Source organism: Ahaetulla prasina, chromosome 5, assembly GCF_028640845.1.
Source record: "Ahaetulla prasina isolate Xishuangbanna chromosome 5, ASM2864084v1, whole genome shotgun sequence".
Taxonomy (NCBI): domain Eukaryota; kingdom Metazoa; phylum Chordata; class Lepidosauria; order Squamata; family Colubridae; genus Ahaetulla; species Ahaetulla prasina.
In genome coordinates this window covers 91,383,661-91,672,018 of record NC_080543.1, presented here as the reverse complement: position 1 = coordinate 91,672,018, position 288,358 = coordinate 91,383,661, and the positions used below count along the sequence as shown (strand labels likewise).

General features: G+C 38.0%; 2 protein-coding genes across 4 annotated transcripts; one reads left to right on the top strand and one right to left on the bottom strand.

The window, feature by feature from the left end:
- Nucleotides 1-18,971: 18,971 nt before the first annotated feature.
- LOC131199956 (uncharacterized protein K02A2.6-like) lies at nucleotides 18,972-24,724 on the top strand (the record flags this gene model as incomplete). The annotated part of the gene is made up of 2 exons (XM_058186243.1): nucleotides 18,972-19,765; nucleotides 24,604-24,724. Coding segments are annotated over 2 exons (915 nt in total), but the record flags the coding sequence as incomplete, so codon positions are not given.
- Nucleotides 24,725-62,371: 37,647 nt separating this feature from the next.
- Nucleotides 62,372-226,259, bottom strand: ZBED1 (zinc finger BED-type containing 1). 3 transcript variants are annotated; one of them, XM_058185671.1, is made up of 7 exons: nucleotides 226,004-226,259; nucleotides 210,465-210,572; nucleotides 192,832-192,900; nucleotides 149,291-149,392; nucleotides 132,980-133,187; nucleotides 115,719-115,926; nucleotides 62,372-62,834 (listed from the first exon to the last, which is right to left on the bottom strand). In XM_058185671.1, exons 1-7 carry the CDS (start codon nucleotides 226,113-226,115, stop codon nucleotides 62,646-62,648), a joined length of 996 nt encoding a protein of 331 aa, XP_058041654.1. In that variant the 5' UTR covers nucleotides 226,116-226,259; the 3' UTR covers nucleotides 62,372-62,645. The 3 variants fall into 3 exon arrangements, with proteins under 3 accessions (XP_058041654.1, XP_058041653.1, XP_058041652.1); XM_058185670.1 differs by lacking the exon at nucleotides 226,004-226,259 and adding an exon at nucleotides 218,909-220,882; XM_058185669.1 differs by lacking the exons at nucleotides 62,372-62,834; nucleotides 115,719-115,926; nucleotides 132,980-133,187; ... (1 more) ...; nucleotides 192,832-192,900; nucleotides 210,465-210,572 and adding an exon at nucleotides 215,572-220,916 and having other exon boundaries at nucleotides 226,004-226,141.
- Between the last annotated feature and the right edge of the window lie 62,099 nt (nucleotides 226,260-288,358).

Sequence of the window (288,358 nt, the reverse complement as noted above, 5' to 3'; positions counted from 1 at the left end):
ACTAGCAAATGCCAGTCATTCAGCGTGGGAGACCCAGTATATGCCCACAACTATATAGGGGGTACTATGTAGGTACCGGGAAGGCTAACCCAGATCATGGGTCCCTGATCTTACCAAATAGAATTAGAGGACGGTAAGGTCTGCAGAAGGCACGTTGACCAGCTCCAAGGACGAAGGACACACAGTGCCCATAAACAAACAGAGTCAGACTAGGCCCTGGCAACTAGAAATACTAATTCACAATTAACTCACTTCCCCACACTATACTCAAGCTGGGAGGATGAACGCAATAACTTTGATGAGGAAACAGGAGTCCAGCAAAGGGTCTCTGAGGTCCTGGAGTCACGGAAATAATCCAAACCGTGGAACCAGTCAGGCCTCTGGAAAGGTTCAAGGCAGTTCTACACGTGGAGGTGGGAGAAACAGAAGGTTTGCCTGCTCAGACCTCCGCCACCGAGTCTAATGAGCACCCATAGAAGGCCCGCTTACTTATGTGACTACGTCTCGTAACACATTTAGATGGGATAACTCTCATCCAGAAGGGATGGGTGTTGAATATGCAAGTAGGAGTGAGTCTTACATCAGCCTTCACTCATTGGTTCATTTTCTCCAGGCAGGAAAATGAACAAGTGTCAGTGGCTAACAGGCTGGACGGCTTCCTGTTGCCTGAAATAAACAGTTGTTTTACTTCACTATGATTGTCCTGCCTCTCTGTTTGTGTCTGGACTTAACACTCAACACTTTGATGTAAAGGAAATTAAGTTAAATCAACACAAATGATTGTGCTATTTTTGACTCAACAGAAATACAACCCAGCATAAAGTGTGCTTCCCCCACTGATGTCAGTTACTCTGCAACAAAATAGAACATAGGTAAAGGCCTATATTTGTAATATACAAATGTACAAGGCTTACCTTGTAATAAAAACAATTAAATATATTTATTTCTCCACTCTTCATATACCTTCTGTCAGCCAAAAGTTCTGTTCAGGGCCAGTCAATCTTTCAGGCTCAGAAGGGACAAGGGAAAAATTGTGGACACAAAATTATAAAATGACAATGTCTACTGCATATAAAGAGAATTTGTATAAGATGTTTTACCTACCCCCAACAAGAATTGCTAGAATGTTTAAGGACAAATCTGAAAAATGCTGGAAGTGTCATCAGATACCTGGCTCATATTACCATATGTGGTGGATGTGTATGGAGGCTAAAAGATACTGGACTAAAATACACACGTGGTTGGAAAAAATGATAAAAAAACACATAGACTTTAAACCAGAAGATTTTCTACTGGGGATTATACTTGAAACATATAGCAGAGAATTGAAATATTTGATTGTGAATGTTATAACAGCAGCTAGGATTGTGTTTGCTAAAAATTGGAAAAATGATAAATTACCTATGCAAGATGAAATTATTCAAAAAATAATGGAATGTGCAGAAATTAGTAAATTGACATTTGAAATTAGAGAACAGGAAGATAAATAATATTATAAGATATGGGATTTATTTTGTCAATGGTTAGAAGGGAAGATACAGTAAAATAGATTTGAGAAAGGTTATTATAAGGGAAAATTTTGAATTAAATTGATTGAAGATAATGGGATGAATAATGTAACAAGATAAGATTGGCATAATGTAAGATTAGATAAATTTATGACATATATATGTTGAAATTGCACAAAGGATTTTTAATCAGTCCACTGACACATTGTTTTTGGATTGAAGATGTTGTGATGTTTGTTTGTGATAAAAAATAAAAAACTTTTTACAAAAAAAAAGAAGGGACAAGGGAAATATACGTAAGGTCACTGTACAGATTATTCATAACAACTAGTATATAAAATCACTTCAATTCAGGGCTGAAATTCAGCAGGTTCTGACAGGTTCTGGAGAACTGGTAGTGGAAATTTTGAATAGTTTGGAGAACCAGCAAAAACCATCTTTGGCTGGCCCCAGAGTGGGGTGGGAATGGAGATTTTGCAATATCCTTCCCCCAGGAGTGGGGAGGGAATGGGGATTTGCAGTATCCTTCCCCTAAAGTGGGAGAAAATGGGGATTTTGCAGTATCTTTCCCCAGGAGTGGGGAGGGAATGGAGATTTTGCAATATCCTTTTCCAGGAGTGGGGAGGGAATGGAGATTTTACAGTATCCCTCCCCTGCCATGCACACCAAGCCATGCACACCAAGCCACACCATGCCCACCAAGCTACGCACACAGAACCAGTAGTAAAGAAGTTTGAATTTCACCACTGCTTCAATTGGACTCCAGCTGGGCAAAATTCTATGGAGTTGACTGAGGCACAGTTTTGTGATGTAATCTGGGATAATTTTAATCCTGTTACACCAGATATTCAGCTCTGTAGGCTTGGTTATCTGTCCCTTAGATCCATCTACTGTCTGGCTAGTTTAGGCTTCTATGCTTACATACAATAGACAGACTCTTGCCAGACTGAACCCTGAACAACATGAGCATCTATTCCTAAATACAGTGATGCTACAATGGTGATTGTGCATCATAACAATGTAACACAAACTCCATATTAGTGCATTTGCATTACAATATTGCATGCAGATACATAAAGGATAGAGTTTGTATGACAACATAGCAACTCATATTTTATCACTTGTGCAATCCCGACTTCCTATGCCTATTCTTGCTGTTCTATAACATGTTGTATTAGCTTTTTAAAGCAAAATAACATGAAGAATGTACCTTAGGCAAAATATATGGCCTATGAACCCATGGTACAGTGGTTAAAGTTCAGGCAAACTTTGCTCAGAACCTGGTCTTGACAGAGCTCAAGATTGATTCAGTCTTCCATCTTTCTAAGGTTGGTTTTATGAGGACCCAGATTTATTTTATTTATTTTTATTTTATTTATTTGTCAATCATATAGAACAGGTAAAAGTATAAACATTATTTGGATACATGAAAAGAATGAGTAAAAAGGCAATATTAGGACAGGGACGGTAGGCACGTGGGTGCACTTATCCATGCCCCTTACAGACGTCTTAGGAATGGGATGAGGTCAACAGTAGACAGTCTTTGGTTAAAGTTTTGGGGATTTTGGTATGAGACCACGGAGTCAGGTAGTGCATTCCAGGCATTAACAACTCTGTTACTGAAGTCATATTTTCTACAATCAAGATTGGAGTGGTTCACTTTAAGTTTGAATCTATTGTGTGCTCGTGTATTGTTGTGGTTGAAGCTGAAGTAGTCTTTGACAGGAAGGACATTGTAGCAGATGATTTTATGAGTTATGCTCAGGTCATGCCGAAGGCGGTGTAGTTCTAAATTTTCTAAATCCAGAATTTCAAGTCTGGTGGTATAAGGTATTTTGTTGTGATCAGAGGAGTGGAGGACTCTTCTTGTAAAATATTTCTGGACACACTCAATTGTATTAATGTCCGAAATGAAGTGTGGGTTCCATTGGATTATTGAAGGCAAGATGCATATAATGCTTCTACATTGCAAACTCCCTAGAAAGTGCTGTAAAGTGCTATGGGGCGGTATATAAACCTAAATGCTCTTGCTCTTGAAGCTATCCTTGGAGATGGTGGCATTGGTTGATAGAGCATCTGAAACTCTAGCTATATAAAGCACATCCATTCTCATTTATGCATTCATTACTGTAGTTCCCATCACCAATCTCTTTCCACTTATGACTGTATGACTGTAACTTTGTTGCTGGCAATCCTTATGATTTATATTGATATATTGACCATCAATTGTGTTGTAAATGTTGTACCTTGATGAATGTATCTTTTCTTTCATGTACACTGAGAGCATATGCACCAAGACAAATTCCTTGTGTGTCCAGTCACACTTGGCGAATAAAAAATTCTATTCTATTCTATTCTATTCTATTCTATTCTATTCTATTATATATTATTGAAAGGATGATATCTTTGAATTTAAGATATACTTCAATAGGACAGAATAGACGGGGGAGAAATGATAGACAAGAGGGGGAAAAATCCTTTGCAATGTCTAGTTTTGGTACTTTATGAGCCTAAAATTACCAACTTCAATTTAAATTGTTCCTGATCATTCCTGGAAGCTCCCCATCACTACCAAAAATATTTTTGTATGTAGTTGCCAGAAGTTATACTTCAAAGAAAAGAATAAGGTCAACAAAATAAGGTCAAGAATAAGAACAAAAAGCATTGAGTTGAAATTAATTATGTTAAGTTAAAGTAGTCCAATATTGATTTCATCACATAGGTACATATATTTCTTTTCATCAGAAATATCAAATAACAAGAAAAAAATGGGTTGAAAATGAATCAGGAGAAGAAGATACTATGCAGGGGGGGGGGAGAAAACTGAGGGAATCCTGCTTAGATTGGAAAGGTTACATTCAGCCAGCATTGCTGCCCAAATAACTGCTAATTTCAAACTAATTATAAAAGCATGTGCATTTGGTACCAATCTGAGTCTGCAATATTTTGTGCCTGTTGCCCATTCCTCTATTTTGAAAAGCTGCTTCTAATCTAATAAGAAAATATAGATGAACTTCCAATCCATTCCACAAGTAATTATTTAAGAAAAAAATTCACCTTCCTATCAAAGTAAATAATGTAAACTCAGGCAATATTTTTCCAATGCACTTTACTTGGAGATTTCATTGAAAGTAACCCTGAACACCTGGATGCAGCACATGAAATATTTGTGTTCCTACCAAATGGAAAATTGAAATTGCATTTTTTTAAAAAAAAATCATAAGCACATGGTTCTCACCTCTGATAATCAAGGTGGCTCATCAGTAAGGCTATAAAATGGGAAGATGATAAGCATAGGGTCTTCTCAGGGCTGTTCCCTGTCAAAAATTGGAATTCCTTAAGAAATGCCTAGTTTCATTTGTTGATTTCAAAGTGTTTTAACTGGTTTTTCTTTTTTCTCTTTGATTTTTAACTGAAAAACATTAAATTACTTAAACTTTTCTTGATTAAAATTTTATATGGTTTTTCTTGCCTGCTTGGCTTAAAAGTTATGCATTTCTGATCTGTATTTCATTATAACCTTCCCCGCAAAAAATCCACTTTTGAAAGGCAGCTGAACATTTATTATATAAAATTTTAAGTGATAAGTGCTACTGATCTTTAGTACAAAACTGTTCATGTAAAGAAACTCTGTATTTTACAAGTATGCCTACACAAGGAAACATAAAGGAGCATTTAAAAGTATTTTGCATCACCAACCTCCTGTGTAGATCAAGTTGTAGTTGAACCATTATTCACTCTGATCCCCTCCTGTTCTTGTCTGATTCAGCACTGTGTCATGTAATGGTTTTCTGCTAAATTGTCCTTGGAGATGATTACAGATCACTGCCATTTGTTATTTCAGATAACAAACCAGATTGTCTTACCATCTTAATTCTACAGAATAATGTGTGTCATAAATCTGTAAAGAAACTGTTGTGCTTAGTTCTGTCCTTATAATTTATAATTTAATTTATAATATATGCTAAATACATATTCCCTTGAGTAAGTGTAGGTACATATGTTTCAAAAGCACTGGTTAGAGTATATGCAAAGTGGTGGAAACTCAAAACAAACATGCAAGGATTCATTCTTTATGTAGATGAGGGATTCATAACAGTTTTTTTACACTGATATGACAGAACCCTGACATAAACCAATGTTTCTTGCTCATACACACTAATATTATGCTAGCCACTTAATCTAAAGATCTTTCTAACTATTGTCCTGATCCAAATACCCATCAAACTCAATAAAATAGCTTGGCAAGACTAAATAGTGTTCTTCATAAGACATTATTTTTTATTCAAAGGTTATGAAAGCTTATTTTCTCAGTCTAAATGAAAAGTTCCCTTTTAGAAAAAAGCTGGAAGGGCAGGGATGAGGATGAGTATTGAAGGTTTTGGACCACGTTTTGTAGAATGGGCTTCCCTTTGAGATGAAATTTATAATAATTGTTTTTTTTATGGCAGTTCTCCAAAGGACTAGTCAGGAGTCAAAGCACACAGATCAGGTTATTCTTTTCTGTCTCTCTCTCACACTGATGAATTTTCAGTATGATAGAAGCTAGCCAACCCTTGGAGAATTCCAACTAAGCAGAAGATGTGCAGAGGGTAGATGCTATTTGTGGACAACCAAATAATTGGAGCAATTCCTAGCACCAGGCTAAATTTTGTGGCTTTATGTAAACTATGATTCACTGTTATTGAGAATGGATGTTCCGCATGGCTGAAGAACTGAACTTGCTTAGTGCCCAATAGGAATAAAGCAACAATATTCTACACTTAAGGTAAAATTAAGGAGCTGGTCAAAGGAACATGGGGCAGAAGATAAAGTAGCATTATATAGCTTAGAAAAATCTATTATAAGATACAAACAAAATTTACTTGATGCCCAGATGACCAAAAGAGATAATTATTTCTAAATCATTTATATATTTACATATGTTCTTTTGGAAAGATTTCAGAGATGCAGTTATGTTAGTTGTTTGCAGCAAAAGCAAAATTGAATCTTACAGCACCTTTAAGAACAGCAAATGTCTTGTTGCGTAAGATTTCACAGATCATAACCTACTTCAAGGTACACATTGGACAGTGAAAAATGCAGGTGTACAGAGAAATAAAGGTATCAGGGTTTGTAGTGCTATAAGACTGCTGTTTTTTCTTTTAGAATTAAATATACAAACAACCAATAATTAAGCAAGATTGGACCATGGAATCCAACATATTTTTAAATGGGAGTTATAAAAATAATGTCATGGAATGTGAAGGGTACAGGAATCAGATTAAAAGAAGAAGATTGGAGCTTAAGATTAAAAGGATTTACCAGACATTTTATTTTTACAAGAAACCCATCAGAAATCTGAAGATTCAAATAGAATGTATATAAAAGGTATGCAAATATATGAAAAGCATTTGGAACTTCAAAAGCTAGAGGAGTTGCAACACTGATATCAGATAGGGTGTACTTTGAAAACATAAGGTAATTTTGGATGAAGATGGAAGATATGTAATAATTGTTGGAAATCTTAATGAGGAAAAAGTGACACTTGTTAATTTATATTTACCGAATGAAAACAAAGAGAATTTCTTGAAAAATAACAAAAATTTTGGAGAATGAAAGTGTAGGAAAGTAATTGTGGCTGGGGATTTTAATTTAATCAGAGATAAAATAGACAGTACTAATCCCACCCGCTGTGGAGGAGCAAATAAAATGGGGATTTTAAATATGTGGATGCTTCAAATGCGTGGTTGATGTGTGGAGAGAGGTTAAAGGAATTGAGAGAGTATACACTTTTTTTCTAAGATATATAATACATATTCTAGAATTGATTATATTTTTCTTTCTAAAGATTTGTTGAATAATGTGGATAAGGTAGATGTGGAATTTTAAAGATTCTGATCATGCAGAAGTTATGGTGGACTTAGATTTTAATTTTGAGAAAAAGAAGCTATTGGAGATATGACGAGAAATTGTATAAAAATGAAAGGATAAAAATGGATACTTAAAAATTGGAGGAAAGTTGGAGATTAAATGATAACGGGAGGTTAAATTTGAAATTGTTTGGGATGCGATGAAAGCGGTGTTTAGAGGAGAGTATTAAATTATCAAGTAGGAAATATAAAAATTATAAAATTAAAATGGAAAGAGATAAAAATAAGATTAAAGAATTGGAAAATCAATTTTGCTTACTAAAGAAAAAAAATTCTTCAGGAGCTTAATATGTTAAGAAATAAAATGATAGAAGAAGATACAGAGTTAGTAAAAGAAATTTGAGATTTTTAAATAGGAATTTTTGAATTTAGTAATAGAAATTCTAAATTATTGGCAAAGATGGCGAAAGATAAAAGAGAGAAGAGAGAAATTGGAGTTTTGATAGATGATAGAGGTATAAGATGTTATAAAAAATTAGAGAAATGTGAAGTGGTTAGAAACTTTTTTCAGAATCTATATTCAAAGAAACCAATTAATCGGGGAAAATTGCAAAGCTATTTAGAAAAGTATGTGGTGAAAATTGATCAAACATATAAGGAATTGATGGAAGAAGATATAACACAAGATGAGATTAATGGAATAATACAAAAATTAAAATTAGGGAAAGCTCCAGGTGAGGATGGATTACCTGTTGAGTTTTATAAAGAATTTAAAGAATTAATAATACCAAGACTGCAAAAATTATTCAATGGAATATTACATGGTGGGGAAGTACCTTCGTCATGGAATAGAACGGTGATATCCCTAATTCCTAAACCAGATAAAGATTTAGAAAGGATTGAGTCCTATCGCCCATTTCTTTAATTAATCAGGATGCAAAGATATTTACTGCTATTATAAGTAATAGATTAAATAGATTTATAGATAGATATATAAGTTATAATCAAGTAGGCTTTGTGAAGGGTAGATACATGAGTGATATTGTTAGAAGAGTATTAAATATTATAGATGTAGCTGAATATAATGGTGATAAAATTGGTATAGTATCATTGGATATTTTTAAAGCTTTTGATTCTGTACAATGGGAAACAATTAAAGTAATTGTGGGGGCAATATGCTGACTCTGTAAACTGCTTAACTACTTAACAACTGGTTCTACCGAACTGGTACGAACCAATAGAATCCCACCACTGCCCCTGATCTAGACCATCTTTGCCCTGGAAATTCCAAACTTTCTTTTTAAGGAGGAAGGAGAGTAATGTCAATTATATGTTTTCCCAGTTTTGGGTTTTATTTCTCTGTGAGTTCTGTTTACCGTAAAATTGATCAAAGTTTTCAACATATCCCAAAGAAAAAGGGCGTAAATGTGTATCAGAATCTGTGTATATATGACAAAGAATATATTTTAAGGACCTGAGCCGATCCAGCAATCAAGGATGCTACATTCACAGCAAATGTACAATAGTTCCTTGACCAGGTAAATTATATCATCATTCTGGGATCAAATCCCTTTCTGAAACAAAGCACAGCCTTCTAATAGTTATAAATAAATCATTCAAAGTTCACTTAACAAAACGAGTAGTATGAAATTCAGAAAAGATTGAATGTATCTCTTCATAGAATGAATAGTTATGGAATTTATAACCCAAAATATATATGCATGGATGAGAGCTTCAATGATTACTCATCAGGATAGTTATTTATAATACCTAGCTATAGCAGCAATATGAATATAATTTTTGAGGAAATATGGGTGTTGTTATATTTACATCCTGTGTGAGAGTCATTCTAGACACGTAGTTTTTGATTAGATAAGGCTTTGGCTCATCCAGCACAGCTCTTACGTTTTTATGTGTTAAATGTTTATTTGGGATATCTCTTATTATTCTAAGATTAGAATTCATATAAGAAAGATGGCACAGTGGTTAGAGTGCAGTATTGCAGGCTACTTCAGCTGACTGCTAGCTGCAGTTCAGCAGTTCAAATCTCACCAGCTCAAGGTTGACACAGCCTTCCATTCTTCCAAGGTGGATAAAATGAGGAGCCGGATTGTTGGGGGCAATATGCTGACTCTGTAAACTGCTTAACTACTTAACAAGGTTCTCTGAACTGCCTAACTACTTAACAAGGTTCTCTAAACTGCTTAACTACTTAACAAGTTTCTTCGTACTGATTAACTACTTAACAACTGGTTCTACCGAACTGGTACGAACCAATAGAATCCCACCACTGCCCCTGATCTAGACCATCTTTGCCCTGGAAATTCCAAACTTTCTTTTTAAGGAGGAAGGAGAGTAATGTCAATTATATGTTTTCCCAGTTTTGGGTTTTATTTCTCTGTGAGTTCTGTTTACCGTAAAATTGATCAAAGTTTTCAACATATCCCAAAGAAAAAGGGCGTAAATGTGTATCAGAATCTGTGTATATATGACAAAGAATATATTTTAAGGACCTGAGCCGATCCAGCAATCAAGGATGCTACATTCACAGCAAATGTACAATAGTTCCTTGACCAGGTAAATTATATCATCATTCTGGGATCAAATCCCTTTCTGAAACAAAGCACAGCCTTCTAATAGTTATAAATAAATCATTCAAAGTTCACTTAACAAAACGAGTAGTATGAAATTCAGAAAAGATTGAATGTATCTCTTCATAGAATGAATAGTTATGGAATTTATAACCCAAAATATATATGCATGGATGAGAGCTTCAATGATTACTCATCAGGATAGTTATTTATAATACCTAGCTATAGCAGCAATATGAATATAATTTTTGAGGAAATATGGGTGTTGTTATATTTACATCCTGTGTGAGAGTCATTCTAGACACATAGTTTTTGATTAGATAAGGCTTTGGCTCATCCAGCACAGCTCTTACGTTTTATGTGTTAAATGTTTATTTGGGATATCTCTTATTATTCTAAGATTAGAATTCATATAAGAAAGATGGCACAGTGGTTAGAGTGCAGTATTGCAGGCTACTCCAGCTGACTGCTAGCTGCAGTTCAGCAGTTCAAATCTCACCAGCTCAAGGTTGACACAGCCTTCCATTCTTCCAAAGTGGGTAAAATGAGGAGCCGGATTGTTGGGGGCAATATGCTGACTCTGTAAACTGCTTAACTACTTAACAAGGTTCTCTAAACTGCTTAACTACTTAACAAGGTTCTCTAAACTGCTTAACTACTTAACAAGGTTCTCTGAACTGCCTAACTACTTAACAAGGTTCTCTAAACTGCTTAACTACTTAACAAGTTTCTTCGTACTGATTAACTACTTAACAACTGGTTCTACCGAACTGGTACGAACCAATAGAATCCCACCACTGCCCCTGATCTAGACCATCTTTGCCCTGGAAATTCCAAACTTTCTTTTTAAGGAGGAAGGAGAGTAATGTCAATTATATGTTTTCCCAGTTTTGGGTTTTATTTCTCTGTGAGTTCTGTTTACCGTAAAATTGATCAAAGTTTTCAACATATCCCAAAGAAAAAGGGCGTAAATGTGTATCAGAATCTGTGTATATATGACAAAGAATATATTTTAAGGACCTGAGCCGATCCAGCAATCAAGGATGCTACATTCACAGCAAATGTACAATAGTTCCTTGACCAGGTAAATTATATCATCATTCTGGGATCAAATCCCTTTCTGAAACAAAGCACAGCCTTCTAATAGTTATAAATAAATCATTCAAAGTTCACTTAACAAAACGAGTAGTATGAAATTCAGAAAAGATTGAATGTATCTCTTCATAGAATGAATAGTTATGGAATTTATAACCCAAAATATATATGCATGGATGAGAGCTTCAATGATTACTCATCAGGATAGTTATTTATAATACCTAGCTATAGCAGCAATATGAATATAATTTTTGAGGAAATATGGGTGTTGTTATATTTACATCCTGTGTGAGAGTCATTCTAGACACATAGTTTTTGATTAGATAAGGCTTTGGCTCATCCAGCACAGCTCTTACGTTTTTATGTGTTAAATGTTTATTTGGGATATCTCTTATTATTCTAAGATTAGAATTCATATAAGAAAGATGGCACAGTGGTTAGAGTGCAGTATTGCAGGCTACTTCAGCTGACTGCTAGCTGCAGTTCAGCAGTTCAAATCTCACCAGCTCAAGGTTGACACAGCCTTCCATTCTTCCAAAGTGGGTAAAATGAGGAGCCGGATTGTTGGGGGCAATATGCTGACTCTGTAAACTGCTTAGAGACGGCTGTAAAAGTACTATGAAGCTGTATATAAGTCCAAGCGCTATTGCTATTGCTACATAAACAAATTACATAGTACAATTCTCGTAACTGCAGTCCAGCGTAGTTGACCCAGAATACTAGCACTTCAAAAATATTGGTTTGCAGTATATAAACTCAAATCATCTAAATTTAATTGAACCAATCCTAAATCAAGTTTTTAGTACTCTATTAGTGGTCCCTTGAGGCTTATGAAGTTTTTCTTTTCTCTTGTTCATTGTATTTTTTTTATTTATTCTTTCTGTACCTAGATAAGATCTGTGCTGCAATAAACCTCTGCCATTCACCAGGGTCTAGCAGTCACAAATAATTAGTTTGTTTGTTTTTTATTTTACATTTATATCCCGCCCTTCTCCGAAGACTCAGGGTGGCTTACAGTGTATAAGGCACCAGTCTCATTCTATTTGTATATTTACAAAGTCAACTTATTGCCCCCCCAACAATCTGGGTCCTCATTTTACCTACCTTATAAAGGATGGAAGGCTGAGTCAACCTTGGGCCGGGCTTGAACCTGCAGTAATTGCAGGCTGCTGTGTTCTAATAACAGGCTTTTTACCAGCCTGAGCTATCACGGCCCTTCCTTCTATGAATTGTCCAAGGTTCATTTTAGCCTCCTAAACTGTCTACTGCCAAATCTGATAAGATTCTCCCTTCCACTCTGTCTGGTCCCTGATGGGATTTGGGAACAAGGATGGCATTATCAGTGCATTAACCATCACTAGATGTGGCACCTGTGAGGTTGATTAATATTGATCCCTGACCCCACTGAGTTATCAGCTGATGCTGAATAAAGTCGATGGCTGATTTGTTCCAAAGGAGCTTTTTAAAAAAAAAAAAGACTGAAAGCATTTTGCTTATGGAGAGCCAGAAATTATTAGGGAGTTAATATATTTACTTAGTCAGGAAGAACATATATAAGTTTTCAGTATCTGTCCGCCAGAATTCAAAACCTGATTAAATCAGCAAACTTGATGTTCCTCTGGGGCCTTCCTTGACATTAAAGATTAGGGTACAAAGTATGTGACAGAGGTTAAGGAATTGCCTAGGAACACTGACACCTGAATGTGAGGGAAATTTAAAGATGTGGAGATGTTGAAATGGGGTTTAAACATATATTCTTGATGTCCTTGCATGGAGGTCACGTAATATATCCAAGCATGTTAGGCATGAGTTCACATGACTGAAATGGTCCTTAAATAAGTCAAACATGACAATGCTGCAGAATAGCAAGTTGATATACTTTTGCCTGAAATATGAATAAGGTCTAGTGATCATTCCTCCCTGTTCAATCTTTCTGCTCAGTCAGCAATATCATTCTTAAAGGGTGGGTTTATGTCCTCATATGAGTGCATTTATGCACAGCATTTATGTCCATTTTATTATAGCATACTGAAAAACCTTAAAGGATAAAAACAGCTGGGAAAAACTTTCTTAGCCTCATCAACAACAGATCCCCTAGTACTGTAACTAAACTATGTAAAAACATCATCCTTTTCTGCAATGTCAGCATTTTAATTTTGTTTACATTTAATTTAATCTTTTTCACCTAAATCCAGCCACTATAGAACCTACAGTATGCAATATCTTAGAATGTTAATTCTTTCCTTGAAGTGATGTGACAAAGCTTTGTAGCATCAGTAGATTGGTGATCCATCATTCCAATTTTCCTGACAATTTGAAATTACATGCCTTAGATGATCAGACAAATATTTGTGGGTTATTCTAGGGCACAGCAATCTTGAAGCATCATTTGTGGATATAACCTGGCTTGAAGAACCAGAATTACTGCAATACATTGCCCTTGAAACCTAGTCCCAATGGGCAGAATAAAAGGACACAATACATAATGGCATCAAAAGTCTAATAGAATAGGACCATGTTCTTCACTTCCATTTCTTCATGTAAGTCATGTAATAACAACTACAACAATAACAACAAAACAACAACAACAACAAAATGGATGATCAGAAGCTATATGGAAGAATACCATCTAAAGCACTGCTCTACGCTGTCCATTTATGTAGCCAAGATATTACGATGGAATTTGGACTGGACAAATGTGCCATGCTTACCATCAAATGGAGAAAATAATGAAAATTACCATTTGCCTGCAGCAAGAACCAGTGGGACCATAAAAGTAATAGAAAATCAAGAATATAAAGTGCTCTGGGCTTTAGAATTTAGACAGAGCCCCCAGACTTAGCAATTGCTGATAAGAAAAGACAAAAAAGTCTGGATAGTGGATGTGGTAGTACCTTGAGACAGTAGAATAGAAGATAAAGAACTGGAGAAGATAACAAGATACAAAGACCTGCAAACAGAAATAGAATGACCATGGCAAAAGAAAGGAAATGTAGTACCAATAGTAATAGGTGCCTTGGGTGGAAAAACAACTGGAGCACCACTTGAACACTATCAGCATTGACAAACTTACTATCAGTCAATTGCAAAAAGCAGCTTTACTCAGAATGGCTTACATCCTATGATGATACCTCTAACACCATAAAACATCAACTTCTGCCTATCTCAGGTCCTTGGGAAGAACTTGATAGGTAGATAAAAATGCCAAATGCAGTCTGAACATCTGGCTGACTGTGTGATGAACCATAATAGCAATAATGGGAGAAAATACAAAGACCAGCAAATAGAAGAGACAAAAGAAAGAAATTATAATAATAGGTGTAATAAGTGTCTTTATGATGAACATCATCAGTCAATTGCAAAAAGCATCTTTATTAGAAAAGTTTTCATCCTGTAATGATATTTTTAACAACATCAAACAATGATATCTGCCTATCCCAAGTCCTTCAGAAGGACTTGATAGGTGGACAAAAATGCAAAATCCTGACTTCCGGTGGCTCCGTGCGTATTGGAAATGGTCCTCTCAGACCGCCGCCCCGTGATTCTGTTAAAGCCGCTCAGACAGCGCAAATCAGCTGTCTGGAGGCTTGAAAACCTTTCCCTCGGGAGAAGAGGGAAAGGTGAGCAGCTGGGTGGGGATAGAGCTCCCCAAGAGCTCCAGAAATAACTCCTGGGGCTCGAAGGGTGAGAGCTTCCTGTTTAAACCTGGCAAATGCTCCAGATCCAGGAAGCTTCTGTATTTTTGCAGAACAAAGCACTCATGACCATCTCTGATATCAAGATGAAGATATTCTAATTACTTTAAGCAGACGGAGCAGAGGCAAGAGGCAGGGTGGATGTATGCCTTAGAGCTCATCTCGATCTTTGAAAGGTATTTGAGAAGAAGGAAAATGGTGGATTTGGTTAATGAGGCATGAAAATGAAACTTAAGGAAGTCTTTGTTAACATCGTTAGCGCCTTGTTAACTTTACTTAAATTTGATGGATTTTATATTTAAGTGAAGAAATCTTAAAGAGAAAAGCCGAAGGTTTATAGAACTGATTTACCCATTTTAAAGAAGTTGCTTGAAAAAATTTGATTTTGTTGCAATTTATAAAGTTAAAGTAAGATGGCTTCTAAACAAATACAGCCTGCTGATTCTATAAGGGAGCTGCCTTGCTAGTTCAAATACACAAACTACAAGAAGACTTGGAAGAATTTCTGAAGGCTCAAATTTCTGCTCAAGACAAAAAACTTAAGAAAATTGAGGAGAAATTATTGGAAATTAAAAATTCTGCTACAGTTGAGAATGAAGATTTACAAGAAGAATTGAAGTCAGCCTTTATGACTATGACTGAATTTATACAAAAGCTGGATGGAAAAGTGCATGAGATTGATCAAATTAACTTGAATTTAAAAAGTCAAATAGAGGAGCTTCGGAACAAGGTGGATAAAGCAGATAAAGAACGAGTTTTATTACAATATAAAACAATGGAATCTGCATTGAGGGTGAGAGGTTTAGAAGAAAATAAGCAAGAGAATCTAAAAAAGACATTTGCAGAAGCTTTTTCACAGGTGATTGGACTGACATCAGTGGATCTTGAAAATCAAATTGAAAAAATTTACCGTGTTAATTCATGGGTGGCAAGGCAGAGATAGCTGCTAAGGGATATAGTGATTTATTTTACATCTAGGAAGATTAGGAGTGAAATCTCGCAAGCCTCCTATAAAAGTAAAATTCAAATATTGGGTCAAGAGGTTTTGGTGTTGAAAGAAATTTCTTCCAAAATATTGAGGGGCAGAAAAGAATATGCTTTTTTGGTAAAGGAGCTTAGAAACCACCAGGTATGATACAGATGGAATGTGCCAGCCGGACTAACAGTAAATTATATGGGAGGGAAGTATTGTCTTTAATGCAGTTACCAAAGCAAGAGCTTTCTGTAATGTATCTTTAAATATTTTGGCGGGAAACAAGCACGTTGCTGATTGGTTGAAGCCGCCGGTTAAACTGTATATAAGGAGAGGTTTTTCCCCAGCCCGGCTGCTGGGTTCACCATATAGTAAAGAGCTGTTGTCACTACCCTGGTCTCCTGCCTCGTTATTGCCCGAATCTAACACTGGCGACGAAGGTGGGATATCGAGGTTAAGAGCACCAGGAACGAGCTGAACGCACGAAAGAACCGAACCCAGCAAAGCTCAGGGCAGAATCGCAGCGATGGCCAGCTACACTCCGCCCGCGCCGTTTGACCCATCCAGGGAGAAATGGGGAACGTACATGACCCGTTTCGAGAGCTTCCTGGAGGCAAATGAGCTGCAAGGAGTTCCAGACAACCGCAAAAGGGCATATTTCCTGAGCCACTGCGGTCCCGAGGTCATCGACATCGCGGAAGCCCTGGCAGAGCCAACGCCGGTACAATCGGTATCGTGGCAAACTCTGCAAAATCTCTTAAAAAACCATTTCGCCAACACCGCCCAAATACGCACGCGCTTTTGAATTTGGAGAACGCAGACAGCAAGAGGGCGAATCCATCAGCGAGTACATGGCCGCCCTGAGGAAAGCCTCCAAAGACTGTGGGTACAGAGATTTGGACGAGGAGCTTCTAGAGCAACTCATCCGTGGGGTCAGAGACATGTGTTTGCGGAGGCGGCTGCTATCAAAAAGCAATCTAACGCTGGCAAACGCTCTGGACGAAGCCAGAGCTCATGAGATGTCCACCCAAGCGGCGGAAACCCTACAAAAGCCACTCACGCCAACGGCGAGTGCAAAAGAAACCCCGGTGCACAACGAAGAAATCCAGACCGAATCAGACGGCGAGGATGAGGAGGGAGTTTGCCTCACCGAGAGAAGGGGCAAAGAAGACCGGGATGAATGCGGAAGTTGCGGAGGGCAACACCAGCGTCAACGATGCAAGTTCAAGGACGCTACATGTCGGCGGTGCGAGAAGAAGGGGCACCTGGCTCAAGTCTGTCGAGCACCCCAACCTTCCCGCCGAAAATTCAAATCGACCAATCAGAGCGCAGGATCGGCAAGGCGACCCGCGATTGGTCAAAACAGAAAGGGCGCGAATTCAAATCGAACGACCGTTGTAATAGGCCGTGCAGCAACCCGCGTCGAGAAGAAAATCTTCACCAGACCGAAGATCGAAGGAGTGCCGTGCCGACTAGAAGTGGACACAGGGTCAGCGATCACAATCATGTCCTGGGACACTTTTGCAAAAGCTTTGCCGAAAACCGCCAAACGCAAACTGCAAACACAACGGCTACGAGTGCACGACTACCAAGGGAATCGCATCCCTGTTCGAGGGACCACCTCCGTCCGCGTCGAGTACGGACCACACAAGAAGACCCTGCCCATCACGATAGTCGAAGGGACCCTGCCAAGTCTGTTGGGACTAGACTGGTTCCGTGCCTTGGGCATGGGAGTGACTGGCATCTACAGAAGTAACTGTAACCTCAAAGACGCACTCATGAACGAGTTCGAAGATGTCTTCAAGGACTGCCTGGGCAAGTACAAGGGGACCCCTATTTCCTTCAACTTAGACCCCCAGGTAGCCCCCATTAGGTTAAAGGCAAGGAGAGTCCCTTTTGCCCTCAAACCTAAGATTGACAAGGAGATAGATAAGCTCATAAATCAGGGGATTCTGGTGCCAGTAGATCACACAAAGTGGGAGACGCCAATCGTCACCCCAGTGAAACCAGATGGGTCAGTTAGAATCTGCACTGACTACAAGGCAACGTTAAACAAAGCCTTACAGAAAAGCGCTTACCCGGTTCCCGTGGTGCAACACTTGCTGCACTCGTTGGGGCAAGGGCAAGTCTTTGCAAAGTTAGACTTGGCTCAAGCCTATCAACAACTGCCCGTAGACGCCAACACAGCCGAAGCCCAAACGATTGTAACTCACAGAGGTGCTTTCAAGTGTACCCGATTACAATTTGGGGTGAGTGTGGCACCGGGGCTATTCCAAAATTTAATGGAACGACTTCTGCAAGGGCTCCCAGGGGTAGTCCCCTATTTCGATGATGTATTGATATCAGCCGAAAATTTAGAGGAATTGGGGGAGCGCTTGAGAAAAGTTCTGGGCATTTTCGGTCAGCGGTCTAAAGGTTAAAGTGAACAAATGCCAGATAGGGTAGAATCGTAGAGTTCTTGGGCTACAGAATAGACAAGAAGGAATTCACCCCACTGAAAGCAAGGTCAAGGCAATAAGAAAGGCTCCAGCGCCCAAAAATAAAACAGAGCTACAGGCATTCCTGGGGCTAGTGAATTTTCTGTGGTCTTTTTAAAAACAAGGCAACCGTTGCTGAGCCGCTGCATAAGCTTCTGGGAAAGAATACTGTTTGGTCTTGGGGAAAGTCGGAAGCTAGGGCTTTGAGCAGTAAAACCTACTCTCGAGCGATAGCTTACTGATCCAGTATCATAGCTCATTGCCATTATTATTGGTTTGCGATGCCTCCCCTTACGGGGTGGGGGCTGTGCTCAGCCACAGACTTCCAAACGGCACAGAAGCCCCAATAGCCTTCTACTCCAGAACGATGTCCTCGACAGAGAGGAACTATAGCCAGTTGGATAAGGAAGCGCTAGCCATTGTGTCAGGGGTAAAAAAGTTTCACGAATACGTTTTTGGTAGAGACTTTGAAATTGTTACAGACCATAGACCTCTGTTAGGGATACTGGCTGGCGACCGCCCAACGCCTGTGGCACTTTCGCCACGATTGACCCGATGGACTATCTTCTTAGCCGCTTATTCCTACAAGCTGCAGCATCGACCTGGAAAAGAGTTGGGGCATGCGGACGCCTTAAGCAGATGCCCACTACCAGGGCGATCGAAGACCCCACTCCGGGGACGCCCATCCTGCTAATTGACTCTCTGGACTCTGGCCCAGTCACGTCTAAGGAAGTGGCTCGGGCATCATACCGGGACATTATTGTGAGGACTGTACTCGGTTGGGTACAAAGAGGGTGGCCCGCTGCGCCGGGCGAGCGTTTTAAAGAATTTGTAAAAAAACGTGGGGAACTTTCGGCTCAAGGGGGGTGCCTGCTATGGGGGGATAGAGTGGTGATCCCAGAGAAATTAAGAAAAAGGGTGTTGGATCTCCTGCACGAGGGTCACCCAGGGATCGTTAGGATGAAGGGTCTAGCGAGAAGCTATGTGTGGTGGCCCTTAATGGACTCCGAAATTGCTGAAAGGGTAGGGAAATGCCAGGCCTGCCAGGAGTCCAGACCTCTACCCCCAACGGCCCCGGTTCGGGAATGGGAAAGACCCCAAGGGCCCTGGTCGAGAATCCACATTGATTTTGCCGGCCCCTTCCACGGCCAAACCTTCCTGGTAGTAGTCGATGCCTACTCCAAATGGCTGGAAATCATTCTCATGAGATCCATGACAGCCGAAGCCGTGATCTCAGTCCTACGGCACCTATTTGCAACACATGGGTTGCCTGACACATTGGTTTCCGATAACGGCCCGCAATTCACGGCAACACAGTTTGAGGAATACTTGGCAGAAGAGGGCATCCGCCATGCCCTCTCGGCGCCTTTCCACCCTGCGACGAATGGCCTTGCAGAGCGTTTCGTCCGAAGCGCGAAAGAGGCATTGTCCAGACTCAAGCCAGGCGACTGGCAATCAAAAATAGATATTTTCCTAGCCGTCCAACACCGAACCCCCTGTGCCACCACCGGCAGAAGCCCTGCCGAATTACTAATGGGCCGAAAACTCAGGTGCCCACTAGACCGTTTAAATCCCAACTATACACCGGAGGGATACAAGGGGGGACTCGAAAAGACAAGGGGAATGGATATAGGCGACCGGGTATGGGCACACAACTATGGTGAGGGCCCGACCTGGGTAGCAGGAAAAATTCTAAACATAACAGGTCCCAAATCATACTTGGTAGAGTTAACGGATGGCCGAGTATGGAGGCGACATATAGATCAATTGAGGAAACGGTTAGCCGGACAACCCGAGTCTGACGAAACAGGCCCTGACTATTCCATGTTTGAACCAACAGCTGACTCAAACCCGGGAAAATCGCAGGACTTAACTGAATTCCCGGAGGTCCAGCGACGCCCACAGGTTCCTGTAGAAAACAGCAGGGACAACTCGGAAAATAATCCAGGGCCGGATGGCCTAGAGGAGGAGCCGAGAGGAGCAAACAGCCCCTCCGGCCAACTCAACCCACTCCCAGAGACTGTACTGCGCAGGTCCGAAAGAGTCAGAAGACGCCCAGTCTATTTACGTGATTACGTTGAAAAGTAATATGTAAATAAATGTAAATATATAGGTAAAGTGTTTTCTGGGAGGGAAGAAGTGTAATGTATCTTTAAATATTTTGGCGGGAAACAAGCACGTTGCTGATTGGTTGAAGCCGCCGGTTAAACTGTATATAAGGAGAGGTTTTTCCCCAGCCCGGCTGCTGGGTTCACCATATAGTAAAGAGCTGTTGTCACTACCCTGGTCTCCTGCCTCGTTATTGCCCAAATCTAACACTTTCTATGTTGAAGTATTGAAGGCTGGAAGTTTACCAGATTTAGAAGTTAAGGAGAAGTGGAAATGGTTAAAAAAAGGGAGAAGGAAGTAAAGCAAACACAATTTGAAATTGGGGCGGTAACTTTGGGAGAAGAAATACAGAAAATAGCAGGGGAGGAGCAAAGGATGGTAATCTTTAAAAAAGAACAAGGAGTAAAGAAGCAACATTGTCAGATGAAAAGTGTTTCCTTTTATGGGAAAGGGTAAATTGTAAGTAAAAATTTCTGAACATAAAAGAAATAGAAAGGATAATGTGCATTTGTTTGAGTCTGTAAGTCAAATATGGGTGTATTATATTTATGTTGTTATTATTATATATGTTGGATTTATCTATTTTAGATAAAAATTGAAAGTAAGGAAGGATAATTTAAATTCCTTTTTTATATAAAAAGTTTTATAGATGGTATTTGGAAATTAAGTTGGGGTGTATTCGTTTTAATTTGCAAGTAAAATGAGGGAGATATATATTTTTTGACATTATTTTATTAATGGTGGATTTAGTTACTTTGGATAAAAATTGATGTTGAGTCTAAAGTGTTGGGGGGGGAATTAAAATAAAAATTAAAACAGAAAGGGAGTTGCTTAAGGTTAAAATGTTAAAATGGTTATAAAATATTTGTAATTTATTGTGATGATGCTAGTGTAATATTGGAAGATGGATTATATGTTTGTTATCAAAGACTAGAGGTTAAAAATATTGAACTTGTTGGAAACTTCAATGTACCAGACTGAAAACCCACAAGAAAATATATCGGAATGAGGAAGATGGACTGACTATATTTAGAACAATTATTGGATGAAGAAACATCAAATATTTTATGAACAAACATTTCCTTCTTTTTTGTTTTTCTTTACGGAGAAGGAGAGTTGAGGTTTTAGGGGAGAGATGGGAATTTATGGATAATTAGGGTATTCTAGCTTATGATTGTCATTGTATACCTTGTATTCTGCTCTGGGAAGTTTGGGGTGGGGGTGGGGGTTGATCGTGGGTGGGTGGAGGGGTGTGGGATGTAAGGGGGAAAAATTTTATTGTAAAACTTTTTCAATAAAAAAAATGCAAAATCCTATCTAAACATCTGGCTGACTGTGCAATTAATATTTTAAATGTATATGCCACCTGACTCAGTGAGTAATCATTTGCAAGGGGATGCTTTTTTAAAATATTAAGACCTCACAGCTGACTTCTTGAAATATCTGTAACATGTAACTTGTTGAGTCATATTCCTTAAATAAAGGATGAAGAGCAGTCTGCAGTCTGGTTTTACTTCTACTAAATACTAAAAAATATCTTTCCTGGAGCATGACATAGCCTTAACAATTTTCTACAGCAGCAAAGCTCAAAGTCATTGGTTTTTATTCATTCAACCTATCTAATGGTCCAGCTTTCATGCCCTGATGTTACAAATGGGGAGGCCATGGGTTTTGAAAATATTTATCTTTTGTCAATGTGAATCTCTGTACTTTACTATGTTTTTCCGTAAGTCTGTCATGGTTCTTTTCCAAAGAATCAAAAATGTCTTTATTCGTGGCTATAGTCATCACCTCTGTGGATTTTGGGACCCATGAAACAGTGGTTTAGTATAATACACAAATTTTGTTAAACATTTATGTTAACTATTAAACATTGAGGCTAAAATATCATATTTTATCAGCAGCTGGGGGGGTTGGACTAGAAGACCTACAAGGTCCCTTCCAACTCTGTTAATCTGTATAGCTCTGGATTACATTCTTTTAACTGAGGCTGGAAATAATTTGTAAGGCGACCATACCAAATGATGAAAATGTAACAGAACTACCACTTCTGCCAGATCTAAAACTGTTAAGCTTTAAAATTGGGAGGGTTTTTTTTATGTTTCCACATAAATGTCTTATTTCTTATCCCAAGTAATACAATTTTGATTAATTTAAAAGAAAATTCCTTCCGCATTATATTGGAATTGTTGATAACAGTTGTGACATTTCTGTGAAGTTCTGATTAGACCAACATTAAATCTGAGCTATTCAAAACACTGGCTGTAGATGTTTTTGAAATCAAATCAGAAAGCCAGATGGAAATGAAAGGAAATTAAATGTCAAGATGATGGGAATTTTAGATAGTTTACACTTTCACCTAAAATGCTAAAACCATAGTTAACTGAATTGCTTAATTCCAGATTTTGCTACTTTCCTGATGTATAACGTTTTAATTTTGATTATTATAAAGTGCAGATGTTAAAATACCTTTGAATATATCTGAATATATATAATTTAACAAAGGTTACATCTGAAACTATTGTTGAGCAATAACTATTGCTGAAAGTTGGAGTAGCTACTTGTAGGAAGCATCCTTTTCTTTTCTTGGCCTTATATTTCGATAACAGCAGCTAATTTTTTACTTAACTGCCTTTACTGTCTTCACTTAACTCAAATATAGCCACCATTTTCTTTTGTGGGTCCTTCATGATTCTCTGAAACTTCTGGTGGGCTTTATACATTGAGCATAGACAAACTGGCTACATTTTTTTCCTGTAATTTCAGGCCAAAGATACCTTGTCCTGCCTCCCACTGAATTGGACAAATGGGAGAAATTATGGAACAAAAATTATAAACTAACAATGTCTGTATCCTATAAAGAAAACATGTACAAAATGTTCTACAGGTGGCACTTGCCACCAGCTAGACTGTTCCCTAACATTTCACCATTGTGCTGGAAATGCAAACAGCAAAAGGAACATATTACCAAATGTGGTGGTCCTATCATAAAGCGAAACTATTTTGGAGCAAAATTAAATCACAATTAGAGGAAATAACTAAACAACATATAGAGATGAGGCCAGAAACATTTTTATTAGGAATACTACTGGAGTCATATGAAAAAGAAATACAGTATTTATTTATTCATATAATCACAGCAGCAAGAATAGTTTACGCACAGAACTAGAAAAACAATATACCAACTGAAGGCAATTTGATTAGGAAAATTTTGGAATGTGCGGAAATAGATAAGTTTACAAAGGAGATACAAGAAACAGAATATTACCAAGTCTGGGAGAAATGGTATAAATGGTTGGAGGAAAGAGATAAAAGGCAAGGAAAGAGTAAATAATGGTTGAAATAGGAGTAGGAATACAAGAACAAAGAGGTGGAAACAAAAACTTCAGAAAAGAAATTGTGTACACGCTTATTTATATGTAAATAAATAAATTAATATTAGAAGTATATGCATAAAAATATGTATATGTAAAATTTTATATGTATAAAATATACATTAGAATAAGGGAGAAAAAATGTATAAGAAATTCGTTACCAGCGTGAATCTGTTGAAAAGAAAAAAATTGTCAAAATTTCTTTTTGTTTTTAAAAAATGTTCAATAAAAATATTTTTTTAAAAAAAGAAAAGAAAGGGTTGGACCAATTCATGGAACACCTGAGGATCAGTGGCTAGTAGCCTGGATGGCAGTATATTGCTTCTGAAGGCCATCTGCTGGGAAATTAGTAAACTTCCTTATACAGTTGGTTGACTAGTATGAAAACAAGCTGCTGGAATAGATGAGCCAGAGATCTATCCAACAAGGCACTGCTTATATTTGGATAGCCTGTGCTATTCCTCTGTCTTGTGGTTCAATGTGAAATAGCTAATGGTGGAAAATAGTGACTAGCTCCCCTGTTTAGTGCTCTCACATTGGCCAGGTGCACAAAATACTCATAGAAGGAAAGATAAAAGAAGAAATGAACAGCAGCACAGACACAAACCTGATGGTGATTGAGGAATCAGTGTTGGCATCTCTATGGAAAGACCCTCAGTGTGCTGTCCCACTCACTCTCACACACATACTAGTGGTTTTGTGCAGTGGTGAAATGCTACCGGTTCGCACCTGTTTGGGCGAAGTGACAAGCAAACACACAGCTAGCAAATGAACATGTTCCCAACATCGCCTCCATCTGTCTGCTGTGCTAAATAATCAGTTTCTGGTGCAGACCATCAAGAGGGACAGGCTGCCTCCTTGAGAATAATTGGGCTGACCTTCGCTGCTCCTGCCTTTTGTCTGCCTACATGTTCTTGGATCTGGTGCAGAAGGCAGTTCCTCTTTCTCATTGCTGACCAGGTGCAGTTGCATGCTTTCCCCTACCTGAAGCCTCAGGGCTGTCCTGGTGCAGCTGTGCTTCAGCCAAATCCCTCTCAAACAGTTGCTTAGAGCCATTGACTAATTTCCCTCCTGATGTGCCTGGGACTGGTTCATTCTCCTCTGAGCTGACATCTGGCGGGATACCTGGGGAAGCGTCTATGATGGATCTCTGGCTTGTACAACTATAGTTAGTTAAATACCTATGATGTGTAACCACAATTTTATCCTTGTTTGAATATCATCATTAATCTTTATGTTTGAAGATGGTTGAAGTTTAAGGGAAATTCCTACAAATGATATTTTGAAGTCATGCGTTAAAAAAATAAAGCAAACCATAAGTGTGACAGGTGTCTGCAGTTGCTTGTCAAATTTTATTGTCTCCTTCCCTAATCAGAAAGGTTTTGTTTTTCTGGTTCTTTTCCTTGATATACTGAATATACGTGCATCAATTACAGCCTGTGTCTGGCAGCTCCAAAGCTTGAGATTTCTGCGCTATGACAAGTTGATTTGTTTGTAACTCTTTGAAACTGACAAAGCAGCAAATGCTTTTCACAGCAGAACTGCAATGCTTAGCTTTCTGTTAGTGCACAATGAGACTGATATTTATATTGTTAAAAGTTTCTCTTCACTTCCCTCCCTGCTTAACTTTTCTGAAGGATTTGTCAATCTACTTCTAGAACTTCTGACTTTCGTAAAATACAGATCTGTTAATGAGCTCATGGATTAGTCATTAAGAATTCCAATCTGAACAGTAATTATTTGAGAGGACCTCTTTGCTCAAATTATCATGCAGAAGAATATTCCAAGAGCATAGAGAGAGAATAGAGAGAGAATATTCCAAGAGTTCCTAAAGGGAATGACAAAGTCTAAAGACTGTTGTACTCACAATCAGAGAAAGACAAACCGATTTCTCCATATGTGATTGCGTATTCTAATAAAGTTGAGACCCTACATTTTCAGAGGGCTATATAAACTACTTTGTGAGTAGAAATTCTTATATTCTGATCTTAACCGTGTGACTTTACAAGTTTGGGTGCTCCACAATTTTGAGAGTAGGAAAACTGAGAATGGGAACATTGGCTGTGCAACCAGTAAGTATATCTCTAGGTTGCCTTCATACTTGGGCTTAAGAGATGTGGTACTTGTGGGATAGATTCTGCCTATGTTAATTTTCACCATATCAGTCAGCTGCAGAAGCCATACTGTTCTGGATCCTTATTTAGCATGTCATAACAAATATTCCAGATGAGAGGTATTATTAGTAATATGATATTAATGAATGAAATAATAGTGTAAAATAGTATATTGATAGATAACTAGAAATGAAGTTGTGCGTGCATGTGTGTACAATAATATATTATTGTAATTTATTACAATATATTTTAATATACGGGAGATCTATAATAAAGAGAGTGGGGGGGGGAGAGAGAGAGAGAGAGAGAGAATAGATTAAAAAGTTAAGTCTGCTGATCTCTTCCGATCACTATTGCTCTGGTTGGTAGGTCAGTATAGGGTGATGTAACACAGCACACACAGTGCAAAATATAGCTGAATCTTGTGTCTTTTGTATACTCACATTCTTGAACTAGTTGAAGATGTTTTCACATGCTTGCTCCATAACATCCAATATGCTACATTCACATTCAAGTCATAAAGCATAACTAATCAATTATTTGAAAAAATGGTTATGATTTGCCTCCATGCTAGAGAAATATGTTAGATGCCATGAATCTTTAACTGAAAGCAATACAATAAATCAGAATATTTTCAATGAGTGTCCATAATAAGACTTGTTCTTGGCATATAATGGTCAGAGAAGAAAAAATATTCATAGGTGTTCTAAGAGAATGATATTCTGGTGAAGATCCAGTGCTATCAGAAAGAGCATCTCGTCTAACCACCCCATAGGGGTGGGGAGAAAATCAACAGCAACACAGTTTAACCCCTGCATGGTATGAGATTAAACATTGTATGGAATTTGTATGGGTTTAAACATTGATATATGTTAGAATGGTAGAAACTAGGCAAACATTTGGCTTTTTGAAACACATACACACACAGAGAGAGAGAGAGAGAGGAGGAGAGGGAGAGCAAGAGAGGGAGGAAGGGAGAGGGGGTAGATGGATGCTGATAAACCATAAAGTAATATCAAAAAGGCAACACTTGCTTTCAGTACATGCTATAAGGTGCTAACAGTATGGGCGACTATTACAGCTGTTGTGGACAAATAGGTTATTCTGAGAATTAATATAGTTTAAAATAAACTACCATTGATAATAAAAACAACAAGTACTATTTCTTCACCAAAATATCACAGCATTCATGAAGAATAATTCAAGCAATGATTGTTGACTGGAAACCTTATGGATTTTTTGTGTTCAGAATGTTACTATTTTTCTTTAAATTCTTCAAATTTCTCTTTGGTTCTTTCATTATGAAATCTAATATGTATCTCTAACCAAATTATACATCCCAGTTGTATATATATATATATATATACCCAAACAACCTAGATGACTATAATTCATATTTTCTTATCCATTCATAAATGAAATCTACACTTTCACTTCCTTGCATGTATTCATTAATTCCGCCACAGTATCAGCCAACTTTTATTAAAAATTAGGAATGTCCACAGGGGATGTTCCTAATTTTTGGGAAAGGGATACAAAAAGTGAAAATGGTGGTCATATCCAGGTCATTTAAGCCTTGCCTTTGTTAATGTGCACCATGTTACATATTAAAAAGAGACAGAATTATGATCACATGTTGTGCCTCCATCTTTTACTTTTTTTGGATATACCATTCAGCTCTCTTGCATCCTTTCTCTTTCTCTTAGTTTTATGGATATCCGGTTGTCCTTTCCTTTCATTCATTAATTCATGTTTTTTACCATTTTTACCATTGACTACTCATGCCTTCCATGTCTCAGTCTTCCATATTTCATGTTAATCACTACAACTCATTTCAATATGTGCCATGTATCTGACTGTGGATCAATTGAAGTTTTCAAAGAATATTTTTTAATAAAATAGAGATTAAGTTGCTTCTTCTTCTTGTACTATATCCATTATCGGACGTTGGCGATCATGTTGGCAATCCTATTTTTGTCAACAGCCGCATGAAAAAGTGCTGCTGAGTTTAGTCCAAACCACTCCCTTAGATTTTGAAGCCATGATGTTCCTCTGCCTGGACCATGTTATGGCAGATTTTCGTCACCTTATCACCCAATTTTAGCTCACATATTCTTAACCTGATTTATCCAAGTTAGCTTGTTTAATTTAGAGACTGTTTAGCAAGCTAATTAACTATAGCCTATAGCCTATTAACTAGGAGATATACTGATGCATGCATGCTTAATGTTGTTGCTCAAATGTGACTTAATTTCCATTGAATTCTAGCACTTTCCCCAAATAAAAAAATTAAAAATATTAATTTCATTAATTTCTACAAAATTCCAAACATTTGGATAGCTGAAAATAGTGTTGCTTACTGTTTAGTAATGATGGACAAGAATGCTTTGTTTTAGATGGAATCAAGTCCTCACACCCACACACCTTTTTAATGAATTTATTTCAGCAATTTAAAAAGGAATTTGGTTTAGAAATTCTATTGGGCATTATAAAATGAAAAAGAGAGCACAAAGAAAAAATTTAGGGTAATTAGGCTGTTACCAAAAATCTATTAGTTCTGTTGATATTTGTCTTATTCCCAAAGGTCTACTTTTATCAAAAGGAAAAATGAGCTTTTAAGCACTGAAGGCTATAAAACTAACAGATCTTTCATAGAGAACATATAATATGTGGAGGAGGCTTTCCACAAAAAATATTGCTCCATCTGGCTAAAGCAGCTTTTTCAATATAGCAAAATTAATCGTTGAAGATGTGGAACTCAAAATACATCCCTGATTGATTTGATGTAGACATGTGCAGCAATGAATCCCATATGAACAATTTTCACTTATTGTGTTCCTGGAAGACTTGCTAGTTTCTGTAGAAGTTCTCTTAAATCCTGTATCAGTGTTTGAAAATTTACAGAAGGACAAAATAAATGGTTATTACACAATTTAATGGTTGCCAAAAATGTTCCTCTGATACAGTAAAACTAGAAAGACAAATATGGAATGGTCTGAAGATCTTCAGTCTTTTTCTACGTTTAAACATTTGACTGATTAGTGAAGTATTGGCCCTTATTGGTGGAATAATTTAAAATGTGGATTTCCTATACCAATTTATAGTTTATTATTTTTATCTATTATTAAACAAATTGACTTAAATGGCTATGATTAGTGGTATAAGAGTACTAAATATACAGCATATGTAGCCAATATAATTAGTATGTCATAAATTATATTTCATAAATATATAGTTTTTCTTTCTACTTTCTTTTTTCTTGTTCATTTAATATCTATAAAAATAGGAAAATTATACCTACCCATTCATTCACACATACTCATTAATAATAAGTTTTCCATTGTTCAGCCATGATATTGAAGGTTGACTCAGCTTTCCATCCTTCCGAGGTCGGTAAAATGAGGATCCAGATGGTTGGGGGCAATATGCTGACTCTGTAAACCACTTAGAGAGGACTGTAAAAGCACTGTGAAACAGTATATAAGTGTAAGTGCTATTGCTATTGCTTTATAATCAGAAAAGCACCACTAATCTCAGAGAAAGAAAAGGAATTTTAGCATTTTAATAGGAATTTTAAAACCCGAAAAAAATTCAGAAGGAATCCTCAAAAGAAATATCTTTGAAGAACAATGTGCTTCCCCCAAAGTGATCCCAACAGGACTAAACACAATCAGTGGGTGCAGAAAGCTGAGCTACTTCGGGGCATCAGAAGATAGGAGGGAGGGGAACTGAGAGAGCGAAATCCCAAATAGTCTATAGTGCACTGCAGCATTCTGTTCCAGGTCTCCTTGGAGCTGATTAATAATACCCATTTGGGAGTCATCGTTTTTTAGAATCAACCCAATGCATATGAATGGGTTCACTTTAGTAGGTAATTCTTCAGCTCATTGAAACAAAAGAAAATTTGGAAAACTATTAACAGATCGGTTGTTAACAACTTTTCTCTCGTTACAGATACCATCCTACTTGGCATAAATTTTTCTTGAAAACAAAAGGCATATTTCACAGGTCAAGTGTGCCCCAATGTTTTCTATACCAACATTCTAAAAGGGAAAAAAACAAGTGATTCTTTTCACATGAGTGAAAGAAGATTTCATCTTTCAACCCCTGCAGTCTGTTTGCCTGCCTTATGTGTGCTACTCCAACCTTCCCTGCTTCCCTGCATGCATCATTCTCATCAGCAGACCTCCAAGAAGTTTCCTGCGTTGGTGAAGATGGGCAGCAGAGCTGTTGCAGCAGTAAGAAGAACGAGACTGAAATACAAACACCACGGCATTTGTGCAGCAGGCATTTGCTTGTTTTGTTAGCAAAGGAGCACCATGTGCTTTATGGACTCCCTGAACACCTTGGCAAAAATAACTGAGGTGAAATCCCCCACAGGCTTGAAGAACACACAGAGAAGTAAAAGGAGAAAGACAAAGAAAAGAAAGAAATTGCACAGTTTCTCAAAAGGCTCAGTTGCCATTATTCTATGCTTGGCCATTTCATGAGGACCTGTCCCTTTCACAAATCCATTGTTGCTAGGTGAGAATGGCTGCCTTGTGGGATGAATTTTATCTCACAGCAGTTTTCCTGTCTGCTCTGCTGTTGAATTCATTTAATGAGATACACTAGAGGTGCAAGCATCTTTAAAAGGACAATTGAAAGAGAGAAAAGGGTTGCATTATTACACTGAAGCTCTGACAGAATAAGAAATGCCAAGGGATCCTCTGATCACTGAGACCAGTGGGCAGCCTTCTCTTTCAAGAGCTGGCAGAATAAAAGGACAGCTGTAGCTATCTTCTAAATGACTGGCCGACTATCCACATCTTTAATCTAAAATTAGAAAGTGTATTAAAAACTATCTAGGTTTCTTTTTTTGATGACTGTATTATCCTAAGGAGTCAGAGTTTTCCTTCTATACAGCCTTTGCCATGAAAAATTCATTTGTCTCCTATTCAACAATAGTAATATGATTCACAGTAATGCTGTACAATATTGTACAGAACCCATTTGGAGATCATGCAAATGATATGAACGGTTTTGCTTTCCTAATAATTCAGAGCCATAGCTAACTTTTTCCAGTTTTTGATACAAGTGAATGGATTTCTTCATTGCATAGGCAGTGTTATAGGTCCAACACTTTTCATACTTTACATAAATGACCTTTGCGATCATATTAAAAGCAACTGTGTTCTCTTCACTGTTAACTATTCAACAGTACAGACAACGCAACTACCCTTCAAAAAGACCTCGACTATGTGTCAGATTGGTCTAACAAGTGGCAACTTCAAATCTCAACCAACAAATGCTCTGTCTTGCACATTGGCAAAAAATAAATAAATCAAAACCTAAAATACAAATTGGATGGACATGACCTTATAGATGACCCTCACTCTGTCAAGGACCTTGGAGTACTCATTTCTAAAGATATAAGTGCCAGAGCCCACTGTAACAACATTGCCAAAAAGGCACTAAGAGTTGTTAACCTAATTTTGTGTAGCTTCTTCTCTGGTAATATTGTACTACTAACTAAAGCATACATAACATTTGCTAGACCAATTCCTGAATACAGCTCATCTTTCTGGAACCCGCACTGCATATCGGACATAAATACAATCGAGAGAGTCCAGAGATATTTCACAAGAAGAGTCCCCTACTCCTCTACTTGCAATAAAATAGCTTATGCCACCAGACTCCAAATTTTGGGCTTAGACAACTTAGAACGACTCAGACTTCAGTCTGACCTAAGCATAGTAAATAAAATTATCTACCACAATGTCCTACCTGTCAATGACTAATTCAGCTTCAACCACAACAATACATCAGCAAATAATAGATACAAACTCAAGGTAAACTGCTCCAAACTTGATTGCAGAAAATATGACTTCAGTAACAGAGTGGTCAATGCCTGGAATACACTACCTGACTCTGTAGTTTCTTCCCCAAACCCCCAAAACTTTAAGCTTAAACTGTCTACTGTTGACCTCACCCCATTGCTAAGAGGTCTGTAAGGGGCATGTATAAGTGCACCTGTGTGCGTACCATCCCTCTCCTAATATTCCTTTTTACTTACTCTTTTCATGTATCCAAATTATGTTTATACTTTTACCTTTTATCTTATATATGATTGACAAATAAATAAATAAAATAAAATAAAAATAAATAGATGCTGTACATTGTAACTGAATTGTGACATAATAACGGATGGAGACATGCCAGTTTAGCCTCTCTTCCAGAAGAACATTGAGATATGTGAAATGAAATCATAAAGCCATATTACAATCAATTGCCCAATTGAGTTTTCATAATGGATTTCAATACTGCTGATAAGTGGGTGGATATATGAAATGAAACTGTATTGTTTATAGAAAACAAAACCTTTCTTTCTTCTTTTAAATTGGAGCATTTGTTCGAAGCCAGCTTTATGTATCTATATTTCAATTCTATAGACTAGGAAAAGTCCCAAAAGTTTCAACAGCAATAACATTCATGGGGCAGTAGATTAATTTCTGTCTGCTAGAAAACTTGGCAAAAATACCAAGAAGGGCAGTACTAAAGGGGTTAGATTCCTGGGCAGACTATGCAGACTATGGGGAATAAACAGGAAAATCCAGAAGTCCCTGTAGGGAATGGGGAGAAATATGACTTGGTATTACTGAAATCCAGTGGAATGGAATTCATGAAGATAAATTTGTAGATTACAAGAGAGCTGACTTCAATGAACCAAGGTGAAAAGTTGGAAGGATTTCACAGAATAAAATCCTGAAAGAATTTTGTTTTAGCTATATAAAAGTGTTCCAGCAGAAGAAAAATGTAGGTAAAATGCATAAGAAATTGGTAAGAGAATATCTAGCTGCTTTGAAAGATTTTTTTCTGGAGGTAGACATATTGGATACTGGCAGATATTTATTTACAAACTGGCAGATATTTGTTTACTTATTTATCTCTCAAATTTATATGGATACACAACTCACCAAAGACAATTCTGGATGACAACATGATCTCAAAACTACTGACATTAATCTTTGAGAGTTCTGAAATTACATGGAAAATACTAGAAGATTGGACAAAAGCTAACATTGGTACAGTCTTTAAAAAGTGGGAAGAGATAGACAGCAAAGTATAGACTAATCAGGTTGATATAAATTCTTGTGAAAATCCTTAAAACAATAATGAAATAGTGGCTTTGCAATCACTTAGAAAGGAACGAGATGATTACTAGAAGTCCGCATGGGGCCATGGTGGCACAGTGGTTAGAATGTACTGCAGGCTAACTCACAGATCACTCCAGGAGTTCGATTCTGAGCGGCTCAAGGTTGACTCAGATTTCCATCCTTCTGAAGTTGTTAAATGAGGACCCAGATTGTTGAGGGCAATATGCTGATTCTGTAAACCGCTTATAGAGGGCTGTGAAGCAGTATACAAGTCTTAAGAGCTATTGCTATTGTTAAAAGTAGATTGTGCCAAATATTCCTCTCTTTTTTTGACAAAGTGGCTAAGTTAGTGATCAACTGTGATGACCAACTAACAGTGCATATAGAGGCCCTAGATTTCATTAAGGTTTAAAATTAACCATAGCTCCCTTCTTGATAAAATTGGGGGGGGGGGACCTGAAACAAAAGATCTGAATAGATTTGCAGTGGCCAAACAACCATATGCAGTCCTTAATGGTTCTACTGTATGTCAATAGAGAGGGCTGTGTGTGCTTTGAGGTAACAGAATTCTGTCCCAAGCTCAGTGCTCTTCAACATCTCCATAAATGTCTCAAATGAGGAAATAAAAGGAATGCCTGATACAAAGCTTTGAAGGGATTGCTAACCCCCAGAAGACAGACACAAAATTCAAAAAATATCAGTAGACTTGAATAGCTTTCATCCAACAGAATGCAATTCATTGATGAGAAATGTAAATTGTGCCTTAAATAGGAAAACCTCTTTATATTGGTGGTATATGCCTCAGAAGTAGTACTTATCAAGGTATCTCAGTGTCCTAAGGAGACACCGATTAAACATGATCCAGTGGAGCTGCCAATGGAGCCAATGCAATATTGGGCTGCATCAACAGAAGTATAATATAGTGTCAGAATAATAGAAGATTAAACTTTTATCTGTTCTGTGCTGGTTGGGCTGCTCCTGGAATACTGTGTCTACCTCTGATTTCCATAATATAAAACAATCAAGAACTGAAAAGAGTGCAGAGAGGAAAAAAACAAGGTTGTGAGGAATTTGAAGTCTACATCTTATGAAGGTTAAAGGAAGTGGATATATTTAGTCTAAAGATGAGAAGTCTCAGAGGAGACATAGCAGGATTCTTTCAATACTTAAAATACTATTATAGAATAGAATAGAATAGAATAGAATAGAATAGAATAGAATAGAATAGAATAGAATAGAATAGAATAGAATTTTATTGGCCAAGTGTGATTGGACACACAAGGAATTTGTCTTGGTGCATATGCTCTCAGTGTACATAAAAGAAAAGATACGTTCATCAAGGTACAACATTTACAACACAATTGATGATCAATATATCAATATAAATCATGCCAGCAACAAGTTATAGTCATACAGTCATAAGTGGAAAGAGATTGGTGATGGGAACTATGAAACGATTAATAGTAGTGCAGATTCAGTAAATAGTCTGACAGTGTTGAGGGAATTATTTGTTTAGCAGAGTGATGGCCTTCGGGAAAAAACTGTTCTTGTGTCTAGTTGTTCTGGTGTGCAGTGCTCTATAGCTGCTTTGAGGGTAGGAGTTGAAACAGTTTATGTCCAGGATGCGAGGGATCTGCAAATATTTTCACGGCCCTCTTCTTGATTCTGCAGTATACAGGTCCTCAATGGAAGGCAAGTTGGTAGCAATTATTTTTCTGCAGTTCTAATTATCCTCTGAAGTCTGTGTTTTTCTTGTTGGGTTGCAGAACCGAACCAGACAGTTATAGAGGTGCAAATGACAGACTCAATAATTCCTCTGTAGAATTGGATCAGCAGCTCCTTGGGCAGTTTGAGCTACTGAGTTGGCGAGAAAGAACATTCTTTGTTGTCCTTTTTAATGATGTTTTGATGTTAGCTGTCCATTTGAGATCTTGCGATATGATAGAACCCAGAAATTTGAAGGTTTCTACTGTTGATACTGTGTTGTCAAGTATTGTGAGAGGTGGAAGTATGGAAGGGTTTTTCCTAAAGTCTACCACCATTTCTACGGTTTTGAGTGTGTTCAGTTCCAGATTGTTTTGGTTGCACCACAAGGCTAGTCGCTCGACCTCTCGCCTATATGCGGATTCGCCATTGTCTCGAATGAGACCAATCACTGTTGTGTCATCTGCGAACTTCAGTAGCTTAACAAATGGATCATTGGAGATGCAGTCATTGGTATACAGAGAGAAGAGAAGTGGGGAGAGCACACAGCCTTGGGGGGCCCCTGTGCTAATTGTACAGGTATTTGATGTGATCTTGCTTAGCTTCACCTGCTGCTTCCTGTTTGTTAGGAAGCTTGTGATCCTCTTACAAGTCTGTTCCGGTACCTGTAGCTGGTTTAGCTTAGTTAGAAGAATGTCTGGAATGATGGTATTGAATGCTGAACTAAAGTCTACAAAAAGGACCCTTGCATAGGTCTTTGGAGACTCAAGATGTTGTAGGATGTAGTGCAGAGCCATATTAACAGCATCATCTGTTGATCTATTTGCTCGGTATGCAAATTGCAAGGGGTCTAAAAGCGGATTCGTGATGGTTTTCAGGTAGGAAAGCACTAGCCTTTCAAAGGTTTTCATGACTACAGATGTTAGAGCAACTGGTCTGTAGTCATTCAGTTCCTTGATGGTGGGCTTCTTCGCACTGGGATGATGGTAGAGCGCTTGAAGCAAGAAGGAACATAGCACATCTCTAGTGATTTATTGAAAATATGGGTGAAGATGGGGCCAATTGGTCAGCACAGACTTTTAAGCAAGAAGGAGTTATCTTGTCTGGGCCTGGAGCTTTTCCTGGCTTTTGTCTGTGAAATAGGTCCTGCACTTCCTTTTCTGTGATCACTAGGGGTTGTGAACCCAATGAAATGGGGTCAGTTGTAGGAGGCTTGGCTGTTGTTGCTGTGTCTGAGATGGGGTTGTGGAGATAGGTGGCTGTAGTTTCCTTTCAAACCTGTAGTAAAACTCATTCAGGTCATCTGCCAGTTGTTGATTACCTTCAGCCTGGGAAGGAGGTTTGCCATAGCCGTGATATTTTTAAGAGTTTTCCACATGTTTGCTGGTTCATTTGCTGAAAATTGATTCTTTAGCTTTTCAGAGTAGCTTCTTTTGCTGCTCTTATCTCCTTGTTAGTGCATTTCTGGCCTGATTGTACAGCATTTTATCACCTTTTCTGTAGGCTTCTCTTTGGAATGTCGAGCTGCTTAAGTTTAGGTGTAAACCAAGGTTTGTTATTACTGTGTATTCGCAAGTTCCTTGTAGGTACACATAGGTCTTCACAGAAGCTGACATATGATGTTACAGTATCTGTGAGTTCATCCAGGTCTGCAGAGGTATCTTTAAAAATATTCCAATCAGTGCAGTCAAAACATGCCTGTAGCTTTAATTCTGATTCCTCCGTCCAGGTTTTCACTGATTTAATTATTGGTTTTATGGCTTTAAGTCTTTGCCTGTAAGCAGGTACAAGGTGAATCATGCAATGATCAGAGTGTCCTACAGCTGCACGTGGTAAAGACCGATAGGCATCTTTTAGTGTTGTGTAGCAGTGGTCTAGAGTATTCTTGCCTCTGGTGGGACAATTGACATGCTGAAAGTATTTTGGTAGTTCTTTCCTTAAGTTTGCCTTGTTTAGGTCTCCCAAAACAATGGCCAGTGGATCAGGGTGTTTGGCTTCAGCCCATGATTTGGTCAGCTAGAGTTCGTAATGCCTCGTTTACACAGGCTTGTGGTGGGACATAAACAGCAATTAGAAGAAATGAGGAAAATTCACGAGGCTTAATAGTAAGGTTTGCAATTGATAATTAGAGTCTCTAAATTGTTGTCACAGAATTTGTAAATTATGTTAAAATCTTGACACCAGGTTGAATTAATATATAGGCATAAGCCTCCTCCTTTCTTTTTACCAGATGTTTCTGGAACCCTGTCTGATCGCTCAATTTGAAATCCTGGAATGTTCAGGCTGCTATTTTCAATTGATTCATTTAACCAGGTTTCAGAGAAGCATAGGACTGCTGAATTGCGAAAATCAGAATAGTATTTGTTTAAGAGGAGTATTTCATCCATCTTATTTGCAAGTGAGCGATATTTGTTAGGAAAATTGAAGGCAGAGGAGTTTTAATGCGAGTTCTTAGCTTGATTAAGATCCCAGATCTTTACCTCGCTTCCTTCTGCTTCCGTCGTTTGGTTTTTAGTAATCCATGGCTCCGTGGAATTGCCTCCTCCTGTGTTAGAATCTCCTCCGTGTTTGTAAAGACAGGCGGGGGTGAGATTAAAGAAAGCTGCTCCTTAAAGAAATGTTCCTTGATTTTTAGCAGATGGTCTCGTGAGTAGGAAATCCGTAGTGAGTCACAGAGAACAATTAGAAATAAAGAATTTAACAACTGGTTGAATGATTGGAGTTTCTTCACTTCCTGGTTTCTTCGGAGGAGTAACAAAGCTGATTTGCAGGCAATCTGCTCTACTGCATGAATCAGCTGAGAAGATAAAGGTGGTGGACAGGGGCAAACTGGACCGGTTCGCCCAAACCAGTCTGAACCAGTAGAATCCCGCCCCTGAGGGTATCAAAATGTGAAATAAGGAGGAATTGTTAGCCTCACTAGATAGACAGTTACAGAACTTAAATATAGATTAACTACTTTTACCAAGATGGTATATAACAGAATCTTGCAAGTCCACATTGTACCTCATCATCTTTGTATTCTCCAATAAATCAGGGAGGCATCTGCCTAAGCCACTTCTGAATGGTATCTTGTTTCTCAAGACTTAGGCAAGGTAATGGTTCTTGCATGTCTCCACCCAGGTCATCTTCATTTTTCTCTACAGGAATACCTTGTTTATGGCAGCTATAAAACAATGGAACAATCTGTCTCAAGTGATTGTAGGACCTGCATGATTATAAGTTTTCAAAGGTTGAACAGCCATCTGTCTTGTATATTATGAGGATTCCTGCCCTGGGTAAGAAGTTAGACTAGAATACCTTCAAAAAGACTATATGATAACAAAGAGTCCAAATATATTTTTTTTACATTTTCCCACCTAAAAAAACATCACAATACCATAAAATGATTGAAAGATGACATACTTATCATTAACATACACATTCCAGGATTATGTGCATTCATGAGAAAGGTTGCATAGAAACAGTTCCACATGGGTATAGCATTCAGTAAGCTGCTTTGTAATTTTTTTTGTTAATATTCTAAGATGGTAAAGCAAAGAGTGTTTTTTTTAAAAAAAAATGTTTCCAGCAATCAAAAAGAATTAAAAGAGAGACATTCATTACTCATCCTGTGGAGCTCAAATATGTGCATAAAAAGAAACCAAGATGCTGGTGGAATCAGTGATGAAATCCTTCCTCCCTCTACCTGCATGAAGAACAATTATACTCTTCAAGGCTTTTAAGCTCTAAAAACAGTAAGCCAGGTGGTATGATAAAGTTTCATTATACAATGATGTATTTATATAAAGTAAAAGAACAGAGCAAAACTTTCTTCCATCTTTCCTAACATTAAAATTTGGGAATTCCGAACAAACTGATTGGTCAGAAAATCAGGACAAAGGTGTGAAACTATTTTGTATGGTCAGGTACTGTTCTACCAAAAAATTGTGATGGTTCACATTTTCAGAAGCCCTATGAACTGGGTGTACAAATTTGCAGAGGAAAAAAGCTTTCAGTGGCTTCTAGTGTGATTCCCCCCAAAATTTGGGAAAGGTTTTGAGGTTGTTACCCGACCTGAAGATCCACACGTGACAACTAAATATTTATCTTTTAATGACCTCTTTGTTGCCACCAAACAATTCAATCTATTCAATCTATTAAGTTTTCCAACAGATTTAGATGCAACCACACTACAATTGTAGGACATTACTTCCACCACTCACTCTTGATTTACATTAGAGAGCACAGCCCCCCCCAAACAGCATGGCTGGCTTATCATATTAAGAAATATGGATGTCAGCGCTTTGGATTCAAAGTCAAAAAGGTCCTTTAAAGAACAGGGGAGGGCAGGTACAAAAGTAACATGTGTTTACAATTCCTTAAACCAGAACCATATTTCATGGGATTGTTAATCAGCTACTGTTGTGGCTTTTGGGAGGAAATGCAGACAGGTACTGCAGAGTCTTATAATAAATTCAGATAATAAAAGTAAAGATTTCCCCTGTCCTGTTCTGTCTCTAGGGGGTGTTAAGCTATCTAACAGCATCGTTAATGTTATGTATTCATGTTTGTACCTTTAAATATTTGAGCGGGAAATCAGCACGTTGCTGATTGGTCGGAGCCTCCAGCAGAACTGTATAAAAGGAGAGGTTTTTCCCCCAGCCTGTTGCTGGGTTCACCCTATATTAAAGAGCTGTTGTCACTACCCTGGTCTCCAGCCTCGTTACTTCCAGAACCTAACATTGGCGACGAGGGTGGGATCTCGAGGCTGAGGAGAACCAGAACCGAGCTGAAGCACGATGGGCCGAACCCAGCAAACTCAGGGCAGAAAGCGGAGATGGCCAGTTACACTCCGCCCGCACCGTTTGACCCGGCTAAGAGAAATGGGGAGCGTATATGACCCGTTTGAAAGCTTTCTAAAGCCAACGAACTGCAGGAGTTCCAGATAACCGAAAAAGGGCTTATTTCTTAAGCCACTGCGGTCCGAGGTCATCGACATCGCGGAAGCCCTGGCAGAGCCAACGCCGTTGCAGTCGGTGTCGTGGCCAACTCTGACAGACTTTATTAAAACCATTTCGCGCGCCGTCCAAATCGTGCGGCGGTTTGAATTGGAGGCGAAGGCAGATGGAGGCGAAGTCCATCGGTGACTACATGGCCGCCCTAAGAAGAGCGTCAAGGACTGCGGATACCGTGACCTGACGAGGTGCTCCTCGAGCAACTCATCCGAGGTCAAAGACATCCGTTTGCGGCGGCTGCTAGCAAAACAACCTGACACTGGCGCAACGCTCTGGGCGAAGCCAGAGCACATGAAATGTCATCCCAAGCGGCAGAGACACTGCAGAAGCCTCCCACAAGGCGGCGAAGGCAACTCCGGTGCACCAGGAGGAGTTCAGACCGAATCCGGCGGTGAAGATGAGGAAGGGGTCTGCACGAGAAACGCGACAAAGGGACCGAGGGCGAATGCGGAAGCTGGAGGTCAACACCAGCGCCAACGCTGCAAGTTTAAAGGCGCAACATGTCGGCGGTGCGGAAGAAAGGGCACCTAGCTCAAGTTTGTCGCGGCCCAACCTTCCCGCCGAAAATTCAAATCGGCCAATCAGGCGCGGAATCGGCAAGGCGACCCGCGATTGGCTCAAACAAAAAGGCGATTCAACCAAACAACTGTGGTCATAGGCGCGCCTCGACCAAAGTGGAGAAGAAGATCTTCACCAAGCCAAAAATAGAGGAACGGTGCCGGCTTGAAGTAGACACGGGATCAGCGATCACCATCATGTCCTGGGACACTTTGGCGAAGTCGCTGCCGTCCGTCGCGAGCGCCACCTGCAAGCACAACGGCTACGAGTCCCGCGACTACCAGAATCGCATCCCTGTTCGAGGACCACCTCCGTCCGAGTCAGTCGGTCCACATAAAGAAGACCCTGCCCATCACGATCGTCGAAGGAACTCTGCCCAGTCTGTTGGGACTAGACTGGTTTCGTGCCCTGGGCATGGGAGTGACTGGCATCTACAGAAGTGACTGTAACCTGAAAGACATTCTCTTTAACGAGTTCGAAGATGTCTTCAAGGACTGCCTGGGCAAGTACAAGGGACCCCTATTTCCTTCAACTTAGACCCCAGGTAGCCCCATTAGGCTTAAGGCGAGGAGAGTCCTTTTGCCCTAAAACCAAAATTTAAGGAGCTGGATAAGCTCATTAATCAGGGATTTTGGTGCCAGTCGATCACATAAAGTGGGAGGCGCCAATCGTCACCCCATAAAACCCCAGGTCAATTAAATTTGCGCTGACTACAAGGCGGCGGCAACAAAGCCTTACAGAAAAGCGCCACCGGTTCCGTGGTGCAACACTTATTGCACTCTTTGGGGCAAGGGCAAGTCTTTGCAAAGTTAGACTTGGCCCAAGCCTACCAACAACTGCCAGTAGCGCCCGCACAGCGAAGCCCAAGCGATTGTGGCGCACAGGGGGCATTCAAGTGCACCGATTGCAATTTGGGGTCAGTGTGGCACCAGGGCTGTTCCAAAACCTGATGGAACGACTACTGCAGGGCTCCCAGGGTAGTTCCCTACTGATGATGTCCTAATTTCAGGGAAAACATGGAGGAATTGGGGAGTTAAGAAAGGTCTTGAGCATTTTCGGACAGCCGGATTAAAAGTCAAGACAAACAAATGCCAGATAGGGGTCGAATCACGATTTCTTGGCCACCGGATAGACAAGAAGAATTCACCCTACTGAGAGCAAGGTTAAGGCAATTAGGAAGGCTCCAGCGCCAAAAATAAAAGCAGAGCTGCAGGCATTCCTGGATTGGTAATTTTACGCCTTTTTAAAGAACAAAGCAACTGCTATGGAACCGCTGCATAGGCTCTTAGGAAAAATACTGTTTGGTCTTGGGGAAAGTCAGAAAATAGGGCTTTGAAGCAGTAAAGAACCTGCTCTCAAGTGATAGCCTGCTCATCCAATATCACGACTCATTACCCCTAGTGCTGGTTTCGATGCCTCCTTATGGGGTGGGGCTGTACTCAGCCATAGACTTCAAACGGCACAGAAGCCCCTATAGCGTTCTACTCTAGAACGATGTCCTCCCCAGAGAGAACTACAGCCAATTAGACAAAGAAGCACTAGCCATTGTGTCAGGGGTCAAAAATTCCATGAGTATGTCTTTGGGCGGAATTTTGAAATCGTGACTGACCACAGACCGCTACTAGATACTGGCTGGCGATCACCAACGCCTGTGGCACTTTCGCCACGCTTGACCCGATGGACTATATTCTTAGCCGCTACTCACAAGCTGCAGCATCGACCAGGAAAAGAAGTGGGGCATGCAGACGTTAAGCCGATGCCCACTACCAGGGCGATCAAGACCCCACCGGGACGCCCATCCTACTTATTGACTCGTTGGACTCTGGCCCAGTCACATCTAAGGAAGTGGCTCGGCATCATACCGACATTGTGTTAAGGACTGTACCGGTTGGGTACAGAGAGGGTGGCCAGCGCCGGGCGAACGGTTCAAAGAATTTGTTAAAAACGAGATGAGCTCTCGGCTCAAGGGGTGCCTGTTATGGGGTGATCGTGTAATAATTCCTGATAAGTTAAGGGAAAGGTATTGGACCTCCTCCACGAGGGTCACCCAGGGATCGTAAGGATGAAGGGTTAGCTAGAAGCTGTATGGTGGCCACTCATGGACGCAGAGATTGCTGAGAGGGTAGGGAAATGCCAAGCTTGCCAAGAGTCCAGACCTCTACCCCAACGGCCCCAGTCAGAGAATGGGAAAAGCCCCAAGGGCCCTGGTCAAGAATCCACATTGATTTTGCTGGCCCTTTCACGGCCAAACATTCCTAGTGGTGGTGGATGCATTTTCTAAATGGTTGGAGATCATAATCATGAAATCCACCACGGCCGAAGCAGTAATCGCAACTCGCCACCTATTCGCAACTCACGGGTTGCCGGACACTCTGGTGTCCAACAATGGGCCCCAATTCCACGGCAGCCCAGTTTGAAGAATACCTGGCAGAGGAAGGCATCCGACATGCCCTCTCTGCGCCTTTCCACCCTGCGTCGAATGGCCTTGCAGAGCTGCCCGTCCGAGCGCTAAGGAGGCATTGTCCAGGCTCAAGCCAGGTGACTGGCAAACAAAATAGACTTTTCCTAGGTCAGCACAGAACCCCAAGCACAGCCACCGGGAAAAGCCCAGCCGAATTGCTAATGGGACGGAAACTCCGGTGCCCACTTGACCGCTTGAACCCCATTACACACCCGAGGGTTACAAGGGGAACTAGAAAAACAAGGGAAATGAGCATAGGCGACCGGGTGTGGGCCCAAACTATGGGGACGGCCCTAGTTGGTCGCAGGACAAATAATAAAGATAACCGGCCCAAAATCGTACGTGGTAGAGCTACAGACAACCGAGTGGAGGCGCCACATAGATCAGTTAAGAAACGAATAACTGACCAAAACCAACAGAAACAGATCATGACCAATACCATTTGAATCCACAGCTGACAATGACCCGGGAGGCGCAAGACTTAGCTGAGGTCCCAGAGTTCCAGCGACGCCATCAGGTCCCGAGGGAAACAGCAGGAAAGTTCAAAAATTAATCAAGGCGGATGGCCAAGAAAAAGAGTCAGCCAATAATCCGGAGCCCGCTGGCCCAGAGAAAGAGCTGGAGGAGAAAACAGCCCCTCCGACCAGCTCAAAACACCACCCAGAACTGAACCGCGAGGTCAGAAAGAACTAGAGACGCCCAGGTTATTTGCGTGACTACGCCGAAAAATAACATGTAAATAAATATGTAAATAGAGGCAAAGTGTTTTCTGGGAGGGAGGAGTGTTATGTATTCATGTTTGTACCTTTAAATATTTGGCTTGACTCTCGCTGTAAGAGTGATGCAAGAGTCATGCATGGTGAATTATCTTGCAGTCTTCTGGCACTGAGTGGGTGGTAACAGAAAGCAGCAGTTAAAGACCAAGCATTACAGAGGGCGGATCTCTAAGGCTACATTTTGCCTCTGCATGCTTCTTTTAAAATAACCATTTACAGCAGGGTTTAAAGAAAATGAATTCTATTAAACATCAGGTTTTGCACAAAGTCATTTTCCGAAACACACTTCTCACTGCAGCTAAGCATCACTTGGAATAAATAACATTTGGATGGAGGGTGGGGGGGAGAGATCCGGAAGAACTATATTTGTTTCTCTGTTGCACAGCCATCCTCCTCTTCTCTACCATATGGTTTTTCCAAACAGCTTTCAAGAAAACTTTCCCATTAGCATAAAGTAATCATAAACTTTTTACATTTTCTTCATGTGTTGCCAGGCCTTTTTCATTTTCCTTGCACGATTTCTTAGAATGCAAATGACAAACACTTTCCTCGGCCTAAAGAGCCCATATTTCCCTCTGCCAAGCTTTCTAATCACAGTTGTGATCTCACACTCTCTGGTAACCTTTTGTGGCAGTCGTTGACTGTGTTAGCAGGCTGGTATTTTTTTCATTTACAAGCATTATCCACAGAGTAATGGCTGCTTGAAGGCAGTAAGAAAATAATGCTAGAGAAAGTGCTTGGAGAGGGGATGATATCAGAAACAGCTCCTCAAGTATGGCAATGAAAACCACTTTCAGTGGTTCAGTTAAAAACCACTTTCTTTCTCTGTTGATCTTGAGTATATTAAGGCAGACCAGGGGCATCTGTAGGAAAGGGTTCAACAGCATCAAAATGGCAGCACTTGGGCAACCAAAATCCATCATTTTTTTTAATATTTATTGCATGTATCTCATGTAGATGTTTAAAAAAGAGAGGCCTCAATTGTTCCTGTTGATGCTGTTGACCCCTGCAGATCCTCTGCTGTGATGTTCCTCCACTCCATTCATTCAAACACTGCAACAGCATTCAGCAGAAAGACAGAACCGTACAATCATGTTAGGCACCGATGTTTGCTTACACAGATTTCCATGACCTGCCACAACTGCAACCCATTGTGAATGGTGTATCTGATCATTCAACCATGGTATTGAAGGGGACATACATACTAAAATACTAGAATTAGGAGAAAACTTGCTAAATGATATTTGATGTCTTGGTCTCTTGTTTGTATAACTGCACATGGTAAATATCTGTTTCCCATAACACTGACATATATATATTGTGCCCTTTTGTGGTTAGAACATAAATATGCCATCATGGATGGTTATTGAGGTCACACTGACTAAATTCCTGAATTGTTACTGATACCTCATCCCACCAATGACAGTCTCTGGAAATTGTCAGAGTCCATCATTTGATCTCTCCCCACCCCACTCTGGCTGAGAACGTATATGTCATCCTCCAGGAAATCAAGTGGTAATTAAGAAGACAAATGGAAAAGATAACACCACAGAAAGAAGTCAGATTACATTCATTGACCCTTACTATTGTAAATCCAGAAGTTAGTTTACATTCACTGACTTATACTATGGGAACATGCAAACCAGATTCCAGAATACGCAGATGCCAGAGTTGAGGATTTATGACTTTTTGTGTATAAGAGAACATGGCTTCTTCCTTGCATGTATCTTGAGTATGTTCGGAACAGCTAACCATTTAAGCTTGATCAAGATTAAATGCTATTTTACTCAAGCCTCTGTTTAAGTCTCTTGATTGGCAGGTATGAGCTTAGACATATTAATAAATGGACTTTACAGTATCATCATCTGTACCTGACACTTTGTAGCTGGAAGAAGGGTAGGGAAGGGAAGGGAAGGGAAGGGAAGGGAAGGGAAGGGAAGGGAAGGGAAGGGAAGGGAAGGGAAGGGAAGGGAAGGGAAGGAAAGGAAAAGGAGAGATGAGGAAAGCCATCCTTCCTTCTCAATTTGCTGAACAAACCAGTTCATGCAAGCTAGGATAATGGGACCAGTAGTCTAAGTGCTAGAAGGAAGGGGAGAGGTGACTCAAAGAACTATGCCATCAAATACTGTTTCAAATAAGGAACACTGCAGATGGAGGAGAAGATTACAATAAGAAGGCAAAGACTTATGAAATATGGCAGATTTTGGAAAAGGGAAACAAGAAAAGTTGTTTTGTGAAAGAGAAAAAATAACAGCCTGGGTATATATTGACAACTGTCAATACAGTTTGATGGATAAATATTGGAAAGAGCAAAAATGATAGAAAAGAAAAGGGATAAAGGATAAGAGAAGTGGTAAGGTAGGGGATGAAGCCTTTGAATGTGGATGTTAACAAACTCTACTGGATGCAGAATTCATTATCCCATCATGCCAGGTTGCAGGAAAAACAGGCAGAAGATTGTTAAGTCACTTTCACATTATTCTAAAATAAAAGGCAGGGCAGAAAATAGCATGTAATCATCTTGGCATATTTACATTTTCTGACAGGGTATGAAAGAGTTAACAGCTGTAAGCTGTAAGTGGAGTCAGCTGGAAGCTGCCTATATAAAGGAAGTTATTAGGGCTTTTCTCCTCAAGCTTCCTTCTCCTCATGTATGATAGTTCTTGTTATCTCCGTTGTATCAATACCTGTAAAGGTATTTAACCATGTATATGTTTGTAAATAGTTTGCACTGTTAATCTAAGAAGATTCTGTGTGCTGTGTACTGTTATAGCTGCTGGGTTTATCGTATAATACTAGTTATGCTGCCTAAACGCTGACATTTTCTAATTATTTTCTATGTCTCTTAAACTCTCCTCCCCACCTTGAGATAATTATACTGTTAGATGTTTATTTATTTATTTAGCACATGGCATGCAAGGCCAGGGAGGCTACAATGTACTCAGTAGAAGTCCTGGCAGCTGACAGTTGCTAGTCCAGGAGTCTGGGAGCTCACCCTGTCCTGCAGAACTGGATTCAAACCACCACAGTGCTAGCAAATGTTCAGCACATCCAGCATCATTAAGCCTCTGCACCACCACTCACCCCTACTGTTAGATATATCTGATATTAGAGATTTAATTTGTTGAACATACTTTATGCATTTGTTCTCATGGTCACTCAACTGAGCATCATCTACAATGCATGGGTATAATATAAATTGCTATATGAGTGATCAGCAAGTAGATTGTGCTCCTAAACTGTACTTATACCCATGGATAAAGGTGGTGTGATAATGAGACAAAGTTTGTGAACCCTTTAAAACTTTCTATAATCCCACAGTATACAGTGATCTACAGTGTGATCTACCATTCTTCTATATTCTATTAATAGAGATTCAGGCTTAAAACACTAATGAACACAAACATAAACTGATATATTTTATGGAATACACTCAGCCAACATCCTGTCCATCTGTCTTTGTTGGGGGAAAAATAGGTGGAGCTTTAGATTTATTAACTGGTGGAACCTTTATCAGCGACAATTATTTCAACTTCAAATATGCCAGACAACTAGCAGACAAAACAGGTTGAATTTATTCAGAATTGGAATCCAGTTGGGCAGGTCAAGGTGGCTGGGTACAGTCTTACCTGGTTACCTAGGAAGATTTGGACTCCTGCCTCTCATGGCTTCTGAAAGCTGCTTGGGATATCAGCTTTCTTAAGAGAGGGGGTGGTTTGAGTGGGGTAGTAGTATACCAACCATACTGGACAATTTTCAACCACTCTCCAATCTTCCTTTCTCAGAGAAGATTGTTGGCAAGATACAGTAATTGGATACTTACAAAAAATACTGGGATCTTTTCGGTATTCTGGATAATCTGAAAAAAACCAACAGATTACTGGATCTGGATCTTTTCTGGTCAGGTTCCAGGTTTGGACATAGTTGAGATGGTTGGTCATGCTTGTTAAAAACTTATGGTGTGTTGGGATAAAGATGGTGCAAACCTCCATGCCATTCTTGATCTCTCAGTGGCTTTTGATATCATTAATAGTATGTTTTTGGACCCCTTATTCAGATCAGATTATGCAACATAGCAGTGGTTTTTTGTTATTGATTTCAGTCTGTACTGGTAGAGGAAGGGATGGTGAGCTGAAGGCTCAGGCTCAGCCTTTACCAAGACAGAATTCTATGAATGTTTGGTCTTTCTGGTCTCTGGAGATTTTCTAGCTTTTCTACCGTGAACTTCTGAATGGAGTTCAGGATTAATGCACTGGCCATCTCATGGATAAATTACCATGAAGGACTTTATGGGCCTATCTTAGAAGTTTGAAGCTGCAATCGATTCAAAATGAGCAGTGATAGTAAAGCCTTGCTAATGTTATGTAATATCTTATTATGTGTGCTCCATCTGTTTCAGGGGTAGGTTCTAAATTTTTTTGCTACTGGTTCGATAGCAAAGTGAGCTCCCATTACTGACTGAGATGATGTAGGGTTTCCTGCCTGGGCAGGGGGTTGGACTAGAAGGCCTCCAAGGTCCCTTCCAACTCTGTTGTTATGTTATATGTTATGTTACTTGTCCCAGTTTCTGCCAACCTAGCAGTTTCGTAAAAATGCAAGTAGAAAAAATAGGGACCACCTGTGGTGGGAAGGTAACAGCGTTCCATGCGCCTTTGGCGTTGAGTCATGCTGGCCACATGACTACGGAGACGTCTTCGGACAGTGCTGGCTCTTTGGCTTTGAAACGGAGATGAGCACCGCCCCCTAGAGTTGGCAACGACTAGCACGTTTGTGTGAGGGGAACCTTTACCTTTACCTTACTATAGATCAGGGGTCTCCAAACTTGGCCACTTCAACTCCCAGAATTCCTCAGCCAGCTTTGCTTTCTTAAAGTCTTAAAGTGGCCAAGGTTAGAGACCTCTGCTATAGATGCACTTTCATGGACCACTGAAAGGAGGAAATGGCTCACATGCTTTGCCCAAGAGTGTGATAGGCAATAGGCTTTTAAGGGACTGCTAGAAAGAAGTGGGGAGGAAGTATTTTCCAAAACACCAGAAGGCAAAACAAGAAGCAATGGATGGAAATTCAACAAAGAGAGAAGCAACCTAAAACTAAAGACAAACTTCCTGACAGTGTGAACCTATATAGGTTTCAGTCATAATTTCACATATAAAATAGCCATTCATGTAATACAACCTGCATATTGTTCAAAACAATCATTATGGCTGATGTTTGACAGCAAGCCTAAAATGCCCATTCCCTCCCCACTCCAGGGGAAGGTTACTTCAAAATCCCATTTCCTCCCCACTCCATTAATCTGTTCTGGGAAGGAATCAAACTCCCCCCTCTTCATTTCCCAAATAAAATATCCCAGATATTTAAGGAATAATCAAGCTACTAGCAAGGAACCTGCCTGGAATTCCACATTCCTGCCAGCTGCATAAAGGAAACTTTGTAAGCAGAAAACAGCTACCGGAAGTTCGGCTGTATTTACAAGCAGGCAGAAAACTCATTCAAGACGATACTTCACAATGGAAATTGCCCAAATCTTTTTAGAAACACAAAGCCCATGTTGCACAAACCCCAAAACTTCAAAAACATTGAACCATATAAGAATTCCTCCTCTTATCCAATTTGTTGTTCAGCTGACTCAGAACGGAGCTTCTAGCCGCTCTGTCAATTTAAAACGACAGCATTTCCCCCCTCCCCACTTTCTTCTTTGCCAAGCGATCTCCTGGCTGAGAAGCAGCCTGTCGTGTCCCACTCCTCCGCTGACGGCCGGGTCAGGGAAATCCGAATCAGGCTTGCCTCTGCAGCTCTGCCCAAAGTCCTAGCAAAGTCCTCAGAGCAGGCAGGAGACCAGTAAGTGACTTCAGCAAGATAAGTTCGACTTTGCCTGACTCAGAGACTGCCAGAAAGCAGATCCTTTATATAGGCCATGGGGTGTGGCTCCATGACTCAGCACTGCCCCTCCGTTCCTTCTGTTGCCTCCGCCTATCCAATCTTCTGATGCGAGGGTCACTCCAATCAGCTGTTGTTGGAAGTAAACTTTCCTCAGGCTCACATGCTGTGGAGGAGGGGGAGGGGTCTAGCTGCTCCCTTTGCCTGGGCATGGAGCCAGGGCTGGGGCCGGGGGGTGCTCCCTCCTCTGCAGCCTGCTTGGGCATGGAGCCAGGGCTGGGACCGGGAGGTGCCCCCTCCTCTGCAGCTTGTCTGGGCATGGAGCCAGAACTGGGGCCGGGAGGCATACATTCCTCCGTGTTCGGGAGCAGATAAGCAGACCCTGGTGGCGGTGAGAGCGGACAAGACACAACACAGCCAATCAATTTAAAGGGACAGTGTCTTGTTTTTTTTCTCTTCTTCGACAAGTGAGTCTTGATTTTTTCCTTCTAGCCGATCAGCTGGGAGTCTGGAGGCAGCAATAGATTGGGGGCGGGGCCAGGCAGAATTTTTACTACCGGTTCTCCGACTACTCAAAATGTTTACTACCGGTTCTTGCGAACTGGGGAGAACTGGTAGCAAGATCTGTTTCCAGTTGGTTTCTGCATGTAGTTCATGATGTTGGTTGTTAATTATAAAGCTCCACATGGCATAGTAGCTAGTTATTTGAGGGACCACCTATTTTCTGTAGTCTCAGCCTATCCTTTGCATTTCAACATGTCTAGCTTTGGATATCATTGATTAAACTACGCCATTTAACAGCCACAGGTATCAGACCTTTTCAGTTTCAGTACCTACCCATTACAGCAATATCTCTCCAGAGTTTGCATTTTTTCCCAACATTGAGACATTCTTAAAAACTTGATTTATCCCCAACACATGGTTGGGAGGCTTAACAGGTCAGTCAGTTGGAAGTGATGTGATTGGAGGTTATGTTGTTCTTTGGACAATGTTTTTTCCCGTTATGTTTCCTTTCACTTGTAAAACTGCCCAGAGTTGTTTTGACATTTGATGGCCTAAAAAAGTAATTAATAACCAACCAAGTATTTCTGTACTTGATCCATTCTGGACATCAGCTTGGAGATATCTTTGCCCTTTACAGAACTGCTTCAAATCATTAATATTTTAGGTTATTTTAATGAACTACTATAGAGAATTAGGAAGATAATTTGGGGGTAAATAGGCAAGAACAATTATGTAAGTAAATGTTCCTTAACTTCTGGGAAACATGATAACATAAATAAGAGTCTCAGGTAGGCCTGTCCCTAATTCACTAGGATATAAAAGAGAAGTGAGGTAAACCACATTACCTCAGGTTGTATCTCTTATTATTTATTTATTTATTTATTTATTTATTTATTTATTTAATCATATTTATATACCGCCCTATCTCCCAAGGGACTCAGGGCGGTTTACAGGCACTAAAAACAGATAAATAGAATATAAATACAATATAAAACATTTAAAAAACTTATTCTAAAGCCCGTCCAATTAAAAATAGAAATAAAACCCAATTTAAAACCCAAAATTTAAAATCTAGCTCAGTCCTGCACAATTAAATAAGTATGTTTTAAGCCCGCGGAAGGTCCAAGGTCCGAAAGCTGACGAAGTCCGGGGTAGATCGTTCCAGAGGGTGGGAGCCCCACAGAGAAGGCCCTTCCTGGGCGCCGCCAGACGACATTGCCTCGCTGACGGCACCCTGAGGAGACCCTCTGTGAGAGCGCACGGACGGTGGAGGTATTCGGTCGCAGTAGGCGGTCCCAGAATAACCCGCCCAATGCCATGGAGCGCTTTAAAGGTGGTCACCAAAACCTTGAAGCGCACCCGAAGGCCACAGGAAGCCAGTGCAGTCTGCGCAGGATAGGTGTCATATGGGAGCCACGAGGGCTCCATCTATCACCCGCGCAGCTGCATTCTGACTAACTGTAGCGTCCGGATGCCCCTCAAGGGGAGCCCCATGTAGAGAGCATTGCAGTAATCCAGGCGAGACGTCACGAGTGCGTGAGTAACCGTGATAGGCATCCCGTCCAGAAAGGCGCAACTGGCGCATCAGGCGAACCTGGTAGAACGCTTCCTGGAGACGGCCAAATGCTCTTCTAGAGACAGCCGCTCATCCAGGAGGACGCTTGTTATGGACCCTTCCATCGGGCCAATGACTCGCCACCGATGGTCAGCCGCGGATTTAGCTGACTGTACCGGGATGCCGCATCCACAGCCACTCTGTCTTGGCGGGATTGAGCTTGAGCCTGTTTCTCCCCATCCAGACCAGACGGCCTCCAGACACCGGGACAGCACTTCGATAGCTTCGCTGGGGTGGTTAGTAGTACAGCTGAGTATCATCCGCATACAGCTGATACTTCACACCGAAACCACTGATGATCTCACCCAGCGGTTTCATGTAGATGTTAACAGAAGGGCGAGAATCGACCCCGCGGCACCCCACAAGTGAGGCGCCTCGGGACCACCTCTGCCCCCTGTCAACACCGACTGCACCGTCGGAGAGATAGGAGGAGAACCACCGATAAACGGTGCCTCCCACTCCCAATCCCCCAACCGGGCGCAGCAGGATACCATGGTCGATGGTATCGAAAGCCGCTGAGAGGTCTAATAGGACCAGGGCAGAGGAACAACCCTATCCCTGGCCCTCCAGAGATCATCCACCAACGCGACCAAAGCCGCTCCGTGCTGTAACCGGTCGGAAACCGGACTGGAACGGGTCTAGATAGACAGTTTCATCCAGGTGCAAGGGAAGCTGATATGCCACCATATTTCTACAACCTTCGCCAGCGGGTTGGAGACCGGACGATAATTACCTAAAACAGCCGGGTCCAGGGAAGGCTTCTTAAGGAGGGGCCTCACCACCGCCTCTTTCAAGGCGGCCGGGAAGACACCCTCCACCAAAGAAGCTATCGTAATCGCCTGGAGCCAGCCTCGTGTCACCTCCTAATATATCCTAATAATGAATAATTTTCTGGTGGAGTCTTTTTCCTTATCTACCCTATCCCAAAGGCTTACTAGTCCTTACTTATGAGCTGTGGTGGCACAGTGGTTAGAACACAGTAGTGCAGTTTCCTTTCTGCTGGCTGTTGGCTGCAGTTTGGCAGTTCAGCAGTTCAATTCTCACCAGCTCAAAACTCAGCCTTCCATCCTTCTGAAGTCAGTAAAATGAGGACCCAGTTTGTTGAGGACAATATGCGGACCCTGTAAACTGCTTAGAGAGGGCTGTAAAAGCACTGAAGCTGTATATAAGTGCTATTGCTATTATGCCAGAACATTTCAGTTGGGTTAATGTCAGGGCCATGATTGGGTGATTCCAAAACACACCATTTCTGCTTTTAGCTATTATTTTGTAGAATAAGTCTACAAAAGGTGCTTAGGACCTTTTATTCGCCACAATGTTATCCTTAGATTCAAGAATGTTGCACCTCTTACCTGCAATGGTGTAACCCATAGTTTCCTTAACTGGCAATTAGACTCTCACATTCTATGTAGGAATTTTGACTCATTTCTCCTTGCTAAACTGCTTCACCAGAGTAACATTTGAGGATTTATAGCAAAAAATATTTTTTTCTGGTTCTGCCATATTATTTTTTTGGGACTGTGGTCTGGCTTCTGACTTGGCCATTACAAAACACTGAACTTCATCTCATTCATTCTCCTGAAAACTTAAATTTATGTTTAGGATCATTATCCTGCTTCATGACTCAATTTCATTTCAACTGATAATTTAACATTCTTCTGCAGAGCTTGTAGCAAAGGAGAATCCACATTTCCTTCAAAGATGACAAGTCAAAATTGGCAACGCTGTATCAAATCCTGTTCCTGTCAAAAGTGGCGTTCCCCAAGGTAGAGTTCTTGGACCAACGCTCTTCATACTATACATAAATGATCTCTGTGACCTTATCTCAAGTTATTGTGTTCTCTTTGCTGACGATGTCAAACTATTTAATACCACTAACAATACTTCTATCATTCAAAAAGACCTTGACTTTGTATCCGATTGGTCTAAAACTTGGCAACTCCAAATCTCAACCAGCAAATGCTCAGTCTTACATATTGGAAAAAAGAATCCTAACAACAAGTACAAGCTTCATGGACATTACCTTACTGACGACCCCCACCCTGTCAAAGACCTTGGAGTTTTCATATCAAATGACTTAAATGCCAAAGCCCACTGCAACTACATAGCAAAAAAGGCTCTAAGAGTTGTAAACTCTTATTTTACGCAGCTTCTTTTCCAAAAACTCTACACTACTAACCAGAGCATACAAAACATTTGCCAGACCTATTCTTGAATACAGCTCATCCCTCTGGAACCCATACCACATCTCTGACATTAATACAATCGAACGCGTCGAGAAATATTTTACTAGAAGAGTTCTTCACTCCTCCGTAAACAACAAAATACCTTATGCCGCCAGGCTTGAAATCCTGGGATTAGAAAATTTAGAACTCCGTCGACTCTGACAAGACCTGTGTTTAACACACAGACTCATCTATTGCAATATTCTTCCTGTAAAAGACTACTTCAGCTTCAGTCGCAATAATACAAGAGCAAACAATAGATTCAAACTAAATGTCAACTGCTTCAAACTTGATTGCAGAAAATATGACTTCTATTACAGAGTTGTTAACGCTTGGAACTCATTACCTGACTCTATAGTCTCTACTCAAAATCTCAAAATCTTCAACCAAAAACTGTCTACTATTGACCTCACCCCATTCCTAAGAGGACTATAAGGGCATAAGAGCACAAAAGTGCCTACCGTTCCTGTCCTATTGTTCCCTCCATTATATCAAACTAACATAGTTATTGCATACTTTTGCTTATATATATATATTTTTCTTTTATGATGTGTTGTTGTTTTATGTCGATGTTTGTGTATACTGTTGTGACAAAATGAAATAAAAAAAAAAGTCAGCCCCAGAAGCCCCAAAAGATAATGCTACTATGTCCTTGCTTGAAGTCAGCTTGAATTCCTTCTTGTAGAACACAATAAATGTTTGGTTTCCATCAAAGATCAATAGCCATGTAGCCAAAAAGTTCTACTTTTGTTTGCATACAGTATAATATACTCTAAAAATCTGGATGGCTATCCAGGTACTTTTTGGCAAACTTGAGATAAGAATCAAAGTTAACGTCTTTTGTCCTGCTATTCAATGAAGAATAGCATTTTATCCAGTGCTTTTTATGGAATCATATTTTAGCCACAGTGATAAAAGACCTCCAGTTTCCTGGATGTTGTTTTGGAATTTTAAACTTTATGAATAATTTTAAAACGAAAGGAGATAAAATTTGTGAGATGTATTTAGGGCATGGCTGACCTAAATCTGTCATCACTGCTTAATGTGGTACTACCGACCCTTTAATTGAATTTATTAACAAAGAGGATGGGGTGATTACATTTTTAACACTGGCTTATCAATTATTGGATAATTTGGCTTATGGAAAAAAAAGAATGATGTTATATGTTCAGACTCTCTTTACATACAGTAGGGCCAAATGAATTTGGACCAAATGAAGTAATAATAACATTAGTAATTAAGATATGAAAACATTCAAAACATTCAAAAGGGATTTTTAAAAATAGAACTGTGCACTATTTTGTAGAAAAAAATACAGGCAAGCCTTCTTCTCTCCCCCTGTATACTTATGGAGTCAAATACCATATCACTCAGCAAATTTAATATTTGAACTAAATTGTTACATAACTGCAGTATCAGTGTTATTTACAGATTACTTCACATCATATTTTTAATAAAAGTGTATATTTATATATAAGTAGACCAAAATAAAAGCTGGATAAAAATAAAAATAAGCAATGACTATTTGTGTGGTAAAGTCGGAAACTCTGTTGATGTGTTTGTGTGAATCAAGCCATGCTAAATATTAGCTATACTTGTTTTGCTTGCAAAGATTCTGGATAGGGAAAAATGTGTGCTGTAAAAATTGGAACATCCTAAGGAATAACTTCTCATCCTGTTTCTTTAAGGACTAAGCTTTCTTTGCATGTTTCAGGCCTGCAGGGACTGCAGTCAAGCACATGAATTTCATCCCTCTTGATTCCAACAGAGTCTTGCTGTGCTTTAGTTTTATTTAAAAGCAAAAAGAAAGCAAAAAAATTGATTTTCAGGCTGTACACAACAGCAACAATGACACCAATAATAATAATCCTTCCTGATATTCACAGCTTTGCAGTTGAAAATTCAACAGTAACATTGAAAATTTCTGGCTGAAGTCATTCCTCAAGACTGAACTGTATTAATTGACTTAAGAGAAGGACAGGATTCTTCAAAATCTTTGTCTTAAAAAAACTCCTATCAATAGGAATATGTATGTATGTATTCTGTGTTTACATAATGTGGGAAGATGGAACAAGTTACGACTATTTTCATATTTTTTTTCGTTCATTAATACAAGAAAAGAAATGCTTACATGCATGTAGCTTGCCTGGGTGAAATATTTAGCTTTTATCCTAAATTTCATTTTTTTGAGAGATGTCCTGTGTGGCAGAGATGGACATTGTGGCAAGAAAATACTGTATTTTGTTCCTCAATTACTGTATAAAGTATAATTGAGTTTGAAATATTTTGTAAAATATAGTTCATGTCTGATCTTTTTATAGAATAGATTGGTTTACTCAATCACTTTAATTGTCATTGAGTGAATAAAAATAAATTATAGCAAGTCCATTCAGAACAAGTCCCAATTCAAATTCTATATTAAATGCAAAAAACTCCCTATGATTTGCTCTAACTTAAGGTTGCCAACCTATCAGAAATTCAAACTACAGTTTAAACCTAAAGTTTAGGTGTTCTCCTAGATATTCTATTTAGTGAACAAAATTATAAGAGCACACAGTTTTACAGGCATGAACAAGAATTGGCTCATTGGTTCTCCCATGTTTTCGTCTTGTAGGTTGTCCAGACAAGAAACACATCCAGAAGTAGTAGCTCTTAACTTTATTGTGAAGTTACAATAACAGACCCTTGCAAGCCTTAAAGTATATACAGTATCTCCCCCTTTTATAGATCAAGAAACTAGACATCTTTTAGACATTTTTTAGACATTTGTCATATCCTCATTCTTTCTGGAAGCTCAGCTTCTACTTGTCTGATCATTGTCTAGCCTGCTGTTCCTCCTGTCTTCCAAGGTCATTCCATGTACCATTACAGGGTCCTTTAGCTCTTTTCACACCATCCATACTGTTGCTCTTTTCCACAGTCTTGAGAAGACTATGTTTAGTGCTACCATCTACTCTTTTACAAAGCAAATTCTTCTCTGCATTTTTATGCAGGGTGCAGAGAATGGAAAAACCTCCTGTGCTGGGCTTTCTTATTATTTCTGCAGCCAGCAGAACGGCCAGGATGCATGGTACATTAAATTCACTGTCTGACTGACTATGTCGGTAGACCTTCGAATGAGGTATATATCATTTATTCTGTAGATTAAAATTAAGGAGCTGAGAAAAAAATCAATGAGAGAAAGAGAAAAGGAAAATATAATAAATATCACAGACTTCACTTCACAGATGCTGTTATGGGCAGACATGCAGAGAGAATAGGTTGAACCAACTAGGACTAAGAATTCAAAAATCATTTTGTAATATAAACGAAAGAAAAAGGATATCAATCAAACTCTTACATGTTTCCCTACATGGTGATTTTCTTCTGATTCTCTCACCTTTCTTCAGATTGGGACATTTTCCTACCTTTGAGGAGCCAATCTGAAAAGAGATGGTCTTTTTTCCTGAGATGAAGAACCAAAGACCCAGACCAAAAAAAAAAAAAAAAAAGTTGTACCTTCTTCTTCTTTTTTTAAAAAAGCTCACCTGAACAACGGGTATCTTCTGGGCCTGATTGATCACTCACAGTTTGAATTTCCCAGACTCTGCTGGTTTCTGCCCACTATCTGACATGGAAGTTTTGATTGATAACTGTTTTTCCTCTGAATCTTTAAAATTTTTCTCTTTCCTTCCAAAGAAATGGTACAAAAGACTCAGAGAAAAACAAGCAAAGTCACTGCTAAGAATAGGGGTGGGAGTGGAATAAAGTGAACATTATATGAAATTAACAGCCTGCATCAGAAATAGAAAGGTTTGAGAACATTAGCTTGCTTGAATACTTGTCAGGATATTGATTACTGTGAAAAATGTTAGATAAGAAAAGGGCAAGCAAAAATAGGAAATTCATTTTGTTTTTCCTTTTTGTAGAATGCATTATGAGCTTCTTACTAATACAGTACAATACTGCTAGAATATAATTAGAGGTGATATTGAATGTGTATTGTACAAAGGATTGTCAAGCAACAATAACACATAAGTATATACCCTTTACATTGTAATGCCTGTTATTTTCATTCACAGAGCAACATTTAGTTTAAATTCAGTTTCTGCCACTTTGCAATTTTGCTGCCCAAAGCAACTGTCTTTAAAAATAATGGCTTGTTTATTCACTTGTGCCCTAAGCTGAAGAACTCACTACAAATTAGCAAAATACATGTGAGCATAGACAGAGCTCCAGCAATTTATGCCTGAACTGTCCTGTGAAACCTCACAAATTGAGAGGTAATTATAAATTAGTATCCAGTATCCAAGAAGGTGATATATAGCATAGTTAGAGAGCCATGGTGACGCAATGGTTAGAATGCAGAATTGCAGACTAATTCTGCCAACTACCAGCAGTTCGATTCTCGCCGGCTCAAAGTTGATTCAGCCTTCCATTCTTCCGAGATCAGTAAAATGAGGAGCCGGATTGTTGGAGGCAAAATGCTGACTCTGTAAACAGCTTAAAGAGGGCTATAAAGCACTATGAAGCAGCATATAAGTCTAAGTGCTATTGCTAGTACAATTGCACTGTCAAATAAGCAAATTAAAATCCAAGTGAAGGAAAGAATTAATTTGAAAACTTTCATCCACCCTGAAGCCACACACACATTTGTTCGCAATGAATCTTTATTTGATCAAGAAGCTTCTGAATCAGTTTTGCAGCTTAGGTTCTACTAAACTTCTGTTCTGATTCAGATGATCTCAGAGCCCCATAAAATTCCTAACAATTGCTCACGTCAGCTATTCTGAACAAATGCTAAGCAACCAGTTTTCAAATGCATTTATTAATATTTTTTTTTAATTCAACTCATGAAAAATATGGTAGGAATGCTTTCGAATGTGCAAAGAGAAACTGTTCAGTAGTTGAAGAATGAGTAGGAGCTGTCACTGATCCCAGAATAAGCTGTGTTGCAAAACACAGATCTGCCAAGAGCTCCTGCTTATGAATAGCTAAAAGCAGAATACATATTTTTTTTAAAAAAAATTTAATCCCAGCAGCTATTTTTTGCCAGAATGGAAAATAAACCTATTGTCAAATGTGCTCCTCGCAACATCTCTGAATATTATTATTTCATTTAAAAAAATAGCAATAGCCACATTTTTACAAAACCTTTTTCCCAAGGAATGATGGGAACAAAACAAAACAAAAAAGCTGAAATGTGCTTAAATTTTCTACATTTCAATCAAATATTGACTGTTCTTTGATAACTGTTCTACCATTTCATGAGATCATTTTTGTTTTGGGGAGTCTCAGATGCAACTATTAAACAAAAGCATTAAGTACTTAAATAAAGAGGGAACATAAGAATAGCATTCATTCATTACACATATTCAGCAATGCTTCCATCCCAGCAGCCACTTTACTTCATAAGTTGAACAGCTTCTAATGCAATCGTGAAGGTGAGAAATTTGTGCAAACACGTTTTTGTACATTGTTTCCTGAGATTTGAAGACTTCTCCTGCCACTTTCATATTTATTTGCCTGAAGATCATCCATGAATGGCTTTTGTTCAAATCTCTACTGCCTTTATGTCCCTATACTGAGTGGACAAATGAGAGTTGGAAAGACCCATTCTCCAAAGCAGGGGTCTCCAACCTTGGTAACTTTAAGCCTGGGGGACTACAACTCACAGAATTCCTCAGCCAGCTGGCTGAGGAATTCTGGGAGTTCTAGTCCTCCAGGCTTAAAGTTGCCAAGGTTGGAGACCCCTGCTCCAAAGCACCAGAGGGCAGGACAAAAAGCAAAGGGTAGAAGGTTGTCAGAGTTCCAACCAGGAACTAAGGAATTTCTGTATGTTTCTCTACAGGAGAAACCTCCCGACAGTAGAACAATTGATCAATTGAACAGCTTGCCTCCTGGACTTATGCTATTCCATTGCTGCTGGTTTTCTATAGAATAGACTGGACAAACGTTTGTCCAAAATGAATAATGACTCCTGGCCTGGGCAGGGGGATGGATGAGAAGACCTCCAAGGTCTCTCAAAGCCCTACAATTCTATGATTCTATGTAGAGTGTTGTTCAAAATATTAAACTTTGAAGAGTGTTCCAGATTTTATGGAAGTCTTGGTGTAGAAATGTGTCCAGCTATCCTCAGAACACTGATTTTGGGATTCATATTGCATATTTTGGACTCTGGAAGCTGCTTATAATTATTTTTTTCTTTCAGTTTCTGCAAATCGTAAGAACAAACAGGTGAGAAAAAGGATTACCATATCTAGGAACAGGTTGTCAGCACAAAAACATAGAGAAGCTATAATAAGGGCATCTTTAGTCTCTAAAGAACCAATGGAAATAGAGGTAATATTTTATAACAAGAGAATATTGCTTCAAGGGTAGATGTACTTTAAAAACTTTCTTAAATGTTGGTAGAATGTGGACATGAATGCTTTTAAAGTGACTATGCTCATATTATTTTACTGCTGTTGCCAATTTATGAACAGTGCTTTCTGTAGTTAAATTAAATGTATTGGAGAAACAGTAAAATAACCAAATTGCAACAAATTAAACTGTATACTTCTTTTCAGGATTTACACTCTGCTTACAGAACAACCAGGAGTCCATGAGGACCAAAATGGTATATAAATTGCTGAAATCAAATAAATCAACAACATAAAGTTCAGTTATCCTGCAAATAAAAAACCAGTAATACAAAAAGATTTCAAAGACTTGCCGATATTACAAACTTGTGATTATGATAATTTAATATAATAATATAACAACAGAGTTGGAAGGGACCTTGGAAGCCTTCTAGTCCAACCCCCTGCCCATGCAGGAAACCCTACACTATCTCAGTCAGATGGTTATCCAACATTTTCTTAAAAATTTCCAGTGTTGGAGCATTCACAACTTCTGCAGGCAAGTCGTTCCACTTATTAATTGTTCTAACTGTCAGGAAATTTCTCCTTAGTTCTAAGTTGCTTCTTTCCTTGATCAGTTTCCACCCATTGCTTCTTGTTCTACCCTCAGGTGCTTTGGAGAACAGCCCGACTCCCTCTTCTTTGTGGCAACCCCTGAGATATTGGAACACTGCTATCATGTCTCCCCTAGTCCTTCTTTTCATTAAACTAGACATACCCAGTTCCTGCAACCATTCTTCATATGTTTTAGCCTCCAGTCCCCTAATCATCTTTGTTGCTCTTCTCTGCACTCTTTCTAGAGTCTCAACATCTTTTTTACATCGTGGCGACCAAAACTGGATGCAATATTCTAAGTGTGGCCTTTACCAAGGCATTATAAAGTGGCACTAACACTTCACGTGATCTTGATTCTATCCTTCTGTTTATGCAACCCAGAACTGTGTTGGCTTTTTTAGCAGCTGTTGCACACTGCTGGCTCATATCTAAATGGTTATCCACTAGGACTCCAAGATCTCTCTCACAGGTACTACTATTGAGCAAGGTACCACATATACGGTACCTGTGCATTTTGTTTTTGTTTTTTTTGCCTAAATGTAGAACCTTACTTTTTTCACTGTTGAATTTCATTTTGTTAGATAGCGCCCAATGTTCAAGTCTGTCAAGATCTTTCTGTAACTTGAGCCTATCTTCTGGAGTATTGGCTATTCCTGTCAGCTTGGTGTCATCTGCAAATTTGATGAGTTCCCCATCTATCCCCTCGTCCAAGTCATTGATGAAGATGTTGAAGAGTACTGGGCCTAAAACAGAGCCTTGGGGTACTCCACTGCATACTTCCCTCCATGTGGATGTAGTTCCGTTGAGGACTACATGTTGAGTGCGGTTGGTCAGCCGTTACGAATCCATCTGGTGGTGGTGCTATCTAACCCACATTTTTCTACTTTATCTAGTAGTAGGTTATGGTCTACTTTATCAAATGCTTTACTGAAGTCCAAGTAAATTATATCGACAGCATTCCTCTGGTCTACTAATTTTGTCATTTTGTCAAAGAATGCAATAAGATTAGTCTGGCATGATCTGTTTTTGACAAACCCAAGTTGGCTTTTGGTTATTACTTTGTTTGCTTCTAGGTGTTCGGTGATTCAAACAAAGTAATAACCAAAAGCCAACATGGGTTTGTCAAAAACAGGTCATTTAAGTTATCATTTAAACTTAAATTTAAATTTGTAAAGTGGGTGCACGCTGAATTTAACATTATAACTAAAAGAGATAGTCTCAGCATTATCAAGCAGACTTCAGTTTACTAGGTTCTTTGAACTGTGAACAAAATCTGCTTAATCCCTCCCTAAAAATTTTGTTGACATCAGTCTGGAATGAATCACTGGAACTGTGATTTCTTAACCACCAATATGTAATATTAAAATATAGCTGTGGCAATGCACTGGACAGGTGCCAGCTCTAGCTTCTGTTTTATACATTATAATGATTCCTTTTGCCATCTCATAGTCATTCATAAACAATTATAAAATTTGGGATATGAATTGGGATATGCAAAGACAACAGTAGCAAAGGGTTATTGCTATTAATATGATCATCTTTATAAAAACATTTAGAAATCCCAAACTATCTAGAAAGTCAACTTCATGCTGATTTTAAGGTATGTGAAAAAATTAACATCAGATTACTTTTATATTTCTTTGAAAGGAGCAAAATGCCAACATTAAGAGTTAAAACACTCCAGGTTTTTTTAAGTTGCTGAAAATCAAATTATCAACTCCTTGGATTTGAAGAATGGAGACCACATCAATTTAACTTCTTTGTTTTATGAAAGAAAACTCTTAATTCTACATAAGGTTAAAGAATTTGTTTTTAATCACAGACAGAAACATTATGATTACAAAATGGATGGTTAAATTTAAAACCACCATAAATACAATTCTAGCTGGGAATTTTTTGCCCACCATCATCACTGCCGCCACTGCTGGCAGACTGGTAGCTCAAACAATGTCCATACTTGCTCATATGAACAGTGAATTCCTGAAGTATGAATGATGCTGCACAGCTTGGGTCAGTGAGACAGGTTGAATTCCCATAGCAAACCCATCATTTTCTCCCCATGACCTCTAGGACACTACATCAGGAATCCCAACAAGTCTGCAGCTTTCTGTCCAGAGTCTTTTCTGCAACTCATCATCATAAGAGACATCAGCAGATTTTGTCCTTTTCTCGTTGTAAAGGTAGCATCCGCCAACTCCTTCCAGTTCTGGTGAAACTGATGCATAAGTTGATGTAGATGCACCTTCTTCTGGTGTCTGTGGATTAGAGAAATTAAACACAATTAAAGACTGAAAACATACAGAATGTGAAAAATTAAGATGAAAACAGGAACTTTTTTTTACATTTTCTGCATATGTAAATAAGTATTCATATTTCTATGCCATTACCTAATAGATGAGAGAGAAAATAAATCGGAAGAATGATACTGACCACATCACTTATTTCTAAAGAAGTGAGTTAAAAAAGAAAAGAAGAAACCATAATAGACAATAAGAATCTCAAATGTATGATTAAAGTGGCATGACTGAAAAAGTTACAAGATTACAGGAGCCATTCAAAAACAAAGATGAACAATTCTGATATCATTAATAAATTCCCTTATTATAAATTAAATTATAAATAAATAAATAAATTTATTAGAAAAGCTTACAATAACATAGGACTTTAAAACTGATTTTCAGTCATTATAGAACAACATATTTTTCGGTATGATTTTACAGATGTTTTGAAAATCTAAACCCTTTGCAAATGTCAGCCTCTGCTTTTTGCTTGAATATGCAAGTGGAAATGATTGGAGGTCATTGTGTATCTGAAGATATACTGAAAAGATAGGCCTCTTTATTATAGTGGCTTTGGTCCAAGATTTTTCAATCTCTATGCAGCAACATTATACACTACTGCAAATCATCCCTTCTTCAGAAACAGAATTAATGCATTTCTGAAAGCAAGCAATGGTACTGCAGTCTCTAGTGCAATTAGTTCTTTTACCAAGATGACAAGTTCTGTAATCAGCCATAAAAAGATGAAAGTGTAAATTATATGTATAATGCATTTTGTTTAGTTACAACACACAAGCCGGAGATCATGAAAACAAGAGTGCCAGCAAATTGTGGCATTTAATCCAGAACAGCAAGGTAAAATCAGAGAATTTAATTTTAGTCAAAGAACTATCACCAGACTAGAATGTGTCAGAAGAAAAATCAAATCAGAAGCAATTTTTTTTTGTTTATTGGTGTGATATTATTTGTTTCACATGTAACAGTTTAATGGAAATATTATTAAAGTATTCCTAGAAAATATACCGGAAGATAGTATTGAACAATATTTAGACAAGAGGGGTCTAACCAAAATACCGGATACAAAGATAATGATGTTAAATGACAAAATAACTATGATGAAAATAACGGAGGCAATTAAGAAACAAAAAAAACAAAAATAAAACACTGGGACCTGACGACTTCCTGCAGAATTGTACAAAACTATACAAGGACCATTAGAGGAGTTGATGTTGGAGATATATAACAAAGCACTAGCAGAAGCTAAGCTCCCAAAATCATGGACAGAGGCATTCATTGCATTAATACAAAAAGAAAATAGACCACCAACAGATAAAAAAAACCTATAGGCCCATCTCATTATTAAATGTTGATTACAAAATATTTGCATCCATAATGGCAGAAAGATTAAAAAGAATATTAAATGAAATTATTCATTCAGATCAAAACAGGTTCCTACCAAAAAAGACAGCTGAGAAACACCAGAATGATTATGAATGACCTGGAATATTATGAAACATACCCTGGGAAACAATTAGCACTGATCTTTCTAGATGCACAAAAAGTGTTCAACAGTTTAAATCGCCAAGTCATTATTCGACAATTAAAAATTATGGACTTTGGAGAGAAATTTGTAAGGATAATATGCTCAATATACTCTATTCAGACAGCAAATGTGATGGAGAAACAACATAAACATTTAAAATAACTAAGGGTGTAAGATAAGGATGCCCCCTATCACCTTATTATTTATCCTATCATTAGAACTAGTATTGGGACATATCAGACAGGAACAAGAAATAAAAGGTCTACAAATAAAAAGGAAAAATATAAAGTGCAAGCATTTGCCGATGATTTAGTATTTATCCTAGAAGAACCATTGGAAATAGGATCTAAACTACTTCAGAAATTAGAAGAATTTGGTAAAGTGGCCAGACTTAAAATAAATACAGACAAAAGAAAGATAATAGCTAAAAATCTGACCAATAAACAGAAAAAAGAACTAGGGGAAAATTGATATTCAGATAGCCAAGACAGTTAAATACCTGGGAATCTGGCTAATGGCAAAATGTTCATCACTCAAAGAGGATAATTACAAAATGAAGCAGGGCACAGGCTGATAGAATTTGGTCAAGAGAATTCGATGGTCATAGCAAACTCTCTTTTCCAACAACCCAAGAGACTACTCTACACATGGACATCACCAGACGGTCAACACAGAAATCAGATTGACTATGTGCTCTGCAGCCAAAGATGGAGAAGCTCTATACAGTCAGTAAAAACAAGACCAGGAGATGACTGTGGCTTAGATCATGAGCTTCTCATTACAAAACTTAGGCTTAAATTAAAGAAAGTAGGGAAAAGCACTAGGCCACTCAGGTATGAACTAAATCAGTGGTAGTCAACCTGGTCCCTACTGCCACTAGTGGGCGTTCCAGCTTTCATGGTGGGTGGTAGGGGTTTTGTCTGATACTGAAGCACTTTCCTTTTTTTAAATTTAATTGACTTTAAAAAAAATCATAGCATTATTTAAAAACATTTTCATTAGGTTTTCATAAAATTCCCTGTGACAATTTAAATTTCTGAAAATATACTATTTGTATCGCCCGTGCATAAGTTTAGTTCACGTTACGTAAGTAAAACTAAATGCCGCTATAGTGCGACCGCAAACAAAAGAGCCTCATCCCAGAATAGCTTGCGCATCTCCCACACACCACCCAGCTGTAACAGACTGGTAGCCGGCACCACCCCCCAAAGCCAATCCACGATGCGCGAGAGGCATGCGCAGATGATGGCGCATTACTGAGGAACCGGTGGGCAGTAAGAAAATTTTACTACTAACAGAGATACAAAAGTGGGCGGTAGATATAAAAAGGTTGACTACCCCTGAACTAAATCATATCCCTGATGAATATACAATAGAGGTGACAAATAGATTTAAGGAATTAGATCTGATAGACAGAGTGCCTGAAGAACTATGGACAGAGGTTAGCAACATTGTACAGGAGGTGGCAACTGAAACCATCCCAAAGAAAAAGAAATGCAAGAAAATGGCTGTCTGAGGAAGCTTTGTAAATAGCTGAGGAAAGAAGGGAAGCGAAAGGCAAGGGAGAAAGAGACACCCAATTGAATGCAGAATTCCAGAGAATAGCTAGACGAGATAAAAATACCTTCTTAAATGAACAGTGCAAAGAAATAGAAGAAAACAATAGAATAGGGAGGACCAGAGATCTCTTCAAGAAAATTGGAGATATGAAGGGAACATTTCATGCAAAGATGGGCATGTTAAAGGACCAAAATGCCAGGGACCTAACAGAGGCAGAAGAGATTAAGAAGGAGTGGCAAAATTACACAGAAGAACTATACAAGAATGAGGTTAACGTCTCTGATAACCATGATGGGGTGGTCACTGTCCTTGAGCCAGACATCCTAGAATGTTAAGTCAAATGGGCCTTAGGAAATCGGAGCAACAACAAAGCTAGTGGAGGTGACAATATTCCAGATGAGCTATTCAAAATTTTAAAAGATGATTCAGTAAAAGTGCTACACTCAATTTGCCAGCAAATTTGGAAAATTCAACTGCGGCCACAGATTGGAAAAGGTAAGTTTACATTCCAATTCCAAAGAAAGGCAATGCCAAAGAATGTTCAAACTATCACACCATTGCACTCATTTCACATGCTAGTAAGGGTATGCTTAAAATCCTACAAGCTAGGCTCCAGCAGTATGTGGATCGAGAACGACCAGAAGTACAGGCAGGATTTCGAAGAGGCAGAGGAACTAGAGATCAAATTGCCAACATATGCTGGGTCATGGAGAAAGCTAGGGAGTTCCAGAAAAACATCTGCTTCTGCTTCATTTGCTAAAGCCTTTGATTTTGTAGATCACAACTAAGTGTGGTAAATTCTTAAAGAGATGGGAGTAGCAGATGGGGTGTACCAGACCATCTTATTTGTCTCTTGAGAAACCTATATGCAGGTCAAGAAGCAACAGTGAGAACTCGACATGGAACCACTGATTGGTTCAAAATTGAGAAAAGAGTCCGGGAAGGCTGTATACTGTCATCCTGCCCTATTTAACTTATATGCAGAGCACATCATTAGAAAGGCGGGGCTAGATGAATCAAAAATTGGAATTAAGATTGCCGGAAGAAATATCAACAACCTCAGATATGCAGATGATACCACTCTAATGGCAGAAAGCAAAGAGGAACTAAAGAGCTTCTTGATGCTGGTGAAGAAGGAGAGCAAAAGTTGGCTAGAAACTCAATATTAAGAAAAATAAGATCATGGCATCCGGCCCTTTCAATTCCTGACAAATAGATGGGGAAGAAATGGACGTAGTGACAGATTTTATTTTCCTGGGCTCCAAGATCACTGCAGCCAAGAAATTAAAAGATGCTTGCTCCTGGGGAGGAAAGCTATGGCAAATCTAGACAGCATTCTAAAAAGCAGAGACATCACTCTGTCAACAAAAGTGCGTATAGTCAAGACTATAGTGTTCCCAGTTGCAATATATGGCTGTTTTTGTTTTGTTTTTTTGTTTTGTTTTGTTTACATTTATATCCCGCCCTTCTCCGAAGACTCAGGGCGGCTTACAGTGTATAAGGCAATAGTCTCATTCTATTTGTATATTTTTACAAAGTCAACTTATTGCCCCCCCAACAATCTGGGTCCTCATGTGAAAATTGGATCATAAGAAAGGCTGAGCGCCAAAGAATTGAGGCCTTTGAACTATGGTGCTGGAGAAGACTCCTGCAAGTCCCTTGGACTGCAAGGCAATCAAACGGATCAGTCCTAGGGGAGATCAACCCCGACTGCTCTTTAGTAGACCATATCCTGAAGATGAAACTGAAATACTTTGGTCACCTAATGAGAAGAAAGGACACACTGGAGAAGAGTCTAATGCTGGGAAAGATTGAGGGCAAAAGAAGAAGGGGACGACAGAGAATGAGGTGGCTGGATGAAGTCACTGAAGCAGTAGGCGTGAGCTTAAAATGGACTCCAGAGCAGGGGTCTCCAACCTTGTCAATTTTAAGACGTGTGGACTTCAACTTCCAGAGTTCCTCAGCCAACTTGCTGGAGTTGAAGTCCACAAGTCTTAAAATTGACAAGGTTGGAGACCCCTGTTCCAGAGGATAGTAGAGGCTTGGAGGAACATTGTCCATGGGGTCGCAATGGGTCAGATATGACTTCGCAATTAACAACAACAACAAAGAATGTGCGGAGATGGATAGGCTGACAATGGAAATAAAGAACAGAGGGGAAACAGATTATTATTTGATTTCGACTTCATGGTACACCTGGTTAGAGAATAGAAGTAGAGATTAAGGATGTTAAGGTAAGATAAGATGTGATAAAAATGAATATATATTTATGTAACTATAACAAGCGTATAATGTACAGATCAAGGTATGTTGTTAATTTATAGTCATGAATTATAATGTATATAAGAAAAAGGGAAATAACCTGTATATATGAGGTATACTGATACCGAAATGCAGTAAAGATGAAAATTGTGGTAGAAAATGGAAAAACTGTTTAATAAAAATTATTTTTTTAAAAAGCAGTTGTAATAATGAATTTAACAACAAATGTCAGCACCAAAACTATTCAGATATACTTTCTCGAAGACTTTTGGGGGAATTTTACACAAAAATCTGCTTCTTCCTTTCTATCTTGATCTCCATATATGAGATTTTAAGCAGGCATTTGGCTACTGATGTTAACTGAAGTGATATGTTTTCTAAACTCAGCAAGTGCACAATTCAACACATTTTATATGTCAAACTGAACAATGGACCTGAAAGAACTCCATGAGCAATAGATGCTTCATGAACAACAGTCAATTCTTTTACCCCACCAATATTTTTTCTCTGAATATAGTTTATCCTGCTGTTTTCACCCAATCAAATCCACATCCTAACTAGTAGTCTCACATTTCACATTTATTTAATAAAACTGTAGAGAGCCCTGGAGATAACTTTGAAGAAAATAAGCAGAAGCTGTTATGCAAGCAAGCAAGGAAACAGCAAGAAGTAAACCCTGCGAAAGGACACAGCATTAGCAAGAGACTTAGGTTGATTCCTCTCTGACCATATAAAAAAGAGGGAAAACACAAAAAATTTGCAAGGTTCTATTCAATATTGCCCATCTCAACAGAATATAATTATAGTATTTCTGTGGAGTTGATTTCTTGATCTGATCTATCTTAGAGCTGGTAAAAACAGAGATCTAGAGCACTATGACAAATTTCGTTTCCACAATGGATAGGAACAACTTCAGATAACACTGAATATTGTACATTGAATAACAATTCCTAATAAAGATGTTTGCCTAAGGCTACATGATGCTTCTCAGCAGTGAGCTCACATAGCAAGCAAAAAAATGCAAACAGAACTTGGTAGAGAAATCATGAGAAGCCAAAAAAAGAATTCATAACTAGAGAGTAATATATCGTGAGGAATTATTGTGTCTTCAAATTGTTTAGATGAAAATATTTTATCTTGAACAATTGCAAGTTGTATGTTCTGAAAGAGGCTGATTGACAGTGGGGCTGCTTCTTGCTGAACAAGACAAGGCTCTAGAAATTTTTAGAGGAATATAAGGCGAACAGTTTTCAAAGTGAGAAAATAGGAGAAACTCTTGGATTCAACCCGTGAATCTTTGCCAATATGATAAATAGTTCAGGATGATGGAAGGTATAGCCCTAAGAACTGACAAATCATTTAGAGCAAAAATTCCTATTATCAAAATCTTGGCCCTATGCAAATTAGTTTCCTTCCCCACATATCTACCATAATCATCAACCAATATCAGTTCTGGTTGTAATTGGTGGTTACAATTCCATTTTTTAATGCTCATGGAAATAAATTCTTTACACAAATATTTGCAGATTAAATATTACATAGACTTTTTCCAAAAATGCTTTTCTTGGAATTAGACTACATCTTGATTCATTTCTTTAAAATAATGAAATCTTTATCTTCTTTTTTTTTTTTTTTCCCCAAAAAGTTTTATTTTGACATTCTTATCCAATAACATATCCAATAACATATTTAATGTACCATCATATACAATTAATCGGGTCTGCCCGGTCACCACCCCCTTCCTTTTCCTTTTACTCTCCTTCTCTACCTTCTTCTACTTTCCATAACCATCCTCCCCCTCTCTTATCTACATCCTCTCCTCTTTCCTCCCTACTCCTTTCTTCTCCCTCTTCCCCTCTTCCTTCCTTTCCTCCTCCTCCTCTTCTCTTTCCTCCTTCTCTCTTCTACTCCTTCTTTCCCTTCATTCTAAAGTAGTAGCTAGGCAGGTCCGATCTTACATTAATTATACATCTTCAATCATCTTTGTACATTAACTATCAATCCATTTTCTGCCCCCTCCCCCTCCCTTCCCCTTCCTCCCCCCACCCCCAGGACTTCCGAGAACCGAGTACAGGGTATAAAACTAACAACAAAATTAAAATCTAGCACAAATCATAATCCATAGTCATTCCTTAAAACCTCCACTCCTTCCAAAGACAAAGAAGATACTTTTCTTCCACTCCATTATATATCAGACCATTCCACTCCTAGAGTTCTCAGAAGTTTCCGATTGAGTTAGTATTTATTCTTGAATAAAGTACATAGTTTTAATATCCAACCTTCATCAATCAATATCAAAACAACGTTCCATCTTCCAATATTCACCAAGGGTTCTTCTAAAATGTCTTTCTTCCTTAGCAGTCTCTCAAAATAGTTCATATTTCCAGCTTAGTTTCTTTAATTTTTCTGTCCAACCTTCAGGGTAAGCAATAGTCCATCTTTTCACATCTTTAACATTTATATATACAACAAATAATATTACAAATATCCAAAGTGTCAATTGTAGTAATTAAAATCTTCACTTTACCTTACTTATATCAAATAACATTGTTAAAATTACACCTATAACTTATCCAAAATATATCTATTATAACAATTACATTCTAATTAACATTACATCCATCTCTTAAATATAATATTTAATCCAAATTCCTAAATTTTACTATCTATCCTCCAAAATTAAACAATATTCCATCTTCCTATTCCTTTATACCTTTAATATATCATATAGTACCCCTAAAATTACACATTTATATCCACAATAAATCATTTACAAAAATTAACCATAATCATATGTAATAAAGTTAAACATTCTCCCTCCCCTTCTTCTATCTTACACATTTTCGACCATCTATTCACCATTCAACTTAACATCTGTTAACAAAGAATTCCCAATCTTTAATACATTAGTATAAAAATCTCGTGCTTTACAAATTGTGTTGAGAAAATACTTTCTTCCTTTATAATTCAGTGTTAAACCTGCTGGAACCTCCCATCTAAAATATATCTGATGTTTCTTAAGCTCATCCACCAGAAAGGCAAATTCTTTTCTCTTTCTTAACATTTTAGGAGGTATTTCCTTCATCATTATTATATCTTGTCCTAGTATTTGAAATTTATTTTTATAAAATGCTCGCAAAATTCCATACCTAATCCTCTTATTTGTAAAATAAATAACCACATCTCTCGGTAAACACTTCTGCCTTGCCCACCAGGAATTAACACGATAAATTTTTTCAATATTAACTTCAAGGCAATCAAACGGATCAGTCCTAGGGGAGATCAACCCCGACTGCTCTTTAGTAGACCATATCCTGAAGATGAAACTGAAATACTTTGGTCACCTAATGAGAAGAAAGGACACACTGGAGAAGAATCTAATGCTGGGAAAGATTGAGGGCAAAAGAAGAAGGGGACAACAGAGAATGAGGTGGCTGGATGAAGTCACTGAAGCAGTAGGCGTGAGCTTAAAATGGACTCCAGAGCAGGGGTCTCGAACCTTGTCAATTTTAAGACGTGTGGACTTCAACTCCCAGAGTTCCTCAGCCAACTTGCTGGAGTTGAAGTCCACAAGTCTTAAAATTGACAAGGTTGGAGACCCCTGCTCCAGAGGATAGTAGAGGCTTGGAGGAACATTGTCCATGGGGTCGCAATGGGTCAGATATGACTTCGCAATTAACAACAACAACAAAGAATGTGCGGAGATGGATAGGCTGACAATGGAAATAAAGAACAGAGGGGAAACAGATTATTATTTGATTTCGACTTCATGGTATACCTGGTTAGAGAATAGAAGTAAAGATTAAGGATGTTAAGGTAAGATAAGATGTGATAAAAATGAATATATATTTATGTAACTATAACAAGCGTATAGTGTACAGATCAAGGTATGTTGTTAATTTATAGTCATGAATTATAATGTATATAAGAAAAAGGGAAATAACCTGTATATATGAGGTATACTGATACCGAAATGCAGTAAAGATGAAAATTGTGGTAGAAAATGGAAAAACTGTTTAATAAAAATTATTTTTTTAAAAAGCAGTTGTAATAATGAATTTAACAACAAATGTCAGCACCAAAACTATTCAGATATACTTTCTCGAAGACTTTTGGGGGAATTTTACACAAAAATCTGCTTCTTCCTTTCTATCTTGATCTCCATATATGAGATTTTAAGCAGGCATTTGGCTACTGATGTTAACTGAAGTGATATGTTTTCTAAACTCAGCAAGTGCACAATTCAACACATTTTATATGTCAAACTGAACAATGGACCTGAAAGAACTCCATGAGCAATAGATGCTTCATGAACAACAGTCAATTCTTTTACCCCACCAATATTTTTTCTCTGAATATAGTTTATCCTGCTGTTTTCACCCAATCAAATCCACATCCTAACTAGTAGTCTCACATTTCACATTTATTTAATAAAACTGTAGAGAGCCCTGGAGATAACTTTGAAGAAAATAAGCAGAAGCTGTTATGCAAGCAAGCAAGGAAACAACAAGAAGTAAACCCTGCGAAAGGACACAGCATTAGCAAGAGACTTAGGTTGATTCCTCTCTGACCATATAAAAAAGGGGAAAACACAAAAAATTTGCAAGGTTCTATTCAATATTGCCCATCTCAACAGAATATAATTATAGTATTTCTGTGGAGTTGATTTCTTGATCTGATCTATCTTAGAGCTGGTAAAAACAGAGATCTAGAGCACTATGACAAATTTCCTTTCCACAATGGATAGGAACAACTTCAGATAACACTGAATATTGTACATTGAATAACAATTCCTAATAAAGATGTTTGCCTAAGGCTACATGATGCTTCTCAGCAGTGAGCTCACATAGCAAGCAAAAAAATGCAAACAGAACTTGGTAGAGAAATCATGAGAAGCCAAAAAAAGAATTCATAACTAGAGAGTAATACATTGTGAGGGATTATTGTGTCTTCAAATTGTTTAGATGAAAATATTTTATCTTGAACAATTGCAAGTTGTATGTTCTGAAAGAGGCTGATTGACAGTGGGGCTGCTTCTTGCTGAACAAGACAAGGCTCTAGAAATTTTTAGAGGAATATAAGGCAAACAGTTTTCAAAGTGAGAAAATAGGAGAAACTCTTGGATTCAACCCGTGAATCTTTGCCAATATGATAAATAGTTCAGGATGATGGAAGGTATAGCCCTAAGAACTGACAAATCATTTAGAGCAAAAATTCCTATTATCAAAGTCTTGGCCCTATGCAAATTAGTTTCCTTCCCCACATATCTACCATAATCATCAACCAATATCAGTTCTGGTTTAATTGGTGGTTACAATTCCATTTTTTAATGCTCATGGAAATAAATTCTTTACACAAATATTTGCAGATTAAATATTACATAGACTTTTTCCAAAAATGCTTTTCTTGGAATTAGACTACATCTTGATTCATTTCTTTAAAATAATGAAATCTTTATCTTCTTTTTTGAGGAGCATTTGCTCCATTTATATTCCACGTTAGGCATTTAAAATCCATTTTATGTCAAAAATTTAGCCTGGTGTGATGGCCTCTTTGTCAGCTTCTTGTAGTTTTGTAGAGTCTAGATTGCCAGAGCCCTTTATCACTTCCATTTGCTGATCTTCCATTTTCTCTTTAAAATATTCTAGAAATTAGGTTGCTTTTTGGATTGAATTTGGTATGAACATCTGTTGTTTAAAAGAGAAAATCATTCCTCCCAATTAATCCCATTTCCTTCCACTTATGACTGTAAATTTGTTGCTTGTATCCTTATGATTTATATTGATATTGATTGTTTCCTGATTGCTTATTTGTAGATTATAACACGGGTGGGTTCCGAATTTTTTACTACCGGTTCTGTGGGCGTGGTTTATTTGGTGGGCATGGCTTGGTGGTCATGTGACCCGGTGGGCATGGCCAACTTGAAGTCACTCAGGGCAAGGTGGGGCTGCACCTTTCTGTGAGTGACATCAAATTGGCCACGCCCACTCAATCACATGACCAATGCTGCAGAGACAGGGTGATTTCTCCCGGGGGACAGCCAGAGCTTTGCCGCCTCCTCTTTTCTTCAGAGGAGCTGCCTCCAAGTCCTTGCGAAGGGACACACACACACACAACACAACACAACACAACAGACTCACATACAATGTAAAAGCAGCTGCACTTCACCAAAAATGGCCCCTGCAACAGCAGGAACCTCACACAAAAAGCTCAAAAACCAACTTTCGCACTTTACACACACACAACACAACATAACACAACAGACTCATACACAGCGTAAAAGCAGCTGCACTTCACCCAAAATGGCCCCTGCAACTGCAGGAACCTCACACAGCCACAAAAAGCTCAAAAACCAACTTTCACACTTTACACACACACAACACAACTGACTCACACACAAAAAATGCCACATACAACTTTGTGAGATTCTGTGTTTGTGTAGTTAGAATGAAACACTACAGAAACACACCAAATCTCAGAAAGCTGCACAAATATTTTATTTTATTTATATTTTTTAGATCAGGGGTCTCCAACCTTAGTAACTTTAAGGTTTGTGCACTTCAATTCCCAGAGTTCCTCAGCCAGCAAAGCAGTTGCTGACTGAGCAGTGGATTCTAGGCAGGCAGTTGCTAGCTGATGCACCTGATATAAAGCATGGCTTTGCCAGCCCGAAAAAAGTTTAATGAGGTAAGTGAGGAGGGGGGATTGGGTGGGCCAGAGGAAAAATTTTTTTAAAAGGCTCCTCTGATGATCTCAGCTGAAGTTGCCTAATAGCAGCCCAGAAGCTCTTAACTCAGCTGGGATTCCAGAGGAGCCTTTTAAAACCTTTTGTTTTAACAACCTCTTCAGCTGAAGAGGTTGTTAAAAAAAAAACTTTTAAAGGGTTCTGATGATCCCGGCTCAGCCGTGAGATCATCAGAGGAGGTTTTTTTTACTTTTAAAAGCCTTTTTTTGGCTGAAAAAAAGAGGCTTTTAAAAGTAAAAAAACCCAAACAAACCTCTGATGATCAGGGAACCGGTTCGGGGGCGTGGCCAGCCAGCCATTACTACCGGTTCTCCGAACGCCAGCAGATTTTTACTACCGGCTCTACAGAACCGGAGTGAACTGGGGGCAACCCACCACTGGCCTATGACTATCTTATTTTTATTTGTTTATTTATTATTTTAACTTCTCCCGAAGGACTCAGGGCGGTTTACAGCAAGGTAAAAAGCAAGAATACAAAAATTAAAACATTGTTAAAAAACTGATTCAATTTAGCTAGGAATAATTAAAACTCTAATAAAACTCTGATAAACCCCCCATTAAAATTATTAGGCCAGCCCTGCGCGGTGGAACAAAAATGTCTTGAGCTCGCGTCGAAAGGTCCGGAGGTCAGGGAGTCGACGAATCCCTGGAGGCAGCTCGTTCCAGAGGGCGGGAGCTCCCACAGAGAAGGCCCTCCCCCTGGGGTTCGCCAGTCAACATTGCCTGACCGACGGCACCCTGAGGAGACCCTCCCTATGGGAGTACACTGGTCGATGGGAGGCAATCGGTGGCAGCAGGCGGTCTTGTTAATAACCTGGTCCTAAGCCATGGAGCGCTTTAAAGGTAGTAACCAACATCTTGAATTGCACCCGGAAGACCACCGGCAACCAGTGCAGCTTGCGCAGGAGAGGTGTTACATGGGAGCCTCGAGTTGCTCCCTCTACTACCCGCGCAGCCGCATTCTGGACCAGTTAGAGCCTCTGGGTGCTCTTCAAGGGGAGCCCCATGTAGAGAGCATTGCAGTAGTCCAGGCGGGAAGTGACGAGGGCATGAGTGACCGTGCATAAGGAATCCTGGTCTAGAAAAGGATGCAACTGGCGTATCAGGCGAACCTGATAAAAAGCTCCCCTGGCAACGTCCGTCATATGCTCTTCTAAAGACAGCCGTGCATCCAGGAGGACGCCTAGATTGCGGACCCTTTCCATGGGGGCCAATGTCTCACCCCCTACAGTCAGCGATGGAGTCAGCTGACTGTACCAGGAAGCCGGCATCCACAGCCACTCAGTCTTGGAGGGGTTTTTCCCATCCAGACCCGCACAGCTTCCAGTTCTTCATGAGACCATTATCTGTGATCTTTCACTAAGTACCACAATCCGCTTCCTAGTATGTTACATAGCCTCTGATTATGACCTTGATCATGCAAGTAAACTAACTACTTTACTAACATGGGAAGCCTCATGCCCACATCTAATTATTTTTCTTGGTGACCTCAATTTATTTCTTATTAATTGGACCCTAAATGAGTGCTCTACTGAATCAATACATATGACTCTGTATAATCCCGTCATTTCTTTAGGACTTGATCAGTTGGTATCTAACAACACTAGATACAACAACTGCCTCGATTTAATCTTCTGCAACTGTTTAAACACAATTTATAACCTTCACATCAAAGAACCTTTCTCCAACAGTGACCACTGCATGATTGACTTTTGTCTAAATTTACATCCTTACAAGGAATCTCATAATAGGACTCCTAAATACAACTTTAAAAAAGCAAATTATGATCTCATAGCTGCCGACCTTTCATCTCTAGATTGGCAAATCCTATTCAATGACTGCAACACTGCTGAAGACTATTATAACACTTTTCTACTTGAAGCACAAAGAGTCATTAATCTATATGTACCATTAGTAACATCCAAAGCTAAAAAGAACAAATTACCCATATCAATAAGGAAATGCCAATCCAAAAAAAAATATCCCTTTGGCGGAAAAAGGGAAAAACTATATTTCAGAATTATTATGGCTATCATTCCAATCTGGTAGGAAAATGTAAATAATAAGATCTCAACAAAGATCGGCTTATCAAAATCATAGTGTAATTTGCACTATGTCTGCCTTTTTGCTTGTCTCACTTTTGTAATGTAGTAGGCCAAATGTATATCAACTCTGGTTCTGCTTTTGTGCAGGGCTGCTCAGAAAGTGCTGGGCATCCGGAATAGATGTATTCATGCTAATAAAATTATATTGCATCTTGAAAATGATTTGGTTGCTTCAGGTGAGCCACAACAATATGCTCCAAATATAACTATATCAGCTATTATCTTGCCATGGTATGCCATTTTGCCATACAGTACATATGATTAAAGCTAAACATTGAAGACCCAATGTTTGGTGCTTACAAATGTCACATTTAAAGACTATAAAGTCAACAGAAAATGAAAAAAAAAAAAAGACAGCCCCCTAGGAAATTTCACCTTTTCTTTTTGTGAATTTACATATTTGGAAAAATATCAATTTTATCATTGTATATGAATTTGGTGAAGGAGGAGAGTGCAAAAGTTGGCTTGAAACTCAACATTAAGAAAACTAAAATCATGGCATCCGTCCCTTTCAATTCCTGGCAGATAGATGGTGAAGAAATGGAGGTAGTAACAGATTTTATTCTCCTGGGCTCCAAGATCACCGCAGATGGGGACTGCAGCCAAGAAATTAAAAGACGCTTGCTCCTGGGGAGGAAAGCTATGGCAAATCTAGACAGCGTACTAAAAAGCAGAGACATCACCCTGCCAACAAAAGGCTATCATTTTCCCAGTTGCAATGTATGGCTGTGAAGGTTGGACCATAAGAAAGGCTGAACGCCAAAGAATTGAGGCCTTTGAACTCTGGTGCTGGAGAAGACTCCTGCGAGTCCCTTGGACTGCAAGGCGAACAAACAAGCCAGTTCTAGAGGAGATCAACCCTGACTGCTCTTTAGAAGGCCAGATCCTGAAGATGAAACTGAAATACTTTGGCCACCTAATGAGAAAGAAGGACTCACTGGAGAAGAGCCTAATGCTGGGAAAGATTGAGGGCAAAAGAAGAAAGGGACGGCAGAGAACGAGGTGGCTGGATGGAGTCACTGAAGCAGTAGGCATGAGTTTAAATGGACTCCAGAGGATGGTAGAGGACAGGAAGGCCTGGAGGAATGTTGTCCATGGGGTCGCGATGGGTCGGACACGACTTCGCAACTAACAACAACATGAATTTGTTATTCCTTTCTATCTTTCTGAGGTTCTATCACCTACTTTGTTTTCTTTTAAAATTCCCTTATTTTCTGCACAATTTCTAGAAGCCCGCCCCAAAATACTCAGTGAAATTAGATAAATTATATCTTCTATTAAAAAAAAAAAAAGGAAACAACGTTCATTTTGGCCTATGATTATTCAGTGTTTCTTGACTTCAGTTTTCATTAAAGAATAATCTTTAAAAAAGAAATTGTTAATAAAATAACAGAAAATAAAAACAGTTGAAATACTTCTCTGCAACTTATCTTCCATTGTGGGAAATTTTAATTATATCAAGTCATGATTGCTGACTTTAATAAATGTTTTAAATTAAAGTATTGTCATAGACAATGTAAATTTAGATAGAAAACAATTTTTGCAGAAATGCATTAATCTTGATTAATTTGATTAATTTGCATTAATCTTGACAGTTTCTCATTTTATAGAGATTTGTTCTTTATATATTCTTTAAACTAGGCAAAAAGTGATAAATTAGCAAAGTTCCTATATATACCAGGTTCATGTTTTGCCAGCAACATTTAGCATGTGACCTTGAATGATTTGAACAAGCACACATTTACCTCCTATTTATTTTCCAAGTTGGCACACATAACAATAGTACTTTTATAACAATACTAATAATCAATACTTCTAAAATTTTAAAAATCTTTGCTAGATTTTTGCTTAGCCATGCTTCCAATATAGAAAAATTTATAAATTGTATGGCTGAATATAATTGGCATAATATACAGACTATAAGTGTGTAACTTAAATGCTTATAAAGTCTGTATCTTAGCTACTTGTATTCATTGTCTATGTATTGCCCACATTGTTCAAATAGATTCAGGAGATCTTATATCTGTCTTTATTAAACTTCACTGGTTATTATATTAGCATTATATTAGTCATAAAGCTAAGAACAGTTTCCAAAACTGTCTAGCTGACCCTGGCATAGCAATGCTGATGGATGGGCAAAAAGCAAACAAAATAAAAATTCAATTGAAGGTGCCTGAGTGGTCAGGCACACAAATAACAACTTTAAAAATACGAACTTACAATGTAACATATTGATTAGTTTTTCTAGATTTCTATGTCAGTTGGGGACAGTTAATTTTTCCTATACTTACTATTTTCATTCCAGCCCATATGTAATATCTTAAAAGTATTTTAGTGACATGTTAACTAGCATTATGAATGGGAAGCAGAAGCGAGAAAAATTAATATCTCCATGTATTCTTACTACTTTTTCACTCTAGTTATTTTCCCACTCCTGAAAAAAATTGTTTTTCTCAAGAACAACAAAAAACTTTGGAATAATGCTCCATCAAATTTTATATATGTGCAACTTGGCCCCAAAATCAGTAAAAATGCTCTCTCGTTTATTGCTACTCTAGGCTTGTAAGGGGAGAAGTTGTATTCTCAAATTAAAACCAAATTAAATGCTTAACTAAAGACTTAGATCAATAAATTTACAAAAAGTCTAAAAGCATCTCGTGTTAACTATATAATATCTTTCCCAACAATCTATGCAACCACCAAACATTTTGGTTAAAACCTAGAAGACTTGTATTTGCTGCAGAACTAATAAATAATGCGGAACGTTTCCTCCTCCTTTCCATCTCTAGTGGAGAGTTAAAAATCATATTAATAAGGCAGCACAGCAGGCTATAAAGTACTGCATATTAAAAATGTATTTCAGTTATCTCTTAAAATAAAGACCTTTGAAGGAAGGGCCTGCAACATAATCTTCCGGGAAGGAGGATAAAATTAATTGGGTTTGCATTGCAGTGCAAACATATACTTCTCATAAACTGAAGAGCAGTCAAGTTTACCATTGACTTCCAAATGTTGTGATGCATCCTGAAACTCAAAATGCATATACAGATCAGGGTAAAATGAGAAAAGCATATTTAAAACTGCATATACCCAGTTTCCCCAAAATAAGACATCCCCTGATAATAAACCCAAATTGGGCTTTTGAGCGCATGGCAATAAGGCCAAGCACTTATTTCAGGGTTCTAAAAAATATAAGACAGGGTCATTTTCGGGGAAACACGGTAGTCATGTTAAGGAACGGTGCAGAGCTTGAGATTTCCAACCTCTTTTCTTTGGCCAGGAGGATTTCCTGATGTTCTGTCCAGCCCACACTTAGCACAATCTGTGACTGGTGGCTTCCCCTGCTAGTTTCCTTGTCGAGTCTGGGCTAAGAAATTAAGCATTTTCTTTCATGGATGGAGCAGGATATATGGTGTCCACTTATTGATGTGCTGGTAAATGTTTAAGAAACTGGCTCTACTGCCTCCATTGCTGCCAATGTGTTGCACCCCTAGTTCCAGAGCAGCTAATTGGTGCCATAAGAGTCATGGCTTAACTCTGCTCTCAATTGACTCTCAAAATTCCAGAAAATTTAACAATTAGCTCTCATGACAATACATACGCACAAATACACACACACACACACACACACACACACACACACACACACACTTACACGAGAGGAATATATAATTGGCATGGAGAATTTTGCAAAATTAAGTGTAGAATAAAACAGTCAGCTTTGCTTTTGTTAGCAAAAGTCAGAAAACATCGCTTTTGTCGTAGCAGAAAGAGATGGGTTGAGGTTGCTTTCCTGGTGGGCTGGCAGTGAATAGAGGATGTAGTTGTTCATCACCACCCTGAATTAATAGTGAGTTGTCTGTACTCACACTGGGGCAACCTGGTTGTGTAGATCAGCTGTATGGATTCATTGCACATTAGAATCACGTTAAGGATAGCAGATCTCTTTTATTCACTTCCTGAAGGAAAATATTTTCAGCAAGGCAAAGTCAGCAAGCTGAAAGGGGAATAGAGGAAAACATGGCTGACATCAAGCAAATAGTATTTGACTTGGACCTATGGAACAAGTCAGCCAAATAATCACATCGCTGTTACATTGCTTTCACTGCCATTCCCAACTCACTGCCTAGGAGTGCCTCAATATAGAAATATGAGTTTTGACACATTATCTTCATAGTAATGGATGGGAGATGTAAGAACATCTGTTTTCAAGAACACCATGGCATTGGTTTGGATATTTACACACATCCTCCTGAGCTATTCAGTCATACCTGGCATTTAATCTTCCCATCAGCAGGTGCTTGAAACTGTTTATTCTGAAATTCTACTATTACTGGGAAATCAGTCTAATGGAATCACCACAAAAACGAAGAAATTCCTCATTATTACAACCACAATTGCAATGATGAAAAGATACAAATGATTTTGATCCAGAGTTAGTTAATCTATGTTGATCAGATCCATGTTGCATTCATATACTATATGTATTTATTTTTATACATTGCCCCTTTGCACTTCTTTTTTAGACTTTTAATTCATTAATAGTAGTTTTTTTGTGATTCAGGTTAGCTTCCACCAGTTAAATGGAATCTCCCTGTCACTACTATTTGAAATAATTGAAAATATCTGAAATTTACTTTTAGAATAATTATCTACTTCTTGAGTCGATGGATGATATTAAACAACAATGGACCTGTTCTTAATTCATCTCTTCAATTATTTTAACCCAGATGCTCTTTACAGAATTGCTATAATCACTCATTTGGATATCTGAGCAAAAGTGGGTCTTTTCAACGTCTCCTCTGCATTTCTGGGGCTTCTATTCTTTTTGAAAGAGTTGTATTGTTCAATAGCTAGATGCAATGAGTCATCCCTCCAGGTATCCATAGCTCCTATTAAATCACATCTCCTTTCTACTACAAGGTATTCAAGCTGATTTTGTTTATTTCTCATACTCTGAGGATTACTGTAAAGACAATAAAAGACCCAAAGGGCACAATATAAGAAGATGAGACAAGATGAGACAAACAGTTGAAGAATACAATATAAGATTCAATAGGATTCACCATAAAGGCAGGCTGGGGATTGCTTCAGTATGGTGCGAGCCACTATGGTTACAGAGAAATCAGGGAAAGAAACAGTTGTAACTTCAGGCACAGGTCATAACTCTCTTGGTTCAACACTACCATAATTTTGAATGGTCATTAAATGAACAATTGTTAAGTGAGGACTACCTGTAACAATAATTTATCCAAAAGACAAGATCAATTTGTGCCCTTGAGTTAATTTTATATTTAACCCTTTGGCTTAATTTAGTAAGAGTTCAGTACAAAGCTTAAGAGCTATCTGTCCCTTTCCAAGCCAACTGCTTGGAAAGAATGACAGGAATAGAAAGAAAATCATGGAAAATGAGACTGACAGAAGAAGAGAGACTAAGTGTCACTCATATTTGTTACTGATGTCATCCTCTACTGGCTTCAGCATCATTTTGCAATGTTGCCACTGATAGAAAAAAAACGGCTGCGTGTTCTGATTTACAATATGGTGATAGGATACACTGGGAGATAAGAAACAGCATGACAGAAAGAGCATTCATGCATCTAAGAAGTGTTGGCAGTGTGAGCAGCAAATCTCCAGCAGTTCTGACAGAATCTTTCCCAATTCTACCTACAATCTCTTCTACGCACACCAAATATATCCTCAGTCTCTAATAAAAGTATGATTAGAATTGCATTAAAGTGGAGAAAAATACTTGAGAGCCAGCTATGAAGTAGCCTTGACTTTCTTCTGAATGAGAACAAAATGCATCTGAGAGTACTTGCAAGAAATGGCCAGAAGAAATGAAATAAAAGGAAAATGCAGAAGGCCTAGCAGTCTGGTATTCTATATTGTGAATCTGTGTGATGGGTAAGTCAAAAGAATACTAAAAACCAACTAAAGTATTCCCATGTATATGGACAGATGCTGAACCTCATCCTCATCAATATCTACTTCACTGTTATGAAAGAAGCCAATTATATATTTTTTTCATCCAACAGAAGACACAGAATATAACATCTACCTTTACTATCCTTGTTATGTTCCACTGCAAGGCACAATAAAGTTTTTGAGAAAGCTGAGATAGAATTAATAGACTAAACCACATGGCTGGAAATAAATTTTAAAAAAAACTAATAGCCTTAATGAATGAATTAATTTTTTAACCCTTAACATCTTAAACTATGTTCATTAAGAGGATTACAGTCATTAGTAAATTTTGCAAAAGCCTTAGTTCTGGAACACAGATGGAGAAGAAAGAAACGTTAATTTTTATTCAAACAAAACATCTCACGTCACTCTGCATGATAAATTACTTTAATTATTTTCATTTTACTAAATCTATGTTCCTGTAATTTTAAGTAGGTAATAATTTGTCTGTTGTTTAAAACAGTTTATACAGCTTTGAGAACAAAGAGTAGCAAGGAAATAAATATTTAAAATGGGATGTGAATGATATATTTCTGCAACACTTTTGAAACACACAGCACTGCAGGCTAATAATTAGGCTGGTTTTTAACTTTGATTTTGTAGTTAATTAAATAAGCTGTATATATTTCTTTCAATGTCAGGGTATTTTTACATTGTTCTAATGGATTATTTGAGCTTAATCAAAACAGAAATATCAGGCTGTTATAAAAATTGGAACAAACAGATTTTGCTTTGCAAGACATATTCAAGCAGAAGGTGGCTCATGGCAGTGTAATCTGGAAAGTAACTTTGTAGATTAATTATCACACACATTTTAACTGGACAGCAATATAAATATTTCATTTTTTAAATTTGCTATTTGAGGGGCATAATGGCTCAGCGGTTAAAGATGCTGAGCTTGGCAGCTAGTGAGCTAACAGCAGGATTCAAGACCTAGGTGCCACACAATGGGGTGAGCTCCCAGTACATGTCCCAGCATCAGCCAACCTAGCAGTTTGAAATCATGCAAATACAAATAAATAGGTACAGCTACAGCGAAGAGGTAACAGTATTACCTGTGTGCCTTGGCAAATAGTCATGCTGGCCACATGACCATGGAAGTGTCTTCAAACAATGCTGGCTCCCTTAGCTAAGAAACAGAGATGAGCACCGGCCGCTAGAGTCGGACACGACTGGACAGGAGAAACCTTTACCTTTTAGCTTATTTGGTTTTAGTTATATGTTAAGTTCGGGCAATGAAGAGGCAGGAGACGATACAAGTGACAATAGCTCTTTAGTTTATTGTGATCCCAGCAGCTAACAACAGGCAAAACCCCCTCTTTAAATAGTAATTTGGCTGAGGCATCAACCAATCAGCAACGTGCATTTTCCCGCCCAAATTTCCCTCCTAAAATTCAAATACATTACACTCCTCCCCTCCCAGAACACATTTTACCATATTTACATAATTTTTGCATAACATTTGCAGGTTATTTTTCCATGTAGTCACGCAGGTAGACAGGGCGTCTCCTAACTCTTTCTGATTCATTCAAATTCATTCCCTGGGAGTGAGTCGAGCTGGTCGGAGAGACTGTTTGTTCCTCCCAGCTCCTCCTATGGGCCCTCCGGCCCTGGATTATTGGCAGAGTCGTCCCTGCAGTCCTCTGGAGGAGCCGGTTGGCGTCGCTGGACTTCCTCAGACTCAGCTAAGTCCTCCGATCGCCTCGAGTTTGAGTTAGCTGTTGGTTCAAATATTTGGTAGTCAGAGTCTGGCTGTTTGGTTTCTGGATGGTTTTGTATTCTTTTTCGTAATTGATCTATGTGGCGTCTCCACACTCGGCCATCCCCCATGTCCACTAAGTACAACTTTGGGCCCGTCACTCCTACAATTGTTCCCCTTAGCCACGCTGGCCCCTCACTATAGTTATGTGCCCATACCGGGTCACCTGTTGTCAACGTTCTGGTTTTTCCCTTCGTGCTTTGGTACTCATCAGGGGAGTATGTTGGGTTTAACCTATCTAGGGGGCACCGGAGTCTTCTACCCATTAATAACTCCGATGGGCTGTGGCCGGTGGTCACACAGGGAGTTCTATGTTGGGCTGCCAGGAAGGTATAAATTTTGGATTGCCAATCTCCTGGGCTAATTCTAGATAGCGCTTCCTTGGCACTGCGTAAGAAACGTTCTGCAAGTCCATTCATCGCCGGGTGGAAAGGTGCCGAGAGGACATGTCGGATGCCCTCTCCTGCCAAGTACCCCTCAAACTGGGTGGCTGTGAATTGTGGGCCGTTATCGGACACTATGGTGTCGGGCAACCCATGTGTCACAAATAGATGCCTCAGAACTGTGATTACAGCTTCCGCTGTTGTGGTTTTCATGAGTAAGATTTCCACTTCGAGTAGGCATCTACCACAATTAAGAAGGTCTGCCCATGGAACAGCCCGGCAAAATCTATGTGGATCCTGGACCAAGGACCCTGGGGTTTCTCCCATTCCCTGATGGGGGCTGTTGGGGGTAGTGGCCTTGATTCCTGACAAGCTTGGCATTTCCCTACCCGGTCGCTAATGTCTTTATCCATTTGTGGCCACCACACATAACTTCTCGCTAGGCTTTTCATCCTCACAATCCCTGGGTGACCCACATGCAATAGCTCCAACACATGCCCTCATAATTTCTCCGGAATAACCACTCTATCCCCCCATAACAGACAACCCCCTTGTACCGACAGTTCCGAATGCATCTTTGTAAACTCTTTGAAACGATCCCCCGGTGCAGCGGGCCATCCCCTCTGCAACCCAACCGATCACAGTTCTTACAATAATGTCTTTGTAAGATGCCCTAGTCACTTCTCTGGGCCAGAGTCCAAAGAGTCAATTAACAAGACAGGCGTCCCTGGGGTCGGGTCTTCAATAGTCTCTGGCAACGGGCATCTACTTAAAGCGTCCACATGTCCCAAATCCTTGCCCGGTCGGTGAGACAGTTGGTACGAATATGCTGCCAGGAAAATAGTCCAACGGGTCAGCCTGGGTGATAACGCAACCGGTGTTGGACGGTCCCCCGCCAAGAGTCCCAATAAAGGTCTGTGACTATTTCAAATTGCCGCCCAAAAAGGTACTAGTGGAATTTTTTAACCCCAGAGACTATAGCAAGGGCTTCCCGGTCTAGTTGGCTATAGTTCCTTTCCACTGTGGACATCGTGCGGGAAAAATATGCGATAGGGGCTTCTGACCCATTCGGTAACCTGTAGCTGAGGACAGCCCCTACCCCGTAGGGTGACGCATCACAAACTAGTACTAGTGGCAACGTCCCATTGTACTGAATTAAAAGGCTGTCGCTGGACAGAAGATTCTTAACGCCTTCGAATGCCTTAGCTTAGCCTCAACCCTGCCCCAAGTCCAAACAGATTTTTTCGCTAGCAGTTTATGTAGCGGTTCGGCTACCGTTGCCTTATTTTTTAAAAATACCGCATAGAAGTTTACAAGCCCCAAAAATGCTTGTAATTCTGTTTTGTTTTTTGGGGGTGGGGCCTTTCTAATGGCTCGCACCTTGCTCTCCGTCGGGTGGATGCCTTCCTTATCGATCCGGTAACCCAAAAATTCTACAGATTCAACTCCTATCTGACATTTGCTGAGTTTAACCTTAAGCCCCGCAGACCTGAAAATGCCCAAAACCTTCCGCAATTTGACCCCTAATTCTTCCAAGTTCTCTGCTGACACCAGTACATTTATTTATTTATATTTATTTATTATTTAAATTTTTATACCGCCCTATCTCCCTAGGGACTCAGGACGGTTCACAGCCAAAATAAAATATACATATAAATACAAATAAAACATCAGTTAAAAAACTTATTAAAAATGGCCGAATTATTAAAATCACACAATACATAATAAAACCCATTTAAAACCATTTAAATTTTAAAATCTAATCCAGTCCTGCGCAGATAAATAGATGTGTTTTAAGCTCGCGGCGGAAGGTTCGGAGGTCAGGAAGCTGACGAAGTCCTGGGGGAAGTTCGTTCCAGAGGGTGGAAGCCCCCACAGAGAAGGCCCTTCCCCTGGGCGTCGCCAACCGGCATTGCCTAGCCGACGGCACCCTGAGGAGTCCCTCTCTGTGAGAGCGCACGGGTCGGTGAGAGGTATTTGGTAGCAGCAGGCGATCACGTAAATAACCCAGCCCTATGCCATGGAGCGCTTTGAAGATAGTTACCAAAACCTTGAAGCGCACCCGGAAGGTCACAGGTAGCCAGTACAGTCTGTGCAGGAGGGGTGTCACATGGGAGCCACGAGGGGCTCCCTCCATCACCCGCGCAGCCGCATTCTGAACTAACTGGAGCCTCCGGGTGCTCCTCAAGGGGAGCCCCATGTAGAGAGCATTGCAGTAGTCCAGACGGGACGTCACGAGAGCGTGAGTGACCGTGCATAGGGCATCCCGGTCTAGAAAGGGGAGCAACTGGCGGACCAGGCGAACCTGGTAGAAAGCTCTCCTGGAGACGGCCGTCAAATGATCTTCAAAAGACAGCCGTTCATCCAGGAGGACGCCCAAGTTGCGCACCCTCTCCATCGGGGCCAATGACTCGCCCCCAACAGTCAGCCGCGGTCGCAGCTGACTGTACCGGGATGCCGGCATCCACAGCCACTCTGTCTTGGAGGGATTGAGCTTGAGCCTGTTTCTCCCCATCCAGACCCGTACGGCTTCCAGACACTGGGAGAGCACTTCAATAGCTTCGTTGGGGTGGCCCGGTGTGGAAAAGTACAGTTGAGTATCATCAGCGTACAGCTGGTACCTCACACCGAAGCCACTGATGATCTCACCCAGCGGCTTCATATAGATGTTGAACAGGAGAGGCGAGAGAATCGACCCCTGAGGCACCCCACAAGTGAGGCGCCTCGGGGCCGACCTCTGCCCTCCTGTCAACACCGTCTGCGACCGATCGGAAAGATAGGAGGAGAACCACCGATAGACGGTGCCTCCCACCCCCAGTCCCTCCAACCGGTGCAGCAAGATACCATGGTCGATGGTATCGAAAGCCGCTGAGAGGTCTAATAGGACCAAGGCAGAGGAACAACCCCTATCCCTACCCTCCAGAAATCATCAACCAACGCGACCAAAGCCGTCTCAGTGCTGTATCCGGGCCGGAAGCCGGACTGGAACGGGTCCAGATAGACAGTTTCATCCAGGTGCCGGGGAAACTGACATGCCACCACACTCTCTACAACCTTCGCCGTGAAGCGAAGGTTGGAGACCGGACTATAATTACCTAAGACAGCTGGGTCCAGGGAAGGCTTCTTGAGGAGGGGCCTCACCACCGCCTCTTTCAAGGCGGCCGGAAAGACTCCTTCCAACAAAGAAGCGTTCGTAATCTCCTGGAGCCAGCCTCGTGTCACCTCCTGAGTGGCCAGTACCAACCAGGAGGGGCACGGGTCCAGTAAACACGTGGTGGCGTTCAACCTACCCAGCAACCTGTCCACGTCCTCGGGAGCCACAGGGTCAAACTCATCCCAAACAATCTCAACAAGACCGCTCTCCGACGCCCCACCCGGATCCACCCAATTTTGGTCCAGACCGTCCCGAAGCTGAACTATTTTATCGTATAGATAACCATTAAACTCCTCAGCGCGTCCCTGCAACGGGTCATCCCGCTCCTCCTAGTGAAGGAGGGAACGAGTCACCCGAAACAGGGTGGCCGGGCAGTTATCTGCCAATGCAATGAGGGAGGAGACGTAGCAACGCCTCGCTTCCCTCAGTGCCACTAGGTAGGTTCTACTATAGGACCTAACTAGTGTCCGATCAGCCTCTGAACGGCTAGACCTCCAGGAACTCTCTAGGCGTCTTCTCCGGCGTTTCATCCCCCTCAGCTCCTCGGAGAACCAAGGAGCCGGTTGGGATCTACGCCGGGTCAGAGGCCGCAGAGGCATGACACGGTCTAAAGCCCCAGCCGCAGCCCGTTCCCAGGCCGCAACTAGTTCCTCAGCCGTGCCGTGAGCCAGACCCTCAGGAAACGGCCCAAGCTCCGTCCAGAACCTCTCCGGGTCCATCAGGCGCCTGGGATGGAACCAACGTATTGGTTCCGTCTCCCTGCGGTGTTGAGTGGCGGTCAGAAAGTCCAGGCGAAGGAGAGAGTGATCTGACCATGACAAAGGTTCTGTGACTAAATCCCTCAAGTCCAGATCCTTCAACCACTGACCAGAGATAAAAATCAGGTCCAGTGTGCCTCCCCCGATGTGAGTGGGGCCATCCACTACTTGGGTCAGGTCCAAGGCTGTCATGGAAGCCATGAACTCCCGAGCTGCTGTCGATGACGAACCGGAAGATGGCAAGTTGAAGTCCCCCATGACTAAAAGTCTGGGGGCCTCCACTGCCACCCCAGCAAGCACCTCCAGGAGCTCGGGCAGGGCAGCTGTCATGCTGCAAGGAGCCAGGTACACGACAAACAAGCCCATCTGACCCCTATGACCCCATCTCACAAAGAGGGATTCACACCCGGCAATCTGAGGTACAGTGGTCTCCCTCGGCTCTAGACTCTCTCTAATAACAACCGCCACCCCTCCACCCCTACCCTGAGCCCTCGGCTGATGGAATGCACGGAAACCCGGTGGGCACATTTCAACAAGGGGCATGCCCCCTTCAGTACCCAACCAGGTTTCCATAATGCCTATAAGATCCGCGGCACCCCCCTGAATAAGATCATGTATTAGGGGGGCCTTATTGATCACGGACCGTGCGTTGCATAACGTAAGCCGAAGGCCCAGGCTCTGAGGGTCTTGACCATCCGGGAAACGGGAGAAGTCAGAGGGATCAGGGCGCGCGATCGCCTGCAAGCATCGAGCGCGCGCCCCCTAAACCGATACAATCCCCCCCTTCCGCCATATCTGCCCCTCCCACTTACCGTGCAAATAGAACCACCCTCACAAAAAGGAACGCATTCCCCCCCATAACCTCCGAACCCCTTAAATAACCGCCGCGAGCACACGCAGGAACTGGTTTCCCTCCCGACGGGCTACCCCCAACACCCGCCCTAACCCTCCCACCCCTTAAAAATGTCCTATCTAAAAAACCCCAAAGGCTCTTTCTCTTCGCATGCCACCTCTGTGGGTCCCAAGACCCGTCATTGAGGCCGGCCCTTGGTAACGAAGCGAGCCATTCCTGCAAGGCGAGGGCACCTCGCAGGCGCAAGAGTTCACAAGACGAATAGCGCATAACGACTGAAGATAAAAGCTGAAGAGATAAAAATCGGCGATAAAAAGACTCCATCTCCGAATGGCTAAGATGTTAAAATATGATGATAGTCCAGGATAAGGATGGGTATAGAATGGAAAACAAGAGGGCAGTCTAGATGGTAATCTGTCCAATCCTCATCCAAGCATCATGGAACAGGGGGTGGGGTGCTTCGGTCGTGAACTATGTCCTCCTCTGTCCCCAAACAGGACTCCTACGTACTCCCAAATTAGTCCAGACAGGACCAACAACGGCCATAGAGATCCCAAAAGGCCGGGAAGGGACGTAGATGGTACTACAACAGTCACAGGATGACTAGATGGGGACAAGTCGGGAATGCCTCCGTTGCCTCCCCGCAGTCCTCCAACATCTGCCTCTAAAAATGGCCAGCAAATACCGTCAAGGGGGTCACCTCCGTCTCTATCACCCCCCTAGTACATCCAACCGTTTCGAGAGCCAGATCTCTCTAAACCTCTCCCTCCAAGAGGCCAGGCCCATCCAAAGGGCTAAAACCTCTCCGAGAGGCCGGAGGATGTGAAGGACACCAAGTTCGAATGTGGCAGCAGGAAAAAAGCCAGAAAAGCCAAGACATCGTGGCAGGTGGAACAGGTGAAGACATCGTGGCAGATGGAACAGATGAAACATCCCCGCAATCCAGGTCGACCAAAACGAAGCAGAGAAGATAAAGGAGCAAACCGAAGACCAGGCCGGGAAAATCGGCCGAAAATCGGCCGAAACAGGGCGTGGCCATGACCGTGGTGGGGTGAGCACCTTTCCTTCACTTCACTTCACTTATTAATGAAGATTTATGAAGATTTACGTGTTTGGAATGCACCGTTATGGACTAAAATTAATAAATCGTGGAGTGAAAGTGTTAACAGCCCAGCAGACTGAATTTAAAACTGGTAGGTCATCTGAAACTGTTTGAATTATGGAGTTTTTACAGCGTGGGGGTGACGAGCCGGTCGGCAGACACGAATGAGTTTGGTATAAATTGCTGTCTTTTGCTTTTGCTTTTACAAACATCGTGTTCTGTGTTTTACTGCTGAGGCCAAGGTGTGGATATTAAAGACTGAATTTGCTAATGAGAAGAGTTTAATTGAAGATTAAATTGATCTTTTGTGTGGGAAAACTTGACCGGAGCAGCAGGATTTTATTGGGCGTTGCCTTCCAATGGACTATTTTTTTTAAGAAGAAATTAACAGCTTGTTTATGCATTTTTATGATCACAGATAACAAAAGGAAAGAATTTTTCTCCGAAGTTTAAGTTGGAATGAAGCAGTAATTATTTTTTTCCTTTGCTGACGAGGAGAAAAAATGGCGCTGATTATTGTTTGAAAGCTGTGAAGTTATCTGTGTTCTCTGTGGAGTGACTATGAATTACAAGCTGTTGAGAAATAAATTTTCGAGTGCAAAATAAGCCGCTTTGGCTTCAATTAAAAAATTGCTGTCCCTTGATCTTCATTAAGACCCTCTGCAAAAGTGGTTTGAAATAACTAGTTTGAAAACTTTTTAAAATGACTCAACAACCTTCAAAAATGCAGCAAGTTGCTGCGGCTTTAAATAAAATTGGGGAAAAAATAGCACGATTATCGGAGCGTATGGATAATTTGACATTGGAAATGAAAAAAATGAAACAAGAAATGAATGAAAATTTTGCAAAGCAAACAGTGGAAATGGCAATTATTAAAGATGAACTTGAACAGATTCATGTACATGATGCAAAAGTGGATCGGCAAATTGGTGAAATATTTTACAAAAATGAGCAGCAAGACAAGAGAATTTGTCTCCTGGAAGAAGAAATGAGGAAATACAATTTGGTTATTCGAGGAATTCAAGAAGAAAAGGTAGATAATTTGAAACAGTGGGTTTTAAAATGGATTAATGATCTTGACACGCAAATTACGCTTACAATAACAGATCTGGCAAGTGTTTTTAGAATTGGATATAGAAGGCAAAATGGTTCCAACAGGAATGTGCTTGTCAGGTTTGCAAATCTTAGTGATAAGCTGGAAGTTATGGCCAAGGTGAGAGAGATGGGAGATGCTTTGAAGTTTGAAGGGAAGACTATTCAAGTCTTCCCGGATATATCAAGAGAAGAAAGGGCATGGAGATTTTTTTTAAAACCAATTACAAAGGTTTTGAGAGATAATGGAATTAAATATAATTGGAGGCCACCACAACAATTGAAATTTTTTTATAAAGGAAGGATGCGTACAATTACCCCGGACATAGATGCAATACTATATTTACAGGAGCTTGGACTGATCAAGGAGGAGGATTTAATGGAGATAAAAGATCAAATGCTTAAGATGGGTGGAATACATGTGGAAACATCAACTCCAGAAGAAGAAAAAGGGGCTATTGGGGGGCAAGACACTAAAGGGTTAAAGAGGAAAGAAATCTCACCTGTGTTGGTCAAACAGAAGAAAAGTCATGAGGATACAGCAGGAGAAGAAGCAGATAAGAGTCTTGGAAAATATGAAGCTGAATGCGGGAGAGAGCTACCACTTTTTTTTTTCTTGAGTGATGAATTTAAATAGATAGCCCGAAAGGAGTGACCCGGACATTGGCACGTCCCCTCTCCCCCATTCTCTTTATAGAGGCGAAACCGATGAGGATGTGGGGGAAGAAGATTGTTTGTTTTTTATTGTTTGTTTTGTCTTTTGTCTTTTTTTGGTTTTTTTTATTGTTTTTTTATGTTAAACGTCTGTTATATGGGAGTTTAATGTTGGGTTTTGGGCACAGAAAGGAAGAGGCGGGGATAGGATTGAAAAATTTACAGTTTAAATGGGAGTCATAAAAATAATGTCATGGAATGTAAAGGGTACAGGGAATCAGATTAAAGAAGAAGATTGGAATTTAAGATTAAAAGAGCTTTACCAGATATTTTATTTTTACAAGAAACCCATCAGAAATCTGAAGATTCAAATAGAATGTATATAAAAGGTATGCAAATATATGAAAAAGCATTTGGAACTTCAAAAGCCAGAGGAGTTGCAACATTGATATCAGATAGGGTGTATTTTGAAAAACATCAGGTAATTTTGGATGAGGATGGAAGATATGTAATAATTGTGGGAAATCTTAATGAGGAAAAAGTGACACTTGTTAATTTATATTTACCAAATGAGAAACAAAGAGAATTTCTTGAAAAAATAACAAAAATTTTGGAGAATGAAAGTGTAGGGAAAGTAATTGTAGCTGGGGATTTTATCTTAATCAGAGATAAAATAGATAGTACTAACCCCACTCGTTGTGGAGGAGCAAATAAAATGGGGATTTTAAATAAGTGGATGCTCTGAAACGGTGTAGTGGATGTGTGGAGAGAGGTTAAAGGAACTGAAAGAGTATACACTTTTTTCTCTAAGATATATAATACATATTCCAGAATTGATTATATTTTTCTCTCTAAAGATTTTCTGAACAATGTGGATAAGGTAAAGGTGGGAATTTTTAAGATTCTGATCATGCAGAAGTTATGGTGGATTTAGATTTTAATTTTGAGAAAAAAAGAAGTTATTGGAGATATGAGGAAAAACTGTATAAAAATGAAAAGGATAAAAAATGGATACTTAAAAAATTGGAGGAAAGTTGGAGATTAAATGATAATGGGAGGTTAAATTTGAAATTGTTTGGGATGCGATGAAAGCGGTGTTTAGAGGGGAGTATTAAATTATCAAGTAGGAAATATAAAATTATAAAATTAAAATGGAAAGAGATAAAATCAGATTAAAGAAGAAGATTGGAATTTAAGATTAAAAGAGATTTACCAGATATTTTATTTTTACAAGAAACCCATCAGAAATCTGAAGACTCAAACAGAATGTATATAAAAGGTATGCAAATATATGAAAAAGCATTTGGAACTTCAAAAGCCAGAGGAGTTGCAACATTGATATCAGATAGGGTGTATTTTGAAAAACATCAGGTAATTTTGGATGAGGATGGAAGATATGTAATAATTGTGGGAAATCTTAATGAGGAAAAAGTAACACTTGTTAATTTATATTTACCAAATGAGAAGCAAAGAGAATTTCTTGAAAAAATAACAAAAATTTTGGAGAATGAAAGTGTAGGGAAAGTAATTGTGGCTGGGGATTTTAACTTAATCAGAGATAAAATAGATAGTACTAACCCTATTCGTTGTGGAGGAGCAAATAAAATGGGGATTTTAAATAAGTGGATGCTCCGAAACGGTGTAGTGGATATGTGGAGAGAGGTTAAAGGAACTGAAAGAGTATACACTTTTTTCTCTAAGATATATAATAAATATTCCAGAATTGATTATATTTTTCTCTCTAAAGATTTGCTGAACAATGTGGATAAGGTAGATGTGGGAATTTTTAAAGATTCTGATCATGCAGAAGTTATGGTGGATTTAGATTTTAATTTTGAGAAAAAAAGAAGTTATTGGAGATATGAGGAGAAACTGTATAAAATGAAAAGGATAAAAATGGATACTTAAAAATTGGAGGAAAGTTGGAGACTAAATGATAATGGGAGGTTAAATTTGAAATTGTTTGGGATGCGATGAAAGCGGTGTTTAGAGGAGAGTATTAAATTATCAAGTAGGAAATATAAAATTATAAAATTAAAATGGAAAGGGATAAAAACCAGATTAAAGAATTGGAAAATCAATTTTTGCTTACTAAAGAAAAAAAATCCTTGAGGAGCTTAATATGTTAAGAAATAAAATGATAGAAGAGGATACAGAGTTGGTAAAAAGGAATTTGAGATATTTAAATAGGAATTTTTTTGAATTTAGTAACAGAAACTGTAAGTTATTGGCAAAGATGGCGAAAAATAAAAGAGAGAAGAGAGAAATTGGAGCTTTGATAGATGATAAAGATATAAGATGTTACAAAAAATTAGAGAAATGTGAAGTGGTTAGAAACTTTTTTCAGAATCTATATTCAAAGAAACTAGTCAATCGGGGAAAATTGCAAAGTTATTCAGAAAAATATGTGGTGAAAATTGATCAAACATATAAAGAATTGATGGAAGAAGATATAACACAAGATGAGATTAATGGAGTTATACAAAAAATAAAATTAGGGAAAGCTCCAGGTGAGGAAGGATTACCTGCTGAGTTTTATAAGGAATTTAAAGAATTAATAATACCAAGATTGCAGAAATTATTTAATGGAATATTACATGGTGGAGAAGTTCCTTCGTCATGGAACAGAACGGTGATATCCCTAATTCCTAAACCAGTTAAAGATTTAGAAAGGATTGAGTCCTACCGGCCCATTTCTTTAATTAATCAGGATGCAAAGATATTTACTGCTATTATAAGTAATAGATTAAGTAGATTTATAGATAGATATATAAGTTACAACCAAGTAGGTTTTGTGAAGGGCAGATATATGAGTGATATTGTTAGAAGAGTATTAAATATTATAGATGTAGCTGAACATAATGGTGATAAAATTGGTATAGTATCATTGGATATTTTTAAAGCTTTTGATTCTGTACAATGGGAAGCTATTAAAGTAATTGTGGAGGCTTTAGGCTTTGGTAACAAGTTTATACATGTTATTTCAAAATTGTATCAAAAAAGTAGTGCAAGAGTGAAGGTGAATGGAATATTAACTGAAGAGATAAAATTAGAAGCGGGTACGAGACAAGGATGTCCCTTGTCCCCAACATTATTTTTATTGGCTATGGAAATCTTGACAAAAATGATAGAAAAAGATGAAGAATTAGAAGGATATAAGGGATATAAGATAAATTTGTATGCGGATGATACTTTAATTATTTTGAAAAATATAGAGAAAGATCTGAAAAAGATATATAAGCATTTGAAAGAATTTGAGGAAATGACAGGTCTGAAAGTAAATTGGTCAAAATCAGAATTATTGATGGATAGTAATGGTAATGAGTGCGAGAATATGCAAGAGCAATTTGGGATAAGGATTAAAAATACATTGAAATATTTGGGTATAATGCTTTCACTCAAGGTTAAAGAACTGAAAAAACTTAATTATGATGTGGTGATGAATGAAATTGAGAAGAAGATAGATAAATATAAAATGTTAAAGTTGTCTTGGTTTGGTAGAATTGCAATGTGTAAGATGATGTTGCTGCCCAAGTTTAATTTTTTATTCGAGATGCTACCGTTAAATTTGACAGAGAAAGATATTGAAGGATATCAGAAAAAATTGGACAAATTTTGCAATGGTGGGAAAAGACCTAGATTAGTGAAGAAAATGTGGTATCAAAATCAAAAGGAAGGTGGATTAGGAATCCCCAAATTATTTAATTATTACTGTGCATATGGTATCCGGATAGTGGTAAAAATACTTAAAGGTGAAGATAATCATTGGAGAGCTTTAGAGTTAAGGGATAGAGAGAAATTTGGATCAAGGTGGTTTTTAGATAAAGCAAATTTAAAATGTGTAAGTGGAAGTTATTGGTTAAAGGGATTAAGTAAAATGTGGAATAAATTTGTTAAAATTTTAATTCCGGATATAATCTTTTTGGGGGAGACAATTGGAAAATTGGCGATTAAAAATAATATAAGACGTAATGAAGTGATTAAAGATGAAAATATAGAAACTATTAGAGATTGGTTAAAAGTTTTAGAAAATGAAAGGAGGAATAAAGAAATTATTGAAAAATTAGGGTTAAGCTGGTTTGAAAAAATACAGATAGAAAATGGACAAAAAAATTAAGGGAAAACTATTCGATAAATAGATGTGAAACTGAATTTGAATATTTAGTATCTCGGATTATGAAAGATGAAATTGGGCTAAAGGGACTCGTTAGCAGGGTTTATAAGATTATAAACTCTGATGAAAAATTACAAAGAGTGATGAGGATAAAATTGGGAAAAAGATCTTAATATTGAAATACCAGAGTCAGATTGGAATGTGAATTGGAATAGTAGAATTATGAGAACTTTATCTATAAGGATTAAAGAGCATAATTATAAAGTTGTTTGAAATGGTATTTGACTCCAGTAAGATTGTCACAAATGGATAAAAAATTAGTAAAAATGTTGGAGATGTGAGATGGAATTGGGGACTTATGAACATATGTGGTATAAATGTGATAAGGTTAAAAAGTTTTGGCAACAATTGGAGAAAATGATATTTGAAATGATGGGGAAAGTAATAACATTGAGAGTGGAAACTATATTATTGTTGGTAATTAAGGAAAGAGAATTAACAAAATATGAAAAAGAATTGATTAGAATTATGATTATAATAGGTAGAATTATAATAGCTAGATATTGGAAACTAGATGTGATTTTTAGAATAGAAGAGTGGAATTCTGAAATGTGGAAATTAGCTTTAAATGATAAAATGACATGTGATATTAAAATTAGAAGTGGTGTGTATAAAGAAGATATTTTCTGGAAGATTTGGAAACCATTCATGGACTATGCGCTTGGAAAATTGGACGCCTCGGTACCTGTACCTCGAGAACGTGGATTTTGGCAATCATGAGGACATATCCGAAGACCCAAATCTTCCTTTTTTATGTATAGCACAAGGGTGGAATAATGTATTTTCTTTTTTGTTTGTTAGAAAAAAGCAATAAAAAAATTAATTAAAAAAAAAAAAGAAAATCGGCTGAAACAACCGGCTGGGAAAAGCTGACTCATCGCCCCACCTCCAGGCCCGAGAAACATGGCCGCCGCAATCCACCGCTCGCCTTCCCGGTCCCGTTCTCAGCAGCCGCGGGTGCTAAAAGGTCTGAAGACCTCTCCCACGGCTGCCCGAAAGATGATCCTCCAGACCGGGTAAGGCAGGCAGCTAGGCGGGCGGCCCAGGCATCACCATCCACGGGGAGCCGTTTAAACGCCGGAGCTCAATCTTCAGCGCAGCGCCATCTTGCGCATGCGCAGAGCCTTTTTCATTGTCAAAATATGGAACTACTCCCGGAAGACCTTGTCGGAGCCGTTCCATTAGGTTTTGGAATAACCCGGGGGCTACATTAACTCCGAACTGAAGTCGAGTGCATTTAAAAGCGCCCCGGTGTGTAACAATCGTCTGTGCTTCGGCCGTTTCGTTGTCAACTGGTAGTTGTTGGTAGGCTTGAGCCAGGTCTAGTTTGGCAAAAATCTGTCCTTGTCCTAACGAGTGCAACAAATGTTGGACTATGGGGACGGGGTAAGCGCTCTTCTGCAATGCCCTGTTAAGTGTTGCCTTTTAGTCAGCACAAATCCGGACCGATCCGTCCGGTTTGACTGGGGTCACTATTGGTGTTTCCCATTTTGCATGGTCGACGGGGACTAGTATTCCCTGGTTTACTAGTTTGTCTAATTCCCTGTCTATCTTGGATTTGAGAGCGAACGGAACTCTCCTAGCTTTTAATCTCATGGGAGCTACCTGGGGGTCTAAGTTGAATGAGATTGGGGTCCCCACGTACTTTCCCAGGCTGTCTTGGAAAACGTCCTTGAATTCCTTCAACAATTCGTCTTCAGTTTGACTCCATTGCTGTGGATCCCAGTTATGCCCATTCCTAGGGCTCGAAACCAGTCCAGTCCCAGTAAGCTGGGCAGGCTCCCGTCAACGATGGTGATCGGCAGTGTTTTCTTGAATTGTCCATATCTTACTCTGACAGTTGTGGCTCCTTTAACAGGGATCTGGTTTCCCTGGTAGTCTTGCACTCTCAGCTTTTGGGGTTGCAGCTGTCATCTCGCGACTTCTGGCAGGTCCCGTGCGATCGTGTCCCAGGACATAATCGTGATTGACAAGCTGGTATCCACCTCCATTTTACACTGTACTCCTTCGATGTAGGTCTTGGTGAATATTTTCTTTTCTAATCATGTCGATGCATGGCCCACTCGCACAGTGGTGTGGTTCGACTTCGCACCTTTTTTGAACTGGCGAATCCCTGGCCGCTTCGCGGAGCCGGCGCCCTGTTGATTGGCCGGTTTGAATTTTTGGCGGGAAGGTTGGGGGGCTCGGTAGGCCTGAGCTATATGTCCTTTCTTTTCACACCGCCGACAAATTGCGTCCTTGAACCTGCAATTCTGTCGTTGGTGCTGGCCTCCGCAACTTACGCACTCGTCACGGTCGCCTCTTTCTGGCCTCCCGGTGTGGAAAACCTCTTCCTCTTCTTCCTCTTCCCAATCTGCCTGGATCTCTTCGCTGTGGACTGGCGTTGCTTTCGCTGAGGGACTTTGTGCGTTCGGCTTCTGTAAGGTTTCTGCCGCTTTGGTAGACATCTTGTGTGCCCTGGCCTCATCCAGGGCTATCTCCAGGGTTAGGCTGCTTTTTGACAGCAGCCGCCTCTCTAGTCGGATGGCCCTGACCCCACAAATGAGTTGTTCTAATAAAGTGTCCTCCAAATCTCTATACTCACAGTGGGTTGCGGCTTTCCTTAATGCGGCCATGTACATGCTTATCGATTCGCCCTTTCGCTGAACTCTTTGCCTTAACTCGAACCGTTGCACAAACTTCGACGGCACCGGCGCGTAGTGTGCTCGTAGCATCGTCTGTAGCGCTGGCCATGACACCGACTGTACAGGCGTTGGTTCCGACAGCGATTCGGCAGTATCGAAGACTTCTGGCCCACAGTGGCTCAGGAAGTAGGCTCGCTTCCGATTATCCGATACTCCTTGCAGTTCGTTCGCTTCGAGGAAACACTCGAAGCGAGCCATGTACGACCCCCATTTCTCCTTGGCTGGGTCGAATGGCGCTGGCAGTGTATAGCTCGACATCGCTATGTATCCGCTCTGGATCGCTGGCTGGGTTTAAAACTAAGTTGCTCCTTCAGCTCTTTTCCTAGTCTCACTGCCTTCAATATCCCTCCTTCGTCGCCAATGTTAAGTTCGGGCAATGAAGAGGCAGGAGACGATACAAGTGACAACAGCTCTTTAGTTTATTGTGATCCCAGCAGCTAACAACAGGCAAAAACCCCTCTTTAAATAGTAATTTGGCTGAGGCATCAACCAATCAGTAACGTGCATTTTCCCGCCCAAATTTCCTTCCTAAAATTCAAATACATTACATTATATGTATATCTATTTTACTGGTCTGCAGCTGAAATAAAACTTTTTTCCTCTAAATTAGGAGTTAATAGTCTAAATCAGCAGTTCTCAATATGGATCATATGCTTACTTCCCCAGGAGGCCATGCCATATTTCTAGGGGGTTCTGAGTGGAGCACCCAATCTTAACTGCCAAAGGTATGGTCAATTTGTTATATTCCACACATCTGTGATAATATTAGCACTATTAAATTAATAAACAGTGGAAATCATGTTTTTATAGTACCTTTTCCCCAGCTAACTATGGAGGGAGGGTCACAGAGGTAAATATAGCTCAGAATGGGGCCCTGAGTAAATAAAGGTTGGGAACTACATGACCTCTTCCAACCTTAAGATTTTAATAGTTCATGTATATATTCTATACAAAGAATCAACACAGATTATAAAGAACATTTCTTATTTAGGGAATAATCCCCAGTTTGGAGGTTCCATTTCCATTTCAGTTTAGAAGTCTAACATTTCCTTATTGGGGGCAATATCAGGGCAATATGTTGACTTAGCCCACTTAGAAAGGGCTGTAAAGCACTGTGAAGCTGTATATAAGTCTTATTGCTATTGCTATATTCTGTGCTAAAGATTAGCAGCTTAGAACAGCTTACATCCTGTGACAATACTTTTAATACCATCAAATAATAGAAGCTGCTTATCTCAAGTCCTTGGAAAGTCTTAATAGGTGAATAACAATGCCAATCCAGTCTAAACATCTGACTGATTGCAACAAACCATAACAAGACCAACATTTCAAGCCCATCTCTAAAGTAATCATCCATGGTTATTACTTTTGCCTGTTTGGAGATATCCTACTGCTAAAGGCTACAACTATTTCAGTGCAAATAGCAAGTGTAATATATATGTGATGGCAAGTATACTGAAATTGAAAATGTGGAACATAAATATGTTCATATATATTTTAACATGTTAATAAAATCATACGTAAATGATTCCTAATTATGATGCATGCAAAAAACAGAATATTGAAGAGCACAACGAAGAACTGTGGTGAATCAGACCAAAATCCTATCTTGTTCAAGGAAATGCCAAGAAAAAATCACCAAGGACAACAGCAGCCTTTCATTTGTATTCTCCAGCAATTGTACCACTGTTCCACCATATGTGGCATTTGTGCCAATTCAAGACTGGAATTACACCTGTGTTCTCATAAAGTCACAGATTTTCAGCAATTCAGCTAATTCATTTCTGTCTTAGCTCCAACACAGAGGAAATGCTACAAACATTACTTTGCAGCATTAATGAAGGAGCCATAAGCCAAGTAATTTCCCACTGGAGAGACGTCTGGCCTGTTTTCCATGCCCTGGCTCCTCAGCTATTCCACATAATTTTTGGAGTTAAGGCAGTACAGCAATTCATAAATCTTGTCTTCTAAAGAACATCAAGATGAATTTGGTCTTCTGAAATAGGCTGTTCTCTGAACTCCTTTGATATATTAAATCTGTTGAAAGGCAGACAAAAAGGATTGGAAGCTCCATGTTGTTCTCTTCCAAAACTAAAGGCAGCATGGTTGGTTTGGACACAAAAATAGACATGCAGAAGTTGGGATTACCTTCTTTCTGCCACAAACCTCCTCCAAGCAAGCAAAACTTGGACTAGAGCTATTGTTTTGGAACTTAACAAGGACAAAGCCAGACAATATGTACTCAAATCAATACACTGAATATGAATAATGGAGATTGTACTTCTGATTGGATAAATTTGAGGAACAGAAATAAGAAATCCAAAGAGTTCCCTACTATCCCTTTATAGAACATTTCTCGAGAACTAGATGACCAAGACCTGGAGGTTTGCTTAGCCAGTGCCTCCATTTCACAAAAATAAAATTAAGTTAGTGATTTACGCTACCATACCCTCACAATCCATTCTTTGTCTCTTGTCAAATAAGCAAAAATGTATTAGCAACACTTTGTAGTAAATGATGGGTATAGAATAAAGACTTGGTTACTGGGGGTGTGTAGACCAGGCATATATTATCAATCCCTGCTTGGAGGAAGGTAGAGATGTTGCCATGCTTGAAATTTGCTCCACTGGGTTTCACATTCTGCATCCCACATTATTTTGTCACTGGATGGGGGAGGGGGGCATACAATAGTGATGATTGTGTAGGCAGTGGCCAGTGGGGGTCTTCTCATAAAGTGATGGAATTTGCTGCTTGGCATAATCCCTTCCTGATTTAAGCTTATATCAGATGTTATGGTATCTGAGGGAAGGCTCTGAAAATATTTGTAACTATAAGTTACTCAGCAGAGTCAAAATATCAATGATTTTCAATATTTTCCAAACTAATTCACTGCACAAGCTAAGGGTTGCAAAACAGCATCTTCACTCATTATAGCCAACATAACTTTACTGATAGAATCTGCTAAACAGATTCTATATATGATATATATATATATTTATAAATTTATTTATATATTTATTTATTTATATATATAAATATATTTATATATTTCATATATAAAATATATGAAATATTTTAGTTGTAAACTACCCAATGTTGCTTTGAAGAGTGAGGAAGGGGATGTAAATTCATTCATTCATTCAATCAATCAATAATGGTTAAATTCTTGTGGGATTATTAAATCATGGACCCAAAGTTTAAGATTTGTTATGCTAAATGTTCAAGCTATTGTGGAATGTTAAAGTTATTTAGACTAGTCAATCAAAGAGAAGAGGTTAAGACTTAAAATGGTAAAAGCTTGGGCTGAGCGATAAAAACAATTTAACTGTATTTGGAGGGGTGGGGGATTGAAGAGAAGCAAATGAAAAGAGGAGCAAAACAAACTAATAAATAAAATTAGAAGGTTAACCAGAGGCAGAAAATAGAATTATATTTACTTGCTTTTTTAAATAAGTAGGTTAAGTTTGAGATAACCTAATCAATATTTATATTTCAACCTCAAGTATTTAAATTCTTGCAATAAATTAACACAACATAAAGAGAGTAACATATATTTATACTCTAACAAGGGCCACATTAAAACATGGATCTACAACGAACAGTCTCTTTACAAGAGTGATTCTATCTTGTTTATCCAATACCTTGCTTCATCCAGAGATATTTCTAGTAAGAAAAGGAAAACTTAGGACAGACTGGCAACAAACCAATTTAAGAAACTTATGTTTCTGACTAGCAATATATTTATTTCCTGTCAGTTGAAATGTGCACTAGGATCCAATAAACTTGTCACCTTTACATATCAGCACAAATTTATACAAATGTGCAATTATAGCTGTGATACATATTTTGTCAGTAATTTTTATAGAATAGTATATTCTATACACTATTCTATATATATTATAGTGTAGTAGTTAAAGGTACCAGGCTGGAAACCAAAAGACTGTGAATTCTAGTCCCACATTAGATATGAAGCCAGCTGGGTGAACTTGGGTCAGTCACTCTCTCTCAGTTCTAGGAAGTAGGCAAGGGAAAACACCTCCAAAAATATTGCGAAGAACACTGCATGGATTTTTCAAGAGTGACTTAAAGGCAAAAACAATAATAATGCAGATCTAATCTATACAATCTATCTAATCTAATCTATTTCAGAGAGCATAAATAAGAAGAGAAGCTGCTGACTTAAGAAACATATACTATGTATTGAAAAATGAATTGTTTGCCAATCTCAAAGAAAAGTGTTAACTCTGGAAATATGCAAAAACACGGTTATGAGAATTTAGGTTTGATCACTGTAAAAGTGAGGCAAAAATTCTGTGGGAAAGCTAAATTCTGAAGAGATAGTAGAAGAACTGTATGATTGAATAGACAGTGTTTGAATATAGTAATAGAGATGCAACTGTGTGAATTTCAAAAGAAAAATATTAAATATACTTCAAAGATTATACTCATAATTTGTATAAGATATTTTTCTGTTAGATAATAAGTCCAGCAAAAATAAATAATTCTGTCTTCCAGAAATCTTGTAAATATATAAAAAAAGGTTGGATTTTTTTAAAAAAAAATACATGATAGTAGTGTTGCAAAAACCAACAATACCAGAAAATGATGCTATGTAGAATACAACAAATTCTGCAATCCCATTGCAATCCATAGTATTCATACTCAATTTTACTAACCCATGTATTCCTTCAAAATATATTAAATTAGCATTATATACGTTAATGATTCCAAGGATTCTGTATGGTTTTTATTGGAAATGATTTCTGATTTCCTCTTTGGAAGAATAGCAAACCAAATTTGGGAGAATATCTTGATGTCTACAGTAGAAATATGTATGAAAAAGTAAAACTGACATAGAATTTAATCTAGTTGATAACCTCAATTAGGTTATCAACTAGAACTAAATTCTTGGACTACAATCTTATGCATGGAATCATGCCATATCCAAAATTTGGGTTATGCAGTTTTATCCTCATTTGATATTGATTTAATATATTATTTACTTACTACAGTTTTTCAATGACTTCAGGTGTGTTAGCCAAGCAGGGTCATTGATCAGAAAATGTATATGAAATATCTTATAATATCAAAAACTTCTAATAATTATTAATTTTATGATATTTCATATTTGTGGCTCATTGTCCTGTATTTCACGTTTGGAAACCTATCATAACATTTTTAAGTGAACATTTTAAGTGAAATTGTTAATGATACAAAACTGGGAGAACAAATCTGGTGAATGTTCAGCGATGGCAAAACTGGCACTATATATATTCATAATTTAATTTAAGCAGGAATTGACACATTACATAGCAAGGCAGATTCTACATCTGGGACATGACTTCTAGGAAAAGGATCAAGAGATGAATTAAAAACAACAAATGGAATGACTTAAACAGATACAAGCAATAAACACCAATGTTTAATATTAAATATTAAAGATAGCATAAATATTTAAGTAGTGGTTAATGGCTGGGGGAAAAGAAGGAAATGAAGGCCGGAATGTATCACCAAAATTCCCTTCACAATGTTTTCAACTTACATTTTATTTTAAAGTTTCAAATTTGCATTTTGTATCTTTCTTCTTTGGTACTTCTTAACCTTATGCAGATGATCTGTCTATCACTTATCTATCCATGAATATAAAAGTATTTCATGATCTGCAATTTATTTGTTCCATCTGTATTTGACAATTGCTCAAAAACATATAACAACACGGACAGATGAGGAAAAGAAAGAAGAGAAGATTTTCAGACATGAAGAAAACCAACACAGAGTAAGTAGAACTGGTTAACTCAACAGGAGACTTATGAAGAACCTTAAGACAAAGTTGGACCTTAAGACTTATGAAGAACCTTAAGACAAAGTCTTATGTTACCTTAAGACAGGTAACTTTGTCACCTGTCATCAAAGTACTTCCATTCCAAGACAGCAGCATGTTGCGTATCCAATCCATATTTCCTGAAGTTTTTCTCCAAGAAAAAGGTGCCTTGATTTGTGGGTGTCAGCCTCCACTCCAATCTTCGTATACTTTTGTACAATTTATATCAGTAGATAGAATGTGAAATGTTTATTTCTGTATTATAAAACAGTTAAGGAAATGAGATGTATCATAGCACCATACAGGGTAAGGGAAAGGGGCCTATTAAGAGTGTCGGCTGACATAACAGTGTGGGAGGGGTGATTAACGGCTGAGTGTTAAGAGCGCGGGCTTTTCCAACAGAAACTGCATTCCTAAGATGATTGACAACTAGAGACCTGTGGAACAAGATTACCACGAGGGGCCGAGAAGGAGCTGGCATCGGACCAGACCAGTCTGACCTCCTGAAGGAGGAGGGACAATTGGGGGGATATGATATGTTAGCCATATTTTGTCTCAGATCCAACTTTACTAAGCTGCTATCAAGACTGTAACTAGTAAAAGTACTTTTCTTTATTGCAAATGAAGTCAAGGTGAATTCTTTCCTAGTTATAATCAGAGGCACTCTGATAATTCGAAGCCACTCCAAAGCCGAACCATCACTCCCAGATGAACTGACCAAGTCGTTTAAAGAAGCTTTAAACTCCGATGACTGGTACTTAGCGCATTCCCATGAATGCACGCTCCGTGATGGACTAGCTTGGATTGGAACGAAACTATATGTTCCTCTATCACTCAGAGAAACCATCCTACAACGATGCCATGATGCCAAGATGGCAGGACATTTTGGATTTGTAAAAACCTTGCATCTTCTTAAAAGACAATTTTGGTGGCCAAGTCTTAAAAAAGACATCCAAGCATATGTAGCAAGTTGCCCTATTTGCGCATCTTCCAAAAGGCCTCCAGGAAAACCTCCTGGGCTACTTCAAACGGTAGCCAGGCCAGGAACCCCATGGAAAGAAATATCCATGGATTTCATAGTGGAACTACCTGAAAGTTCAGGCAATACTGTTATATGGGTTGTGACTGACCTTTTCTCCAAACAAGTCCATTTTATTCCATGTTCAAAATATATTAAATTAGCATTATATACGTTAATGATTCCAAGGATTCTGTATGGTTTTTATTGGAAATGATTTCTGATTTCCTCTTTGGAAGAATAGCAAACCAAATTTGGGAGAATATCTTGATGTCTACAGTAGAAATATGTATGAAAAAGTAAAACTGACATAGAATTTAATCTAGTTGATAACCTCAATTAGGTTATCAACTAGAATTAAATTCTTGGACTACAATCTTATGCATGGAATCATGCCATATCCAAAATTTGGGTTATGCAGTTTTATCCTCATTTGATATTGATTTAATATATTATTTACTTACTACAGTTTTTCAATGACTTCAGGTGTGTTAGCCAAGCAGGGTCATTGATCAGAAAATGTATATGAAATATCTTATAATATCAAAACTTCTAATAATTATTAATTTTATGATATTTCATATTTGTGGCTCATTGTCCTGTATTTCACGTTTGGAAACCTATCATAACATTTTTAAGTGAACATTTTAAGTGAAATTGTTAATGATACAAAACTGGGAGAACAAATCTGGTGAATGTTCAGCGATGGCAAAACTGGCACTATATATATTCATAATTTAATTTAAGCAGGAATTGACACATTACATAGCAAGGCAGATTCTACATCTGGGACATGACTTCTAGGAAAAGGATCAAGAGATGAATTAAAAACAACAAATGGAATGACTTAAACAGATACAAGCAATAAACACCAATGTTTAATATTAAATATTAAAGATAGCATAAATATTTAAGTAGTGGTTAATGGCTGGGGGAAAAGAAGGAAATGAAGGCCGGAATGTATCACCAAAATTCCCTTCACAATGTTTTCAACTTACATTTTATTTTAAAGTTTCAAATTTGCATTTTGTATCTTTCTTCTTTGGTACTTCTTAACCTTATGCAGATGATCTGTCTATCACTTATCTATCCATGAATATAAAAGTATTTCATGATCTGCAATTTATTTGTTCCATCTGTATTTGACAATTGCTCAAAAACATATAACAACACGGACAGATGAGGAAAAGAAAGAAAAAGAGAAGATTTTCAGACATGAAGAAAACCAACACAGAGTAAGTAGAACTGGTTAACTCAACAGGAGACTTATGAAGAACCTTAAGACAAAGTTGGACCTTAAGACTTATGAAGAACCTTAAGACAAAGTCTTAAGTTACCTTAAGACAGGTAACTTTGTCACCTGTCATCAAAGTACTTCCATTCCAAGACAGCAGCATGTTGCGTATCCAATCCATATTTCCTGAAGTTTTTCTCCAAGAAAAAGGTGCCTTGATTTGTGGGTGTCAGCCTCCACTCCAATCTTCGTATACTTTTGTACAATTTATATCAGTAGATAGAATGTGAAATGTTTATTTCTGTATTATAAAACAGTTAAGGAAATGAGATGTATCATAGCACCATACAGGGTAAGGGAAAGGGGCCTATTAAGAGTGTCGGCTGACATAACAGTGTGGGAGGGGTGATTAACGGCTGAGTGTTAAGAGCGCGGGCTTTTCCAACAGAAACTGCATTCCTAAGATGATTGACAACTAGAGACCTGTGGAACAAGATTACCACGAGGGGCCGAGAAGGAGCTGGCATTGGACCAGACCAGTCTGACCTCCTGAAGGAGGAGGGACAATTGGGGGGATATGATATGTTAGCCATATTTTGTCTCAGATCCAACTTTACTAAGCTGCTATCAAGACTGTAACTAGTAAAAGTACTTTTCTTTATTGCAAATGAAGTCAAGGTGAATTTTTTCCTAGTTATAATCAGAGGCAGTCTGACAGTGGGACAGATTTCCTGCAGCTCACGTTTTCTCATCACAATACACATCACAATACTAACATTTATTTCTCAGCATAGATTCTTTTCAATTGATGTGCCTACATGATAAATTATGTCTCTAGTCCTATATTTTTCTGATGGAAGCTCTAGACAGTTCTCAGGGAGTTAAATCAAAGGTTATAAAATTTACTATTGTATTTATTTTTTGTCTTATAAAAGCAATTTTCATGGCAACATGAGCGTTTATCTTATACCTGGTTATTATATGGAGGGCGCAGTGCTTAAAATGAACCTGTATGGCACATTTAATTTAGTTGACTTGCACCCCTAAGTTTTATTCTGTCAATATAGCAAGTACTTCACTGGAAATATAAAGAAAGAAGTATAGAAAATAGCATTAACAGCAGCCAGCACAATTTTTAATAATCGTTTCTTCCCCTTTGATGAAATCAATTGCTTATTCTGGTACATAGGTAAAGCAGAAATGGCACAAAGAACACTTGAAGCACAATTGCAATCGCTTGATAGGACGTACCACATCTTTTATATTTCAAAAGAAAAGGAATGTCAGCAGGTGAGGCAAGCTATTTTTTTAACGCTTCCAAAAGCAAATACAAAAAGCAACAGGATTGGTTTTTTAAAGAAGATTTTTTTCCTCATAAAATCCATTTCTATTGTATTAGTAATAACTTTTTAAAACAGGCATACACACCCCTGAGAAATAGACAGAGTGATTGGACAATATTATTAAGCTCTCTGTGTGCTGTTATTTAAATACAGTTCTATCAAAAGGGAAAATATTTATTCTCAAATTTACAGCATTTCCAAGAAGATATATCCTTTATTTGTCAAAATATCCCTTATGAACTACTACAGAAGGTGCAACTGACTTATAATTACAACCTCAAAAGGGCCATATTGCAGCTACCCTTTCATTGAGCAAGACAGAAAAACCATGTTTCCTATTTAAACAGAAAAAAAGAAAAAAAAAGTTATTTGGTCAATTTTGCTGCTCATTTTTCATCATGATGAGAAATATGTTATTAAGCTAATGAAATATTATTAGTATTGCATTATATTTAAATAATAATAATAATAATAATAATAATAATAATAATAATAATAATAATAATAATAAGAATAAGAATAAGAATAAGAAGAAGAAGAAGAAGAAGAAGAAGAAGAAGAAGAAGAAGAAGAAGAAGAAATCCAGCATAGTTATCTCTTTTGCAGTGTATAATTTCATTTTGTGTAAATAATAATAATAATAATAATAATAATAATAATAATAATAATAATAATAATTATTATTATTATTATTATTATTATTATTATTATTATTATTATTATTATTATTATTCCCCCACTGGCTGCCGATTTGACGTGGCGGGAGGCTTAACTGCTCCAATGAAGCTGAGAGCTGTGCTGGCAGTAGTGTAAACAACCAGCAGGTCCAACCATGCCAGAGAGGTCTAGGCCAAGGAGCAGAACTGAGTACACCCAATAACCCATGCAATGATTCATGGTGAAACACAACCGAACAAAGCCTATACCGGCTCGGTCATCACCCGGGTTAACAAGGACTGCGTCGGGTGTTGGGGAACCTGGGCATCCGTCGACAAGTGGGCTACAGGCCATGGGTCCCATAGCTGAGCGATCAGGGCATGGGCCTGTAGAGCTACTGGAAGCAGAAAAACCTCAGAAGCGGCAGAGATACATCATGTCAGAGAACCGCAATGTAATGAAATGCTACTACAAAGCAGAACCAGAAAAACGAGGCTATCAAAAAAGGATGTACAAATTAAGGAAACAAAAATACCCAGATTCAAGGATAACTGAATTACAATTAGCCGATCAGCGAAGATTCATCACTCGGAACAAAGTGCTCAGTAAAGTCAAACTGGAAGAAATACGGAAAAATAGTGAAACGGGAATACAGACTGAACAGCAGACTGTTGGAGTAGCAGCAGAAAATACTCCAATAACATCGGGAGCTACTGAACAGCCTGAATTCGAAGAAAATGCAGATATTTTGCAAGAACAGGATCAGCAAGGGCCTGAAGCCATCACTGAAACACCAGTAGTACTCAATGCCAGGCAGCAAGAATTGAAAGTTAAAATCTTGGCACATGCTGCAACAAATGCAGAAAGAAGAAGGCTTCCAACATTGAAGACTGTGCCTAGAAAACATTGGGCGCCATTGGTGACAAATGTGAATTATGTACTTACAGCAGTCCAGATAACATCAATTGAACAAACAAATCAGCTTGCCTATAGTGCAGCAGCTATAGTAACGGAAGAACTGGGAATTCAACAGCTGCAGCCCCCTAGAAAATTGACTGGGAAACTGCAGTGGAAAATCAGGTTGCAGTTGAAAATCAAGAGCCTGCGAGCAGATGCAAGCAACTTGAAGAATTGGCAGGAGAAAAAGCTGAAAAATAGTAAGATCAAGAAACATCTGATAAAAAAATACGGGCTCAGCATAAGAAAAATTGACGACGCATTGAAAATTGTGGAGTAGCAGATAACAGCAACAGCAAGAAAAATCGAAAGATACGAAGCCAGAGTCATCCAATACAAACAAAATCAATTGTTCCAATCAGACCAAAGTCGGTTCTATCAGTCTGAACCAGATGGGGGATATGAAAATTGAAAAACCTGAGAAAATGGCAACTACTCAGTTGCCTGGGTGGGAGTCTGAGAAAGGTTATAACAAAAATGCTAGGTGGATCAGAGACTCTGAGACAAAATTCTCCAAGAACAAAATGGACCAATTGAAAATAACTACTGAAATGGTAAGCAACAGAGTGAAGAAAATCAAGAACTGGATTTTGCCTAGCAAAGATCAGTTGCATGTCTTTTGGCTCAAATACCTGACCAGCCTACATGGAAAAATGGCCGAACAATTCAATGAGATGCTGCAGACAGGAAACATCAGTGAATGGTTAACAGCCGGGAAAACTTATTTGATACAGAAAGATCCAGCAAAAGGGGCAACACCTGCAAATTACAGGCCAATAACGTGTCTGCCAACCATGTTCAAGCTGTTGACTGGCATCATAGCTGATAGGATCCAGGACTACCTAGAAGCAAATAACATCTTGCCAGTATTTATTTATTTATTTATTTATTTCGATTTTTATACCGCCCTTCTCCCGGAGGACTCAGGGCGGTGTACAGCCAAGTAAAAATTCAATATATAAACATTAAAAAGAGGTTAAAAAGAAATATTATAATGTGGCCGAAATTTTAAAACCATTTAAAATCTTAAAACATAAATACCCCAATAAAATTTCAATCCAGTCCCGCTTGAATAAATAGGTGCGCCAGCTCACGCGAAAGGTCCGAAGATCAGGCAATTGACGAAACCGGGGAAGTTCATTCCAGAGCGAGGAGTCCAACAGAGAAGGCCCTTCCTGGGGCCGCCAGCCGACATTGCTTGGCGGACGGCACCCTGAGAAGGCCCTCTGTGTGAGCGACGGTCGGTGGGAGGCACAAGGTAACAGCAGGCGGTCCCGTAAGTACCCAGGTCCTAAGCCATGGAGCGCTTTAAAGGTGGTAACCAAAATCTTGAAGCGCACCCGAAAGACCACAGGAAGCCAGTGCAAGCTGCGCAGGATTGGTGTTACATGCGAGCAACGAGTTGCCCCCACTATTACCCGCAGCTGCATTCTGGACTAGTTGCAGCCTCCGGGTGCACTTCAAGGGCAGCCCCATGTAGAGTGCATTGCAATAGTCCAAGCGGAAGTGACAAGGGCATGAGTGACCGTGCATAAGGCATCCCGGTCAAGAAAGGCGAACTATGGACCAAGCGCAGGTGGAAGGCCCTCTTGGAGACGGCCGCCAAATGATCGTCAAACGACAGTCGCCCATCCAAGAGGACACCCAAGTTGCGCACCCTCCGCTAGCCAATAAGCCCCCCACAGCCAGCTGCGGCTGCAGCTGACTGTACCGGGGTGCCGGCATCCACAGCCACTCCGTCTTGGAGGGATTGAGCTTGAGTCTGTTTCTCCCCATCCAGACCCGTACAGCTTCCAGACACCGGGACAGCACTTCGACAGCTTCGTTGGAGTGGTTCGGGGTGGAAAAGTACAGCTGAGTATCATCAGCGTACAGATGATAACTCACCCCGAAACCACTGATGACCTCACCCAGTGGCTTCATGTAGATGTTGAACAGGAGGGGCGAGAGAATCGACCCCTGAGGCACCCCACAAGTAAGGTGCCTCGCGGTCGACCTCGGCCCCCCTGTCAACACCGTCTGCGACCGGTCGGAGAGATAGGAGGAGAACCACCGATAAACGGTGCCTCCCATCACCGTTAGAGCAGAAAGGAAACAAACGAGGAAGCAGAGGAACAAGAGATCAGCTCCTGATTGACAAAATGATTCTAGAGAACTGCAAAAGCTGAAAAACAAATCTGCATACAACTTGGATTGACTACAAGAAAGCATTTGATTCACTACCGCACAGTTGGATCATCAAGTGCCTGGACGTCATCAGAATATGCAAATGCATCGGTAATTTCATTGCAAATCCAATGAAGCACTGGAAAATGGAACTGTTTATTGGAAGTGAAAACTACGGACTGGTCAACATCAAAAGAGGGATTTTCCAGGGTGATTCTTTGTCACCTCTGCTGTTCATCATTGCTATGATCCCCCTGTCAACAATTTTACAGAAAACTAACCTGAGTTATCAAACTGCTAAAAATTCACAGAAAATCTCTCGCCTGCTGTACATGGATGACCTGAAGCTATACGGAAAATCAGAAATTGAAATCCAGTCACTGACCAATACAGTTCAAGATTTCAGCACTGACATCAGCATGGAGTTCGGCCTGGACAAATGCACCACAGTGGCACTGAAGAAAGGGAAGATCGTAGAAAGTGATGGAATTGAAATGCCCAATGGACAAACCATCAAGTGCAACCAACCTGAAGCTACAAATACCTGGGCATACTGCAGCTGGACAATATCAAGCATGGGCAAGGGAAAAATGTGGTCAACAAAGAATACACGGAAAGGGTCAGGAAACTTCTAAAAAGTAAACTGAATGGCGGTAACACCATCAAGGCTATAAAAAGCTGGGCCATACCCGTTATCAGATATACTGCTGGAATTGTAAACTGGACACAAGCAGAGCTGGACAGCCTGGATAGGAAAACAAGAAAACTGATGACCATACACTATGCGCTGCACCCCATAGTGTCGTTGACAGTCTATATTTGCCCAGAAAGGTAGGCGGCAGAGGACTTTTGCAAGTGAAGCAGACAGTCGAAGAAGAGAAACATGCTCTGGCAGATTATGTGAAAGACAGTGTTGAACCAGCTTTGATGGAGGTCAACAAGAGAAAGCTGCTAAAAGTACAGCAAACCAAGTATCAATATAGGAAAACAGCGATGCAAGCTCGAGCTGACAGCTGGTGTAACAAAGCACTGCATGGACAGTTCCTTGAAAAGATCCAAGGAAAAGTAGATAAGGAAAAAATCTGGTTATGGCTGACCAATGGAAGACTGAAGAAAGAAACAGAGGGCCTGAGTCTTGCGGCCCAAGAACAAGCCATTAGAACAAATGTAATCAAAGCTAGAATAGAAAAATCTGCTGATGATCCCAAATGCAGACTCTGCAAAGAAGCAGATGAAACCATTGATCACATACTGAGCTGTTGTAAGACAATAGCTCAGACCGATTACAAACAACGTCACAACACAGTTGCTCAGATGGTCCACTGGAACTTTGTCACAACTACTATCTGCCTGTAGCAAAGAACTGGTGGGATCATAAGCCTGAAAAAGTGATTAAAAATGAGCATGCAAAACTACTGTGGGATTTCCGAATACAGACTGATAAAGTTTTGGAACACAATACCCCGGATATCACGATTGCGGAAAAGAAAAAAGTGTGGATAGCCGACATTGCTATACCTGGTGACAGCAGAATCGACGAGAAACAACTTGAAAAAGTCACCAGATATCAAGATTTGAGAATCGAATTGCAGAGACTCTGGCATAAACCAATGCAGGTGGTTCCAGTGGTACTCGGCATACTGGGAGCTGTGCCTAAAGACCTAGGCAAGCACTTAAAAATGATTGGCGCTGACAAGATCACCATTGGTCAGCTGCAGAAGGCCACCTTACTGGGATCTGCTTGCATAATTCACCGATACATCACACAATCCTAAACACTTGGGAAGTGTTTGACTAGTGATCTGTGATACGAAATCCAGCATAGTTATCTCGTTTGCTGTGTATACTGTCATTTTGTGTAAATAATAATAATAATAATAATAATAATAATAATAATAATAATAATAATAATAATAATAATAATAATACAATATAAGATATTATTGCAATCAAACGCTTCACATGAAGTATTTAAAGAAAATGGTGTACTAATGCAAATAGCAGTATTTTATTTATGAATCTACTGGTTTTAGACTTCTATTTTAGATTTTACAAAGGATATACTTTTATGCCTCCCTCTACCACAAGCAACTCTGTGTAGTAGATTAAACAGAGGATGAATGAACAGCCCAAATCATCCAGTGAGTTTTCCATGGTGAGAATGGATTCGAACCTAGGATCTCCTTGAGTTCACCAATAGCTAGCACAGACTCTAGGTCATCTCAGTCAACCCACTTGTCTGCCACTCACACTACTGAAGATGAATGTCTAATTAGAAAGGCTCCTGAAGTCTTTCCTATTTTGAAGAAACTGGTAAATTCAAAGGTGACACCCAAATGTTAATTGATAGCGACTAGTGTGCCGGATAGCGTTTCTAGCACTGAGCCAAGGAAATAGTCTTGCTCAGGTATAATGATGCTGACAATCTGCTGAGTTTTAGTCACACTTATTTAAAAATCTTGCATTGGGTCTAAATAGCCTTTTATAAAAATTTCCACCGTTAAAGAGAAGGATGATATGGGAATCTCAGAGTTGCAAAAGTGAAGACAAAACTGGCTAGCCATGTTAAAACTGTGCCTTGCCTAGTTTGAGCTACTACAGCAGTGTGTCAGAATAGCTCTGAGCTGCTGGAGGATGCATGCAATTTAATGGGGACTTGCTGTGATCTGTGGGTCCCCAATAGAGTCTCATTGTGTTGGATTCAACTTCTTAGGGACAAATGTTCTCACAATGACAGCACAAGAAAACCCCAAGAAAAATAGAGCAGGGGTATAAAAAGTACACTAAATTCTAGAGATCAGACAAAACATACTTAACAATGTACAAAAAGATCAGAGTGATGTGGAATCATTAAAGGATTTCCAAGTACCTTTAAGAGAAGCCAGCCTGTCATCCACTTGACCATTTTTGCTGCCCAACAGACATGCTGATAAAGATCCGTATTCACTACTCCAGGATCTACAACATTAACCGTCACATGGCTCTCTTCTAATGTCAGGAGATGTTGCAGTTGATAGCTGAATAATACAAGGGCAAGTTTGCTTTGAGCATAAGCTCTATGAGGTGAATACAAGCAACTGCACATAGAAGAAGAAAAAAGAATCATATAAATATAATTTTAGAATGAAGCATGGCAGAGTTTTCAGATACTTGCTGGTGATAACTTATGAAAGGGAATTATTAATTATGAAAAGGAAATTATGAAAAAGCCGTACACAGCAGGAACTCTCTATAATTACTTATTATCTTATTATACTGAGTGATTTATGGAAAATGTTTGTGATAATATAAACCAGAGATGGGCAACTTTTGACAACTAGGGACCTCACCACTGCCTTTTGGGGAGGAGAGGGAGTGTTAAAGTAGATTGAACTTTCCTTGGTTTCAAGACAAAGTCTTTGAAGCCTATTATAAGACAGTTTTAATTTTTCTTTTGCATGAAAATAGTAAAAATTATGCACAATTTTTCACAGTTATCAAAGGAGACTCCAGAAGACACAGAGAATGATCACATGAAACTATAATCAAATAGCGTCTCATAGCACTGTCTCAAACTAACATTTTTAAAAGGCATTAGCTTTTGTGAGTTTATGTTTTTTAATAAATGTGTTACTATTTAAAGGTACAGCTAGAATATTTCTGATTTGTAGCTAATATACTGTAGACTGTCAAATTTTTCGTCCTGTAATATAGATTATAACACATGTCAAAAAATTGTTCTTCCTTAGAATGCTACAATCAAAATTTCAGAATTCCATTTTCTCTGGTTTCCAAAATTCCTTTCTTGCTTCAAATAAAGACAATCTAATACCATAGGGTTGACAAGCCAGATCTGTGGTAATTATCTACTGTACATTAAATAGTTGTGTGCTTTGAACAAGAGCCAATTTGGTATAATGATTAAAGATACTAGACTAGAAACCAGAAGACTATGTGTTCTAGGTACAAAGCAAGCTGAGTGATGTTGGTCAAGTCACTCCCAAACCTAGGAACAAAGCTATGGCATACCACTTTGGAAAGAATTTGTCAAGAAAACAGCGGAAATTTATCTAGACAATTGCCAGGAATTAATGTTAACTTGAAGGCAAACACTTTAACATGCATTTAAAGCACAGAGCTTTAAATGCAAAAGTAAATTACCTTAAAGAATATTGACTGTGTAATGCAGAAATGATAAGGTCTTTTTTTTTACATATTCATTTCAAATCACTTTCCTAGAAATGTATATAACCTGTTCAAAACAAGCCACTATCAAAAACTGAGAGTTTCAATAGAACTCTGAAAATCTCCAGTCTTTAGCCACAACAAACAAATGTTAATGTGAAACTTAATTCAATGCAGTTTTTATTGTGCAGGCCCATGATTGCTAGTTACTGATCATCAATTAGTATATATTAGCTTTGGCTTTTTCTGTGCAGATTTAATACATGGTTTTTGTAAATGCTACACACACACTGTACACAAATGTCCACACTGAATGCCTCTGATTATGATGTCACCGAAGTGCTGTAACATTAAGAATTTCTTGAACATTAATATTGGATACAATTGGAAAATGTATTCAGCTTTGTGGTTACAAAGGCATTCAAGAGCTCACAATCAGAGATAAAAATAAAAAATAAAAATAAAAAAATCTGTCTGGTATTTAGATTTAATAAACTGTTGCTTTTACTACTATGCTTATTTAATATGAAAATGAGTATTTCATATAATTAACTGGAGATGCTGGTCCTTATCCTTTTGCTATTAATAACAGAAGATGGGGAAGCCTAACAGTCACGACAGACAGACAGATACGCACACATAAATGTTGTGGCATTATCGTTGTTGATGTTATTATTTTATGTAAGGCAAACCTGGGCATTTTACAGCACCCAGGCCATATCTGGCTCTTGGCTGTCCCTGTCTGGACTGTGTAAGTTCAATTGAAAGTTAGAAAATAAAATGTAAATAAATGCACTTCAGGGGGTGGAAGAGGAAGCTGGGTGCGCTAGTAAGTTCAATTGAAAGTTAGAAAATAAAATGTAAATAAATGCACTTCAGGGGGTGGAAGAGGAAGCTGGGTGCGCTCCTTTAATTGGCTGGTGACAGAAAGAGCTTTTTTCTGCCTATGGCAGAACAGCAGCAACATGGATCAGGTGAGGCGAAGTTCTGCGCTCCCTCCCTCCCTCTATGCTCCCTCCTCCCTCAATAGATGTGCACTGGCAGCAGAATTAAGTTCAGCCTATTGCTTCAGCCCTCCGCAACAGTTCCATTTTCTCATGTGGCTCCTTGGGAAAATTAATTGCCCACCCCTGATTTAAGGAATATAAATTAACCACACAAATATATTTTTCTCCTGTTTTATTTATTGAATTTGGTTTTTATTTTTGCTATTTTGGTTTCCTCTGATTTAAACATTTCTCCCATTAACTGCCCATCAATTACAATATTTGTCAGAAAGAAATAGATGTAATGGCATCATATATCTGATAGAGGATATGAATTAGACACACCTACTTAATTTCAATTTGGATATACTTATTACAAAAATTCAAGATGCTGCGAGATTAAGAATGACTATTTTAATCTTATGTTTAGCTAATTTATTTTTATACTATTTAATAGAAATTAATCAACAAGATGTATCATTATTAGTGTTTACAGCCCTTTCTAAGCAATTTACAGTCAGCATATTGCCCCCAACAAATATAATAGGATCTCTGGACTCAAACTTCTAGAAAATCCAAAAGGAGCCTTAATGGGGGTCTGCAATAAATGGTTAAAAGAAAGTCAACGATGCGACTGAAGGTCTTCCTTGTGTTTAGGTGTATCAAAAACACATGAAAACTGGAAAAAAACCCACATATTACAGATACCCCTTACAGTTCTTTTACATCAATTCAGAATCCCTAAAATGCATCCATTTAACAACACACAATATATCCATTAAATACATACTGATAAGGACACATCTAAATGATACTTCCTTCTCCCTTTAAGATACATAAAGATGCTGTGACAAAGTATGTGTTCAGATTGATAATGGATATAATTAACATGGTACATACACAAATAGTTTAGATCAATGTTTTTCAAACTTAGCAATTTTAAGATGTATGGACTTTAACTCCCAGAATTCTACCACCTGCTGGCTGGAGAATTCTGGGGGTTGAAGTCCACAAGTCTCAAAGCTGCCAAGTTTGAAGACCTCTGAGCTAGATGAACAAGCACAGTTGATTCAAAGAGAGTACTTGAATAGTTCACTTCTTAGAAGTTAGTGCCAGTCTATGGTAATAGATCTATTGAAGCCCTCAGAATAAGAGACAGCTGTTATCAGAGATCAGAGGTTCAATGACCTCATCTCCCATATGGAGGAGAGTGACTATTTTAGTATATCTTTGTGTGGTTTTACAATTACTTTACCAGCAGAAAGCACTGAATCACTTGTTTTCTACCTATTGGGACTTATGACAGGCAAAAGAAACACAAAAGTATTGACATACACAGAATATATGTATTTTAAAGTAAATTTAAAAGTAATCAGTTATAAACATGGACTATAGTTACAAAATTATCCTTTGTTGGACAAAGTATAGGTGAATTATGTTAAAGTCTGTATAGATCCATAAATATAAGCTTGTGGACCATGAAAAGCAAGTAGAAGGAATGATGTACTTCAACTGTACAGCCAACATATAATGAGAGTTTTACTGGAATATGTGGAGACCAATAACCTTAATGTTTAGGTCTGTGGATTGCCATCTATGACAGTAAAGCAAACAAACAGTTTTAAAACTATATTAAAATTATATCCACCTTAGAATGAGTTTACAATCTTACATAGAAAAAGAATGAAGAATGATAGCATTAAGGAAGATGAGTTTGTATCATAACATAACATAACATAACATCAGAGTTGGAAGGGACCTTGGAAGCCTTCTAGTCCAACCCCCTGCCCAGGCAGGAAACCCTACACCATCTCAGTCAGATGGTTATCCAACATTTTCTTAAAAATTTCCAGTGTTGGAGCATTCACAACTTCTGAAGGCAAGTTGTTCCACTTATTAATTGTTCTAACTGTCAGGAAATTTCTCCTTAGTTCTAAGTTGCTTCTTTCTTTGATCAGTTTCCACCCATTGCTTCTTGTTCTACCCTCAGGTGCTTTGGAGAACAGCCCGACTCCCTCTTCTTTGTGGCAGCCCCTGAGATATTGGAACACAGCTATCATGTCTCCCCTAGTCCTTCTTTTTGTTAAACTAGACATACCCAGTTCCTGCAACTGTTCTTCATATGTTTTATCCTCCAGTCCCCTAATCATCTTTGTTGCTCTTCTCTGCACTCTTTCTAGAGTCTCAACATCTTTTTTACATCGTGGCGACCAAAACTGGATGCAATATTCCAAGTGTGGCCTTACCAAGGCATTATAAAGTGGTACTAACACTTCACGTGATCTTGATTCTATCCCTCTGTTTATGCAGCCCAGAACTGTGTTGGATTTTTTAGCAGCTGCTGCACACTGCTGGCTCATATCTAAATGGTTATCCACTAGGACTCCAAGATCCCTCTCACAGGTACTACTATTGAGCAAGGTACCACATATACGGTACTGGTGCATTTTGTTTTTTTGGCCTAAATGTATCAGTGGGTGTCTTGCACCAATGCACTATATATTATCTTAGAATGGAACTTATTTTGTCTGGTTCAGTATCTTGTACTTTAGGTTTTTTTCTCATTGAACGCAAGATACAGCATACTATATGAAAAATAATGTAACATATAACACTAATCTAAATGAGGCTTCAATTACTGTTTCTTTTGTGCTATGTTTTTTCATTCATTTACCTACTTCTACTTAATATTGCTCATTATTAAGAAGAAACGAATGGATATTGATTGACACACATTGGAATAATACATCAAGGACTACTTTATGTCAATTCTAAGTTTCTGGAGGCTTTTCACCTATCAAGACTTTTGTTTGAGCTTTCTCTTTAGAGATGTAATTGGGTAGAGCTTACAATTAGAGAGCTATAATTAAATTACTGCTGCCAGGAGTTAGGATTTTCTGGCTCATAAAAAATTGGTATATATTTGTATATCAAGGCTCTAAACATCTGAGTTGCTATTTGAGACTAAGGAGGTCACAATTATTTCCAGGCCCATAATGAGTTTTGAGAGCACTCTGTTCTGCCTATGGAAGACTGATAATTTACTTAAATATAAACCTGGAACAATTGAAAATTTAATACAGGTTGTTCAGGTAAGGTGAAAAGCAAAGCATGAGTGACTGCCTATATTATTACCATTTTATCAATGCACAAAGTATGCAGCAATGGGAGAAGAAAATTTTGAGAGTGTTTCACTTCATCGGGTAGAAATAAACCTGTATTTAATTTTCTAGAGATATTTGTCAGGGAAATAACTTATGGCAAAAGTCACAATTCTTGCCACCTATGCAATTTATGTAATTCTATTTTTATTGGCAAGAAAACTTTCTATAAATGTACTTGCACACTAGATTACTCACACTGTACTTGGAGCCATTTTGGAATAGAGTAGCATAATACCAGGACTAAATGAATTGCTGACAATCGGTGTGTATTTATTTATCGTTTTCTGCACATTACTCATACCTTACTATTTAAACCTATAGCTTTGAAATGACACAACATTTTGAAAATTAGTAAATTTAAAAGGAGGAATGTTGATTTCTTATTTTTAGTTATTGGAGAATAACATGAAAGACTTATGGCAACTGCATAAAATTAACTGTTCTTTCAACTAAAATGTATGGAGAAAGATCTTCAGGAAATGGATTTCACAGATACACTGCTAGGATACTTGTCCCGAGTCTCCTCATGACTACACATGGATACTTACTGTAGTTATAGATGCAGAATACTATAATCAATAAATAAGCCAACAAACGTGCTTCTTCTTCTTTTAAAACTTCACTTATAGTTAAACATACTTATCCAAGTTTTTTTTCAGATATTTGCCTTATTTTCTTTAATTGTGTTCACATACATATATGTGAACATGTTTATTTATAAATAAATTCCAGACAGTATACAAAAGGAAGTATCCATGGGTGTATTTACTGTCTGAATATAATGAAAGTACTTCTGCAACAATGCCCAAGCAGCCAGGCCTGTTCTACTTATCAAGTTGTCTAGATACTTGCTTTTAACCAGTAAAGCAGAGATGGGGAACCATGGCCCCTTTTTATGAATTGTGACTTCAACTCCCAGAATTCCTGAGCCAGCCATGAGCCATAAAAGGGTCATAGTTCCCCACTCCTGTAGCAAAGGAAAAATAGCTAAAAAAGAGACTTGTTCTCTTCTCTGGAATGAATCCCTCCTAACTTCATACCATAATTAATTTGACAGAGACTCTTCTTGAAAAACAGCGTAATCAGGTAAGTATGTACAGTATGATATGACTGTGAGTGCTGGTGGTTCTTCTAAGATGGAGTGGGGAACCTTGACTTGTGGACTTCAACTCCCAGCATGCTGGCTCGGGAATTCTGGGAGCTGAAGTTCGCAAGTCATGAAAATCAAGGTTTTCCACCCCATTTATTTATTTATTTATTTATTTATTTAATTTTGTCATAACAATATACACAAGCATCACACAAAAAGATTATATAATATATAAACATATATATGGGGAGAAACAAGGAAGTATAAGCATATACATATATATATATATATATATATATATATATATATATATATATATATATATATATATATATATATGTAGGTCTTTGGTTGTTCGGGTTTTCTCCCGTGTAAAATTGGAAATGTCTTGGCAACGTTTCGACGAAGTCTCATTCGTCATCTTCAGGCTTCAGCTTCGTGCTTCTGGGAGCAATGTGTGATCGCAGCTGTTTCTTCCTTTTAACTGCTAGTGGGGGTTTGAACTGATTGGGTGGGAGCTTGGCTGTGCTCTGATTGGATGGGGTTTTTTGTGCTCTGATTGGATGGGGGTGTGTCCTGTTTGGGGGGGTGCTTGGTTGTGCTCAATTTAGTCTGTGTTGCAGGGGGATTTGAGCTGGTGAGCTGCATAGCTGTTGTTTGGCTTTGTGGTGGTGCTACATCTTCATAGTGGGTGTCAGTCTGCTGCATGTATGGATTGGAGGGGTTTGAAATGGCTAATGTTGCAGCTGCGGTCTGGCTTCTGGTCCTTGGTCGTGCTTCATGATCAGTGTGGGTTTGGGTCTGCTTTCTGGGTGGATGTGCGGTGGTGACATCCTGTGTGGACCTCGTGAGTGTGGGTCTGGTGTCATTCCTCGTGTTAGGGACTCGCTTGTCAATAAGGGCGGGTTTCCAAATGGCTGGTAGGCGGAGGTATCATCTCGCTTGTTCATGCTGTGTGGGCGTTTTCTATCTCAATGGCTTCTCTGATTATTCTGTTGTTAAAGTGTTCAGTTTTGGCGATAGTTCTGGTCTTTTAAAGTCAATATCATGTCCTGTGACTTTAAAGTGTTGGACCAGGGAAGAAGTTGGTTCCTCTTTTGAATGAGTTCTTGTGTTCTTCAATGCGCACTTATTCTTCTGTTGGTTTGTCCGATGTATGTGGTGGGGCAGGTGGTGCATGGGATTTCATATACTCCTTGATTTTCTAACTCAATTTTGTCTTTGGGGTTTCTTAGGATGGTGGATATTTTTCGGTTTGTGCAGAATGCTGTCTTGATGTTGTGTTTGTGGAGGATCTTGCTGATTCTGTCTGTGGTGCCTTTTATATATGGGAGGAGGGCTGTGCCGTTTTCTTGTTCTCTGTCTTGGATTTTAGTGGGGGGTTCTTTTTGGATTAGCTTGGTAATCTTATTTCTTTGGAATCCATTGGATGTTAGTACGTTAGTGAGAGTGTCTAGTTCGGTTTTTAGGTGTTGTTCGTCAGCTAAGCATTTTGTTCTGGAGATGAGTGTCTTGGCTACGGAGTTGATCTGTGCTGGGTGGTGGTGTGAGAGTGCGTGCAGATAGCGGTTTGTGTGTGTTTTCTTCTGGTAGATGGTGTGTCCTAGGGAGCCATTGGGTTTCCTGTAGACTAAGACATCCAGGAAGGGAAGTTGGTTGTTAACTTCTGTTTCCATGGTGAACTGTATTTTGGGGTGTAGGCTATTGAGGTGTGTGAGGAAGTTGTCAAGTTTTTCTTTCCCGTGTGGCCAGATTATGAAGGTGTCGTCTACATATCTGAGCCAGAGTTTGGGTTTGTGATCAGATTTTTCTAGAGCTTGGGTTTCAAAGTGTTCCATGTAGAGATTGGCAATGACAGGTGAGAGGGGTGATCCCATGGGTGCTCCTTCTACTTGTTTGTATTTTTGTCCATTATAGTTCACCATGGAAACAGAAGTTAACAACCAACTTCCCTTCCTGGATGTCTTAGTCTACAGGAAACCCAATGGCTCCCTAGGACACACCATCTACCAGAAGAAAACACACACAAACCGCTATCTGCACGCACTCTCACACCACCACCCAGCACAGATCAACTCCGTAGCCAAGACACTCATCTCCAGAACAAAATGCTTAGCTGATGAACAACACCTAAAAACCGAACTAGACACTCTCACTAACGTACTAACATCCAATGGATTCCAAAGAAATAAGATTACTAAGCTAATCCAAAAAGAACCCCCCACTAAAATCCAAGACAGAGAACAAGAAAACGGCACAGCCCTCCTCCCATATATAAAAGGCACCACAGACAGAATCAGCAAGATCCTCCACAAACACAACATCAAGACAGCATTCTGCACAAACCGAAAAATATCCACCATCCTAAGAAACCCCAAAAACAAAATTGAGTTAGAAAATCAAGGAGTATATGAAATCCCATGTACCACCTGCCCCACCACATACATCGGACAAACCAACAGAAGAATAAGTGCACGCATTGAAGAACACAAGAACTCAGTCAAAAAAGAGGAACCAACTTCTTCCCTGGTCCAACACTTTAAAGTCACAGGACATGATATTGACTTTAAAAAGACCAGAACTATCGCCAAAACTGAACACTTTAACAACAGAATAATCAGAGAAGCCATTGAGATAGAAAAACGCCCACACAGCATGAACAAACGAGATGATACCTCCCGCCTACCAGCCATTTGGAAACCCGCCCTTATTGACAAACGAGTCCCTAACACGAGGAATGACACCAGACCCACACTCACGAGGTCCACACAGGATGTCACCACCGCACATCCACCCAGAAAGCAGACCCAAACCCACACTGATCATGAAGCACGACCAAGGACCAGAAGCCAGACCGCAGCTGCAACATTAGCCATTTCAAACCCTCCAATCCATACATGCAGCAAACTGACACCCACTATGAAGATGTAGCACCACCACAAAGACAAACAACAGCTATGCAGCTCACCAGCTCAAATCCCCCTGCAACACAGACTAGACTGAGCACAACCAAGCCCCCACCCAAACAGGACACACCCCCAGCCAATCAGAGCACAAAAAAACCTCCATCCAATCAGAACACAGTCAAGCTCCCACCCAATCAGTTCAAACCCCCACTAGCAGTTAAAAGGAAGAAACAGCTGCGATCACACATTGCTCCCAGAAGCACGAAGCTGAAGCCTGAAGATGACGAATGAGACTTCGTCGAAACGTTGCCAAGACATTTCCAATTTTACACGGGAGAAAACCCGAACAACCAAAGACCTACCTACAAACACCCGTGAAAACCTCAGAAAACACACACACACACACACACACACACACACACACACACACACATATATATATGAATGAAAAGAACACCCCATTCTAAGATATTGCTTGTACTCATTTATCAACATTGCTACAGTTATTAAAGAATTGCTTCCTTAAATCACAAAACAGATTATACTGTATGTATCGTTGTTTTTAGTAAATGAATTGGTCACTTAATATAATAATTTGAAATGTTTTTGGGTCACTTTTATCTTTGTGTTCTTTAGTTTCATGGTGACCACATCACATATAAAATTATCATCTGTTTGCTTGTTCTATAACTAAGTTTTCTTAAATACAGGTATACATTTTTAAAAAAAATGTTTGCTCTTGTCATCTTTCTTGATATGCAGACACTTCTCCTTATTGACATGTTCAATCATTCTCCTCTACCACTAGAGTATATTGTGTATACTCTACCAGTAGAGCATATAGTATATCTAGATTTTTTTTCTCATCTTTTGCCTTTCCTCCCTCCCTATTTGTCTTTGATCTTGCCTCTAATACTATTTAAATCCTCATCTTCTATATAAGCTATTTTAAACCCTGCATATTATTTTTCACACTATCATTAATTTCTACAGCTTTGTAATCTTTTTTTATAAAAATTTTAATTTTTTAAAAAACAAACATACAAACAGTACATTTTTTCTGAATAGAGTATTGACCGAGTCAAAATTTACAGCTTATAACATAAGTATTTTCCAAATATAATTTATATATTTCAATTTCTAGCATATTTTTCCTACTTTTTTATTTTTCATCTCTACCTAATATTTAATATATAATTAATATTACCATCCACCCTAAGCTCCAATCTTAATCTTATTTCATTTCATTATCTTATTTCTCCATTTATCACATAGATTTCTCAAAATCACCACATTTGTAAATTATCATCAATTTATTTTATTTCCTTTATTCTATTGAAACCCTTTAATTTAAACATAGTCATTTCCATCCTTAATTTCTATTTTATTTGTTATAGCTTGATATTTCACAATTATCTCTTAATGTCAATTATTTTCTAAGGGTGGACCAATTTATCATTTCTTATTTCCCTATTAATAATTTTACCATTTTATCAAAAGCAATATATTTCTTCAGATTTTTCACACCACCTTTTTCAGATACAAACATTATCTTAATCTCTTAATCACCTTCTTTTTAAAAATTTCTATTAATATCTTATTGAATTTCAATTTCATTTGAAGTTCCGTATCTTAACCCCTTCTAAATACATAAGGTCATATTAACCCTTCTATCATTCATTTTGTATTTCACAATTTATAACATAATTCAATTTTTACAATACTGATATTAATACAATTCATTTAGTTCTATAAGTATATAGCATATTTCCTTTCCTCCTTTCCCTTGTTTTTCTCCATTCTACCATTCGTATTACACAATATATTTCGTATTACAATCGCCAATATTAATAATACAGTTCACTTATTACTATAGGTATATATCATATTACCCTTCTTTCTTTCCATTAATTACTCCTTTTAACCATTTTCTCTTGGTCCATCCAGCAATCTACCTCTTAAATTTTTCCTCCCTTTATCCTTTTCTCTCCTTTTCTTTTTTTTTCTTTTTATAATTATCATGTCTTTTCTTCTGTATCCTTCCTTTGACTTTTAAGTCCTTTACTCGTCTAGTTTGCCCTAAATTCCCATCTGATCTTTTCCCCTTTTCTCCTCTCACTTTTCTTATTTCCCCACTGTTGATCTCAGTATAATCATTTAACCTTTTTGTGCCTAATTCTTTCCCCCTTTTTTTCCTCTCTTGCGTCATCCTTTCCTCTCTATTTTTACCACTGTTAATCCCAGTGTAATCATTAAAAATATTTTCCTCTAGCCTTTTCTCCTTCCCTTTTTTTCCCTTAGTTGCTTTTTTGTAAGTTGTTTCCTCCTATCCCTTCTCTTTTTTTCATTGTGACTCCCAATGTAATTATCTTCAGTGCTGTTTTCTTGCTTCTCATTCTTAGCCTCTTTATCCAATTGAATATGCTCTGACACAATTTTTTGTTTTCTATCAAGATTAAATGATACCCGCATCATTTTGACCATCTCGATTAGTTCCTGCCACATTTTGACATTCTGGTTTGTTTTTAAGTCCAATTTACAGTTTTGTTATTTTCCACCTCCTTTGGTTGTCAAGATCAAACAGTTTTTTAAAAAAAAAAAAAACAAATTCTCCTTCAAACTTCTCACAGCTCTTGTAGATCAAGGTCACTGAAATTCTTTCCAGAGTTCAAATTGTTCATTGTAGTGCTTTTTTTCTGCCAGCAGATGTCTCTCTCCAATCCACAAGTTTCAAATAAAGTTGCAAAATATCCAAATTATATATTAAATCCGCTTATCAAATGCTTTTCAAATTTCTTCTTCCTCTTCTTAATTTTATATATCCCAAATTCCAGTTTAAAATCCAATTTCAAATCCAACTGAAAAATTTCCTTTACAGGGCTTTTCTATTTTGAATTTTTCTTTGTTCTTTCTTCAAAGTTCAAAACTTTTAAAATTATGTCCAATCTTGTTCAGAAATTATTTTCTTTCGGGTTTCTTTTTCTTATAATAATTTTAATATCTCCAAATCCAATTTCCAATCCAAATATCAAGCTCCATTCTGAGCTTTACTGCTTTAGTGTTCTGTTCTTTTCCCTCCATTAACATTCCCCAACACCAATTAGCTGCTATTTCCTCACCGAGACTTCTTTTGAAAATTTTAAAATACTTCTTTTTTACCTGTGAGTTAGCCAATCACTCACCCAGTACCAATAGTCCGTCCAAAACACCGCTCCTGCACAAATCTTATTCCGGTTGCCACAGCTTCATGACAGTCGTAATGGCCACTGCCCCTGCCGCTGGATTGAAGAGTTTTCTCCAACCTCCGAGGAACTTGCTTGGTCCTCATGGTCATCCGAGGTGCCTCTCTTTCCTCACCGTCCCTACAAGATGGATCTGGTCCGAAGAACCCCCTGACAGCGGTTTTCCTGGCTGAATTTTCACAAGGCTCATTGGAGCCTGCTATTTTCCAGCCAGTCTCGCCGCGATGCTTCTGGTTCTCCTAACAGCTTTGTAATCTTAAAGCTCTAGGCATCATTTTCTCTGTTCTGCTTCTGCTGCCAAGTGCAAACAAATGAAGTTGGCTAGTTGTTCTTCCAGTTTATTTTCTTTCTTTCCTACTACAACTGCACGTATTTGCCAGTATAAAAAATGAATTTCTTCAAATCCTGGGTACAGTCTTTTTCAGATTCATTATTTAATCTTACCTGAATCATGTTATTTTTAAAGGTACAGGATTATGATAAGCCTATTTACTTTGATGAGTTTTGGAAAATGAATAGATTAACATCTATCAAATTGTAAAAATGAAAAATTGGTAATCTGACTCCATATAGCTTCATCAAGGTCATTATGGACAAAGAGAGATACGGCAAGAAGCTGGGGCCGGCTACTCGCAGGAATGGCAAGGCTGATGATTAATACCTCCATCCTTAGTATTCATCTCTAAACCAGGTCACTAGAACTTCACTAGTCTTGGGCTCTGACTAGTGCTATTGAATGCCAGGGTCATATAGAGTAAGACTGTCCTCATCCATGATTTGATTGTGGATAAAGAAGCAGTTTGGCATATATAACTGAGACCTAGATGAAACCCTAGATAGGATACAGGAAATGGGCTTGGCAGTGGAATAGCATCTCTTTAGAAATCTATACATCCCACACAGTGATCTTATTTAAATGTAATTATTTGAATTCAATTGACTTGGGTTTTTTGCCCAATTCTGCCCTTAATTTTCAGAGTTTGGCTTCAGAATTGTATATCAGTACACACTTCTAAAATGTGTGATTTACATATATTTATTGTGTGGCAGGGACTGGTCTGAATCCAGAGGCATTTAGCAATATTAACTGAAAAAGAAGCAAGATGGGCAGCATGAAAGTTTGCATTTTGCTTTTTCTGAATACCAAGCACAGAGTTCTTTCCCTTCAGATAAATACAGGAATATTTGGTACTTGAGTTTTCAAAGATTCAAAATATTAACATTTCAAAGACATAAAAAAAGCTTTGAAGGCTGAAGAATTTCTGCAGGGACATACTCAGGACATAAATCTTTTTGATGCAAAATCTCCCATGCTTCAGAATTTATCATGTTCTTATAATGAGAGTGCAATAACAAATATTAAGGCACAAGGTAGGTTCAGGATATAATTACTAATTAGACCTCAAATCCCTTATGTATATGGGCAGGAATCATTGTACTATTTGGCAAAATGTAATTTAGTCTACAAACAGTCAGTTTGGTGTAGTGGTTAAGACATCAGTCTAGAAACTGGGAGAATGTGAGTTCTAGTGCTGCCCTAGGCACAAAGCTAAATGGGTGACCTTGGAATAGTCGCTTTCTCTCAGCGGTAGGAAAAAGACAATGGTAAACCATTTCTGAAATCTTGCTGAGAAATCTACAGAGACTTGTCCAACCAGTCTTGAAAAATCAGACACAACTGGAGCAGGAGGAAAAAAAATTTCTATCACAATAAAATGAAAAAATGGAAACAGATGAGACTAATAGGAACAACTATTCATAGAATAAATTACTGAAATTAAGGATGGCTCTTAGTAAGTGCAGATGCAATGTTTCATTATATAATCATAGTGTAAACTATGAGCAGAAAATTGAACAGATTTTGCTTTTACAAAAGGAGCCACCTAATTGCTTGCCCATCCTAAAGAATCTGGAGTCAGATTCTCTTGAGGCAGTGCTGCTTCTTGTTTTCCCCTTGAAAGGAAGCACGTAATTTCAAAAATATAAAGGATCTGAATGCAAATTACAGTACTTCTTTTGAAGTAAATGATGGACTTTTGTAACAGGGCAAAGAGAGCTATCCATTAGAAGAATTTTTACTGTAGAATGAATGAATATAGAGGTACATTATTCCTTTGTATGTGCACATGCAGATTCAAAGATATGCAGTAAAGAAAAAGCTGCACAACTAAATTACACATTCATTTAACTATCATTAAGTCTTGGGCTAAGCCAAAGCTCTGCAAAATGAAATGAGGACACTATTGCAGTCTTTGAAAGCAAGGAAATAAGTATTTGCATGAGTTGAAGATTTACAACACAGTTCAAAAACTACTCCCACATTCAGGAACAAAATACCTAAAATTGTGTGTACTAAACACATTTGTTCCATTAATTTTTTGTAAGTCGAGAAAACTAAAGTCATAGATACAGAGGAAAAAGAGAAGAATCCAATTCCTCCATTCTGAACAACATCCCTAAATGAAAGCAATGTATTTTGCAATTAAAGGACACTATGTCTAATCTCAGTGTTTTCTGGATGTGCTGCTTTTAACTTCCAGAATGCTGAGCCATTGCTGAAAATTACAGGAACTGAAGTGCATACAGTACATTAGGAAGACACCAACTGTGGGATCCTCAGTGAAGCATACTTGTACACAGCTATTGAAGTTCCAAATGAACTGTGAAGTTCCTACTATCAAAACTGGGCTTAGATTAATACTTCCTAGAAAGCCATATTTATTCCCACCTGGGTCTACAGAATAAACATCTTCTGGATCTACAGAAATATTTTAAAGCAAAGTGTGATTTTATTGTGATTCAAAGAAAAAAGCAAAAGACTGCTCAAGATTAAGGTGCCCCTGGATGTGGTCTAAAAACAATCTCTACTTGATGACCTGGCAGAGCACTTTGTGTCCTACAGAAAACAAAACCTTTCCCTGCCATACCGTTTGAATTGTTTCATTCCATTAAGGTTTAATGCTACTTTCCACAATACGCTTGTGCCCCAGTGTTTTAGGACTATTATTCATCATATGCGACTCCAAATAATAACTAGAATAAGTGATAAATTTTCTGCAATAGCTTTAACCAGCATGAACTGAACTGTAACATTATGTGACCTAAACCGTTGAACTATGAAAATACTAATCAGTACAGTAATTCAAAGAGGAAAGATAATATGTAACTTATGTGCAATATGTTTTCACAACGGGGTGCTATAAATCATGAACAAATTTACACATCCCAAATGTACATTTATATATTATTATACCAATTTATAAAGTATTCTCATTTTACACTGACACTATCCTTATCATTTTTATTATCAGTCTTCTGACATATATGTGAAGAATGATGGAAATATTCTTGCACTACTAAGGAATAAAGAACTAAGAGTATACATATGATTTTTCTAGTCATGCAAAGCAGATTTAATACACAAATAACACTACTAATAATGAAGGGATAGCACTTTTTATGCAGAAAATACTATTTGTTTTTCATTTGTTTTTTTAAAAAAATATAAATTACAAAAATTGGTCAGTTTATGTTTCAAGAGATGGGACATGGTATTATTACCAAATTTAAAGAGAAATCTCTTTCCCCACACACATAAAAATTAAAATACATTTTTCATGTATACAAATGCAACTAGTTTAAATGAGAAGGATGCCAATGTGGATTATTAATCTAATAATTCAAACTCAAAAAAGAAACATAGAGGTATGGAAATGGAAAAATGTCTGTGGACACCGAAGCTTGAAAAAAAAACCTTGAATTTTACATTAAATACAATTAGTATATTTTTATGTAATATAGAAAAAGATTATTTTTTATTTATAAATAGTGAAGCTTGCATTCAATTGGCTGTATTTCACTAATTTGCTTATAATGAGAAAGTACCTTTAGATCATCTATCCTTAATGACTAATATGTCAGGATGTAGAAAGATGACAGTTGAGAGAAGAGAGAGAAGAGGGAGGGAGGGAGGGAGGGAGGGAGGGGAGAGAGAGAGAGAGAGAGAGAGAGAGAGAGAGAGAGAGAGAGAGAGAACAAATTAATTCCATAATCAAAATGTAGCAAAATGTTGAGCTCTGGGCAGACAGATGAATAGAGGGGTTTAAGTGGAACAAATTAAAACTAATACTTGCCAGAATTACTGTCAAATGGCAAGTATGTTCAAGAAATCTGGTCTAATGCAGAACATAACTGGTAAGAGAAAATGTCGACCAGAGAAGTGCAAAATGACATTTCGAAGCTTCTCCCATCCAAATTTGTTTAAAAGTCCTATAGGCAAACACCACATGCAAACATAAAATAAATAAAACTGGACTATTTACTTTATATATAATGTTATAAATGTTTTTGAATATTTTATTTTTTCTGAAGCCTGCTTATGTAACATTTTTCTTTCTTTGGTACTCTCTGCAGCCTCCCTCCTGCAACTGTTCTTTATGCAAACTCCCATTTCTTTTTAGTATATTTTAATCTGAAGATAGTTATAGAATGAAAAGACCACTGGCCTTCTCTATTCTGCTAATAAATATTCTTTAGTGGGTGGAGGGATTAATAATATTAGGATGAAAAATTGCATACCTGCTTTGTAAATCATGAAGATGTAATTCACCTACATAATGGGTGGCTGATGAGAGGGTGACAATCCGAGCATTGTGGCTATGTGTTCCTGATTGCTTCAGTGTATCCAAGAGGAGATTTGTCAACAAGAAATGTCCCAAGTAGTTAACACCAAGATGCTCTTCAAACCCATCTTCTGTCTTCTTTTCGGGTACCAGCATCACTGCAGCTGAAGAGTTGAACAATAAAGTGAACTTTGGTGTGTACATGCCTGATTTTGTTTCATATAGCCAAGTAAAATGTAAGAAAATCCCTGTAATCTTTCCCTATGGCATCCAATATCTCACAAAAATTCCATAAACAGGACATCCATAAATCAGCAGCATCTCTTTTTCAACTATCTCAGTATCACAATTAAAATAAAGCATACTATGTGACATAAAATTTAAAATATAAAATAGAAGGTAAAAGTATGTACAAATTAAACAGATCTTGCCTAGAAACTAGCAACAATTGTTCTGTCATGCTGCCATTAATTCAAGTGTACACTGTTGGGGCAACGAAGAGCAGGTATACATGCAGTGTTGTTGTCTGCATGTCACCACAATCACAAAGAGCAGAAGCAACTGGATAGCCCCATTTGTTCAGAGTATCTCTGGATCTTGTTGTATTCTGTGCAGTCTATTCAATGATTTCCATAGTTCCCAGCTTTTTTCTCAGTACAGATTCATCAGGGATATAAAAAGTCAATTTCTACACACAGAAAATAACTGACCAAGGCTATCTCCACAGAAAAACAAACAAAAGCTAAAGCTAACAAACCAACAGAGAAATGGTAGATTTGTTTTATGCAGTAAGAAGGCAATTAAGAAAAATATTTGTCTAAAAATTCATGACTGAATTTGCAGCAGTTTTATTCTTATATGTGTATATTTGTTTGTGGTGAGAGAAGTCTCAAGATTAGAATGCCAAGGTGACCTGATTATTCTGTTGTGGAAGTAACTCAAATGCTAACACCTAGCACATTTATAAATTAAGCAATTAAAGATTCAAGTGCCAAATATGGAAATGAATTTAAAGATGTAGCAGAAATATTATTTTATTCTTTGAAACTGCAGAATATTTAGAGAGAGAAACTTAGTGGCTGTAATGGAATGTGTGGGTGACCTTAGGGAATTATAAGAAGACATGCTGTCTAGGAAACAATCATACAAGGAAGACAGAAACCCCCAGTAGCTTAAGAGCTGGGGGAGGGGGACTAAGGAAGGACTCACCCTAATGAATCAGGCAATAAATAAAAGTGATGTGGGAATTTGTACTTTCAGACTTGCAAGTTCCTATTAATGTAACCTTACAGTTACATTAGTTTATCTAATTGTGTGTCTTGTCTGGTTTACCTGGGAGAGCTGACAGTAGCTCAGTTGTTTAAATCAGGCTTCTCAGTATTGTTCATGGGAAAAAAACCCCAAAACATCCTCAGATTGTTGGAGTATTTGGAAACTGCTTTTAATTTATTGCAGTTGTATAACAAGTCTGTACGGTAGTTTAATACCATTGAGTAATCTGTTTTCAATCACAATATGAAAGGATACACCCAGTGAAGCTGGAATTTGAGAGCAATGTATAAATGTCACGGATGAGCTTTTCATAACACACAGGCTGACAATGCCCAGAACAAGAGAGTTATGCAAGATACATTCTAATATGCACGATGCAGGCACTGGAGCAACACAACATTTAACTTCTTAAAGGTAACATTATTCTATACACATAATCAGCAGCTAAAACTATCTAGGGTATAATTCCTGGCCACGACTGGCCATACATTCAGTTGGGTCATTTATTTTCTTTCCCAAACTTTCAGTTTGCAAGGCAGATTATAGTTTTGGAACTAGTGGATATCCCTCAGATATCAATTTCTCAGATATATTTTATTTACTTTTTATATACTTTCCTTGGTTGCCCTGATTCACAATCGGATATTTCAATGTTACACTGCTGAAACCCAGGTCTATCAGACTTTAGACCTGAGATCTGGCAGTCATTATGTAGTCTATAATGATGGTGTAAGTTCACTATTAATATGTTTAAGCTCATAAATGCCAAACAAGAGACTTAAACAGAGGCTTGAGTAAAATAGCATTTAATCTTGATCAAGCTTAAATGGTTAGTTGTTCCAAACACATAGAGGATACATACATGCACAATGTTCTCTTTCATACCAAAAAAGGTCTTTGTACTCTAGTCATATAATCTAACTGCATTGTAAAAGTCAGTAATGTAATCTAACTTCAGATTTACATCCTTCTGCAGTGTTATCTTTTCCCCCTTCTGTCTTCTTAATTACCACTTGATTTCCTGGAGTGGAGGAATCTCAAAAGATCAAAGATGAGATAGTTCTTAGGCAGGGGAAAGATGGTTTGACAAATGCCAGATATTTTCACAAGAGATCAAATGGTGGGAACTTGCAAGAAACAAACCATTAGCAAGTTTCTACTAATTCTAGTATTTCAGTATATCTCTTCCCTTACAGTGGTGTGTGATTAATTATGACAGAATATTTTATCAATATTCCACCTTGGAGATTCACTTATGAAAATAAATAAGTATAATGTTGTATTCTGGCCTGATCTTTATCACTGAACCTGACAAGCAGAAGCACCAAGCTTCGGCTGCCCGCAGTCTTGACTGATGTTCAATTGACCTTATACCCATGAAGTAATCTTACAGTGAGGGCTGCAAATGTCCTTCTTACACTTGAAGCTTTATTGGTCATAAATTAGCTTATGCATAGATTATTGCATTAGGATTCCCGATTCCTTTTTCAATTCTATTTGAACTGTTTTGGATATTATATAATCATGTTATTCCTATGATTCATAATATCATGAAGTCTTTTTTTTTTTTTTATTCAAAAAGTTTTACAAAATTTTTTCCCCCCTTTCCCCCCCTCCTCTCCCCTCCCTTCACAACCCCCCCCCCGACTTCCCGGAACGAGCACAAGGTATAGTTAAAATAAAACAAACATATGCTAAAAATTTTTATCCCAACTTAATTATACCCTACAATCATCAATTCCTAACTTCCCCAAAACAATCAAAATAATACATCATAATCATTCAAAACAGTCTGATAACTCTTAGTCTGATATCTACGTTGAATATAGTCAATCCATTTTTTCCATTCCTTTAAGTATCTTTCTTGCGTATTGTCTTTCAAAAAGGCTGATATCTTCGCCATCTCAGCCAAATTGGCAACTTTCAATATCCATTCTTCTATTGTTGGTACTTCTTTTTTCTTCCAATATTGTCCTATTAGTAATCTTGCTGCAGTTATTAGATTTAAAATCAATTTAGTCTCAATTACTGTACAATCCGTAATAATTCCCAACAAGAAAAATTGCGGCAGGAACTTTATCTTCTTTTTCAAAACATTTTGTAAAATCCACCAAATTTTTATCCAAAAGGCCTTTATGTCCTTACAAGTCCACCAAATGTGAAAATATGTAGCGTCATCACAATTACATCTCCAACATTTTGCTTGCATATCTGGATACATACACGATAATTTTTTAGGATCTAGATGCCATCTATAAAACATTTTATAAAAGTTTTCCTCAGATTCTGTGCCTCGTGAATTTAACATTTCTAACCCAAATTTTTCCCAAGTTTCCAATAATATTGGCTCCTGAAAATTTTGTGCCCACTTTATCATACAGTCCTTTACCAAGTCCCTTTCAGAATCTATTTCAAGTAACACATTATACAATCTCTTTATATGCTCCTGAGACTGATTTCTAATTTGCTTTACCAAATTTCCCTCGTTCTGCTCTATACCAATTTTCTGATCTTCCTTCCATCTAGCATGTAGTTGCTCATATTGAAACCAAGTATAATTTTTCCCTTCCTCTCTTAATACTTGCAGAGATTTTAACTGCAAATTACCTCTTTCAGTATACAAAAGATCTTTATATGTAATCATTTCCTGATTCTGTTCTATGTTTATATTTTCTACTGTATGTCTAGGACTTGCCCATATAGGAACCTTATAATTTAGTTTATAAGAGTATTTTTCCAAACACAGAAGGGCATTTCTTAGCACATGATTTTTAAAGGCCTTATCCACTTTTTTGTCATAAATTAAATATGCATGCCATCCATATAGCAAATCATAACCTTCTATATTCAAAATTCTGTCCTCTGTTAAATTAAACCAATCACTTATTGCAGAGAGCAGCTGCTTCATAATATAATTTAAAATTAGGCATTTTAAACCTCCCTTTCCGAGAATCTTGAATTATTTTCATTTTAACCCTAGCTTTTTACCTTCCCATATAAATTTGTTAATTCCTTCTGCCATTCCTCAAGATTCTTATCTTTCTTAATTATTGGTATCATCTGAAAGAGGAATAAAAATCTAGGTAAAACATTCATTTTAATAGCAGCAATTCTCCCAGCAAAGATAATTGCAATTTTTTCCAAACAATCAACTCCTTCTGAACTTTTTGCCATAAAACCTCATAGTTATTCTTATACAATTTCACATTTGACAATGTAATATAAACCCCTAAGTACTTAACCTTCTTTACAATTTCAAATCCTGTTATTTCCTCTAGTTTTTCTTTCTGTTGTCTGGCCATATTTTTATTATCACTTTTGTCTTTTCTGATTTACCTTAAACCCTGAGACATTCCCATATTGATCAATTATTTCCAACAAAGATTTACTAGAATTTATAGGGTTTGTTAAAGTAATCACCAAATCATCTGCAAAAGCTCTTAACTTATATTCATATTGTCTAACTCTAATTCCCTCTATCTCCTTTACTTCTCGTATTTTATCCAATAATGGTTCTAGAGTTAAAATAAACAATAATGGTGATAAAGGACATCCCTGTCTTGTTCCTTTCGCAATCTTAAAAGGTTCTGTTAAGCTACCATTGATTATAATCTGTGCTGTTTGCTCTCCATAAATTGCCCTAATTATTCTTAAAAAACCATCTCCAAATTGCATCTTTTCTATTAATTTAAATAAAAAATCCCAATGCAATCGATCAAAAGCTTTCTCTGCATCGAGAAAAATAAATGCTGCTGGAATAAAATTTTTCTTTTCTAAGTACTCCAATAAATTAACAATCTGCCTAACATTATTCCTCATCTGTCTCCCTTTTATAAATCCAATATAATCCATATAATGTTGTATTCTGGCCTGATCTTTATCACTGAACCTGACAAGCAGAAGCACCAAGCTTCGGCTGCCCGCAGTCTTGACTGATGTTCAATTGACCTTATACCCATGAAGTAATCTTACAGTGAGGGCTGCAAATGTCCTTCTTACACTTGAAGCTTTATTGGTCATAAATTAGCTTATGCATAGATTATTGCATTAGGATTCCCGATTCCTTTTTCAATTCTATTTGAACTGTTTTGGATATTATATAATCATGTTATTCCTATGATTCATAATATCATGAAGTCTTTACTGGCTTCCTCTCTGTCAAGCCCCACACAGATGGGTCAGATCAAGGATGCAAGTGCCCCTTCGGTAATAAATACAGAATCTTGGAAGCTACAATTTAATTTATAGTGAAGGTGGAGTCTCTGAATGACTTAAAAAGCTTCTTCTCAGCTTTCTTGATATGAATTGTCATTTCTAAGATAAAGTACCAATGGATTTTCCTTTTATTGCTTCTAGTCTTCTTCCCACCATTTTCCACAACCCCTCACAATATCTGAACTAGCTATGTTCAAACTTTTCGTTGGAATCTTCCATTTGCCAAAGTTCAGATATGGGGCTGCTCTTTTTCTTTTTACACTCGTGCTTATCCATTATGTTCTTCTGGTTGATCATCTTTCTGTTTTTTCTTCCAGGGTGTTGGTTTCCAGATCTACATTAAGGAATCAGGACCTTGATTCATGATTCTGGAATAAGATCCATCCTTCTCTTTACTTCTGTGAAATTATAATGTCCATTATTTCTCCAAGTTATATGGAGCTAGTCTAATTTTCAAGTTAATATTTGTTTTATATTAATTATGAATATACATGCATTCTGCAGGATTACAGAGCATTAGTTTAAAACTGCATGATCATTATTTAAATGTAAATATTAGTTTTACTGATTGGATAAATTAATTTTATGGAATAGAATTTTATACCAGTAGTTTTTTTCCCCCTGAACTGCATTGTGCCTTAGTAAAAGTGCATAATAAAGAAATATTATGAGTTTTTTTGTTTTGATTTTTTTTCTGCCATATTTTTTTTCCATAACAGCTTGGAAAGAGATGCCAAGTACTAAATTTCAGTAATAGCACAAGAAAGCTTTTTGCTAGTAAGTGCCAGAACTATGAAACTTGATCAGCTAAAAAACTGTAATGCAGATAATGAAACAAGTAAGGGTAGTAAGTAAGTTTGAGGATTCAAAAATAAATAAATAAATAAATTCAACAAGTGGTCAAAATTGGCAATGCTCTATCAAATCCTGTCCCTGTCAAAAGTGGCGTTCCTCAAGGTAGCGTTCTTGGACCAACGCTCTTCATACTATACATAAATGATCTCTGTGACCATATCTCAAGTTTTTGTGTTCTCTTTGCTGATGATGTCAAACTATTTAACACCACCAACAATAGTACTACCCTTCAAAAAGACCTTGATTTTGTATCCGATTGGTCTAAAACTTGGCAACTCCAAATCTCAATCAGCAAATGCTCAGTCTTACATATTGGAAAAAAGAACCCAAACACTAAGTACAAGCTTAATGGACATTATCTTACAGATGACCCCCGCCCTGTTAAGGACCTTGGAGTTTTCATATCAAATGATTTAAGTGCCAAAGCCCACTGCAACTACATAGCAAAAAAGGCTCTAAGAGTTGTAAACCTAATTCTGCGTAGCTTCTTTTCCAAAAACTCTACACTACTAACCAGAGCATTCAAAACATTTGCCAGACCCATTCTTGAATACAGCTCATCTGTCTGGAACCCATACCACATCTCTGACATTAATACAATTGAACGAGTCCAGAAATATTTTACAAGAAGAGTTCTCCGCTCCTCTGTAAACAACAAAATACCTTATCCCTCCAGACTTGAAATCCTGGGATTAGAAAACTTAGAACTCCGCCGACTCCGACAAGACCTATGTTTATTTACTGCAGCAAAGTTATATAGCTGAAGAAATCTGATCGTGTCCTTTAGATCATCAACAGCCTGGAGCCAGCTGTGTAGCATTTCCTCAGGCCTTTAAGGTCTCAGTTCAAAGTATTTGGGTTCTTCAGCTATCTTTTTATATGTTTTTACAAGAGAGGGAGTATAAACATTATCTGGAGGTGACATTCTTTATCTCTGGCCTGGTCACAATACAGATAGTTGACCTATTGCCAGAGGTATTTTTAAGACATTATCTTGTGCTCCAACATACAACCTCCAAAAATTATCTTATGACTTTATCTTGTAAATAACATGGAAACCCAGGCACTTGACCCTCTGTCAAACATAAGCTTACATGGCACATTATTTCCATCATATCCCTGTTTTCCTTCCCTTCTACAAGTGTCAAATTAAGAAGCTGATGTTTTTCTCATTATCTTAATTATTACAAACAGAATATACATAAAAGGCTCAAATTGAAAGTGATTACATACGAATTACAGCAGCTTGTTAATTAACTCTTCTAACTATCTGCATGGGATGTGGAGGAATTTACAATATAATGCTACTATTTGCACAGTTTTCTACGTAAAGTCCAAGTACAGAAGAATTTTAGTCTAAATTTTTCAAATGAGAAAAGGTGCACTATATCACTATATCGCTTCATCAATTCTTATGCAGTGATATTATTGCATGAAAAAACTCAGTGATTTTTAGTACCACTATTTGATATGATCTGTACAATGTAATTAGAGTGTTGTTTTGTTTCTTGTGACTGCCTCTAATTTTTTCCTGCCTGCTAGTTTAACCTAGGTGAGATAACCTTTTTGAGAAAAAAAGCAGATAAAGTATATAATGATTCCATAGAGCACTGAGAGCCATTCCACATCTTACAGCTGCAAAATAATTATAAACGTATTTTTACTTATTGAAGGGCATCCATCGTTTCTAGAGCTGGTGACTATATCTGGTTGTCTTGGATGCAACAAAACATGCCCAACTGATTTTTAAAACAGTATTAATGGAGTTAGAGGGAAGACAGAAAAAGTAAGTTTCAAACCTTTCATCTTTTCAAATCACCCTTCTTTTGCATTTAAATGAAAATTTCTCTGACCAAAGAACTTTCCTCTCCCAAGGCCTGTGTATTTGTTTTGTGAGATTATTCTAATTAAATTTTATAAGAAAAAAATGAGTGTAGTGGTATTGACTGATTATAATAAAACTGATATGCTAACTGGCACACAAAGCAGAGGAGATGAAAATAACCATGAATCACATGATTGGAGATTAGCTGATGTTGACATTTATGGTTTCATACAAACAATGAGTAGGACGAAGGTCTATAGTTTGTTTGTATGACCAGCACTAGCCTATATTACAACTAAACATTTACTATTCCCTTTGCCTAAATGGAGGACCAAGATCAGCCCAGCTATTGCCGAAGTTGCTACCAGTACTACTGTAAATTAATTGACACAAAGTAAAAAGAAAAAAGAAAATGTGTAAGAAAATGGAAAAATGCCAGGTCAAATTCCATGCAGTCTAACACCTGATACCTTAAGACAGGGCTGTCAAACTCAAGGCCTGGAGGCCGGATTTGGCCTGCAGTGTGCTTAGATCTGGCCTGCAGATACCTGGAAACAGCAAAGGTTTGACCTGCAGTGCCTCTGCCAGTGAAAACAGAGTTTGCAAGGCCCTCCAGAGCTCCATTTTCGCTGGCAGAGGGTTGCAGCAGGCCACTGCAGCCGAAAACAGAGCCCGGGAGCCTGTTTTCGCTGGCAGAGCACTCGGGCTACCACAGGCACCCCCAACACGAGTGGCGTAGAGCTGGCCATGCCCACTGCGGGCCCCGAAGGTCAAACACATGCCTTTAAAAATGTTTCCCAGATTAAACACCAAGGAAATGTTCTTTCAATTACTTCACCTCATTAAGACACAGCAATTTGCCACACTTTTGTCTTCTGCTTACTCGCAGGTCCTAAAAGAATGAACTTCTACAACAAAAGCTGTTTTTAAAGTAACAATAATTGTGAAATATTTGTTACCAAATCCAACGTCATTATTTTTTCTTGCATACCTCTAGGTTAGGACTCCAAGGCGAACAAATAAGTCAGTCCTAGAGGAGATCAATCCTGACTGCTCTTTAGAAGGCCAGATCCTGAAGATGAAACTGAAATACTTTGGCCACCTAATGAGACGGAAGGACTCACTGGAGAAGAGCCTAATGCTGGGAAAGATTGAGGGCAAAAGAAGAAGGGACAACAGAGAATGAGGTGGCTGGATGGAGTCACTGAAGCAGTAGGTGTGAGCTTAAATGGACTCCAGAGAATGGTAGAGGATAGGAAGGGCTGGAGGAACGTTGTCCAGGGGGTCGCTGGAGGAATGTTGTCCATGGACACAACTTCGCAACTAACAACAACAACAAGGTTAGGAAAACCACTGCAGTAACACTATTCCTATTTTAAAAAAAGATCATTAGAGGTTGAGTTAGAATTTTAAATTTTCTAAAGAATAGGACAGTATTCAGAGACCATGTTCTTCAAACAAGTACAAACAAGTAAAATTCCAATAGTTTTTGATCCCACCTAGCATATAGTCATGTGGAGGGAAAGTTTTAGTCCAAAACATTTTGAAGGTGCCATGTTTAAAAATTCTGTTAACAGATTGATTTAGATTTTAGAAGCAGGAATGGCATCATACAGTATGTGGGTTTTACTTTTAAAATTCTTGTTTTGATAGAACTGCCATTTATGTGCAATTTGCTAATTTAGCTTAGTGAGTTTGATTTCAAAAGACTTTGATTAATCTGACATTAACAGAGAAAGTAAGGCAGCAGCAAAAGTGTTTATAAATAATATGCATAGTGTACGTCAAGACAGACTTTATTTAGACATTATTCTTCTGCCATTAGAGTATATGCAAGCAGAAATCAAGATTCTGAGGCAATTCATATAATTATACGTTTAATTCTGGCAGCCTATAGACTATTGATTAAATTATGTATTTTAAATGATTTATTTATTTATTACATATGTTCTGCAGCATTCAATCATAATTACCCTAAGTACTGTAGCACACTATGGAGAAAAATACAATAAATTATAATACTATGTTTATTGAAATACAGTTAATTTAATTTAAATATCTTTAAATTAATTATAATAACACATAAACTATAACCTATATATATATAACTATATATAGACAGATTTAGGACTTCCCACACTTTTATTTCTATGCTCAATGAACATTTTTTAAGCCATATTGTTGAAAACTTTGTAAGTACTTGGAGGAAGGTGCAGTTCTTCTCCTTGATGATAAGGCATTCAAAGGGTGGGAGCAGCTCCCTAGAGTGCCCATTTCTGAGTCTTCTCTCATTGTACTTCACACAGGGTAGGACCTCAATAGACATTCTTCTCAAGTACTTTTCGGTAGGTAGATTCTATTTGACTAGGCAGTCTTGAAGATAACTAAGCCCCAAGCTATGTAGGACTTTATATATAATCATCAGTACTTTGAACTGCACCAGAAACAAACCTTCAAATAATTCAATTCTACAATATTGATGTCATCTGACAATACGAGGTTGTCTGTGTTAACACGTGGACTGGGTATTCTGCATTGCTTTCAGCCTCTGGCTGGTTCTCAAGGGCAGTCCCTTATAAAGCACATTATGATAGTCTGCTCCTGAGATGACAAGGAGATGAATGATCGTAGTCAGTGCCTTGTTTTTCAGGAATGGTTACAATTGTGCAAAGGCCCTTCCAGAAAGTTTCCACCTATTGTTCCAGCAGAAGCTGAGAGTCCAAGAGTTCTATTAGGTTCTATACCAGTTCTTTTGGGGCAAAACAATTCCATCTAAAACTAAAAAGTGGCATTATCCAGAACCAATTAGCTTCTGAAATTACAGCCATTCCATTTTGCTAGGGTTGAGCCTCAGTTTGATTCTCTCCATCCAGATCCTTACAACCTCCAGGTGTTGGCTCACGAATTTCACATTTCTTGAACAGTCAAATGCAGAGATGTATAACATCAACATATTATGACACTGAAGGCCAAAATGTTGGAGGACCTCCCCCAGTGACTTCATGGAGATATTTAATAAAACGAGGAGATGCTGAGTCCTTCCTTCATACACACTATCTAGAACCATCTACTTAGGAAAGAATAGAATCATCTAAAAATGGTACAATCCTAATCTTCATACATGGTCTAGAAGGATACATGGTTGATGGGATCATGGACTGCTGAAAGATCTAGCAGGCCTAGTTATTCCTCCCCCACTGAAGCCCAAAGTAGATAAGGCATTATGAATTTAAGATTTATCTTTAGAAAAAGCAGAGCAAAAAGAAACCCATAGTAAATATATAAATATCAATGGCAATAAATATTCTATTGCCAATGTGCCAAACATTCAGCAATATGTTGTTAATTCATATAAAAATATGGTTGTGTCTTTTTAGAGAAAAAAAATCATTCTCCAAAGGAAAGAGACATCATATGCACTAAAAATGCCTAGCTTAAGAATATTTTGTAGTCTATCCTTATAAAATAATTATCCTGTAGATATTCTATGAAACAAACTAGCATACTTGGTGACATCTGGGCACACCCTATATCTTTAAATCTCAAAAACAAGGGGTAGAAATTACAATCAATGCATAAGCTAATAGGAAACTAAAAATAGCACTCTACTTAAGTGCTTCTCTATCTAATATAATTACTGAAGCCAATATAAACCAGGAAGAATAAGCTTTTTAATTTGGATATTGTGGGTGCATTACTTTAAATCAATTCTATATTCATTTAACTGTATTCAGTTTTGCAAATAATACAGTCTAATTTCTAAAGGAACAAAGCAGAGAAACAAAGCTTATTTTTAATAATATAATAATGATTATATAAGAACAAAGACAAGACAAGACTAATACAAACTAAGGAAAATATAAAGAGTAAAAAAAAAGAGAAATGCACAAAGGTAGAAAAAAGAAAGAAAAGAAAGAAAAGGGATCTATAAAAGATGACTTCTCCTTCCAAGTATAAACAATTTCAGTAACTTAACTAGTACTTCAATTTTTTTAAAAGCTCTTATTTCCAGATCTCATTCCTTATTAATAATGGAAATTGTAAAAACTCATCATTCAGATTCAATCAGCAAAAGGCTACTAAGAGTTACCAGAAATAGCAACATGTATATTTTAACCTATCATTTTCACTAAGAAATAAAGCAAAACAAAAAACCCCTTCTCCCCACTTATAAACAGATCTTTAATGCCTTGTCATTCAGTCCTGGTCAAAAAGGTATCCCACTAATAGCTACTAGAATTCAAACTTAGTCATGGTCAAATACATTGACTTCTATTTACTTTTAAAATCTTTATATTTAATCCTCTCAAGTAATGTTCCACAAGTTGATTCCTTATAAATTTTCCTTTATCTCCTTTCAGGATCAACTTCACTAGTTTTACACATCCCTTTTGTAAATCCAAAATAGGGAAGCTTTGCAGATCATTATTTTGATTTATTAGTTGTATGTCCCCTTTATTTTTATGATATTAGCTGGTCTCCAATGCAAATTCATTGTTACATCCTTTTCCATACTACTCTTGTAATCTGGGATTTTTTAAAAATCCATTTTCAAATCCATACTTAAATCAGCCTGAGTCTCTGTTCTTTTCTATATTCTATGTTAGATCCATTTTTTTTTGTATCAAACAAAATTCCCAAACAGCCTTAATTTGTTCTATTGTCAAATAGGATAGCTCCATTGTATTAATGGGTCTTGTTTCCTTTAATTGTAATCTTTAATTCTCTCTGTTTCTCTCTAGTCAACCTTCAAGTGCCTTTATTGTCATATATTTATTTTCCAATCAGCAAAACGTTCCCATGGACGTTTTTGTACAGTTAATTTCAGAATGTTTATATATTCTTCTGTAAAGTTTTCAATGCCCCTATAGGAAATATTCTTTCAAATCTATCCAACCCCTTAATATTCTAGAATCAACATTATTAATCCCCCTTTTGCTATTTTCCATTTTTTTTCCTTTTTTAATCTTTGAATTTACATAAAGCTTCTTTCCTCCAGGGTAGAAGGACATTTTTATGGCAGGATGGAACTTGACTTAATATCCAGAAAATCATTAATAAGCAACTTCAAAATATAATTAAGAGAGAAAGTGGAAGAATCCTGTATCCGGGGAGTTCCAGGAGCCAATCTGTTAATCTGCTCCTTTTTTGTTGCAATCATTAATCTTCAATCCGCCATTACTTTCCAAAGTCTGTTGAAACCAAGCTTATTTTTTTAAAGTAATGTGTCATAAAAAATACCCAGTATCGTAAATTATAGTATTATTTGTGAGATTAACTGTGGAGAATTGAATGAGTAGAGTTAAAGTTAAAATTAATTTTATTCTCGATCATGGTTTTCTAAAATTCAGAAATAATTGATAAAAAGCATAAATCTAAAGTGCAACTTATTATCAGAACTAAAACCAAGAAATACATTTGAACAAACTAAAAGCTTAAGTATTAGTGTATATAGATGCAACAAAAGAAGGAAAAATCAAATCAAGTTTTACTAGCAGAAAAGTTACTTCCAATCAGAAGAAATTATATTTCATTCTAGACTAATTATTTAGTTATTAGAAAACAAATATAAAGCAATTATTCTGTGGACATCAATCAAAGAGACAAAGGGTATTTTATGACTGTTTATAAGGAAGGATTCAATCTGGGTCGGTCACTGGGACTAGACGTTGAGTCTTCCAAGCTTTGGGATTCATGTTGGAGTTTATCCTCAGCCCATCCTTATTGATTATATGATATAAATAAATATTTGTGTCAATAATTTAATAAACAGCACAATAATAATCACCAGCAGCATTAAGAACAGATATGGAAGCATATAGAAACTTAAATTATGCAGACACAGCAGAGCCCTCTTTACATACAGATATGTTTAAGGATTCACAGAAACAACTTCTTAATTTAATAATTGGTTGGCTGATTTATCCTATTAATGACAAGCCTCATGACATAATCCCCACTACCTCTAATTTAATCTTGCAAAACACTTGCACAAATTAAAGATCAAGTTTTGCAAGTTGTCTAAATCTGACACACATTCATTAAAACTTCTTTTCTGTAGTTTCTTCTCTATAGAAAAGAGAGGAATAATTGGTGGGGATGACAAAAGTAAAGGAGTCAAGCATTCCCTTTCTTTCATGTGCTATATAAATGGTACATAAAGACACTATCACTTTTCAAAATCCCCCAAAAGTGGGTATGAACTGCTAGTGAGGGCAGTTGTAAAACTGGAATTTGAGAAAAAAAGGAAGTTGTTTAAAATGGTAAAAGGACAATATATAAATGTTTAAATTAAATCACATAAAGCCCAGGTAAAAAATCTAGAAAGTATTAATTCAAAGTCCTGGAAACGCATTAATAAGTGAAAGTCAAAGTTTAGTTTTGTCCTTTTGTTAATCTTAATGGCAGTAGTAACAGCTTTAGACAGCAAAAAGCAAGATTACGTGAGGAGTAATAATGTCCATTTGTTTATTATTGCAGGAAGAAAGAAAATCAATAAAAGTGAAGGGCTTTTCATTTTAAAAAGTAGATCGTACAATATTATTTTGTTTACTTATTACTATTTAAAAAGCAGCATAAAGTTGGTTCTTGAAGCAAAGTGCAAGCCTGAAAATGCATAGAGGTAGTCAGTTAACAGCAATTCAAAATTATGACAGACCTCTCCAGAACTAATTATAACCTGGTTTTGAAATTCCAGTGGCCACTCGCCTACGCTCATGTGATCATATTTTGGGTGCCTAGAAACAGGCCCTCATTTATAACTGTTTGCAGGGTCCTACTTTCATGTGATCCTGATTTATGACCTACTTTCATGTGATCCTGGTTTCTTCCAGTAGCCAGTTTCCAGTTTAGATCCAGTTTCCAGCAATCAGGTACAATGGATTTGCTTAATATCTGCTATGGTCACTTAACAATATGCGCAAAAAACTGTGTAAAACCAGGCAAGGCCATTTGTGACCTATTTAATGACCACCATAATTTACAACCATAATTTGGCCTCAAATTAAAGTTGTTGAGGGGTACTGTATTGAGGCCAGTCATATTTTGTTAGCATGAATTTTGTTAGCATGCTGTTTCATGCTACAGTACTAAATATTCATAAATTGACTAAATCAGAAACAAAAAGATATGGCAATGTAGTCCTGAAATATAACATATATGATATATATTTCTCACTTTAAATTACCTGCACTATACTTCAAAAACATCTGAGAATTTTAATATTTTATTGCTCTGAAATTTATTTACATGGCCAAACTTGATTTGCTACAATTAAATCAATGAATCATGAACTTATGACTGGGAGATTCAATAATGCATAATTTAGAATATATGTCTGAACAAACTATATACAATATCTGTTGATCACACTGCATGATTGGAGTTACTATAATACTAATCATTCACAGATGGCTGTATTCCAATAAATATGCTTTTATGGTTTGGACTAATAGTTTCTCCCAAGGTAATTTCAGGAGGAATCTGATAGCATCTTTTTGACTAACACATTTCAGTAAAAAGCAGAAGCTTTCATGACCCGCAGTTCACTTTATCAGATACTTTCTAACTAAAGGAAGAAAAGGTGGATTTTTGCAATCATCGACTAAAAAACCCCTCTTTTCCCATAATGCTAAGATAATTTCATGTTCCATTTTGAAATAAATTTAAATTTTCACATTAGCATACATTATAGTTACCAGTATTTAGATACCTCAAAAACTAAACAAGCAAAAATGAAGATTTGCAAAAGCAGTATAATTTTTTAAAAATACTATACAATTGTGAATTTTAAGAAAAATATGCTGGACATTAATTATCTAAAAAAAGCTAATTATTCCTATGTGTTTATTTTTTTCTACCTAAAATTTATAACACATTTTAGGAAGGAATCTAAGAAATGTCAAAAAATAGTGTGGGGAAAGTACCTAATTGCATAAGAGGTTTAGCATAAAAAGGTTCAAGAAAGTCAGTTATATTGCTACTAGTGAGATAATTATGCTGCTAGGGCTATAAATGATTTTCATTCAAGGAACATCATGGATTTGAATAGATGAACATTGATACATACATACATATATAACGATAATAATAAAAACTCACCATTATTGATCAAGACATGAAGTGGTAAATTCTTTGCCTTAAACTCTTTAACAAATTGATATATGGACTTCATGGAAGCCAAATCACAGTATAAAAATTCCACTGAAGGAGAGAGGAAAACAATTACAGATCACTGACAAGCAAAACAAATTTACATTTACATACATACATACATACATACATACATACATACATACATATATATAATTATAAATTATACAAATATACAATTTTCAAATTTATTTTAAATGTTATTTGTAGCCTTCCAATATTTCTGCAGCATGAAGTAGCCATGATGGCACTGTGGTTAGAATGCAGTACTGCAGGTTACTTCTGCTAACTGCTGGCTGCCAGCAGTTTGATTTTCACCAGCTCAAGGTTGACTCAGACTTCCATCCTTCCGAGGTCTGTAAAATGAGGACCCAGATTGTTAGGAAAGTATGCCGACTCTGTAAATTGCTTAGAGAGGGCTGTAAAGCACTGTGAAGCGGTATATAAGTCAAAGTGCTACTGCTATTACTTCAGGATGTGTTTCTGTTTTTTCTTTAAATTTCATATTTTACATTTTATAATTAGTTTTACATTGTAAACTGTGCAGAATCATCATGTGATTAGTCATTCTGAAATCTAATGAAATAAATAAATAGTTCCCAAGGTCCCATTTTAAAGATTCAGGGATATGTCTTCCCTCATAGGTAGCTTTAATAAGAAACATTTGTCAGTTTGATTACTCCAGTAATCAAAGTTATATATATTTTTCCAATCTTGATCCTACTGATAGATAAATTTGTGTTTTGGGGAAATCAACAGTACAGAAATTGTTTGCCTCTGTCTTCTCCCATGGTGAGTTTTTGACTTTCTAGTCTATCCAAGTTTATAACCCTGCTAAGCTTTTTAAAATCAGCAAAGGTCACCTTCGCAAAAACTGTATTTGGCCATTTGTAATGCTACAACTTTTATTTATTTGAAAATCACATATCAAGATTTGCTTCCATTGTTTCCCCCAGAAAACCAATATTTAATCATTATATTTATTTGCAGGCTCTTCTACTCAGTTGATGGCATACCATTACTCAAATCCATAATTTTAGTTAAAAAACAAAATAAATCATTTAAGAAATTAATCAAATCCCAAAGCCATAAATCACAATAAAACAATTGTAAATAAAATGATTTAACCAAAATTAAAAACCCTTTTCCCTCCTCCTTATTATGCAGACAAAGATTCATAACAATTCTTCCCCAACGTTGGAGAGAACAATTGATTTAGAGGGTTTTTTTGCAGATCAGAAGGCAGAGGGACATTTGAATATAGTTTTGTAGAAGACAGCAAATAAAAAGGCATGTTTCTCTGTTCCCTATAGATAGCAATCTTTAGTTAAGAGACTTTGAGAAAGATTACAGTTTTGGATCTTACCAAGGGGAGAAAATGTTACTGGGAGAAGATGATAACCAGACTCTGAACCATGAGGAACTCTAATGGTGATAATCAGGACTTTGAATTCTCCTTGGAAGCTACTGATAGTGTTATTATGATTGTCTTGATGTTTACCCAGAGTTACTCAACTGACTACATTCTGGAGCGGTTGTAGCTTCTGAATGTTCTTCAAGGGAGTCCAGTTTAGTGTGTGTTATAATGATCTAATTAGTCTAAGGTATGATTAACAGTGAATTTTTCCTATTTACAAGAACGGTTTATTATTTGTACATAACATGAAGTTGTGAAATGCCCTCTTGGACACTGCTGCTAGTGTCCCTCCAGCAAAAGTTGTGAGTTGAAATTGTGAACCAGTTTCATTTGGGAAAGAAGATGGAGAACTTGATGGAATATCTATAGAAATATGGAGGCAATAGAAGAATAAACAAAGATTTTAACCAAGTTATTTCACCAAATCGAGATAACCACACTGTAGCCATTAGATTGAAAGATCTAAATTTCAGTATCAAAGTGTAAGGTCCAATAATAATATGTTTAAGCTCATAAATGCCAAACAAGAAACTTAAACAGAGGCTCGAATAACATGGAATTTAATCTTGACCAAGCTTAAATGGTTAGCTGTTCCAAACATAATACAAGATACATGCGGAGAAGAACTACAGGAAAGAGGGAATGGGAATCCCTTTTATATTGTTTAGGAATGTCATAAACCTCCAATTCTGGCATCTTTGATTTGTGTATCCCCTGGAATTTGATTTGTGTATCCCCTGAAGCCTCTTAATGAGCATCATTACCTCTTTCCTTTGTTCTCCCAATTGACCACTTGACCCCTTGGTGTGAAGGGAATGGAACTCAACACAGATTGAGTGTTAGCATCTCCAATCTGATATGTTCTTGTGAGGGGGAGCGAGATAAGGCTCTGATCAAAAGGTGGAACATATAGATTAACAAATGCCAGATACTTCACAACAGACCCCAATAACAGTCCAGGAAGTTAGTCAATGTGGCATGTTTGTGTTATAGCTACAAAGGACGTAATATATATGTCTGTGTCACAGGAAATAAATATTTACAGCACGCAGGTATACAAAGACATTATATAGCATACATATATATGTTGCAGGAAACAAATAACAAGTTTCTACTAATTCTAGTATTTCAATATATCTATTTCCTTATAAAAGAAAGAAGACTTAACAGAGCATGTTAGCTAACATAAAGGTAACGGTAAAGGTTCCCCTCCCACGTATGTGCTAGTCGTTTCCAACTCTAGGGGGCGGTGCTCATCTCCGTTTCAAAGCTGAAGAGCCAGCGCTGTCTCCGTGGTCATGACTAAATGCCAAAGGCACAGAACACTGTTACCTTCCCACCAAAGGTGGTCCCTATTTTCTACTAGCATTTTTACGTGCTTTCAAACTGCTAGGCTGGCAGAAGCTGGGACAAGTAAAAGGAGCTCACCCTGTTATGCGGCACTAGGAATTCGAACTGCTGAACTACCGACCTTTCGATCGACAAGCTCAACATCTTAGCCACTGAACCACCATGTCCCTTGTTAGCTAATATACAGTAGCTTTATTTTACATGCCAATAAATTGATGGCACCATCCAATGCAATCTAGAGATGCCAGATGGTCATGCCAGCTTTAAAAAGACTGAGGAATAAAAGACATTACTGCTGGTGTACAATGGGAAACACAAAGCATACAAAAATAAGTTAAGGTGCATTTCTTTGATTTCTTTGATTATAGGAAAAATTTCAATTGTCTTAATAATGGGTATATCATTGTCTTCATTTGAAACCTATGTACAAGTTGGGATGTCAATTTGGATAGAACATAACAAAACAGACTGGCAAAGGCAAGCCTGCTGATTTTTTTTTATTTGCATTTATATCCGCCCTTCTCTGAAGACTCAGGGCGGCTTACACTATGTTAAGCAATAGTCTTCATCCATTTGTATATTATATACAAAGTCAACTTATTGCCCCCAACAATCTGGGTCCTCATTTTACCTACCTTATAAAGGATGGAAGGCTGAGTCAACCTTGGGCCTGGTGGGACTTGAACCTGTAGTAATTGCAAGCAGCTGCTGTTAATAACAGACTGTCTTAGCAGCCTGAGCCACCAGAGGCCCAATAAATCCTTTGACCTATAAATCCTTGTACAATTTGTCCACTGGATTCCTTAAGAACAAATTATTGTTTCAGTGTAAGCAAACATGCTCATCATTCATATTCTTTAAAAAAACCAAAGGGACATAAGCAATAAGCCAGTCCTTTGGGGGTAGTCCGCTTGCTCTGTAATACTTTTCTCCAATACTTATCCCCTGACTTTTTTCGCAGAGTTCAAATAATGGTTTTGTTATAGTCATTGCTCAGCAATTGATACTGTTGCTGATTGTAAGCCATTTTGGGTCCTGTTTTTTGTGGATTAATATCTAATTTATATCTATTGTACTTTCAATTTTATTGCAAAATCAGAGAATCTTGGGAGCAGAACAGTATATAAATTCATGTATGTAAAATAAATAAATATCACAACTTCATAATTTCAAAAGACAATCCATCTACCTCAGCCTAATATACTTCACATTTACTGCTATGATCAAAATGTGCAAATCAGTCAAAAGTCCTTTGAAGTAAGACAGCACGCAATGCAAATAATTAATAAACCTCTTACTTCTTTGCTCTAGGTACCCTCTGTGGACGAAATTGAAAGTAAGTGGGCTTCAAAATCTAGTGATATGTCATCATAAATTCCACATTAAACGGTAAAGGTTTCCCTCGCACATACGTGCTAGTCATTGCTGACTCTAGGGGGCGGTGCTCATCTCCATTTCAAAACCGAAGAGCCAGCGCTGTCCGAAGACGTCTCCGTGGTCATATGGCCGGCATGACTCAACGCCAAAGGCGCACGGAACACTGTTACCTTCCCACCAAAGGTGGTCCCTATTTTTTCTACTTGCATTTTTACGTGCTTTCGAAACTGCTAGGTTGGCAGAAGCTGGGGCAAGTAACAGGAGCTCACCCCGTTACATGGCAGCACTAGGGATTCGAACTGCTGAACTGCCGACCTTTCGATCGAAAAGCTCAACATCCTAGCCCCTGAGCCACCGTGTCCCTAAATTCCACATCAGAATTAGATTATAAAGTAGAGCTTACATTCAGCCAAACCTGAAAATTCTATTCTTCAAAGTAAAGAACAATTAGGACTTTCAGAAGTATCCTATTTATAATTTGTAAAATGCCTACAGTATTATGAAATGCTTTATCAGTTAAGAACAATTCTAAGCAAGATTCTTAAGTTTCTTTGCTAAAGATTGTGGTGGTATATAGCAGTGCATTGCACTCTATTATCCTGTCACTAAAATTCCCAGACAGGCAAGCTGTTCTTCTTCAATGATAACACGGGTTTGGGAGAGAACTGGCAACACACTTTTCTACAAAACAGAAGTTCTTTCAGGATAAAGGATTTATTGGTTTAGGTAGAAAAAAGGAAGACTTTCAGCAGACTTTAAAAAGAAAATTTGAGGAAAAAAAAGCATAGATAGCTGGTGAGCCAAGATGGATTCTAGGCAGTGTACGTGCTGATTATTTGTTTGTTTTTCCAGGGAAGGCTGAGACAAGACACCAGAAGTGTTTATGGATTGAGTTTGGGTAAGACCATTGAAAAAGCATGATAGCTGATGGGAGAGAGGTCTTTTTCAGGGCAGATGTTCTTTCCCAGAAAGAGCAAACCAAGTCAGCCTGAGATAGAATGTCAGCCAGGGTAATTAACATTCTTGCTCAGCTCTAATAAGCTAAGGGTAGTTGAGATGCCATATACTTAAATAGTCACAAGATTAAGCTAAAGACTTTGCACACAAACACCTAACATATTTATTGCTGCAAATACCAATAAATCAATGCCACATTCCTACTGCTTTATCACTGAGGCAAAGGAATGAGGAGGAGAAGGAACAGAGGGAAGAAATCACGCTTAATGGATTATAGTGCACATTATTTCAGGTGTCTGTAAATTAAATCAAGAAATTTGCTTTTCTTTGCAAATAACTAAGCAAAATATTCAGGGGGAGGATTTTTGTGTGCTTTGCGTTGGATCATCTCCTATACCCGTGATAGCGAACCTATGGCACCTGTGCCAGAGGTGGCACGCAGTGCTCTCTCTCTAGCCACACGAGCCATTGCCCCAGTTCTGCTCCACAGTGCATACGTGTGTGCCTCCAACCAGGCAGCTGGTTTTTGGGTCTCTGTTGCACATGCGTGGGGGCGTGCAGAGGGGTACTCACACATGCAGGGGGTGGAGTGCATGCAGGGGGTGCATGAGCATGTATAGGTGGCAGGGCGCATGCATGGGGGCCGCACACTCATTGCATTTTGGGGGTTCAGGTGTGCACGCATTCGTGCGCACACGCGCTTTCGGCACTCGGTCCAGAAAAATTTAGCCATCAGTGTCCTATACCTTCTGTGTCATGAAGCTGTCCTGGTATCTCCCCAGGGACTCCCACTCTGATGATGTTCAGGAACAATTAATGTCCTGGTTGTTCTCAAATTTGGAAAGTGAAAAAACTTCAGCTCATGTTAGATATGGGCATTTTTTTTTTATTTATTTATACGTTTCTACTCATGATGCCTTTGTTTTTTAATTGTGAATTAGGTGGCCTTAAAATTGTATAAACAAACATCAAATAAATCTTAATTTGTAAAACTTAAATGTCATCCAGTCATTGATATATACAAGATAGTCCCTGAGTTATGATGGTAATTGAGACTGGAATTTCCATCACCAAGTAAACTGGTCATAAAACTTGATGCCACATGACTTATATCGCTTAGTGATAGCAATTCCAGAAATTTCCATTATGGTCATTAATTGAATTTCATCTGTTGCTAGCCCAGGATCCAACCCAAGTCAAGCTATTCCAGGCCTGATTTCTTTCAGACTGAAGTCTTGCTTCCTCAGTCCTCCGTGGTAAGAGACTGCCTCCCTTCATTTCCCCTCAACTATTTCCTTCCATCTGTGCCCTTTGGCAGCTCTGCACGCTCCCTTCGACTGTTTACCACACTGTCATTCAGGGCTTCTTGGTATACCATGGCTTTAGGGCTGAAAGAAGCCTCTAAGCAAGAGCACAAAGCCGAAGCCACTCCTGGAAGTCATCCCAGCTACCCAAACTAGTCCCAGTCCCCTCGCTACCCTGCACTCTGGAGACTTTGCTGCCTATGTGTAACCTTGGGAAGAAAGCCTCATGCTATCAGCAGCTATCTGCAAAAAGCCAGGCCAGGCATGCTTGGTCAACAGCAGGAGCAAAGGTCAGCTATGGGGGAGAGGAGACTATAGATGGGGGTTATATAGGTAGATGGGGGAGTTGAAGCACCCCTGACATTGTAAGTATGGGTAGGCTGCCAAGTGCTCAAATTTTTATCATGTCACTGTAGGGGCATTAAAATGGCGATAAGTTTGGGGATCAATCTTAAGTCCCTTTGTTCAGCATCTCTATAACTTCAACTAGGATAGGATGAGAATTCTCCATAAATTTATAAAAAAAGAGGAAGCTAGAAAAATATGGCAAGTGCACTCATTCAGGATCCATTCTAATTAAAACTAAATTCAATACAAGTATTTACATCTATGTGTAGCCACAACTAAAAGTGCTTGTGGTTTAACATAAGTTTTTCTTGTTGTTGTTGTTGTTTGTTCTATCTTATGATACTAGATTTGTCCAAGAATAGAAAAACACCCAAATCTAAAAATGGAAATTCCAGCAACCACATGATGACAAATTATCTTCTGGTCTTCTATAAATTGGTCATTTGAGAATGACATTTTCCTCACGGGCACAAATGTTTACCAGTGTTATTTTTTATTTTATATATTTTTATATCATCTTTGATTATTATTTTTTTGTCATTCTACCTATTTATTATTTTATTTTTATTTTTCACATTTATATACCGCCCTATCTCCCTAGGGACTCAGGGCGGTTCACAGGCACATAAAAATACATATAAATACGAACTAAAATAACAAATAAAAAACTTATTCCACATAGCCGAATTGTTAAAAACAATATAAATAATAAAACCCATTTAAAACCAGTAAATTTAAAATCTAATCCAGTCCTGCGCAGATGAATAAGGTTTTAAGCTCGCGACGGAAGGTTCGGAGGTCCAGAAGTTGATGAAGTCCTGGAGGGAGTTCGTTCCAGAGGGTGGGAGCCCCCACAGAGAAGGCCCTTCCCCTGGGTGTCGCCAGACGGCACTGCCTAGCTGACGGCACCCTGAGGAGTCCCTCTCTGTGAGAGCGCACGGGTCGGTGAGAGGTATTCGGTAGCAGTAGGCGGTCCCGTAAATAGCCCGGCCCTATGCCATAGAGCGCTTTAAAGATTGTTACCAAAACCTTGAAGCACACCCGGAAGGCCACAGGTAGCCAGTGCAGTCTGCGCAGGATAGGTGTCACGCGGGAGCCACGAGGGGCTCCCTCTATCACCCGCAGCCGCATTCTGGACTAACTGAAGCCTCCGGATGCCCCTCAAGGGGAGCCCCATGTAGAGAGCATTGCAGTAATCCAGGCGAGGCGTCACGAGGCGTGAGTGACCGTGCATAAGGCATCCCGGTCTAGAAAGGGGCGCAACTGGCGCACCAGGCGAACCTGGTGGAAAGCTCTCCTGGAGACGGCCGTCAAATGATCTTCAAAAGACAGCCGTTCATCCAGGAGGACGCCCAGGTTGCGCACCCTCTCCATCGGGGCCAATGACTCGCCCCCAACAGTCAGCCGTGGACTCAGCTGACTGTACCGGGATGCCGGCATCCACAGCCACTCTGTCTTGGAGGGATTGAGCTTGGGCCTGTTTCTCCCCATCCAGACCCGTACGGCTTCCAAACACCGGGACAGCACTTCGATAGCTTCGTTGGGGTGGCCCGGTGTGGAAAAGTACAGCTGCGTGTCATCAGCGTACAGCTGGTACCTCACACCGAAGCCACTGATGATCTCACCCAGCGGCTTCATATAGATGTTGAACAGAAGGGGCGAGAGAATCGACCCCTGCGGCACCCCACAAGTGAGGCGCCTCGGGATCGACCTCTGCCCCCCTGTCAACACCGTCTGCGACCAGTCGGAGAGATAGGAGGAGAACCACCGATAGACGGTGCCTCCCACTCCCAATCCCTCCAATCGGCGCAGCAGGATACCATGGTCGATGGTATCAAAAGCCGCTGAGAGGTCTAATAGGACCAGGGCAGAGGAACAACCCCTATCCCTGGCCCTCCAGAGATCATCCACCAACGCGACCAAAGCCGTCTCAGTGCTGTAGCACATACTACAGGACATACTTTCATAAAATGCAGTACAATTAGATCTTTGCCAGGTACCAAGGGTGAGCAAACAAAATGTAGCTTCACAAAAATATTCCCATTCTATCATGCTATGAATGTTGCAGCCAACCCATATAGATAAACACAAGGATATGATTCATTCTTGAGAATGAATTTAGAAATGTGTTGGATTTTTTTCTGGCTATTGTTGCCAAAATGTACATCAAGAACAGGGTCACAGATCATTCTTTTCATGCCAGTGACAACAATTTGGCAAAGAATCACTACTGGAATATGCTTTTTGCACAATAGCTTTGAGTAGAGACTGTTATATCCCTGTAGTGTCTTGTACATTATAAAATACAGCCATAACATTTTATACATACATCAAAGTTAGGGTTAGCCGGATTCACTTAATGACAAGAGTCCCTTAACTGCAGTGACTAATTTAACAACTACAGCAAAAAGTTTATAAAATTGGACATGACTTATATAATGATTGAATTATTTAGCAACAGACGTTTTAGTCCGAGTTGGGATTGTAAATTCAAGACTACCTATATTACTGATTGGGAGGTAATATATAGCTTTCATTGAGGAAAAACACATAAAAGTTGAGATTCAGCTTATTTGCCCACTTCATCTATAGTATTATAATATACACAATTCTTATATTTTTATCCTGTTTTTTATTTTATGCACATATACATACATTTATTTGTAGTTGGTCAAATCATGTCTCCAAACACGTTTTATATTCCTCCCTTCTATTTTTTTTCCACAACAATTATCTTATTGTTGGACTGAGAGGTTGTGAGTGATCCATAGTACCCAGATCCCCTCATGCCTAAGGGAATTCAGTTTCCTGATATTTCTTTAAAAATTGAGGGGAGGGGAGAGAAACCTTATTTTCCATTCACCCTTTCTAATATAAGTCTCTCTTCTTTTAATAAAATAAGATTTCATCTAAACAATTCTGCTACAGGTAGTGTTCAACTTACAACCACAATTGAGCCAAAAATTTATGTTGCCAAGCAAGACAATTGTTAAGAGAGTTGCACCCCATTGCATGACCTTTTTTGCCACAATTGTTAAGTGAATCATGCAGTTGTTAAGGGAATCTGGCTTCTCCCATTAACTTTGCTTGTCAGAAGTCAGCTGGGTGGGTTAAAAATAGTGATCACATGACTCTGGGGCAATGCAACAGTCATAAATACATGCTAGTTTCCAAGCCAAGCATCTGAATTTTGATCACATGACCATGGGGATGCTGCAATGGTCATAAGTGTGAAAACCAGTCATATGTCACTTTTTTCAGGGCTGTTGAAACTTCAAATGGTCATTAAGCAACTGGTTGTAAATCAATGACTACCTGTAGTAACTCCATTAAAGCAATTCATTATAAGAATATTTGCAACGGTTACCACTACGATGACTTACTGAAGCAAAAAAAAAAAATATTACAGAAGAGTGTACATAGTCTGCATACAGAACTTGTTCAGTTATAGTTTTATTTCTATCAGAAAATCTGTAGACATTTCCACAGTCCATATCACACTATGAAATATAGTAAAGAACTAAATTCTTGGGTAAATAAATCACATATTCCATAAAGACTATGTGATCTAAGTAGCTAACACATGCATAACAACTTATGAATATTATACGCAAAACACAAAATCATAGTCTCTCCTAATTAATTTGGCTTTATCCAAACAGTATTCACATGAGATCCTTCAAAAAATTGCAAATTAGTCACCATTAAAATGACATCAGAGAATAGATAGAGATTAAAATTTTACAGAAAATTTCAGGTCACTTTAGAATTTGTACATTGAGACAATATTAAAGGAAAAAAAACAAGCTTGTAGCATGCATGTTGGAAGAATTAATATTCATCATAGGTATTTCTATTGAGTGAAAATACTATTGGATAGTGTATATAATACAATGAATTGGTGCTTAGGGTTGATATGAAAATGAATTTGGCAACAAATGTCACCACCTTACAGTACCTACTGCTTATATTCAAGATTAGCTTCAACCACTCATTAGCCACTCTGTAGATTTTCATTTCACAAATCTTCTATACATTTTCTGAGGAAATCTATTCACATGTTAATAATATTTAGTAATATAATAGTAAGATATAGTTCTAAAAGAGCCATGGTGGCACAATGATTAGAATGCAGTATTGCAGGCTAACTCTTCCAACTGCCAGCATTCGATCATGATGGGCTCAAGGTTGACTCAGCTTTCTATCCTTCTGAGGAAAAATGAGGACCCAGAATGTTAGGGGCAATATGCTGACTCTGTAAACTGCTTAGAGAGGGCTGTGAAGCAGAACAGAAATCTAAGTACTATTGCCACTGCTATTGCTAATCAATAAGTAGATGGCACCATCAATATATTTAACTTAAGAACTTTCCAATATTGCAACTTATTCTTTTAGTTTAAAAGTATAGATGACATTCACAATCTCATATTAGAAAAATAGTGCTGGATCACAATACTTTCAGTACTATTTTCTTTCTTTCATACTGTAATTATTATACTCCAGCTAGAAAATTGGCTCTGCCTTGATCAAATATTTCAATACTTTCAAAGAGAGCTTGAGTGGGACATGAAAATATTTTACAAAGGAAACACTGAATACATGTTCCCTTTTTATGACAAACATGGTCCCTGTAAACAATATCTAACAATTATAGTCCTGAAAAGAAGAATTAATCTATAATGCAGCAGCCTATCTGCATATACAGAGAAATCAAAACAAAACATCAAAACAAAATAACTGGATGGATCAGAGAACATTTAAATTCTTGACTGCCACACTGCTTGAGCTTCTACTGAATGGAGCCGTGCATGGCTCCAACTGAGTGCTGCTAAGGGAAATAACAGGTTGTGCAAATCCCCTGAAAAAGAAAAATGTGGGAGTGTGTACAAAGCATTGTTTAGAATCCATTTAGCAACCATTTCCAGGCCCCACAGCTGCTTTGGAAGTTGTTCCTGGCTGTCTGTGCATATTCTTTCAAAGGATTTCAACAGTCCTAGGAAAAAAATGGATTAGATAAACTGCTACTGCCTTGCAGCACTGGATTCCATTTGTCTAACACTAGAAGGCCAACAGTATCGCAATAGTTTATTTCAATCTTAACTATGAAAACATTCATAAATCAATATTTTCTTTTTCATACTTCATTTAGGTTGTAGTCATATAATCGGGAACGACTAGCACGTATGTGCGAGGGGAACCTTTACCTTTTATATATATTCCCATTTAGATAGGAAGATGCACCAACTCAAAAAAATTTCTCAAAAAATAATTATATATAAAAGTAATCTGAAAGCAAATAATAGCTTTCAAAATAAAGCAGTATTGGAGGCATTTAATAAAAATGATTCTTGGGTAAGGAGGTATGATTTAGCTTTAAAATACTTGTTTTATATTTCAAAATGATCCATTCACTTGCCCAGAGGGTAGAAGTAAATACAAAAAATGGAAGCAGATCCAAATTACACTTGAGGAAAGTCAACCATCTGGGGGCAAAATGGGGAACTCAGTCTTTTTGTTGGCTTCTTTATTCTATCAGTCCTAGGCAAACTGAAGTTTTTATGAGACCTGGTATAATTTAAATACTTGCAATCTAAAGATACGTTTAATCTTAAGAAGGTAACTACACAAATGTATAGATCAGTACATTTAGTATCAATCATTTTTGTTCTCTGCTGCGTTGTATAAACTATCTTTATACTTTTAAAAGGACTAGAGAATATGAAAGTTTGGGCTTTGAATTTACCTTAAAAGGGCAAATCCTTGAAAGTGGAATGGAATGGAATGGAATGGAATATGAGATGAGGATCCCATGAGGAAAAAATCTGAAGCAGTAAGTTCTCAATATTTTCACTTCAAATAGCCTTTGTAGAAGTCTGTCTCCAAGAATTATGAATTGAGTTGGTTTTCTTCTTTGACAATCTTGTTAATCCAAAAGAAGAGTGTGATTTAAATGGGAAGCCATCCAAATGGCTTTAAAGAGTTCTTAATACAAGATGTCAGGACAAAATTTTTCTTTTGAAAGAAGGTTTAAATGCTCACCCATTATTATATGGTTTAAAAGCCAGAGCAACTTGGCTAAAATAAAGCTGAAACTTCCTCCCCATGGAAAGCAGTGTGACCATATATTGCAAGAATAACTTTCAAGAGTCCCCAAGATGTTGCTTTTATTTCAAAGCAATCTTTTGCAGAGAGAGATGAACCAGAATGGTTGCAAGTCAACTATAACCTGTTAATTAAGCATTCTGCAATTCATAAAGGAAATGGTACAAGATCACAAGTGTTTTCTTTCTCATTTTGCAAACAACTGCTGTCTCCTTTCCTAAGCAAAGAATTCCAGCTCCGTCTTTCCACTTAGGAACAAACAGCTATTTAGAAGCCTAAACTATATAGAAAATCTTTAATACAAATAGGCAAAATACTATTTTTATTAGTTTGCCATAACCTTTTCCTGATTCATTTAACTTGGATAATAAAATAATCAATGTTATTTAATGTATTTAAACATATTTCTATCACATCATTTATTACTGGTACTTTAAGAAATATGCATTTTAAAAAAATGATAACAGGTATAAAGATAACATAGCACAAAAACGCTATCCCGTCAGAGCTGAAGAAGCTTCTTGGATGGAAAGTGAAACATCTTCAAAAAATAAACAAACAAGAAAGTCCAGTTGCCTCCTGAAAATGCACCTTTGGGACAATCATGACCAGGGTGCAGAGGTGCAGAGGTGGGATTCATTTACCTTCCCTACCAGTTCACAAATGTGAGCGTGCGTGCATGCACATGCCTGAACCTGGAACAGAGCAGCTGGCTGGCACATATGTGCACGACGGAACCCGGAAAAGCAGCTGGTGCACTGCTCTCTTCCGGGATCCAGTGCTCTGCACCGAAAATGCAAATGGTTGTCCAATCTTTTCTTAAAAACTTCCAGTGTTGGAACATTCACAACTCCTGGAGGGATGGGCGGAGAGGTCATGATATCCAGGTGGGTGGGTGGAGTCTCCCACCACCGGCCCTACCGGATTGCACGAGCTGGATAGATCCAGCTGAATTTCACCACTGGCTTTATGTCAGGCCAAAAATGTACAGACCTGTTTTTTTTTGTTCTTAATCTGGTCCTGAACCTGAGAGAGTATATTGCTCATTTGTTTGATTTTAAGAAAGTATATTATGAACACAGAGTGGAATTATGGACTACTATAATTCTTCACATCAACATGGAGTTTTTCAATGCAACAGGAATGAAATATAATGAAAATAAATAGTTAAAATGATTAATGATTAGGTTCAAAGTGGATCAGAGAATAAAACATGTAATGCGTCCTTGGATGTTTAATATATTTATGGGTACATGCACAGAGTATGTTGAGCTGAACAGACTATAGTAATTTATTGTCTATTACAATTTGTGTCTACACCTTATTTATTATGACAATTGAAGGCTATAGGCTCTGTCAGATTGCTGGGAGCTAAAAAGTTCTATTTTCAAAGACTGAATAGATTTAAGCAAGGTTGGAGCTGGGTAGCCATTGAACAGAAAATTAAAATGCAAACATCATTGAAAAATGCAACAGTGAACCATTTCCACACTGTTGCCAACAAATTACACTCCCCTATCCAAGAAATCCTCAGGAGATTTGAGAGTGTCCATACCATTTCAATCTTCTTATTCTATATTAGCTTCATTTGACCACATAATCATGATCAAAACATCTAATCACTTGAAAAAAATATACAAAATTGGTGATGAGGGTAGGCATAAATTACACAATATAGGAGGAGAATAAGTTCACTAATAACAATGCCAAATAATAGACACAAACTTTTTGTCATCATTATTTTCTTCCTCTTAAAAATTATTTCTAGCTATACAAAAACCCACATCAATTCTGCCTCCTATATGAATATTTTCCTAGTTTTGTGATTTAATTTTTTCTCATACTAAAAATAAAGCATTCCTCACATAGTGTCTTTGAAAGTATCTGTATGCAGTACTCCTTCCATACCATAGAAAAGCATGCCACCTTAATTGAAGATCATGTCCGTCCAATAATAGTAATCTTATATGTCTCAAGTTTATTCATTCTTTTACCCATGTAAGTACAGATGCCTGAAAATATAGCTCCCCATCAGTGGTGAAATCCTCCACAGATTGCCACTGGTTCACTGCCCGTGCATGTGCGGTCCATACCAAACGTGTGCTGCACGCACACATGCACTGTGTGTGCCAAAAGCACACTGTGTGCATGCACATGTGCAGTGTACACCAAAAGCATGCTGCGCACACATGTGCAATATACACCAAATGCATGCTTCACATGGAAAAAGGAGGCTTGGGAAGGTAAGTAGAACAGCGAGGGGGGAACAGCTGTGCCACGCGATTTATCTTCGCTAGAAAGCAGATTTCCTGCTTTCTAGCAAATATAAACCGTGTGGCACAGCTGATTGTTGAAAATACTGGTTGTGACGAAGTGGTAGCTTTTTTTAACTACCAGTTTGCCTGAACTGGTGCAAACCGGAAGCATTTCATCCTGCTCCCAATCCGGTAATCCAAAATCCTCATTGCCTTTCGACTTCTGTAACATTTTCTTGCTTTTTCCCTTGCCAAATATATTTCAAAATTGTTTAATTCTTCAAAATATTTTTTCTCTAGTTTTATCAGTGTTGTTTGAAATAAGAAAAGTAACTTCAGTAGTATGTTCATTTTTATAGTAGCTATTCTCCCTATCATTAAAAGTTGTAGATTCTTCCATTTCTCCAAGTCCAACTTAATTTGTTGTATTAACTTGTATAATCAGAAGCCCCCTTCCTAAAGGTGATAAAAAGTGACTAGCCCAGGTTACCCAGCTAGCTTTGTGCCTAAGGTGGGACTAGAACTCACAAACTCCTGGTTTTTAGTCTAATGTCTTAACCAGAACACCAAACTGTCTCTCAAATGAAATCAAAATCATCTTGCCTCTGGGGCTTATGGCATATTGAGTAGTTTTTACTGGAGAGAACACATTAAAATAGGACCTCCATTGAAAGATTAAGACAAATTGTATTTTTTGGAGTATAAAAAAGTGGGTGGAAATGTCTGTGCATTTTATACACAGAAAGTTGCCAAAGTCCTGCCGGCCCCCAACCTTCGGCCATTTTCGGCCTCCATGCATCGTATTTTTGGCCTCCACACACGCCATTTTAGACCTGTTCCAGACTGCGGGGATTGCCATAGCACATTGCCGCTGATCACCACCTCTGCATGTTGCATTTCTGGCCTCCTTGCACCACATTTGTGGCCTCCACAAACCCCATTTTTGGCCTCCATGCATCATGTTTTCAGCTGGTTCCAGATGGCGGGGATCGCCTGGAACAGCTGATTGGCGGTATTCCAGGAGGGCAATCTAACTGCCAATCAGTTGCTCGTGCTGAATCAGGTTGCAATAACATGCTGAAGCTGACCAGGCTGTTTGCTGTTAGGACGCTAGCCAGATGAATACCAATGTTTTTTCTTGTTTTCCTCCCCAAAAACTACTGTGGATCTTATACTCCGGAGTGTCTTATACTCCAAAAAATACAGTAACATTACCAAGAAGGCAATGACATTTGTAAGTCTAACATGGTTTAAAGTTTTCATATTACTGAGTGCATACAGATCCAAGATGACTGTACAATGATACAATTAGCAATGGTAGATGGTTCATAACACTTACTAAAAAGCTAAGCAGTAGTTTTGGGCTTCCTGTTTATGCAATTGATAACCAGTTTGCTCTATTGCCTTATCTTGTTTTATTTTACTTTTGGAATCAGCATAGAAAAAGCACTGTTGTCCTTATCTGTTCAATTTCAATTCAATTCAAAACAAGCACAAATCAGCTAAGTAATACAATTTCAGAACAGCTAAATCCAATATTTCTGGGTACTTGATTTGTATAACTTCTAACAAGCAACAGAAGATGAACAAATTAATATTACATTTATCATTTTTCTTTATAATATTTACATTTATCATTCTTTTTTATCAATGCAAGTACAATATTCATTAAGTTGTTATATAAACATTTAGGTCATACTGGAAGATTCAAATAAAGTTTGAAATTAGTACTGTGTGGTCTAGGCCTATCTATCTTGTTTAAGATTCTTACAAGGTTGCAATGCTGAGTGGGTTTTTTGGGAGGAGGAGAGATGTTTTTGACTGGGTTTGAAAAAATTCTGGTTTAAATCTCTAAATGGATCAAGGATATATATCATATATATGGAGGATAAATCTAATAAAATAGATTCCACTGTCTAAAGAAAGTATCATTTGGCTGTACTGTGCAAATGGGTACCAAATTTGGCATGAAGAACTCCATATGACCACTTGGTGGCAGTAGAAATCTTTATAACTCTAAAGCTGTCCATTATAACATGCAGAGTATTAATTGTTAAAAAGGAAGAAACAGCTGCAATCACACATTGCTCCCAGAAGCACGAAGCTGAAGCCTGAAGATGACGAATGAGACTTCGTCGAAACGTCGCCAAGACATTTCCAATTTTACGTGGGAGAAAACCCGAATAACCAAAGACCTACACACACACACACACACACACACACACACACACACACACATATATACCAAATGTGATGGCAGAGTGAAAGTAATTGATGTCACAATAAAGCTTTCAAGGGCTTTTAGTCCCTGAGCCTGAGCTATCAACAATAAATTACATTATAAATTACATGAGCAATAAATCTAAATATGGAAATCAGTTTGTGGTGCAAATAGCTGAGGAAGTGCAGCCCTAAGTCAACATGGAATGCTTTGATTCCAAACAAATGTCTATGAGATGAAGATAAGCTTTTCCCCAAACTGAAGTAATTATAGATAAATACAAAATAAAGGGATTATCATCTCAATTACAGTTTGAAAACCAAATATTTAAGCCCCATCCAAATCCACATTTTGGAAATGCAAGTCAATTTATTTTCCTACAGAGTGCATTCTGTAGATTCTTTCCAACACAAGTAGTTTCAGTTGAGTATCAGTATGAATTCAATAATCAGTTCTTAAACAGGAAACCAGAACAGCTGAAGATTGAATGTCCTGTGATCAGTGTGAGTTCACACATGAAAAGTGCAATTTAATAGCTGGAAGGTTTGCTACAGTATTTTCAGTTATGAAAGATACAGCCTCCTTTTAGAACTGAACACTTGTCAGCTTGGCAGCAGGAGCCACCATGGTGAATCAACAAAAGCTTTAGTCATGTCTTTAGATGGCCACCTTGTGCTTATGAGCATTTCAGAACACAACCTTTGTTAGGGTTCACTTCACATACTGAAAGGTTTTGTAACTGTCTTCTTCCAGGATATTTTTTTTCAACTTCATAGCTTAGTCTATGCCTCTAGGATTTCATGGGAATGTCAAGTTTAAGTTCAGTCTCTGCTTAGCTTTTTCAAAATCAGCCACAATCAGCTGAGTGTTGTTATATGAAGTTATTACATAATTTGCTGATCCCTTTTGGGGGCCTGAGACCAATATGTGAGGAAGGACTTTGTTTGAGGGAATTTGGTGAATTTCTTTATGTTAACTGTGATCTGCCTATTTTAGGATTTAAGATTTTAATAATTTTCCAACTTATGATGACAGGAAATTCTGCTGTCAGTTTCCAGAAAATCTGAAGAGACAGCCTGTGTCTCAGGTGGTCCTAAAATTAGTGCTTGTCAACTCCTGTGTTACAAATTCAACATGTGACATTTTTTCTCTAATATGAGAAGCAGTTTCAAACCACAAACACATGGCTTCTCAGTTTAAAAATACATTAGGTATAGAATGCACAGAAATCTATTAACAAACTAATCTATTATAAGACTAAAGCAAATGGCAATAGCAATAGCATTTAGACTTATATACCGCTTCATAGTGCTTTACAGCCCTCTCTAAGCGGTTTACAGAGTCAGCATATTGCCCCCAACAATCTGGGTCCTCATTTTTACCAACCTCGGACGGATGGAAGGCAGAGTCAACCTTGAGCCTGGTGAGATTCGATCTGCCAAACTGCTGGCAGCCGGTGATCAGCAGAACTAGCGTCTGTCTAATAAAGCACTAATGCCTGTCTAATGAAGCCTTAGCATAATAAATTATTAAAACAGTTCAGTTTAGAAATATCCAATGGTCATTTTTTTCCATTTTCTGCCAAAAAACATCACAAGCATAATCATATTTATGATCCCGGGAAGTTGCAACTGTTCATAAATGCATAAATGCAAATCAGTTGCTGTATGTCTGAAATGCATTCACATGACCACCATGTAACTTCAAGGATGAGATATAAGTAGCTTTTTGAAACTCGTTGTAACTTTAAGCAGTCATAAGTTGAGGACCGCCTGTAATGCGGTAAACTTAGTATTTTTTCCCAAAAATAAAAAATAAAAAGGTATTTTCCTATGGTAAAAAGGTTATTTTCCCATATGCCTACTTTAGAATAGAATAATAACATTTTGGTCACTTTAAATGTACACTAATTGGCATACATTAAAATGAAATTTCATTGCATACAGCTCCCAATATATACTACATAAACATGACAAAATAAATAAATAAATATACATATTTATTTACATATACCCACATATATTATATGACACAGAGAAACAACACAGTCTATTTCAGATGTGTACATGTACATGGCAAAAAAAATGAATCTTGCAAGTTTACCAGATGGATGGCATAGGGAAACAGAAATGGACCGTAAAGTGTGTGTGTCTTATAGCTCTTATAAGCAGTATCCTGAATGACAGGAAGTGAGCTTCCTATTATCTTCTCAGCTGTCCTTACCACTCTCTGTATGGACTTTCTCTCTGAGGCACTGCTGTCACTAAACCAAACACTGATGCAGTTTGTTAAAACTCTCTTGATCGTGTCTCTATAAAGTGGCCAGGACAGAAGGAGAAAAATGTGCTCTCCTCCTCTGATGCAGGAAATGCAGACACTGGTTTGCATGCTTCACTAAGGATGAAGTGTGGAGAGACCAATTCAGATTATTAGTTATCTGCACCCCCAGAAACGTAATACTGTTGACCACCTCTATAGCTGCAACCTTGATATTGAGTGGAGTATGACCATACCAGCTCTTTCTAAAATCTTCAATGATCTCCTTCGTTTTATTAACATTTAGAACCAGGTTACTTTTATTGCAACAGTCCACCACAGTCTTCATCTCTTCCCTATAAGCATCTTCATTGTCATCCCAGATAAGACCACTACTGCCGTGTCATCTGCATACGTCACAATATGATTTGTAGCAGACTTGGCACAGCAGTCATGAGTCATCAAAGTGTACAGTAACAGACTCAAAACATGGCCCTTTAGGGAACCCGTACTCAAGGAGATGGGAGTTGGAAACTTTTCTTCCAACTCGCACAAACTGGAACCTATCAATAAGGAACTCAAGTATCAAATTATCTAAAAGACTATTAAAACCTAATAGGCCCAATTTGTTAAGCAAATGCTGAAGAATGACTGTTGCATACCGAATTAAAATCAACAAACAGCATTCGGACATAAGTATTTTGCTCCAGGTGCACCAAGCTAAAATGAAGCACACAAGAAAGTACATCCTCTATAGATTTCTTGACAGCACAAGACATTAGCTGCCCTTATCCTTTTGTAATTTAAGTTGTATATCGATGTAAATTAATTTTTATAGGATACTGCACATTCATGAAATAGATTTTCACTATAAATAAATCAGTATAAATCTGCCTTATTCAATTATGTTTGCACATCCTGTCCCTTTCACCCATTCCTCAGATTAAAAGGTATGAATGAAGCAATATAGTAAAGTAGAATTTAGTCTGAAAAATATATCACTGTGCTTTTGCCTGATCTTTACTGCAACCCAATGAAGCAAGAAACACTTTTTGCTTTTGACTGTTAAAGGCCTACCAAACCTCATCATGTTAATCATATCAACCAACAACATATCCGCAATGCCACTAGAGCTTTCATTTGTTTCCTTTTGCTGTGGACTTTATTCCTTGCCCCATTCTCCAAATGCCAAATAGCACAACACCTTACTGCCATGAGCAGGATGTCTCAACTGAGAAAACAAAATGAATTGTTTCTGCTACACATTATTTGTTCACTGTCTCTTGATTTGAAGCCAGAATTATCTTTTCTTCTTGTCCTGAAACAGCCTGTTCCAGACATGGCTGCTGAAACACATTTTGCCAGCACTCCTTGCCAGACACTAGCAAGCGACAATTTGCCTGGAGCTCTTCCAAGAAAAAACAGACCTAGAGGGAGTACTTCCGATGAGTGAAAAAAACCAACCCCAAAGCATCTCTGAATGCAGGTATGTGCAAAAGAAAACATGATTCCTGGGAAGCCTGGCAGAACGATGCCTCCTAACAAAAATACATCTCCTTTTGTAATTAGTGAGTGAAATGCACCAGGGAACATGGCTGTATTACAAGTGGCAGTCTAATTTAGAATAAGAAATCTTGCAAACACATCTTCAAAATACTCCATTTGAAGGCATATTTATCAGGGGGACTTGGTGGCCTAGTGCAGGGCTCTCCAACCTTAGTAACTTTAAGGTTTGTGGACTTCAACTCCCAGATTTGAAGCAAGGCTGGCTGAGGAACTTTGGGACTTGAATTCCACAAACCTTAAAGTTACTAAGGTTGGAGATCCCTGGCCTAGTGGTTAAGATTCTGAACATATCAACCAGAAGGTTGGCAGTTCAAGACCCAAGCTCCACATGACAGAGTGAACTCCTATTCTTGCCCCAGCTCCTACCAACCTAGCAATTCAAACACATGTAAATGCAAATAGATAAATAGGTACCATTTTGGTAGGAAAGTAGCAGCATTCCATGCACCTTGGTGTATTGTCATACCAACCACATGCCCACAGAATTATCTTTGGACACTGCAGAGTTCCTAGGCTAGAAAACAGAGATGAGCACTATCCCTAAAGTTGGACAAGACTGGTCAAGAGAAACCTTTACCTTTATTTCAGTTTAAGGTTTAAACCTAGAAAAGTACATTTAGACTGTAGTCAACACCTTGAAATAGACTAAGTTTACATAACCACAAAAATATTTTGTAAATTTTGTATTCATGCTGTTGAATAAGATCTTAGAATAAATGTGAGGTTAAGTCTAGAGTTGCCTAATATAGTAGGCTGTCTCCAACTATCCAAAATGTTTTATTAAATATAAATGGTTGGAATTTTAAAAATATTCAGGATGTCCAATAATGAAGCAAGCTATCTTAATTTAAGAAAGGAAAATCAGCCTTTCTGTAAAAGCTTGATTTGAATACAATCATGTAAATGTTAGCTAATTGCAACTTAAGTTTATATATCTGATGGCTTGAAAATATGTTCTGTTAGCTTATATTAGTTTTAATGAATAGAATTTCAATTGCATAGTCCATAATTAAACTTGCAATAATTTATAGACAATAAGAATGAACAACAATTTAAAGACGATTACTCTCATTACAATCAGATTATCAAGGATCATATTTACATGACATTTCTTTTGTTGATTTTTTAATTAAAGATTAGAAAAGTTTGCATAATTTTTCTGGTGACCATTCATCTGGATGTAAATCAATCCAATGTTGTTTAAATTCATTAATAGAAAACCCAGACCCATGCATTACTGTATACACTTTTCATCTCAGCCTTTACTGTACCTTGTGCTAGAATATTTTTTAAATAAGGATGATTGCAGCTGAACTATAAAAAGCTAAAGACAGAGCTCCACTGAGAAAAGTAATCAAAGAAAACAAAAATAAATACATGAAAGACTTTTATGACAAGATGATTTAGAATAGGTGTTAAACTGGCACCCTGCGGGCTGGATGCGACATGCGCAGGCCACGCCCACCTCAGTTCCCCAAAGGCAAAAAAACATTATGATACATGGTGATACGTCACGTGACGTGATCAAGTTTGACACCCATGATTTAGAAAGAGGTACTATAATATTAATTAATGAGCCCTCAATATAATACAGCTCATTTCAAATAGCCCTATAGCCAAAACTGATCACAAACATTTAGCATTCCTGAATGGATGACAAATCTTAAAGAATAAAATTGAAGCAATGTATACAAATGGTTCTTTATGTTAGCTCTGAAAGGTTTCAAATGCCACGATGATAAATTTCAATATACTGCCAAGCATTTTGACACAGCAGGAACTATCATTATTACTCAGATATCTGTGGTAATTTGAGCTAATACATGTTGGAGAATCTGACCTCCAGGGATATATGCATTAATCAGATCAAAAGCAAACATTTTGTTTCCATATAGAACTGTTTCACTTGTAGATCAACACAACAGCATAAGCAATTGGCCATTCAGTTACTCTGTTAAAAAAAACAAACCATCAGCCTGTTAATCACAATGCGTGGCATGTTTTCCTCAATCATGAGTCCCTACCAGACGTCTGGGAGTTTGAGGGTTCTGCACAGTAACTTAGCTGTTCCTAGCACCGCACTCTTCCAAACAGAAAGCTCCGAGCCATTCTCTCAGCTTAAGACATGCAACCCAAATGCTCTTAGCATTACTGGAACCACTTTAGCCTTTACTTTCCCCATTCTCTCCAGTTCCTCCTTCAAGGCCTGCTACTTGTCCAGTCTCTCATACTATTTCTTCCTGATGTTGCTGTCACTTGATACTGTACATCTATCATCACTGTTGGTTCTTTTCTGCTACAATATTTGGCTGATTAGCTAGTACCTGCCTGCCCATCTGGATCTGGTTCTTAGCCCTGGCATTCTCTATCACCTTCTGTGGAATCTTCTATTTGGACTTAGGAGAATCTAGCCATGCAGATATTCCTGTAATTAATTAATTAATTAATTAATTAATTAATTAATTTATTTATTAATTAATTAATTTATTTATTTATTTATTTTTCAAATTTTTATACCGCCCTTCTCCGAAGACTCAGGGCGGTGTACAGCAAATAAAACACCAATAATCCAAAAATTTTAAAATACAATATCCGGTTTAAAAATCTAATTCAATCGCTGTATGTTAAAAATATTAAGTAAGAAAATTACAAAAATAGAATAAAACCCCTATTTAAAAGCCCACTAAAAACCCACAGTATTAAAATCAGTCAGGCCAGCCCTGCTTGGTAAAAAAAGAAGGTATTGAGCTCGCGCTTAAAGGTCCGAAGATCAGGGCGAAGACCAAGTCCCACAAGGCCGGAGCCCCCACAGAGAACGCTCTTCCCCTGGGGGCCACCAGCCGACATTGGTTGGCCAACAGCACCCTAAGGAGGCCTTCCCTGTGAGAGCGGACTGGACGCACCGGACGATGGGAGGTAACTGGCGGCAGCAGGCGGTCCCATAAGTATCCCAGCTATTTGATTGTGTGGTTCAGTATATACTGTTCCTGTCCACATATTACATCCTACCACGGTGTTGGACTGTTTCTGAAGCTTCTTTGCATCTCAGGTGCTGTCTAGACTAGTATGATATACCCCTGCTTCAATGTATCTGGTGATTAGTGCCTGTTCTTGTGCTGCTATAATCAGTACCACAAAGTTGTCCTTTAGTCCAGCTCTTTCCAGCCACTGATAAGATTTCCCAATATCAGCCAACTCAGCTGTCAATCCCATGCTAGGTCTTGTCTTAGCTTCTCATGGAACTTTGTCTACTTGATTTTTATCGTTTATCTTCGGCTGTTACCTTAGTAATGTATTCATCAGTGCTCTGGATACCCATGACCTAGCTTTGACACTTACCAGACCCTGCCTACTTTCTTTTCAGCTGATGCAGGATACAGTCTCTGGATGTTCAACTTGGGGTAGAAACCTCCATACATGTTCTCCTATGGCCGGCTTGTCTGGCAGGAAGTCTGATGACTGACAGAGCAATCTTGTTCTTTCCATTGAGCTGCCTTTTCAGGATCTGTCTTTCTTTGATGGTACTTGGATGTTGTGGTCTTCCTAGCCTCATCAGGTTCTATGGAACCATAGTACCATGTTTCCCCAAAATTAAGATCCTGTCTTATATTTTTTTGAACCCTGAAATAAGCGTTTGGCCTTATTACCATGCGCTCAAAAGCCCGATGGGGCTTATTGTCAGGGGATGTCTTATTTTGGAGAAAACAGGGTACTTGTAGCTGTTGCTATATGTATGTTGCTATGTGTATGTTGCTATCTGTATGTTGCTATCTGTATGTTGCTATGTGGCCTGCTCGGTTTTAACTACCTTCCTTTCTTTACAAACATCCGGCTACAGTGAAAATGAAATCCCAATTTCTTCTTTGTAGATCAGTGGTCATGTGGATCAGTTTTCAATTGGGGGCATGCACAAAACATGAAATAGCTTGTTTCTATTTCCTAAAACAAGTCATCACATTCCAAAATATTTCTATTTTTTTTCAGGATAGACATAGTTGGGCAGAAACAAAATATGGAGTGTTCTGTTCTTCAGGGATTTCCTCGTTCAGTTTTGAATGCATTATGGTTAAAGTAAGTCATTTTTAAAATACATAATGCAACAATGACAGTGTTGTAACCCACTAAGATGTGCACCTATGGAATAATTTAGCACTATTCTGCGTGGATGCAGAAATATCGTCATTTAAGAATTATTCAAAAGAATCCCAACAAGAGAAATGTAAACTAGATCTATATAGTTGGATGAATCCAAATTGCTATTGTTTTAATGTTTTAGATTTTATTTTATTTTTTAAAATAATTTTTATTAAAGTTTTTTGGGGGGAGTTTTGGAAACAAAAAAAACTTTTACAATTTTCTTCTTCTCAACAATTTTGCATCAGTAAACATTTTTACATATCCATTTTTTCTCCCTTATTTCAATTTATCCTTTATACATATAAGTCTAATATTGATTTATTTACATATATACATATAGATAACAGTGTAAACAATTTTGTTCTCACGATCTGCATCTTTTCTGTTTCCTCTTGTTTGTTACTGCATTTCAACTCCTATATCTTCCTCATTTACTCTTTCCTTGCCTTTTATCCCTCTCCTCTAACCATTCATACCATTTCTCCCATACCTTATAATATTCTGTTTCATCTTTTTCTTATATTTCCTTTGTAAGTTTGTCCATTTCTGCACACTCCAAAACTTTTCTAATCAGATTATCTTCCATTGGTATATTGCTATTTTTCCAATTATGTCATATATTATTCTTGCTGCTGTTACAATATGTATAATTAAATATTGTATTATTTTTCATAAGTCCCTGGGAGTATTCCTAATAAAAATATTTCTCGCTTCATCTCTATATGTTGTTTGGTTATCTCTTCTAATTGAATTCTAATTTTGCTCCAATAACGTTTTGCTTTGGGGCACGTCCACCACATGTGGTAGTACGTTCCCTGATATAGTTTATATTTCCAGTGTGTTGATGAGTTGTGGGGGAATATCTTAGCCAGCCTTGCCGGTAGAAGATGCCACCTATAAAACATTTTGTACATATTTTCTTTATAAGTTACAGACACTGTCAGTTTGTAATTTTTGTTCCATAATTTCTCCCATTTATCCAATTCAATGTTATATCCAAAATTTTTCGCTCAAATTATGTTTTCTTTAACTCCTCCTCCATTTTGTATCTTAATAAATAATTATAATTTTTTTTATCAATTTATCCTCTGTGCCTTGAAGAATTTTATCTAATTCATGTGTCTCTTTTTGAAATCCATATTGTGTTAAATCTGTCCTATATTTGGATTGTATTTGCATGTATGGCCACCAATCAGTGTCTGTACCCTGTTCTTTTAATTCTTGCCTTGTTTTCAATTCTCCTTGACTGTTTAATAAATCTTTGTATCTTTTAATTTTATCAATATCCAATACATTCGGATAAATTAGCGCCTCCATTGTTGATAACCATTCTGGAATTTTATTGTAATGATTCTTTTTTATCTTTGTCATGTTTGTAATAGTTCATTTCTGATTAAGTGTCTCTGAAAGTAACTGTGTTGTCTATTTTTCCATCCCATAAAAAGGCATGCCACCCTATCTGCAAATCATGTCCCTCTAATGTTAAAATTCTTTTATTCCTTAATTCCATCCAGTCTTTGATCCAAATAAGTGCTGTTGCCTTGTAGTATGTTTCCTAGTCTGGGAGTCCGAAACCTCCTCTTTTCCTACTATTTTGTAATGATTTTATTTTGATTCTTGATTTTTTTCCCTTGCCAGATATAGTTCGCTATTAATTTGTTTAGATCTTTAAAGAAATTTTTTCCTAATTTTATATGTGCTACTTGAAACAAAAATAATATTCCTGGTAAAATGTTCATTTTAATCGATGCTATTTTTCCTATGAAGGATAACTGTAGTTTTCTCCAAATTTCCAAGTCTTTCTTTATCTGTGGTATTAATTTGTTATAATTATCCTCTTTAATCGATGAACATTTATTTATTAACCAAATTCCTAAATAAATTATTTTTTTGGTTGTTTGCCCATTTTATCTTCCAGTTCATTTTCCTGTTTCTTGCTGAAGTTTTTCATTAATGCCTTTGTTTTGAGTTTATTAATTTTAAGTCCCACTACCTTTACATATTCTTCTATTTGTTGTATTAGTTTGGGTCCTGTCTGTCTTGGTTGCTCTAAAATAAATACTAGATCATCAGCAAAGACTTGAACTTTATACTCTTCTTTTTTTATTTTCAAGCCTTCCATGAAATGACGCAAGAACTATGCTTACATGATACATGGAGCAAAATAAACAAAGAAAAGAAATAATATCCATTCTATTCAAATTCACATCAGTCATGGTCTAGGATTGATATGGTATGAATGACACCAGAGCTCAGAAAAGAAACAGAAGAGGTGGAAATAATGACAAATATCTGGGCGGATCATAATCCATTAAGGGTGATATGGAAAGGCCAAAAGAAGAAAAAGTGATGGATGATGAACAAAGAAATATTAAAAGAAAAAGAATATATACAAATGATTGAAAAAAAAAATGAACATATTTTTTAAATAAAAAAAAGAAACATTGCTCCAAAATTTATGGGACATTGCAAAAGCATATATAAGATGGCTCACAATTGCATACACGTTAAAAAGAAACAAAAAAAAACAAGAACAAGATAGTTGCAAGAAGAACTTAAAAGATTAGAACTAGATTTACAGAAAGAACCCCAAAATAATAAAATTAAAGAAAGAAGAGATTTAATAAGACACAAGTTAAATTTGGCCTCCCAAGATGATATGAAACGGAAAATTAAATTGGCAAAACAAAACCACTTCGAACATGCAAACAAAACGGGACGATGGTTAGCAAACTGAAAAAAGAGAGAAAAGAATAATACACCAGTTACAAGATGAGAAGGGAGAGATACCCTACAAAAGAGAAGAAAAAAATATAGTAAAAAAATTCTTTCAAAATATGTATTTCCAGAAAAATATACCGGAAGAAGACTTAAACAATATTTAGATAAGATGAATATAGCAAAACTTGTAGAGAAGATACAAAGAGAGATACTAAATGGGACAATCACTATGACGGAACTAGTGGAGGTGAGAAAGAAACAGAAAAATAAGGCCCAGAAGGACTTCCAGTAGAATTATATAAGACAATTCAAGAACCACTAGATGAAATATCATTAGAAATCTTTAATGAAGCACTCATGGAGGCCAGAATACCCAGTTCTTGGACAGAAGCCCTCATCACTCTTATCCAAAAAGAAGACACAGATCAACAACAAATCAAATATTATAGACCCATCTCACTACTAAACGCAGATTATAAACTATTCACATCAATAATTTCAGAAAGATTCAAAAAAATGATAAATAAGTATATCCACCCTGACCAGAATGGATTTTTACCAAAAAGGCAAATAAAAAAACAACACGACAACTATAATAGACATATTAGAATATTATGAGGCACACCCAGACAAACAAGCGGTAATAATATTTTTGGATGCCCAAAAAGCTTTTGATAATTTAAATTGGAGATTTATTATTTTGCAATTAAAAAACATGAAATTCAGAGAGAAATTCGTAAAAATGGTAGAAAAAAATATATTCAATAGAAACGGCAAAGATAATATATGGAGAAATCACCAAAAATTTACTATAGCAAAAGGAGTGAGACAAGGATGTTCCCAATCTCCTTTATTATTTATATTAACATTAGAAGTATTAATTAAAATTAGAGGTGAAAATGAAATAAAAGGCTTGAAAATAAAATAATGTTTTAGATTTTAAAGAGTTATGTTTTATGGTTCTTAAAATGTTTTATATGTATTTTATTTGTCTTTTAATTCTTGTTTGGGAGCTGCCCAGAGCTAGTGAAAGATGGATGACTATATGAATGTTTTAAATCAATAAATATATAGAAATTGTGGTAATTTATAAAACATTATTTCCTTTTACAAGCACTCTGTACAAATTTGGTTTTTGTATAGAAAAACCAAATTTGCTGTCTTCCTGCTTCTATAGCCATGGGCAAAAAAGCAGGTATGAACCAACTACTAGGTTTTTTGTAATGGAAAGCTGTGAGCTGTGCAAACATCCCAAATGAGCCATGCAATTCACCTATTACCAAATTATTCTTCTTATTTGCTGCTATATACATTTCTTTTACATCTGTACTATCACTGCCTTGGGCTTCAGGGAGCGTGCAAATTCACTTCTTCTCAATTTAAAGAGGTACTGAACTATAAAATTCAGAAACAGAGGAAGGAGAGAATATTCTGTTGCAATTATCCAATTTTGAACAGCTGTAATTACTATAGTAGCAGTAATAAATATAGCAGGAAGGGGCTTTTGCAGAATACAGCAAGAGTGGGCCCCCACAGCAACAAAAATAAGATTGAGTGAAAAATAAGATTCATGCAAATAAAACAAGGTATAAAACAAAACCTTCAGAATTGTTTTGGAAGAGTTACCTTCTCCAAAGGTGCACTTGTTTCAAGTGGATTTACTCAAGCTCAATTTTATGTCACTTAGAAGAGAATTACTTCTGTTGTTGTTGTTTTTGAACTACAGTTCCTATTTTGTACAGCAAGTCAATAGTGAGGAATGATGACTGCTATAATTGTTGTATTTTAGAGCAGTGGTCACCAACTGGTGGTCCGTGGACCACTGGTGGTCCGCGAGAAAATTTTGGTGGTCTGCAGAAAAATTATTTGCATTTTTTATATTGCACTAAATGCTATTTATCTTTAAAAAAAAATCATATTAGTGGTCTGCAAGATTTAAAATTATGAATTTAGTGGTCCCTAAGGTCCGAAAGGTGGTGACCCTTGTTTTAGAGCATATTTTGTTATATTGTCAAAAAGCCTAGTATCACACAATTAACGTTAAGTGGTGTTAGTTCTTGAATTAAACTCTCCCCTATGAAGATATGTTGTAAAGAATTTAATAAGCCTAATAGTAAATTTGGTATATTGCCACAGGTATGGATTTTCTTTCTACAAATTAGCCAGAAATGACTAGGCTAAGCCTTGTAGGACTGCTAGCATGTTAATAAACTATATAAGAAAAAATGAAAATGAAATCACATTTCATACGTGATGTTCACCCATCATATATTGTTTAATGTTGCAAAAGTCTAAAGTTTTACTTTGCTTTAGATCAGAGGTCACCAACCTTTCGGACCTCAGAGCCCACTAAATTCATAATTTTAAATCCCGCGGACCACTAATATGATCTGCCTAATGACCACCTGAGTGGTCATGTGACTGGGTGGGCATGGCCAACTTGATGTCATTCCTGTTGAGGGGCACCTCGCCAGCATCTACTTGCCCCTCCCCTCCCAGCCAATCATTGCTTGCCTGCCTGGGCTCCTTAGGGCCCCAACAGGAAGCAGTTGTTGGAACTAAGCAGCCACCAGGAGAAAGAGTTGGCAAAACAGCTCAGTTCAAATTGGATCTGACCAAGAAGGAGGCTCAGCAGAAGCACCTCACTGAGGACTACAAGCATCGGCTTTCCAAGTAGAGGGAAGATCTGCGGGAGTGTAAGACCAGGTACCAGGGCCAGCAGGCTGAGCGGGCTGAGATGGTCAGCCAGTTCCAGGCCATGATGCAGTCCCACTGGAACAAGGCCCTCTGGCTCTTCACGACCAGTGGCACTTCCCTCCAGCCTTTGCCCAAAGCCCCACACAGGAGGCCGAAGCAGACCCCAAGTCAGAATTTCTGCCCCCCTCCAACCCACACAAAAAGACCCCGAAGGGGGAGACTCTCTGCAGCAACACAAACGTTCATTGCACATATTCGGCCCAGGGGCCGTAGTTTGAAATAAAAAATGCAAATAATTTTTCTCTGGACCATCAAAATTTTTTCATAGACCACCAGTGGTCCACGGACCACCAGTTGGTGATCGCTGCTTTAGATTATCAATATCGTTTAATCTAGCACACCTTTTTACTGTCAAATGCTTTATTAGTTAAGTTTTCTTTTGAAAACCCAAAATGGAAGGACAGAGCCTTTAGAAACATAATCAGTTGCAGCGAAAGGAAAAGAATCAGTTGCAATTTTTGAGCAATGTGTATTATTTAAAAATATGCATAAAAAGTAGAATGAACTTAAAAGAAAAATAAATTGAGAAATGTGTAACATCTATAATGTAGTAGAAAAGGTCATATAAATTACCTTTCGCATTCAGAATTTCTTTTTTGATTTTCATCACAGATATTTGGCCTTTCTTTTCATCATTTCCAGCTGTTAAAAGAATCAAAATAGAGAATAATGAATGACTGGCAACATATTATAAACACAAACATAACGTAATATAAAATACAGAAAAAATTACTTTGTATTAAATGTTTAGGTAAAGAAAACAGAACAATGAGCAGTGAAACAGTGCAGGCTTTTTTTTACAGTAAATATAGTGACATATGTAGTATTTTCTTAATGAAAATGGTCCTATGTCGTCTTTAATTGCCTTATTATTTACTTATAAATATAGAATCTGATCAGATCACTGTGATCCTGTAGTGTGAAAACATATTTATTTATTGCCTGTACACCGCCCTGAGTCCTTCGGGAGAAGGGCGGTATAAAAATCAAAATAATAAATAAATAAATAAATAATAAATAAATAAATATGCCTGACATATAATATAATGAGTTGAAATATTCATTCAATCTTTATGTGAGTTTTCCAAGAAAGGATGTAGAAAAAATGTAAAACAGTTTTGATGATACAAAAAAAGAGTATGTACAGTTTTAAATTAAGGTTCTGTACATCAATACAACCTATGAACCACTTTCTAGAGAAATAATGGATAAATGTACCATATTACTCAGTTATTGCTGGTCCTATGCCTGGAAGAGGAAAAGAAAAAAAGAAGGTTGGGTATCAGGTTAACAACCTGACATTGTTAAAAGAAAAATGCACCACTACTAAAACAACAGAAGCAGTTTAATGAGACCTGATCTCATTACTATTGGAGTAGTCACTATTGGAGACTAATTGTTGCCCATGGTATTGTACAACAAGAGTGGGCCAAAGCCTAAATAAGTATTGTGGTGTATTATTTGCATAAAAATTAAGGTGCCTAAATAAACATTAGCATAAATATATACAACATAGGCAACGTAAATTAAAATACTTGCTCAACCTATATATACTTTTTCAGGAACAGCAGAAAAAAACTGATAAAGAAATAGTAATAAAAGTGGATATCTCCCTGGAAAATTGAAATCTGGGCGCAAAAAAGTGTATAGTTCAGGTTCAATGTTTTTCAAAAGTGCAAAGATTCATACTCAGGCAAACAAGCCATTTCAAAACAGAACTCTAGCTTAACCATAACCACTTATAAGGGAATGTAGAAAGAAATGAATTATAACAATAGCATCTTTTAAAGATATAAATAATATCCAAAGTATAATTTTTCTTATTTATTTATTTATTTATTTATTTATTTATTTATTTATTTATTTATTTATTTATTTATTTATTTATTTATTTATTTATTTATTTATTTATTTTTCAAATTTTTATACCGCCCTTCTCCGAAGACTCAGGGCGGTGTACAGCAAATAAAACACCAATAATCCAAAAATTTTAAAATACAATATCCGGTTTAAAAATCTAATTCAATCGCTGTATGTTAAAAATATTAAGTAAGAAAATTACAAAAATAGAATAAAACCCCTATTTAAAAGCCCACTAAAAACCCACAGTATTAAAATCAGTCAGGCCAGCCCTGCTTGGTAAAAAAAGAAGGTATTGAGCTCGCGCTTAAAGGTCCGAAGATCAGGGCGAAGACCAAGTCCCACAAGGCCGGAGCCCCCACAGAGAACGCTCTTCCCCTGGGGGCCACCAGCCGACATTGGTTGGCCAACAGCACCCTAAGGAGGCCTTCCCTGTGAGGCGGACTGGGCGCACCGGACGATGGGTGGTAACTGGCGGCAGCAGGCGGTCCCATAAGTATCCCAGCTATTTGATTGTGTGGTTCAGTATATACTGTTCCTGTCCACATATTACATCCTACCACGGTGTTGGACTGTTTCTGAAGCTTCTTTGCATCTCAGGTGCTGTCTAGACTAGTATGATATACCCCTGCTTCAATGTATCTGGTGATTAGTGCCTGTTCTTGTGCTGCTATAATCAGTACCACAAAGTTGTCCTTTAGTCCAGCTCTTTCCAGCCACTGATAAGATTTCCCAATATCAGCCAACTCAGCTGTCAATCCCATGCTAGGTCTTGTCTTAGCTTCTCATGGAACTTTGTCTACTTGATTTTTATCGTTTATCTTCGGCTGTTACCTTAGTAATGTATTCATCAGTGCTCTGGATACCCATGACCTAGCTTTGACACTTACCAGACCCTGCCTACTTTCTTTTCAGCTGATGCAGGATACAGTCTCTGGATGTTCAACTTGGGGTAGAAACCTCCATACATGTTCTCCTATGGCCGGCTTGTCTGGCAGGAAGTCTGATGACTGACAGAGCAATCTTGTTCTTTCCATTGAGCTGCCTTTTCAGGATCTGTCTTTCTTTGATGGTACTTGGATGTTGTGGTCTTCCTAGCCTCATCAGGTTCTATGGAACCATAGTACCATGTTTCCCAAAATTAAGATCCTGTCTTATATTTTTTTGAACCCTGAAATAAGCGTTTGGCCTTATTACCATGCGCTCAAAAGCCCGATGGGGCTTATTGTCAGGGGATGTCTTATTTTGGAGAAAACAGGGTACTTGTAGCTGTTGCTATATGTATGTTGCTATGTGTATGTTGCTATCTGTATGTTGCTATCTGTATGTTGCTATGTGGCCTGCTCGGTTTTAACTACCTTCCTTTCTTTACAAACATCCGGCTACAGTGAAAATGAAATCCCAATTTCTTCTTTGTAGATCAGTGGTCATGTGGATCAGTTTTCAATTGGGGGCATGCACAAAACATGAAATAGCTTGTTTCTATTTCCTAAAACAAGTCATCACATTCCAAAATATTTCTATTTTTTTTCAGGATAGACATAGTTGGGCAGAAACAAAATGTGGAGTGTTCTGTTCTTCAGGGATTTCCTCGTTCAGTTTTGAATGCATTATGGTTAAAGTAAGTCATTTTTAAAATACATAATGCAAGAATGACAGTGTTGTAACCCACTAAGATGTGCACCTATGGAATAATTTAGCACTATTCTGCGTGGATGCAGAAATATCGTCATTTAAGAATTATTCAAAAGAATCCCAACAAGAGAAATGTAAACTAGATCTATATAGTTGGATGAATCCAAATTGCTATTGTTTTAATGTTTTAGATTTTATTTTATTTTTTAAAATAATTTTTATTAAAGTTTTTTGGGGGGAGTTTTGGAAACAAAAAAAACTTTTACAATTTTCTTCTTCTCAACAATTTTGCATCAGTAAACATTTTTTACATATCCATTTTTTCTCCCTTATTTCAATTTATCCTTTATTCATATAAGTCTAATATTGATTTATTTACATATATACATATAGATAACAGTGTAAACAATTTTGTTCCCACGATCTGCATCTTTTCTGTTTCCTTTTGTTTGTTACTGCATTTCAACTCCTATATCTTCCTCATTTACTCTTTCCTTGCCTTTTATCCCTCTCCTCTAACCATTCATACCATTTCTCCCATACCTTATAATATTCTGTTTCATCTTTTTCTTGCATTTCCTTTCTAAGTTTATCCATTTCTGCACACTCCAAAACTTTTCTAATCAGATTATCTTCCGTCGGTATGTTGTTATTTTTCCAATTTTGTGCATATATTATTCTTGCTGCTGTTATAATATGTATAATTAAATGTTTTATTTTTTTTCGTAAGTCCCTGGAAGTATTCCTAATAAAAATATTTCTGGCTTCATTTGTATATGCTGTTTGGTTATCTCTTCTAATTGTATTCTAATTTTACTCCAATATTGTTTTGCTTTGGGGCATGTCCACCACATATGGTAGTACGTTCCCTGATATAGTTTATATTTCCAGTGTGTTGATGAGTTGTGGGGGAATATCTTAGCCAGCCTTGCCGGTAGAAGATGCCACCTATAAAACATTTTGTACATATTTTCTTTATAAGTTACAGACACTGTCAGTTTGTAATTTTTGTTCCATAATTTCTCCCATTTATCCAATTCAATGTTATATCCAAAATTTTTCGCTCAAATTATGTTTTCTTTAACTCCTCCTCCATTTTGTATCTTAATAAATAATTATAATTTTTTTTATCAATTTATCCTCTGTGCCTTGAAGAATTTTATCTAATTCATGTGTCTCTTTTTGAAATCCATATTGTGTTAAATCTGTCCTATATTTGGATTGTATTTGCATGTATGGCCACCAATCAGTGTCTGTACCCTGTTCTTTTAATTCTTGCCTTGTTTTCAATTCTCCTTGACTGTTTAATAAATCTTTGTATCTTTTAATTTTATCAATATCCAATACATTCGGATAAATTAGCGCCTCCATTGTTGATAACCATTCTGGAATTTTATTGTAATGATTCTTTTTTATCTTTGTCATGTTTGTAATAGTTCATTTCTGATTAAGTGTCTCTGAAAGTAACTGTGTTGTCTATTTTTCCATCCCATAAAAAGGCATGCCACCCTATCTGCAAATCATGTCCCTCTAATGTTAAAATTCTTTTATTCCTTAATTCCATCCAGTCTTTGATCCAAATAAGTGCTGTTGCCTTGTAGTATGTTTCCTAGTCTGGGAGTCCGAAACCTCCTCTTTTCCTACTATTTTGTAATGATTTTATTTTGATTCTTGATTTTTTTCCCTTGCCAGATATAGTTCGCTATTAATTTGTTTAGATCTTTAAAGAAATTTTTTCCTAATTTTATATGTGCTACTTGAAACAAAAATAATATTCCTGGTAAAATGTTCATTTTAATCGATGCTATTTTTCCTATGAAGGATAACTGTAGTTTTCTCCAAATTTCCAAGTCTTTCTTTATCTGTGGTATTAATTTGTTATAATTATCCTCTTTAATCAACAAACATTTATTTGTTAACCAAATTCCTAAATATTTTATTTTTTGGTCGTTTGAATGCCCATTTTATCTTCCAGTTCATTTTCCTGTTTCTTGCTGAAGTTTTTCATTAATGCCTTTGTTTTGAGTTTATTAATTTTAAGTCCCACTACCTTTACATATTCTTCTATTTGTTGTATTAGTTTGGGTCCTGTCTGTCTTGGTTGCTCTAAAATAAATACTAGATCATCAGCAAAGACTTGAACTTTATACTCTTCTTTTTTTATTTTCAAGCCTTCCATGAAATGACGCAAGAACTATGCTTACATGATACATGGAGCAAAATAAACAAAGAAAAGAAATAATATCCATTCTATTCAAATTCACATCAGTCATGGTCTAGGATTGATATGGTATGAATGACACCAGAGCTCAGAAAAGAAACAGAAGAGGTGGAAATAATGACAAATATCTGGGCGGATCATAATCCATTAAGGGTGATATGGAAAGGCCAAAAGAAGAAAAAGCGATGGATGATGAACAAAGAAATATTAAAAGAAAAAGAATATATACAAATGATTGAAAAAAAAATGAACATATTTTTTAAATAAAAAAAAGAAACATTGCTCCAAAATTTATGGGACATTGCAAAAGCATATATAAGATGGCTCACAATTGCATACACGTTAAAAAGAAACAAAAAAAAACAAGAACAAGATAGTTGCAAGAAGAACTTAAAAGATTAGAACTAGATTTACAGAAAGAACCCCAAAATAATAAAATTAAAGAAAGAAGAGATTTAATAAGACACAAGTTAAATTTGGCCTCCCAAGATGATATGAAACGGAAAATTAAATTGGCAAAACAAAACCACTTCGAACATGCAAACAAAACGGGACGATGGTTAGCAAACTGAAAAAAGAGAGAAAAGAATAATACACCAGTTACAAGATGAGAAGGGAGAGATACCCTACAAAAGAGAAGAAAAAAATATAGTAAAAAAATTCTTTCAAAATATGTATTTCCAGAAAAATATACCGGAAGAAGACTTAAACAATATTTAGATAAGATGAATATAGCAAAACTTGTAGAGAAGATACAAAGAGAGATACTAAATGGGACAATCACTATGACGGAACTAGTGGAGGTGAGAAAGAAACAGAAAAATAACAAAACACCAGGCCCAGAAGGACTTCCAGTAGAATTATATAAGACAATTCAAGAACCACTAGATGAAATATCATTAGAAATCTTTAATGAAGCACTCATGGAGGCCAGAATACCCAGTTCTTGGACAGAAGCTCTCATCACTCTTATCCAAAAAGAAGACACAGATCAACAACAAATCAAATATTATAGACCCATCTCACTACTAAACGCAGATTATAAACTATTCACATCAATAATTTCAGAAAGATTCAAAAAAGTGATAAATAAGTATATCCACCCTGACCAGAATGGATTTTTACCAAAAAGGCAAATAAAAAAACAACACGACAACTATAATAGACATATTAGAATATTATGAGGCACACCCAGACAAACAAGCGGTAATAATATTTTTGGATGCCCAAAAAGCTTTTGATAATTTAAATTGGAGATTTATTATTTTGCAATTAAAAAACATGAAATTCAGAGAGAAATTCGTAAAAATGGTAGAAAAAAATATATTCAATAGAAACGGCAAAGATAATATATGGAGAAATCACCAAAAATTTACTATAGCAAAAGGAGTGAGACAAGGATGTTCCCAATCTCCTTTATTATTTATATTAACATTAGAAGTATTAATTAAAATTAGAGGTGAAAATGAAATAAAAGGCTTGAAAATAAAATAATGTTTTAGATTTTAAAGAGTTATGTTTTATGGTTCTTAAAATGTTTTATATGTATTTTATTTGTCTTTTAATTCTTGTTTGGGAGCTGCCCAGAGCTAGTGAAAGATGGATGACTATATGAATGTTTTAAATCAATAAATATATAGAAATTGTGGTAATTTATAAAACATTATTTCCTTTTACAAGCACTCTGTACAAATTTGGTTTTTGTATAGAAAAACCAAATTTACTGTCTTCCTGCTTCTATAGCCATGGGCAAAAAAGCAGGTATGAACCAACTACTAGGTTTTTTGTAATGGAAAGCTGTGAGCTGTGCAAACATCCCAAATGAGCCATGCAATTCACCTATTACCAAATTATTCTTCTTATTTGCTGCTATATACATTTCTTTTACATCTGTACTATCACTGCCTTGGGCTTCAGGGAGCGTGCAAATTCACTTCTTCTCAATTTAAAGAGGTACTGAACTATAAAATTCAGAAACAGAGGAAGGAGAGAATATTCTGTTGCAATTATCCAATTTTGAACAGCTGTAATTACTATAGTAGCAGTAATAAATATAGCAGGAAGGGGCTTTTGCAGAATACAGCAAGAGTGGGCCCCCACAGCAACAAAAATAAGATTGAGTGAAAAATAAGATTCATGCAAATAAAACAAGGTATAAAACAAAACCTTCAGAATTGTTTTGGAAGAGTTACCTTCTCCAAAGGTGCACTTGTTTCAAGTGGATTTACTCAAGCTCAATTTTATGTCACTTAGAAGAGAATTACTTCTGTTGTTGTTGTTTTTGAACTACAGTTCCTATTTTGTACAGCAAGTCAATAGTGAGGAATGATGACTGCTATAATTGTTGTATTTTAGAGCAGTGGTCACCAACTGGTGGTCCGTGGACCACTGGTGGTCCGCGAGAAAATTTTGGTGGTCTGCAGAAAAATTATTTGCATTTTTTATATTGCACTAAATGCTATTTATCTTTTTTAAAAAATCATATTAGTAGTCTGCAAGATTTAAAATTATGAATTTAGTGGTCCCTAAGGTCCGAAAGGTGGTGACCCTTGTTTTAGAGCATATTTTGTTATATTGTCAAAAAGCCTAGTATCACACACTTAACGTTAAGTGGTGTTAGTTCTTGAATTAAACTCTCCCCTATGAAGATATGTTGTAAAGAATTTAATAAGCCTAATAGTAAATTTGGTATATTGCCACAGGTATGGATTTTCTTTCTACAAATTAGCCAGAAATGACTAGGCTAAGCCTTGTAGGACTGCTAGCATGTTAATAAACTATATAAGAAAAAATGAAAATGAAATCACATTTCATACGTGATGTTCACCCATCATATCATCGGGGAGTGCGCCCTCGCTATTTACGAGCGATCGCGCACTCCGGTCCCCCGATAGTTTCCCGTTCCCCGAGTGGCTTAAATCCTCAGAAGCTGGACCTTCGCCTGATGTTATGCAATGCCAGGTCCGTTATAAATAAAGCCCCCCTCATCTCCGATCTTATACAGGAGGGGGGTGCGGACCTGATTGGCATTTCGGAGACCTGGTTGGGCACGGAAGGGGGGGTTCCCCTGATAGAGATGTGCCCACCGGGTTTCCGTGTGTTTCATCAGGCCAGGGCCCAGGGTAGGGGTGGGGGAGTGGCGGTTATTATCAACGGGAGTCTTGAGCCGAGGGAGATCACTGTACCACAGATAACCGGATGTGAGTCCCTCCTCGTTAAGTGGGGCCGTGGGATGCAGGTGGGTGTACTGATCACGTACCTAGCTCCTTGCTACGTGACAGATTCCCTGCCTGAGCTGTTGGATGTGGTCGCTGGGACGGCAATGGAGATCCCCAGGCTTATGGTCATGGGGGATTTCAATTTGCCGTCGGTGGGGATAGCATCCACATCAGCTCGGGAGTTCATGGCTTCCATGACGGCCTTGAACCTGACCCAATTAGTGAACGACCCCACTCACATCGGGGGAAACACTCTGGATTTGATTTTGTCCCTGGACAGTGGTTGAATGATCTGGAATTAGGGGAGTTAGTTATTAGACCCTTGTCATGGTCAGATCATTCGCTCCTTCAGCTAGACTTTCGAACCGCCGATCCCCGCCGCAGGGAGACGGAACCGACTCGCTGGTTCCGTCCCAGGCGCCTGATGGACCCTGAAAGGTTCCAGACGGAGCTTGGGCTATTCCTGAGGATTTGGCCCACAACTCGGCTGGAGCTCTGGTTGCCGCCTGGGATCGGGCGGCGGCTGGCGCCTAGATCGAGTTGTGCCTTTGCGGCCTCTGACCCGGTGCCGATCTCGCTTAGCCCCTTGGTACTCCGAGGGGCTGAGGGAGATGAAGCGCCGGAAAAGACGCCTAGAGAGTATCTGAGGGCCAGCCGATCCGAATCTGACCGGACACTAGTTAGGTCTCAAATTCAGACCTATCTTGTGGCGATGAGGCTGGCAAACGGGAGTATTTTTCCAACCTCATTGCATCAGCAGATAACCGCCCAGCCGCCCTGTTTAGGTGACCCGCCGCCTCCATCAGGGAGGGGTAGAAGATCCCTTAAAGGGTCGAGCTGAGGAATTTGGAGAATATCTGTTTGATAAAATCGGTCAGATTCGGGAAGGGTTGGACACAGACTGGGTGGATCCGGACGGGTGAGGGAGGCAGGTCTTGATGTTATTATCTGGGATGAGTTTGATCCTGTGATCCCTGAGGACATGGACAGGTTAATGGGGAGATTGAATGCGACCACATGTTTATTGGACCCGTGTCCCTCCTGGTTGGTATTGGCCACCCGGGAGGTGACACGAGGCTGGCTCCAGAAAATCGTGAACGCTTCTTTGATGGAGGGTGTTTTCCCTGCCGCCTTGAAAGAGGCGGTGGTGAGGCCCTCCTCAAGAAGCCTTCCCTTGACCCAGCTAGTTTAGCAAATTATCGTCCGGTCTCCAACCTTCGCTTTTTGGCAAAGGTTGTCGAGAGTGTGGTTGCACGACAGTTGCCCCAGTACCTGGATGAAACTGTCTATCTTGATCCATTCCAGTCCGGTTTCCAGCCTGGTCACAGCACGGAAACAGCCTTGGTCGCTGGTTGATGATCTCTTGAGGGCTCGGGACAGAGGTTGTTCCTCTGTCTTGGTCCTATTAGATCTCTCAGCGGCTTTTGATACCATCGATCATGGTATCCTGCTGCGCCGACTCGAGGACTTGGAGTGAGTGGCACTGTTCATCGGTGGTTCTCCTCCTACCTCTCCGACCGGTCGCAGACGGTGTTGACGGGGACAGAGATCGACCCCAAGGCGCCTCTTATGTGGGTGCCGCAAGGGTCGGTTCTCTCGCCTCTTCTGTTCAACATCTATATGAAGCCGCTGGGTGAGATCATCCGTGGTCTTGGGGTGAGTTGTCATCTATACGCTGATGATACTCAGCTCTATATTTCCACCCCTAACCACCCCAACGAGGCTGTTGAAGTGATGTCCCAGTGCCTGGAGGCCGTACGGGTCTGGATGGGGAGGAACAGACTCAGACTCAATCCCACCAAGACCGAGTGGCTGTGGATGCGGGCGGCCCGGTACAGTCAGCTAATTCCATCACTGACCATTGGGGGCGAACTATTGGCCCCCACGGAAAGGGCTCGTAATCTGGGCGTCCTCCTGGATGCACGGCTGTCTTTAGAAGATCATATGATAGCCGTCACCAGGGGAGCCTTTCATCAGGTTCGCCTGATACGCCAGTTACGCCCCTTTCTGGATCGGGCTTCCTTATGCACGGTCGCTCATGCCCTTGTTACATCCCGCCTGGACTACTGTAATGCTCTCTACATGGGGCTCCCTTGAAGTGTGCCCGAGACTCCAACTGGTCCAGAATGCGGCTGCGCTGGTGATAGAGGAGCACCTTTGGCTCCCATGTAACACCCTCCTGCGTAACCTGCACTGGCTCCCAGTGGTCTTCCGGGTTCACTTTAAGGTACTTGTCATCACCTTTAAACGCCCATGGCCTAGGGCCGATATTTACGGGACCGCCTACTGCCACCATTAGCCTCTCACCGACCAGTGCGCCTCACAGAGAGGACTCCTCCGGATACCGTCAGCTAAACAATGTCGGCTGGCGACCTCTAGGGGAGGGCCTTCTGTGGGGGCCCCTACCTCTGGAACGAGCTCCTCTGGGGCTTCGTCAACTCCCGATCTCAAGTCCTTCCGCCATGAGCTGAAGACGTTGTTGTTTCAAGAGCAGGACTAGCCTGAATGTAGTTTTTTAAATTGGGATTTTTAAAAAAGGGGTTTAAATGAGGTTTTAAATTTGTATTCAAAAGTCAGAGCATCAATTGAATTCAACTATCTATTCTTTAGCTGTTTTTAATCTATTATATGTTTTCTGTTGTTGTTGTTTTTTGTCTGTGAACCGCCCTGAGTCCTTCGGGAGAAGGGCGGTATACAAATATAATAAATAAATAAATAAATAAATAAATATATTGTTTAATGTTGCAAAAGTCTAAAGTTTTACTTTGCTTTAGATCAGAGGTCACCAACCTTTCTGACCTCAGGGCCCACTAAATTCATAATTTTAAATCCCGCGGACCACTAATATGATCTGCCTAATGACCACCTGAGTGGTCATGTGACTGGGTGGGCATGGCCAACTTGATGTCATTCCTGTTGAGGGGCACCTCGCCAGCATCTACTTGCCCCTCCCCTCCCAGCCACTCATTGCCTGCCTGCCTGGGCTCCTTAGGGCCCCAACAGGAAGCAGTTGTTGGAACTAAGCAGCCACCAGGAGAAAGAGTTGGCAAAACAGCTCAGTTCATATTGGATCTGACCAAGAAGGAGGCTCAGCAGAAGCACCTCACTGAGGACTACAAGCATCGGCTTTCCAAGTAGAGGGAAGATCTGCGGGAGTGTAAGACCAGGTACCAGGGCCAGCAGGCTCAGCGGGCTGAGATGGTCAGCCAGGCCATGATGCAGTCCCACTGGAATGAGGTTCTCCGGCTCTTCACCACCAGTGGCACTTCCCTCCAGCCTTTGCCCAAAGCCCCACATCAGGAGGCCGAAGCAGACCCCAGGTCAGAATTTCTGCCCGTTTCTGACCCACACAAAAAGACCCCGAAGGGGGAGACTCTCTGCAGCAACACAAACATTAATTGCACGTATTTGGCCCAGGGGCCGTTGTTTGAGGAATAAAAAATGCAAATAATTTTTCTCTGGACCATCAAAAATTTTTCATAGACCACCAGTGGTCCACGGACCACCAGTTGGTGATCGCTGCTTTAGATTATCAATATCGTTTAATCTAGCACACCTTTTTACTGTCAAATGCTTTATTAGTTAAGTTTTCTTTTGAAAACCCAAAATGGAAGGACAGAGCCTTTAGAAACATAATCAGTTGCAGCGAAAGGAAAAGAATCAGTTGCAATTTTTGAGCAATGTGTATTATTTAAAAATATGCATAAAAAGTAGAATGAACTTAAAAGAAAAATAAATTGAGAAATGTGTAACATCTATAATGTAGTAGAAAAGGTCATATAAATTACCTTTCGCATTCAGAATTTCTTTTTTGATTTTCATCACAGATATTTGGCCTTTCTTTTCATCATTTCCAGCTGTTAAAAGAATCAAAATAGAGAATAATGAATGACTGGCAACATATTATAAACACAAACATAACGTAATATAAAATACAGAAAAAATTACTTTGTATTAAATGTTTAGGTAAAGAAAACAGAACAATGAGCAGTGAAACAGTGCAGGCTTTTTTTTTACAGTAAATATAGTGACATATGTAGTATTTTCTTAATGAAAATGGTCCTATGTCGTCTTTAATTGCCTTATTATTTACTTATAAATATAGAATCTGATCAGATCACTGTGATCCTGTAGTGCGAAAACATATTTATTTATTGCCTGTACACCGCCCTGAGTCCTTCGGGAAAAGGGCGGTATAAAAATCAAAATAATAAATAAATAAATAATAAATAAATAAATAAATATGCCTGACATATAATATAATGAGTTGAAATATTCATTCAATCTTTATGTGAGTTTTCCAAGAAAGGATGTAGAAAAAATGTAAAACAGTTTTGATGATACAAAAAAAGAGTATGTACAGTTTTAAATTAAGGTTCTGTACATCAATACAACCTATGAACCACTTTCTAGAGAAATAATGGATAAATGTACCATATTACTCAGTTATTGCTGGTCCTATGCCTGGAAGAGGAAAAGAAAAAAAGAAGGTTGGGTATCAGGTTAACAACCTGACATTGTTAAAAGAAAAATGCACCACTACTAAAACAACAGAAGCAGTTTAATGAGACCTGATCTCATTACTATTGGAGTAGTCACTATTGGAGACTAATTGTTGCCCATGGTATTGTACAACAAGAGTGGGCCAAAGCCTAAATAAGTATTGTGGTGTATTATTTGCATAAAAATTAAGGTGCCTAAATAAACATTAGCATAAATATATACAACATAGGCAACGTAAATTAAAATACTTGCTCAACCTATATATACTTTTTCAGGAACAGCAGAAAAAAACTGATAAAGAAATAGTAATAAAAGTGGATATCTCCCTGGAAAATTGAAATCTGGGCGCAAAAAAGTGTATAGTTCAGGTTCAATGTTTTTCAAAAGTGCAAAGATTCATACTCAGGCAAACAAGCCATTTCAAAACAGAACTCTAGCTTAACCATAACCACTTATAAGGGAATGTAGAAAGAAATGGATTATAACAATAGCATCTTTTAAAGATATAAATAATATCCAAAGTATAATTTTTCTTATTTATTTATTTATTTATTTATTCATTCATTTATTCATTCATTCATTCATATTTTTATACCGCCCTTCTCCGAAGACTCAGGGCGGTGTACAGCCAATAAAACGACAAGAATCTTAACAAATTAAAATAAAATATCAAGTTTAAAAAACTGATTCAATCGCTGTATACTTAAAATATTAGCTAAAATTTATCAAAACTAAAACCTTAGTAAAACCCTATTAAAACCCACTAAAACCCCCATACTAAAATCAATCAGGCCAGCCCCGCTTGGTGAAAAAAGAAAGTCTTGAGCTCGCGCTTAAAGGTCCAGACATCAGGGAGGAGACGGAGTCCCACCGGCAGCTAATTCCATACAGCCGGGGCCCCCACAGAGAACGCCCTTCCCCTGGGGGCCGCCAGCCAACATTGACTAGCCGACGGCTCCCTAAGAAGACCCTCCCTGTGGGCGCGCACTGGACGTATCGGACAATGGGAGGTAACTGTCAGCAGCAGGCGGTCCCGTAAATATCCCGGTCCAATGCCATGGAGCGCTTTAAAGGTGATAACCAACACCTTGAAGCGCACCCGGAAGACCACCGGCAACCAATACAGCCTGCGCAGGAGAGGTGTTACATGGAAGCTACGAAGAGCTCCCTCAATCCCCTGCGCGGCCGCATTCTGCACCAGTTGGAGCCTCCGGTGCTCCTCAAGGGGAGCCCCATGTAGAGAGCATTGCAGTAATCCAGACGGGAAGTGACGAGGGCATGAGTGACCGTGCATAACGCGTCCCAGTCCAGGAAAGGGCGCAATTGGCAAATCAGGCGAACCTGATGAAAATCTCCCCTGGCGACGGCTGTCAAATGGTCTTCTAAAGACAGCCGTGCATCCAGGAGAATGCCTAAATTGTGCACCAATTCCCTGGGGGCTAAAGATTCGCCCCCCACAATCAGTGATGAAGTAAGCTGACTGTGCCGGGACGCCGGCATCCACAGCCACTCCGTCTTGGATGGGTTGAGTCGGAGCCTGTTCATCCCCATCCAGACCCGAACGGCCTCAAGACACTGAGTCATCACATCGACGGCTTCGTTGGGGTGGTTCGGGGTGGAGATGTACAACTGAGTATCGTCAGCATACAGCTGACAGCTCACCCCAAAACCATGGATGATTTCTCCCAGCGGCTTCATATAGATGTTGAACAAGAGGGGCGAGAGAATCGACCCCTGCGGCACCCCACAAGTGAGTTGCCTAGGGGTTGATCTCTGTCCCCCTGTCAACACCGTCTGCGAGCGGTCGGAGAGGTAGGAGGAGAACCACCGTAAAACGGTGCCTCCCACCCCCAAGCCCTCCAACCGCCGCAGCAGGATACCATGGTCGATGGTATCGAACGCCGCTGATAGATCTAACAGGACAAGAACAGAGGAACAACCTCTGTCCCGTGCCCTCCAGAGATCATCAACCAACACGACCAAAGCCGTCTCTGTGCTGTACCCAGGCCTGAAGCCAGACTGGCACGGGTCTAGATAAACAGTTTCCTCCAGGTACTGGGGGAGTTGCCAGGCCACTACACTCTCTACAACCTTCGCCAGAAAGCGAAGATTGGAGACTGGATGATAATTAGCCAAAATAGCTGGGTCCAGGGAAGGCTTCTTAAGGAGGGGCCTCACCACCGCCTCTTTCAAGGCGGCTGGGAAGACTCACTCCCTCAGAGAAGCGCTGATAATTCCCTGGAGCCAGCCTCGTGTAACCTCCTGGGTGGCCAGTACCAACCAGGAGGGACACGGGTCCATTAAACATGTGGTGGCATTCAACTTCCCCAGTATCCTGTCCATGTCATCGGGAGTCACAGGATCAAACTCAGCCCAAACAATGTTCTCAAGACGTGCCCACTCATCCCGTCCGGATCTACCCAATCTGTGTCCAACCCATCCCGGATCTGAGCGATTTTATCGTGCAAATAACTTCCAAATTCTTCAGCCCGACCTTGCAAGGGGTCCTCCCGAGCCCCCTGAAACAGAAGGGAGCGGGTCGCTCTAAACAAGGCGGCTGGGCGGTTATCTGCCGATGCTATAAGGGCGGCCAAGTATACTTGCTTCGCCGTCCTTATTGCCACTAGATAGGTCTGAATATGTGACCGTACTAGTGTTCGGTCAGATTCGGAGCGGCTGGCCCTCCAGGCACTCTCTAGGCGTCTTCTCCGGCGCTTCATCTCTCTCAGCTCCTCAGTAAACCAAGGAGCCGGTCGAGAGCAGCACCAGGTCAGAGGCCGCATCGGCACGACGCGGTCCAAAGCCCCCGCCGCCGCCCTTTCCCAGGCGGTAGCGAGTTCTTCGGCCGAGCCGTTTTAATTTAATCTGCCGGTTTGCCCATTATTTGCAAAGTGATTAAAACCATAAATGTGATAGATAACATAAAGATATAAATGTCAGAATGAAGAATAGAAAGCACATTCAAGACAGTATTCCACAGCTGAATTTCAAAAACATCTTCATTGTCTGTCCTGCTTTTAAGTTGAAAAGTGGAAAACTACTATTATGCTGTTGCCTAAATTTCCATATAATGCTTTACATATTTCAGTACATTTTTCATTGTAATAGATTTGCTAACCAAAGAAACAAAATATGTTCCAGGATTAAATGTAGGCAATTTAAAGAAATTTTCCAGGGTACCTCAAGGTCAGAGGCAAATAAGTAAGGTTTAGTGCAATATAAAACATAATGAGAAAGATCGGCTTCTAAGGAATCTAAGAACTGTGCAGGGTGGTAGAAAATATAAGTGTGTTTATTTATTTAAATATTTATAGAGCTATCCATCTATAAGACAACCATGGACAGCTCACAACAGTAAAGCCACGAAAAAGTGGAAACCATAAAACGAAAACTGTTCCAACAAACCCAGCCAGAGGCTACCACCTTACATAAACCAATCTCTAGGGAAAGAATCAGTTCTTTATGTCCTTCCAGAAGTCTAAAAGGGTGGGAACTTGCCAGATCCCTGGAGGGAGGCTTTTCCACATGATTTAGAAAGGGTGTGCATCCTAGATCCCATTAGATATCAGTATTTAGGCAAACAATGCCCAGTTTGATGGAGGGGGGCAGATACCCTCAGTGAGATGCAGTCTAGCAAATAACCTGGACCCTTACCATTCACAATGTTAATGTGACAACCAGGAAAAAAAACCTAGGCGCCTGAAAGGCTAGTGGGATGGATGGATGGATGGATGGATGGATGGATGGATGGATGGATGGATCCAAGATTGTGCCGCCAAAGGCTGCCTCGGTGAAATGCTCTCTAATGGTTTCTTTATTTTTAATTATTCTCTAAAATTCATTACAGATTTCATACTCACGAGACCATGTGCTAAAAATTAAGCAATGTTTCTTTAAGGAGCAGTTTTCTGTGATCTCACCCCCACCCACCCACCCCATCTTTACAAACGCGGAGGAGATCCTAACACAGGAAGAAGCAATTTTCCCGGAGCCATAGATTACCAAAAAAAACAAAAAACGGAGGAAGCGGAGAAGGAGAGGTAAACAGCAGGAATTTTAAACAGATTAAGGAATAGGAGAAATAAAATTCCTCTGCCTTCAATTTTCCTAACTAATGTATGTTCACTTGCTAATAAGATGGATGAAATATTCCTTTTAAATAGAATAGAATGGAATTTTTTATTGGCCAAGTGTGATTGCACACACACAAGGAATTTGTCTTGGTGCATATACTCTCAGCATACATAAAAGAAATGATACATTCATCAAGAATCATAAGGTACAACCCTTAATGATAGTCATAGGGTACAAATAAGAAATTGGGAAACAATATCAATATAAATCGTAAGGATACAAGCAACAAAGTTACAGACACACAGTCATAAGTGGAAGGAGATGGGTGGTGGGAACGATGAGAAGATTAATAGTAGTGCAGACTTAGTAAATAGTTTGACAGTGTTGAGGGATTATTTGTTTAGCAGAGTGAAGGCGTTTGGGAAAAACTGTTCTGGTATCTAGTTGTTCTGGTGTGCAGTGCTCTATAGTGTCGTTTTGAGGGTAGGAGTTGAAATAGTTTATGTCCAGGATGTGAAGGGTCTATAAATATTTTCACAGCCCTCTTTACAATTGTATCTAAAGAGATACAATTCTGATTTTTACAATTCAGCAGCCCTATGCTTCTCTGAAACTTGGTTAAATGAATCAATTGAAGACAGCAGCCTGCAGATCCCAGGGTTTCAGATTCAATGATCAGACAGAATTGCAGAAACATCTGGTAAAAAGAAGGGAGGAGGCTTATGCTTATATATCAACAACAGCTGGTCTCAAGATATAACTATAATATATAAATTCTGTGACAAAAACCTAGAGACATTACTTATCAACTACAAACCATACTATTTGCCTCATGAATTTTCATCATTTCTTCTAATTGCTGTTTATGTCTCACCACAAGCTTGTGTAAACAAGGCATTATGAACTCTAGCTGACCAAATTATGGAGGCTGAAGCCAAATTCACTGGCCATTATTTTGGGAGATCTAAACAAGGCAAATTTAAGGAAAGAACTACAAAAATACTTTCAGCATGTCAATTGTCCCATTAGAGGCAATAATACTTTAGACCAGGGGTGTCCAAACTACGGCCCGCGGGCCAACTGCGGCCCGCGGATCAGTTTTTATTGGCCCGCAGCAAATTCTGAAAGTATAACTGAATATGGCCCTTTTCGGCCGCCTCCCGGTGCTTGCCCGGTGGTTCGCTGCGAGGCCCGCGGCTCCTCCCCATGGGCGGGGAATAATGAAGGGAGGGGGCGGAGGAGGCGGCGAGCGGGAAAGAGGCTGCTGGCCGTGCCCGACCCCAGCAGTTCTACCCTCGCCTTCCTCGGGCCGCCTGGTGAGGCTCCTCGCGCCTCCCCATGTCGGACACGCGTGGCGGCAGTGACAGCCATCGAGAAACAGGTGAGGAGGCGGCGAGCGGGAAAGAGGCTGCTGGCCGTGCCCGACCCCAGCAGTTCTACCCTCGCCTTCCTCGGGCCGCCTGGCGAGGCTCCTCGCGCCTCCACCCCTTGGGCAGGGAATAACGAAGGGAGGGGGCGGAGGAGGAGGCGGCGAGCGGGAAAGAGGCTGCTGGCCGTGCCCGACCCCAGCAGTTCTACCCTCGCCTTCCTCGGGCCGCCTGGCGAGGCTCCTCGTGCCTCCACCCCTTGGGCAGGGAATAACGAAGGGAGGGGACGGAGGAGGCGGCGGCGAGTGGGAAAGAGGCTGCTGGCCGTGTCCGACCCCAGCAGTTCTACCCTCACCTTCCTCGGGCCGCCTGGCGAGGCTCCTCGCGCCTCCACCCCTTGGGCAGGGAATAACGAAGGGAGGGGGCGGAGGAGGAGGCGGCGAGCGGGAGAGGCTGCTGGCCGTGCCCGACCCCAGCAGTTCTACCCTCGCCTTCCTCGGGCCGCCTGGCGAGGCTCCTCGCGCCTCCACCCCATGGGCAGGGAATAACGAAGGGAGTTTCAAGTTCATACCAAATACAAAACAAAAGCCAATCTATGCCCAGAGCCACATCCACTCAGTCACATGAGCAGTTAGCCATGCCCACCCAGTCACATGAGCAGTTAGCCATGCCCACCAGTCACATGACCACCAAGCCACACCCCAAAATAAGCCACGCCACAGAACTGGTGCGAAAAAAATTAGACACCCCCCCCCCCCGTTCAATGGTGTGGCCCAGGCCTTTGCTTATTTTTCTGTATTTGGCCCTCACCAAAAAAAGTTTGGACACCCCTGCTTTAGACCATTGCTACACAAAACTAAAAGATGCTTATCGGTCTTTACCACGAGCAGCTGTAGGACATTGATCATTGCAGGATTCACCTTGTACCTGCTTACACACAAAGACTTAAAACCACAAAACCAACAATTAAATCAGTGAAGACTTGGACTGAGGACGCAAAGTTAAAGCTACAGGCTTGCTTTGACTGCACTGACTGGAATATTTTTGAAGATATCTCTGCAGACTTGGATGGATTCACAGATACTGTAACATCATATGTCAGCTTCTGTGAAGACCTATGTGTACCAACCAGGAACTTGTGAATATACAGTAACAACAAACCTTGGTTCACTGCTAAACTTAAGCAGCTACAGAAAAGGTGATAAAATGCTGTACAATCAGGCCAGAAATGTATTAACAAGGGAGATCAGAGCAGCAAAAAGAAGCTACTCTGAAAAGCTAAAGAATCAGTTCTCAACAAATGAACCAGCAAACATGTAGAAAACTCTTAAAAATATCACCGGCTACAGCAAACCTCCTTCCCAGGCTGAAGGAAATCAACAACTGGCAGATGATTTGAACGTGTTTTATTGCAGGTTTGAAAGGAAACTACAGCCACCTATCTCCACAGCCCTCATCTCAGACACACCAACAACAGCCAAGCCTCCTACAACTGACTCCATCCCATTAAGTTCACAACCGCTAGTGATCACAGAAAAGGAAGTGCAAGACCTATTTCACAGACAAAAGCCAGGAAAAGCTCCAGGCCCAGACAAGATAACTCCTTCTTGTTTAAAAGTCTGTGCTGACCAATTGGCCCCCATCTTCACTCATATCTTCAATAAATCGCTAGAGATGTGCTATGTTCCTTCTTGCTTCAAACGCTCTATTATCATCCCAGTGCCGAAGAAGAAATCAAGAAACTGAATGACTACAAACCAGTTGTTCTAAAATCCATAGTCATGAAAACCTTTGAAAGGATAGTGCTGTCCCACTTGAAAACCATCACAGATCCGCTGTTAGACCCCTTGCAATTTGCATACCAAGCAAATAGATTAACAGATGATGCTGTTAATATGGCTCTACACTACATCCTACAACATCTTGAATTGCCAAAGACCTATGCAAGGGTCCTCTTTGTAGACTTTAGTTCAGCATTCATACCATCATTCCAGACATTCGTCTAACTAAGCTAAACCAGCTACAGGTACCGGAACAGACTTGTAAGCGGATCACAAGCTTCCTAACAAACAGGAAGCAGCAGGTAAAGCTAAGCGGGATCACTTCAGATACCTGTACAATTAGCACAGGGGGCCCCCAAGCCTGTGTGTTCTCCCCACTTCTCTTTGTATACCAATGACTGCATCTCTAACGATCCATCTGTTAAACTACTGAAGTTCACAGATGACAAAACAGTAATTGGTCTCATTCGAGACAATGATGAATCTGCATACAGACAGGAGGTTGAACAACTAGCCCCGTGGTGCGACTGGAACAATCTGGAACTGAACACACTCAAAACCGTAGAAATGGTGGTAGATTTTAGGAGAAACCCTTCCATACTACCACCTCTCACAATACTAGACAACACAGTATCAACAGTAGAGACCTTAAAATTTCTAGGTTCTACCATATCGCAAGATCTAAAATGGACAGCTAACATCAAAAATGTCATCAAAAAAGCACAACAAAGAATGTTCTTTCTGCGCCAACTCAGTAAGCTCAAACTGCCCAAGGAGCTGCTGATTCAGTTCTACAGAGGAATTATTGAGTCTGTCATTTGTACCTCTATAACTGTCTGGTTCGGTTCTGCAACCCAGCAAGAAAAACACAGACTTCAGAGGATAATTAGAACTGCAGAAAAAATAATTGCTACCAACCTGCCTTCCATTGAGGACCTGTGTACCTCACGAATCAAGAAGAGGGCCGTGAAAATATTTACAGATCCCTCACATCCTAGACATAAACTGTTTCAACTCCTACCCTCAAAATGATGCTATAGAGCACTGCACACCAGAACAACTAGACACAAGAAAAGTTTTTTCCCGAATGCCATCACTCTGCTAAACAAATAATTCCCTCAACACTGTCAAACTATTTACTAAATCTGCACAATTAATCTTCTCATCATTCCCATCACTCATCTCCTTCCACTTATGACTGTATGATTGTAACCTTGTTGCTGGTATCCTTACAATATTGATATTGTTTCCTGATTGCTTATTTGTACCCTATGACTATCATTAAGTGTTGTACCCAAGACAAATTCCTTGTGTGTCCAATCACACTTGGCCAATAAAAAATTCTATTCTATTCTATTCTATTCTATTCTATTCTGTGGATGGATTGAGGAGAGGGAGAGAAGAAGGAGAAGGAGAGACATATTCTGCCCTTTTGTTGTAATAGCTTATTTTCCATCCTTTCTATTGATGGCAGCTGGCCTTTTTCGTTCCCAGGCTCCCTGCTTGCCAGCCCTAGTCGTCAGAGGAAAAACTGGGAGGTAAATATAGCATCTCTTGATAGAAATACTTACACAGTAAACAAAAGCATTCAGTATAAGATTTATTAAAAAAAAGCTTTCAAAGCTCTTGAAAGGAGATGAAGTGTCATTAGATTTATAATGTATTGTTCATAAAGCTCCTGCTAGCATTAAAGGATACCATATGAAAGCAAGCATAGATTTTGAGTGTTCAGTTTAATTTTTTGCACTAAATAAGACTTTTCAACCCTAATTAAATGTAATTAGTGTCTATGAAAGGTAATAGGGAGGTTTGATTTATTATATTCTATTATTATTGTTTGTACAGCTTTAATGTGTTGTAACGTACCCAGGGTCTCTTTTTTTTTTTATAAAAAAGTTTTATTTTTACATTCATATCCAACAACTAATCCAATGTTCTAAAAACTATAAACTAAATTGTGCTAAATGACTAAAAGCAAATTTACTAAATGGCATAATGTACTAAAACGGATGAGAATTAGTTTACTGAAACTGTTGTTTAGTCACTTATGATTTTGTAATCTGGTGGATTCCATTTTGCCAGTACTTTAACTCCTTCCCCTGCCTTCACAAAATGTGTCCAGAAATATATAAGCTTCATGAAGAGTCCTTGAAGGTTTCTGAGCTTGGTTGTTTTCTTGCAGTCATTTCATTACCCACGCTAGGTAACATCTTCAGTGCTTCAAAGGAATGGGGTTTGCTCAGGGATCCTAATATAGGTGCCCAACTAGAATTCTTTTATTTCAGGAAGAAGACTGGGAGCCTTTTAACCTTGAGGGATCAAGCCAATATAGCTTGTATAGTATTGCAACAGGAGGCCAAAAAGGAGTTGGGTCCAGATTAATCTGAGTCTCATTCAGATCTGAAGCTGAATCTGTGTAGAATCCTCTAAATTATTCCTCCCAAGCATGAGTTGGTATTTGGTTAATTGAAGGAGGGAGTGGTTTTCCTAGTCCTCTAGTTATATGCCAAAAAAAGGATGTATCTGTCATCCTAACTGATTTAATTAATTTGTCCAGGGCTCCTTCAATGTCACATATTTCTTTTTATTAAAAAGGCATTATACTAAACCTAATCCCATCAAACCATTTTATTTTTTATAATTCTATTTCTGAACTAAAGCTAAAGTCCATTGATAAGAACTGTTTTCAGGTTGGCAGTTAAAGTTTCAAATCAGTCCAAATATGATCTTTTGGGTTTATTTCTAAAGGGTATACATGAATTTCTAAAGTCTCTGGGGATAGATCTTAAATATTTCTCATATCCAGCCACAAAATGATACCATCAGTATATAAGTTTTGGACGTTCCTCCCAACAATTTTAAATTCAAATACCCATTTCTGCCTATGATTCAATACATAAGATGACATTATACTACCTTAATGCACTCCTCTCTCATCCTGACCCATTTGTTGCTCTATAATAGGTTGTAGCTGTTGCTTTGTGGTCCTCATATAAATTCTCCAACAAGTAGATAAGTTCACCTGTTTTAAAGTACAACCATGTTTTAAAGGTTTCTTGTGGTTTACATAATCAAAAAGCTTTCTTCAATCAGTGAAGCAAAAAACAACAACAACATGATTTTTGGAATTCCTTTCTCTTTTCCATTGTCCACCAGATGTTAAAATATGATTCAGAAGCTGTTGGGTCTTCTGAATCTAGTATGTATATATGGCATCAAGGAACACTGCACTAAAATACTAGTTCAGATGAAGAATTCTATGAGTTCTTCCAAAATTAATACTTTCTAAATATGGATTATAATTCCCATTATTTTCAGCTAGTATACTTAATGATTTATCATTTTAATTTAGTTAATTTTGTACTTCCTTTGGAAAGAAGACCAATTAAATGATCAGAAAGCAATGCAATAATTTATATTACAAAGATATGGTGCTATTAACATCTACTTGTGTCATAATTAGAATACAGCATCATCTAGGATACAGGATATCTATCAGGACAGGATATAAGTATAGCTTTCTTTCTATGCAAACATACACTACGCAGGATTCCAGGCCCCCAATGTTACATAAAAAGTATGTGTCATATGTAGAATAGATGGGATATAGTTCATGAGTCTGATCTTGTCCAAGCAATTTGCAAGAATCCCTATTTCCATTTTGCTAGCCTCTCATAATAAGTCCTCTTTTAACACATATGGCAGGGACGCGGTGGCTCAGGGGCTAGGACGTTGAGCTTGTTGATCGAAAGGTTGGCAGTTCAGCGGTTCGAATCCCTAGTGCTGCCATGTAACGGGGTGACCTCCCATTACTTGTCCCACCTTCTGCCAACCTAGCAGTTTCAAAAGCACGTAAAAATGCAAGTAGAAAAAATAGGGACCACCTTTGGTGGGAAGGTAACAGCGTTCCGTGCGCCTTTGGCGTTGAGTCATGCCGGCCACATGACCAGGGAGACGTCTTTGGACAGCACTGGCTCTTCGGCTTTGAAATGGAGATGAGCACCGCCCCCTAGAATCAGCAATGACTAGCACGTATGTGTGAGGGGAACCTTTACCTTTACTTTTAACACATATACTTAAGAAGTATCTTTTTCATCCTTACATATTAGATCCATTCTCAATTACATCTATTTACTGGTAGATCTCCATTTATAGTGCAAATGAAAAAAAAAAGACATATGGTGTTTTTTTTAAAACTTTCAATTTGTTTGTTTGTTGTACAGAACAAGCATCTAGTATAATCATAATCAACATATGCAAATCAAACAAGTCAGCCAGCAAATTGACATTCCCATTCAGTTCTGTTTAAAAAGAGTCAGGGATATGAAATCAAATCTTTTCACTTTTTCAGTCTAAGCAAAGGAAAAAATTAATATCCAAATAGTGTAGTGGATACATGAAAGGAAGGAACATCAATGCAAAATTTTTATCTGATCTTTCTCCTTTTCCATCAGTTGCTACAGAATGAGTTATTTATTGAAGCCTTCTTTAATCTCTTCATAGTCATTTCAGACTACATAATATACATTAATAATTATTACTGATCATTAAAAACACTTGTGCATTTAGTTTCATACTGGTATAGTTTAAACTAAATTACTAAAATCTCTACCAAAGCATGGAAAAATGACTGGTCATTTACTAATGCAGTTTGATTTGAATTCACTCAATTTATTTTAAGCAGTCTATGCATCTCATCTTCAATATTGAGAAATGTTATTAAAATTAATAATGGCACCATCTTGAAACCACACTTGAAATTGGTTTGGAAATCATGATTCTTTTAAAAATGTATTGTTATCAGTGTATATAATCCATCTGCAATCCGGTAACAGAAAACTAAATGTAGCAACTTTTTCATGAACAGATGTTTCTATAAAATAATGCAAAATATTATACCTTCAAGGCACTTATCACACAATAAATGAACTTTTTTATTTCAAGAGTTATAAAAAGGATTAGCAATCACAGCCTATTTTATTTTAATTTTAGTTGCACAAAACCACTAATAACCTTGATGGAGTATCTTTTTTCAGTTTGCTCCCTAGCTGAAGACTAAATAAGCACTTTGTTACTAGAATTCCATCCTTTTATTTTTTTGAGCAAGTTCTATTGAGCTGATACACTTGGCCAATAAAACAAATAAATGAATAACATACTATATAACAAAGTGTTAGACTCTACAATGGAAACTTTCTAGTATGAATATATCATCTCTTTATACAACAAAGGGAATATTTGTATAACTTTTTGCTAACATATTTTTTGTATTTAACTATAGTCATTTGAGATTTTTTGAGCAGGTAAAATGTCATTATTTTGTTAATCTACAATTTGTCACTAGAAACAGGATTAAAACAACATTTTCCATGCTGTAAAATAAGCCTAAACACAAAAGTTTTAGAAGATAGGTGATGTAACTTATTGTCTATCAGATGATACAACTTATCATTATATAGTAAAAATAAAAAGCAGGAAAAATGTTTTCTCTAGTTATTTCTTTCAAAATAAGTGTCTTAAAGAACAAAAAAATTCAGAGAAAGATGGAATAACAATTCAATAATCATCTTAATACTTACTTTAATTCTAATACTTAAGACCTTAATTCTTGACTAAACTGTCAAAACACAAGTAAGTGTATTTATAACTTTTGTTTTAAAAAATTACAATTAGTTTCTAACTAGATAATTAGACAAATATTATTCTGTAATGATTTCTAATCTTGTCCTTAATTTCCATATTCGTATCAAGGGCCTAATATCAAACAGGAATTAATCACCAGGCCCTCCCATGATAAAGAGTCTAGAACAATTACTGAATAAAAAGCGCATGTATTAACCAATCCTTCAAGAATCACCAGATCTTGATGAGGAACCGGATGTATCGTGGCGAGACTGGCTGGAAAAATACCAGGCTCTGACGAGCCCAGCAAAATCCAGGCAGACGAACCTCTGTCAGGGGGCTCTTCAGACCAGAACCATTCTGTAGGGATGGTGAAGAAGGAGCGGCATCTTGGATAGCTAAGAGGAACAGGCAAGTTCCTTGGAAAGCCGGACAATAACTCTTCAATCCGGCAGCTGGGGGAGGGGGCAGCAGCCATTGCAACCGTCATGAAGCTGGGGCATCCAGAATAAGAATTGTACAGGAGCAGAGTTTTGAATGGTGTATTGGTACTGGGTGAGTGATTGGCCAACTCACAAGTAATAAAGAAACAATTGGAAATTTTTAAAGGCAGACCCAGCGTGGAAATAGCAGCTAATTAGCGTCGGGGGAAGTTAACGGAGAGAGAAGAAGAAAGCAGAAGTTAAAAATACTAAAGCCCAAACTGAGTTTGTCATTTAAACTTAAAATTTGGATATTGGATTTGGAGAGACTAAATTTATTATAAGAAAAAGAAATCCAAAAGTAAATATTCGTGGAACAAGACTGGATATAAACTGTAAGAAAAATTTTGAACCTTAAAGGAAAAGCAAAGAACAAAGAAAACTTACAATAGAAAAGCCCTGTTATAGATACTTCAATTGGATTTGGACTGGACTGTAAATTTTGAAATTGGAAAATACCAAAAATTAAGACGAGAAAGAAGGAAAGATAAATGGATTTAATACACTAATAGGATAATTTTTAACTTTGTTAAATTGTTGATTGGGAACTTATGGATCCTAGAAAGCCATCTACTGGCAGAAAAAAAGTACTACACTGAATATTTTGAAGGGAAAAATACCATGTCCTTGAGGAACGAGCCATGAGAATTTGTAAGGAGGATTTGTTTGTTTTCGCAGCTGCTGGACTTTGATAATAAAAAAGATGGAAAATAACAAAATTTTACATTGGAGTTAAAAAATTAATCAGAATGTTAAATGTGACAGGAATTAATTGAAATGGTTAAAATGGTACATTTATCATTTGACTTGGACGGAAGAAAATCAAGAATCTTCCCGGAACATATTCAACTGCTATTAATAACAAGCAAGAAAATAATACTAAAGACAAAGACACTGATGAAAAATTAAATGATTACACTGGGAGTAACAATGAAAGAAAGAGAAAACAACCAATAAAAAAGAGGCAAATTAAGAGAAGGAAAGGAAAAACGAAAATATTAGTAAGTAACAGCTTCAATGATTACACTGGGATTAACAGTGCAAAAAAACAGAGAAAGTAGAAAGAAACAAGTGAGACAGACTAATAATGGGGAAACAAGCAAGGTGAGAGAAGAAAAGGAGAATAGATCAGTTGAGAATAGAGGGCATCTAGGTGAGTAATTTTTTTAAAAAATGATTACACTAGGATTAACAGTGCTAAAAACAGAGAAACCAGAGGGGGAAAATTGAATGATTATATTGGGATTAACAACAGGGAAATAAGGATGGATTTAAGAATTGAAGGAAGGAAACAGAAGAAAAGAGATGATAATTATAAAAATAAAAAAGAAAATGGGAGGTTTGTTAGATGGACCAGGAGAAAATGGTTAAAAAGAGTAATTAATGGAAAGGAAGAAGGGCAATAGGATATATATGTAGGGTAATATTCTTATTAATAATGGTATTATGTGAATGATTTGTATTAATACTGGGATTGTAAAAATTAAACTTAAATGACAATATAAATGGTTTGATAAAAAAGGATTTATTTAGAAGGGGAAATTTTGAATGAAATTGAAATGGAAGATAGGTCTGGAAGAAGGATAATATATAAATATAGTAATAGTCTTATTAATGATGGTATTAGGAGTAATATTGGTGATTATATTATTTGATTAAGATGAAACATATATATTTAGGAAGGGTTAAGAGATGAAAAGTTAAATGAAATTAGAATGGAATAAGTGTATTATTATTATGAATAGATTTGAATGAATTGTATTAATATTGGGATTGTAAAAATTGAACTTAAATGATAATATAAATGATTTAATATAGGGGATACAAAAACAAATGTGAAGAATTGCATTGTTTCTGGTAAAATGGTAAAATGACTAATTATTAGATAAAGGTGATGTAAAATAAATATAAAGAAATATGGTAAAATGATTAATAAGGAAGTATTAAGGTACGATAAACTGGTCCACCTTAGGAAAACAATTGAGATTAAGAAATAATTGTGAAAAATAATTAAATGATTGTGTTTAAAGTAAAGGGTTTCAATAGAATAAAAAGGAAAATATATGTAATAAAGGGAGAAATAAGAGAATAATATGAAATAGGCTAAGATAAGGCGGTTAGGGCGGATGGCAATATTGATTATATATTATATAGTAAATATAAATTAAAGTTAAAAGGGGAAAGTAGAATACATTGGCAGAAATTGAAATATATATATAGTAAATTTGGACAAAATAAGCTGTATGAATTTTGACTCAGTCAATACCCTATTCAGAAAAAATGTATTGTATGTTTGTGTGTCTTAAAAAATAAAAAATTGTTTAAAAAAGAATCACCAGATCTTTCTTTTTCCAACAAACACCATTTTAAAGTTTAGGGAAATTTATGTCACAATTAAATCATGAACAAAATCTTTCTAGATTAAAAAAAGTTATTGTCAAAAAAAAGTTTAAACAGAACTAGATGAGTCTATAAAGATTTTGAAAACAAGTCACTTTATATTTGAAAAAAGTAAAAGTGAAGATAAATTTGTTGCTATCCAAAAGAATTTGAATAACTATCGATAAATCTATTATGGCAGGAAAATATTTCAGTCAATTTGAATTTTTTGAATATCTTTGGTATACATTCACAATGGATATAAACAATAATCAGGTAATCAAATTAATACATTAAATAGGTAGTCGCATTTGAGGTCTCTAGATCTTACTAGCATATGAGAGATAATAGGGTGGGGGGAGAGAGGAAATGGGAAGTTCACAGACCAAAGGCTGATTTTCAAAAGATGTGATATTTGTAGTTTTGTCAAATGATTAAGACACTAGGCTAGAAAGCAGGAGACTGTGAGTTCAAGTCCTGCTTTAGCCATAAAAGCCCCATGGGTGATCTTGGGCCAGTCACTCTCTCCCAATTCAGCTCACCTCACATGGTTGTGAGTAAGTATGATATATTTATTTTCAGAATATTGTCTTGCAGATGAAGAAGACAACTCACTATTTGGGGTTTATTTGATTAGTCCTAAGGTATCAGTCTTGTTATTTTATAGTAATTTCACTTCTTGCCTTGTATGAATATCGTTTTTAAAATATATTTTATTCATACATATATGCATATAGGAGCAACTGGAACAATTTTTTCAATATGTGCTATTTCAGCAAAGGTGTTTATGATTTTATCATTACTTTCACAAATGTTTCAAAATGAAAACTATATTTTGTTTGATTTTAAAAACGGAAGGCAGTCTACTAGTCATCAGCTCATTACCAGAAAAACTTACATTTTCCAAGCAATTATTTTTCTTTAGTTATCTAATAGAAGTTTGCACCAGCAAAGCAAGCTGTAATGTAACAATTCTTTTGTATTTGTATTTATATTTCTTCTCCAACTGTAACCTTCTTTAAACCTGTTCAATATCTATAACTTAAATGTTTTCCTAATTGTGTCAAATATTCTTCTTCAAGCCTCTATGTTATAAAGCAATCTTCTTCTGAGGGAAATTACTAGATTTAAAATGCTATTGAGATATTTCTGGAGGGATTTAATAAACAGGATAAAAACATGCAATTAACAGATATTAACATAACAGTAATACCTATTATAACGTGCATTCCAAGTCTTGCCAAATTCTTCACAGTATGGTAACCAATTCCTTTAATTCCTCCAGTTACCATGGCAACATTACCATTCTGAAGAGGAAAAACTGCCCAAAAAGACAAAATAAAATAGTTAGGAACTGTTTTGCAACAAAAAAAATTGCTCATCAAAACAGTGACCAACATTTCACATGTTAATTACAGTGATGCTTATAGTTGCAATTGTTTCCCAAGGCACTTTATAATAGCAATACAATGATAAGAAAATTGTTTTTTTTTTAAAAATCAGTATTATCAAAATTGATATTTTTTGAAATGTTTCTCAATCACATTTTAATAAATGGCCCAAAAACTGACTGTTGCAGCTGCAAATAATAATTAAAACCAGTGAACTAAATTGAAATGGTATATTAGGTATATCGGTCACTTTCATGAATAAAAGCAAATAAATAAGTGTCCTAGGATAATGTCTCAAGATCGAACCTGAGTTGGTCACCGGGACCAAAGGTTTAGTCTTCTGAGCTTTCAGATTCGTGCTGGAGCCCATCTTCAAGGAACTTCTCTCTACTGGAATACTGTATTTTTCGGAGTATAAGATGCACTCCCTTCCAAGGGAGTGAAAATTTGGGTGCGTCTTATACACCGAATGTAGCCCCTCCCACCCACTGGCCTTCACCTTTTGGCCTCTGCCTCCCAGCAATTTACTTCCTTGCAACAAGCAGCAAGAAGAAACAGTCCCTTTCAGCTTCAGCACAGCCTAATTAGCACAAGTTGATTTTTTTTTTTTGTTTACATTTATACCCCGCCCTTCTCCGAAGACTCAGGGCGGCTTACAGTATATAAGGCAATAGTCTCATTCTATTTGTATATTTTTTACAAAGTCAATTTATTGCCCCCCCCAACAATCTGGGTCCTCATTTTACCTACCTTATAAAGGATGGAAGGCTGAGTCAACCTTGGGCCGGGCTCGAACCTGCAGTAATTGCAGGCTACTGTGTTCTTAATAAGCCTTAATAACAGGCTTTTACCAGCGTGAGCTAAACCGAATGAACATGGGGCCAGGTTCAGAAGTTTTCCCTTTCGGAAGGATATTGGGTACAGATTATTAGACTAGTGTGTTTCCATACATCTTCTCAATAAACATGAAAATATGCTGGGCAACAAAGGCAGCAAGTTTAGAGACGTTTAGAGTTTACCACGTGGATTCACAATGGATTTCAGTGAAATTTTGGAGGACTAGATTAGATTTTGGCCTGCTCCTTAACTATAGAATTTTCTTATTGGAAGAGTGAGCTGACCAATTTCTCATTTGGGTTTGGTGAATAGCTGGCTTATAATAGCCAACAGATTGGTTAGATGATAATTTGGAGTCATGTTATCTACAACTAAACAGTGATATACTTACTCTGTTCTGTTAGAATCTGAGCCATATGATCTGTATTGGTCAACAGATTTGCTGAGTCTTTATTGTTTCAATTCCCCCTTTTAACTAACTCATTAACTCCAGCCAGCCACTATATTCTTGGTGTTCACCTTCACCTTCCACTCCACTCATTCTCTGTCCCTTCTCCTACATGTGGAACATTTGATTTCACAGGCAGAATCTATCTCTTAGAAACAGTCAGTTTGTTTCTCCAAACAAAACTGTTTACAGTATCCCTTGCAACAGACTACCTATTATTCACTTCTCTATTTCAATTTGTATGTCAAGTTTTCAGGCAATAATATAGCATAGATAATAATATGCAAACATTCGCATCTACACTCAACATATTTTTGGTATTACCAAAGAATTCTCTAGGTATTTATTTTTAAATTCATTAAACAACCAAGAAGAAATATTTATCTTACTCCCTAATATTGAATCACAAAAGTCCATTGACTTTTCATACATGCTTTACTTCTATCATATACCATATTCATCACGCTCACCTTTCTACACTCTAGTTCCATAAAATGCTCCATAATTTATGTCAATGTTCTTTAAGATATATTTTAAAAAGAATGACTATAAACTTTCTCCCATTCATACATTTCCTAATGCCTTACGAAAGAGAAAACTTTTACTCCTTTGCCAGCTTTAAGCCATTAAGAATACATTGAGACAAAAAAAAGACGGAGTTATATATTGAGGTCATTTAATGCACAATACCTGGCTATTTAAATAAGTCCTTCACATCAGAAATATAGTTAAATTACAAAGAAAATCAACTGCTTACAATTACAGTATTTAATAAATATCTTTCATGATTAACTTGGAGTTTGCAGAGAATTTATTGATATAAAATATTGATAAATAGGTAAATATACTGTAACAGTTAACATAAAAGTAGAAGAAAATATTTATAGCTCAGGATTGATCTGGGGAGTGATTGTTTGGCAGTTCTATTTAATTTGATAAGAGTACAGTGAAAAATAAAACTATTACTATAAACACAAATCACTTAATTTTGCTTCTTTCAATGTGCTTTGTCATTACATGAAGAGAATTAGGTTATAATTTGAAATTAATTTTATAAATTCATAAATGTTCAATATTACCAGGGGGTGGAAAAGTTTAGTGGATAAAGTACAGAACATATGTTGTAGACATTGAGTGTTGTGACAACCAGAAAAAAATTATTCCTACCCCCTACCGTTATATTATAACACAATACTTAATACATGCACTTAATCAAAGTACATTATGAAACTCGTGGTTGTCATATTGTATATAACTGAATGGCTAAGTTAGAGAGCAAATTTATCGGTTTTTCTATCTTTTCTGGGATGGTCCCAGTACTTATTTCCATACATTATTATAATCTCGTCACTTTTAACTCTGTAAAGTTCAGACTTTATAAGAAAACCATATAATTTATAACTCCAAATTTTTAAACTGCCCAGATATATTTTTTATGTATTTGCTTAGTTCATAAACTATTTTTATGTATTTGCTTAGTTCATAAACTATTTTAATTGCCCAATTGATTCCAGGCAATGTTCAACATATATCAGAAAAGAAAACTGCAAAGCAAATTAACCAATTAAGTGACTAAAATTTTGGAAATGTTGAAAGCATATTTAACCCAAGGTTATAGGAGTTTATCTAAGAAAGAAAGCACAAATAAATAAGCAGTCCTCACAAGACTGCCTCATATCAATAATGGAGCATTCTAAAATTTTCATTTTAGAAAATAAAGAATTCCTTGAGCCCAGTTTATGATTACATGTATGGATATCATTTGCAATTTCCTTCTTCTTTCATTTTGTTCTTTATTTCCCAATCTAGCATAAAATCCTGAAATTCCCATCGATAAGAGATAACATAGAACAGATACTGCCGCTTTCAGCAGGATGACGATAAGCAGCTTCACACTGTAAACTTCTTAGAGTCACCTTAAACCACGAGATGGATGGATGGATGGATGGATGAACGAACAAACAAACAAACAAACAAATAAATAAATAATATCCCTTATTTGTATTCTACTGAGCATTGGAATTGCTCTGATAAAAATTGTTTCTGACAATACTTGAAAAAATATGAATTATCCTGCTTCAAAACATTTTTCTAGCAATAGTGCAGATAACAACGTAAATACACATTTTTCTTTAAAAAACCTATGTTCAGAAAAAAAGATTATTCGAACTGACACAGATTTTGTCATCCAGCTATTTGTCTTAAAATTATGAACTGTATTAAAAACTTGAGGAAAAAAAATCTGATCTTACTGAACAATCAGCTGCATTTTACAATAATCTTTGAGAAGGATGAAACAAGACTGAAAAAACAAACAGAAGGGAAGGATATTTTTAATATTGAATGAGAGCAACCTCTTCTATGTTGAAAAAGCAGATGATGAAATGTACTGTTATATTGGACAAAAGTAGGAAGGATCTGAAGATCAAGGTACAAGATTGCCAGTATTTTTGATATACAAGGAAAACAAATGAAAAAAAAAACGCCACAGAAATTCCCAATAAAGTGCCTTGAGAACATTTAAAAAAGCCTAAATTATTGTAGCAATAAGAAAGCCATCTGGATTTTTTTAATAGATTGAGTTTGTATGTGAAACGTCAAATCCCATTTGTGTGAAAATGTTTTGTGTGTGTTTTTGAACATAATAGATCAAGGGAACTATTACCACACACCTTCCTTTGAAAATTAAGCCCATTTCACTTATTGTTAAAAGATGAAAGACATCAATTTACTATGGTTTTAGACCAGAATAGAGGCTGTTGAGCGATCTAAAGTCTAATAAATTAGGCACCATGCAAACATAAATACTGCTGCATTAACCGACTTAGTAAAGATCAACACCTATATTCCTATCATATTATTATCTATCTATTCTAGTTGCAGGCAAAAAAGGGAAATTTTTGCATAGTCTTACCATCCGTTTATTTTTCCATATTTGTGACACAAATCTAAAGATTATATCTGCTAGGCTAACAGATGCAGGTACAGTACATGCCAGTGTTGTAAAGACATACAAGAGATATTTCTCATAATTAGAAGATGTAACTTTTACACATGGCCCCAATTTTTAGCCAATAATAACTGAGTAACATGTTTTCTGTAGCTTCATTTCTTATCTGTCAGAGTTGATCTCGATCAGTATACAAATTCCAATGTATATATTATCACCGTTGACACCAAGACTAGCTCTGAAACACACAATTCAGGAAGATCCACCAAATATTTGAATGCTACAAACATTTGTGCAAGCCTTATTTAACTTATTTAACTTATTTAACGATAAGGCCTCTGGTGGCTCAACAGGCTAATGCAGCCTGTTATTAACAGCAACTGCTTGCAATATTGCAGGTTCAAGTCCCACCAGGCCCAAGGTTGACTCAGCCTTCCATCCTTTATAAGGTAGGTAAAATGAGGACCCAGATTGTTGGGGGGCAATAAGTTGACTTTGTATATAGTATACAAAATGGATGAAGACTATTGCCTGACATAGTGTAAGCCGCCCTGAGTCTTTGGAGAAGGGCGGGATATAAATGCAAATTAAAAAAAACAAAAAACTCTGAGACAAAAAAAGTTGTGATTGTAAGTGGGCAATGTCCATGACGATGTGAGTCCCTATTAAAATTCCTTTTAAATAACTGAAAAACTAAAAAGCAACAATGAGTCTTTCAGATCCATAGATTAATACTTTATTACAGCTTAACCTTTCATGTACTCAGAGCTATCACATATATTAAATTTTATCTTGTATTACAAGTATATAAACACACTATAGCTTAATGCAGGAGCTGGGACAGAAGGAAGTGAATGATAAAATAAGATGAAAAGGAAAGCAGAAGTGGAGATCTTATTAATGTTATCAATGTCTAAATAATCAATCTGTACTTTTTAGATTTCTTTTAATAATTTTTATATTCTGATTTTATATTCAATATATTCTCTTTGTATTGCTTCTATTAATTGTAAATATAAAGTGTTTTTGTTAAAGAAAAAAGCTAAAATCCTATAGCATTTCTTTAAAAATTCAATGTTAAAGTACTTTGTAACTGACTATGAAGGACTTTTTGAATCCAGAGATCTGATTCCCTTCCTGGTCAGGCAGGTATAATCATTTTAACATGTGAACATGAACTTCAACAAATGAATAGAAAATCTTATAGGTGTTCAGTTTAATACAGTATAATAAAATCTGTTTCCTATGCTTCAACAAAGTATCACAATTCAATCTGCATTATCATTATTAAAGAAAATATTTTGGGTTCATCCCACTTTTGTTGGTTTTTTTCATGTTAAAATTTCTGACACTGACAATTTGTTTTTGTTTTTGTTTTTTATTGAAACACAGTCAAGAAATTTATTCTGAGGAAAAAATTCAGAGGCATAGACTAAGTACTTCTATAAAATGATATACACTGTCTCAAAAAACAGGCCCCAAAGACTATTATGAACTGGACATTTAACTATTCAGTTAAAATCTTTAAAAAAAATTCATGATTTTTACGTCAAAATGTTTATTAAAAATGAAGTATGGTTATAAAATTACATAATAGAAATGGAAAGACAGTAATAGTAAACTTTAGTACAATTTACTAAATATTACAATTATATCATAATTAACTAGACATTTAAAGGCTCATAAAATTCAAAAAATACATTTTGTATTGTGACAATTTTTCTTTCATTTTTTCCAATTACAGTTGGAATTTTTGAAATGCAATAACCTTTTAAAGACTACATTTACACAGGAAAATATTGTATGAAAAATCTATATCCACATGTAGAATTTAGAATGATAACAGATTATTGAACAATTGAAAGTTATATGTTTCACCTGGTATCTAAAGATGCTAGTAGCTACTAATACTGCAACTGTATAACTCAAAGATTAAATTCTATTTTACACTATAAAATTTACATTTCCAATCTTTTATGTGCCCCATTTTGAAATATAACATAAATAGATGTTAGATGTATTCTAACATGTGCAGACTTATCTGCATATTTGTTTCTTTCCTTCTATTACCGGGCATAAGATGGTAAATGAGATAGAAATAAAAGCTCTTTATCATGATCATTTTATAGAAACCAAAGCTCAAAGTGGGATCCATCAGCTATATCTGAATAGGTCAATACTAAAACAGCATTCAGAAGACTCTGTCAGACATTTTTACTTATCTAACAACTATTTAGAATAGGAAATTTCACAATTATATCCATGTCTGCTTTAATAGGCTGATTATGGGTTGAGAAACAATCAAGTGCCTTAACTTATCTACTTATCAACTCTTATTTATAAGAGTACATTCCAGGGCAGAGTTTGTTATATTGGTGACATAAACTGATACAGACAAATCTATGTGTCATGTCTCAAAACTCTTCTATGCTGATTTTCTACATAAAGTAGTTAATCATTTCTGGAAAAGAGCATAAATATGAGAAGCATTCAAGAACTGTTTATGTTGGAATTATTTTGACAATAAATGATACCTCAAAAAAAAAAAGGAAAGCATCAAATTAGAACTAAAAAAAAGAATATCAGCAGAAAAATTCCAACTTCAAAATAGTAAGTGTTAAGTTATTTCAAAAGATTTTCCAAGTCTATCCTTCCATAGCCTGGTAATTCTCAAGTATGACTACCACTCTAGCAATATACCCATTGTTGAGAACAGATGTCTGAAGCACCCTATAAATGTCTAGAACATTAATTTTAACACTTATAAGCAAAAATCTACCATGTTTGAGTGACATGAGATGCCATGATATTGAACTAGAAGCTAGTAAATTTCATGTCAGGTATGACATAATAAGAACTATTACCATTTGGCACAGATGTTCCAATGCAACAGAAGTTTAGAATTTATGGAATAAATTAGCAAAGTAGATATATCAATGTGATACATCTGGAATGGTGCCTAGAAGCATGATGCCACTTTATATAGATAAGTTTTCTTGAAGGTACAAATGAAAAAACCACTCCTAAGCTTTGCAAATGATTGCTTGGTGATAGTACAAGTTACAAAACTAATGACTTGTAATAATATGGTGATATAATTCAATGTCATATTCATTTCCTGATAGAGCAACTTTAATATTTTTGCCGTTATATTAACTTTGGAAAGGTTACATTTAGTTTATAGTACAGTTGACAACATTGCTCTATCGTTATTCCTTACCACAAACATAATATGGAGCTCCAGAAAAGAGTATTAAAATTCAACTACATCTGAAAGTCTACAGGTTCCTACAGCTGCATTGTAGCATAGCATACCCAGTACATGTACCAAGAATTCACTATAACCAAATAAAAATAAGAATCCTAACACTTCTATTTCAGGACACTTTAACAAGAAAGAAATAATCTGGTTATCAGAAATAACACAACAGTCTATTAAACATTAGATCCTTCACATAATTAATTTCTGATAAACTGACCTTTAAAAAGCTTTAAATATTAAATGCATGAACACTTAAATCAAAACTTTTAAAAATAAAAAATCCTACATCAAAAACACTTTGCATATTGACCTTAAGTCATATATTTGCTGAAAATATTGTTTAAAGGGATTGTATAGCAGGTGACTAACCAACTGTTTATAAATTACTATTTATACATCCTATTTCTAAATCAATGATAAAATATATCTGTAGCTTTTCCTGACTCCATACTTACAACTTTTATGCCAGTTTGTCTTCTTGAATCACAAATTACAACCATCATCCAGACTCACTCACATATTCCACATACAAAACCTACCTATGTTGAAGTTGTTCAATATGTACATTTTTAAAATAGTTTTTTGTTTGTTTGGTAATTTAAGACTATTAATTTTTGTTTGAAAGTCTACTGTTTCTACATGAAGCCATTATCACGCATATTTAAAAAACTGCTGCTCCCATTTGCTGTGTTACTTGAATTAATCATATGATCCTGTTCCAATCCCCACTCTCCTTCATCCTCTTCATCAGGTTCAGCTTCAGATCCACTATGAGTGTTCTCGTACAGAAAAACCTGCTCATCTACGTGAGCTGGGGCTAGCCGATTTCTTTTAGCACTAACAACATTGGCTGAAGAACTAAAAAGACGTTCTGGAAAGATCCTTGTAGCTACAATGCACCAGTATTTCTGAAGCACCTTTGGCAAAACAGGAAACAAAGCAAGTCTATCGGACCACCACTTGAGTGGATCTTCACTGAGCCCAAGAACTTTCTGTGACTTGAAATTACTCAGTTCCTCAATAATCTGAGCATGCCACTCCTCTTGATCTTCAACACTCCCCGTCTGGCAAAAGATTTCTGCAAGCATATTATTGATAGCACTAGTAGGAGGAGGTGTTGAAGAAATTGCCGCTTTTTTCACTGGTGGCTCTTCTGACACCGCAAACAATTTTTCTTCAGGCCTTGAAGTATTGTCTTTTATTTTTTCCAGGATACTTTTTGCTTCTTCCAGCACTCTGTTCTCAACCTGTTGTTTTTCAAAAGTCGAAAGAAAGGGCAATTTCTTGTATCTTGGATCTAAGAAAGTTGCAACATTAAGAAACATGTCTATCTCAGGATTATGCTGATATGTCACTGATAGTTCCTTGGCAATCACCTCCTTTGCCATGCTTATTTCTTTTAAGTCATTTTCTTTTATACTTAATGTTGTATTTAACAGCATATGAAGAAGAGGTTTCACCATGCTTATTCTTGGGTATTTGGAAGCAGATATCATCTCAGCTACCTGCTTGAATGGCTGAAGCAAATCTACCAGCCCTTCAATTGTATTCCATTCATTAGCTTCCAGCATCAGGTGGTGATTATTGCTATCTTCCACAAGCACTGCAGCAATGACAAACTGTTGTTCTTTAAGACGCTGCAGCATGGCAAGTGTGCTGCCCCACCAGGAAACACGATCACTCACAAGCATGCAATGCAAACTATTCTGCTGTTGCTGCTTCTCACTCAACATGTACATGGCTACTGCAGACTGCTGAAAATATTCCACCAGTTTTCGACATCTAGATAGGACATTGCTCAATCTAGGAAGCTGAAAAGCTTGCTGTATACCCACATTGAAAGTCTGACCTAAGCATGGCATCTGTACTGAGATGTCTAAAAGAGAGCAAGCTTTCACTACGTCTTTTCCATTGTCTGTTGTAGCCCCAAAAGTTTTGGTATTAATTTCCCATTCAATGAATATCTCATACAGGACTCTTGTAATTGTCTCTGCAGTGTTTTCCTCTGGCACTTCAAATGTTTTTAGGCAACGAGAATTAATAGCCAAGCTGCCAGAAGAACCAGTACTAAGAAAATGAACAGACAATGTTACATAGGATCTATTCTGACTATGACTTCTCCATATATCAGTTGATATGCCACACCACAGAATGTCTATCAATTCTTTTAACACAATCTCTCTAACAGCAACATATTTTTCAGGAATTCCTTTTGTGCAGAAGTACTTTCTGCAAGGAAGTTCATATCTGGGGTCAGCTGTTCTTAAGAGACTCTTAAATGTGGGTTCATCAACAATAGATGGAGGATGTAACCCTTCACAGATTAAACTAATCACTGCTGAGGTCAACTCTTGATGCTTTTTATTCTCATAATTGTGACTTGTTTTAATAATTAAGTTGTCCTGAACAACCTGCTGAGATGATTCAGGCTTCAGTTTTGAAAATGCAGTTGCAAAAGCCTCTCTCATTTGCTCAGTATTGCTTTTCACAAATTCACAAAATTCATCTGGGTGATTCTTTTCAAGATGGTAAGAGAGGTTGGATGTATTTCCTGAATAAGCAATCTGTGCCATGCAAATGCGGCAGTAGATCTTCTTCCATTGTAATATACATCCCTCTGCATTGGTATCAAAGCCAAAGTACTTCCATACTTTACTCTTTGCTCTTGGGTGGGCCACTAACTTTAGGTCTGATGGGGAAGTTTCCAAAGTTTTATTCTCCATCGCTTCTTAGCCACTGTCCCAACCCCTTTTGATTCTTCACTCATGAATGAGCACCTGATAAAGGCAGCAGATAAACATAACATGAGAAAGGACTGGTTTGTTCAACTGTACAAAATTAATGCTTCAATAAATATACAAAACCTACCTTATTAATAATAACATTGGAATGTTCCTCTTTGGAAACTAAATAAACGCAATACTATTTCTACATGTTTTGCAAGTAGTGGTTAATCAGATTTCATGACAAAACATTGGACCAAACTTAATTGCCCTCTGCACAAGAATATGGGATATAATTTGCTAACATTTTTTAATTTTATTTATAAAATTTATTGCCGCCCATCTACCTCAAGGTAATTTTGGGCGGCTTACATGCACCGTATTGTAAATAGAGTAAGTACAATAGCCTTGATTGCATGTTAAATTTAAATATGCAGAAAAGAGGTAATTACAACACATCCAAGGATACACCAAAATGTTATCCAATCCCTTTCAACACTATATAAATGCTCATCTCTGACCAATATCTGCATACCAGGAATCCATGACTTCAAGAATAGTTTGCTCTCTAGGTTCAAGCGTCAGAAAGCTTCTATAGATGATAACTCCAGAAGTAACTGCCTTTCCCCACTGTACCATGTATAAGAATGTATTAGGGACTGATCACACTGACCATAGGAAATACTCACCATGGTAAGTGAATATTTATGGTCCTAAACACATAGTACTTCTTAAGACAGTGAGCAAGGAAGCTTTTGATAAATTGAGAATTTGTGAAATTTATTTTTCCCTTCTTGAGACTTTCCAATTGTCATAAGCATGGATATATTTTTCTGGCTATTATTATAAATATGCTTGAATAGCTCGATTATATTTTTTTGATATTTTACAGCAATATGAGATAGAAGCTAGCAGCATTTTAACAAACAGAATTTGGAAGCCCATTTGTTGAATGCTCATCTAAAATCTAACTTAAAACAATGTCTTGTGTTACTGAGTAGTTTATTAGAAAAATGAGTTGTGCTGTATTTATTGTGATGCTTTTAGAAACTCAGTTTTATAAAGTTGCTTCAGTATGTCCAAATGTGTAAACTGCTCTCTGTGGCTAGTAGTAGTTTTGAACTGTTTGCTTTATTTGAGGCACATATGAACAAGCAAGATGGTTAAAATTCTATAAGCAAGAAGTTTAAACCGAAATTTTAAAAATTCCTCTGAATGGTCACAAGTTCTCCCCATAAGAGACTTTGAAGTACTATATCCCAAATTAATATCGTGGGAGATGGGTCAACCAGTGATCTCAAAAAAAGCTAAACTGGACTGAATCTGATGGGGAGACTACTACAAATCTAAGAGCTAAAAAGCTATGAGCTAGATTTAATTGTTTAAAAACAAGTTGAGGACGATAATTAGAAACCACTTTTTATTATTTTCATGAGAATTGCAAGGCATATCCCAAGAAATTACTAGAAGTCATTTATTTTAAATTGTAATAAATTCATCTGAAATAAATTGTACAAAGGTAGTCCTCAATTTACAACCACAATCAAACCCAGAATTTATGTTCCTAAGTGAGAAATTTGTTAAATGAGTTTTCCCCCATTTTACAACTTTTCTTGCCACATTTGTTAAATGAACAGTTGTTCATTGAATATGGCTTCTCCATTGACTTTGCTTGTCAGAAGGTCACAAAAGATTATCACATAACTCTGGGACACTGCATGAACCAGTTGTCAAGCATCTGAATGTAAATCACGTGACCATGGGAATGCTGCAACAGTCATAAGTGTGAAAAATGGTCATGTCACTTTTTTCAGTGCTGTTTTAACTTTGAACAGTCACGAAATGAACTGTTGTAAGTCAAGGACTACCTACAATGCAAAGTGCTTAGTTTACAGTGTGTATGTAATGATCTCATTCCCCAATTAGTTTTGGGTAGCTCATTATCATTTACATAACTAGTAACTGTTCATTTTCCATAAATGTTTATATCTCGATCAATAAATAACATACAGAAGCATACACCACAAAAAGAGCATAGGTGGCGCAGTGATTAGAATACAGTACTGCAGGCTAACTCACTGCTCACTCAGGAGTTTGATTCTAAACCGCTCAAGGTTGACTCAGCCCTTCCCTCCTTCCAATGTCGGTAAAATGAGGACCCAGATTGTTGGGAGCAACATGCTTACTCTGTAAATCGCTTACAGAGTGCTGTGAAGCAATATATAAGTCTAAGTGCTATTGCTATACAGTTAAAATCAATGGTTTATAAAATTTAAAGAGTTATTGTTGTATACGAAGAAAAGTATAGGCAATAAATAAGTATACGTGTAAATATTTATACATGTAAAAATCGTTTGTACTCAATCTTTGTTACTAAATATGGCAAATCATTTTGCACAAATACCCAGACTTCTTAAGTATGCAAGTTATTTTATCACTCATTTACCATTGTCCAAAAATATAGCTCAAGAGACAGGAAAAACTGCACTACTTAGTTTTTCTAGCTCAAGAGATTCACTCTCACTGTCAAGGTATCTTTAAAGACTTCTCATAAATGACACATTTACAGCTAATAATGAGGCCATTACTATTATCAACATTCCCCCTGGGCATTTGTAATTACTCTGCCCTGATATATGAATCAAAAGAGGAAAACAGATGTTTTAGTTTGCTTTTTTAGAAGTTATAACCAGCATCACAGCTGGCACTTCATAAACTACTTGATAAATGGAACTAATATAGCATTTCCAAACAATAGCTGTCAGTAACATTTCAATTGACAAAATTTACCTGACAGGTAACTAATATTAGAGTAATAATAAATGAGTACAAGATGCTACTCTTGATAAATGGACATTGTAAAGCAATGACATTAAGGGCACAAAGGATCTCCATTAGATTCTTTGTGTCTTACAACCACAACAAGTTCCCTACTGGTTAATAAGGAATATCCTTTGTCTTCCTTCAATAAGAAAATGAAGCTTCAATGTACATTCTTTCTTCCTTTTAAATTAGGTTAAAAATGCCTCATCTTCCCTAATAAAACCAAAGTTTTGAAATCAACTTATTTTCAAAGTTCAAAGCTAAGCATTTTCATAAATGCAATTGAGCCATTTCCTAGATGTAATAGAGTGATATTATATTTTCTCATAACTTTTAAGCAACATATAAGAATGGGATGTTGCCAAATAGTTAGAAGTTCTGTAATTCAGAATACCTAGTAGTGTTTTCTCTTGGAACAGAGTCCTAAAAGCAAGACAAATGAGTCAATAAAATACCTGACAAAAATTGAAATTTGAAGGCAGAATTTAGAGTAAGGTGAGGAACAAATAAGTTGAAACTTGTATTATAATTTTAATTCTATCAAATTGTAGCCTTTCATCTATAAAGTTTCAGAAATAATACTGCACCTTCAGGAAGAAGGGTGAAAACGGAACATTAGCATTTTATCTGATTAGTTACCTAAGCAATAAGAGAGAGTAAGACAATGTGGGTAGAACTATTGAAAAGGGACAATTTTATTTGCTGTTTTCCACATCAGGGGAGTTTCCTCCTTCCTCCCTTTGGAGACAAAGAGGTGCTACTGTTGTTGTTTTTCTCCATTGTAAAAGTTCTGGTCCTTTCTTAGTAAATATTTTACTGTTGTCAACAATTTGGAATCAAGAGGAATAATGTTGCCCATCTTAGTGCCCAACTTTGAAAAATGGAAAAAGACAGAGAAGTAATGGTTTTTAAATTTTCCTGGTAAAGGGTAATTAAGCCAGTATAATCACATAATGCACAGGCATTTGTCTTCAACAAATTCTATAGCCTGAATAGATGCAATGTTTTGCTTTTAGTTTTCAAATCCAGTGAAGAAACAAATCATGGCATTCAATAATTTCATATACTATACTCCCAGGGATTACAAAAAACAGTATCAAAATTTGTTCTCAGTTTATCTTCTCTATATACTAGGATAATTATGCATTCAAGAGAAAATAAGGATAGATCTTATAAAGATTTCTAAGTTATATGTTGAAATTAAAATTTTAGACATTACATATTTAGATTAAATGCAACATAAATATATTACCAAAATACTTTTTAATGAAAGTGAAATATTCACTTTCAGGAATGGCCTAGAGTCCAGGGGTGTCAAAAGTGGCGGCTGGATGCATCACCCACAAGTCATATCCACCCTGGCTCCACAACAGCAAAAAACATTAGGATGTCATATGACATATCATGATCAAGTTTGACACCGGTGGCCTAGACCATTAGTGATATACTACACCAAAATCAACACATTTCACTCAACCTAACTAGGTGGAATCTGGACTCTACATATTAATTTAAATGAAATCTAAAAATTCAGTCTAGATCTAGTCTATTCACATAACATAATCATGATAAAGTCTGGCTTATCTGTGTGCCCAGTATACGCTTTCCCTAAGCAAAGGAGGATACGAATCTTTACCTACAGATTTTTTTAAGATCCTGAAACTCTAGGGTGCAGAAGAAGTTAAAGGAAGAAAAGTTTACACTGAATGACAGTCACTGTTTATGACAATCTAGAAACAACAGAAGCTTGATCCTTCAGTAGGTGGTGATCAGGTGTATTCATAGGTAAACCAGTTTAAGCTATATTGTGGATGGGTAAAATTACTGATCTCAACCATAGAATACTGTAGGTCTAAACAAAGACAATTACATCAATTAATTGCACTTGTACAGATCAAGAGCAGTTTAGATGTGCCTTATTTAGACTATTGTAAGTGGCGTTTTACTTTAGTACAAAATGTAAATATTGTTTTACTGCAAAATATTACTATCAAAATGAAACCTCTGATTCAACCCTGTCTGCACTAGTTATCTTCCGACTTAAATCTCTTATATTACAGTATTTGCATTTTCTAGTTTGCTAGGATTTATCCTCATAGGAGTAACTTTAAACAATCCTTACGCGTGAGTGCCCTTCTCCCAACTCTTCCAGCACAGAAACTAAGAAATAGGAAGCTCCAATTGCCATTTCTTGTTTATGAATCCTCGTCCCCTGCACTTTTTCTTCACCCAATAAAAGACTCATGCAGATAAGCAAAGCGACAGCTTTGAGAAGTATCATTAGCGCTCGCCCCAGCTCCGCGTGCTTATCTACCAACCTGCTTTGGAAACGGAGCGCGGACGGAGACGTCGAAAAAGCTGCTCCAGGACGACGCGGAAGCCGATAAAATAGACCCAAAAGGCAGGAATTAGGGGGGACAATAGCGACATGGCTGCCAGGCCCCGCTGAAGCCCGGACGCCGCCTTGGATCCCCTTTCTCTACCTTGGTCGGTGAACAGCCAGTTCCCAACTCACCAGGGCAGCCGCGGAATCGGCAAAACTCAGTTAGAAGCCTACTAGGTAGCCACACCCAGCGGAAGAGGATTCCGTCGGCCCGCCCTCAATGGGACGATCGGGTCCTTTCTGAGCATGTGCGCTGGTGATCGGTATTCTCCATCCCTTCGTGTATGGTTTCTCTTTGCTGCCTCCCTATCGGCCGCTTATCGCGGCGTTTCGAGAGATGCTGCGTCCTTTTATCCCTGGAATTGTTAGGCAGACAGAGTATTTTTAAACGGCATCCTACCATTCCAGCTGTCGTAACAATAATCAGCGGTCTAATCCTGTCCCTGCGTTATTTTCAATGTTGATTCAGTGTAAAATTGGAATAAGAAGATACAGTAGTGGATGGTAGTATGTTGAAAGGTATCTGTTCAAAACTTAAGTTCTGTTGAGTTAAAGGGGAGTAAGGAGATAACTTGAACATTTTAAAACTACAAAGGTAGGTTGGCAATTCGATCCTTCATAAAATAGAAATGTAAATATTGGCTGAATTTAGTGGACGGATGCAGACAGTGAAGAGGTGAAATGATTCCTCTCACATAAGAGTTATTTTTAAGCTTTAATAGTGTTGTCTGCCTCGAATGTGTCAAGACTCATGTTAATTTGTTTCTCAGGTTCCTTCACAACCCAGGAACATCATTTACCATTTCTTCAGAATGGAAAATATTAGGGGACCGTTATATTCTTATTCTTGCCCTTAGGAGGTAGTGCAGGTAGTCTTCGACTTATGACCACAGTTGAGCCCAAAATTTCTGTTGCTAAGCAGGACAGTTGCTTTTACGACCTTTCTTGCCGCAGTTATTAAGGGAATCACTATAGTCGTTAGTAACACTGTTGTTAAGTGAATCTGGCTTCCACATTGACTTTGCTTGTCAGAAGGTCACAAAAAGCAGTCACATGACCACAGGACACTGCACACCATCATAAATCCAGGCCAGATGCCAAGAGTCTGAATTTTGATAATGTGACCATGGGGATGCTACAATGGTTGTGTGAAAACCAATAAGTCATTTTTTTCAGTGCCATAATTTTGAACGGTCACTAAACAAACTGTTGCAAATAGAGGATCACCTGTACCTACAATAGTGGCCAAAATTGTGGAAACCTTTTGGGAAAAGTGTTTTGTTTTTGTTTTTTGTTTTTGTTTTTGTTTTTGTTTACATTTATACCCCGCCCTTCTCCGAAGACTCAGGGCGGCTTACAATGTATAAGGCAATAGTCTCATTCTATTTGTATATTTTTTTACAAAGTCAACTTATTGCCCCCCCCCCAACAATCTGGGTCCTCATTTTACCTACCTTATAAAGGGTGGAAGGCTGAGTCAACCTTGGGCCGGGCTCGAACCTGCAGTAATTGCAGGCTCTGTGTTTTTAATAACAGGCTTCTCTATTGCCTGAGCTATCCTGAGCTAGTGTAAGTTTGAGGTTTGATGGCTAATAACAGCACTTTTTTGGGGGGGGGAGTAGTACCATAAAATTATATGTCCTCCTCTCAGCTTCAATACATGACATCAATAACTGAATCCTACTGTGATCTGATTGGCTCATTACAAAAACAAGATGACACCTGATTGGTTCTCTAAACACCCATGCTTATTGGCTACAATCAGATGAAGGAAAGCTACCTGATATCAACCGAAGCAAGTTGTGCTTCCTTTTTCTGGTTATTTCACTGTATCTTTTCATAGAATACAGATAATTGAACAAACTTCATTGCATTACATTCTTGATTAAATTATCTTTCCATTGATATATAATTTTATGGTATAATCCCTTTGTACATATGAATAAAGCATTGGAGAAAGAGTTTATTAGATATGTACCTAAAGAAGGTGAGAATTATTACCTTGACAACCTATTCTTGTCTTAGTCTATACTATAGTGATATAGTCATAAAATACAATATAAAAGACCCAAATCTTCATTGAGAAAGTTTGGGGAGAGATTAATAGAAACAAAATAAATTCATTTATCTAAGTTTACCAATACCTATACTTATTATTAGTGAGTCTTGAATAAGTGGTTTGCAAACAGCAATGGTATCCAGAAGAGTTCTATACAGAGATTAGATATTAGAAACCACTTAGAAGATATACTGAAATCAGGGGCATATGTCTCAGTGTTAAAGACATTGCTTGTTAGTGCGCGCTTAGTGAACTGGTTGTTAAATTCCAGGATCCCACTCCTGGTCAGACACCTTTATTTTTATACTGATATCAGTCAGTATAAATACATCTTCTGCCAAATAGCCTGTTTTCAGTTTTCTAAGATGGCCAAAAGGGTTCTGGCCATATTAGAAAGCACCTGTCAGGGTTCCAATAGATGCCCTAATTAAGATGCCTAATTAACTCGTGAGCCTCAAGTTTCAAAAGAAATCCAGTTATTTATTAGGAGCAACATGTCAGCATCTACGCAAGTGAAGTCAATTCTGCCAAACGTAATTTAGGGCTCAACTCTGACCCTGTTTCCCCCCTCCTCTCAGTCTATGTCATAAATCACATTCTCCAAGGAAGCTGGCTCTGGAGATTCAACCTTGAAAAAGGTATGCATGGAATGTGCTTTTGAACATGGCTGCTGAACTGCTCTGTCCTCCTCCATTTCCTGCCCAGGGCAACTCAAGAGCAGACCAGGAATGGACTTCAGACTTTAACATATTTTATTCAAAGGAATATTAAAAGTTTAAAAGAAGTAAGCTTTTTTGTGCTACAGCTCACTTCATCAGAGGCATAGAGTAACTAAACTGTGTAGATCTAAATTGAGATTATGTGGGAAAAGACAATTTGGTTATACGGATAAAGGTTACAAGTGTGACAGATTATAAGTGCCTTGTTTATTGAAGCATGGTTGTTGAGAGCTTTTGAGATAGCCTAATACCTTTTGAGAATTGGCAATTCCTTGCTGGATTGTGCTGTTAAAATTCCGTTTTATTCCAAAATGGCGACTTTGAACTATACAGTTGGTTGGAAGGTTGGAATGCTCTGATATTACTTTGTGCTTGTTTTAGGTCATTGCGTAAAATACATCCATTAATTTTGGGAAGCAAAATTTGGTCTTTTTATCCTTCGATAAATCCATACAGAAATCACTGGCAGATGATGGCAAATATTAAATTAGAGGACCAGCAGATGAAGGCATCTCTAATCTTGTGGCTGAAATTGTGGCGCCTGTGATTGTACTGTTGATGTAAATATGGACACAAAGAAGATAACATGGCTGTATATTTTTCGTGTCAGCATTGTTGTCCTGTTGTTTTTTATTACTTGTTGCTGAGTATTGTTTTTTGTTACTTGTGGCTTCAGTTGCTGAGTATACTATAGGCCTGTTCTGTTGTTGATTTTTTAATGTCTTGTCTTTAATTGGAATTAAGCCAGGCAATCAGGAAACCAATGAAATCAACAGAAAATTCAATGGAGCAATCAGTTCCCAGGAAACGCCTATTAAAAAACAAATTTCAAAGGCAGAACAACAGAACACCACAAGGGGTTAACTCCAGTTCAAGTCAGTCAAATAATCTACTAGACAACACCCTTGTAATGTAATGGGAGGCAAGCCCACAGCTGCCAAAAAAGTAAGTCAATCTGAAGCAGATTTTCACAAGCAAATTCCAGTTACTGACTGGGTTAATACACAATAACCTATATTTTGATTTAATGATCCCTTGTTAAATAAAATATATAAGATGAGTTTACATTTGCATTAAATCTAAACCAATTTGCAGCTTAGCACAATGTATGAAAACTGTGTCATATTTTCTGGAATCTAGTGGTAGAACATTCTATACAACAACTATGGCATAAGCAAAGCTTATTGTAAACATTCTCTAGCTCCCTGAAATTCAGACTAACATTCTGATTAAAAATAATCATTAAAGCATCCATCTAATATTCAATAAATGAATCTGATTTTGAAAGAAAATAGCAGTGATAATATGTATAAGATGTTCCTTCCCATCAGAAGTAAATCCATGCTTATAAATCAAAACAAGTTATTATGAAGCCCTCAAAGGCTCTGAAAATCCTGGATAGCAGCAGAACATAATTAACGGGTAAAGGCATCAGAAATTAATTGCGTAGCCTCTTCTTCAAGTGTCAAAAATAAATTAATTAAAATAGGGAGTGAAAGAATACATAGAAAATACGGTGATGGATTCAGTGGGTGAAAGTGACATGTGGTCTCATGATATTTAGTAAATTTCTAAGATCTCATTTCCAGTGCATGGTTTCCAAACAATTGTGATATTAAATAAAGTGTTCACTCACTTCCATATTGACATTAACCTGTCATTCTAAAAATTAGAAATGACCTATGTATTTTTTTTTTCCCACAGGGGAGAATAATGCAAAAATAGCACTAGTCAAGGATTAGATAGTTGTATTTATTTGGTATTTCTTTAGTTTAAGTGTTTTTAACAATATGACCTAGAAAATAGTGTTGCAGAACTGAGCATTTCTCTTGAGCTTCCAGCTTAGGTAGTAAAGGCCAGAATCCTAATAATTATCTGGATTTTTTGAAATCCAAATAGTTTGCCCAATTTAAATCTATGCTCAGGACAATTTGTTAACTAGGAAAGTATCAGATGGTCCTCGACTTGTAAGCACAATTGAACTCACAATTTCTGTTACTAAGACATTTGTTAAATGAGTTTTGCCTCATTTTATGACATTTCTTGTCACAGTTAGGTGAATCACTGCAATTGCTAAGTTAGTAACATGATTGTTAAGTAAATCTGGCTTCCCCATTGACTTTGCTTGTCAGAAGGTCACAATAAGTGATTGCATGATCCCAGGATGTTGCTACTATCATAAATATGAGTCAATTGCCAAGCATTCAAATTTTGATCACATGACCATAGGGCTGCAATGATCATAAGTCACTTTTTTCAGTGCCATTGTAATTTTGAATGGTCACTAAATGAACCTCACTAAATGAGGACTACCTATATGTCAGGGCTGTCAAACACCTGACCCGTGGGCCAGATGCATCACACATCCAGTTTAGTGAAGGGGAAAAAAGTCCTGATACATCACGTGATGCCGCCATGACATGCATTTGATACCCTGCTGTATGTCTTTGAAATGATTTATATCAATCTCATGATAACATCATTGCACAAATTAATTAGTTTGCATCATTTTACATTATTACACAAATTAGGCAAAATGATGCTATTATGAAAAATAAATTGATACAAAAGGCACAGTTTGCAGGAGAACAAACCAATATGTGAAATATAGCATTAATACCATTTGATAATGACATCACTATGCTCATTACATAAATTATTTGGAAATCTCTTCACTACATATGAAATCCTTTGAACTGAGGCCAGTTTTAAAATACTGTATTTATTTTTCTAGAAGTTTATCTATTAATGACACGAAATCCATATACAATTAGTTTCTAACTTGAAAAAAATTAATTTAATGCAAGCTTACTCCTAATCAAACATAGCCCACACACTTAGAAAAATCTGTCACAGCAATAGTTATATACAGGTAGTCTTCAACTTATGACCACAATAGGGACCAGAAAACTTCTTGTTAAGCAGTGCAATTATTAAGCCCACGGCTGTAACCAATTTTATCACCTCTTTTGCTGTGGTCATTAAGCAAATCATGCTGTTCCTCATTTACTTTGCTTCTCGGAAGCCAGCTAGGAAGATTGTAGATGGCAATCATAAGAACCCTGGAGTGCTGCAACCATCATAAATACATGCTGGTTGCCAAGTGTCCAAATTGTGACTGTGCAACTGCAAGGACACTGCAATGGTTGCAAGTGCAAAGATCAGTCATAAGACACATTTTTTCAGCACTGCTGTAACTTTAAATGGTAACTGAATGGTCATAAATTGAAGACCACCTGTAGTCATACATATATAAAATAGCAATGAAAGGGTTGATTTTTACATTGTGAATGTTGCATAATTGAGTGTCAGGTGCAAGGAACTAGAACCACACTGTGAACTGATCAGAGAAGTTTCTTTATTGCTATACAGCAGGGGTGTCCAAACTTGGTCCCTTTAAGACTTGTGGACTTCAACTCCCAGAGTCCCTCAGCCAGCAAAGCTGGCTGAGGAACTCTGGGAATTGAAGTCCACAAGTCTTAAAGGGACCAAGTTTGGACACCCCTGCTATACAGGAATCTCATCACACTAACGATACTCTCTCTAGAGAACAATCCCGACGGATTCCGTGAAAGCCAGTCTCTTAACTCCACCCTCCCACGTCAACTGCAGATTCCACTACATTATATTTTCAAATAATTTCATTAATGTAATTCAATTTACACTGAATTCAATGTAATTCAATTACAATTCAATTTATCAGTGCAACACAAGTTTTCAAGGCATGTGTTTTTAAAATCCTCCTGTAAACAAATCTAGATTCACATACATTATCCAGTACATACGCATCAACCTTTTCCTGTTTCAGTTAAGGAACATAATGTACATCACAGAAAAGAAGTGAGAAAGAAAAGGTAGAAGAAATTAAAGACATTATTTTTAAAAAATAAAAAAAAATACAGTTAAATGCATTTTTCCATGTCTTTGCAACTTTCAAATCATTCTTGCTTTATCACCTTGATACATTATTGCAAACATTTTACATGCACACTTTAAGCTTCAAACCTCGTTTTTTAAGAGTAACTCATCAAGTGCATCCAACTATCTTCTATCTTTCCTCCTTCTTCTCAACTCATTCACTGTTCCTTTTGCTATTTGAATTTTATTCACTCTCTCAATATGACCAAACTACCTGTGTACTTTTTTGTTTATAGTAGTCCTATATTTGATCCACATTCATTTATCACCCTATTCTTATCAACACTTCTTAAGTTCTTACTGAATTCAACTTGATATTAAGTCTCTTCTCATCAATGCTTATAGAAATTAGAAACTACCGAAATATGTAACATTCAAAGTTGTTCTCTTAAGTAATTTTTTACTCCTGGGAGCTGCTGTCTGTATTATTCAAGAGTCATTTGCCATTGCCGTCTTCTTAGAGCTGAGAGAGAATGACTGGCCCAAATTCACACCACTGGCTTCATTTCTACATTAGGATAAGAACTCATAGTCTCCTAGTTTGTAGCCCAGTGTCCTAACACCTATCCGTAGTTCTATCCATACATGTTTAACGGATTGCAATTCAAACTCGCTAGTCAATTTTTATAGTATTGCATTCAATCATTTCAATGTAATCATTTAAAATTGCATTCTGCTCTTCATCCTTTTCCAAATTTGGTAGTGCAAATTAAATGGGGTGATCTTACTTCGCTAATTCATTTCCTTGTTATGACTCATTTAAACTACAGAAATGCAATCTGTTTAGAGTGATGATGCAAATGATTAGATACTTGTGTTAAACATTGCCGTTTCAATGCTAGGGTCGTGTAATGGTTAGAATTCAATATTGCAGACTAACTCTGCATTCCACTGCCAGGAGATACAGTAAATTCTGACTGGCTGAAGGTTGACTCAGCCTTCCATCCCTCCAAGGTCAGTAAAATGAGGACCCAGATTGTTGGGGGCAATATGCTGACTCTATAACCACTTCACAAAACATTGTGTAGCGGTGTCTAATTGCTATTGCTATTGTGATGCAAGTAATATATAGTGTGCTTTAAATGATATCTGTCCCAATTTGGACATAAACATAATTGTTTATGCTTATTACAGATGCCTCTGGTTAGCTCCTCCGCCTCCAAAGTCCTCTTCTGAAAATTAGCTAAGAAAGCACCGTTTAGGCTTCATCTGTGGATCTCACTCTATACAACCTAAGGTGCTCCATCACTGGAAGTTTTTAAGAAGAGATTGGACAGCCATTTGTCCAGAATGGTATAGGGTCTCCTGTTTGAGTAGGGGATTGGACTAGAAGACTAGAAATCTTTTCCAACATCTCTTTTTGATAGTACTTTGATTAGGAAATTGTCATGGTGAGCTATATTAATTAGTCACTTTGCATGATAGCAACTAAGGTCATATTGCTTTTTAAATTGTCTTTAAACGAAATACTGCACTTTTTATTATGTTATTGTTCTGCTTGATTGAGTCTAGTTTGTTATTTTTTTTCGCTACTGTTTAATTTCTTACTTTTTTACAGATAGTCCTCAATTTATGACCGCAATTGAGCCCAAAATTTCTGTTGCTAAGTGAGACATTTGTTGAGTTTTGCCCGACTTTATGATCTTTCTTTCACTTCCATTAAGTGAATCACTGCACTTGTTAAACAATTAATCAATGCAACATCTTCTAAATATGTGGAACAATTTCCATTATGCCAACCATCATAATTCAGCACATCCACACAACCATGGTAACTAGTGTGACTAGTTTAGAAATTATCTCAGAAGTAGAGTAATGGCAACCTGATGCCTAGAGTTCATTTTATGATCCTGTTTGGTAATTAGCACTGTCAATGCTAATTTTGCTTTGCCTTCTCCAAATAAAACTAAATAGGACTTCAAAGATACCGTGAAAATCTCAAAAAACATAATCAATGTTAACATTATATAAAGTTTCCTTCCATGAGACATGATTTCTCTTTCCCATTTCAAAGAGAGGAAAACTAAATCATGAAAACTTGCACTTAATACATTATCTGAGACTAACATTATCTTTTATAAGTTAAGCTATTGGCAGTGTTACTGAAGTATATCTTGATTATATCAGACAAGGAATGAGTTAGAGCAAGCACAAATACATGTCAAGCTACTTACCGACATACTTTCAAATTAATTTTAATATTTTTATACTGTTTTCAGAAATGACCACTTTCTGAAACATTGTTGGAATTATTTTGAAGCTTGACATATGATACATAAACAACTAGCTAACATAATAGTTACTAATAACTAATAGTAGTAACTGTGAGAGGGATCTTGGAGTCCTAGTGGACAACCATTTAGATATGAGCCAGCAGTGTGCAGCAGCTGCCAAAAAAGCCAACACAGTTCTGGGCTGCATAAACAGAGGGATAGAATCAAGATCACGTGAAGTGTTAATACCACTTTATAATGCCTTGGTAAGGCCACACTTGGAATATTGCATTCAGTTTTGGTCGCCATGATGTAAAAAAGATGTTGAGACTCTAGAAAGAGTGCAGAGAAGAGCAACAAAGATGATTAGGGGACTGGAGGCTAAAACATATGAAGAACGGTTGCAGGAACTCAGTATGCCTAGTTTAATGAAAAGAAGGACTAGGGGAGACATGATAGCAGTGTTCCAATATCTCAGGGGTTGCCACAAAGAAGAGGGAGTCAAATTATTCTCCAAAGCACCTGAGGGTAGAACAAGAATCAATGGGTGGAAACTAAACAAGGAGAGAAGCAACTTAGAACTAAGGAGAAATTTCCTGACAGTTAGAACAATCAATAAGTGGAACAACTTGTTGGATAGCCATTTGTCTGAAATGGTGTAGGGTTTCCTGCCTGGGCAGGGGGTTGGACTAGAAGACCTCCAAGGTCCCTTTCAACTCTGTTGTTGTCATTATTATTATTATTACTATTATTATTATTATTACTACTACTACTACTACTACTACTACTACTACTTATACTTAGCCAATTCAGTTCAATTTATTACAGTCATAGACCAGAGACCAGAACAAATAAAAATACTCAGTGAATATCCAATTAAAAATTATAGATTAAAAAATAAATAACAGATAAAATCTATGTTAAAATCCAGTCTGTCAATTACTGGATTTTATACTTAGCCAATGTTTTACGTTAGTAATAGTGGGATTAGGTTTAGCTCCCTGCCTCAACTTTAAATATCTTGTACAGAATGCAAGTTAGTTCTACTTTGGCTTCTTATCTCAATGTTTCCTACGTTGGAATATCTCAGTAGTACTAAGACATCATTTAGTACACATTTATCTAAACATTGGGGGACATGAAAGCAGCCTTCCTGAAGCTTGCATTACTTCTGGCAATCGGGCGTCCCCTGGGATTTGTCACCAGCAAATCCTTTCAATCCAAAGCACTCTTTAGTAAACTTTGTAGGTGATTCTGACACACATACAGACAGATCTTGTCATCAAGAACAACTGTATTTTTAAAAAAGTAGAAACAAGTTTATTTTATCTCATGAACCATTAAGAGTCTTTCAGGATTATGAATATAAAATCTGATCAATAAACAAATAATTATTTTCTTTTCAGGAATGTAGCTGATGGTATATGATATAATTTACTTCAGCAATGAATGGCTAAATGCACATTCCTTAACACTTCAGTAGCTGTAATGTTAAGCCAATGAGAGCCTTTTTGTGCTCATATTTTATCTTTACTGATACCATGTTTCCATTAACCTCCCACTTAGCTAAAATCCCCACTAGGCTCAACAGAATGGTATTGCTGTATGAAATAAAAACAAGTCATTAAAATAGAGTCTGATTATCAACAGAGTTTTAATTCTTGTTCAATATACATATCTCATAAGAGTGGCAGTGATAACTTGTTATCTTTCTAAATGCATTAAATTAAAAAGGGCTTTCAAATAAAACTATTCTACATGTTGCTAATTGTGTCAATTTATTTCCCCTAAAGACTATTATAATGAAACTTTTATTATTGTAGTTTCAATCAAAAATTTTGTCAGATACATTTGTCAAATGTTTATTAATAGGGACATTAAGGATACAATCTATATAATAATGAATGGCATATTACTTAAATGTATTATGTATATGAATTTCATACACATGAAACATTACACATTACTGGAAATACCTCAAGTCTTTTTCTATACAGTTCCTAGAAATAATACATAAAAATATTGTACACAATTACTTCCTTATGCATCTCTTAGTTAGTTTTGCTATTTATTTAACTCATTATTGTAAAGTTCCTATCCTATTCTGTATGCAAAGCTGTAATTTTAGAGCCCACAATCCACAACCAATTGTCATGATCATTGCAGTGTAATGTGTAATATATTATACTCAAATGTTAACTAATCAGACTTTAATACTTTCCAGTAAGGAAACTTGCTATGTCAGGAGTCTTGGAACATTATTAACTACATTCACACATGCTAAATTACAATGCTTTTTGTTTGATTTTGACTCAGAATGTGTGAATCTGTCCTCTGTGGTTTGTAAATTATCTGGGGACAACTGTAATGGCATGTTAAGAACCAGGGACAGATTTAAATTCTAACAAATTCTGGATATTCCTCCATTATCATTTAAGAAAATAATCTCATCATCAATTCACATAGGAACTATGGTAAACATATGTTTACTTCTGCCATATTCTCATTGTTTGCTAAATAATAATAAAATAGGAATCATGAGTAAAAGATTAAAAAATCTCCATTTTAGGAACCCTAGAAGAGAAAAAGAATTCTAAGGGGAAAACAATTTGGGCAACCTTATCATATTGTCCTTCAAGTATGTGTGTGTGTGTGTGTGTATACACTCCCATGGCTTTTATGCATCCACATTTCAGTAAACCTGGAGGAAGAAATGCCTGATGTCAATCAAATGAGAAATCTATTAAATTTTGTCCATTACATACGAAGTCCGCTAAGGCAAGGTTTGGCAAATCAAGAGTTCAGTTCCCTGCACATAAGTAGAATCTTCCTTGCACAAATAGTAACATCATTTCTGTGAATACCAGGAATGCTTAAGGCTTAAGCCAAACTAAGTAATAACATTTATCTACTTTAATAAATCTGACAACTTATTTACTGAACTGTAAAAGCTCATTTGCATACTTTGGGAAATCTGTCTTCTAGGTAAGTTGCAACTTAATATATAACATGAGGTGATATCTCTGAAAGTTTTCAAAATGCCACTAATATAATGATAAATTCTAAGTCTTATTTCAAAGACTCATTCATAGGAGTACAGTACTACAGACTGTTTCATGCAAAGATGGGCATGATAAAGGACCAAAATCGCAGGGACTTAACAGAGGCAGACTAGATTAAGAAGAGATGGCAAAATTACACAGAAGAACTATACAAGAATGAGGTTAACGTCTCTGATAACCATGATGGAGTGATCACTGACCTTGAGCCAGACATCCTAGAATGTGAAGTCAAATGGGCCTTAGGAAATCTGAGCAACAACAAAACTAGTGGAGGAGACAGTATTCCAGCTGAGCTATTCAAAATCTTAAAAGACGATGCAGTAGAAGTGCTACACCCCATTTGCCAGTAAATTTGGAAAACTCAACAATGGCTACAGGATTGGAAAAGGTCAGTTTACATTCCAATTCCAGAGAAAGGCAATGCCGAAGAATGTTCAAACTATCGCACCGTTGCACTCATTTCACATGCTAGTAAGGTTATGCTTAAAATCCTACAAGCTAGACTCCAGCAATATGTGGATCGAAAACTACCAGAAGTACAGCCAGGATTTCGTAGAGGCAGAGGAACTAGGGATCAAATTGCCAACATACGCTGGATCATGGAGAAAGCTAGGGACTTCCCGAAAAACATCTACTTCTGCTTCATTGACTATGCTAAAGCCTTTGATTGTGTGGATCACAACAAATTGTGGCAAGTTCTTATTTGTCTCTTGAGAAACCTGTATGCGGGTCAAGAAGCAACAGTGAGAACTGGACACGGAACCACTGATTGGTTCAAAATTGGGAAAGGAGTCCGGCAAGGCTGTATACTATCACCCTGTCTATTTAACTTATATGCAGAGCACATCATGAGAAAGGCGGGGCTAGATGAATCAAAAATTGGAATTAAGATTGCCGGGAGAAATATCAACAACCTTAGATATGCAGATGATACCACTCTAATGGCAGAAAGCGAAGAGGAACTAAAGAGCCTCTTGATACGGGTGAAGGAGGAGAGTGAAAAAGTTGGCTTGAAACTCAACATTAAGAAAACTAAAATCATGGCATCCAGCCTTCTCAATTCCTGGCAGATAGATGGGGAAGAAATGGAGGTAGTGACAAATTTTATTTTCCTGGGCTCCAAGATCACCGCAGATGGGGACTGCAGCCAAGAAATTAAAAGACGCCTGCTCCTGGGGAGGAAAGCTATGGCAAATCTAGACAGTGTACTAAAAAGCAGAAACATCACCCTGCCAACAAAAGTGCGTATAGTCAAGGCTATGGTTTTCCCAGTTGCAATGTATGGCTATGAAGGCTGGACCATAAGAAAGGCTGAGCACCAAAGAATCGAGGCCTTTGAACTCTGGTGCTGGAGAAGACTCCTGCGAGTCCCTTGGACTGCAAGGTGAACAAACAAGTCAGTCCTAGAGGAGATCAACCCTGACTGCTCTTTAGAAGGCCAGATCCTGAAGATGAAACTGAAATACTTTGGCCACCTAATGAGAAAGAAGGACTCCCTGGAGAAGAGCCTAATGTTGAGAAAGATTGAGGGCAAAAGAAGAAAGGGACAACAGAGAATGAGGTGGCTGGATGGAATCACTGAAGCAGTAGGCATGAGTTTAAATGGACTCCAGAGGATGGTAGAGGACAGGAAAGCCTGGAGGAACGTTGTCCATGGGGTCACAATGGGTCGGACACGACTTCGCAACTACTACAAACTGAGCTACAAAAGGTCAGATCCTGACAAATCAAGCTCTATTTTATGCACAGAGGCATGAATCACTATATAATATTGCTTATTTTATAAAATACTCCACATACTGAAAAAAGTTACATGTATTAAAATAAAATTTAATAGTGTTCAGTTTTCAGTACAAATATTCATTAAAAGCTCACCAGGATGCTCTAAATTCTTTAAAAATTCCTGACAAACTATTTGAAGAAACAATATATCAGCATTTGCTAACTTTGTTTCTAAATATAATAAATAATAAATATTGTATATAATAAATAAGAAAAAGAGAATGACAGGGAACATTCCAAAAATTAATTTTACATGAGCTTTAGAACCTAAAACCACCTATTCAATTATTTTTCATTATTTAAAACCAGGTGCTACCCATCTTAGTAAAAAATAATAATAATAATCTTAGAAATTAGTTCTATCGAACTAAATGGAACTCACTCTCCAAAGCTGTGCTTTAAGAATATTCAAGTACTAAGTGTGCAAATACTTAGACCAAACTAGTAAAAGCACCATGATGGTGTGAGAACTTTTATTACTGATACGTTATAATTGGTAAATATTGCTACTAGTCCAATTGGTGATGGCATAAGTAAAATTATTTACCTTCTGCAAATCATTCACCAGCTGTAGTCATAGGAAAAGATCACTAAAACTTTTAGCTTACCCAAAATGGCATTCTGAGGCACCCATAAGTCCAAAACTATGTCACTTGCTACGTTACCAGATTCCCAATTCCAATCAATTTAACATTAAAAACTAATAATAATAATGCTGAAAAGCAAAACAACATGCTTCTATGTGACCTTTTTTTCAGAAGTTTAGATACACAAATTGATCCTGTATGTGTGTGCACATTCGTGTGCATGTATATGTGTACATACATGTTTTGTTTTGAAAAATTCCCCCCCTCCTGAAAAAGTAGTAGATTGCCTTAACCAGGAAGATGACGCAGGGTAGGTAGCACTTTTATAAGTCATTACATTTTTGGTAACTGGTAATGTACTTGTAGTAATTCTGTTTTTGAGTATCTTGTTCCAGCAAATTACTTTGCAAGAACACTCAAGAGATAAGTGGGTGATAGAGTTGCAAATCAGAAGAGGACAACTTTGGGAACCTTTTTCCAAATTATATTCCAAAAGGAGAAAGGAACTAGAAGTTGGAGTTTTGGAGGTGTCAGTAAAAGGGAGAGTATCAAGAACTCTCTGAGCTGAAATCAGAATAACTGCCCTTTGAGGGAGGCAGACTAGTGCTGTGGTAGGGAAATAGTGACAGGATAGTGATAACCTATGGACCTTAAGGAATGTATTAAAAACTGACTTTGTAGTCTATACTATTTTGTATCTTCCCCAAATTCCACTCAATTGGGTTACACTTTAGACTTTCAGATCCCTCAGTTATGCAGAACAAAAGAATAGTAAAGGATCATCACAAGAAGGATGTTTCATGACAAAGCTATAATTTGAACATTACACTAAAGGTTAGTCAGCAGAAAGAATAGCTCAGTGGAAGGACAAGATAACAACTTCTAAGTATTCTTTTTAGTGCAATTTGTGAAGTAAAATCTGACAAAGTATGCAGTTGGTAACTAGAATTGGAAAAGTGAGGTATATGAAATAGTCCACTTTTATAAATTATCGACATCCCATCAATGCTATTCTACACTAGCACTAAATGTTCCTCACCTGTCTCTACTACTGAATCATCACATACCCAAAACTGTTTACTAATTCAAAATGGGTGATTTTGTGTGTTTCAAATGCTAACAACTTGAAAAAAAATATCTTTGTTTTTATTTAAGCATTTTGATCATTCCTACAGGCCTGTTTCAGAGAAGATATGATCATACAATTACATATTATCAAAACGAAAAGGTTATTTAATGATTTTTTTTACATTTTACGTTGTTTAGAAGTTTTCTAAGAGTTTTCTATATACCGGTTATTCCAATATATACTGCAAAATACACCTTCTTCCAACACTTACTCATCCACTAAGATCAAGTATGGCAGCTGTCTGTATATTTTTGCTCAATGTGTGTGTGCACTGTCTTCTAGGTAGCTGCTCCCTCCATATTAAATAGCCCTTCCCTTTTGGCATTAGAAAGTCTATTAAGACCTGGATTTTTAACCAGGTCTGGAGTTGGTTTTGACTGAAGTAGCAATAAGCTACTAGATAAGTAGGTAAGTAAGAAAGTATGTTAATAAAGTTGACTCTAGGAAAATAAATTTCCAGTTCTGCATATTTAACAGCTTTATAGCAAGATGGAATTCAACTGGATTCTTCCTGTCCCTGTGGCATCATGTAGGGAAAAAAAGGAAGATTCAAGAACTACTATATACAGCTCTTAAAGTTATAATAGAGCCTGTCAAGAGAGAAATTACTATGTCTCTAAGAAAATCATAATTATAGGTAATGGCTGATAGTCTAGGACTAGAAAAGAACATCACTAATATTCTTTTATATGTCACTTTTCCTCCAAAGGATCATAAATGATTTTATTTCCTTTTTTCAGTACAGCTCTGAAAATAAGATTAGACCAGCTGACCACAACTATATCTGAACAACATATGTGTTGAACTTTAACTCCTTGTCAAATACATTAGAAAGACATCAGGATGTAGAAATTTGATTACACTGATAAATGTCTGGTAATATCATTTAAAGAACTACACAAATTACTTTATTGCTTCGTTTTTCCATTTCCTATCCTAGATTCCTATCCTATATTTATGACATTGATCGGAAAAATCAGGAACTAGAAAGATTCAGATATCATCTTAGATTGTTTCTGGTACAAGATACTTTACTAAATTCCTGTTGCAAAAGTTATGTAACTACTTGATAGATATCTACTCCTATTAACCCTGCTTTGTACAAAGATTAATTGATGTGAAAAAGAGAATATTCTAAACAACATGCTTTTCTCTCACACTGGTGCTTTTCTGTATTAAAGGTAAAAATTGGGTTTACAACTTCAATTCATAACTTCAAGAATATACAAGAACATTATCTTTTCCTAGGGATACACTAAAAGTTCCAAAGTAGTTCACAAATAATAGCAGTTGCAGTCCTGCTTACATAATCACTTAAATACAAATTCACATAGTTTCTTTTATGTTTCTAAAAGAAACATGATAAAAGCAGAAAACTTAATTTGATATATCTGCACATTCAAGATGGATCTTTAAGAGCAAAAAGCTTTATACAATCCTGAATTACGTACGATATGTTTATAAAATCTGGTTTACTTATTTCTTTAAAAATTCTGTAACACTGAAACAATTGGCAGAATGATTTATAATAACAATAGTAGTAAGCTCTTATGCATGTTTACTCAGAATTAAGTTCCATGAAGTTTAGTGGCTTTATGCAAACATGCACAAAATAGGATTCTAAGGACTGCAATACAATCTTATCCAGGTAGAAGCCCCAATTAATGCCAAATGCTTTTTTCCAAGAATATATAAGATTGCACTATAAAAATACATTTTCCTTTAATATGTTCCACTGCTTTATCCTGGGCTTATATCAAGGTAAATATTATTATTTATTGAAGTCCAAAATTGAAAAATAGCTTGATGTATGAATTATATTTTTAATCCTTAATATATTATGTTGCAGAAGAAATTTAAGAACAGCTTACCTAGTACTGAAGTAATAAGATATATGCATGAAAATAGAATTTCACAGCCTGTGCAAATGTGAGACTGCTTGATCATGTGTCATGTCTATGAATTTATATTTCTAAATGCAATTAAAAAACAAAAAAATATATCCAAGTATTATTTGTTAACAATAATAATGCCTGGGAAAAACTGAGGTAATCTATGAATAGTTAAACTGAGAGATGGCAGATGTTAGCTTTTCCATATAATTTTCTCTTATCTTACAGTGCCAGTGGCAAAATCCATTAGAAAATTGTCTTCGGAATCCTCACTTAACAGGAACAAGAGCTGTACAATATAAAATGCTCTTGTATTGAATAACTTCTATACATTTCCAGGTGGATATATGCAGAACATCTCTGGGAATTGCATGCCTAACACTTGAAAGATCTTATAAAGACATTGGATGATGTTTCTGTTGTCATTAGAAATACGTATTTATTCGTAATAATATTCAGGCAGAAGAACTTGTGTCACTGGGAAAAACTGGTTTTCATAAAAAATGCTGTAGTTGTGCTAAACATTTTCTTGTGACCTTCCACATGCTCATAGTCTTGAGCAGCAGGCATTTCAGTGGAAAGAGGGAAAGGATAAACAAACAGATTCAGCAATGAAGTTGCCAGGCATGTAAACACTGGTGACATTGCTGCTGCAACCATATTACTTGGCACAATAAATTAAATAATGTCAGAACTGATCCAACCACCCAACTCAAAAAAAACCTATGACATACAAGGTAATATGGACCAATATTTAATAAATCTTATTTCATAAAAGCCTATTTCCCAATTCTCCCAAGGCTGTATAAACAGGGATTCTAGGGTTAAATCACTTTTAGATAATCTGTCCAACAACAGATCACAATAGTTACACTTTGACCTTAGGGGATTGAAAAACAATTTCCCCTTTTGACCCCCAAGATGTCTCTCTTAATTAACAGATAAGCTGCGCAAGAAACAGTATCTCTGTATCACACAACACATACAGAACTTAGGAGATATATTCCTAGAATATACGTTCTTAAACTCTGTTAATTCAGCATGATATTTTATTGCTTTTTCTCATCCCCCAAGCACACACCATTTCATTTCATACCTGCCTTGATTATTTCCTCTATCTTATATTTTCACCTCACACCTCTTATATGGAAGACTGGGTCATGACAATCTACTGCTATCACAATTACTTCGCCTTATATTAATGCTCATATCTTTCATGCTTATGGAAAAATGCAATTTCAATGTTTCTAATATTTTTGTTGTTGAAGGACATATATTCATTGACTTTACAGTTGAAAACCCGGTTTTATCCACCTCCAGTTGAATTTGGTAGCAAAACTCCAAATTTGTTTTAATGAAATGGTTTTCATCTACAACAATAGTATGAGAAAGTATAGATTTTTTAAAGTTCTGATAGTTTCAACTTAAAAGGAAAAGAAACAAACAGAAAACACTTATGCCCACTCCTCCATCTCAAGACCCTTCAACAGGCTTTTAAAAGTACATATGCAAAGCAACAGTAGGAGAATTATTCCATAATACTTATACCATAAAACATTGGTGTCTTGGGGGGGGGGTTCCTGTTACACTGGAATCCTGAGTGCAAAAGATATAATTTTCAACTGACCTTCTACCTTTTGAATTCACAAAGTGTTTGTTCTTTCTGCCAAATGGACTTAGCTTTATGGTCTGTTTAGCAGTGCAGTTACCTTCTGCATACCAATTTAGGGACTGTGAAGACATTCTTAACAGTCCTTGATAACAGCCTTGCACCTTTTCAGTCACACATACATTGATTCTGGATGTTTTAAAAGGAGACTTTAAATAAAAAGGAACATGACAACAATGGGAAGCTTTTTGTTTTGCTAAGATATCTACCTTGCTTGTTAGATTCACATTTCTTATTTAATGTCATCATATTCAGGTTGAGATCCAGAATTGCAAGTGGCAGCAGGGGCTATTTTGCATTTTTCTTAGGCTTAAAAACCATATGGAAAACACAAATAAGAGGAAAGACAAAACCTTGCCATATCCTTAAGCAAACAGATGGGAGGAGGGAGGTTATAGATGATTGTATATACATAGGGAACACCATATGGTCAAAAGTACCCTATACTGCAGTACTTTCTAAAGGACCAAATAAACTAATATTTGGGTTTGCTTTTTCTGTACTTAATCAAATATAAGAAGTTTTGTTTCTTTTCCTTTCCATTTGAAAAGGAGAGACTCACCAGGTCATCCTGATCCCTGAAGGTCAATCTTGCTCACTTCGACCGTAGTTCTCCCTCTAGGACCCCCAGAATACTTGGTTGTCTTTCTCACCTTTATTGCCACCACCCCCTTCGTCCTCCACCTTCCTCTGGTTCTCCCCCAGTCAGTCGCTTCTTCCTCACAGTTCTAGAAGGCAGTGAGAAGTCGCCTGTTAAGCCTTTGCCCTGCATCCGCAATCAGATCCCATGATCGCAATCCACATCTCGGCAGATGTACCAGAGAATCACATATAGGATGAGGAGGATGGCGAAGATGAACAAAGCCACCAGAATCGCCTTGGTCACAGGAGAAATGAGGGACTGCATGACACCCGGGGAGAGCAGCAGCCGAAGGCGATCAGTTGGCAATCAAGACCACCTTCGGGAAGAAATGCGAGGAATGGAAAGCCCGCTGATGAATAACCAAGGAGGCGCAGGTGGAAACAGCTGCTGCTGCAGCAGCAGCAACCGCCAAAACAAACGGAGCTTCCCCGGCTGTCTGAAATAGTCCAGCTAAAACCCGGGCTGCATCTGCATTGGTTCGTGCCAAGCTGCCAACCAGAGGGTGCGAAGCAGAGCCGCCGGGCGGGCGGGCGAGCTCCACACCACCTCCCTGTCAGGGCGCCCGAGAAGAGATGGACCCACGGGCTCTCGTTCACAAGCCTCCGCTCCCCGGGTCCTGCTGCTGCTGCTTGGATCCGTCGGCTGCGAAGAAGCCGAGCAGCACTTCTTCGGGGAGCAGAGGGGGCAGGCGGAGAGAAGTTAGCGCTCCAAACGGCGCTGCCATGGGCGCCGCGCGCTCGCCGCTGTGGCCCCGCGGGTGTCGGAGGAAGCGGGGAGCCCAAAAACGACCCGCTCTCTTTCCCTCGCCGCTGCGCTCGCTTCCAATTCAGGGACGCGTTGGAGAGACGCGCCAGGACTCGGCGGCTCGGCGCGTACCTTTAAAGTTGGACGGCGACGCCGAGGCCGCTTGTAAAGAGCGCCAGCCGCTGGGAAAAACAAGGCGCCCCGAAAGCTACCTGCCGAAAACCAAGAGAGGGCAGGAGCGCGGCTGGCGGGCGGGAAAGACGGAGGAGACGCGCGCGCTTCGAAGTTCCTTCTGCTCGCCCTGAGGTGTTTCCCCCTTCAGTTGAGCGGCGGCGTGCAGCGGGAGCTTCTCAAAGTCTGTCTGTGGCGCGTTTTCTGCAGAGGAGGAAGCCGGCTTGCTGCAGAAAGGGAACCTGCCTGATTAGTATTCCACCCAGCAGAGCGTGTTCTCTTTTTCCCGCCTCCTTCCCACTCGCCCGCCCGCCCCCCGCGCCTCGTCTCGTCCTTCTCTCGCAAACGCCAGTGCAGCTGGGGAAACCTCGCCTGTTACTGACGATGCGTGTCTTTGCCTGGGTTGTGACTGTAATTACAGGGGAGTGTGAGAAAAGCTGGGCGCCTATGGACGTAGGGGAGATCTGGATTTAGAATCCCCAACCTCTCGTTGAGTTTAACTCTGGTGTTCTTTAGCTTCAGTTTCATTAAGCATCTAATGTAACTACGGACAGAGGAGGAGAGGAAGAAGAGGTGTTCTCTCTCTCTCTCTAATACAAGAAATAAGGGATAGAACAGGAATAGTGTGCTCTGCGGAGTTGTTCAGGCAAGTATTTCAGAAATCCAACTACATCCATAGGTTGTACTCCAGATTAATCCAGAAAAAGATGCCCTCATTGGTACAGTGGATTCAAGATGCATGCTACTCATTACAGGTTGATTGCATCACCCAGTGAGATGCTGCTTGTGCTGTATGCAGACTGAATACCATGGTGTTGTGTCACTTCACCTAATATCAACAGCAATATTTTCTACCGAGGAAGGTTCCTTCACTTGAGTTATTGTGCAAATCAGCCCTCTGGAAATTACCCAAGGTATACGGTAGAGGTACTCTGCCCTCTCAAGAAATACAATACAGTTGGGGATGTAAATTGTGATACAGTTGGGTAATAAATATATACTGATAAAAAGAGGAAAATGTATAGAAACTGCATGTGGCCTTACATGTGATGATCATGTATCTGTGATGTAGTTTGTGGCTGTGAGGTGTGGAATAAAGAGGTCCAGTTTAATACAATTAATCTTAACTTGGAAAAGCATCTCATTTGGGGCTTTTTATGTGGACATTTGTATCCCACACAAGTGTGTGCATAAATTTACATCACAGACTATATAATTTCACCTGAGGCTTTTTGGTGTCATCTAATCTATACTCTTTCTAGAGCATACCTTGCCTTACTTAGTGGTTACATTTTGAGGTTTTGTTTACTTGCTTGTTTTTTAGCACCAGATAATGAACTTTTTTTCTTCCTGAGTTTCTAATTATTTGCTTAGTGCATTTTAGATTGTTGATTCATCATTATATTGCTTTCTGGTTTGGAGGCTGCTTTTATATTACTTTAAATTCTATTTTATATTAATTATCTACTAATTTGGTGAGGTGAGTTGATATTATGTTTATATTTAATTCTTTAATTCTGTTACCAATTTTTTTAAAAAATATTTTACAAGTTTAGGAAACTGCAGATAACTCAACAAATGTTATGAATAAATAAAAAGTCTCATTTACCTATTGGTTTAGGGTTTGGAACTGCCAACATGTTGCTTATTTCCCCCTCTTTGGAACTGTTCACTTATATAATGTGTATATAGAGACAGAAATTTTATATGCAATAAAATAAAATGTGATCAGAAATGTTTAGAAGAATTCATCCAAAGAATGGTAAAGTGATCAATACACCACCCATATTTTAGGTATATATTTTCAATGATATACAAAAGCTGTAAAACAACATTTTCAATAGTTATTTGAAATAAAAATAATATTTGTGTTGCTAAGTAATATCAGAAAGAAATGCACATAAGGTTTTGGAGATCTTAAATATTATCATTAGAAAACTACATTTAAATTATTTGAAGTATTAAGAAAGTACTTTTAAGGGGGGGAATCTGGTTCAGTCTTCTCTTTCCCAATATACAAAAATAACTTTGTTCAGTATATTAAAAAAAAGTAAGAAAAACTGTCTGGTTATTTTACAGCCATTTAGTTTGTAGATACATTACCTACATTTAGGATATGATGTCCACTGTAGTAATAGTAATTATGATAACAGAAGCAAACTGAAATCCTGCTGTGTAACAGAAATTCTCCTGCATTAGAAACATCATGTAGAATAAACTGAAGGCAGCAAGTTTAGAAGACTAAAATCTTAAAATAAAATATAGAAGTGAATACATGATAAACAGATTACAAATTTATTTCCATGCAATCTATGAACAATACTACAACCCCCAAAGTTTAATATATTATGTCATTTTTGAGCTCTATGAATGAAATGCCACACAGATGGTAGGCAATGGTACAAAGTTTGTGTTTTAATATATAAATCTGCTTTACAATGAAACTGTTTTCTCAATAAATAGAATTAGCCAGTTCAGGTAGTCCTCGACTACAATTGAGCCCAAAATTTCTGTTGCTAAATGAGACATTTGTTAAGTGACTTTTGTCCCATTTTACGACTTTTCTTGTCACAGTTGTGAATCACCACAGTTGATAAGTTAGTAAACTGGTTGTTAAGTGAAGCTGGGTTTCCATTGACTTTGCTTATCAGAAGGGCACAAAAGGTGACAACATAACCCTGGGACACTGCAACTGTCATAAATACAAATCAGTTGCCAAGCATCTGAATTTTATCACATGATCATGGGGATGTTGCAAAGGTTGTAACTATGAAAAACGGTCATAAGTCACATTTTTCAGTGCCATTGTAACTTTGAACAGTCACTAAACAAACTGTTGTAAGTTGAGGACTACCTCTGTGTCACTACCTCTTATCCACATAATTGAAAAATATTTTTAAAAACGTTAAAAAGGGTCATCAGAGTACTTAGGATGCTAGGCTTTTATAAAAAAAGGCTACAGCCTTTGTCTTTTAGAAAGAAGGTAGATGAAGAAAGTATAACATGTATAAAAGATATGGAGAAATTGAGAAAGGTTTTTTTAAAACTTTTTTTGAATTGGGAAAAGGAAGAAGTTCTGTAGGTAATCATAGTTAAGCTACAGCATTTGCTACCAGTAAATGTGGTAATGGCCATCAAATTGATTGACTTTAAAAGATAATTTCACAGATTAATTGTTAAGAAGTTCAGTGCTACTAGCCTTTACTCAAACAAATTCTTGAACTAAAACACTCAAGGCGAAGATTCACAGACACAGTTATTACATTTTTTTCCATTGCCCTTAATAACAAACAGCTATAATACTCAGGGGTGAAATCTAAAAATTTTCCCTATCGGTTCTGTGGGCGTGGCTTAATTGGTGGGCGTGGCTTGGTGGTCAGATGGCTTGATGGGCGTGGCCAATAACAATAAATAATAAAAATAATAAAGTATTAAAAAACAATAAGAGGTACCAAAAACCAACTTTCACACTTTACACACACACAACACACACACACACACACACACACACAATATGCCACATACAGCTTTGTGAGATTTTGTGTGTTTGTGTAGTTAGAGTGAAACACTACAGAAACACACCAAATCTCAGAAAGCTGCACAAATATTTTATTTTATTATTTTATTTTATTTTATTTTATTATGGACTTCAAATCCCAGAGTTCCTCAGCCAACCAGTTGATCACCGAGGAAATAGATTAGCTGAGCGATTGATTCTGTTTGGCTGAAACTGAAACTGCTTTTGGGCTGGAAAGAGAGCCATGCATTCATCAGTAATCAGGTAAGTGCCTTAGAATCTCTACTCTTACTTGTAGAAAACATGTTTTCTACAAGTAAGAGTACAAGTAAGGTTCTGCTGTTTTTTACTTTTAAAGGCCTGTTTCGGCTGAAGCAAAACCGACTTTTAAAATTAAAAATAAAACCTCTGTAGATGGTGCAGCTCAGCAGAGGCGGGGGGGGGCAGGGATTTTTGCTACCGGTCCTCCGAATCAGCAGCCACCATCACTACCGGATCGCACGATCCCGTCCGATCCAGGAGCATTTCACCCCTGATACTTCTTTTAGGCTTGCTGTAAGGAGCAACTACTAATAGGTGTATGGAAGAGACGGGGGGGGGGGGCAGGAAGGATAGATATATCTGACCCAAAGTTCAAATCCTGCTTGTTTCCGCACATCTTTATGTCATAATGGACTCATAGCTTTTTACTGCTCAAAGAAAAGTGGTTGTCACCTATGCATTATTGTTGTAATAGTCTTGTGTCAGGATATCTTGACAGCTATGAGAAATAGCTAGAGGAAGGCAGAAAAAAAAGAGCCATTATTGCAGTAATGAGGTACAGGTGATATACCTTTCATCTCCTGCAAATGTGGGTGGTCTTCAGCATATTGCACCATGTGTGGTAGAGAAAGATAAAATAATTACACCTGGAAGTCATTATCAATAGTGTTTGCTTTTTATATTGGATAATTATTTATTTTAATTGCTTTCCTAATTGTTCTAATTAATATATTCATTAGAAGTCTTCATCCTTGACTCATTGCATGTATACATCCGACTAGTTGTTGTTGTTAGTTGCGAAGTCGTGTCCGACCCATCGCGACCCCATGGATAATGTTCCTCCAGGCCTTCCTGTCCTCTACCATCCTCTGGAGTCCGTTTAAACTCATGCCTACTGCTTCAGTGACTCCATCCAACCACCTCGTTCTCTGTCGTCCCCTTCTTCTTTTGCCCTCAATCTTTCCCAGCTAGTATCAGCCATGAAAAGCTTGACACCATCTCGTGGCATCACATATATAAATATCTAGAACAGATTTACCATCTTTCCAAAACCAGTTGCTAGGGAATATTGAAAGTAGTATTGCTTTCAGACCTAACTTGTGAGATATTCAAATATCTGGACAGCCAGAGGTTGATAAATCTATAGCTCAATTTGACAAAGTTCTCCTTCTGTTCTAACATATTTTAGGAAATTAAATTTAATTATGAAAAATAAACAGTAAAAAAAATAGAAGTGTAAGCAATTGAGAGGAGAATGGAAATGTAGCAAAGCAATGCCAGATATAACATAGATGAAGAGGAGATGAATAGAGAGGAGTTCTTTAACAATTTGCTGTATCTCATTAATGGCAGCTCAGTCCAGGCTGCAAAGAGCCTAGGAAAAAGATATTCAAAATGTTTAACGATGTTATGTCGTAATGAATTCATTAATAAATGAGAACTGGAGGTTCTTATTTTCATTTCCAGGATTCTATTCTGTTTCCTTAACATAAAACCACTAATTTTTGTAGTAAGCTCTAAGGCAGAACACTCTTTGCTGAGAAACAAAAAGTTTGTCATATATTGGATGTACTGAATGAACCAATGAATGAGTGGGAGCTGATGTATTTGAGGAAAGGTTTTAGGTGAACTACAATTAAAAATTGTATATTAGAATAAACAGGAAAATGCATGATTCTAATGTAAACTGTAGTAGAAAAATTGTGTAGAAATGGGGGAAAGCTGTGTGGGAGTGAAATGGTTTTTGCTGAGTACGTGCAGGAATGCACGAGAAGTCAGTTAGATCTTCTGCCTGCATGGCAGAAGAGATAGCTTTGTGAGATTTTGTGTGTTTGTGTAGTTAGAGTGAAACACTACAGAAACACACCAAATCTCAGAAAGCTGCACAAATATTTTATTTTATTATTTTATTTTATTTTATTTTATTATGGACTTCAAATCCCAGAGTTCCTCAGCCAGCCAGTTGATCACCGAGGAAATAGATAAGCAGATTCTGTCTGGCTGAAACTGAAACTGCTTTTGGGCTGGAAAGAGAGCCATGCATTCATCAGTAATCAGGTAAGTGCCTTAGAATCTCTACTCTTACTTGTAGAAAACATGTTTTCTACAAGTAAGAGTACAAGTAAGGTTCTGCTGTTTTTTACTTTTAAAGGCCTGTTTCAGCTGAAGCAAAACCGACTTTTAAAATTAAAAATAAAACCTCTGTAGATGGTGCAGCTCAGCAGGGGGGGGGGGGGGGGCAGGGATTTTTGCTACCGGTCCTCCGAATCAGCAGCCACCATCACTACCGGATCGCACGATCCCGTCCGATCCAGGAGCATTTCACCCCTGATACTTCTTTTAGGCTTGCTGTAAGGAGCAACTACTAATAGGTGTATGGAAGAGACAGGGGGGCGGGGGGGCAGGAAGGATAGATATATCTGACCCAAAGTTCAAATCCTGCTTGTTTCCGCACATCTTTATGTCATAATGGACTCATAGCTTTTTACTGCTCAAAGAAAAGTGGTTGTCACCTATGCATTATTGTTGTAATAGTCTTGTGTCAGGATATCTTGAAAGCTATGAGAAATAGCTAGAGGAAGGCAGAAAAAAAAGAGCCATTATTGCAGTAATGAGGTACAGGTGATATACCTTTCATCTTCTGCAAATGTGGGTGGTCTTCAGCATATTGCACCATGTGTGGTAGAGAAAGATAAAATAATTACACCTGGAAGTCATTATCAATAGTGTTTGTTTTTATATTGGGTAATTATTTATTTTAATTGCTTTCCTAATTGTTCTAATTAATATATTCATTAGAAGTCTTCATCCTTGACTCATTGCATGTATACATCCAACTAGTTGTTGTTGTTAGTTGCGAAGTCGTGTCCGACCCATCGCGACCCCATGGATAATGTTCCTCCAGGCCTTCCTGTCCTCTACCATCCTCTGGAGTCCATTTAAACTCATGCCTACTGCTTCAGTGACTCCATCCAGCCACCTCGTTCTCTGTCGTCCCCTTCTTCTTTTGCCCTCAATCTTTCCCAGCTAGTATCAGCCATGAAAAGCTTGACACCATCTCGTGTCATCACATATATAAATATCTAGAACAGATTTACCATCTTTCCAAAACCAGTTGCTAGGGAATATTGAAAGTAGTATTGCTTTCAGACCTAACTTGTGAGATATTCAAATATCTGGACAGCCAGAGGTTGATAAATCTATAGCTCAATTTGACAAAGTTCTCCTTCTGTTCTAACATATTTTAGGAAATTAAATTTAATTATGAAAAATAAACAGTAAAAAAAATAGAAGTGTAAGCAATTGAGAGGAGAATGGAAATGTAGCAAAGCAATGCCAGATATAACATAGATGAAGAGGAGATGAATAGAGGAGTTCTTTAACAATTTGCTGTATCTCATTAATGGCAGCTCAGTCCAGGCTGCAAAGAGCCTAGGAAAAAGATATTCAAAATGTTTAACGATGTTATGTCGTAATGAATTCATTAATAAATGAGAACTGGAGGTTCTTATTTTCATTTCCAGGATTCTATTCTGTTTCCTTAACATAAAACCACTAATTTTTGTAGTAAGCTCTAAGACAGAACACTCTTTGCTGAGAAACAAAAAGTTTGTCATATATTGGATGTACTGAATGAACCAATGAATGAGTGGGAGCTGATGTATTTGAGGAAAGGTTTTAGGTGAACTACAATTAAAAATTGTATATTAGAATAAACAGGAAAATGCATGATTCTAATGTAAACTGTAGTAGAAAAATTGTGTAGAAATGGGGGAAAGCTGTGTGGGAGTGAAATGGTTTTTGCTGAGTACGTGCAGGAATGCACGAGAAGTCAGTTAGATCTTCTGCCTGCATGGCAGAAGAGATAGCTTTGTGCAAAACAAACATCTTGATAAAGCCTGCGGTTTAGGTTAAGACACACAGTAGATAATGAATGTTTCCTTCCTTTATCTGTATCATGAAGCTGCCGCCTGGCAGGAAATGTTGCAATGTCATTGTTCTTTGTGTCCCCCTGTGCTATACTGTCTCAATAAAAGAGTGGTTAGAGCTTCGGCTCGGGACACTCACCCCAAGGAAGCCATGAGTGTCGGGTCTTAATGAACACCTACATCCCACATTTGGTGACCCCCGATGTGATATCTTCTAAAGGAATCCTTTGGTAAGTATACATCCGTCTACTCCCAGGGTTTTGCCAGGCATTGGACTAGCGCTTCAGTAGTTTATTGTAGGTCAATTCTACTTCTACAGAACCATGGGAGGGGATTTCTCTAAAGCTCAGTTAGAGCACGTAAAAGAAATAAGGGAAATTGTCAGACGAAACTATTTTCAATTCAATGCACAAGGGAAAGTTTTGCAAGTTTCTAGATCAGAAATAAGGGAACTCTTGACATACATCTGGGAACATATGCCAAGTTATCCTGAAGGAGGTAGTGTAAGGGTTGATACATGGAAAAAGGTTGGCGATTATCTTCATCGTCATCCTAGGGCACCAGCGCCAATTTTAGGGACGTGGCGCTCAGTCATGGAAGCTATTCAGACGCATACACATCCGTTGCTGTCTGTTCTTACCCATCCTCCAGATAAGCCACCACCATATATCTATCCTCCGTTACCACTAGAAAACGAGGCATCTGCATTGGCCTCTGTAAATTTAATTAATCATGGGTCTGTCCCTACCATTACTCCATCGGCTCCAACGATTATCACCCCAACTCCGTTGGTTGCCTGTCCTACTAAAAGTGCAGTGGAGGAGGCAATTTTAGCAGGCTTATCCGCTGGACAAATCTCAACGGATGATCTGGTGGAGACTCCTGTCTCTGCCTATCCAGTTACTATAGAGCATGACCCGCAATTAAATCCTATCCGGGTCTGGAAACCCTTGCCTTTGGTAGCTTTAAAGGAAATTACTAGAGCTGCTAAGGAATATGGGGTTCGGAGCAAGTACACTATTGCTCTTTTAGAAGCTTTAGGCTATGGTCAGCGCCTCATCCCCGAAGATTGGAAAGCTTTGATGAGGATGATTATGACTCCTGGGCAATACATGGTCTTTGATTATCAGTATAGACAGTATGCTATTGCTAGAGCAACACCACAAGTAATCCCTGATCAACTTTATGGATCAGGAAATTTTAGGACAGTTGAACAGCAGCGAGATACCTTCCCGGATGCTGCTTTTCCGATTTTGGTAGGGATTATTCTTTCAGCATTACAGAAAGTTGAAGATAAAGGGTCTCAAGGCAAGAGCTTTACATCTATTCGCCAAGGAAATGGAGAATCTTACCGACAGTTTATCGATAAATTGAAAGTGGCCGTAGATCGCCAAATTGAGAATGAGTTAGCTGCTGAGGAAGTCCTAAGGAAATTGGCAGTCGAAAATGCAAACACTGATTGCAAAAAGGTACTTCAAAGTTTGTTGAGTACAGGACCGAAAGAGTTGGCACAAATGATTGAGGCTTGTGAGGCAGTAGGTAGTACAGCCTTCCAAATGGATGCTTTGGCAGTGAGTGGAGGACGACCGAAGGTTGGCAATTGTTACAATTGTGGCAAACCAGGTCATTTTAAGGCAGAATGTCGTGCTCCAGGAGGAGGTCAACATAAAGGAAAAAACGGGGGTGTTAACAAGCCAAAGTCTTTGTGTCCTAAATGCAAGAAGGGATATCATTGGGCAAATCAGTGCCGGCAACGAGCAACTAGCCAAGGAAAAAACTAATTAAAGGGGAGGGAAGGCCCCCATTTAATCCCAATAGGGAACCTTCACTAATAGAACAACACATTTGGGATCGAAAAGTTGCCACAAAAGGCTCAGCGGGGTTAGATTTGCCATTAGCCTCGTCTATTAATTTGCAATTTCCTGGCATGGTTGAATTAGCAGATACAGAGTTAAAAGGTCCTCTACCACTAAACACTGTAGGTTTTGTTTTACCACGCTCATCAGCAGGCAAAAGAGGGATTTTTGTTATTCCGGGAGTTATTGACAGTGATTACCTAGGTACCATCAAACTTCAGTTATATTCTAACTCACCAGTCAATCTGCAGAAAGGGGAAAAGGTTGCGCAGTTAGTATTGCTTCCATATGTTCAGCAGGAAGCCGAAGACAAGATCCGAGGAGAAGGGGGTTTTGGCTCTACGGATATCTGTATGGAGCCACCCACTGGTTTTGTTACATCGGTGTTTGCTTTAGCTAAGCGATTGGAACTAGGAAAGCCTTTGATTACTTTTCAGGTTAATGGTCGTCCCATATCAGGTTTGATCGATACAGGGGCGGATGTCTCGGTTATCAGAACTGGTGAATGGCCTAGGGAGTGGCCGTTAGAAGAGACTCCAGCAGTTAGAGGGTTGGAGGTCTGCAAGCGCGAAGGTCAGTAAAATTGGTTAGTTGTTCGGGCTTGACCTCCTCCAGCTCATATTAAACCAGTGGTAATGCCCTTACATGTTAATCTGTGGGGACGAGATTTAATCACACAGTTAGGAGGGAAGATCGTGTTTTCTGAAATAGACAAGGATGATTAATTTACTGAAATTACAGCTTACCACTACTGAGCCGGTTTGGACAGATCAATGGCCATTACCAAAGTTTAAGTTAGAACAATTACACCTATTAGTTCAAGAACAGCTGCAGGCAGGGCATTTGGAACCTAGTAATAGTCCTTATAATAGTCCAGTTTTTGTAATCAAGAAGAAATCGGGGAAATTTAGATTCTTACATGATTTACGTAACATCAATGCAATTATTTTGCCTATGGGGCCGCTTCAATGCGGGCTTCCCAATCCAAATTTGATTCCACAAGATTGGGATCTTATGGTAATTGATTTGAAGGATGCCTTTTTTACCATTCCGCTTCATCCGGATGATTGTAAACTTTTTGCTTTCACAATTCCAGCTATTAATAATGAGGAGCCTACTGTTAGATATCAATGGAAAGTGTTACCCCAGGGTATGTTGAACAGTCCAATGATGTGTCAGATGGTGGTGCAATGGGCTTTACAGCCATATCGAGATTTGCACCCAGCTTGGAAAATATATCATTATATGGATGACATCTTGATTGCCGCTCCCGGGGTGGCGGGGACAGTGCAACAGACACTTGGTGAACTACAATCCATTCTTGCTAAAAAAGGTCTTCTGATTAGTCCAGAGAAAATCCAAATACAATTACCTGTCAATTATCTAGGTACCAAAATGAGTGCTGCATTTATCACTCCGCAGCTGGTATATTTTACCTTACCCAAACAATTCACTTATGTGGACTTGCAAAAGTGGTTAGGAAATATAAATTGGGTCCGGCCTTACTTGGGTTTAACCACCACTGAGTTAGGGCCTTTATTTTCTGCTTTAAAGCAAGGGAAGGCACCTAATGACATCATTACATTGTCGCCAGATCAATTAGCAGTGGTTGCTTTAGTGGAACAGCGTTTAACGCAACGCTGGACGGATAGATGTTCAGCGAACATTCCTTTTGCCTATCTTATCCTTCCTGGTCGTTTAGGAACAGGAGTCATAATTCAGGAGGAGAATAGTAAAGTTAAACTTATAGAGTGGATTCATTTACGTCATACTCCAGCAAAATCTATAACCACCCCAGCTCAAAATTACTTTGCCTTAATACAAAAGGGCCGTCATCGGTGTCTCTCTCTGACAGGCACCGAACCAATCAAAATTTATGTTCCGAGACGACTTCCGGTGTCCAGAGGCAACGGTCGTCTGGAGGCTTCTCCTGCCCCCAGTGCCCGAATCCGGCCGCCGCCGAGGCCCCCAGGGGCCAGGTGTTCCGAAAAGGACACCTGCCGCACGGACGGCTCGCCAGGGGTCTCCCAGCCGACATACAGGACTGGGGGGACCGATGCTGGCGCGTCCTAGGCTCGGCGGGGTTTGGAGGCCACGGGCCACGCCATTACTTCGTCGCCTGGGCCGCTGTGCCCGGTGACACCGGGCTTTGGATTTATAACTGCAGCAGCCTGGTGGTGAACAGGAACGGAGAAGAATTGAGGAATGGAGAAGGAAGGGATATCGTAATGCGAGTGGAGTGCTCCGAGTGCGGGGGTTTTCTCCCTGCGGCTGGAAGGAGCACGAGTCATTCTGGAGAGAGAGAACTTAAAATAAGAAGATTACCGGTTTTGTGGAGCTCTGGAGAGAAGAGGTGATGGAGAAATTTAGGAGGGAGGGTTTGAGGCCCCCCCTCCCTCTGGGGAACAGTGGTGGCGTCCAGCTTCCGCCTTCACTATGAGAATTTTGATGACATCACTTCCCTTCGGCTTCCTGGTTGGCTAACTGTACTCTGGACTCGGTGCTCCTGTGAGTGCCCCCTGGTGGATCCGGAGGAAATTACAAGGATACTGTGCTTGCCTGAGGATTTTGAATTTTTTTTTTTTTAAATGGCAAAAGGTCAGAGACCAACTGCTGGAGAGATGGAGAGAATTCTGGAAAAGTTATCCAATATGGACAAGAAACTGGATGATTTGCAAAGAGGCCAAACGGAAATAAGAGCAGAAATTGTGACTATCCAAAAGGATTTAAAGGATACTCAACAAGTCTCAGCAGAAAACAAGCAGAAAGTGGAAGGTCTGGAGGGTGAGATGCGGGCAGTGCAGAAAAGAGAGGAGACGACAGGCAATGCTGTGCTTAGACTACAGATGGATAAAATGTCTTATTTCCTTAGGTTTCAAAATTTGGAAGAAGTGGACCAAGAAGATTTGAGAGATGTTGTGACTAAATTGTTGGGAGAATTTCTTGGGAGAGGTGTTGATTTTATGAATCGGGATGTGGATCGAGTTTATAGAGTTAATTCACAATATGCACGCACACATGCAGTTCCCAGAGAGGTTCATGTCAAATTTGTGAGAAGAGAGACGAGAGATGAAATTCTTAGAAAACATAGGAGTGGGGCACTGACTTACAGGGGCAGGGAGATAGCCATTCTGAGGCAGATTCCCAGACAGGTACGTGAAATGAGAAAGAAATATTACTTTTTGTCAAGCAAATTGTACCAGAAGGGAGTAGGCTTCAGATGGCTGATCCCAGAGGGATTGATGATTTTCCGGGAGGGCATTATGAAAAAAATTAGTACAATTGCGGAGGCTACGGCCTACGTGGAGGAACACAAAGCCCTCCTGGGATCAGAGGGCCCAGGAATTGAAGAAGGGAGGTTATAGACCATGGGGGAGGCGGCTGCCGCTGTTGCGGCCCTGGAGTTGGGTCAGGCTGAACCCAGAGTTCTGAGATCCAAAACTAGGAAGTGATAAAGATATTTGGTATTGTGTTGGTTTTCCTTATTCTCTTTTGTACGATATTCTGTTTATTCTTGACCCTTCTTTATTGCGTATGTAAGATTTGTAAACTTATCTACTTCGTGTCACCTGCTTGCCATATGGCTGTTGTATGTGTTAAAAAATTTGAGTAAAATTCTTATCTTGAATAAGAAAAATGAAAATTTACCATACCTGATATGTATTTGTATAAACCTTTTTTGACCAATAAAAACTTTTTGAACAATAAAAAAATTTATGTTCCTATGAATTTGCAACTTTGGCAGCAGATCATTATGGAAAATGAACCCCTACAATTAGTTTTGGGGGACTGGCCAGGGGAATTTTCTTGCCACCCCCCGGCTGACCCTCGTTTGGCCATATTTCAAAATGTGGAAATTACAATTAAGCCTTCCATGTCGCGGTCTCCTTTACCTGCTTTAACAATATTTGCGGATGGTGGGAAGACCTATGGTGCCTGTGCCTGGCAAACGGCGCAGGGCCAATGGACAACACGTATTACCCCACCTCAAACGTCACCCCAACGAGCAGAATTAGCTGCTGCCATTTTAGCCTTTCAATTGCACCCTCACGTACCTTTCAATTTGATTGTGGATAGTTTGTATGTCTATAATTTGCTTGTTTCTTTACCCTGGGCTTACCTGTCTCCGGGTATAGACACTATTCTTTATGGGTTGTTTTTGACCCTACAGCAATTGCTGGAAAAGCGAGCACACAGTTATTATGTGGCTCATATTCGCAGTCATCAGCCTTTCCCTGGTTTGCTGACCGAGGGAAACAATAGGGCTGACTCTGCTACACAGGTAATGACTGTCCTTACCCCTTGGGAGAGTCATGATTATTTCCATCAGAATGCCAAGGCGCTCAGCAAACAATTTAACATCACTCTTCCAGAGGCCACGGCTATTGTACAACAGTGCACCTCGTGTGCGCAGCTTGGCCCTAGTCCTCAATTGGGAGAGGGGGTCAACCCGCGTGGTCTTCATCGCAATGAGCTATGGCAAATGGATGTTACCTTTTATCCTCCTTTTGCCCCATGGAAATATCTTCATGTGTCTATTGATACCTTTTCTGGTTTTCTTTTTGCTTCCCCGCAGCGGGGAGAAGCCACAAAACATGTCATCAATCATTGCATGCGATCCTTTTCTGTGGCGGGTGCTCCGTCGCAATTAAAAACTGATAATGGCCCGGCTTACACCAGTCAGGCTTTTGCTCAATTTTGCTCTAAATGGAATATTCGGCATGTTTTTGGCATTCCTTACAATTCCACTGGCCAAGCCATTGTTGAACGGGCCAATGGCACCTTAAAACGTATGCTCGATAAAATTGGAAAAATAGAAAGGGGAAGTGGGGGTTTACCCGCACTGCAAAATCAGCTTAATTTGGCCCTCTACACTTTAAATTTTTTAAATCTTGGACTTTCTCCTTCTGCTTCAGTGCCGTCACTCACGGCGGCAGAGAGATTTTTTTCTTCTTCCTCTACAGCTCTAAAAGAAGAAGTCTTGGTTCGAGTGAGACGATTGCCTGATCGACAGTGGTCCGGTCCCTATCGTTTGATTACTTGGGGTCGCGGATACGCTGCTGTCCAAACTCCAGATGGCGTGGCATGGGTCCCTGCTCGTTGTGTTCGTCCTTATCATCCCAGCTTACAGCAAAAGGATCGATCGAGCGGGGGACCTGGGGTGGAGCCAGAACAACTTCCTAAAGGATCTCCACCTCACAGTAAAGAGTCTTAAGTTGGATAATTGCTGGATTTGTATGATGATTCCGCCACAATCTAAAGCGGGTATGCCTGTCTACTCTTTACCTGTGAATGCATCTGGATGGTCGGATTTATGGGCCCCCGAAACTAAACCATTGTACTTGAATCCCATGGTATGGCCCGATTGGAATGGTACTGGTTTACTTCTTCCCGCCCTTGAGCTTCATTTGAGTCATTCGGCGTCTCTTTGTATTCGGCGCCTTACGAATGGTGCATACTTGGGAGCCATGGTTGCCTGCGACAAAGTTGTACCAGCGGATGTCCCAGCAATGACTTGCAACGCCGGTCGCAATGTTTCTGCTACCATAACTTCTGGAGTGAACGCAGGACAATCCTGCAAGAACTTGAACGTCATGGGGGACAACGCAGAATGCTGTAACGGCCGTACAAAATGGGCTAATCCTGTGTTAAAACACCATGAATTTGTAGGTAAAATTTGGTTTGAGATGATGTTCAAATGGGAAAAAGAAGGACACAAAATTTTACCGTTGCCTAAAGGGTTGTGGTTGATATGTGGTGACAATGGCTACCAGATGTGGCCATCTGAGTGGTCTGGTACTTGCACAATTGGATACATCATACCGGCAATATCTACGGTAAAAACTTTGCCAAAAACCAGACTCAGAAATCGCCGTGACATCGAAGATTCGCCTTTAACTCTTGGAGGAAGTTTGGCGACACAAATAGCGCGAGGGGCACTTCCACCATTGGGAGTGGCTATGAACTATCGAGACCTACATGCGCTCAACAATTGGACTGTAGCAATGTTTAATCAAACTGTATTAGCTTTAAAGTTGGTAAATCAAGAACTTGCTGAAGTGCGAAAAGTTGCTTTGCAGAATAGATATGCATTAGATATTATGTTAGCAGCAAAAGGAGGTGTTTGTGCGTTGATTCATTCACATTGCTGTGTATATGTACATGATAATGAATTGAATATCACTAAGACAATAACTGTTATGGAACAAATGATTAAGGATAATCCCTTGGTAGGGACTGGTTCGGTGCATCAGAGACATATGGGGAGCCATGTGGTCCTGGCTGCCTGATGGGTCCTGGATCCGAGGGTTAATTATGACAGTGATCATGGGTATTATTGCTTTGACTGCATTATGTTGTTGTGTACAATGTTTACCTTCATTGCTTGCTACTTTTAGACAATGCTTTAAGCCAAACAAACAAGCTGACATTCATGTAATAAGAACTGAGGTTTTTGGTGATTCTTCATATCAAACAAAAAAGGGGGAGATGTGGGAATAAAATGGCTTTTGCTGAGTACGTGCAGGAATGCATGAGAAGTCAGTTAGATCTTCTGCCTGCATGGCAGAAGAGATAGCTTTGTGCAAAACAAACATCTTGATAAAGCCTGCGGTTTAGGTTAAGACACACAGTAGATAATGAATGTTTCCTTCCTTTATCTGTATCATGAAGCTGCCGCCTGGCAGGAAATGTTGCAATGTCATTGTTCTTTGTGTCCCCCTGTGCTATACTGTCTCAATAAAAGAGTGGTTAGAGCTTCGGCTCGGGACACTCACCCCAAGGAAGCCATGAGTGTCGGGTCTTAATGAACACCTACATCCCACAAGCTGAATTTAATTTGGAAAAAAAAATGAGAAACTGAGCAAAAATAAACCTGACAGACTCATTTATTCCTATGATAAGTATATTCAGAATTTCAGATCTTTTGTGTGGATTAATTTTCTTTGAACTGAAATATTGTTGAAATTAGAACACTGTCAGTTGCCAGGACTACAGCAATTATTTCCAAGCATTGCACTTTTGCTACTTGACTTTAAGTTCATTTTTAAAATCATTTTATTAAAAATTATAGTTGCAAAACTAATACAAAATAAATATAAGGTGCAGAAAAAAATGAAAAGAAAAATGGAAAATAAAGAATAAGAATATGGTAAAAAGGGGGGGGAAGAAATATATAAGAAATATATAAAGAAATATCGGTAGTCCTCGACTTACAACTTCATTTAGTGACCGTTCAAAGTTACAATGGCAATGAAAAACGTGATTTATGACCGTTTTTCACAGTTATGATCTTTGTAGCATCCACATGATCATGTGATCAAAATTCAAATGCTTGGTAACTGCTTCATATTTATGACCTTTACTGTGTCCCAAGGTCATGTGATCACCTTTTGCAATCACATTCCTACAAGCAAAGTCAATGGGGAAACTAGATTCACTTAAAACAAGTTACCAGGTAAAAAGGGGGAAAACCTCACTTAACAAACGTCTCACTTAACAACAGAAACTTTGGGCCCAACTGTGGTCAAAAGTTGAGCACTATCAGTAACTTCTCCCTTCAACCCAACTATGAAGAATTTTAGTAACTTATCACCTCCTGTTAAAATGCATCTAATGATCTCTTCTTTTCATTCATCTCTTATCTATAAACAAACCTCTAATGCTCCATCTTTACAGTGCTGATCAGTAAAAGTCCATTAAGGTTGGCAGAGTTCAAGAGAAGAACCTTTCTATATCATTCTTATAACCTGTCATTTTTAAATTCATTTTCTGATCAGTCTCAATCTTGTCAGGTAAAACACTTTCCTCTTTTATAATATCTTTGTAACACAGTAGATCTATAGAGGCAGACACTCTTAAAATTAACAACTGGGTTCATTATCCAAAATATCCTTAATATGCCCAATAATAAAATATTTTGCTTCATTCTGTATTTATAAGTCAAATTTATGGGTTCTTCTCCTTTATTATAATCTTCAGTTCCTTCGGGTTCCCTCATTCTCATTTTATCATGCTTTTTTTTAAAAAAAATCAAATTATTTTTTCACAAGAATTCTTATTAATTTCAAAACTTTATTTCAAATCTTAGTCCATTTATAACTTTATAAAATCAAACTTCTAATTACCTGTTTATTTTTTTTAAAAAAAACAAGTCCTTAAACTTGTATTTAAAGCACTGAAGAAAACTCAAGTTGATTCAAAAGTTCCTAATAGCTAACAGGTAGTTAACAAGCAATTTCTAAATGTTTAGAAAAGGAAGTATGTGAAGATAGGGTCCTTAAAGGTTCCAAAGATGTTTTTAGCAAGATGGCTGTTCTCTTGTCTCTCAGAGCTGTAACTCATTGGATACTGTTGTCTTGCAGTCTTCTTGCAAGAAGCAACTGTCTGGTGCATTTTGGGGCAATCTCAAATTAATGAATGTTGTAATTTAACTTGGAGCCATCACATTTTTTTTTCTAATTTTCATGTCTGCAAAATGTCCCCTTGCAAAAATAGAGCAAAACTAATCTTACTTAAAGTTAAAATTTACCCGAGCATTCTACACCAATAGTCATAAAGTGATCAGAATTTCTCGCCCAAGCTAAATTAAATCCTGGGAGACTGAGCTCTGCTGAAAATAGATAATTATGAAAGTGTTACATCTGCATAAAGCAAAGATTAATAGGCTTTTCTCAATAATTGAAAGTGATTAGGTTACATTAGTAATTCCCTACATTAGGTGCAGCATTTTCTAGGAATATTGCTGAAATATTTCACCAACTATGCCCATACTTTCTTTCAATCCTTTGTTTGCGAAATTATTTTAAAGCTATTTTTCTCTTTCTTTCCAGGATAAACAAACCCAAAACCACTGCTCTGAGCAAGATGTTTTTTTCCCCTCTTCTTTATCAAGTGAGCCCTGAGAAGAGGAAAAAAAAACTCAAAACACCGTCACTTTAAATTGAGAAGCCAAGAAGCCTCCCAACTGATCAGCTACAATGAAAAAATCAGGACTCGCTTCTCAGCCAGGAGATCGCTTGGCAAAGACGAAGGGGGGGGAAAAACGCTGTCACTTTAAATTGACAGAGCTGGAAGGTCCTTTCTGGGTCAGCTGAACAACAAATTGGATAAGTGGAGGAATTCTTATACGGTTCAAAGTTTTTGAAGTTTTGGGGTTTCTGCAACATGGGCTTTGTGTTTCTAAAAGGGTTTGGGCAATTTCCATTGTGAAGTATCCTGTCTTGAATGAGTTTTCTGCCTGCTTGTAAATGGAGCCGAACTTCCGGCTTCCACTTTCTATGATCTGTAAGCACCGGTAGCTGTTTTCTGCTCACAAAGTTTCCTTTATGCAGCTGGCAGGAATGTGGAATTCCAGGCAGGTTCCTGGTTAACAGCTTAATTATTTCTTAATTATCTAATAATATTTTATTTGGGAAATGAAGAAGGGGGAGTTTGATTCCTTCCCAGAAGAGATTAGTGGGGTGGGCAGGGAATGGGGATTTTGAAGTAACCTTCCCCTGGAGTGGGGAGGAAATGGAGATTTTAGGCTTGCTGTCAAACATCAGCCATAATACTAATGATTGTTTTGTACAATATGCAGGTTGTATTACATGAATGGCTATTTTATATGTGAAATTATGACTGAAACCTATATAGGTTCACACTGTCGGGAAGTTTGTCCTTTGTTTTAGGTTGTTTCTCTCTTTGTTGAGTTTCCACCCATTGCTTCTTGTTTTGCCTTCTGGTGCTTTGGAAAATACTTTGCCCCCCCCCGCCCCCAAATTTGGAATGGGTATGTTAGTGAAGGCTAATACATCCCATGAGGACCCAGATTGTTGGGGGCAATAAGTTGACTTTGTATATAATATACAAATGGATGAAGATTATTGCTTGACATAGTGTAAGCCGCCCTGAGTCTTCGGAGAAGGGCGGGATATAAATGCAAATAAAAATAAAAAATAAAAAAAATGTTTTGAAATGCTAGGAGTATAAAAAAATTAGACATGACTCCCATAAATACCTTGGGGAAAAGGTTTAGCTTCCTTTGATGCATACAGAAGGTATCTTATCCAGGATTAGAATTTGATTCATGTAATTCATGTAATTCAAATAAACAATTTGGCTTCAGGAAAAAATTATCATGCAATTTACAACTTCTCCACTGTAAAAACCTATGGACTACAAATCTTGATCTAGGTAAATCAATAGATGCAATATACATAGACTTCTGTAAAGCTTTTGACTCAGTAGTACATGATAAACTTCTCCTAAAATTAAAATCCTATGGAATTTCAGGACTCTTACACAACTGGATATCTGCTTTCCTGTCAAACAGACAACAAATAGTTAAAATTGGTAATGCTCTATCAAATCCTGTTCCTGTCAAGAGTGGTGTTCCTCAAGGTAGCGTTCTTGGACCTACTCTCTTTATAATATACATAAATGATCTTTGTAATCATATCTCAAGTAACTGTGTTCTCTTTGCTGATGATGTCAAACTTTTCAACACCACTGACAATACATCCACAATTCAAGAGGACCTTGATCATCTAACTGCTTGGTCTAAAATTTGGCAACTACAAATCTCAATCAGTAAATGCTCAGTCTTACATATTGGAAGGAAGAACCCAATCACAAAGTACATGCTTGATGGACATTGCCTCGCAGATGACCCCCACCCTGTCAAAGACCTTGGAGTTTTTACATCTAACGATTTAAGTGCCAAAGCCCACTGCAACTATATAGCTAAGAAGGCTCTAAGAGTTGTTAACTTAATTTTACGTAGCTTCTTTTCAAAAAACACCACGCTACTGACCAGAGCATATAAAACATTTGTTAGGCCAATTCTTGATTACTGCTCTCCTGTCTGGAACCCATACCATATATCTGACATCAACACAGTTGAGCGTGTCCAAAGGTATTTTATGAGAAGAATTCTCCACTCCTCCGAAACCAATAAAATACCTTATTCCACCAGACTTGATATCCTGGGTCTTGAAAACTTGGAACTTCGTCGCCTTCGACAGGATCTGGGTTTAGCATATAAAATCATCCGTTGTAATGTCCTTCCTGTCAATGACTTTTTTAGTTTCAATAACAATATCACAAGAGCTACCAACAGATTTAAACTCAATGTCAACCGCTCCAGTTTAGATTGCAGAAAACACGATTTCTGTAACAGAATTGTATATGCTTGGAATGCATTACCTGACTCTGTGGTTTCTTCTCATAACCCCAAAGGCTTTACTCAAAAACTGTCCACGGTTGACCTCACCACTTTCCTAAGAGGACTCTAAGGGGCGTGCATAAGAGCACAAACGTGCCTACTGTTCCTGTCCTATTGTTTTTCCCCCCTATGTATATATATGTTTATAGTACCTTGTTTCTCCTCATATATACGTTCATATATTATATAACCCTTTATGCAATGCTTGTATATATTGTTACGACAAATAAATAAAATAAAATAAAATAAATAAATTTAGTCTTGGTTTTACAGAATGCCAAACATCATGATTTGTTGTTGAAAGTCAGAATGCCAAACATCATGATTTGTTGATGAAAGTCAGAATTTACTCATTGGACTGTGGCCACATCAAGTTATAGATGTCATTTACAAACCATAAAAACCATAATGGTTGGATTCACACATCATGTGAAGCCAACACCAATCCAATAACAATATTAGATTAGTAATGCATTGCATAATCTCATCCTTATTGATTGTACTTCTCTGAATTTTAAAGAGGAGTGGTTTTTTTATATCCTATTTGAAAATGCCCAGGATGAAGTCTGAGACCTGCATGCAGACTCTGTGCTCTATCAGTGCGTTGTTCCCTTTGTGACAAATCAATATATGTTCCTTCACACTTAAAGGTACTTTATTCATATTGTGATTGGCCATTGGACCAAACCAGTAGTTTCAGTATGTAAACAATTATAAATTGATATATTAATCTATATGAAAGTAGGAAAATTTGGTTTAAAAGTTAAATATGGGTGACATATTGTTCCTGTATTTCTTCCAAAAGTGGGGGGATCTTATTGTTGCAGGAGGGTTTATATAATAATATATGCAAAGGATCAGATTTTAGGACAGTAATTCCATTACTTTTTTAGGCTATAGCTCTTTATAGACTTGTGAACGATCAGTGAAATTAGGATAAGTAGATTTATGGGGTTAAATTATGTATAACCTAAGAATCTTACTTATTTGAATTATATGTGTCCATTAATAATTTTTTTGTTTTTATTTTGTAATATAACAAACCATGTGTTCTAGATGTCTAGATCACTTTTTTTTTCAAAATTTCATAGCATATTCTACTTTAATGATGTAATCTGAGAAGGTTACACAGCTATTTGATGTTTGCTTTACATTTCGTATAATTAGGTACTTGGTTCCAATTCTCTGCCTCAGAAATTACTTCTTAAAATAAATTAAAGATATTACTTAGATTTTTTCAGTGCAGAATTGAAAAGTGAAAATTTTCTACTTGATCAGTTTGTTATAAATGATTTAAATGACATTACAAAATCTTGACATGTTTGCAAAATTTTTTCTCTGTGCCTTATTTTTCTTTTTTCATTTTTACTTCGTAGTGTTTTAGTGAATCTGTCTTTATTTCCTTTTAGGAATTTCCTGCGATATATAAATGATTACAGCTATCCTTGACTTATGACTGGTTGCTTAGCAACCAAAGTTACAACAGACTCCCAAAAACAATTTACAACACGGTTTTGAAGTTCTAAACATCCATCCCCAGTGAACAGTGAACATGTGATCACATTTTGGGTACTCAGCAACCAGCCCTCATCCTGGCCAACTGCTATGGATGTTTGACTGTGATTTATGCTGTTTTTGCCAGAAACCAGCATTTATTTTTAATTTCTGGCAAAAAAAACATTCTACAATGGGTTTACTTAATAATTGCAGCATTAAATTACGACCAGCAGCTTCATTTAACAACTCCTGCCAAAAGGTTGCAAAATCAGATGTGGTCATCTGGTGACCTGTTTTATGATTGCCACAACTTACAACCATAGTTGCATGGTTCAATCACCTTCATAACTCAAGGACTATGCATAATGTTTTTTTTTACTGGTTCATTTTGAACTTTATGTAAAGCTAATTAAAAAGTACACTGTTCCTTATTGAATTTACAGCTTTGCTGCAAGAATTGGGGATATATAGGTTTACTTTATTGGGCTCAGAAATAGAAAAAGATGAATTTTGGGCTGGAAAAGCAAAAAGAGCTTTTCAGAAAGAAGGCAATGTCAAACTTAGAAAAAATTATGAAGGATTTTTCTATAGCAATAAAAATCAGAATAATTAAAATAATAGTCAATGAACCAAAGTCAAATAAAAAAGTAATGGAGTAATATTCAATGAACAAAAATTTATATATTTTAAATAAATGGTGCAAGTGGTGATTGGATTAGAAAAAACGATTACGTTTCAGAGTAGAAAGGGCAGATAATGGATAATCTGGATACATTGTATCAAGGAGGTGATAAATTAATAATATCCTTGAAAAAGCTAAACTCATTATAAAGAAAGATGAGAGGATGAGCATTTTTCCATGTACTCACTAAAACTCAAACCTAATTTGATGGTATATAATAGCCATAAAAATTATATAAATACATAATGATGAAAAAATAGTGAAACGATTTATAGAAACAGGCTGGAGTTGACCAAAATCAACATCAAAAACGGAATTTATTTTAAAAGAAAACAGAATGCTATTTTGCATTATTCTGCAAAATTAGAGAATTTTAATTTCTTTCGGTGTCTGATTTAACTCACAGTGCCATCTAATGGGCTTTGTCAGAAATTGCCTACAAAGCTTTTTACAGCCAGTTTATGATTCTTTCTCCACTGCTGAATTGAGATGCCCATCCTTGAATTGACAGAGAACTATATTGGCATTAAATTTTCTCTTTGCATTTCCAGATTCTTCCTTGCATTTATTACCTGTGTTCCTAGTCACTAAATTTACTTGACTTCCCTCTAAATAATAGGTAACAGCCTAATAAGTTTTATGCACCATGAAGCTTCCTTGGAATGCTAATACCACTTTAAAAAGCTCAACTAAAGATGGCCTATGAGAGTGTTCTTTGTACACTGGAAGCACAATAAAGGCAAACTTTAAGAGCACAGCAGAAGAAAAAGTTGTGCCCACAGGTTTGCAAATAGCCTATTTAGTTTATTTAATGAATTTAGCATCAGCTTTCTTCTGCAAGAACCGTCTTAAAACAGGGGTGTCAAACCCTGGCCCATGGACCACGTGCGTCATGTACAGCCATGCCCATCCCAACTCCGCAAAGGGGGAAAATGTCATGAAACATCGTGTGACGGCAATGTGTTGCGATGAGTTTGATACCCATTCTCTAGAAGATGTTCTGGGACTAGAATTCCCAGATAGCAAAGCAATTTCACACCAGCTTCATTAAATTATGTAGCAATTATAAAATGGAAGTTTCTTTTTTTATAAGATTGTTTTTGTAAAACCATTTAATAACTTTGCTGAGCTCCTGTGTGACTTTTGTATAGAATAGAATAGAACTTTTTATTGCCCAAGTGTGATTGGACACACAAGGAATTTGTCTTGGTGCATATACTCTCAGTGTACATAAAAGAAAAGATACGTTCATCAAGAATTCTAAGGTATTTAATGATAGTCATAGGGTACAAATAAGCAGTCAGGAAACAATATCAATATAAATCTTAAGGATACAAGCAACAAAGTTACAGTCATACAGTCGTAAGTGAAAGGAGATGGGTGATGGGAACAATGAGAAGATTAATAGTAGTACAGATTTAGTAAATAGTTTGACAGTGTTGAGGGAACTATTTGTTTAGCAGAGTGATGGCTTTTGGGAAAAAACTGTTCTTGTGTCTACTTGATCTGGTCTGTAGTGCTCTATAGCATCATTTTCAGGGTAGGAATTGAAACAGTTTATAATAATAATAATAATAATAATAATAATAATAATATTTTAATTTGTATACCGCCCTTCTCCCGAAGGACTCAGGGCGGTGAACAGGCAGATAAAATATAAATACACACAATAATTTAAAAACAACCCTTAAAAAACTAATTTAAATGCCCAAAACGTTAAAAAACATACTCCCCTATAAAATAACACAATTTTAAAAACCCATCCAATAAAAATAAAAATCAGGCTAGTCCAGCCATATGAAATAAATAAGTTTTAAGTTCGCGGCGAAAGGTCCTAAGGTCAGGTAATTGTCAAGTCCGAGGGAAGTTCGTTCCACAGGTGAGAGTTCACAGAGAAGGCCCTCCCCTGGGGCCGCCAGTCGACATTGTTTGGCTGACGGCACCTGAGGAGTCCCTCGGGGGGAGCGTACCGGACGATGGGAGATAGAAGCCGGCAGTAGGCGGTCCCGTAGATAGCCCGGTCCTAAGCCATGGAGCGCTTTAAAGGTGGTCACCAATACCTTGAAGCGCACCCGGAAAACAACAGGTAGCCAGTGCAGTCTGCGCAGGATAGGTGTTATGTGGGAGCTCCAGACGCCCTCAATAACGAGCCGCTCTGAACTAGCTGAAGTCTCCGGGTGCTCTTCAAGGGGAGCCCCATGTAGAGAGCATTGCAGTAGTCCAGGCGAGAGGTAACAAGGGCATGAGTGACTGTGCATAAGGCATCCCGGTCCAGGAAGGGCCGCAACTGGCGGATCAGGCGAACCTGATAAAATGCTCTCCTGGAGACGGTCGCCAAATGGTCTATCTAAGATGTGAGGGGGTCTGTAAATATTTTCACAGCCCTCTTTTTGACTCGTGTAGTATACAGGTCCTCAATGGAAGGCAGGTTGGTAGCAATTGTTTTTTCTGCAGTTCTAATTATCCTCTGAAGTCTGTGTCTGTCTTGTTGGGTTGCAGAACCAAACCAGACAGTTATAGAGATGCAGATGACAGACTCAATAATTCCTCTGTAGAACTGGATCAGCAGCTCCTTGGGCAGTTTGAGCTTACTGAATTGGCGCAGAAAGAACATTCTTTGTTGTGCTTTTTTTATGATGTTTTTGATGTTAGCTGTCCATTTTAGATCTTGCGATATGGTAGAACCTAGGAATTTTAAGGTCTCTACTGTTGATACTGTGTTGTCTAGTATTGTGAGAGGTGGAAGTATGGAAGGGTTTCTCCTAAAGTCTACCACCATTTCTACGGTTTTGAGTGTGTTCAGTTCCAGATTGTTTTGGTCGCACCACAAGGCTAGTCGTTCGACCTCTCGTCTATATGCGGATTCGTCATTGTCTCGAATGAGACCAATCAATGTTGTGTCATCTGCGAACTTCAGTAGTTTAACAGATGGATCATTATTGATGCAGTCATTGGTATACAGAGAAAAGAGAAGTGGGGAGAGTATATAACCTTGGGGGGGGGCTGTGCTAATTGTACAGGTATTTGATGTGATTCTGCTTAGCTTCACCTGCTGCTTCCTGTTTGTTAGGATGCTTATGATCCACTTACAAGTGTGTTCAGGTACCTGTAGCTGGTTTAGCTTAGTTAGAAGAATGTCTGGAATGATGGTATGAATGCTGAACTAAAGTCTACAAAAAGGACCCTTGCGTAGGTCTTTGGCAATTCAAGATGTTGTAGGATGTAGTGCAGAGCCATATTAACAGCATCATCTATTGATCTATTTGCTCGATATGCAAATTGCAAGAGGTCTAACAGCGGATCCATGATGGTTTTCAAGTGGAACAGCACTAGCCTTTAAAAGGTTTTCATGACTACAGATGTTAGAGCAACTGGTCTGTAATCATTCAGTTCCTTGATGGTGGGCTTCTTCGGCATGTGTGGTACTGGATACTTTTCATCCTCACACACTATATTAAATCATAATAGATAAACTTTTAATATATTTTCTGCAAAGAGATGTTATGCACCAGAAACAAGTTCCTTGTGTGTTCAATCACACTTGGCCAATAAAAAATTCTATTCTATTCTATTCTATATAACATTTTTAATAACATGGTAATTGAAAATATAGCATGATTTTAATTGTTTTTTTAAAAAGATAAAAAAATCTTAACAACGCTCACTTCAATAAATTCAGTCACTTTTTAGCTCCCATCCAATGTGTCAAGGCAAAAGCTTTGAAAAGTAAAATATCTTTTTTTGTAAATGTAATTGTCCTTATATTTAGGACAATTAACAGAGATCTTTTAGATTGTATACATTATACTGTTTACTGAAGAAAGAATAATTTTCTTCAATGTGATGCTCTCCACTACAAGTCTTAGGATTCTCAGCCAGCATGGCTATTTCATTTAGAAACAGGATCCCATCTGGAGCACACCGTGCTGGGTAACAATGCTCTAATAATAATAATAATAATAATAATAATAATAATAATAATAATAATAATAATAATAATAATAATAACAACAACAACAACAACAACAACAACAATAACAATAATAATAATAATTTAATTTTTATACCGCCCTTCTCCCGAAGGAATACAAGGAGAAACATTTTGTTTCTGCAGCAGCTACGTAGATGACAACAGGAAACCCCGAATTAGGACCAGAAGATAGAACCAGCAGCTGATACTCAGAGATTACTCATTCTGTTGCTTATCTACAGAGCAAAGCATTAGATTAAATATCATAAATTAAAATAGTATTAAATATGCAGAGATTGAAAAAGGTCATTTTAATCAAAAGTAAGTAAAATAACTCTTACATTTCATAACACTCATGGAATTGCATGATTTGAAATTTCAGCGAATGTAAAATGTCTCTAAATAACTTTAATAATAGACGACTGAGCACTATAATCTATACAAAACATTTTCTTAGCATTGAATATATCCTCCCTTCTTCTACCTATAACTTTGTTTGAAATGTTAGTGTAATAATAAAAATAAGACTAATTTATTGCATCGTATCTTCAAAGACAAATATTATTTTTAATTCATTTGTCTACTACTGAGCAGAAAAGACTAAAGTTAATATTGGGGATTAAATAATCTAGAAATTATATAGTATTAGGTGAGAACTAAGTATATATATATATATATATACACGCACACATATTACTTATTATACACGCACACATATTCCTTAAAGGAAGAAACAGCTGCGATCACACATTACTCCTAGAAGCATGAAGCTCTAAACACCAGCCTGAAGATGACGCATGAGACTTCGTCAAAACGTCACCAAGACACTTCCAATTTTACGTGGGTGAAAACCCGAATAACCAAAGACCTACATAAAAACACCCGCGAAAACCTCAGAAAACACACACACACACATACTTAGTTCTCACCGAATACTATATAATTTCTAGATTATTTAATCACACACACACACACACACACACACACACACATATATATATATATATTTGTTTATATATATTTGTTTTCTGAGGTTTTCGCGGGTGTTTGTATGTAGGTCTTTGGTTATTCGGGTTTTCTCCCGCGTAAAATTGGAAGTGTCTTGGCGACGTTTCGACGAAGTCTCATTCATCATCTTCAGGCTTCAGCTTCGTGCTTATATATATATAATCATTTAACAATCTAGATAATTTGCTAAGGAAGACTTCTTAGGCAGAAATTGACACTTTTGACTGCAGCCAGTCATCCTCCAATGGGACGGATGCAAGAGGCCTACTCTTGTTCATGTTGAATGGTTATACTCTTGGGAAATAGCATTGTCTGGTCCATCCCCTATTTTATTATCCTGAGCTTCCAAAGCTGTATTTGACAGAAAAGTAAAGGGTTTGGTTCTTGTTTCTTCAAATATGTAACTGATTATAAGGTCTTATTCAAAGCTTCTTGATTCTAGCTCTGTAGACTCCCTTTTCCAAAAGAACATCCTATTTTCATCAGCATCTCTTGTTCTTGTTCCTGAACTCATGGAGCCAAATCCTATTCTGACTCAGATAAGTAGGTTGTGGCCTTCAACCTTCCACAATTTTTGCCCACAATGTTAGCATTTATAAACTGAACAGAATTCAAAATAACAGAAATAGTTTCCAAGGTTATAGTCATTTGACCTGCTCCAATACTAAATTTTAAGTTAAGGACATTTTCAATATTTTAACTATAAATTGTTGACAGAAATAAACTGATTCTTGTAGTTTCACTCTAGCAGGTGCTGCACAGCATGGAAAAGCAACAACAACTGGATCTGTTTTGGGGAAGCAGAGGAGAGATCCTTCAGAAGGAGGCTTTCAATCTGATCTATCTGAAGAGCTCCTTTATTTTTTTCCCTCCATTCTATAGTTGCTCATCTCAACAAGTGACTCTATGCAGCATACATCATAAACATTTTTAAAAATCTAAATCACTACAAAATAAATATATGTGGTTGCTCAGTAGAACTATTGCCATGGCTATTAATAAAGCCAAGAAACTAGGCCCTTAACAAACTTGCAGCTCCAGATCCAGGCGCACAATCAGATCTCTATGACCTTACCTGAAGAGAACCTTGATTTCTGAAAGGAGACCAGAAGTCAGTGGCTATGGCAGAAAAGGCACATTTCCTGGGATATTCCTCGACTATGTAAACCCATAACATGCTCAGTCTGCTGGATCAAGTTCGATGAGTAAAAACAACTGGGAGAAGATTGTGTCTTAGGTAACCTTTAACACTATCAGTCAATGTAGTTTATGTAATAGTGATGTTACATGTGTTCAATATCTGACATTTGCCACCTGTGCAGCCATATTCTGTACCAGTTGATGTTCCTAATGCTCTTCAAGACACACACATGTAGAGTGTGTTACAGTAATCCAGATGAGAGCTCATGAGGGCATGGGTGATTATGAGCAAAGCCTTCTGATCCAGGAAAACGCACAAATCATGCACAACTTTGAAGTGTGCATAGCTCCCCTGCCCAGGCCATGTCTGCCATTTGTGCTTCTAGTAACAGCCTTGTGTACAAGAAGGCCCCCAGATTGCACATTAGGTCCTTCTGGAGTATTACATACCCAATCCAGGACTAATGGTGGAATCTTTTCACCAAAAAATCCAAATACCTTAATATATTCAGGTTTCCATCTACTTTATCACAGATAAAGTGATCCCTTGGGAGACAAATTCAATCTCACAGAAGATCAAGAAATTCAGACTTTTTTAAAAAACAAAGATAAAATTATATATCAACAACTGAGTTCAAGTATACAGATATGCAATGTGGATTAAAATAATAACAATACTATTAAATCATGGTACTATCATGGCATGTACACTTGTTAAAAAAGAAATCCTGAAAGGGAAGATTATTTTTCCAGACAGGCCATTGCTACAAATTAAGTACTATGTCCAAACTCTCCAAAGAGATTGTACAGCAATAGCTATTATTATTATTACTATTGTTACTACTACTATTATTATTATATCATTACACACTTGTATTATTACAAATCCTTGAAAAATTCTAATGAACAATTAGGTCTTCATGAGTAATGCCTGAAATACTGATGAAGGCTGAAAGATGAAGGATAAAGAAAATAACTGTCAGCACAACTTAGAAAACCATGCAGAAATTCCTGGCTACATAATTACATATTTCTGCAAGACAAATGACATTCTGAAATAAATGTTCTTCAGCTTCAGTTTCCTAGACTTCTACAAGTTGGATGTTCTGCTGTGCAAGCCTATATGGTTTCTTAAATGAAATTCAGTAGAAAAGGAACATTAGCCATCATGCTAGCCATCCTGAGATCCAATTTTGTTCTTGTTAATTATCCAGACATTTCAAAATAGCAATATCAGCCTAAAATATATGACATCTGATGCTCCCTGTAATTTATTAAACTGTTATAAGCTATTATCGCTGTTAAAATAGAAACAGATCCAGTTATTAGTTGGAAGAGATCAACTGGAGACGAAGGAGAAGACATGAAATTGGCCAAATATTATCTATATGAGCTGCAGTAGCAGGGATGAAATGAAAAATTTGTTACTACCGGTTCTGTGGGCGTGGCTTTGTGGGGGGAGGGGGTAATTTGATTGGGTGGGCATGGCCAACTTTTTTTTAACTTTTAAAAGCATTTTTTCTACAACCTCTTCGGCCAAAGAGGTTATAAAAAAATACTTTTAAAAGCCTGTGATGATCAGGCAACTCAGCTGGGATCGCCAGAGGAAAAAAACTTTTAAAGGGTTCTGATGATCCCAGCTGAGCCGCGTGATCACCAGATCGCGCAGCTCAGCTAGGGTAGGGGGGGTGCAGGGATTTTTGCTACCAGTTCTCCAAACCACCTGCCGCCATCGCTACCGGATCGGGCGATCCGGTCTATTATATTCTGTGGGTTCCGTAATAATTGAGGCTCCCCAGATGTTCACACATAACGTTTATTTTAACTCACAGAGACCAGCAACAACCAGCAGACCAGGCCTGCTTTGACAGCCCTCTTTATATTCAGCTCCAAAAGCAGGAGCCAATCAGAACAGAACAAGAAACCATCTCCACCACTAGGGGCCGCCACTGCTGGTGCAGGACATAACACGGTCCAAACCAGGAGCATTTCACCCCTGTGCAGTAGACATTACTTTCTTTAATTTAGTAGTAATGTAAAATATTTGTTTTAATGCCAAACATATAAATGTGTTTTAATATAATGGGATATAATATAATATAAATTCTTCTGTAACAGGGTGTCAAACTCAAAGCCCACAGACCCGTGATGTAGTTAGATCTGGCCCACAGGGCCACCCTAGAAGTAGTGAAGGACCAGCCCGCGGTGCCTCGGCGTGGCCCAAAGTCACTGGGTGCTGATCTATAACCTGGTGGTGGCCATCCGGGCCAGAACACGGTCAGCCTTAGATCTGCAGAGTTGTCTTGGAGGCAGCAAGGGGCCCCATGCTGCACACACACACAAGGGGCAGCAAGCACATGGGGCCTAGTATCCTTGGGAACCATCTTACCCCGCATGCTGAATATGTTTTGGGTGTTTCCCTTTCACCCAGGATGCCAGGATGCTCACCACCTCCTATGTGCATGCCCAGGGGAGCCATGCCCCTCGCTGACTCCAGGGCAGCCTCACGGGTCAGATCTAAGACTGACTGTGTTCCAGCCCAGATGGCTACCACAAGTTGTAAATTAGCACTGCACCCGCACCACCTCCTCCATGTTCCACTCCCTCTGACCCACACACTTTGCCTTCCCACACACATCATGAGTAACCTGGTCAAGGAGAGCGAGCACAGCATCAGCAGCCTCGAAGAGTAAGTGGAGCCAGGCGCCCCTCAGGGAAGCGGAGCTCGGCTGGGGATCCCGGTGCCCTGGGAGCTTGAGAGTCAAGCTGGGAGCTTGCCACCTGCCCTAAGTCTTGGGCAGCCCACCCCACCATCCAGGGGCATTCCACGTGGCCTGAGAGTCCAGCGACGCCCCTCTGGTAGACAAGGGGGTTGGCACGCGCCCTTGTCTTGCCTTCCTCCATTGGAAAAAATGTATCCCCCGGCCCCACACGGGCCACCATGAACACCCCCTGATGCGAGTATTGCTGAGCAGGCCACACCCAACCCAGCCAGACCCATCCAATCAGCTGTGACCACCCAGCCATGCTTACCTGGCCCCAAGGTCAACCACAACCCTGATGTTAAAATTAAATTGAGTTTGACATCCCTGATGTAGATTATTGCTAATTATAGAAATTCTGCACAGAAATGGCAGAAACATGTTGCTATGTAATCCATTACACAGATAACATAATTTTTTTCAGATAACATAATTTTAATTACATTTAATTGCATGAGTACAAATGATATTGACTAAACCCTGAGATCCATGTAACTTTAGCTCTTCTTTTAAGTGTCTTAGCTGTCTCTTTTGCATTGATTTACTCCAGATCTTTAATCTTAATCTTAAAACCTATGAAAAATTCAGTATTATGTTGCATTTTTATCATATTAACATGATTTAAACCACGTGAAGCTAGAGATCTTTGCATATGTCAAGAAAAAGAAGAGTGCAGTTGACAAGCTTGTTCTTGTTATGTAAACAGATTTCAAGAGTTTGTCAACTTGAATAGCTATAGTAATTATTCCTTGTTTGCTCTTTGATGGAGCTTGAGGTTTTCATGTATCATTAATATTTATTAAAAATCAACAGGCATCCACTGACGCTGAAGGTTTTGCAAAATACTATTCTTCAACAGAGACCCTCATTATAGATTCAGGCAAATTTGTAGTATATTGGGTTATTGTTCTCTTTTTTTTGTTTTGTTTTGTTTACATTTATACCCCGCCCTTCTCCGAAGACTCAGGGCGGCTTACAGTGTATAAGGCAATAGTCTCATTCTATTTGTATATTTTTACAAAGTCAACTTATTGCCCCCCCAACAATCTGGGTCCTCATTTTACCTACCTTATAAAGGATGGAAGGCTGAGTCAACCTTGGGCCGGGCTCGAACCTGCAGTAATTGCAGGCTACTGTGTTCTTAATAACAGGCTTTTACCAGCGTGAGCTAAACCGGCCCTTCATAATTGATTGATTGATATCTTATTAATTGATTGATTAATTATGTTTGAGATCTAGCATTGCTACTCAATTACCTTGGATTGCCTGTATATATTATAATTCTTGTAAATTCATTGAAGCTAATTCTTCAATAGATTTCAGGAAAGCAAGAAGCAGGAATGCCTATCCCTGACTCATTGATTCTGATCGACCGACCAACCAACAGACAGACAGACAGACAGACAGACAGACAGATTCTTCAATATAGACTACCCTAATTTCAATGTTCTGCAAATGCATAGACTTCAACTCTCAGAATTCCCCAATAAGGTCATAGCAGAAAATTATATGTCTTGAAACCCCCACTACACAGTGGATTCTGCAACTGAAAAGGTCTATACTAAGGTATTCATTTTTATATGCAGATTTTCAAAAGTATTTTATACGTAATATTTCTAAACATACTTAATCCAAAGCATTTAAAAATTGTAAAATAAATTTTATATATTCACTCTATAAATTTCCCAAATATAGATTTAGCAAATGATAAGAAACAGTGCTGGATTTCATGAATTATCTGCCCCAACAAATTCTGCTTTGTTGTATTGTTCCCCACCCCACAGGATTTGCAAGTGAATAACGGATCTCATGACTCTTCATGGCAGAAATTTTTATAGTCACAATTTGGCTAAAAAGGGATTTTAATTGTGGGGCTCTTCAGGATCTGCAACACAGGAAGACACATCAGCTGACCACACTGACGATATTTTAACGATAGGCTTTTCTATCTTTAAAAAAGTGAAATGTCTATATACACTGGAATATCATATCTCTTCCGTGCTATTCATATGTTCATATTTTTAACATTTAAAGTTATGTTGTAATTTGGTCAGAAATTATCTAATTTGGGCAGACTAGGTAAACAATAATCTTTTCCTGGTTTCACAACTTTCTATATCCTCGTTTCTCTGGCTCCATCAACAGTTCTTGATAAATTCTGCATAATACTTTGTTAGGTAATTGACAAGAAAACTTCAATGAATTGTTTAATCTAGATCAGTTTTGACCAGAACCAATGAGACTTTTAGTCTGTTGAATTGTTGATTGCAGCTTCTTTATTCTTGTTTCGCCTATGCTTTGTACCTTTGTACTTCCAACCATAATAACTGTTTCTCTGCTTGCCACTTTATTATTTTTCCCCTTGGAATGTCTTCTCAGCATTGAGAAACTTAAATTATGTGGGGTTTGTAACTTTGTAACCCCTTCTCCTGCTATTCTTGTTCTCTTTTATTTTCTCATCTCTCGGCAATCTCTTATCATGCTGATCTCTCACAAGTATCAGCCCCCTTTTTATATAACAGTTTTCTTCCAGATAGCAATCAACTCCCCTATTTAATATTCCACAGGTCCATCTGCTTATTCTAGGCAGATGCTTGTCTATATCCTACAGGACATGCACTCTGTGAGTAATGCTCACAAATGATTTGGTGAAAGGCAAGCAAGCATTGCTTTCTTATCAGGAAAATAATTCTAATACAGACTTGTGTTGTGAATATAACACATAATATATGAGCTGAGATTCATTTATCAAGTAAGTAGGCAGACAGAAAAAGAGAGCTCTCATTAAACAGAGAAAAGGAAATTTGAAAACCAATGAATTATATACAGTAGGTGAATATAAAAGTCATTAATATGAAATGATTAAAGCCTATTGGTTTGTACAGAATGGCGAAAGGTGTGCAGAATTTAGATCCACTGACGGCAAGGTGAAATGGTATGTGGGAATGACCTTGGGAGATGGGAGGGAGAGCCACCAACTAGACAACCAATTTGAAAAAGATACTTCAGCCCACAGAAGGAAGAAGGGTGTGGGAAAAGGTTCAGAAAGGACTTCTCCTAGTTTTCTTGAGAATAAAAGGAAAGGAGGGGAAAAATACTTTCAATGTTGCAAGTTTATATTAATGTAACCTTACAATACAGATGGAGCTAGTACTCCTGGTTATTTCTTTTCTGGACTACCTTGCAGGGCTAACACTAGGTTGCTTCAAGGTCTTTGTGGGCACTCATATTATATATCTTAACTCCTTACAGAAGCCACTTAGGAACCACTTAGGTGGGAAGATAACTTAGGAAGGGAAGTGTTCCGTGCACCTCAAAATATTGTCATGCAGGCCACATGAATAGAGGGATAATGCTGGCTCCCTTGGCCAAGACATGGTGATGAGTACCATGCCCTAGAGCAGGGCTGTTAAACTGGCAGCCCACAGGCTGGATGTATCACATGCAGGCCACACCCACCCCAGCTCCGCAAAGGGAAAAAACATCGCAATACATCACATGACAGCAACGTGACCCAGTGAGTTTGACACCCGTGCCCTAGAGTTAGATACGACTGGACAAGGGAAGCCTTTACTTTTTTCTGTAGTGAATGCATTAGTCTGGCGAGATTCCTGTCAATAGGTGAGTAGCAATAAATATATCATTTTGGTCAACTATGTGGTTCTTTGTTCCCAACAGATACTTACAGTAATAGTAGAGTTAACTCTGGGTCTATCACTGCAATAATTATCATCATCATTATAGTCAATTGCATGGCCATCCAAATGCTCAGACTGGATTTGGTTTGGCATTTTTATCCACCTGTTGAGTCCTTACCAAGGACGTGAAATAGGCAGATGTGGTTGTTAAAGGTATTGTTGAAATATGTAAGGTGTTCAAAATAGGGCTGCCTTTTGCAATTGACCAGTGGTGATTTTGTTAATTTCAACTGGTGTGCCAGTTGTTTTGGAATGGCACTTATTACTATGGATAATAGGCACCCAAGGCACCTATTACTGTTGGTACTATCTTTGCTTTCTTTTGCCACAGTCATTCTATTTCTCTTTGCAGATCTTTGTATTTTGTTATCTTCACCAGTTTTTTGTCTTCTGTTCCAGTGTCTCTGGGTGCTGCCACATCCATTATCCAGATTTTTGTTGTTGTTCTTAAATTTAGGCTGTTATGTAGCAGGTACCTGTTGGATTGAATTCTAAAATCCCAGAGCAATTTAACTTCTTCATTTTCTACAACTTTAAATTAATATTGAATTAACAACATTAAATAGTCATTTTTCTGACTCAATTCTTTGTTGTGAAGGGTACTTAACTTATTTTTTATCCAAGGATAACCCATGTTTTGAATATTCATTTCCCTTGTCGTTCCCACCTATGTATTTTCTAACACAAAGCATCAGTTTTTAAAGATGCTTCTCAGGACTATCGTAGGGAACAGATTCATTTGAGTTGGGAAGAGGCTGAACTAGAGCAGCCACATAGATAAAAACTTCTCTGAATAGCACAAGTTGTTCTGCATTCATAAGGCTACTATTAATGGCACTCTAATCTATCTAAGGATAAAAAATTGTGCCCCGTCCCACCTTATTAAGTAGACTGACCAGTGAGATTCTTAAGACCTCCATTCAACAACATCTGGGTTAAAATACCACTTCTCTGTTCTGTTCATACCATTGAGTAATTTGCTTTAACATCAATGTGTCTGATTTCTGAGTAGAGAGGTTTATGAATCTATATTTTATGGCTAATGATGTCCCAAGCATTTGTACTGTAGATAAGAAGCGAATTAGTGTTAGCTTTGAGAGGGGTTATAATTATGTAGTAGGTTGGGTTGAAATAATCAACAGTTGTTCCATCAGTGGTGGAAGGTAATTGCAGGAAATAGCCTATTCATAGGTGTGGATCACTTTTAAATGTCTTAACATTGATACCTATTGGAACTTAAAGAAATAATACCTTATCAAGTAGTAGAAGAAGGCAGTAAAATAGAAAAATGCATGAAACACTGGAAATGTTGAAGGAATAGGAGGGTAAAAAAGAAACAGAAGGTGACAGTAAAAGTAAATGGTATGAAGACTTCTGGAAGAATGGCAATGAAAGTCATGGGTGTAATGCTTGAAAATAGAAGCATTGCAAGGGATTTTTTGGTATCCAATGCTTTCTCATGGAAATGATTCTAAAATTTGATAATGCTGCCTCTGGAACTTCTCAGAACTAGAAATGAAAAAAATGTAACAATATAATACATATAAAGGCCAATTCCAATACAAAACTTTTAAATTTTGAAATTTTTAATGTGACGTTAAAAAAAAGAGAATAGGTTGAATTATGAATGGCTGGTTGCTTAAAACTGTATAGGAAGAGACAAAAACCCACATCTGTTTCAAAAACTGGGACCGCTAGGAGCAAGGAACATCTCTCTATATAAAGCAAAACCCACTCACACCGTAATCATGAACTCTCCAGAATCGTAAAGCCTACCAACTTGAAGTTTAACATGTATGTTCCTCTTGGATTCTAGATGCTCACTAAGAAAGGATTTTTCGAAATGACCATCAGAGCATTAGTATTTCCTTTATTATTGTTAACAGGCTCTGATGCTAAGGAGTTCTACTCCCCCTCCCCACCCTCCCCACCCTCCCCCTCCCCACCAAAAAGAAATCTGTTCCAAATGAAAAACACAAGCAGAGGAGAGGAGTTTCACTTTCAGTTTCACAGCAGGAAGCATTTTTTTGTCTTTTTCATTAAAAGACAAAAAAATTACAGGGAGAGCCAAAAAAATGTTTACTTGGTTTACCTGTAATTACAATCATAGCTGTTGCCAGTCATTAAGTGGCCTACCACATGACCATGCCCGATTTTATGATCTTTTTTGTGGCGGTTGTTAAGCAAATGCTAATGTCATTAACTTAATTCATTGTTTGCAAATGGTGTTTTTTGTGAGTTAACATCAGTTTCTGGCAAAAAAAGAGAGTTATAAATCATAGTCATGTGACCATGGGATGCTGCAAGAATCAATTGCCAAGTGCCCAAAATGCAATTGTGTGATGTTGCTATCAGAACTTTGCTATCAGAACTTCGAATCTGGATTGTAAGTGGCCCTGGGGAGGACTGTTGTAACTTTGAAAGGTCACTAAGTGACCAATCATAAGTTAAGAATTACCTCTATGTTTGCAATCATTGATGAATGAAATGAATAACTCATTTTGAAATTAGTCTGTATTCACTGAGTATGCTTTACTAACTGCTTTTAATACACTGAAATGGGAATGGGATGAGTAGTTGAATTGAACATGTTAAGTTCTGGAAGTAACGAGGCTGGAGACCAGGGTAGTGACAACAGCTCTTTAATATAGGGTGAACCCAGCAACAAAGCTGGGGAAAAACCTCTCCAAACTACTCAAATTTTCTGCTACCGGTTCTCCAAACTACTCAAATTTTCTGCTACCGGTTCTCCAAACTACTCAAATTTTCTGCTACCGGTTCTCCAAACTACTCAAATTTTCTGCTACCGGTTCTCCAAACTACTCAAATTTTCTGCTACCGGTTCTGTGGGTGTGGCTTGGTGGGCATGGCTTGGTGGGCATGGCTTGGTGGGCATGGCTTGGTGGGCATGGCTTGGTGGGCATGGCTTGGTGGGCATGGCTTGGTGGGCATGGCTTGGTGGGCGTGGCTTGGTGAGTGTGGTGTGGCTTGGTGAGTGTGGTGTGGCTTGGTGGGCGTGGCAGGAAAGGATACTGCAAAATCTCCTTTTCCCCCCGATCAGTTAGTACTTGGGAGGCAGAAAATAGATGGGGGTGGGGCCAGTCAGAATTTTTACTGCCGGTTCTCCAAACTACTCAAATTTTCTGCTACCGGTTCTCCAAACTACTCAAATTTTCTGCTACCGGTTCTCCAAACTACTCAAATTTTCTGCTACCGGTTCTGTGGGCGTGGCTTGGTGGGCATGGCTTGGTGGGCATGGCTTGGTGGGCATGGCTTGGTGGGCATGGCTTGGTGGGCATGGCTTGGTGGGCATGGCTTGGTGGGCATGGCTTGGTGGGCGTGGCTTGGTGAGTGTGGTGTGGCTTGGTGAGTGTGGTGTGGCTTGGTGAGTGTGGTGTGGCTTGGTGGGCGTGGCTTGGTGAGTGTGGTGTGGCTTGGTGAGTGTGGTGTGGCTTGGTGGGCATGGCTTGGTGGGCGTGGCAGGAAAGGATACTGCAAAATCTCCATTTCCTCCCGATCAGTTAGTACTTGGGAGGCAGAAAATAGATGGGGGTGGGGCCAGTCAGAATTTTTACTGCCGGTTCTCCAAACTACTCAAATTTTCTGCTACCGGTTCTCCAAACTACTCAAATTTTCTGCTACCGGTTCTCCAAACTACTCAAATTTTCTGCTACCGGTTCTGTGGGCGTGGCTTGGTGAGTGTGGTGTGGCTTGGTGAGTGTGGTGTGGCTTGGTGGGCATGGCTTGGTGGGCATGGCTCTGAGTGTGGCTTGGTGGGCATGGCTTGGTGGGCATGGCTTGGTGGGCATGGCTTGGTGGGCGTGGCTTGGTGAGTGTGGTGTGGCTTGGTGAGTGTGGTGTGGCTTGGTGAGTGTGGTGTGGCTTGGTGAGTGTGGTGTGGCTTGGTGGGCATGGCTTGGTGGGCGTGGCAGGAAAGGATACTGCAAAATCTCCATTTCCTCCCGATCAGTTAGTACTTGGGAGGCAGAAAATAGATGGGGGTGGGGCCAGTCAGAATTTTTACTGCCGGTTCTCCAAACTACTCAAATTTTCTGCTACCGGTTCTCCAAACTACTCAAATTTTCTGCTACCGGTTCTCCAAACTACTCAAATTTTCTGCTACCGGTTCTCCAAACTACTCAAATTTTCTGCTACCGGTTCTCCAAACTACTCAAATTTTCTGCTACCGGTTCTCCAAACTACTCAAATTTTCTGCTACCGGTTCTCCAAACTACTCAAATTTTCTGCTACCGGTTCTGTGGGCGTGGCAGGAAAGGATACTGCAAAATCTCCATTTCCTCCCGATCAGTTAGTACTTGGGAGGCAGAAAAAAGATGGGGGTGGGGCCAGTCAGAATTTTTACTGGCGGTTCTCCAAACTACTCCAATTTTCTGCTACCGGTTCTGTGGGCGTGGCTTGGTGGGCATGGCTTGGTGGGCATGGCTTGGTGGGCGTGGCTTGGTGAGTGTGGTGTGGCTTGGTGGGCATGGCTTGGTGGGCATGGCTTGGTGGGCATGGCTTGGTGGGCGTGGCTTGGTGGGCATGGCTTGGTGGGCGTGGCTTGGTGGGCATGGCTTGGTGGGCGTGGCAGGAAAGGATACTGCAAAATCTCCATTTCCTCCCGATCAGTTAGTACTTGGGAGGCAGAAAATAGATGGGGTGGGGCCAGTCAGAATTTTACTGCCGGTTCTCTGAACTACTCAAATTTTCTGCTACCGGTTCTCCAAACTACTCAAAATTTCCTCTACCGGTTCTCCGAACTACTCAAAATTTCCGCTACTGGTTCTCCAAACTACTCAAAATTTCCGCTACCAGTTCTCCAGAATTGGTCAGAACCTGCTGAAACCCACCTCTGGCTGTCATTAAGCAAGGACTATGCTGAATGGCAAAAGAAACCATTCTGATCTAAATGTATAAATTTGTTCAACAACCTCTTCAGTCTTTCCGCCATAATTGATGCAAATATTTTATAATCTGCATTTAATAATGAAATTGGTCTATAATTCTTTATTTGGTTTGGCAATATCTACAATGGTGGAATGGCTGATGGAATTTGCAAAGATGGCTAAATTGACTTCCTTAATTAGAGAAAAGACAATTTCTGCATTTATGGCTTATTGGAAACCACTTATAGACTTTTTGCTTGAAACAACAACAAAAAAATGCTTATGACCTGATGATTAGAAAAAGTAGATAATAGAAAAGAGAGCTCTCATTAAACAGAGAAAAGGAAATTTTTAAATATCACAACAGAATTAACAGATCCTTTGAGCCTCCAGAAGTTGTGAATGCTCAAACACTGGATGTTTTAAGATGAGATTGAACAACCATTTGTCTGAAATGGTATAGGATTTTCTGCCTAAGAAGGGGGTTGGACTAGAGGACCTCCAAGGTCCCTTCCAACTCTGTTATTCTGTTATTTATAGTCTGGGGAAAATTAACTGCCTCTATATTGCACAGAAAAGACAATAACAGAGAGTAAAATCAGTAATAGAATTTTTTAAATATCACAACAGAATTAACAGATCCTTTGAGCCTCCAGAAGTTGTGAATGCTCAAACACTGGATGTTTTTAAGATGAGATTGAACAACCATTTGTCTGAAATGGTATAGGATTTTCTGCCTAAGCAGTGGGTTGGACTAGAAGACCTCCAAGGTCCCTTCCAACTCTGTTATTCTGTTATTTATAGTCTGGGGAAAATTAACTGCCTCTATATTGCACAGAAAAGACAATAAATGCACCAGATGTAACTTCTTAATTTTGGGCTAAGGTCAAATATTGTACCTGTTCTTACTAATTTAGTATCTGTTCTCTATTCAGACTGACATCTTTGAACATGAACGTGTCTCTCTCATTACAGGTTGTCCTCAACTTATGACCACAATTGAGCCCAGAATTTATGTTGCTAAGTGAGAAATTTGTTAAATGAGTTTTGCCCAGAGGTGAAATGTAAAATTTATTACTACCGGTTCTCCAGAAATGGTTAGAACCTGCTGAAACCCACCTCTGGCTGTCATTAAGCAAGGACTATGCTGAATGGCAAAAGAAACCATTCCTAATTAGAAAAGGGAGATATAGATTCAGTGTGTCAAACTGAAATCTTTTAAAAACATTTTATTTGAAGAAACAATTTCAAACAATTCAAATAAAAGGTTGAAAGCATTAATAAAAGCAC

Bases quoted from the DNA above. Each gene is read 5' to 3' on its own strand.
- ZBED1 (XM_058185670.1), bottom strand. From the start codon at position 220,862: ATGGAGAATAAAACTTTGGAAACTTCCCCATCAGACCTAAAGTTAGTG. The intron at 133,188-149,290 runs GTGAGTTTTTAT...TCAACTCTTCAG, and splicing joins TCATGTCTTGATCAATAATG to CTGCAGTGATGCTGGTACCC. The intron at 115,927-132,979 runs GTATGCAATTTT...TTCTATGTGCAG, and splicing joins CTTCATGATTTACAAAGCAG to TTGCTTGTATTCACCTCATA.